Source organism: Micromys minutus (genome assembly GCF_963924665.1).
Source record: "Micromys minutus genome assembly, chromosome: 23".
Classification (NCBI taxonomy): Eukaryota; Metazoa; Chordata; class Mammalia; order Rodentia; family Muridae; genus Micromys; species Micromys minutus.
In genome coordinates this window covers 33,567,631-33,855,988 of record NC_137958.1, presented here as the reverse complement: position 1 = coordinate 33,855,988, position 288,358 = coordinate 33,567,631, and the positions used below count along the sequence as shown (strand labels likewise).

Here is a 288,358-nt window from a genome sequence, read left to right as displayed (position 1 = left end):
AGAGCCATGCTTCAGACAAAGTAGAAGGTGATAACTGTCTCCAAAATTTGTCCTGTGACCTGCACTCATGCACTGTCATAATGCACTCCAGCATGAACACACACACACACACACACACACACACACACACACACACACACACACACACCAAATATCAACAAAACCATGGAAGACAAGGAGGTCTTAAACTTCTGACAACACTACCACTCCTCAGTACTAGGCAACACATTTAATTAATTCCACATCCGTCTTTATGAATTCCCTACTTCCCCAGGCCTGTACCTCTGTTTTCAAGACGCCTACAAGCTCCTCAACAGCTAAGGACAGGGTTTGATGTACTCTGCTTTTGTATTTGCTCTGTTGGTTAGGTGCTTGGGACAGACAGACACAGCACTGCTGCAGTGCACTAGACTCATATTTGGTGGGGGAGTGGGAACTGTCACCTCAGCCTACCAGTCCCCTGAGACAATCACTAACAAGACTTTAGAGCAGCTTCCACAAGGCCTGTAAGCTAAGGCCTGTTGCGGAGAGCTGCATCTAAGGACAGGAATGATGATGACCATAGCTCCTGAGTCTGCACCAGGTTCTTCCCCTTCTCCATTACCATCACTATTTCAAACTACAATAAGCAAATGTTACCACTGCAAATAGGAGAAAAACCAGATTTTTTTCTTAACAATCCATTATTCGCTAACTGCAATATGGTTCCTGGCTAAGTTAGAACTATATCCTCCTAGTAGGCAGACATAGGATCTCAGAGCTACACGGAAACTGACTTCATATTCTCAAGCCAAAAAGCGGGGAGAAAAAGCGTGCAAAACACATGAATATTCATTATTAGCATATTTAGGTATTAAGTAAACATTTTAGTTCATAGTTATTCAGAAAATCATCTCAAAGTTTGAAACAAATTCATGTTTGGTACTCTGTAAAAAAAAGTGAAAACATTCTTTATGCATATACATAAAGGGCAGTATATTCACTTAATAATTCACTCAGACCACATCTAGCAGGTGTGACAGATGCCAAGCAAGACAGATCTCACAGCTCTGAAGCTGAGGAAATGACAGGGTGTATAATATAATTATTTTTTCATATTATTCTGAGAATTTCTTTTTAAACAACATCACCCATGACAAAAAAGATTAAGACATAAAAATACTTTTCTCAAGTTTATTGTCTGCTTGATTAAACTAGTTGATATAAATAATTCAGAAGTGATATTTCAGCATAACTGAAATATAGCAGATACTTTACTATAGAAGATATATATGTATATTCATAAACATTTCTTCTTCATGCTTGTGCCAAAAATTCAATAAACAGTGAGTTTTATACTACTGACAAATTAAATAGTAAACAATATGTAATCCTCCTCTTCCATATGATAAATTATAAAATGCATGACTATGAAAATAAAACATAAATGTAGATGAACGTTTACTAATCCCTGCTGAGAGTTACAAAATAAGAGTAGGGCTGTGTTTTTGCTTTTTGTAGTTTTAATTTAAGACAAGAATTCATTAAATGGCATAAATCCTTTCTGAAAGATCATTGAAGTTCCAAAAGCCCTGGCAGGCTGCTTTTTATGCCATCTGATGGGTAGGGCATCAGTACAAACAGAGGAGAAGGAAGGTGCTTTCTGTAAGAAGGCCCAATAGCAATACGGGTGTGTACAGAACAGCAGAAGAATTAACCTCACTAGAACCAACGTGCTATGTGGATAAGACACAGAAATCAAGACTGCAGAAAAATAAAGATTATTTAAAGGGCTGAAAAGTCAAAAATACCAGAATATGTAGAGCAGCAGAATACCAAGATTTGTTGAATATTAAATTCATATATTCTAAAAGTCTTCTAGAAAGATTAAAATTTTTAAACAATGTTGAGAGGTAAAATGAGGTAACTGGATTAGACAGGAAATATCCAGGGACATAGGGGTGGTGTACTGAAATAGTTCAGTTTTTCTACTATAAAAATACAGATAAAAGAGCCAAAAAACAAAACAAACAAAACCTAGAATTCCCCACCTTAGAGTACAAATAAGCTGAGTAAGAAAAATTGGAAAAAAATCTTTAAAAGAAGAAAAACAGTATGAAGAAGATCTCATAATGAGACCCATTCATTACTTTGTATCCTAACCTAAAAACAATTAATAACAATATATATATATATATTACATTTCAATATTTTGAGGCATACTAGAAATTTGAGTATTGTACAAAAACCAACTTTTAATATGGTAGCAACTACTTCAACTTTGCAAAGTATTATGTAAACTAGTTGAATATTATGCAAATGGAATTTACCTCAGATGACAGTTCTAGAACTAAAATGGGAATTTTTAAGAGCCTAAATCTAATCAACAGAGGAAATTTTCTGAAAGACTTCAGCTATTCTGAATCAAGAGTCTGTCCATTCACGATTGTTCTGGCGATTCCGTAAGTCTACAGCAAAATGCACCCAGTGTCCCAGTAGTAGCAAGACTAGCATGTGGGTAATCAACCACATGGTAATCTGACTTAACATGTACTTCATCATCTTGTGATGATATTTATGCCTGGTATTGGAACCCTGGTCAACAGCTTGTGAATGGGGAAGTAACAGGTCCTGAGGGGAACCTACCACCATTCTGTTACACCAACTTGGTGTCTAATGAATTCTAAATATACATGGTTATACCCAAAGGTATGCGCTGCTCTCAGTTTTGGTAAGAAGTTGGTAAGAATTCCGGAACACTGCAAATATTGATGTGCTGAAATAAAACTCTTACATTATCCTTTAAGACATATTCAATAACATCTAAACAGTGGCTTTTAATACCCACTCTCGGCCATTTAAAAATACTTGATAGTACACCTGCTTGCAGAACCTCTAAGGCCTGTCCTAACTCAGAAAAACCCAACGTCCTCTTCTCTTTATCTCTTTACAGATACTGGGTAAGCACAATGCTTTCCCTGGCACCTAGGAGCTGCCCTTCCTCCACTGTAGGTGCCTCTGGCTTTGTGCTAACCTCCACTGCTCACAGCTTACTCCTCCCCCTCCCCCGGCAGCTGCACAGTCTTATAGCTGGCCTGCTTTGTTGTTTTTCTCTCAAAAGCTAATAAAAAAATATCCTCCATTTTCAAAATAAGCAAACAAATCTATAAAAACACGTTAGCTTTTCAAAGTGTGGGAAACTTTTCATTGTTCACTCTCTCTCTCTCTCTCTTTATTTTTTATTTTATTTCCTCTTCTGTCCAGGAGTAGCTTGGAAATTGCCCCAGAATGTGTTAGACAGCACATAAACACACAATTTGGGCAGCAAGTACACCAACACCCAGAAGTCGTCATACTTTTATTACTAAATCAACCAACCAACCAACCAACCAACCAACCAACCAACCAACCAACCAACCAAGGTTTATCACAAAAAAGAAAACTGAGATTGCCAATTAAACATGCACACTTGTCTAGAGAATGATGACATTTTCAACTTGATATGGCATGGCTGTGACTCTGACACTGCATAAAGACCTGTGCCATCTCAGATGCAACTCATTATGGACCTAGCTTGGTTCTTTTTCCTTGTCACCTGCTCAGAGCTGTATTGGATTTTCTTGCCATTTTTCATCTGAATCTGTAAGACCATCTCTGTTGCCATCCTAATCACTCAAGTGTCCATTACTGAAAAGACAGATGGTAAGGCAGAGTCAAGCATGCCACAGCCTCACATTTAAGAGATGTCATACTCCAAGGTAACACTTCTAACCTCTGTACTTGAAACCTGAATTGAAAGTGACGTCATGCAAATCTATGTCAACAGAAAATGAAAACATATAAATGAATTGTACTCTCTTAACATGACCTTATGGATGTTTTAGCAAACTGGTGCCTTAAAAATAACATTTAAAAATGTTTGTCAGTTGGATAATCATGAATTACAATCTACATACACAGCATCAAGCTATAGGGAATTCTGGAAGAGACCAGCACAGTGTAGGCACTGGATTTGTCCAAGGGGAAGTGCACCCCCATTTGGCCAAAGTGGAATGGCTACGGAGTTCTTTAACATCACCATCCAGGTTTGTGATTGGCATAATGTCTGGAACAAACATTATGTTTTCAACAGTCCTGGCTGGGGCTGCACCTTTAGAAGTCAGGGTAATCAGTTGCAATCTTTCAGAGATGTCTCAAGGCATTCGGGAAGTGCTCCAGATGGCTAACGCTAATCTGACTCTGTTTTACCGATAGTCATTTTGCTCATATTGGACTCGATCCGTTAGAAGCACCCTTTTATACGGTATCTGTTTGGAAGAGTATAGTCAAATGACTAATTTTAGATAGGTGGCCTGGGTTTTAATGAACCATGTCCCACAGTAAACAGGCACAAAGCCTGGGGCCAAACATTGTGCAAAGAAGAAAACAAATCGTTTCTTGAGAAACACAGCCTGAAACTAAACCGAAGAAATCAACAACAAGAAGTTCCATAAAACATGAATTTATAATTTTAAATTACTAAACAAAAAGAAAAAACATACCAGAGCAAGAAAATATCACCTTACTTAAAAATATAGCACCAGACTAAGAAGAACTGTGGGTATCACAAACAGCATATAAATATCTACCTAAATCGAAATGTATGAAGGGTTAAACCTAAGATCAAAGAATGAGAGGCGACCAGAATCTCAGAATAGAATGATTACATCTCATAATAACGGTAACAAATCTATAGTCAACATTGTAATAAGTGAGAAAAATTCAAAAAGAATTTCCACAAAAAAAATTCAGGAATAAGACAAAGGTATCTACTTTAGTAATCTAGTAAGGATTCCCTGGAGCAACAAGGCAAAAGAAACAAATAAGAAAGTTACAAATAGGAAAGGAAGGAGTAAAACTGTCCATACTTGCTCCTATTAGGACTCTCTAAGAGATCCTGAAGATTCAACCAGGAAACCCTTACAACTATAAATATGCTCAGTAAAGGTCAGGATACAAAATCAACATACAAAAATGATAGCCTTCGTCTATGGCAATGACAAGCATACTGAGAACAAAACCAGAAAAACATCATTCATAGCGGCAAAGCGAAGCGAAGAGACCGTGATCTTAGGATAAGCTGCAGCGATGATGTGGAGGATCTCTACAATGGGAACCTGGAAACACTGAGGACTGAGAGGGTAGAAGTGTGACTAATAATTCCTGAAAAGCAGATGTATGTGGCTTTAACAAAATCTCCCGGAAGGAGTGTGCGTCTGCAGAGATGGATGGACCTGTGACTTAAGAACTGTGAGAGATTAGAATTTTGTAGATTTAGAGACCATGGACCAGCCATGTCTTGCCCCACTCTGTATCTGAACTAACACTTTACGGTAATAAATACAAATCTCTTAGACTCTATTAACTTAGCAGAACACAAGCTCCCACCAATCCGAGAGCTAAGGATGTCACCAGACAATTTCTCAGGCTATAAAAAAGCTCCCCCATCTTTTTGTGGCCACCAATGTATTCTAAAGTTGCCCTTAAAGTTGATTTATGTCTTTCGTTATTATGTGAAATTATAAGAACTCTGTGAAACTGCTTTATGTAATCAGGAGTAGCTTCATGTGTTCCTGGGCCATGACTACTCACATTGACTCCAGAATAAACTCTGTCTTGTTCTCCTTAAAATGACAACTATGGTTTGTACGTCCACAGGTTCATGGACTAGAGGAATTAATACTGTGAAAATGGTTATCCACCCCAAAAGCAAACTACATATTCTATGTAATATGTGGGGAAATTCCAGTGACATTCTTCCCAGAAATGGAGGAACAGCCTTAAAATCCATTCATAAGCACAAATGACCCTATATGGCCAAAGCCATATGAACTGCTGGAAGTCTCCCCACAACTGATTTCATGGCACCTCACAGATCCATGGTAATGAAAAAGTCATGGTATTTATACAGAAAGACACACATATGTCACTGGAATAGCAGACCAGTGCAACTATGGCCGTCTGAGTTTTAGAAAATATGTCAAAAGCACACACTGGAGAAAAGCTGGCATCTTTACCAATGGTGTCAGGGAATCAGGCTATCTACATGTAGAAGAACGAAACTCTATCCTCACTTCCTACATGGCACAAAAGAGATCGGGGGCCTCATCACAAGACCTGATACTATGAAACCACTAAAGAAAAAGGTAGGGAGTTCATTTCAAGATAGTAGAGACTTTTTGAATAGAATTTCTACCACTAAGGAGATAAGACCAATAAACAACAAATGAGATTTTCCAGAAAAGAAATGTTTTATATGGTAAAGGAAACTGTCACATGAATGAAGAGGCAGATACAAAAGGGGAGAAAATCTTTTAGTTACATATCCAACAGAGAATTAGTATTTAGAATATATGAATAATTCAAGAAAATAACCCATATGGAAGGGGAGGGGGGGCTATGGAATTGAACAGAGCATTTCCAAAAGAGTAAATACTAATGTCTAATAAATATTGTTCAACATTATTAGAGAAAATGGAAATTAAAGCTATCATGAGATACCATCTCACTCCAGTCAAAAATGGCTGCTATCCAGAAAACACGGGAGAGGATTCCAGGAAAGGTAATCCCATATCTACTGATGGTAGGAAGGTAAATTAGTAAAGTCACTATTATGAGCTTTGGATAGATTTATGTCAACCTGACACAAAGCTAGAGTCATCTAAGAGGACAGACTCTTAACTGAAAAGAAAAATGCCCCTGTAAGATTGGGAAATAAACAAGCCCACAGAGCATTTCCTTAATACTTGATGCAGGAGGGCCCAGCCCATTGTGTGTGGGACACCCCTGGTCTGGTGGTCCTGTGTTGTGTAAGAAAGTAGGCTGAGCAAACCATGGGAAGCAAGCCAGTAATCAAGACTCCTGCATGGCTTCTGCATCAGTTCCTACTTCCAGAAGCATGGTCTGAGTTTTTGACTTGTCATCCCTCAATGGACTATGACTCAGGATATATAAGCCATACAACCCTTTTCTGTACAAGTTGGTTTTGGTCAGGATGTTTCATCACAGCAGCAGAAAAGTAAGTAAGACAGGAAGTCACTGTATAGCGCTCTTAGACAGCTGAAAAGAAAACTACCATATGACCTAGCTATACCACTCCTGGGCTTACTTAAAGTACTCAATATTCTATTATAGAGATGCTCTGTTATCAATGTTCATTGCTGGTCTTCCAATAGGTAGGAAGTGGAATCATCCTGAATGCCCGGCAACTGATGAACAAATATTGAAAATGTATACATATACACAGTGGACTTTTATTCAGCTGTACAGAAAAAAATGAAATTATGAAATTTATAAGAAAATTAAAGGAACTGTAAAATATTATTATACTTAGTGAAGTAACGAGGCCAAGAAAGATAAACACCATGTGTTCTGTCTCACATATGGATCCTAGCTTTAAGGTTTTAGATTTCCGTGCTTAGTTTGTGCTGTCTTTAGAGGTCAGGAAGCTACAAGAGCCCAGAGGTGGATGTAGAGAAACTTTAAGGAGTGGAAGGGATAGTAGAACAGGTGTGCTATAAAAGTAGGTCGTTGTGGGAGAACACTGGGGACCAAAGGCTTAAGTGGAGACGGGGACAGGAGGTTGGGGTGAAGCTGGTGGGCTAACCAAGACTAAGAAAACCCACTACTCTGCAAGCTAACTGCAAAGTATAACTGGTTTTAAAAGGAATTTAAATGGAGGCACCCTGCATGGGTGAAAAATGCTTCCCCTAAAGGCACGAGTTACTAACCAAAAATCTCAGTGATATACTTCCCTAGGAGTTATTGAGAAGGTTGTCCCAGAGGCACCAAACACAATTTACTACCGTGCTCCTGGTTGTCCACCATAGCTGGTTAGTCTTTGCTGAGCTACACAGTGCTATGTATGCACCAGGGTAGAAAAAGCAGTGGTGTACCCCGAATGCCTCAATATGAACTTGCTAGCACCCAAAGGAAATGCAGCCCACAACTAATGAACCTCTTTAAACTTGTTTCAAGAACAACAGAATTAAAGCAAACACATTAAATGCTACATAAACACTAGGAAGAGCTAACAATCATTTAAATAAGGTAGCTTGGATTTCACATATAAAAAAATCTCAAACCAGATCTTTGCAATTTATTACTTAAGGCAACAACACCAGGACTATCCTGGAACTCCAATTAGGACCCTGTATTTGAAGGCTAATAAATCTGTGGCTTTAGAAAAATCCAGACACTGTTCCACACAATTAGGAGACTCAGCTAAAATTATGTTCTAATATCTGCAACCTCTTTTGAAGGTATTTTTATGCGCATTTATTTTGAAATTCCCCAGCACTAATCCCTTGCGGGTGAAATCACTAAAGTCAACAGCTACCCAGCTTCCAGTCATTCTATGAACCAGGAACACATCCAACAATCTTCTTCAAATCTTGGAATAAATTGTCTTTCAGACAGCCGGCTCAAAGTACTTCGGAAAACTAAATATAATATTACAACCCAAAATTAGAGTTAGCTAGAGCCTCACAAAGCAATCAACCCCTCATTTGCAGAAAGTAAAAATGTGACGCCAGTGGAGGAGCACTAGCTTGGGTGCAACAGCTGGTGAAGCCTGTCTCCTCTAGTGGTCCTCCTCTACCGGAGCCACGGTGCAGGCTCGCACCCAGTAGGTACGGAAATGGACACCTCTGTACCGCCAAGGCTAGCACCTCTTGCTGACATTGGGTAACGTAGGCAGGTACGTTACACAGAGTGCTACAAAAAATGAACCTCGGTTTCTTAGCAACAACCTCCTGAGGGAGGGGATAAAGACTGATGATGATTCCCTTCAGATAGAACTCGATCAAAAATAAAAACCCAAACCCCAGGTTAGGCACGCACCCGCGCTACCCACGCAAAAGCTGGCAACTGTCACCGCTCGCTCTACTGCAATCCCGAACCAGGCGCCCGACTCCGCCCCCAAGCCCGACGGTTCAGCCCCCCGGAGGAGAGAGGCCAGAAGATCCGGACACCTCCCGTAAAAAAGCTACCTGAGTCTCTGCCGCAGCCCGCAGCTTGTCGCCCGCCGCGATCCTTCAGCTTACTTCCGGGGTCAAGTCGACGTTTGGCCGCTTCAGATCCTGGGACCCAGGCCTCCGCCCCTCTAAGTCCCGCCTCCGCTGCCCACCCCGTTTCGGCCACAGCAACTTCCGGAACGCCGCGCGTCACTAGGCAGTAGACCAGTACTTCCGGAAGCATTGAGCCCCTCTGCTGGCCCGGTGCGAGAGCGCTAGATGCTCCTGTGGATTTGATTGGTGGATCTGGAGCGCATGTCTTCTCTGATTGGTGTTCGGGAAATCTTCCCGGGTTGGCGCGGCCGCCTGCCGGGTGTCAATCATATTCGGCTTTCCTGCGGGTTGTGAGTGTTGGCGGCAGAATCATGGTGGACATAATGGAACTCCCCAAAGCGCGGGTCAACGCCAGCATGTTAACACAGTATATTGACCGACCCGTGTGCTTCGTGGGAAAGCTGGAAAAGGTGCGTGCGGGTTCGGGCGAGAGGACGGGACTCGGGGCCATTAGGGAATGGCTGCGGGGTGGGGAGCGGACGTTGGGAGCAGGTAACCTTTAAGCAGCATTGCCCTCCAACTTGTGTTAGTCTTCAAAGAAGAGCTTTTCCACTGCTAAGCCATTGCAGCTACATTTTGGTGCCGCTTCTTTTATGCCGCAAACACTGTGCTCCGCGTCCCCTTTCTGTATTTACCAGAAAACTATTTACAAACCTGCCCCCTCTGTCTGTTGTCTTAGTTTTTGGTTTAGCCGGACTTGGCTGATGAATCTTGTTTCCCTGTCTTTTGCAACCGTCTTTGTTGATGGGCCTGGTTTTTCTACTTTGCAGTCTTTATGAAATATTTTTTGGTAGCCCCTGCTCTCTATATTCTATAGATACCTTGTATCTAGCCCAGTCTTAAGACTGCAGCCTGGTCCTTCCTATAGGTAAGAAATAAGACCAGAGTCCCAGAAAATTTGTGAGGACTTATTTGCTAGGTCATGTCACTCACATAGTTCCTAAGAGAAAGGAATTTCTAACTTTACAGTAGGCTGACTGAGCTGACTGAAATGCTCAGGAGTCACATCGACTGGTATAGTTCAAGTGCAAGGGAAGTAAGTCGTCCTCAGGTCTGGCAACCAGTTCTTTTAGATCATTGTTCCTAATTTTAAAAGAAGGTATTCTGTGAGATGTACTAAATCATGAATGTTGGTAGAATTTCATTGAGTAGCGATTGCTCCCTTTAGTTTTAGTGTAGAGTTGCCAATTTTTTTCAAATAAAAGAAGCCACACAAAACACTAAGCAAATATTCATTGTTTACTAGAAATTCAAAATTAACTGGGCTTCCAGTCATCAGACCAAATAACTTGAACCAAATAAACTATCCAAAAACCTATTACTTTATGTTCAACCAAATAAAACTTCAATGAATTCTCTAAATATTTCATTTCTGTAGATTCTGTTTTCTAAATCTAAGTCTTTTTGTCTTGTTTTCCTTCTTTAGATTCATCCCACTGGGAAAATGTTTATTCTTTCAGATGGAGAAGGAAAGAGTGGAACCGTTGAATTGATGGAGCCAGTATGTTTAAAGTGACATGCTCTCGTTTTTATTTCGGGTTTCTTATTAGTTCTGATTGGGGGATGGAAATGTGAAGGCTGCTCTTGTCTAATTTTAAAAATCAAAGTCATGCTCTCATAGTTTGTCTTATTTCCATCTCTAACCTTTAGTGATTCTTGGGACTCCAATATTTCTGAAAGTGTCCCTTAACTATTGATTGGATAACATTTTTTTAAAGATTTATTTATTTTATGTATGTGAATACATTGTTGCTATCTTCAGACACACCAGAAGAGGGCATCAAATCCTATTACAGATGGTTGTGAGCCACCATGTGGTTGCTGGACCTCTGGCAGAGCAGTCAGTGCTCTTAACCACTGAGCCATCTTCCAGCCCTGGATAACAATTCAAGAGCTGGCCCCAGGTGTTCGTTCCCCCTGCTTCATATTAAGTGGCATTACAAGTCAGTTTTACTTTGTTTTTAATTTTCAAATATATGTATATTTGAAAAACTTATTACTTTATGCATATTTTTAAATTTTAGGAAATTTTATGTTTAATATGTTTAAAACGTCTCTGTGATCTTTTATGAAGACAAATCCATATACTGTTGGTTACTCTATATAGAACATGTGTTGTAAGATTTATACACAGTTCTCGGTGACTTTAAAAAAATATGTGTTTATAGGAAATCTTAACATCCTCACTGTCTTTAAATGACTTTGCCTTCAACTTCAATGTATGTTCAGAACCTGAGCCACTACTAAAGGTAACAGGACTCATACCCTCCTCTGTTACACATGCCAACATTTTTGACATACTTTTCGTTTTGATGCTGGTTAAATGTAAAGTGTCATTTTGCGATGAAAAATTAGTAAACTGAATGAATCTGAAAAACAAGGAAAACATGTAACAGATTTCAAAGCTCATTCTCAACTGAAAAGGTAAATATACCTAACTAACATTTCCTTCAACGCTTAGCTTGACGAAGAAATCTCTGGAATCATAGAAGTAGTTGGAAAAGTCACAGCCAAGGGGACCATACTGTGTGCATCTTATATCCTGTTTAAGGAAGATTGTAATCGCTTTGGTAAGTAAGTCGTCATACTTTTTAGCAGTCTCTTACATATAAATAGGAGAAAACTTTTATTTAATGTTTTTGGTCTTAAATCTTAGTTCTGGTATATTTTTTATTGCTAGAAAATGAGACTTGTAAATTAGTCATTTCTTGCATGAAAAGAAAGCAATAAATACTACTAGCTATAGAATAAAAAGGGCTTCAAAGATGATAAAAAATATTTCAATATATGAATTGAAAGCTAGAACAGTATAGTGACACTGAAATTATGACCCCCCCAGCAGTAAATGACCATATAATGGTTTATCATCTATCCATTCTTTGGTAGTACCACAGTTAAATAGACATGGATTGTGAAAATAAGCCAACTTCTGAAAAGGAGAGAAATGCATAGAAATACTTCAGGTAACAGTTGATACTGCAGATTGCACTGTAGATTAAGTGTTTGCTTAAATGTTTCTTTCAGATCTTGAACTTTACAATGAAGCTGTGAAAATTATCAATGAGTTTCCTCAGTTTTTTCCTTTAGGGCTTACACAACATGAATGAGTTTCTTGAATTTCTTAAGATTACCAGTGAGCCACATTGAAGGCTATTAAAGAAGACTCCTCCAGTTTAAGGGAGAGACTCCTATAATTTCTGTTATTTAATTTGCTCTTTTTTATATATATATTTCTTTGTAAAGCTAATGTGACAGTTTACAACCAAATCTTTTTTATAAATTTTTTAAAATTGATACTTCAATATATGGTCTGAATAATAAAAATAAAAACATGATGTTGGTCACTTGTTTTTATTTTTCAGTTTCAGACGTGGAGTTTTGTCACTATAAGGTTTGGTCTGATACCCACCAAAGGGAAGGGTTTCTTACCATCTCCCATGCAGAGTATTCCTTATTAGGTCATTTAGACAGTGCTTTTGGTGACTGAAGAAAAAAAAAAAAAAAAAAAAAACAAGCATATATCTAATTGTCAGGTTTCTTCATTTTGGATTTTAAAATGTGCGTATACCAGTGACACCCATTTGATAAATGATCATTGGGTTGGCAGAATCTTTGACTTTTGGTTCATGCCTCTAAACTTGTCATTATTGTTAGTATGGAGTTCTCATCTACCATTTTTAGGTCCTGAATATGGGATGTCTTCTCACAGCTCAAACTATCTTGAGACATTCTGGAGATTTTAGATGTGGTCTAGTTAAGGGAAGTATACCACTGGAGGGTTGCCTTTCAAGGTTATAGCTGATCTCTGATCTCTTCCTCAGTCTTCTGTGTCCTGGCCACCAGTCTATGAATTTCTCTTTTCTCCCATCCCCTGTCATCTGTAAGGTACTAAGCCTTTTGAAAGCGTGAATAGCCCTCCTTCTCAACTGAATATCAGTTGTTGTGCCACAGGGATATGACGGTTATTGATACACTCACATGACACCAGAGAAGTAGGACGATCACTGTGATAAGTCTGACTGTGTGGTTCTTAAGGGAAGAATTTGCAAAGCTATGGAGAACTGGTTAAAGAAGTACTTTAACCAGTTTATTGTGAATGGAGCTTAATGATGTAATGCATAATGGAGGGAACATCAAAGTCCAAAATGCTCATAGAAATAAAGACTACTCATAAGATTTCAGGTAGATTTGAGACTGTTGGGAATTAGACTGAAAAAACAATCTGTCTAGATTTTTGTCTGTGTCCTGAGACTAAGTTAGGTTAGCTTAAGTTAAAAATGAAGACATTGATTTGGAGGGGAAATTTTCTAGATTCCGACTGTGACGTGTCCATTGCACATCTTTGAACTGGGTTCACAGTAAGAACTGAAGAGAAAAGCGAGGTTGAACACTATGTGGTTTGGCTCAAACGGAATGTTTCAAGTGGACACAAAGAGTATACGCAGTTGTTCCCAGCTTAGCGCCATGAAACAAGCAAATGCTTTTCATTGAGACAGTGGGAGAGAGAATGGCAAAGAAGAGGTGTGGAAAGACCATGAGGATACACTTCAGAGTAGAGCAAGACTCAGCAAGTCCTCAGGTAAAGGACCCCATAATTGGGAAGTAGACAAACTAACATAGTAGGATTAAATAGGTGAGTATCTACCCAGCTATAAGGCTTGAAGCATTTTTAATAACTTAATTAGTCATTAGTTGTCATTTATGCAGGCACTGAAATGGGCTAGAGATGGCACAGAAATGCCCCACAGTAGGTGTGCCAACTTGTCCCGCGCCACTGTCTCGCCAGCAAGAACAGACACGGTACACAAGGATCCTTCTGTAGCAAAGCTTTATTGCGAGTGATGGAGGAAGACCCCGAAGGGAGGGAAAGCACCCAGTTTTATACCCTTGGGGAAGCGTGTCTCTACCTGATTGGCTGCCTGCCGGTGGCCTGACAACTATACCCCGGGATGGGTGATGACTTTTTCTCGCCTTGCTTTTCACGAATGTGCTCTTAGGTTGTTTGTCAGTCTTTTGTTGATTCATGGCCCGGAAGCCGGCGCCACCTTTGAAGGGCATTGGCTGTGGCCCCTTACACCAACTGTAAAAGTAATTTGGTGTGTTTTGCCTATTTGCCCTCAAATAACCTTTTCTGGTCTCTTTAGGACCCCCTGACTGGGATTAGAAGTACAGCCTTCCTTCTTTCCCCAGTTATTGGTTGAGCCATCTCTTTATTAAGCAATCAGAAGTGATGGAAAACTTTTACATAACACAAGACCAGAGAGTCTTGACCATGCCAACATCTAGACCTGATGTCTGGGCACAGAATCAGTGTCTGAATACACAGTTGTTCTGAATGCAGATACCCAAGGAAGCAGCTACTGAGGTAGTCAGTGAAGGTGAATCTAGCAGGATGCTGGAATAAATATGTTTCAGTATCTTTCTCAGCATCCTCAAGGGTGAATCTTGTCAGGGCCACGTTAACTTAAATGGTGTCTGGTTCTTTTTCTCTGTGAACATAAAAGCTTGCAAAGTAATATGTATTCCTGCATTAATGCATACATAGAATGTGCAGTGTGCACAAGTCACCTAAAGGTGATCCTCTGCTCTTTGTGCACACAAAGCATCTGTCTTTCTTTGTTAGCTTGGGTTGTATAACCACACTGTAATATAATTTTTTTATCTATGCCTTCTGAAAGGATGGCATGATAGGTCCTGAGGATTTTGTGACCAACATTTATGAGCTACGCTTAGGTAAGGCTGGAGACATTTTCATGTCTCAGCCAGTCTAGTCTGTCCCCACGTAGAGGGATCAGAAATATGTTACCTATTTTGTTGATCTTGATTTCTTCCCCTATGTAGCCAAGATCTTCAGGGCAGGTCTTATCCGGTCAAATCTGATTTTTATTAATCTGGATAGAATTCATAACTTTTCTCTTGAAACAAAGACAAAACTTCTTCCCCATCACAACATATTTCCTTCCTTCCATTCTGAAGTTATAACATGTATATGCTGATCTATTCATAAGTTCTTATGGTAAAATCACTAACATTTTAAAAAGTCAGAAGAGCCTTATTTAGGCTATCCCCGGGAGATACTATATCCCCTTGTTTTATATCTTTTATTTCTGTATTGGTGAAAGCCAGACTCAATAAACCTTTGGGTTTTTTGTTTTTTTTTTTTTTTTTTTTTTTTTTTCACTAGTAAGGGATTATTTCTATAAGGTATCTCCTTAATAGCTATTTTATTTAATAAACTAATAACTATTAACAGTGGTCCTCCATATAAGTTTTGAGAGCCAACTTTTGTTGTGTCTTACTATGGACTGTTTAGACAGTTGGAACTATTTTGATAACATTTTAATACCTTTACCGGGCATATTTCTAGCTTACTTCCCTTAGGCGTTAGTTCCTTGGAGCTTCAGAGTTTTTTCACCTGACAAAATTATACACAAAACTGAAAGCATTTCATCTAGTGTTAAATGTTCTGAGTAACAAACTAGTGCCATTAGTAAACACAAGAGAATTTAGAGGTTGTGTTTTTAATATATTAATATGCATTTTCTTACCACAAGTACTTGATGTTAAGCCTGAGATCAGCCCTCTGAAGTTTGTCCACAGTAGCTTACCATATTCTCAAGGCGTCTTATCTTACTAGCTAGTTAGTATTTAATTGGTCTGGGGTTTCAAAGAAACTCTCTTGATTATTAGCAGTCAAGATATGGTTTTACTTTCTGAAATTTAAATTTGTTGTCTTCCTTTATCTAATTTACCTGGAATTTTGTTCTCATCTGTTATGAAGATAAAGTCAATCCTAACGCCATCAAGATGCCTGCCTTTCCTGTGAAGATGCTGTAAAACCTAGAGCATCAGCAAAACACATTTTGAATTACTTTCTAAGAGTGATGTTGGCTTGATGTAAGCCATATATGTTTCTTATGACCCCATTTATCTACAGCATTTATCATGAAATGCCTAATTAATACCAGAATCATGATTCTAAACAAGTTATAATGTAATATGTTCCTCTCGATTGTAATGATTAAAATTGCAAATAATGTTGCTTCTGCCTTCATATTACAGAATATTAGCACGACATTAAGATGTATAGAAATACCCCATTTTAAAATATGTAGGCTGAAACACAGTAGTTTCTGCATATTAAAGAATTATGTTCCAACATGATTGTTTCTTCAGAATCATTAGAGTAAGAGTTTGGGGCAGAAGCATTGCTAACACTTATTTAAACTAGTCTCATCTTCCAAGCAACTTTATTTTTCACAGTTTGAATTATTACCCAAGAAAAATCTCACATCATAAAATGTTAAGGTTAAAAAAGAAAATCTTGCTTAACAATAGTTTTAAGTGAATACAGTTTGCATATCTTCTTACCTGGGTTTTTGAAGGTACTGAGTCGTGAGAACTTTGCTGATGGGTAATTACTAATTAAAAGTTAATACATTAGACACTGTTCAGGTAATAGACACCAATGCTTAGTTTTATTAGTTCAACTCCATACATGTACTAGTCAATTTATATCAAATTGCCAAGTGACAAACTGAAACAGCACTGAATTTCACTGCAACACTTTAGTAATTTTTCTTTCCCTTGTGAGAGGCTTTAAATGATAAGAAAACACTGAATCTGTTAAGTGAATGCAGTATTTAAGAGCTGCATCTGCCCTTTGAAATTATCAGAGTTCCTTTTAGCAAATTATTACTTCCATATGTCTCAGAAATGTTATGGTTTAGTTGTTCATGCCGTTGACCTTTTATGAAGGCAGACAGTGGACCATGAATTGCTCATTTCTGGAATCTCCTTAGGAATGACTAAATGTTTTCCAGATGAACATACTGGAAACTTAGAGAAGAAATAAGAGTAATTAGAAATCGTTGCTTCCAAACCAGATTTTTGTGGACTGCTCTTTCTATTGGAAACCAGTGACCTAAAAGAATTGACCCTCTAGGCAGTTTGCTTCACTTTTAACAGTACAAATAAATCATGACAACTAGATGGGATTAAATATGACATTTATTCTGTCCTTATTTCCAAAAACAATGAATTTTAAAAAGCTGAGGAAGTCTCTGACTTTCCTTGTTTTCTCATTATACACTAATACAGTGACTTTCCTAAATGTAAACTTCAGTTAGTAGTAGAGGTAAAATGGGGTGATTTATTATTAAAGGTTTCACAGGACCACTCTTCACTAAAACTGACACTAACAGACTACCTTATCCCTTCTTTTGGGTTGTTGTTATTTTTGTTTGCTTGATGCTTTTTGCCCATCCTTCTTAAAGAAAGTAAAATCTCTTTTCAAGAAAATAAAATGGGGCTGAAGGGATGGCTCAGTGGTTAAGAGCACTGACTGCTTTTCCAGAGGTCCTGAGCTGAATTCCCAGCAACCGTATGGTGCCTCACAACCATCTGTAATAGAAGCTAATTCCCTCTTCGAGTGTGCATGAAGACTCATGTATGCTTTAACTAAATAAACAAACTTTTTAAAAAAGAAAACAGGTTAAGTGTTGTCATTGTTCCTTTATCTTTCATCATGACCTAACTTTTGACATAAACTATTAAGAATGTATTTTAAGCAGTCCAGTGAAAATGCATCACAAGAACTGAGATGTGTTTGAACAAACAAGCTGAATATTCCTGTTTAGTCCATCACCCGACTGAAGGCTCAAAGAAAAAGCTACTCAGGAAAAAGGAGTTTGTAAGTTTTAGACATTTGTATACACACCTGTGATTGCCTAATTAAAGGGGGGCATAGGGTTATACACATCTAGATATGACTGATACACAAACACACATGACATTTGGCCTGCAAAATATCTAAAAATGGGTTTTAGAAACAAGTTCTCTAATGAGTCTCACTGGAAAGGAGGATAGGAAAATTCAAGGATTTAAAGAAATAATATATCCCTTGTAACAACATTCAGATTATCGAAAAAAATGCATTGTAGGCCTGTGTGACCAGGATGGAGGTATTTCAGCTTTTAACATTTTTTGTGAGCTAAAATTGAAGTCAATGACATTTAGATCAGCATTGCTGCCTTCTGTGTTCCCTACAAATTGTAGATTCAGTTACATGGATCTTGTGATAACAATATATGGTTACAAATAAAAATAACCATTGCAAAACATCTTCCATTGGTGGCAGAAAAATATTTCACCTCCATCAGACAAGGAATGGATTACCTGACTCATGACTGATGGTGATAAAAACAGAAGACTTTACAATGAGAACAGAGTGTATGCTAAAATAGTTAGACCAATCAAATTTAAAAGACTGACTCCTTGTTTTAGGCAAAACTTCTGAATATATCATGAGAAACTTTAGACACAAATATTTAAACTTCTATGGGATCTAGAAACTTTTCTAAAAGACTTTTAGAAAATTCCTCAACCCTTTTGTCTTTTTCTTAAAATGTACATTTATAATTATAGGAATTATATAGCAGTCCTTTCAAACTGAGACATGAGTCTTTTGTCTGTGACATCGGTTCCTGATTCTTGTGCAGGACTTGGGCTACCCCCTCCATTCTTTGCTTCTCAGGCCCTCCACCTTAAACTGAGAGCTCAGTGGTTTTCAGGTTTGACCTGAATTACTTTGATTTTTTTTAAAGAATATTTTTTATTCTTTGAGAGATTCATATCAATCCTCCCAAATCCACTATCCATCTCCTGATTCCTCCATACACACACACACACACACACACACACACACACACACACACACTCACTCACACACACACACACACACACACGAGAGCGAGAGCTTTAATATACTTCTGTGTGTGAGACCATCTGCTATGGCATGGCATATCTACCAGGTCGACACCCTTACAGAAAACAGATCAAATACTCTGACAAATAGACATCTAGATTTCAATCTAGACCCTAGACCTAATTCTAGTTATACCACCAAGTTAGAACATCTATTACAATGTTCATTTAGTTTTCTTCCAGTTGATAATTTATTATTTTGCATGTACTGTTCTTCAGACTAAATGTGGTTGAGTTTTAAATGGCCAACAGATCCAAGTATGTGCTGATGGTTGCTGTTCAGAATGCTCTGCTGAAGAGGGTTCTGAGAGAGTGAATGGTACGTTATCTGAATCAAGCAAAGAGAAGGCTGTGCTCATTGCTTACTCAAGACCTGATCAGGCAGAGCTTGGCCTAACCAGCCCATCAGTGCCTGAAAAGGTACTGTTACAGAAGAATCTATGACTGAAAGAACTGTAGAAACTCCCACCCCTTATTACCCCCAGTGCTTCTTCTTACTATAGCCCCTTTCTTATTCATGCATTAATCAATATTGGGTTAAGACGCCCCATAGTGAGTAGTCCTCAATGCAGCCTTTCCTAGCTGCTGCTTAAAGTACAGACAAAGCTCACAGCACCACCAGCCACCACTAACTGACTCTGGAAGGAATCATCTTAAGTAGAGGGGTGGTTCCACTCTTTGCATAATCAGCCTTGGCTCTGGGGGCACAATTGCTTCAGCTGGGTGAATCCTAGTCTGAGGAGGTTAAATGGTTAGTCTGAGAAAATTCAGAGTGACAAAACAAGAAAATTCCGGTGCGGTGCATTGGGCAAACTGAGAGCTAGAAATAAATGAGTAATTTAAATTCAGGATGGCCGAGAATTCCAGGAGTAGAGATGCTAAAATAAAGGTTCTAGGTCCCATTCCCTTTCCTTGTATGTATCATTTTCCAAACCCTTCTGCTGTTTGCTTTGGAGTGCAGCCCACATCACCCTGACAGCTAAGTGTTCTTAACCTCTCCTTCCAACATCTACGTGCTCGAATACAGGAATGTACGCGAAATGCTTACCAATGAAAATAATTTGGCAGTTTTATTCCTCTCACCGTACAGTTGCAGGGTTTCAGACCTTGTCGTGCAATATGACAGTGACGAAGAGGAAAAAGAAAAGGCACCCCCCCCCCAAAAAAAAACCCAGGCGTAATGGTTTACATTTGCAATCCCAGTACTCAGAATACTGAGAGGTAGGGAAATTCTGGGTTAAGCAGCAAGACCAGTCTCAGAAAGCCCAGAAGAATCGGAAATCTGGAAATCCTCCGTTCTTGGACAAGAATAGCCCTGCTCTTCCTCTCTAAGGTTTTGTAATGCTCCCTGAAAACAAAACCTTGCCAGGTAAGACAGTGACCAGAAAAGAACCTTGTTCTCTTTAGTGCTATAATTTGTTTTGAGATACTGATTATCCTAACACAACTCTGTAGTGGCCTTGTCTCTGAGGATCAAGTTTCAGTTAGGGTGCTTATACAATCAGCTCAAGCCCCCACTACTCAGTCCAAAAAGAGTGGGGATGACAGGCTGTTCATTAACCATCTATTCCAGAGATGAATGATCTGGTGGAGACACAGGCCTGTAGATGAATGCAGCCAAAGCGAGAAATGTCATTTGTCAGGCATAACCAGCATGGAGCTAGTTTTAAGTATCCTTGCAGGTAAAAGCTATACTCCTATTCCCTACAGCTCCATCACAATGCTTGGCAACTTTGTTCTACGAGTTCCTTTTCACTCTGTTCAAATGTCTCTGTGGGAAATAAAATATTTGAAGTCTGTCATATACACTCAAACGGATATCTGGATTTAAATACTGGGGGTACACTCCAAATGAAAGACAGTAGAATAGACCAACTAAAAGTAATAAATTATTTGTGCGGGAATCATTCTTTCCTGAGAGGATGTTTTTATCTGGATGATAAGAGTTTTAATCTCAAAATCCTAAAGGGAAAAGTGATCATATACTTCATAGAATACTTTCTGAAGGCATGAGTAATAGAATTCCACGTGGCAAACTTAAAATTATCATTCACCCATTAGGTTAAGAATCTAGGAGTGGCTGTCTCAAATAACCCCAAGAACCTATGCCAGTTTATTCATTCCCAGTTGTATCTTTTCTTTTAAAAAATGTATTATGTATGCAGCATTCTTCCTGCATATATGCTGGCCAGAAGAGGGCATCAGACCTCATTACAGATGGTTGTGAGCCAACACGTGGTTGCTGGGAATTGAACTCAGGACCTCTGGAAGAGCAGCCAGTGCTCTTAACCTCTGAGCCATCTCTCCAGCTCCCAGGTTATGTCTTTCTAGTGGAGAATAATCTTCTCTGTTTAAAGCAGTATTTCAACATTCATTAGAAGAATTGTACTATATTTTTTAAAATGCTAATTTAGTTAAGCATTCACTATTGCATGCAGAAGACACAGAAGATTGTGTGCTCAAGGCCAGCCTGGCTCCCTGGCTTCCAAAGTGTGCAGGTCACAGAAGCCAGTTTGTGTAGTCACAATGGATCTTGCATGCTGTTATTTTTATCTACACTCCCTTTTTGATTAATGGAAAATCAAGATTTAAGACAATATTTTTTTTGCAACAGACATGTCTCTCAAATGTACCGTTGCTTAATATTTATATTCATAATGTGTACATTTTATGTATAACCAAATTTGTACAAATATAAAGTATTCTTGTCTAATGTGAATTTCCAAATGAATGACAAATAATTTTTCATTAAAGCTAAAACACAAGAACTTTGAAATATTCATTTTTCCATAAAATACTATTATGTTTAAAATATTACATAATTTAAGAACATGATATTTGACAGTGGCAGTTTACTGAACACAAAACATGGCTGCAACAAAAATGTAGATAAATATGAATTTGGCCGTGTTTTTTCAAACTTCAGAGTTTCTTGCATACTAAAGTGTTTATGTGTGTGTGTGTATGTTTAAAACATGCATAAGTGAAACTAATATTCTTTGAATCAAAAGATGCAAGACCAACGTTTTTGTGAATTCATATAAAATGTTTCACATTTGAGTTATTAATCCCTTCAAACATACTTCCAAACAATTCTGTCTTTGTGAATTTGTTTTAAGATTCCCACATAATTAGATTACTCTATCTGAATTTCCAGTTAGGAAATTACATTAAGGCAACATGCTTTTTGTAAATTGGATGGAAGACTATGCACTGATTATTGCCATTTCTGGCATTACACAAATTATCCATAATTCTAAAGCAAAGCACTTAAAAGCATTGTCCTATCGATGGTATTAGTAAGGAAATTGCATTTTGGAAGACATTATGGGCAACTATTTTCTTCAAGTATTTGAAAGTAATTTTTAAATAATTTTAAAAGTTCAAAATACAAGTGAAAGAAACTTTTGGCTGTGAAGATGCTACAAGATCGCCAATTTGTGCAAAAGATACCGTGAATCCAAACACTGATCTGAATGTATGAGTCTGAATGTATGAGTCTGCAGGAACTGTACTCTGTCTGTGGCTTTTATTAAACACATTGCTTCAGCAATGATGGAGCCACTGATCATTTAATATAATGGCCTGTGTCCACCAAGGCACACCACTTACTGCAAACAACTTACTGGGACTGAATTGTGTACTTGCACTCCAGGTTGGATAACAACAGAGCAGATTTTCTGCCATGGCCATAAAACCAGAAGACCTATGAGAGATATAGGAGGGAGAATGCCGAAACAGTTACTAACTATAAACCAGTGACATCGGGACGAGAGGCATTATAGCCATTGCAATGTGCTGAATGGAGAGTAGAGTCACGTGTCTGACTCTCCTGAGTGCTCGGCTTAGCTGTTACTGTAGTTAGTGCCAAGGGACACACACTGAGGAAAATGCTTTCTGAATAAATAGAACTGTGTACTGACTTTCTTATTATGAACCACATTTCTTCAGCTCGTGGGCTAATTTATATTTGGCTGTTTTATGATAGCAATATGACGATCACAGTTAACTTGTAAAAGCTAGTAATACGTGTGAATAGTTCCCTAGGTACATGTTAAGATTTACGGTCACAGTGGACATTTTTTACTGTAAATAAAGTGAAGAACTACATCATACAAACATCTGTGCATTTATTCAGTTAGTAACTCAAAAAAAATTCTGCCCTTATGACAAAGGGTATAAATATTTCTAAGGAGCCTAATATGTATTGGCCCATTCATTTTAGGAACACTATAGACTTAATCACTCTTCTTAGTGTTCTCTGTTTCCTTCCCATAGTTATTAATATATTTTCCCGTTTAATAGATGCAGACAGGTGAACAACACATTTTCTCCCTGCATGCATGTGGTACTGAGAAACCTTGTGCACTTATCCTCATGTGAGCTAAAAACATATTTGCAATGGCATACATCCTCTGCTCTTTACCATCTTTTTAATCAGTGTGCTATGTCAGATGTCATAATTAATTTTGCCAAAGAAAAGTAAAAAATGTCCCTATGCCTGTTACCTCATGTACAGATGGCAATAATAATATATGTCTCACAGAATTATGTGGAAGTTGAGTAGAAATTCAATAGGCCAAGTACCTGAAATATACAGCAGGACTAACAATAAATATCATTCTCAATAACATGTTCTTAGAATTAATTAGCTTTACTTGTGTTTTTATCATGGTAATTATTACACATGGTAATTATTGCAATCTCTATATATGTATTCATATATAGGGGTGTGTGTGTGTGTGTGTGTGTGTATGTATTTGTATATAATTTTACTATTGGCTTTGATACAGGGTCTTTCCATGCAGCCTTGGTTAGCTTAGAACTTGGTGTGTTTACCAGGCTGGCCTTGAAGTCAGATATCCTCCTGCCTCTGCCCCTTCCTGTTCAATGCCCTGAGGACGAGGAGTCAAGGCACATACCATGATGCCTAGCTTCTATATGTATATATTACTTTCTGTGGTTTATTTGTAGTAGAGTTATAATTTCTATAGTTTGTTAACTGCAAGCCCAACTTTACTCAATATTGTAAAGAATAAAAACATGTTTCTTAAATTCTTCTATTGAACAATTTTAGGTAAAATATCTTGAGTTTATAGTCTCAAATACCAGTGACATAAGGAATAAAAAAGAGAAATAATTAATTTGAATCTATTTTCATTCCATACACAATGTAAGGCAAAATAAACAGACATCATATAAGCTGTTTGGTTGGGATCAAAAGAAATATTAGGAAGCTAATAAATAGAACAATCTTTAAATGTCACCATATACTGGAGAGATGGCTCAGTGGTTAAGAGCACTGACTGTTCTTCCAAAAGTCCCGAGTTCAATTCCCAGCAACCATATGGTGGCTCACAACCATCTGTAATGGAAACAGATGCCCTCTTCTGGTGTGTCTCAAATCAGTTACAGTGTACTCACATAAAATAAATGTCACCATACATAATGGTTACAAATAAGTCTATATTTACATATTAGACTTCATATTTATGTCTTATACTATGTCAAAAAGTTTTAGGTAATTTCATTAACTTTATATTGCACTTTTAGGAAAAAAATATATATCCTAAGAGTTGAACATTACTTTGAAGCTCATGTTAAGAGCACAGTTAGATTAAAAAAAATATCTTAACTCATACAATATTAAAGAAAATATCCTAATAAAATGAAAGCAGTAAAATTTACAATCTCGTAATAGCAATGTGTGTAAGAAAAAAAGTCATCATTCCCAGTTTGTTTTTTCATCTGAATACTGTCACCCAGCAGACATTGAGAACACACATACACATTACCCAATGTTATTCTCTATGCCTGTTGCATCAGATCTTAAGCAAAGTTATAACTCAGTCTAGTCTAATGGATCTTAAGTCTTTTGTCAGCCTACTGTTTAAGTGATGTTCTTAATGCTGTGCACCTTCAGATACCTTTCCAAAACGTACAGAATAGGATCCTCTACAATCATAATTTAAAGCACAAAATTCAGTTCAGTTCCTACACACAGTATATTACAAAGAACTATGGTACAATTTCCTTCTCTTGAATATGTCCAGTTATGCAGACAAACAAAAATGGAAACTAAGTTCTTGAATTGGCCCCAATACACACACTTTTAGCAACTTATATCTAAAGTAGACTCCAGGAATGCCCTTGTTTTGCCCAACATCATGAAGTCTACTTTAGAAAAACAAGAGATGCCAAAGCAGGAAGGGGTCGGACAGCACCATCAAACCCTGTCCTGCATATGGGCTTGCATAGACTTTATGCCCAGAAGTACCTGGTGGTGGTGAGAATAATAAATTAAGATGATATCTGGAAAGAAATCAGAACATTGTAAAGAAAAAAACCTAAACTAAAAAAGTTACTATCATGTCTTCCTAAAATTTTGCCCACTTTTCTCTTTAGGAAAAAAAGTTCCAAAGTACATTTTTTAAAATTTTTTATTCCTTATTTTCTGAGTGTGTGTGTGTGTGTGTGTGTGTGTGTGTGTGTGTGTTGTGTGTGTGGGTGGGTGCATGCACCTGCTTACCCCATGCTGCAACACTACTGAAGGCCAGCTAAATCACTGCTTCCAACACATGGGTCCCAAGGACTGTACTTGGGTCTTCAGTGTTGGCAGCAAGCCCCCTTCTTACATGCTGAACCATCTCATTGGCCTGCTCCTAACTTGGATATTTGAGGAAGACAAGAATAATCTTTTATACTAAAATACAAATGTATGAGGGTGAGCATTTGTTAAATATGTGTGTGCACATATGCACACACGCGTGTATCCTCCAGTGTGGGTCAGGAGCTAATTCTCAATGGAAAAGCCACATTTTTTTTTCTGAAAGCATATTTAAGCATGAATAACCTTAAACTGGTAGATGAACCACTGAATTGGCATTTGCCTTTAAATATGTACAGGTTTATCAAAAGATATCAATTTCAGATTTAAGATATAGGCACAAGATCTGTTTTTATTCTAAAACCATATATACACATAATTTTGACAGAAGCCTAGAAAGTTCTTTCAAATAAACTTTAACCTACTGAACAGCACCAATATGTATGCTCTGATATCATATCAGCAGCATTTACCATTGAGAAATACATCAAAATCACTCAAATATCAAATGGCTGAGCTGATAGAATGATTTATTCTCCCATTATAGGAAAGTCGTGAGTGACTTGTTCTGAGGTATTTTTCTGAACTATGAAGGACATCTATTAAAGATTCCACACTTGAAGGTTTCTCTTTAGGTGTAACATTTCATGGCTGGACAGTCTCTGCTGGCACCAGATTCCCTGTTGTATCCAACTGCATACATTTACATGTGCAAGCAGATACAGGACACTCTGCATGGTCCCTGGGAAAGGTGAAATAACAGTTAGAAATCCAAGCTTTACACACACAGATATATTTATGCATCAATCGTCAAATGCCACTGGGTTAAGTATAAGAATTAAAACCCACAGTAAAAAAATGCATTAAGAGCATCAAATTAAAAGCAATCCCCAAGGTAAACTTTTAAGAGGATGTTCCTAGGAAATGAACAGTTTCCGTTTGGCTTGTTCACAGCTCCCCAGGTGATGGGGAGGTAGTACCAGGTTAGATCAGCACAGCTGAGACAAGGCACACGTGAGTGTGCGGCTGACGAATGACACTGCTCAAACCCACTACACATCTGGCATAGGTATTACTTTAAAAGTTAAACATTATATAAAATAATGATGGAACCATTGGTACTACCTTTAAAAAGTCAAATAAGTAAAAATTCATCTTTAACTAACACTTGACACAGTGGCACCAGAAGCCTGCACTGTGTCCGGTTATCTGCTCTATGCTTGTGCGCAGTTAAGGACAGAGAGCCGCTCACCTGAACCAGCTCAGCATATGTCCGGCGTGCCCACCGTGCCGGCAATTGTGACACCAGGTAAACCAATTATTAAACTGAGCTAACTTTTTGTCCTTGCTCAAGTCCACTTTTTCATCTGATTTGGATCCGCCTATGGGAAACAAAATGGTCACCGTTAGCCATTCCACAGCAGTTTAAGTTTCTTAAAGAACAGCTCTGAAACCACGTGAAAATATAAATCACATACTACACAGAAATAACTATTTTAATGCTAAGATCTAGTACTGAATACCAGTATATATATATATATATATATATAACACTAGTTTCCTTTTGTTTATTCAGAACATGGTCTCACTATGAATCTTTGGCTGCCCTGCAAAGATCCCCCTGTCTCTGTTTCTAGTGCTGGGATAAGGGGCGTGTGCCATTACGCCAGCGAGTTTACCTACATTCCTCATGATCAGCAAAAAATGGGAAAGTGTACCCTTTCCAGACTCACTAAGGAACTACTTGAATTGAAAATCTACATTAATGACCTTTCCTAAAAGAAATGTAGACTTGGGTTCAGGTGAATTTCACTGAACATCAACAGGATAGGTAATTCTCATTCACACAAACTTGCCTATTCCACATAATGAGAACAAACAACTACAAACACATCTATTTACATAACTGTCAAAATAACTGAAGCTAAGGAGTCAAGTGATCTGGTTTCTGGGCCAATTGATATTAGAAGTGAGGATGAAATAAGAAAGGGAGAGAACTTCTCAGACACTATCAAAAAGCCTTCATGGATACAAGGTTTTGTTAGTAGCTGGGCACATACTGAATTTGAAATATCAAATCCGAAACCAGTAGGAGCCACAAGAATGGTATAGTTATAAAAATCACTCATATTTAAACTTTAATCATCAACTTTAACTTGGCCAGCATCTATGAGATTATTTAAGTTATTATAAATATAAATGTGTATTTTAATGAGTAGACTATAAATTTTATAAAACTTTCAAGAAGTAAGACTAATACAGACATTAAGTAATATATGTTGTACTTGTAACGTGGGAAATGAGTTCAGAGAAGTACTTTGTGCAAGTGTCATACCAGGACAGCTGGAAACAGGTGTTCCCATGTTAATGAGGCAAAGTGCACATCGAGGAAGAGGTTTTCGACAGCCAGGGCAGCTTGTGACTTTGGATTTTGTTGGTGAGCCACTCACACCATACTGACTAAACCCTCTGCCTTGATGAGGTACAGAGGAACAGCTGTAGGAGATTGATTTGCCACAAAAATTACAACTCACAAACACCTACAAAGCAAATGAAAATAGCAATTTAGTGTGAACAATAATAGAATTATAAAGTCTGATACTGATAAAATGTTTTAAAATTTTACTTTATTCTGCAAAATGACCCATCTGACTAGCTTTCAGTTCAGGTCTCCATGTAGCAAGTACATTATTATTTCCTGTTACCTTTACTGAATTACATTCTAATGCCATTGATAATTGTGAATTACTAGAAACATTAGACGCTAACATTTCATAATTATCAAGGACATGGGAATGCACCCAAGGCCATTACAAAACCCCAAGGTGGTTTAATGTGAAATGGCCGTACGGAACATTTGGTCCACAGCTGGAAATACGTCCTCATGTCGGGAGAAAGTGGGTCATTTGGTGTGGTCCTTCAGGTTTCTTAGCCTGGCCTCACTTGATGACTGACTGGACCCAAAGTGGTCCTGTTCCCATGCTTTCCCCAGCATGAACTTCCCCAGAACTGCTATCCCTTAAGCTGCTTCTTGTTAGGTATTTGCTCACAGCAACAGAAAGGGAAACTAATGTACCACTAGCGATCAGTTCAGTGACCATCTTCTGAACAAAATCTTATAAAGGCAACACTGAGCTGAGCTTCCTTCTCAAGGTAGCTGAAGCAGAGGGATCAGAAGTTCAAGGCCAGCCAAATAATTTAGTAAAATAGTAGCCCCCAAAAAAGAAAAGAAAGGACTGGGGATGTAGCTCAGTATGAGATTAGCTGCTTAGCATGTACAAGATCCCAGGATCCGTTCTGAGGACAAAACAACAACAAAAATCCCTCCCCCAACCATCATGGCCTTTTCTACAATGAAAAGGGGTTCCTGCAATAGTGCCTTAAAAGTTTGGAATAAAGTTGATGAGAGAGAAAACAGCCACAGAAGGTGCTCACTGGGTTTTAGGAGACCTGCGGCACAATCCTACATTATCTTGCTAAAACACCTACTCCATAAATAACAAAATGTTCTGCTTCCAACAAAATTAAAATAGCACCATCCAGTGTTCATAGTGAAGATCAAATATTCAAATCTGAAGTAATTATGTAATATTATATCATGTACCTTATGTGATAATTCATCTCATATTAAAATTTTATGCACAGGCTTATGTTTATACTTAGTCTAATTTTTAAATCTCCAAATTCTGCTCTAATGAATATAAATAATACATAAAAGCAATATGCAGCTGGGACTATGGACAGATCAGATTCTGAAAGTCTGGCAGACACTGATGAATTTAGACAGCCCTAGGAGTTAGGCTTTCCTAACACCATCTAGGCCTACTATCCTTTGTTTTATCTCAAAGTAAAGTTCAGCCGTACAAGATGACTGTTAGAAAATAGGGAAAAACCAGGAAAAGAATAAGAACAAAGTGAAGTCTGGGATAGACAAAGACAACAAGAGACAAAAACAGGCTGATAATAGTTTATCTGGTGCTCACATGTTAAAATTTGATTCTCTTACAACAATCTACTTACCTGTGCTAAAGGTTTGGAACTGGGATCCAATTTACTCCTATGAATATCAAATTCAGCCCGTTTGTGCCAAAACCTCCAGGCATCTAATAAATTTCTATAATTCTCAATCCAATATTGAACCCTTTCATCTTTCAGAACATCTAAAGGTGAACCCTAAAAAGAAAATACAAAGTATTTCAAACATTTGAAATGTCCTGGCTTAAATCAAAGAATTCTGGGTAAAATGTGTGTATCGGTAACTCAGAAGTAATAGACTTTTCAGGAATCTATCTTAATAAGATTTTGAATAAAACAATAAAAATAAGCATGCATACTATATAAATACTTGACCAGGATGTAAAATTCTCTTTTGAGTTTAAGGAGCAAGTGGCAGTCAATCCACCTTTCTAGAAAATGTAGTCAATTATGATGAGAAAACCTTTCGTTCTAAGTACTAAAGTTGATGGATTCAAAATCTTTGCTTACAATGTATCCAAATTGCACATCAAAACTACTTAATAACATTTACACTAGTACTGAGCCTGGCCCTTCAAATCTGGTAGTGAAGTGAAGTGCTGCTTGTGAGTACTGTAATGTGAAGTGCACACAGGCACTAGTGAGAACTGGCTTTCCTCTAAAACAGGTTTTAGTGTCAGAGTCGGCAGACACAATCTTTAATGCAGGATGTAGCACATTCGAAGGAATAAGCTCAAAGAGAAACATTATAGATTGGTGGAAATTAACCCTTCAACTAGTGAGTAAATAAGGAATCTAACCTGAGAAATGTAATCTACAGCAAAGCTGACATTCTACAGTTGAAATACAGAATAATAATAAACAATGAATTGCCTCAATACTAGAAAGAACAGACCAGGAAAAAAAAGACAAAAGAGGACAGATTAGAACCAGGTATAAATTAAAACAAACTGTGCCGTTACCACAGAGAAGCCCATTACCTTGTATGTTAACTTAATTAATTTTAAAGGTACTTTTGGATGTGGGAGAATAAAAAAATCCCTGACTAGATTAATGTCCAATGGAAGTGAAGAGAGGACAAATGAACAAATCAGCATTAATTGCCCACTGAAGGTGGGCATGGAAGCAGACAATGGGACCAGCACCCAGAGGCAGGCATGGGTGGATCCCAGCCTGGCGTACAAAGTAAACCCCAGGCCAGCCAGAGCTAACCATGAAACCCTGTCTCAAAACAAAACAAGAAAAGAAACTGTCCAAGTGAAGAGGGGGAGGTAAATAATAAAAAGAAAGGAAGAAAGAAAATGAACAGAATCCTAAGCTCTGAGTAAAACTTATTTACTATATGCAGAATAAAATGAAGAAAAAAGAGCAAGTGTGGAAAAAGAGAAAGATACACAGATATAATATACTAAACTATGCCAAACCTGGTGAAAAAATGCTAATTGACAGATCCAAGAAGCTCAGTAATCAATACACAGGATACAAAAGACCTATAACTAGGCACAGGTGTCATTTTTTTTTTCTGAGAAAAAGGGCTTCTTGAAAGAAATCCATGGTGGTGAGAAACACCACACACAGGGAAACAGGAAGAGAGCTGACTTCTCATCAGAATCAAAAGAGGCAGAAGAATAGGAAGCACTTCTTTAACGTGCTATAGGAAAACTAAGATACACTAGATGCTTCTGTTAAAGTGTAAAAGCCCCGGACCATCACCTCCATTACAAGAAATGGTAGAGAATAAACACGGTGATGAAATAAGATTAAGCTCAGATCCATGGGAAGAACAAACACCTGGGACCATAAATAAAGTCTGTAATTCCTTTCTCCTTATAATTTATAGAACAGGCAAATCACTGCCTGAAGCAAAGGTAACAACATAAGTTGGAACATATCCTCTCTATAGAATGAAAGCTGTGATCTCTGGACAAGGGAAGAGGTGACCTGTGAAATTACACTGGTATAATGCCTGTGAAATGCAAAGTGTAAGACAGCCCAGTGCTGGGTGTGTGGTAGGAAAAAGACAGGCATTACAGCATGTCGGTGTGAAATGCAGTCTGAGGGGAATGGATTCTGGGGAGTTCAGGGTGCATGCTGTAAGGCAAAGCACCAGCTTTAGCAAGAAACTAGTAAGAAGGCTATAGATAAATGCCAATAAAGAATTAAGGTGAATCACAGAAACTGATACAAAATAGAGTGGGGAAAAAGCAAAGGAACAAAAGGAAAGAGGACAAAATGAAGAAGGCATGAGGGTAGAGTGAACTTGGCCACACACATGGAAAGAGAAAGCACCCCAACTGAAAAAAATGAAGACTAGACTTTTTAAAAGGTCACTTTACACACTCTGCATTTTAACATTTTACGAATTCTGTTCTTCCCAACCCATCTGCACTCTACAGCCATATATCAGCAGTTAATTTAAAAAGCAAACTCATTCCAATGAGAAAACTGTATGGAGGCAAACCTTTTCTCACAAGTGGTGGCTTGATACCTTATACAAGCAGACTGCATTTTAAGCCAGCATTACGTAAGCTCACAGGAAAGCACAGAGAATGAGACTGGGTAAGCACATTTCGATTTCTTCACCAAGGTAAAGCGGGCTTTCATACAAAAGGAAGAAGGCACCAGGGAGAGAGGCGCTCATACAAGAAAGGCTAAGTTAAGACCAGCTGGAGGCCAACTAGACACAACAGTGACACACTGGACAGATTTGTTTCTCAACAAGACTAATGTATTAGGTAACCGTTTCCTGGAATCTGGTATAACCACTGGACAGTTAAAGCAGCAACAACAACAAAAAATGTTGATTTACTAGTTATTCAAATTACTCTGCTGGTAATAAGATGGACACTGGGGAGTAAAAAAACTCAAGTGTAACTTAACCTCTCTTCTTCCATTCAAATGAAAGCAAAGCCACTGTTCAGACCAGGCAAGGGAGTCCTTTATGGAGGGTGGGTTAGACTCTGATCTAAGGCCTTAAAGAGAAGTTTCTCTGCTTCTGTCTGAGCTTTCCATGAACTCAGACACAGTCGAGACAGGCATTCTGACTAAAAGAAAAACCTGGATAAGCTAATGAGGTGATGAGGGCCAGTAGGATGAAACACATCCTCAACAGAACAATGAGGTCCAACTGCAAACTAAAAATCAGTATGTAGGGAAAATAGCATAGGCACTTTAGTGAGGGAATGAACAAATGCAGAATGTGGCCAGGCTGTTCTAGAGCTAGTGTCGCACTGCACTAACCTGTAACATGCAGTAGCTCGCGGTCTGGACATCTCCAGTTCTGTCCACGTAGCTCTCCATCAGGTCCACTCCGTCCTTAGTGAGGCCAGTAAGTAAGATCCCTTCCAAATTCCCAGCCTCTTTCATTTCATTCGTCAGCTTGTCAATGTATTTATTTAACTGAAAAATTCATAGTAATCTTTTTGATGCAATCTGTTTCACTACAGATTTTATAACTGAGAATTACTATATTTAGAGCAATTTTATTCTTGATGGAAATCATTTTAAGTCAGAATCCCTTGCCAAAATATAAATACACACTGAGACGTCTACATCAATTTCAAGTTTCAATATGGTATCTATCCACAATCAATTTATTTTTGTGTGGCATATGTGCCCCAGGAACAAGTATACACTGCTGTGCTCAGGTTTTCCATGGACTCTAGGTTATTCAATTCAGGTCCCTGAACTTGTGTGGTGACCGCTCTAACAACTGTGCGATCTCCCTAGTTCCCACAATCATTTAAAAAATTATAAGACATTTCCTATGGTTATAGACAGCTAGCTCTTTTCAGCAAGTTCTTGCCTGTCATGGTAGTATAGAGCAGCATCACAGAACTAGAGCTAGATGTTCACAATCACCAATAAAAACCACTTCCTGTCCATGGTCTCCTTTCATCCCATGCAGACTCCAGCCAACATTCCTCCCCACTTGACTACCATGCTAGCCATCTGTGAGCGCTTCACCCTCACCACCCTCAGAGGCAGCACGTAAGTCTTCACATGCTGAAGCTAAGACCTGTGTATAGCATTACTAAAGCCTGAGTTTAAAATGAAGACCTATTAACTCTTCTTCAAAATGCAAAAATAAACTAAAATGTCAATTCAACATTCTAAAGCAAATTCAGTTATTATATACATATTTATAATTTCAATGGAATAACTGCCTTGTTAGATTTTATATAAAAATCTTATAGGCATACAATTATATGTAAAGACTAGTTTCTTAAGAATAATTCATAGTGAACATTAATCATCTCAAATATGGATTGGAATCAGTTCTCACCTGAGCATCGCCAAGGAATTTACAAGCAAATGCCACTCTATCCCGTACAGCAACTTTGTTTTCATACTGGGGAAAAACAATTATACGTGCCACTTATTTGTAAATACATGTAAGTTTATTTTCAAATGTATTACAGAGGTACTGTTCAGATGCTGAAAGAATCATCAATTGCCAAAGAAGCCTTTTCTGATGTTACTATTAGGAAACACAGTACAAAGGACATTGTCCTTTACAGTAAAAAATTTATCTTTCAAACGCAGACAGACCTACCCAATTCAGTTATGTAGATGTAAAAGAAAGCAGGTCATTCTTCTATAAGACCAACAAACTATAACTAGATACCATGTAATCTTTCTCTCAAAGCAATTAATTTTAGAAACAGCTACATAAAATTAATGACCAAATCTAGAAAGTCTATGAACTGGATATACCAGTACAGATTTAAAATATTAATAACTTGGGGATATAAAGATGACTCAGTGGCTAAGAACACTGGCTACTCTTCCAGAGGCTCCAGGTTTGGTTCCCCAGCACCCACATGGTAGCTCGCAAACAGCTGTAACTCCAGTTCCCAGGGATCCAATGCTTACATCTGGCTGGTCTCCTTAGATAAGTGCATATAGTGCATAGGCAAAACATGCAAACACATAAAAACAAAATAAACCTAACTTTAACTCTTAAATACAAAACCTAAAACTTGTAAATGGACACTACTAAGAGGGGTGGTTTGCAGTAGAATATTTAGAGGCAGCATTTTATTCATCAATATTATTTTTGAAATTACTTTGAAAATGTTACTATAAATTTAGAAAGTTTCAACTATTTTGCAATAAGAAAAAAATTAATTTATAGGCAGCAGAAAGATACAATTTCTATCAAAGTCATTTTTGAAGGAGTTTTCCTTCTTAAAATATAATATTCTTTTCATTGATACTCATTACCTTCCCTCAATTATAAAATGTAAATCTACCTTTAAAAGTGAATAAGCTCTTAGACTCAGTTATATGTACTACAAAAACAAATGGGTTTATAACAAAATTGGGTCCATTTTGTATCTGAGAAAACTAGAGCCCTAAAAGTTAACTGAATAGCTAAAGTTAAACTGTGGCAGAACACAGACTGGAGCTTTTTCTGGCCTCTAAACTCAGTATGTATGTACTTATGGTAACAATATAAAAAATAAATAAAATTACATAGACATTAAATTAAATATTCTTGAAAAAGCTTGGATCCATGAATTTCCTTCTCAGCTCTCCATATGGGAATAAGGGAGGAAGGAATCTTATTCTAGGTCACTAATTAAAATACAAAATGTAATATTTAAACATTAAGCAATCAGTTCATTTCTTTTTCTACTCTATCATTCTCTAGCTCATGCTGAAAATTTATTGTTAGCTCAAACACAACACTTAAAATTTGTTTAACAAATGCAGTAATAACAGTTTACAATAACTCAATAAAAAATATCCTTTTATAGAATGACAACTACTGAAGCAATACACATTTCACAAGAAATGTTCTAATACCAAACAGAAAAATAAATCTGAATAAGGAAAGTTTTTTCCATTGCTGGAGAGAAGACGCACAGTACAAAGCGAAGTGGCTTTAATGTTTGTAAGTCAACAACTGACATGGTCAGGGAAACCACGCTTCATTCTTTGCTCGTGACAAGGAAGAAGCAACGGGCCTGTACAGTGACTAAATTAGGGCAGAAAGAAAAAGACCTGAGAAACTGAGTAAAATGCAGATAATTATACTTAGTGTGATTACGTGGTTTTCCAAATAGGACTTATCTGAAAATGACTGTCTATTTAAGATGAAAAGACACCTTAGCCAAAACTAACTGAGTGAACATCAGTTATCCACACACACATGCATGCACACAATATTTAGACAGTAAATACATGTATGTTTATAGTTGTATATTCCTACTTCTCAGTTTTTTAGAAAAGCATAAAACAGTCTTAGTTCTATAGCTATATATTATATTAACAAATACATATTGTATTTATATATAACAAAACTATAAAAACACAACACAGTTAAGTTGAAGGAGGGTCTGGGGAAACAAAGTAACTCACCAGAACCCCATCATAGGCCCCCGCCTCACTTGTCAGAAATGCAAACATGACGCATAGGTAGGGGTTGTTGAGCTGCAAGCGCAGTGTGCTGCACATCTCCCTCCACAGGGAGTTCTTCTCATCTGTATACCCTGATAAAGCCATTGCCACCACATTGAGATTCAGATCTCCTAGAGGATAAAGTCAAGAGTTATCAGAAGCTTAATGGCCCCTTTCTCCTTAGTTCTTAAATCCTAAACACAGTGACCAAAGGGTGAATTTGCATAAGAAAATAATTAAAACTGTTAAATTTGGTTGAGTAAAAAAAAATACATTGTTAAAGACAACTCATATATGCACGTATAAAAATGTCATGCAGGTAAGTACTTTTCCCACAGTCCTGGACACTGAACCCAGAATCCCACTGGAATGCTCTAGCACTGAACTACTTCTGAAGCAGCAAGGAATGGTTAACTTGCAACTTCTCCAGCACTTTCACCTGGTCTAAATGGAGACAAGTGATACCATCCATCAAAATCACTGCCACCCTTGGCAGTGAGGTGACCCACACTATGCTGAGTACTAAAAGTAATGCTATACGATCATAACTGTCAAAGGTCTCTTAGATTCCTACTTCTAATGATGTACATATCCTGATATACAAAGTGTCAACTAGAGGAAAAATAAACAGTATTTTGGTATTTTTCTTTTAATATACTTAGAAAAACTTCTAGGCCAAAAAGAGCTATCAGGATTATGTCAAAGCTGTATGTAGACATGTTCACACAAAGCATTCCTTACTGATGACTCCCACAGACACTGCTCTGGGTGTACAGTGCTCTAGGAAGCTGTCAACCAGCAGTTCAGTTCCGCATGGCCTGCTAAGCTTCACTCCTCATGAGAAAGCTAAGCTCTCTGAAACACCATCTATCTTTCTTACACCTTTCTTATGGTTCTTGGTTCTTCCCATTCTTCCATTTCTAATTAAACAATACCTCCCACTTTCTGTTCTTATCAGCCTTATTACCCACCTTTACAAACAAGTTTTCTAAGATATTTGATGCCTACTCTATTATACAGCTTGAAAATCTTTTAAAATAAAAGCATGCAAATGCCAAATCTTCCAGGTATGTATGATAGGAAAGTATGCTTTCAGGTTGCAGCAAAATTAAATTAGAAATAGAGTTCAGGGGGCTGCACATTGATCCCAGTCTCATATATGTTCTTTTCTCAATGGCACTACATATCTCTCCTACAGTCAAGTATAGAAGGCTTTCCCTGAAGGCCAAAGCATTAACTTTTGTAACTTTTAGGATGAAACTAAATATATTACAGTCAATTCCATGTTTATTTTTTTATAGTAAAACTGAATTATAATCGGTTGAAAGTAGGCCAGAACAAGTAGGAATTCAGTACTCTAAATACTCAGAAATAATTTTTTACATGTATTAAATATAAATAACAATATACCCTTTAGGAATTTAAGTGAACCACACCTGAAAATCTAGAACCAACCAACCAAACTAACAAAACAAAATTCTTTGGTTTTGAGTGATTTGTTTCCCTAAGGATCCTGTGGCAAATTCTCAAAGAAACTTTTCCTCTCCCCCAACTCTCTCTGTTACAACGAATATGCCTTAATTGGACTCAATTAGAAACATTTCTAGATCAAAATATGCTTTTCATAAGAATCTATAATGGTCTACGCAAAAATATCAACCAAAGGAGAAAGTGCACACTAGAATATATCCAGCTGCTTGTACTAAGAGTGTTTACATATGAAAGTAGTTCCAATATTCATTCCTTAATGTATGTGATCTGTCTTTAAAAGGAAAACAAGGAAACATATGCTAGAAAACTTCTTAAATTATTATTGTCATTTAAGATACATTTGTTTTTACTGACCTATCCCAAAGCATATATAAATAGAACTGGCTAGTATTTACTGCTCAGCACTATATACTTTCCCTTTGAATAAAAAAGATGTTGATTACATAACTGAAAATTGCCCACATCCTTTCTTTCGAGAACTTTATGAGCTGTCAGTTCTCAGAGCATAGCATTATACCTTTTTCTGAAGATGCCCCTTCATTCAGGATTTGGATTGCTCGCCGAATATCCAAGTTGAACAAAGCCACAGCAGCAGCTCTTTCCCATTCTCCTTCCTGCACAAGGGAGTTCAAAAATGGCCCGACATCTACATCCGTTCCTTTCTTTATCCAACCACAAAGCTGTAAGGCTAAAATCCTCTCTTCATTTAAGTTCTGAATATCAGTTTGTTTATCCAAGCCACTCCAATTGTGTCTGCTGCTTTCCACCATTCCTAAAAGCAGAAAAGTTTTATATTGTTTTTATTGTTGTTTTGAAATATATTAGGAAACCCTTCAGCTTTACAAGGAAACATTTCAACATTTAGAATATTCAGTTTCTCAGTTGTAATTTTGCAATAGCATAAATAAGCAGTATGCCACAAATAAAACGCTTTGCACCATAGCTGAGTTACTAAGAAGCTCTTGTTATAAGACTAAATGTTTGGGCCCAATAATCTGAGTCTCTGCATCAACCCTCTGTTATCTGACTCACGTGTTTCCTTTATCCCTGCAGACACATTTAACATAAGCGCTCACATCTGCTCTCCCACTAGAACACAAGCTCCAACAAATAGATAGTTTTGTTTATTTTCAAAAGGTGCCCTCTGCTTTGGAGAGCCAAGGCACTTGAGCTTTCCTCCTTTTCTCTTCTGTATATATGTACAAGAAGGGCTGGACCACCTCTGTCTGACTGTTATATAGTACATACCTATCCATATAGGTAAAAAAAAGTGAGATTTTAGTCAAAGGACTTCTAGGGAAATAATAGAAAAAATACAATGGGAATGACCTGGCTATGTCTCACTCTATTAAGTTAGAAAATCATATATTATCTTTTCTAATGAAAAATAACTTACATTTCCATAACATTAATACTGAAATTGTGGGAGCTGATTATAATGGCAAAGTAATTTCATTTAGGATACTACTTAATGGCAAACATAGACAAAACATACAAACATGAAGTTCATGGATTCTCTCAACTACAACAAATTCAGAAATGTTCTAGAAAGTTTTACAGTCAAATTGTCAAAAATACATTATTTTCAGAAAAATTAAATTATGACATAGGAAACATGAGTATCCATATTCAAACTTCCTTTATTAATTTACATTTGTAACTTACGCTAACATATTTATGTACTTATAAGTATCAATGCTATTTATAAATAACTAGATCAATAGCAAACAGATGAGCTTTTAGAATTCAGTGTGCTCATTGTGGACAGAGTAGGACCTCGAGGTCTCCACAGCTTGGGAACCATATCCTTGAATAATCCCCTCCTCTGGATCTTAAGCTAAATCTTATTTGCTTCTGAACAACAGCAGAGAAGAAATGAAAGAACTTTACAGATGTAGCTAAGGTCCTCGGCTGTGAGTGACTCAATGGAGAGATATGTGATCTAGGCCTACTTTAATCAGGCCAACCCTTAAAGAGAGTCAACCTAAGAGAAGCAATAGAAAAGAGATCTGTTGGTCTTAAAGCAGGCAGAGCCGCCATACTGGTAAGGTAATCTGTGAGAAGGCAGCACAGCAAAGAACTATAAATAACCTTTAGAGCCATGGGTAGGGCCTGACCATCATCCAACCAGAAAGAAGGGCGTAACTTAGTTCTGCTACTACAAGGAACCCTCAATCTCTCAGCCTCTGGTCATTAAGCCCTAAAAATGCCACCTCCACTCCCACCTCCATGCCCACTTAATAAAGGACATGTGCATCCTTCTATCTACAGCCAAATCTCATCTAAATCCAGTTCCTTCCCATTCCTAGGAACTTTATCTCCTACATGTATCTTCAACCGGTTTTCTGCTGCTAAACTTGACCAACAACCACAAGAACTTGGAAAAGTAAAGGCTCTACCTCTAGACGGAAATGGCGCAAGTTTAACCATAATGTTCACTTTAGCTTTATGACACTCTGAGCAGTGCCCAGTCTTCTGACTCATGGAGACAGCAAGATTCTATAATAATCTATATTATAGAAAGGTAGCAAAGGGTCCAAAGCTGACTGAATACAAGTAATCTGTCAAGGGATCAAAAAATAAACAGTAAAATGAGAAAAACAGCAAGGCATGGTAGTGCATGCCTTTAGTCCCAGCAGTCTCTTTAGAGAGACAGGGGTTCCAGACCAGCCCAGTCTACATAGTGAGCTCTAGGACAGCCATGACTACATAGAAAAAATCCTGTCTCAAAACAAACAAAGAAGAATAATTAGAACTCAGTTGTCACTTTTAAGTTAAACTTTACATATGTACACCTATGTATATAAATAAAAATAACTTAATCTAAACACTTAAATGGAATAAAAGTAGGTCTAAGTTCCATACCTAAAACTTATACTTCTAAATAATGTGTGTGGTTATCACCTTGATGGAGGTTTGTGATAAGTCTAAAATACTACTGATGTTAGTATTTATTTTAAACTATACCTTTTTGCTTTGTGGAGAAATTGTAAGTTGGATTGTTAAAGTTAGTGCTGTAGGTAAGCCCTGGCCTTGGATATGCTACGCTGATATCCTCTCACTGAGCTATATCCCTAGCCAAGAGTTTTTCTCTGTGGGGCGGGAGGATACATATGAGCATGAACTCAAGACTTCATGAATGCGAAGTATCACTGAGCAACTATTGTGAGCAACAAACACTCTCCTACCAAAAATACTTTTCTTTCCCCGAGACAGGTTCTCATGTAGTCCAAGATGGTCCTGAACTCATTATGCAACCAAGGATGACCTTAAACCTCTGAGCATTCTGCCTCCATCTCCCAAGACCTGGGATTACAAGGTTCACCAACACACTCAGTTTTATGCAGTGTTGGGAATTAAACCTTGGGCTTCCTGCGTGCTAGGCAAATATTATCCCATTTTTTAAATTTCTAAATAGATTATTTTTAATTCAATGAATTGAACTCTGGCACTTAAGAGATTCTTTCTTAGCTTGGCAACTATGCTCTGGGTAATTAGGGTTATCAAAAAAAATGTGATACCATGAATTTCAAATGTATCATTATACTACAATTTTAACAACTGAAAAGGTATTGGTGTGGGTGATATGCCTTAAGTCCTAGCTACAAGTCTGATGATCCTGAGTTCCATCCCCCAGAATTCACATAAAAGCCAAATGGGATGCATCTACGATCCAAGCACCCCTATGAGAGTTGGGTGGTAGACAGGAAACTCATCATGGTCTGATAGTATAAAGCCTATAAACAGAGAAACCCTCCGTTTGCAAGGTAGATGGCTCAAACTGACTCCCAACAGTTGTCCTTCAACCTCTACATGTGCAAGCCCACTCAGACATAACACACAAACAGGTATATATGTAATACTGTAAGCCTGGCTTTCCCAGTCAGCATTTAAACATGCTTAGTTTTATGCTGAAACTAAAACCAAAGCAACAACAGCCCTAGGCTAATTTATACATGGTGATCATATGTATGTCTGCCTTTTTACTTTTGTTAATGAATAAAGCAGTTTCTCATTAAACTTGCTCTGTTATTTCTTTTGATAAAGGCTACTCTTAGGGAAATTAGAGCTACTCATAGCTCTAATAGGAAAACACCAAAATGAAATAGATCTGAGCTGTTAATTCATCGTTCAGTACTGAAGTGTCTAAATAATTTCAAAGTTCCCCAAAAGAAAACCCCCTATAACAGATGCAGCAGTTTAGCTGAAGTGTTAAAAAAACAACTCTAAAATAGCAACAAAAATCATGTTATTGTGCATTCTGTGTTACCTGTAACATAGTGAAGGAAGTCCTGTAAAGAAAATCTACTTATTTCTGCTATGTCTTTAACCAAATAATGTGAATTATATTTCTAGCACCTATAAGGTAGAGGTTGAATCCTAAGAAACAATATAACATTATCACAATTAATTCTAGTAAAAAAAGAAGAACATCGCTTAATGCTTAAAGGTTCTTTGGTAGGTGGGGGGGCTTTTATTTTTAAATAGTTTATCAAATTAAGTCTTAATTTTTCCATTGGCTGACTCCTTCCCTTACTCAGCAAGGACTTCAGGTATTCTTCAGGCTAGGCCATACTTCACCTCGTAATACAGTCCTTATGAAAGTATAGGAGCAAATGAAAGGGACCAGTCAAGATTCTTTTAATTTAGTCTTAAAAAAACAAGATGCTGGGATAAAATTCAAACTAACAAGCAGCATCTTACAAGTGAACGTGTATAGCACCTCTCTAAAGTGGGTCTTCAAATAAATACCACAGAATCATAAATGAATAGATTTAAGAAAGGTCTATGGACATCAAAGAATCAAAGTTCCTTCCATAAAACATTCCAGACACAAATACAGTTAATACACTTAACAATTCACTAAAATATCCAATCAGAAAGCAAAAAGGGATAAATGATTTCTGTACACAGTCCTGAAATAATCTTAGTTTTAATCAAATAAGAATCAAGTAAGAGTACAAAAGTTATAAATGTATATTAAAATATAAAGCGAAATTTTCTTACCCAAAGATGATTTTACTATTGATTTAATTCCTGCATAAACCAATGATCCTTTGTTGCCTGGAGATTTTTGATCCATATCTTCTGTATATTGCTTCATAAGTATTTAAATGCATAGGAAATACTGGCAATTATGCATAACATTTCAAAATTAAAATTATTTTAATTGGAAGTCAATTCATAAGAACCTATACAAATAAGATGGTTTCACTTTACTGATCATTGTCTTGCCCCTATTCTACAAACTAAGACTTTAAAAAGTTTCAAATAATTTTACCAAAGCACTTTAGATTATAGAATTTGTATTTGTATATAAGACATTTAGCACGCTACCCAGTTTGCTTTAAATAGTTAACAATGACAAAGGATATAGTGCAGAGTGTACCAGAGTGACTTGAGCTGAGGGTCTTCATTGCCAGCTAAGATGTGGTTTCTCCATACCTGTTCTGTATCAAGTCCGTACCTTGATAAAGCCCGGAGGCGCATTTTTGTTGCTATATCTTTTTCTAAGGAATTATCACTTTCTTCTTCTGCACACTCATACAAATGGCGACCACAAGCCCACATTAAAGATGTAATCGGGCTCCAGGCAAGAGATATCCTTTCAAATACAGTGAAGTCAGACATTGTTCGGTTGTGAGTCACAACTATCATTCGATTTTGACTCGTTGGATGCCATGCAAAGGAAGCAATGTAATTGTCACAAGGTTGCACACTTCTTTCAATTATTGTGGGTTCAGTTTCATCCCCAATAGGAGTGGGTGTATGCTGCATATCATACAGCCTAATAATATTACTGTCCCTTGTTAACGTGGCAAGCAGGCCTGTCCTAGTTGGACACCATGCTACTTTTGTCAAGGGCTTTGGTTGTTCAGTCAAAGTCAAAACTGGCTTCTCAAATTTTCTAAGATCCCAGATTGCAACCTGACCTTCATAGAAGGAAGCAACACGATCATGGAAGTAAGGGTCTACTGTCACTCCTTGAACAGCCTTTGTATTTACAAACATCTTCTGGCTTGTGTTCCGAAGATCAAATATGGCTAGGTTACGATGCATGCCAGCAAGAAGTAGTTTCTGGTCTCGTGGAAGCCAACAAAGAGATAGACAAGCATCATTTTGCCCTAACTCATACAGTGGTTTTGTTACTAACAATGTTGTTTCAGCTTCACCTGCTGAAAGTCTCACTTTTTCCATGGGAACAATATCAGGAGTATATTTGCTGCAGATATCCCATATTAGAACTGAAAAGTCAGCTCTGTGTTTGTCTAGACCAGCAGCAAGCCAGTTACTATCCAGTGGGTTCCATGCAAGGGTATTGCATTGTCGAGCATGTTTTGGAACAAATTCTTTTCCTATCAAGTCTTTAAATTTAGAGTTATGATCTTGACCAAGACTTGTAAGTACAACTCGACCATTTGCTTGTCCAACTGCTAGGAGACATTCAGGATCATAATTGAGATACCACGCGACACATTTCATATAGGGTGTATCCGAGTTTATTGACAGTAATGTAGCTGCAGAGTCTTCAGATAAACGTAATGATCCAGCTTTGAGTTCTGAATTCACAGCTGATTCCACATGATAAAGGCTCAGTTCTGAGTCACATACAACAAATCTATCAACCTGGTGTGGTGCCCACAAAATATCAGGCTTGGTACCGCTCATGTTTATTGATGGGCTTAAAAAGTTCTGTTAGGTCCATTCACTGAAAGTGTTAAAAAAAAATACAAAGTTTAAAATATCAACAAAACACAATTCTTATGTTCAAATCTCTACACAAGTATGTGCTTTTTCCCTGTGTTTGTAATTTTCTCTCCACCTAAGATTCAAGATGATATTCTTTTGATTAAAATGGAGACAGAAGAATAACCACTTCCTCCAATAAAGTGACCTAGTAGGAATCTGAAAACCCTATCCTGGCTTCATTTCCCATGATGAATTATCTTAATTGTATAGTTACTAGGGCCTTCAAATTAACCTTGGGTTATAAGAACTTCACTATGATCAGTAAATTAATAAGCACCATACCCGCGATGGAGGAAAACTTAAAAGGAGAATGAATCACAATCTTAAGTACAGGTTAGAGCAGCATTTAGTGAAATACTTCTCAATGGTAAATGTTTTGTCTGTGCTAATATGGGAATGTCTAACCACAGAGAGCTACTGAGCACTAGTTAACTCACTCACTTTTCAATAATTTAACTGTCTGGATAAAATACAAAGAGCAACACAAACTTGAAGTATCATGCTATGACATTGGCTTCTTCGACTTTCAACATTAAGAACCAGGCAAAATAAAAACTGGAATGGACAAAGGAGATATGAGATTTATTCTAACTTTTCTATAATTAGTTATATGATTTTTTTAGATTAGTACTTCTCAAATTTTACTCATTCATGGACCACTTATAATGCTACTAGTCTCTATAAACAGATTCTTTTTAATATCTAATCAACTTTAACTTCATATGTAGTTTCAACAACCATGAGTAGAGTGTATTAATTATATTTTAATGTATGCTAAAATAAATACATTATAAAATGTGCTTGATTGTATTTTATCTAAAGATCATCTCTTTATAATCAGCAGTACACATGCAATTCTTAAAGAAAATGAGTAAAGAGACCATTAGAGCATCTTTTCAATTTTATAAGCCTATATAAGTTTTAATTAAAACTGCAAGTTTTAAATTTTTTTGTTTGAAAAATAAAGGTTGGATGTAAATATTAAGTGCTACCAAGAAGTTGGCAAGAATAGCTTAGATACAAATTAACAAAACATTTACAGATCTCACTGTGTTTATTTTCAGTTTTCAGAGGTGAACATATGGTCCGCCTATATCTACTCCAAGTATCAAGTATAGAGATGAACATACTTTCCTAATAAAGATATTCTTTAATAAATATTAAACTCTCACATAACTGCTTTACCTCCTAATCTTGTAATCATTTTAGACATAAATTCTTATATAGAATTTCATACTTGACAACATATCTATCTAACTTTTAAGAAGTCTTTTATTTTTAATTATGTATATATGTCCGTGTCTGTGTATTTGTGCACATGAATGCTGGATCACCTGGAGATGCAGGTGCAGGCTGTTGTGAGTCACCTGATGTGAGCACTGGAAACTGAACTAAAGTCCTATGCAGAGCAGAGTGTTATGAACCTCTGAGCCATCTCTCTAGCTCTCATATAATTTAAATTAAAAAAAAAAACAACAACAAAAAAAAACACTCTAATTCTCCTACTGGCTGTATTTTCTTCTTTAACACTTCTGAAGCCTAGGATCAGTCATTTCAATCAGATCCTTAATATCACTTCTGACTTTTTCAATTTTCTTTTCTATGTTGTTGGGTCTTTCTTTTATCCAATTTACCTCTTCTCCTCCTTGACTCAAGGGGTACTACACTAACATATTCTCAAGGTTCTAGACTAACTATAAGGGATCATGGTATGCATAATTTCTAGTCTGTGGTACTAGCTCATCAATTCATCTTTCTACTAAGAGTCTTTAAAAGTCAGAATAACCTTTGTGTTGTACAAGTGTGAACATGTATGGCTTATGTGTTTATGTGTACAGGTGTATATATGTAGGCCACAAGTCATGTATCTTTATGTGCTCATGTGTTCAGGTGTATATATGTAGGCCACAAGTCACCCTAAATGTATTCTTCTAGCACCTTATTTTTTATCAATTCTTTAAGTGCATACACACAATGTATTTTGAATATTCACTCTTCCTCCTCACTCCCCCCATTTTTTTTTTTAAAGATAACCCACCCAGTTCAGTTTGTATACTTTATTTTTTGAGGCTAAATCCCTTACTGAATTTGGAGTTCACTGATTTGCTGGCAACACTAGTTGGCCAGCAAACCCAAGGAATCCTCATGTCTTTGCCTCTCCAGTGCTGAAATTATGGGTGTACAGATAATGTTTTCACACAGATTCTGAGGATCCAAACTCATGTGTTCATGGGTGTGTACCAAGCACTATATTAAGCCATCTCTTCATACCAAAATAATCATTGTATAACACAAGCAACCAGTTTACACAATAATTTACAAATCTATAAATACCTTCAGCCTCTACCCGTTGCTCTGACCTCCTGGGATACGCTTGCAGTGTTTTAGCCACACTGCTTTCTCTTCAGTTCCTGGAATTCACTCCTTTTCCTAGGCAGCTTACCTTTGCAAATGGCGTTCTCCCTGGCTGATACTCCTTCCAGTTTTGGCTAAGAGATTCAACTTTTATGTTCTCTTGTCTAGAAATATCCTCTCGAATAGTATTCTCTCTTTAAACCTCATAGCTGAGTCTCTTGTACTAGATTAGGCCTTCCAACACAAAAGATGAGTATCTTCTGTTCCCTCTGTACTTCTCATACACAGCACAGAACTAGCCAGTTAGGCGATGGTTAATATCTGCCTAGTGAAGGCATCTTCAGGGGTCCATCAACTTCTCACAGCTATATTTCAAAGTTCCATGCTTTCTTCATGCTTCCACTTTTCCTACCCCTTTTCACTTTTCAACATTTCTTTTTCGGAACAGAACCTGACTCCAAGCCAAGAACAAAGTTCTCACTGTCACAGATGTTTCTACAGATGAGGAACCCAAAAGTAAGGCATCCTAAAAGTGGACTGCTCTAATACATTGTATTGCTTATCCTGTAGTAGCTGCTTATTTAGCACACTGTGTGCACTGGGCATTGTTCTCAACTGTGGGAATACAGTGATAGACAGGGGCAGATAAAATCCTGTTCTAACAAAGCTGCATTCTAATGAACAGACACATACAGTAGAAAAAGTCTGAAAACTGAATGAGGAAGAGAAGAAAATCATATGATAAGAACCATGTAAGACAGCAAAGAAAACTAGATACCACCTAGAGAAAGGGATAGGGCCCATACCTAGATTCTCACAAATAGAGGAAGCTTCTTAAACATGTCTTGAGATTCTTGCTATGTCCCTGAAAAAAACAGAAAAGAAAACCTCAATACTGATATAAACACACTCTAACCTAGGATTCCATCCTACAGCCTTACTCCTGATACAAACTACATATGGTAAAACAAAAGAACCATGTAGAAAAATCCAATTCAAAAGTGTTACTGTAACCTAGGTGTGGTAGTGTACACCTTGATCCTGGCATTCGGGAAGTGGAGAAAAGTGGATCAAGAGTCAGAGTAGACCTAAAACACATGAAATACAGTCTCAAAAACAAAGAACAATAACGTTACTCTATGTGATGGTTACTTTTAATCACCAACTTATCACAATCCAGAAGCACCTGACAAGAGAACCTCAAGAAGGAATTTTGTAAATCGGGTCAGCATGGGGCCCATCATGATTATATTAAGTGGAGGAAGAGCAACCTATGGTGGGTGGTGCCATTTCAGTAGGCAAGTGGATCCTGAGTTGTCTGAGAGTGGGAAAAGCTGGCTGAGCAGGAGGCATGCAAATGTTACTACTGATTCCAGCTCCTGACTGCAGATGTGATTAGCTGCTTCAGGTTCCTTTCATGTTGATTTCTACAGAATGGGGGACTGTAACCTGAAAATGTAAGCTAAAATAAACTCTCCTCCTTGAAGGTGCTTCCAGCCAAATATTTTATCCCAGCAACAGAAATGAAACGAAGACACTGTAATTTGAACATTTTGATTTACGAGCTACTCAAAGAAGAACCAGTCAGCATTCCCGATGCTATGCCTGTAAAAGGCTGTTACCACTCACAAAATTAGGCAGCAAACAAACAAAATCATAGAGCTTTTGAGTTAGAAAGGGAACTAATAAATCTTCCTCGTTTTGTGAGGGACTGAACACAGGAACAGACGTTTTGGGTTTTGTGCCAAAACTCAGACCATTTTCCATCTTACACCAGTGCTGAAGAAAGGACCCGTTGCCTAATTTGCAGGGCCCAGTGCAAAATGAAAATGTCAAGAAGTGACAGTGCAGCTTTAAACTGCTGAGTGCTAAATGCTAGGCTGGTGCTCCTTTGTAATGTCACACATTACAAAGATGGCCCTAGAAGAGCAGTATGTCTAGAACCATCCTGTTAAGAAGTCTATCACTCTATACAAAAGGTTCTTGCTTATTAACATATATAATATGAATCTGGAAGAGAGCAAAAAATCAAAACAAGCAAAGAAACAAACAATAAAACCAGTAGGGCTCAGAAATTCTTTCAGCCACTTATTAGCTTAGACCATTACAAGTCCCTTACTACTTGGGTAACATCTACGTAATTTCCACCTCACGAAGTTCTAACATCAAAGATGGTGAGTTCTCTGCTTCATAAAGATGTTGGTGTCCCTACTGTTCTTTCAACCAGTCATGGAAGTGAATGCTTTCAGATGCTGGAGATAACTAAATCCATGGAGATAAGGGTTGGCAATAATCCAGGTCCTTGCCTTCAAGTCTAGTAAGTGTTCATTTCCCTTCAATGCTTCTGGGCAAAGAAAACCATCAGAATCCCTGTTCACCACCAGAACATCCATAACACGATCCAAAACAAATGCAGTGAGCCACCACCTATAATTCTCTAGCCAGCACATTTCAAAAGTAACAAATGAAATTTAGAATATCTTTTAATTTAACCTATCAAATGAAAATTAATTAAATACAATCAATGTAAAAAATTAGTAAATTTTTGTATTTCTATTAAATCTTGGGAATCCAGTCTGTACACTTATAAGGCATCTCATTCCCACGTGGCAACTGGACACATTCAAAACACTATAATAACGCAAAACATACAATTATATGCTTTGGGGGTTTCTCTTTCTTACAATGCTAAATAAACGATAGCAGTTTCAGGAAATCTGTAGTACTACCATCTCCAAAAGACACTGCACATCTATATTTTCGTTAAAATTTAGTTTTTCAAAAGAGCCGACAAGAGTAGTCATTTGCTGAGCAGAGGCTCCATTCCTCTAAAGGAATGTGCATTATTCGCATAGGTAGGGAACAGAGCTCACAGGGTGACATGGCCCCTTAACAAGGATTTTATTGGCTACAACTGGAACTCATCGTGTTGTTATTCCGGGTAAACCAGGAATCTGATGGTGACTCCCACAGTCCAGACACCTGGCAGAGCCGCTCCGGAGCAGGGGACGCCGCGGCCGCGCCGAGGACGGTCGCCACGCGGCTGCGAGACGCCCGAAGGCTCCACACGAGGCCCGCCAGCCGCCCCGTGCCGTGACCATCCCGCTGACCGAAACGCCACCCTCCGGCCAGGCTCTGAGGAAGCGGCCGCGGCTGCCACCCCGGGCCTCACGCAGACACCCGCTCCGGGCCGTACTCACTGACCTGAGGAGGTGGCGCGTCGCCACACAGACGTTTCCGGCCTGTACGCCGCCCCTCCCGCCGCGGGAGACGGGCGCGGGCAAGATGGCCGCCGGAGCGCGGGCGGTGACCCGGGCCACCCGCTGGGCCCACTACCAAACCACCTCGGCCGCCTCGGAAGCGGACCTCCGCGCCGCGAGCCCCGCCTTCCCCTCTCCCGGCACCGCCCCTGGGCGGGGCCTCAGAGCAGAAACCCCGCCTTCCTCCCAAGCTCTCTGCCCTTGAGTGGCGCCCCTTCCGTCGCCCTCTTGTGGGCGGGGCCACAACCTAGAGTCTCCGCCTCCCTCACTAGCGCTCCGCCCAGTGTGGGACCTACCCCGGGACCCCTCCCACCCAAGCAAGCCTGGGCTCATAGAATCTGGTTATTTTTCAGAAGTCATGGTGGTACACCCACTTTAGCATATGTGATCCATTTTAATTTCCACTGAAAAGTGATGATGGGCGGTTTAGTAAAAATTTCAGGATTTGGGGCTCATGATTAGACACGTTTCAGTTATTCCAAAGAGAGGTCATGCACTCCATGTTGAGTTGAGTTGTGTTGGGATACAGGAATGAGTAAAAAGACCCTTGTATATATACAAGTTGACAACGAGGAGTAGCCACTACATATATATATATATATCAAACGTGTACATTTTCCTTGTCATGGTTTACTAAAGAATGTAGTATAGCAACTCTTCACATAGCATTTACATTATGTAACTATTATTAGTAATTCAGAGATAAGGTACAGAGAATGTATGTAGGGTATTTGTAAATAACACTAAGATAAGTTGTTTGGGCATATGTAGATTTTATTGTCATTGCATAGTACAAAGGGGCCACCATTTTTGTAATAACTCTTATATTATTGTTGCTGTTACTGTACCTAATTTATAAATAAAACTTTATCATAGGTATTATGCATAGGAAAAATATAGTATATGTGGGTTTGACACTAATCACAGTCTGAGGTGTCTACTGATGGACTTAATATACATCCATCATGGTTAAGGGGAAACTAATACATGAATCCACCAAGGAGGTGTGGGGAGATTGCGAAGTCCGATCAGAAATTTATTGAAAACTAGCTTACTGCCTTCCCCTAGGCTTTTTATAAGGAAAATTGTGGAGTCGGTGATAGTTTTAACTAGGATAGTGGTATAACCAGTTTTTCCATGGAGAGTTGGAATGGTAGAATAGCCAGGTAAAGATGGTAAAGACTGAAATTACTAGTGTAATGGAGACAAGGGGGCCGCCTGGGGCTAATTCAGAAATCGAGATGAACAAAGCTTAGTGATTTGCCCCAGTGAGTGTGGAACACTCTAGGTTGTGGTGGTGCTACAGTAGGAATTTCAGCTCTGACAGCCAGACTCCCTTCAGGTGGCTGACAGCCTGTGCTTGGGTATTCTTGCCCTGGTGCTAGTGATGGATTATTTGGTAGGAGGATGAGTTTGAGAAACGTATTTCATTTTTGATCCCTGTGATGTAAAGTACATGAAGTACAATCAAGAAAATGTATCATAGGATTCATCTCTGCCACATGAACCTGCCCATCTTCCTCTTCTTGGTGGGCTTAGCCTAGGACATATGTCCCTACATAAGACCCATCTCATTTTTTAAAAATAGTTTTATTAACACCTGCCATATGTAGTTGAAAACTCCACCAATGGGTGACTTTACTTCTTACTTCAAACAAAACAAAACTACTATCCAACTAACCCATCAATGGGCAGCTGTGAAGGGGAAGTCTAAGAATCGAGTTGTTGCTCAGTCTCAAGAGGCTCAATGTTTCCGTTGGTCTTCTGTATAAGCTGGAATCCTGAGTAAGTAGGTTCCAACAGATGTGCTGGCAAGTAAGTGCAAGCAGGGGGGAAAGAGGGAAGCCTTCCTTCTTTTAATATCCTTATGTATGCCTCTAGCAGAACATATAGTCCATATTAAAGGTATATACCATCACCCCTGGATTTGGAATTTGCTCTGTCCATTCTGGCCTTAAACTCAAGAGATCTGCTGGCCTCTGTCTCTGTACCACTTTGCCTGGACCTAAGCTTTTCAAGGCCACTATGAGTAAATATCCTGATCAAAAGCCTGTGTCTTCCAGCCTCGAAACCTGGATCACAGGTGTGCCCACCGTTTCTGGATTGTAGTTCATTCCAGATATAGTCAAGTTGACAACTGGAAACAGCCACCACAGATCCCTAAAGCTCCCTCCACTGCTTCTGGCCCCACCACCCCTTCCTCAGTTATTATCACGTTTGGACATGTGGAGGGAGTACATAGTTCTGCGTTTTTGAGACCTGAAAATAACAGGTTTTTCTCTGCATGGGCATCTTCAGGTCTTCATTTCTCCTGGATCCAACCTTTACCTACTCCAACCACTGTTTTCCCCAAAAGAGATGATCATGCTTGCTCTGTCTAAACTCACGTTCTTGTGTCTTCCTGAAATTCACCCCACGCCATCTTTCATGCCTACCATGCTATTTGCCAAGGTCAACACTGATATTCACTCTGCCAGTTCCAAAGACCAAGGCTTCCCCCTTGAATGTCGTACACACTGGACTGCTTGTCCCTCTAGAAATGCTTACTTCGCTTGGCTCAACATCATTATTCTCTTTTTGTTTGTTTTTGGTCCCTCTGAGTTGGCCAATTTGTTGACAGCACAAATTGACTGTTGCTCCTGTGCTCTGCAACAGTGTTATCTTGAACGTTGGAAAGCTTTTTTTTAACTACAACAATGCAGGAATTATATTCTCCTTAATTCAAGGCTGATTAATTATCAAAGACTTTCTAAGACTGCATGTATGCAGGCAAGCCTTATTTACCTACAGTTATCCTCCATTAAGTTTTCTGGTTCAATGTGTTCAGTTTTCGTTGTCTTTTCCTTTCTTCCCTTTTCTGTCAGTCTTAGGGTTACCTTTGCTGTGAGAGACACCATAATCAAGGCAACTCTTATAAAGGACAACATATAATTGGGGCTGGCTTAGAAGTTCAGAGGTTCAGTCCATTATTATCAAAGCAGGAAGGATGGCAGCGTGTAGGCAGACACGGTGCTGGAGGAGCTGAAAGTTCTACATCTTGTTCTGAAGGCAAACAGGAGAATGACTTCTAGACAGCTAGAAGAAGGATCTCAAAACCCACCTTGACAGTGACACACTTCCTCAAACAAGGCCAGCCACACCTCCTGATAAACAGGTGCCACTCCCTGAGTCAAGCATATTCAAACCACCATGCTTTCTTATATTTCTTTCCTCCTTTTCTTATTTTTTGAGTTCGTTGTTTTGTTTGTTTGAGACAGGATCTTCTTGTATTGGCCAGGCTGATTACAAACTTCTGAACCTTCTTCTACCTCCACCTCCTGAGTGCTGGGAATACAATTCTATGCTACTTCATTTGTACCATCTATTATGTTAAAAAGAAAGCATATCTGCCTCCAAGTTTTAGGAAAGCATATGATGACTGGGTCTGGAGAGGAGGGGGAGGGAGAGGGAGAAGAAGAGGGAGAGGGAGAAAGATCCTTTGACCTCCCTTGCAGCTAGATGTAGGCAAAAAGTTATGAGCATTGAGATGTGAGTAAAACTGGATAAAATTCCTCATATGAGAAGCTTCTTGTATCCACTGCTTGGAAAATGACAGTGACAAGTTATATATTAAATGGCAAAGGCAGCTCTTTAACCTAAGTCAGCATTAGTCTGGAACGCTGAAGGCTACTTCCTTGAATCACTCAAATTTCTGAAGAATTATATACAACAAAATTAATATCATTTTTAAAGTTATATTCTCTCTTCTACATCTTTTATTGGACAGCAATTCAGTAAATTACATTTGAGACTTAGAAACAGATAATGTCATTAAATTGAGACAGAAAGCTCACAACAAACTGGAAATTCTAGTTCTGAAAAAACAATGTTTAAAATCAAATCTCATTTGATCCAGTGACTGAGTTCAGACACATCTGACTGCATCGCCAGCTGTGCCTGCTGAGTGTTTATAGCTCAACATGGAGAGTTGTCTGTCACAAGACCCTCACCGGAGTATCAGACGCTCTACTACCTAAAGCATACAGAAGTCTGCCTTAATTACATATCTCTACCCCCATAGAGCTTTTGTTTAGATATTTCATCTTGAGGAGGCATTGGCTTTGCCAAGTGGGTTCTTATCCCTTCTTCCTGCTCCCTTCATCTACGTAGCCAACCTGGCATTCCTAAAAGCCCCTTAAGTGACCCTTTATTTAGATTATTCACTTATTACATAACTTCTCAACCCAATCTCACAATGTTAGGATGGCAGGTGATTATGATGAATGTGAAGGTCAGTTTTTGTTACCTAGACATAAATTAGACTCATCTGAGACAAGGGACCCCCAATTGAGGAATTACCCTAATCAGGCTGGCCTGTAAACATGTCTGGGGAGTATTTTCTTTATTGCTAATTGATGCTGGAAGTTTCACCCAACTCACTGTGGAGGATGCTATCCCCAGGCAGGCGGACCTGGACTGAATAAGAAAGGGAGCTCAACCAGGGAGGCATGCAAACCAGTCTTCATAGTTCCTCCAGGTCTCTGCTTTATTTCCTGCCTTGAACTTCTGCCCTGACTTCTCTCAGTGATGAACTGTCAAAAAAAAATTCCTCTTTTTATTCAAGTTGCTTTTGCTCATGGTGTTTATCACAACAGAAAGAGAGCAATGGAGAATGTGGGAATTATGATGAAACTGATGCAGCTCAATCTCAGGGCTAGAAAGGAAATGGAGTGTTCTAACTTAATGAGCTTCTATTGGGAGTGTGGAGGATGAGAACGAATGTTGGTAGAAGAGCTGATAAGTGAGTCGTGGCTTGCGATGCTTCAGAGGGAAGTTTCAGCATCCCTCAAAGACTCTCTCAGGGCCCTTTGTGTGATATATTTGAATCAAGATGTGTACACTTCTGTGCTTTATTGGGGTAATCTATGCAGGTTAGCTGGAACTGAAACATCATCTGTGATTAATAGGAGACCAGGGTCATTAAAATTGTGAAATCGTCTAGGACATATTTCCTAATGTTCAGCATGTAGGGATTGTGGTTCCGAGAGACCCCAGATTGCATCACTAGCTGGCAGCCAGACTTAGGGATGCGTACGAGTTTTCCCATAAGGTTTTGGTTTGGAGAGTGGGAAGGGATCATGGAAATCAGCTGAGTCTTGGCAGCATGATAGGCTTCATATCTCCATATAACGAGGCCAGGAGGCCATTTGTGAAATGCATCCTTAGTGAGTTAGGATTCGCAGCAGTGGAAACTCCAGTCCCATGGGACCACCAAAGACACTACTAAGTATGGAGGGACATAAGACTGAGCTTAGTAGATAAGGTGCATGTGCTGTGGATGGCAGAGTCGCAGAAGTGGGGTTACCCAAGTGCTTTGGAGCACAGAAGATCCTAAGTCTTGGATGTCAGATACTTACATATTATTCTGTAGACGTTTTGTTTTGTTTTGACCTGATTGTAACTGACTGCTTCTTTCCTTTCCTCCTAGAATAAGAAAGTACACATGATTTTTTACTTTATACAGCCTATAGTTAAGAGACATTAGACTTTTAAGAGATGAAGTAATTAAAGTGTTGTTTAAATTCTGTGGGACTTTTAAAATTACATTGTGTTTTATGACATGATGTTAACATGAGATCTTGGGGGACAAACAGAAAAGTTGGGGTTTAACAGTGATGTACTTGTGCGTCAGGCAGACAAGGAGCCAGTTGTGTTGGCTACTTTTTGTCATTTTTATTCAAGCTAGAGTCATTAGAAAAGGGGAGCTTCAATTGAGGAATTCCCTTTTTAGAAATAGTCTGTGGAAATAAATGTCTGTGGAACATGATGCAGGAGGCACAACCTACTGTGGGTGGTGTCTCCCTAGACAGGTGGACCTGGGATGTATAAAAAAGGAACATAAGGCATGCCAAATAAGCAACATCCCCCCATGGTTTCTGCCTCAGTTTCTCTACCTAGGTTCCTGTAGAGAGCTGCTGCCCTGTCTTCCCTCACGATGAACTATTATTACCAGGGGTGTAAAATAATACAAGCCCTTTCCTTCCCGAGTAACTTTTGTACATGGTGTTTGTCACAGCAATGGAAAGGAAACTAGGACAGTTGAGGAGAAAGAAGGTTTATTTTCAATGAACAGAATGAGCTAAGAATTACCTGGACCAGGGAGACCCCAAAGCAGTCATATTTGCAGTCTTCTGTTGGTAGGAAAATAAAGAGTGAAAAATGATTCTTATAGAAGACTAGAGTATAGAGGTAATCCAACTGAAGATAATGAAGTCAAAGTCAGCATCAGGAAAAAGAGTGGGTCCCCGGAAACTCAAAGCCTGTGGAACACTAATGGAAGAACTGATGAGCTAACCCCCATTCTGGGCCAGACTTTCTCACATTTGATTTCTTGACTCATACTAATTCCCGCTTACAGAATTGTTTGCATTTACTTTCCCCTAGCACTTTCTCTATAAAGTCTTTGTTCCTCCTCTTCCTCCTTCTTCTCCCCAACCCTACTTTTCCTCTCTGTACTTCTTCATCCTCTTCTTCTTCCTCCCTTTTCTTTTGTATCTTTGACTTTATCTGCCTTTTTTGAATGCCCTTGGTAAAGACTGAGAAAAATCCAAGTCTATGCCTCAAGACACACACTTTCAGCTCCTCTTTAAAGTCATTTGCTCCAAGAAGTAACGCCTTCCCTTGCCTTTGTTGGTTTTTGTGTGTCCCTCAGACCCTGAGCCTCTTTGTATACAGAAATTGGTTAATAATGTTGCAGTATTATGGCTGTACTGAAAATTCTTTGAGGGTGGAATACAGATATTATATTATCACTATTATATTATACAGATATAATCATCAGTGCTCTTCTCATTACTCATCAATTAAAACAATGAGTGGATGTAAAAATCATGCAAACAAATGAATACCTTTAATCCACGAGATGACTATCCCTGGTTGTTAACTTGACAATATTTGGAATGAACTTCAGTCCAGAAATGGAGGGCACACCTGTGATCCAGATTTTGAGGCTGGAAGACACAGGCTTCTGATCTGGATCTTGGGATGGCACATGATTCTGATTCAGTTCTTGAAGCAAAGTGGTCATGAAAAGCTCAGGCCCAGACAAAGTCATACACACTTTAAATCCCAGAAATCTGAGGTAAGCAGAATTCTCTGAGTTCAAGGCCAGCATGGGACAGAGCAAGGTCCAAATCCAGGCATGGTGGTACACACTTTAATTTGGGCCATACCTTTTGCTGGAGGCCAACATGCACTTGGAAGAAGGAGGAATCACTCTTCTCTGCCTGTTTGCACTTACTTGACAGCACATCTTTTGGGACCTACTTTTTCAGAATCCCAGCTTATATAGCAGAGCAGATGAAATAAGTAGCCTTGTTGGACTGAGCAACTATTAAGAGACCAGACATTTTGGGTTCAGACCATATCTTAAAGAGCTTGACCTAAGGTTGAACTCAAGTTAATTAACAGGCTGGTACCTAGAACCACTTTTCAAGTTACCCCATCCCCTGAACAAATTTGCACCCCCAGATTACAAGCCTGACACTTCACTTTCTACCAACCATCAATCAGGAAGAAAACATAAGTTAAGTTTATGGTTTGACTCCGAGCACTAGCCAATTATGTTAAAGGCCACAATGCCCCTCCCCTATCAGATGTGTACCAGGCTAGATACCTCCTTCTTTGCCTCTGGCCCAAAGACTCACCATCTCTGCCTGCATCTCCTACCTGAGGGTTCAGGGGCCCCTCCTGTTCTTCTATATCAGAGATGGTAGTGTGACGCAAGCTCAAGCTTGAACAAAAAGACCCCTAGTGTGATTGCATCAGAATCAGATCCTTGGTGGTCTTTTTGGGGTCCACAAAAATTTCCTGGCAAAACACTACTAGATTCATGGACATCCCATTTACAGCTGCCCATTGTTGGATTAGTTGGAATGCAGACTGTAAGTCATTACATTAAATTCTCTTAATATATAGAGACATTTCATAAGTTCTGTGACTCCAGGGAACCCTGACTAATACTGTCCAAATGTACTTTTTTAAATACAGTTAAAATACTATTGAAAGTCATACCTTAAAATCCAGATGTTTCTACCATGCACAGTTATTTTTTGTTTCTCTGTGTCTCTTTCAGGGTGTAACAAATGACATTTTTATCTTTAGTTCTAACTTTACCCTTAGGAAACTAGAACAGAGAAATAAAGACTAGATTTCCCATAGTTCAAAGCGAGATGCCACTGCCTATGCAGGGCTGAACAAGATTCTTCTAAGATCCAAACTTTCTTGAAGGATATGAAGTACTTTGGACTGAGGAGTCTGTGAGAGACTATTAATTATTTTTTGTAGGTAAGGTCTAGGGAGAGTATACAAAGGAATGAAACAATACATTGTTGATTTGAAACTATGTCTGCATATACATAGTTTCTATATACACATATACACAAGGTACTATACTTGATTGTCTAAAAAATTCTTCCTCTGGGTTTACAGTTAAATAAGGAGTTCACTTACATTCAGAGAGAAGGAAATCAACTGTCACTATGTATCACTGAATGTAGCTTGGGCTTTGTCTTAGTCAGGGTTTCTACTCCTGCACAAACATCATGACCAAGAAGCAAGTTGGGGAGGAAGAGGTTTATTCAGCTTATATTTCCATATCACTGTTCATCACCAGAGGAAGTCAGGACTGGAACCCAAGCAGGTCAGGAAGCAGGAGCTGGTGTAGAGGCCATGAGGGATGTTACTTACTAGCTTGCTCTCCTGGCTTGCTCAGCTTTCTTTCTTATAGAACCCAGGTCTACCAGCCCAGGGATGGCTCCACCCACAATGGGCTGGGCCCTCCCCTCTTGATCACTAGTTGAGAAAATGCCTTCCAGCTGGATCTCATGGAAGCATTTCCCCAACTGAGGCTCCTTTCTCTGTGATTAACTCCAGCCTGTGTCAAGTTGACACAAAACCAACCAGTACAGGCTTCCGTGTGATTGAAACCAAGCATCCTAGCTCTTGGACTTGGACTTTGGGTTCTTGGCAGTCTATTTTCTATAAACTGCTGTTTTAGAGGGTCTCACTCACTGTTTCTCATTCTTGGGTTGGAAAACAAGTATGGAGAAGCTGAAGTCACACATATGCATGATTTTTGGCACAGTTTTATTCTTCCAGTTCAAGCAGAATGGAAGGGTGGACATAGGCTTTTAACCTTCATTGTTCAGAATAAATCCCACCACTTCTCCAATAGGCAGAGCGGAAATAGGGGCAGAAAGAGGAGGAATGGGATTCCTATATATCCTAAGAAACTGTTCAAGGTTAAGTAGCCAAAGTCTTTGGAAAGAGAAGACGACGGCACCAGAATGCACAAGATTTCAAGTAGTTCGTCATTCCACAATTATTAGTAATGAATAATTGTGGTGGTGGTGGTGGTGGTGGTGGTGGTGGTGGTGTGTGTGTGTGTGTGTGTGTGTGTGTGTGTGTGTGTGTGTGTGTGTGTGGCTATAGGCATTACGACAGAAATAAAATAACGTTGAATTCTGTCCCTTGTGAGATAGAACATTAGGTAATAGAAAATGTTTATTTCTCAGTACAAAATGCTTTAAGTCTTGGTAGATGTTTTTATAGATACTGCTGGAAGGAATCAAAGTAGAAAGAGGCTCTGTGCAGAGCCACATCAATTCAGGCCTCAAAGGGGAAATTTGCATTGTATGTTAGAAGCCCAGAGGTACAATGTGCCTCCACTTTGCTTCCATGATTAAATGATGCCAATATGAACCATGTTTCTTTTTATTCTCTGGCTCTCTATTAGCTTCATCAACAGTCTGATTCTTTAAGTGCAGGTATTTCTTTGTACAAGACATCATTTCTAAAATGTCAGAAGAACAAGAAGTTTCTTCCCTAGAAATTACCAGCAAATATCTTTGTAGTCTTACTGGTCGGAATTAGGTATTGTATTGTATCCTCTTCTAAATAAGTCACTATAGTCCTGTGGGTCTCAACCTGTGGGTTACTACTCCTTTTGTGGTTGCATATCATATATTTACACTATGATTCATAACAGTGGTGAAATTTCAGTTATGAAGTAGCAACCAAGATGATTTTATGGTTGAAGATCACCACAACATGAAGAACTGTATTAAAAGGTATCAGCATTAGGAAGGTTGAGGACCACTGCTATCACTAAGGATTGACACTGTGCATATTACTAACCATATGCATATGACTCAGTAATACATGTGCCATCTATCTTGACTGCGCTACTTACCACCTATTGTAAGAGGAAGCCTCTCTGATAATGTTGCATTTGGCTCCGAAGAATCCCTTTTTCCTTCTGTGAACTATTTTATATAGTTTGCTGAGACCATCAGCTGCATTACTTCTCACAAGGACGGAAAGTTATCCACATGCAAGTTGAGTAATTACAACAGAGAGCAATTAGTCCCCAGAGTTTAAGATGCTTACCTTCTGTCCCTTTGCAGGAAAGCTTGCCAGCAGCCTTTCTACATGATAACATTTGGTGCTACTCGGCCCTCATCAGAGAAGCTTTTTGTTGAAGTAGATGGGAATTAACACAGAGACCTGCAACTGGACGGTGTGCAGAGAGTGAGAGACGTTGGAGAGCTCAGTCCCAAATAGGATGTTGCTATCGAACCCCTCCCCTAGAGGCTCAAGTTCTATGCAGAAGAGATACCATACGTAAATAAATCCAAGAGATGGTAGATTGTGTGGGATCTTGCATATGATCCCATTAGCAAGTGTGCTAGTCTGCAGCAATAAACTTGGGGTGCAAATATCTCTATGAATTTTTGGAATTCTTTGGAAATATGTCCAGGAGTGAAATATTGCAGTTCTATTTTTTAGTTGTTTTGTAAAATCTCCAAATTAAACTTCACAATGGCTGTAATACTTTCATCCCCACCAACACTGAATAATGGTTCATTTCTCTCCACACCCTCTCCAACATTTGTTGTCAGATTTGTTGGTGGCCACTCTGACATAGATGAGGTGGTAGTATTTTAATTCACATTTATCTGATGGCTAGGGATATTGAACACTGTTTAAAATACTTATTGACCATGTGTATTTCTTTTTAAAAGCTATCTGTTAGGTTGATTTGTCCATTTACTGATTAGTGATTTTATTCCCTTGGCATTTAATTTCTGCAATTCTTTGTAAATTATTGTAATTAGCACCATTTCTGAAGTGTAGCTGGTAAAAATTTTCTCCCATGCTGTGAGCTGTCTGTTAAGTCTGCTACTGTTTCCTTTGCTACACAGTAACTTTTGTTTTGTAGTCCCATCTGTTAATTCTTCTTGGGGTGTTGGTGTTCTATCTAAAAATTTCTTGACCGCACCGTTATCTTGAAGGGTATGCTGTGTGTTTTCTTCTAGAAGTTTCAGATTTAAATTAAGTCTTATCTCCACTTTGAACTGATTTTTGTAGATTAAGGGAGAGATATAAATTAATTTTATTTTTTACAGGTGGAAAGCTGGGTAGTCTTTCCCTTTAGATATTTCAGTATTTCATAATTCAAATTTTGTTACTTTTCAAAAGAATGTTTGAATTAAGTGGTAAAGCTTAAGGACATGAGATGCTAGTTACAAATCACAGTATATTCCATACATGTATTAAATTATCACACTCTACACCACAAAATATGTGCATGACATAACTCTCTATATAAAGATTTTTTAATAAAGTTTCCTGTTGCCTTTTAAATTAATAATATTATTTTAAGTTTGGGTATTTTGCTTACAATATATGTTTGTGCACCATGTAGTGCCTTGTGCCATGGAAACTAGAATACAATGTTGTCTCCCCTGGAACTAGAGTTGCAAAAGCAGTTGTGAGCTGCCGTGTGGGTACTGGGAATGAAAAATGTTCTTAACTTCTGACCCATCTCTATAGCCCCTTTCCATTGCCCTTTGACTTGCTTCTTTCTTGCATTTTAATCTAACAACTTTGTTAATTTTTTTCTGTCTATGCCCCACATAGGAAGAAGCAAGTTAGTTTACATAATTTTTAGATTTCATCTGATGTTACATCATCAGCAAACTTCTCTGTTCATACGAAAAAGAGGTCTGGCCATCGTTTTGATTTATCACTTTGTTTTTCTATTACAATGTGTGGGCGCTGGAGAGATGGGTTCCGGAGGACCGAGATTCAATTCCCACCCCAACATGGCAGCTCTCCAATGTCTGAAACCCTAGTTCCAGGGAATCTAACACCCTTCACACAGACATACATGCAGGCAAAACGCTAGTGCACATAAAATAAACAAAAATTTGTAAAAACCTATTTATATTCTATTCACTCAGCACCACAGGCAGTGAACAACTTTTAATCTGTTGACAACAGACTCTTTCTTACACTTTCTACAGAATTCCACAAGGTGGTGCCCAAATATCTTTTTCAAACAAAAGAAGCTTAAGCTACAGGGTTGATCCTGGTTAATTTGTGCTAGTATTTGGTAATTCTGAATTTGAGCAATTAACAAAACACGTAACACATAATTTTAAATAAAGAAAAAGCACTCATAGTAAACAGTTGCATATTATAGTTTCAGAATGCACAGTTCTGAATCCAATCAGTGAGTAATTATTATAGCAAGTGACTTTAGTATTTAATATTTACTCTAAGCTTTGCCTACAACTGATTTCTCCTTCAAGTAGTATTTAAAAAGACTGGAAGAAGAAAGCTATTCTATTGGAAGAATTACATTTTGATAATGACTTAAAAATGACTCCATGACCTCAATTTTGGAAAAGATGGCATAAAACAGTATGTTACGGGCTGACGCAGTGTGGGACACGGTGGGGGAGGGACGATAAGCTACACAGTGTTCTTAAACCATTTCTGACCAGGGGTTTAAAAAATTATTCAAGTTTTTAAAATCTTGAATTTATTATTCCTATCAGCACTGAGCCTTCACTTTATTGCTGGCTGTCCTTTGGTCAGGCACCGGTTAACACACACTGCAGATAATGCACTCACCATCAGAGCTCCAGCTAGTAGGATAAAACTGCCCAGTCCTGGGGGAGAAAATTTTTCTGCCAGTAGAAAGTTCTAAGATGGAGTGTTGATGGTCAAGGACTAAGATTTACACAGTGAGAAGTGAGACTCATAACCGGCTGGAGTTTGGCCCATGATGACTTTTCCTGAGTCGCTTGCCCCTAATGTTAAACCCTTATTTTCCAGGTATAAACTTCTTGCTCCATGGGCTACCCTTCCTCCTGCTCTGCCATAATCCTGGATAGTGTAAACGCCTGTAGGCCTTCAAGGTATGCAGGAATAACGAGAGGTAGGAAGTGCCTGTATAAAGAGCTGGCTGTATCTTCTCTCAGACTTTGGTTTGTTCTTTTTTGTGGCCGTTAACCTCATTCCCTATGTTATCCATCTTGGAATGGAAAAAAAAAATTAAATGTGGTCTGTCTTTACATTTTACTTTGAGGTTTGCTCCTTGCCCTCCATGTAAAAAAAGTTTAAATACCTTGTACTGAGAGATTCAAGAATTCACCAATGTACAACACAAGCAACTCTGATACCAGAAAGTAACGTCTGATTGAAGACTAGCAAATATTTCCTCCGTCAAAAGCAGGATTTAGGGCTGAGGATAGAGTTTGCAACTGAAGTGTGAGGTCCTGGGTTCTGATCCCCAGAAACCGCAGGAAGTCCAGTGTCATCAAAGGAGAAAACAACCTGCCAAGGTACTCCTTATACATGTGCAATGTGGTGTGCATGTACTTGTATCCCCACACATGGACACAACACAGCACACGCACACATGCATGTCATACATGTTCATATGCACAAAGTTAGTTACCTTTTAAAGCAGTAGCCAATGTTTGTTATTAACAGATCTGTTCTTCTCTCAATGAGTATTGGAAGAAAGAGTTCTGTCCATTGAGTGAAGGGAATAATCAAATTAAAACTGATTTTTCAAACCTAAGATTTACCCAAATTCCCCTTTTTGGTATTTATTAGAAAGAGTATTTGTCAATTTGTCTATTTCATTTTCGAGATAGCATCCCAATATTTTGACCTGAAGTAGTTGGCTTTGATAGGGAAGAAACAATATAGAGGAGGGAAACAGAAAAGAGACAATTTATTAGTCACAATATTGTTGTGGGAATGCATGCAGTCACTTTGCTCTTGGAGACAATGCGTGTTTCATATGTGTCGTGAAAATTACCCAAGCTGGGAACCAAACGCTGGAAGATGAAGGGAGATGTATTAGGATACAGTGATGTAAGAAAACAATTGTGTCAAGATGCCGCACATCTAAGATATTCCAGGAAGAAAGTTTCTTAAATAATAAAAGCAACAACAAAAAAGAAAGTAGAGGGCAAGGAAAAAGGTTAACTCATTCAGAATTTAGTGAGGAAGCTGGGGCTGGAGCCCCATTTCCCAAGCTTCTTTGCCATTGCCAATTTTCATTTACCAATATGTTCTTGATGTTCCTCCAGTTTACTGAAGAAGGGCACAAGAAAATGTCCAAGCCCTTTTCTTGGGACCAAGAAGAATTATGAGTCCTGGATGCTTCAGACAGTTGGAGCAGTTGTTCGAAGTATGGCTGTACCAAGCTTCCTACTAGGAAAAAAAAATTAGCAAGGAGCTCCTAATAGTTTTTCTAAAATGCTTAGGAAGATCACTGCCTTTTCTGTCCTCAGTCACAGCCGCTGGTTTCTTTGGCTCAAACTGAGAGGAGCTGGTACAGCATCGTGTCCTAGACATATCCTTTGGATACAACTTTCAGCTGATTTGAGACCAACCAGCTTTTAAAAATGGCTCTAATAGTTTTCTAGTGTATGTAAGGCAACAACATTCTGATTCCCTGTGAAGTGCCATGTCCTATGCCTTATGTATGTCGTATGAGTGGGAAAAGTGGCTGACCTGCCAAGAAAAGAAAGCAAATATATAGTTTTGACTATAGATTTCAGGTTACTTGAAAGCCCTAGGGAATTTTTTGAAAAGCTACTTTGTGTGTGTGTGTGTGTGTGTGTGTGTGTGTGTGTGTGTGTGGTGGGGGGTGTAATGAAATAATTAACAGTCATGTGGAATCTTCATTTGATAAGATATTTATTAGAAGTGAAGCTCAAAGGATCTTTTATTTTGTGATGTATATACATAGATATGTGGTATATGTATGTGTATATGGTGTATGCACATGTGTGTGTGATATGTGTGGTATGTGCTTGTGTATGTATGTATGTATGTATGTATGTATGTATGTATGTATGTATGTATGTATGTATTGTGTGTGTGGAATATGTGTATGAAAGATGAGGACAGTGTATGTGTGGTGGAAGTTCCAGCTCGTAAGTGTGAAGTCCAGAAGAGGATATTGCTCTGTCATTCTTCTGAGTCAGAGTTTCTCACTGAACCTGGAGCTAACCTGAAGGCCAAGGAGACCCAGTGACCCTCAGTCTCCACTCCCCAAAGTGTTGGGATTACATGCTTGGCTTTTACACATGGATCCTGGGGGCTTGCACTCAGGAGTTTATGCTTGTGCAACAAGTACTTTCATCTACAGAGTCATCTCCACAGTCACTTTTCTGACAATCTCTACATTTAGGATGGCAGAAGAAAAGTTACTGAATGATACGTTTGTTTGTTTGTTTTGGGTTTCTTTTGGCTTCATGACTGCGGAACCTGAATTTTTCTTTTATGTTTTTCTTGCATGTACATATTTGCATACATTCACACATGTGGGCATGCAGCCATGCATGTGGAGGCCTAGGCTCCTGCTGCATATCATTCTCAACTGCATTCTATTTTAGTTTTTGAAGTAAGGACTCTCTCTAACCCTGAAGCCCACTGATTGGCTAGAGTCCCTGGCTAACGTGTCCCACCAGGAATCCTCCTGTATCCGGCAGTCCTTCACTGATAGTATAGGCATGTCCTTTACAGAGACTCTGGGGATGCCATGCACACTCACATACTCTTACTCACCGAGCCACCTCCTCAAGCCTCTTTTTATTTTTATTTTTTAAAATCTTATTTCCAGTTCATCATAAATTATTTTAACCAAGAAATGATTATAGAATCATATGCAATGCTAACTTCTTCATCTTCTTCTTATTAATTATTATTATTATTTATTATTATTATTACTATTGATGTAGTGCCATGCAGTCTGTTCTTAAATCAGCTCTCCCTGTTTGGCAGCATGCTGAAGCACTTACGATGTCAGATGTCATAGGCAAGGTGTTCACATTGATATTCATAATGCATCCCTTCTGTCATCACCAAAATTGCTCTTCTTGTCATTTATAAACATGTGGACTTTCTCACCTGCACTCATACTGGCTCTTGAGAATCTCTGCTAAACGCTACTTTGCTGTTGCAGGACATTTGATCACATTGTGATCCCTGAGATTGTTAAAACCGGTTTCTACTTGTGTAGCGCAGCCTTAGCACGCACCTTCAATTCCTGTGGCTGGAACGCAGAAACACCCTTAGTGCACATCTTTAATCCCAAACGATGAAGGTAAAGTTAGTTAGTAGGTGCTTCCTTCTACTAACTAACTAACATCAGGAGGATAAAAGATAGCATTATGGTCAGTCACTCTCCACTCTCATGACTTTTAAATCCATGTCTGTGGACTGTAGATGGTGAAATGTGTGTGAAACACTTGGTACTTTGACTGACTCATGTTGGTGATCTTGAGAAGTTGTTATTGTTATAATAAGGGAATCAATAATGTTAAAATGCCATCCCTAGAGCCCTTGAAAAGACATAAGGAGAAAACCAATCCTATGAAGTTATTTTCTGACTTCCACATATATACTGTGGCACACACACATGCCCATCACACATAGACACATAAATAATTATGAAATTAATAAGGAAACTATTTTAAATAATTATAACAACTTATATATGTATATATTACCTTCCCCAATAACCATGCTGTTATGGATCTCAGAGGAAGCTTAGACAGAGGAGTCTGTCATTTGTAGAGCAATAAGACTGATTCATCATGAACAATGCTGCGAAGACGCCCCCTTCTTGGATAGACGTCTCAGAATATCAACCACTATAAATAAAACTGCAATGACAAACCCAAGAGTTTTGGCAATCATGTGAAAAAAAAACCACTGACTTGGAAGCACACATTTAGGTAAGGAAAAGGATCTACTAGGAAAGCCAGCATTCCAAAGACAGGGGCTATCACTAGCAACAATCCATTTTGCTTAGGGCCCGAAGGTGAAAGGCTCAAATAGGAATTTTATGGAGGTATGTCACGTATCTGGGTACCAAGACAGTTACAAATTTAAGTGGTCTGCTTTTCTTAATGCAGAAACTGCTGTGTCTTGGCAGGGTCACTAGATGCCACAGCGTCTTTAAATGTAAGCAAAAGGTTAGAATGCCTTGTGCCAGCTGAGCACGGTGGCACACACCTGTAATCCCAGCATGAAGGAGACAGAAGCAGGTGGAGGTTCGTAAGTTCAAGGCTGGCCTCAAACCCAGAGATCCATCTACCTCTGCCTGTCACTAGGAAAGACTGTGAAATGCAACTTTTCATACAACAGTTGTAACCTGCTAGGTGACTCCAGTCAGCGGTGACACCTCCACCACCAGTCAGTGGGAGACCTTGTCATCTCCCAAGTGAATGATTGTTTTAAATAGGCTAAAAGCAAGCAGAGCCGGAGAACTTTAGGTTTCCCCCCCAGTTACAGTTACAGTTGGGAAGCCTCTTAACAGATGAAGCTATGCCTCATTCCTACCCAGGTGAGCAAGGTGAAAGGTTGGGGCAGAGCCAGACTCGACTAAGATTAAATATTACCCGAACTTCCTCTTATAAAAATAATTTCAAGAACCAGAAGTAGAAAGATAATGGCTAAGATCAAAAACTCAGATGACAGCACATGCTGGCGAGGATGCGGAGAAAGAGGAACACTCCTCTACTCTTGGTGGGGTTGTAACCTGGTACAACCACTCTGGAAATCAGTCTGGCGGTTCCTCAGAAAATTGGACATAGTACTACCTGAGGAACCAGCTATTCCACTTCTGGGCATATACCCCAAAGATGTTCCAACATATAATAAGGACACATGCTCCACCATGTTCATAGCAGCCTTATTTATAATAGCCCGAAACTGGAAAGAACCCAGATATGGATACAGAAAGTGTGGTACATTTATGCAATGGAGTACTTACTACTCAGCTATCAGATACAATGACTTTACGAAATTCCTAGGCAAATGGATGGAACTAGAAGCTACCATCCTGAGTGAGTTAACCCAATCACAAAAGAACACACAGGATATGCAGTCACTGATAATTGGACACTAGCCCCAGAAAGCTCTGAATACCCAAGAAGCAACTCACAGACCTTATGAAGTTCAAGACCTTGCTCGCTTTCTTTCAAAGACTTTGAGACTGTGTGCTGTCATTTACGTCTTCCTGGTGCTATTCTAACCAGTGTCTCAGCAAGCAAACCCCAGGCAAAGAGAAAGACAGAAATCAAAACAAGGATATAGTGTGAGAAACGCAGGCAGATTGCTGATCAGCGCTTCCAATGTGGAAATTTTGCTGTTTCTTCTTTCTTTTTTTCTTTTTCAGAACAGTAGTCTGGGAAACACAGACTTAGTCTAAAGGGACACTGCTCCTTTAAGTTGCTTACTGGTCCCACCCAGATCTTGCACCTTGGCCGAATGCCTGACCACTCTAGTAAACAAGGATAAGGGATTGCAAAAAATTCAAAAGCAAAGACAATTATTTCCCAGAGTACAGAATATTATCAAATAGCTAACTCTATTCAATAATAGTCCTTGCTGTGGGCATCAGCTGCAGTTCTTCTCCCGGCTCACAGACTTCCTAAGGTAAGACAGAGCTGTTTGGTTTTAATTCCTAAACTCAGGACCATCTAGGAACTGTGTAAGGATAAATGGCTGATGTTCTTGTTGTGTGAAGAAAGTTTATTGAAAACTGTCTTCTGCTGTGACCCAAACCCAATTGTTAGGTAGACATGAAAAATTGCAAAGCATGTAGATTTAATACTAAATATTAGAAGTATTTAATTTTTCATTTTGCAAATTTTATCCTAAATTTACAAGCTGTTAAATTGTATCATAATAATGTTAATAACTTTTGAGGAACTTTTTAAAAATTGGAAATGGATTTCTACAATTCATGATTAATTTTAGGACATTTTAGCCTTTGGCTAATTTAGAAATTTGAATAAAGACTATCCAGTCATTTTGTCTTCATGTAGAAACTAGGAAAATACAAATACTGAGGTAAAATTATTAAAATCTACAAAAAAGTGTTTTATTTCTGTAAAATTATAAACTATAAAGTCTCTTGAATGTACTGACCCTGATATTGACTTGAAATAAGTTTTAGGCAACATGTGAGAATACAGCATTCAGAAAGGGAGCAGCATTTTAAACAAAACTTAGCCAGTATTAACATAGAAGTTTATGTTTCTTTCATTTAACTCACTGCATTTATCTCTTTAAATCCTTTTCACGTCTTTCTAAAAGGTCAGAACTATTAAGAACTCAGGCACTAGGACCTTCTAAAAGCGGTTGGAAATGAGTGGTCCCTCAAAGAGTCAAACTAACAGAGTCAGGGAGCTTACAGAGATAGGAGAATGTAAGGCTAGAGGAAGAACAAAGCCAGGAGGGTGCCTTGCAGACCCCACGGAAGAGCAAAAGGCTTTGCGCCAGTCAAGAGCCTCAGAGGAAGCCAACACGAAGATATTATGATTGTCGTCGTACTTGGTGTCAGTGACTATTACGCACACGGGGATTAAATTTGGTCCTCGAAGGCAAGAAAACTACAGGTTCTGTTGTAAGGAAGGATAAGGCATTCTTTGAAGCCAATGGTTCCAAAATCCTCTTGTCCCCTCCCCTCCCTCCCCTGCCCCAGTCTCTTAGGTCCAGGATGTCTGAGAAGTTTCTCCTGGTACGGACACTAGAAAGAAAACACCCGTGTAACACTAATCATTCGTTTTCCCCTCTGAAGACGCAGCAGCAGCTGTGCGTGTCTACAGGACTCTGTTCACAGGAAGCTTCCGAATTCAAGGCGTAGCTCTTTCACGTTCTCCTCGGTTAAGACAGAAGAGCCGTTTCTATGCTCTGTTTCTGCTTTGGCTTCCACTACCCACTGTCTTCGCATCTTAGCATACCTGGCCGGAAGCTTGGTTGACATGATTGCTCCCAGAACACGGGCCAGCGCAGGTGCCTGTTCACGCAGAAGCGAAGTTCCTTTAATGAACTTCCTGCTATTCGAGGAAGCAACAGTGGCCTGAAGCCAGCAGTCACTTTATCTCCAACCTCACAGTCTTGCTCCTTTGGGGGAGGGGGTTCATCCATCTGTCTGAGAGAAGTCGGTCTCCCGGCTCGCCCATCACTACCTTTGCAGCTCTTCTCAGCCTCTATTGAGAGGCCGGAAAAGCCATGGTCACAAATTTCCAGCTCACATTTTCTGAAGGCAAGGTGCCAAAGGAGGAAAATATGATTCCTTTTCCAGACCTCCTGGAGTTAACGCAGCTGAAGGAGGCGAGCACTCAAAACCATGCAGACTGTCAGTTCTAAATAAACCCTTTGTTTCCGTTCCCTTGGGTATCCTGCGCTAACAACATTATTGGGCTTCTTTTGTCAGGGAATTCTGTGGATAATTTAAACATCACCGTGTGTGCAGCAAGGCACATGGAACTGAGACAGATGACTGAGAGTTTTAACACAGAATTAGAGTTTTCATTTGTTATCTGCCTAGGGAAAAATAGTTTCACTGGGTTAAAGGGGGAGGCCTCCGACTTCAAGTCTTTTCCCATTTCATTTGGAAGTTGCTTTTGAGCAAGTCTAGTGGGTTTTGTTGTCTAGCTATTATTTATTCATTAGATAAGCACTTCGACTTTTGAGCCGGACGAAGACAAACTTCCCAAAGCAAAGAGAAGAGAAAGGAGTTATGGGAAGCTGAGGAATAATTTTATCCCAACTTGACTTTTGAGCTCATTGATGCTGTATGCATCCTACTAAGACTGGCAGGTAGTAGGTCTGAGTGACACAGAACTGGATTCACTAATAACAAAAGTGAATGTAACAAACATACAGCCATCTGAATCCACCCTGAAGGATCTGACAAAGCAGGTACTGGGAAGGAACCATAGTCCCGAAACAGTGTGGGACTGAGAAATTGATCAATGGCATTCCTTATTCCTGGCTCCCCATAATATAGGAAGAAATTAGTGCTCTTTAAATATAACTGTTTGTATATAAGTGAATATTTACTAACAAATGATTAGTCTTGGTACTGTGACTTGCTTAGTGTATGGTGTGTGTGTGTGCTTGTGTGTTTGAGTGAGTCATGGTGTGTGTGTGTGTGTGTGTGTGTGTGTGTGTGTGTGTGTGTGTGTGTGTAAAGGTCAGAGGATAACTTTCCAAAGTTAGTTCTCTCTTTACACTATGTGGGTCCTGGAGAACCAAACTCAGGTCACCATGCTTGGTGTCAAGTTCCTTAACTCCCTGAACCATGTTGTTAGCCCATATGACAGCTTTTGACTCTACAAGCTTGAAACTATTTATTTATTTATTATTTATTAATTAGCTTATTCTCTCTCTCTCTCTCTCTCTCTCTCTCTCATACCCGACAGGTAACTTGTATATATATTATGGCTTTCAGTTTAGTGTTTTTGTGGGAGTCTTGAGTGTGTAATTGGATCTCTGTTTCTTGTCCCTTATCTTAGGCTCTTTCTTGTCTGTTTGTTTTTTCCAATTCTAATGTGTTAGTTTTTGTTTCATCACATTATATTACACTTCCTTAGAAACCTGTTTGCTTTCTTTTCTTCTTTAAAATTTATTTATTTATTTACATAGTCACTCTTCAGTGACACCAGGAGAGGGCATGGGACCCCATTACAGATGGTTGTGAACTGCCATGTGGTTGCTGGGAATTGAACACAGGACGTCTGGAAGAGCAGTCAGTGCCCTTGACCACTGAGCCATCTCTTCAGCAAATTTGTTTTTTTTCCAATGAGAGACAGGAAGGGGATAGATCTGGATGGGGTGGGGGAGATGGGGAAGGACCGGGAGGAATAAAGGGAGAGGAAACTGTAATCAAAAAATGAGAAAAAATTATTTTCAATAAAAGAAAAAAGGTAAACATTATCTTTTATGAAAGTATTTATAACCGAATTTTCCATTTCAAGGTGTTACCAGGCAGATGAATTTTTACCATCTCCTATAATGAGGAAAAGAGACGTTGCCTTCTGTCTCCTGCTTTTACCAGCTTTTATGACTCAAGCGGTGCATGGACAAAGAAAGAAAGGACCAAAGCCAAACACACTTGCAAGGAGAAATGACTTCCAGGGTAAAAAAAGAGAAAGTTTTATTTTTTAATTTTTATTTTTAAGTTTTCGTTTCAGCCTGTGAAATCACTAACATAAAATTTTAAAATAGTGTTTGGTTTAAATTGCAAATCATATGTAGCTACACATGTGACATTCTGCTGGATAAAGTCATGGCACTGCAGTAATAAGCCCTACATATTTAGATCAGCTCAGATTTTAGAGCACTTGTGCATTCATTATTTCATTTGAATGCCACTTGCAAATCAGAAAATCAGAGCTTAAATGACATATTTAAGTCCAGAGACAAATCAGCTGTTAGGAGACTGGTCTAGAATTCACGTTCAGGGTACTAGAATTCCATTCGATTTCAGGGCACTAATATGACATAACCCAAGTGTTAGACAGACGTTTTTGATTTACCATCTGACACCTTTGCCTAGTGTTTGTCTAATTTTTAAAATATGCTGTTTGCTCTCCATTTTTTTATGCTTCAAGTGGCCTAACCTTTGTATTCTCTTCCAGATACCATTTGCTTCATAGACGTTGTCTTTATCTTGGACAGCTCCGAAAGCTCTAAGATTGAGCTCTTTGATAATCAGAAAACATTTGTGGACAGCTTGAGTGAAAAGCTTTTCCAGTTGACTCCTGGCCGCTTATTAAAATATGACATCAAGCTAGCCGCCCTCCAATTTAGCAGCTCGGTCCAGATCGATCCATCCTTTTCTTCTTGGAAGGATCTCCGGACATTTAAGCAGCGGGTCAAGTCTTTGAATTTAATCGGGCAAGGTACCTTTTCTTATTATGCCATCTCCAATGCCACAAGGCTACTTAAAAGAGAAGGACGTAAAGATGGCGTCAAAGTGGCTTTGCTGATGACTGATGGCATCGATCATCCCAAGAGTCCAGATGTCCAAAGTATTTCTGAAGATGCTAGAATTTCGGGAATATCATTTATCACTGTTGGACTTTCCACTGTGGTCAATGAAGCCAAACTTCGTTTGATATCTGGGGATTCTTCCAATGAACCTGTTCTACTATTAAGTGATCCAACACTTGTAGACAAAATTCGGGAACGCCTGGTAGGTACATATATGTATATATTTGAATACACACACACATATATATTTTCTTCCTGTATATTTATGTCTTGGTTATTTAAGAGTAGACACAAAACATTGACAAAGTAGGATTCCCATTGGATTGCAGAACATGAATCTTTCTGGATCTTCTTTTCACTATGTTGATAACCTACTAGGAATGTTTAGAATTAGTTCCCTGAAATTGCATCCCTAACTTTGTCACACCATGAGGGTTTGGGAAAGATTACTTTTAAAGCATACACCATACTCTACTGTTTACTTATCCTAAAATCATGTACATTGTTGACATGTACATTCATTTGGTTATCAATTTGTTTTAACTGCCTTTTTTGTTTTAATTTGTTCTTTTATCTCCCATTTGCATGATTACCTTTGACCATCTTACACATTTCCATGTCTTATTACTTAAAAATTCAGATTTTGCAATTTAAAGGTTTTTTTTTTGTTTGTTTGTTTTTTTCTCACATGTTGCAAGCCTGTCTATATAACTTTGCCTATTGCCTGACAAAGCAATCTAAAAAAGAAAGAAATTATTTTGGCTAACTAATTGAGGGTAATCCTTAATGGGATCGAGCCTATTTAGACTTGAGTCAGAGATTCCTGCCCAGCCCACAGTTCGCAGGTGAGCTCACTGGGATCAAGCATTTCACATTAACCTTAAGGCACTAGGGCAATACCTAGCCCTGCTTGTGCCCTTGGTTCAAGGCATCGACACCTCTCAGCTGTCTGTCACATACAAAAGAGGATCCTGGCTGGTCATTCCCTCCCCCTCATCATCTCTAGTGTGAGAAGAGCTGACTCCAGAGGGCCCAGAGAAGGCAGCTCCTTGTTTGGCCAGATGTTCAGGCACAGGATGTTGCTACTCCCTCTAGATATACCCTTGCTGAGATTCCTGCCCAACTGGGGATAGGAGCTCTTGGCAGTAGACTGGGGCTAGCAGTGTTTCTGGGGAAACAGAAAATGATCAATGAGACTCTTCTTCCTCAGCACTCTGTGACTTCAGCATGTTTGTTCAGATGTCACTTCTGTGAATAGTCCTCTCCTGTCAGGGAGACACTGCTTTCCAGATGCAGTCCAGGTCCAGAGTACTATTCAGCTTTTGAAAGAAAGTCACAGCAATGTTCATTGCTCCTCTCCATAATGCAGGGCCTAATTCTTTACCAGATCCTTGGGAAATTTTCTCATTTAATCTATGTTCATCACATTGCTAGTTGACCTTTTAACTTTTTACATTGAAATTTGTATGTGGTTTTAGGCTCTTAAAACATGTAGTCATAATTTAAGAACAGAAACATGTTACTTAAAGTACACAATTCCAGGAGTTTTGACAGGTGCACACAGTCACATAACCATCAACACAATTAGAATGTAGAAATTTCCATTACTTATAAATACCTACTCAGAGTTCCTTGTGATGGCTTTCCCCCATCCCCCAACCCCAGAGTTACTGATCTGACTTTCAGCACTCTGAATTAGTGTACACTTCCTAACATTTTACAGAAGTAAACCATATTCTATGTACCCATTTGTGTTTGGTTCCTTTTACTGAAAGTACTAATTTTGAAATGAACTTGGGTTATTTTGGGGAGATCAGCTGCCTACTCATTTTTACTGCAGTGCTCAATTTATTTGGATTTAATGGACACAACTGTCCAGAATAAGTAGATTTTTTTCCTCAGGAACCATGATTGGAAAAAGACAAATCTCTCAGCACCTATCGTGGAAGTATATTATGTAAGAGCCTTCTAAAAGAGACATTTCTGCTCTAACTTATCAAAGACAATGTAGTGTTTCCTATCGACGGGAGCGTGCAAAATATCTTCTTGTTAAGTTTATTGTAATTTTATGTGAAACAAATTCAATCAAATGTTCTCAATACACCGCTTAGTCCTTTAGAAGAATAAGACAGTATAAAGATTAGTATTTTAAAACCCAGAAGCAAAGGATTGAGGCTAATTAGAATTTTTTTTCTGGACATTCTTTAAAAAACACAAATTTAAGGTCTTTTTTTTTCCCACATGAGAGACTGACTGTTTTTTATGTCATCTTTAGAATCCTGGAATCATCTGCTTTTTTTTTTATTATTCGAGGTCACTTCCTATTTTTTCCCAGGCTTCATTTCTTAAAAGATGCTTATTTCTGTTCTGTTCTAGACTTTGCTCTTAAGCTAAATCACAAAGGCTTTGTTGATATCACGAAGCCTGCTGCTCTTAGCTCCCACCCCATTAGTTATGATATTAATAACTTTGTCAGTTCTTCATTTTTCCTCTATCACCTTTTATAGCATTGGCCTCAGACTCATTCACAAAATTAGCGGCTCCCCCTAGCCTTCTATTTTGACCACTATCCCATTACATAAATCAGAATCCACTGACACCGTGTACTTCTTTTATTTTCGTGAGGATATTTCTCTATTCTTGTCACTGAAATCCAAATTCCAATAGGACTTACAAGCCATGACTCAAACTGAAATGTGTAGACTGACTTTGAAGATACCCTTCCCTTGGGACCCTGTACTTCTCCATTGCCAACCTCCTCCTCGTAGATAGAAATGCTACTTCCCAGACAGCCAGCTCGATCTGCTGGACTCTGCTGTACTCCCCCTTGGAATATCCCTTTTCACTGCTGTCTTTGTCTTGTTGCCCACACTGGTCTTTATGACTCTTTCCCCCAACAAACTTTGACATATAGAGCAGCATACCATCTGGGTCTTAGTTGGTCCCTTTCATTCCTTTCTTCAGAATCACCCAAAAGCCCCACCTATTCCAAGAAACTATTACTGACTCCCACTCTCCTTGCTTTAAGGCTTCCCACACTGCTTTCAGTGTGTTGTCCCTAGTCCCAAAGCTTCTGATTGTGAGTGCCCTTAGGGATGGTGCTTTGTTCTTTGTCTGAAACAATCTTATCTATTATGGAGTGTTGGGTCCGTTTCTGCTTCTATAGAAATATAAGTTCCAGAAAAATGTATAATCAAATGAACTGCAAAATTTGCCTTTTATATTTCTAAGGGGGCCAAAGAGAGATATAACGAAGCAAAACTAAAGTTTCAAAGGGAGACATGAAAAAAGGCACAAATATGGTGAAAAATTTCATTAAAAAACGAATAATGTCAAGAGCCAAGTGTGGTGGCTCATGGCTATAGTCCTAGCACGTGGGATGCCAAGGAAAGATTGTCATGACTTTGAGGTCACTTAGGCCTACACAATGAGTTCTCCCCAGCTTGAGCTACACAGTAAGACCGTTTCAAATAAAAAAAGACCCACATAAAATAACAAAGATATTGCTTATTGTAAAAAGTTTTGTAACAATGTCAAAATTAGACTTTTTTTGGTCTTAGTGCTTTTCAAAATGTATAGTTGGATTTATACTACTACAGCGTATGTTGCACCTCCTGAACTATCTCAAAGTTTTTCTTTCCCTTCTTTTCCCAAGGGAAAGGTTTTGATGTGTGTTTTAAATATTTGTCATGTGTCTGTTGTGCATTCATTCATGTGGGAAGGTGCCCCCCCTTTGTTTTTGGAAATACCCCATGTAAAGCCAATAAGCGCACTTTAACTGTTGAATATGACTTCATTTATTGATCCAGCTTTTCACTGTTATTAATAATGATGAATACTGAAATGTACAGACACCCTTCAGGCAGCCTAAAGAGGAGACAAGCATTTCTTCAGTTCTGAGGTGCAGCCAGGTATAGCCTTCAGAGGGACAGCAACTCTCAGCACTTCCGACTTCCCCACTTCCTCTGTGGGCTTTTGAAGAAGCAAGAATCCCACGTGCAGGCTGAAGTGACATGTCCAGGAATATAAAAATCATTTGTCGGCTGAGGCTCCAGATAAGACACTTATCTATAGATAACATATAGTACCAGAATTTGAAAGCTTCTGAGACTATGTGGTTAAAAGCATCCCTCCTTTCTATCTGGGAAGAATTGCCTGCTGTATCTGGTCAAAAACAGCATGCTAGTCGTGAATAAAGCAGGAAGAAAACTCAGGTGACAACTTAGTTCTCATTCCAGACTCTTCATTCAAGTTCTCGGTCCCAATCATTAGAGCCTCTTAGGGCACTTTGCTGTCTTTTCCCTCTTCGGTATTAAGACGGCCTGAAATAGAGACAGTGAAGCAAATTAAAAGCCAACAGCCTCCACAGAGATACATGTTCTAGGTTATCTTTGACTTTTTCATTAGCTCCTTCATGTTTTATGGCAAATGTTCCCATACCTTTCTCCTTATTTCTCTGTATTCTCTTATGTAAACTACCCTGTCAGACTGTGCCTCACAGCACTAGTTACCTTCTTTCTAAAGAAGGGATAGTCATCTTTTCTAGCATACGTCCCCCCCCCCCGCCATGTTTATCGACCCACAAGACCCCTGGTACTCTAGTCAGGCAGCATCGTATGGAGCTACAGACAACAGTGAGGCCTGTGTGGGATAAAAAAGATGGGTAATTATGAACGTAGCAAAGTGCGGAAAACATTCTGTCTGATTCTCTTTCAAGGTGAGTGAAAGGTACCACTGAAGATGGTCCAGAGACTCAGGTCAGGGTTGTAACTTCAGCTAAGTCACATTTCCTTAACCTAAAGCCAGAGGTTAAGCCTGTTCTCATTCCCTCCCCCTCTCCCCCTCTCCCTTTCTCTCCTCTCCCTCTTCTTCCTCCCCTCCCTCCCCCACCCAACAAACACCATGCATAATTATTTTCATAATAATACTTGTTGTTGTGGCATATATATATATATATATATATATATATATATATATATATATATATATATATATTATATATATGTTACCATTTAATTCCTCCTAGGTAGCAAGTTATAACTGTAATTTTCTTTTATGTAAATAACACATATTGTTAAATTATCAAAATAATTTCACAAATATTACTTTAATATTATTGTGATGGCTGCATCTTTTTTGTCATGTTGAGCTTTTTATAAATAAAATATCATATTTGGGGCTCTTGAAAGTTTCAGTGGAAAATTTTTTCTCCTACTGATCACAATAATGGAATCGTGTCCTCCCATGTTTCAGATCATTTTTAAAAATGCCACTGGGCTTTCTAATGTTCTATTTTTGAGTTTTAACACAATTTTTTAAAATGTACTAATAATTTCACAAGATAATGAGTCCCAAATCAGCATCTTAATGCCAAAATCCAAATGCAAATATGTATAGGACTTGGGACAAAGAAATATGTAATTATTTATTTTCCTAAGTCCTTGTGAGCAAAAGCGAGAAGCTCCTCATTACAATCAATTAAGTCTGGAGCTAAATTATAGAGAAAATAAGGCTGATCAAAGAAACAAAAGCTAATGCCTAGGCTGCAGTAAGATAAAGTTCCCAGGAAGCACAGGGTATTTTTTTAATGTTAGTGCCCCTCATGTGTCCTATTATTATATGGCTGAGAGCACTCCTTGGGTGGGTGGCTGGCCAGCTTCATTGCTTTTACAAAGTTAAAAAGGCTGGATTGCTATTCTTCTTGGAAATTGCATATCCCATAGGGAATAATTAAGACTAATAAGAAGCTGGAAGCAGAACTATTAATTGAGTTAATGTATCTTTATTTTTCTCCTCCTAGGATGTCTTATTTGAAAGGAAGGTAAGCACCATGTACCTTGTTACTATGAATTAGCAAACCAATGCTGTGGTTCACAGGAGGCGTGACTAAATCAAAGTGTGAAATTGTTTTTTAAAATGAGCTACTTTACTTTGAAGAAGCCACATGGTTTTGTTTTTATGCCTCTATATTACTTTGAAGAAACCACATGGTTTTGTTTTTTATGCATCTATATTTCAACTGAGGGTTGGACATTTTTTAGAACAAGTAGAAAATATTGAACGTGATTTGAAACATTATAGAGATCCATGCAACCCAACTGACAAGATTTCTGATTTGAAATGGGTTCCTTTATTCTAGGCATGGATCAGACACTCACTGCTTAGGAAGGTGCTCCTGGCATTGGCCAGAAACAATCTAGCATTCAGTCCCCTGCTGTCTGGTCATTGGACTGGAAGCCCATTTACTTTCCTATTCTGAAGAAAACTGAGCCAGATTCGAGCAACCAATCAAAGCACTTTGCAAAGGAAGCTAGCCAGTAGCAATCTGTTGGAGAGGACATATTACAAAGCGTGGTTATGAGCTCGCCAGGGAATCTGAACTAGACACTGGGTTCCATGCAAAGCACAGGTTCCAGGGCAGCATCTGTTATGTGTGGTCTGTAAAATTGGAAGACACACAGAGAAAACATGTTTGAGCCCATTAGGCAGCTACCATACAACTCATTCTGTTTTCAGAGATGTTAAGATAAAGGAAAATATGTGTCTTGAAATCGATATAAACATGGTTCAAATCATATTTCCTTTGGCCAAATAGGGAGAAATTAATATTTACATATGATGGGGCTATGATATGTTATTAAGGGAATACTTGTACAGAAAACCCAAGATTCCACAGAAAAGGATTGTTTTTCTATTTTAACAAGTCTCTTTCTATAAATACATTGATGAACACATGGTAGAACATTCATTTTATTTAACCACGGCAAAACTTAGTACAGTTGCCTCTTGGTTGGTTCTGAGTTTGCCTTGGATAATTTAATAGGGTTGGCATACTAGCATCTCCTGTCCTTCACTGTGTATTGATATTCCGTTTCTTGCTGACTCAGTGTGAACACAAGATCTGTGAATGTGAGAAGGGAGATCCAGGCGACCCAGGGCCTCCTGTGAGTAGACATCTATGTTAAACTTGGGGTTGATAAAGACTGTGATGAAATTATTTTCAAAGGGGGCTTTTCAGTGTCCTTTCTTTATTTGATAAGTTGAGCCATAATTTCTCAGCGATGAGAGAAAGACATAGAAAGAGCTAACATGCAGTGTGATGGTTTAGGCGATATTTTTATCCCACTAGGAACAAACGGCACCATCCATTCTGGAAGCTGCATCTTTCTCAGCATTGCTGTGTTGCAGCACTGAGTAGCTTCATGGGGAAGAACCTGGTTAGGATGCTTTAGGGATAAAGGTGAATTCTGAAAAATGGAAGCAACCACTTAGCAACTGAAGGATGATGGTGGTACTCACTGTAATGCTACCAACAGCGTCAGAAACCATCGCCACTGCATGTTAACTTGTCTGGGATTCAAAATCTTGTCCTAAGAATTTGGAAGCCTGGATAACAGGTTTCATAAAAATGCATGGATGAACTTTTTTTTTTTTCTTGAGCTAGTTCTTGTGTTTGAAAGTGTTGGCACGAATACATATTCAGAATGTGACAGGTTTTTTCCCTGAGACTTAGGTTCAGACTTTACAGGTTTTTTTTTTTTCTAAATAACTCTACCAATCAAAGCACTAGGGAGTGGAAATATATGCCTCACAAAATAAAAAGTTGTATCTATTACAAGATAATCAATAGAAGCTGACTTAACTGAAGTGAAGACTTAGCCTTCTTTTCCTGTAAAGCTGTTGTTTAACTTACTGCATTAGACACTGCCATGAACATTGGGCAAGAAAACTCACCACTGGGAGCTAAGTTGATAAGTTCCATAACTCCGTACTGTATTGTTACATCTTCATAGGAGTAAATAATTTCATTTAGGAGTAAATCAGTTTATTTAGTGCCCTTAAGAACAGTTCTTGGGGAAGAAAGACTTTTTTGCTGGTGTTTGGGATGGGACAGAAGAGTTCCTTTTTCTATCTGAAGCTGGTCCCCTCGATCTGAACCTCTCTGATCATGGGCAAACAAGCTGGGTTGGTCAGAGGAGAAACTACTACCCCAGCGCCCCATCCATTCAGTCTTTATAACCTGAATGAGTGTAATTTTTTTTTTTGGAAAATGGCTGATAAGTAATTGGGAAAGAAGTCATAGTTGGGAAGACAAATATTATCCTCTTCTGTGCAAACTGAGGAACTGCATCAGGAGGAAGGTATGCTGTTTTCTCACCTTTCGAGGAACAGAGTTGAATGTCGGCTTGCCTGGTTAAAGCCCCAAGCTCTCCTATTTTTGGTGCAGCTGAACAGAAATTATTCAAAAGCATCGAAACCTGATACTTAGTAAAAAATAATCTCTTCTCCATTTACTTTCAGGGTTCCCATGGAAACCCTGGTATCAAAGGTGAGAGAGGACCAAAAGGAAATCCGGTAAATTAATAAACAAGTTTTTTTTTTAAGCTAAAATAGCTTGTATATTTATTTAGAGACATCCTGGTTGGTTGGTTGGTTTTGCTTTTGTCAACTTGACACAGTTAAAGTTTTCTGGGGAGGGAAACCTCAGTTGAAAAACATGTCTCTATCCGATTGCTTACAGGCAATCGGTGAACTCTCTTGATTGATGGTTGAAGTGGGCGGGCTGGTCACATAGCAGGTGCCACCCTTGGACAGGTGGTTCTGAGTTCTGTAAGAGAACAGTCTGAGCAAGCTGTGAGATGCAAGGTGGTGAGCAGTTTTCCTCCATGGCCTCTTCTTCAGATCTAGCTTCCTGCTTTGAATTCTAGCCCAGAATTCCCCCAGTGATGGAATATGACCAGAGAGTTGTAAATTGGAATAAACCCTTCCCTCCCCACGTTCCTTTAGGTCATAGAGCTTTGTCACATACATAGAGGCTCTAAGTAAAACTAAGTCACTCTTGATTGACCAGGAAATCACTCCAAAGCCCAGGCTGACTTGAATTCTTCCCAGTGTTCTTGCCTCAGACTCTTGAGTGCTGGGATTAGCCACATTTAGTTTATTGAGTCAATGTCTGTAGTATATGAAAACTTTACACAGACTGATAAATACCAGGCTTCTAATAATTAAAGATGCAAATAATGCAACCCATTTTAAAGAGAGGAGGCTATCAAGTCAATAAAGGAGAAAATAGAGATTTTCAGTAAGTAAATAAAAGAAATTTGACTAAACAAAGGGTTGTCTTTAATAATAACTATTTGTACTTTTAGAAAGTTTGACCCAAAGGATTTTTTAAAGAAAAAATAATTCTAGTTCATGCAGTCTTATCATCATCATCATCATCATCATCATCATCATCATCATCATCATTATTATTATTATTATTATTATTATTTTGGTGTTTTGGATTTCAAGAAGTATTTCCTTCAAATAGTAATAACTAGTGACAATGGTGTGGTGAGGCCTTTGCTCTTTGCTGCGAAGACAACTTGGCCACCACAGGTTGGGAAGAAATTAGGCAGAACATAAGAGGCACTAAAGCATCCAAACTTTCATTGAATCCCATTTCTAAGAATATTATTAAGAAGATTATTTATATAATTATGTGAATGAGAGTCTTCTTGGAACTAGACTTCTTGCTGAGGAGAGCGAATGTGTAGCTTTCTTGGGTCATGCTGTAAACCCTCTTATTTTCTTGTGTCCTGTGTAGGTCCCATCTGATGCCAGCACACTTTCTTTTGTTGTTATAAACTTGGCTTTAAATCAATGTTCATATTTCATTAATTTGGTTTGCAGTTTTGTGTGCCATACTTTATTTTCCTTAGTCTTGCTGAAATCAGGCAATCTCTCTTGAGGAACATTTTAAAAAATATCCAAAGTCTCTTGGAGAAAAGCCAGTGTGTCCTATTCCAGAAAAACACAATGCTGGGTTTGATAAAAACACCGTGTTGTAAACTGGAATGTGGCTGAAGCTGTGAGAAATCTATGTGCGTTTTGCACCCTGAACATCTGGGTTCACTCTTAAAAGCCAGACTTTATCTGAGCTGCTGTTTTCCTTAAATTGCATGGCAAAAATGTCAATAGTCAAAGCTTAGGATTCATCTCCAATTGGATTAAATGATTATCTAGGAATTGCACATTTTATCAAGTAATCAATCGCGGAAGAATTTTGACTGAGTTTGTTGTTTGCTGCAGGGTGATGCTCAGAAAGGAGAAACTGGAGAAAGAGGTCCCGTGGTACGTATAGAATTGGAATACTTTCCTGACAAACGGTCCTGGGAAACTCTGACTGACTGGCTTGACTCTGCAGTGCAATTACAGAATGGATTCCTACCTCCCTATGCTCTTGAGGATGCAGGCAGGCAATCAGATGGATAGGATCTCAGAGGTGGAACTCCAGAGAGAAAATATTCTAACCAGCAGAGTGACAATGGGAAACATAACATTCCCTAACACTCAACGGAACATTTTTGAAAGGCTCATATGAGAAAGGAACTTTGCTTTACTTCTTGTGGGTATTTTGTTTTGTTTTGTTTTAACAGAAGAAAAAACATTTAGAATTTTAAAAGCCTAAGAATTACATGGTCTAAACTATGCTTTTGTTAATTTGGTTCTGTGGACAAAAATAACTCAGTCTGTTTGGTTTCTTGAGATGGCTTGGGAACCAATGACGGTACATGAATGCATTGTTACTTTTATATTGTCTTGGGCACTGCAGTGAGGTTCTCAACTAGCAACACCTACAGTGAAAAACAATGTTTCTGCTGTGCCACAGCTTTTTCTGCTTAGCCCCTTGGCTTGAGTAAACAGTCAGTCCCAGAATTGAAGTTTCATGGAGCTGGTCTCTTGGGGGTTTTCATTAACCTCATGGAAGCATCTGATGAAAAGCTTGATCCTTTCGACAGGACTCTGCTCAGAAGTTGTGCTATTTGTTCAGGAAATACTTCTTAGCTCTCTTCTAGACTACTGATGCTGGTTTTTTCCCTAGGCGATGCGAAAACAGATCTTAAATGTTGAGTGGAGATGAATAACACCAAAGCTGTGAGAGGAAGATTAAGTTTGAAGGGAGCTTGGGGTGGAGACAAACGGGAGAGAGGAAATTAAGATGATTCTAAAAGTTGGACCCTGTAACTTGATAAGATATGTAATATGATAGTGCTGGAAATCAGGAAAGTTTTATTAGCAGAAATAAGGAAATCAGAAATAAACTTGACAGAATCTGACATTGCAATTTTGGATATTTTAAATTGGAATATTTTAAAGCCAGTGGTTAAGAGGCCCTGAAAGGGAAAAAGAAACAAAGAATTCCCAGGAGAGGTGATCAACAGATAAAATGACCAGGATTTTCAGGAGAGAACAAGAATAGACCACGACGAAGGCAGCATCCCCTTGTTTCTGCAGATGTCTATAGGCTCCTTCTAAAACCTAATTCTCTGTCTTTCAAAATGAAGTAACAACAAAATTTTCCAATGCTCTTGTTGCAGTGGATAGAGGGGTTCCAGGATTGGAAGGCTACTTATTCATGCCGTGATAAATGTAGATAATTTTTGCAGAAAATACCAAGTTAACTGTCTTTAATTTTAAACACATTCTTAGCAATCCACCAATTCATGTGAACAAGTATCTCTATGCTGGGTTAAATTACACTTTATCTTTTTTCAACTGAACTTTAATTTTCTATTTATCAGCACCTATTTAGAAAGAAATAGTCTTTCCTCTGTGAAGTTTCTATTTGGAAAGGTTATACACAAGATGATTTTTTTTTTTGGATTCATGGTCAATTGGCTGTATTAGCTCATTTATACCACTGGTTTCTCCAGCTTGTATTAAATAAATGTTGAAATTTAATTTTTTCCTTGAAAAATTTAGTCGTAGGATAATGATGGAAAAGACTTACTGTTCCTTGTAGCTGGTAATTTAATACCCAGAATTGCGCCTCTTAGAGGGTTTTTGGGAATGACACAGTGGAAGGGGCTCCTCAGGATTTCCCCAAGTGACTCAGAAGACAGCAGAGGTGCTGGCTTCTCACTTAGGATGGGAGAAAAGCCAATAACTCAAAGGTCACTGACTCATCAGGGTTGATAGAGCATCCATTCATTTCCTTGATGTTATATATTCCAGACTGAATTTGGAGGGAGGACCAGGATGGAGACAGACATTTATGAATATTCTAAAGGGCATTAGCTCATTTCAAAGCCAGTCTCTCACCCACCCAGGGAAACATTTGGTGGCAATAGCTTATCATGTAAAAGCCAGTGTAACAGCTTGAGAGCACCGTTACGGTCATTGTGTTCACAACGACTTTCAGTGTATATTCTTTCCTTCACTTTTTATGGGAAGGGTAAGAAATTGGACTTGAGGCACAAAACTCTGGAACTGAGGGTAATCGGTAATAGGGAAACACATCCTCCTTACATTCTTCTCCTTAGTCCCCACTCATTTCCCAAGCTCGGGAGATGTAAAAGACCTTGCACTTCTGTGGTCCTATTTCCATGACTTGAAGATGTGATTTGTTGTACTTTGTATGTAAGAAATACCTAGTACTTCCTCTACTGCTGTTCTGCAATATCTTACTTGATTTAATGCTGTTCTACATATCTTACTTCAGTTTTTAATTTCTCTTTTTAAACTAGGGAATCCCTGGGTACAAGGGTGACAAGGTAAGTGGTTAACAACAAATAAACCAGGATTTTAGACAGAAAAACGTAAGTACTATTGTTGTCCTTCCTCATTTCCAAGTAGACTCATAAGTCAGTAGGCATAGACTAATAATGAAATGTAAGATGTGGTGTAGAAGTGGAGATGCCTCTTAGGTTTTCAGTGCCCCTCAAACTCGGCAAACATGAAACTTTTCAGTAAAGAAAGAAAGAAAGAAAGGAAGGAAGGAAGGAAGGAAGGAAGGGAGGGAGAGAGAGAGAGAGAGAGAGAGAGAGAGAGAGAGAGAGAGAGAGAGAGAGAGAAAGCAGCACATTTTCAGATAAAAATTTTCTCCAATACTAACACCTTGAGTAAGTAGCTGTATTGTTGCTTGTGGTCTCTGAGAACCCAGATCTTGGCTACCTCCCAGAGGAAGGAGAAGGTTGGTTGTGGATAAGCAATAAAGATCTGTTGATCTCAAGGAGCTAAGAGCTTGCCAAGAAAGTGGGTTTGACATGTAAACAAGAGGTATACATTGCCAGATAACTTCATGGCCATTCGCAAATTACCAAGTAGGAAATTAGAGTGCTTCAAAAGGAATTAACATTTACACTGTGTAGGAATCTCTGAGAGATTAGTGGTTCACTGATACATCTATCCCAGAGTTCTCTAGTAGCAGAGTTTCCGGTAGAAGTCAGACAATATTCCTATCGCTCATTCTGTTCTACAGAGCACAGTCCATAGACATGGGCAGTGTAGTTACAACTTTTAGTGGGGTCTATTCAAGGTAGTATTCTTGTCCCCATTTCTCAAGTAGTTTGCGGGGATCTTGTGCCATCTTTCTGTTTGGTAGACAAAAGCCCAGGAAAGACTGAAGCCTGCTAGGCCTTCCACAAACCTCTTTTCCATAGCAACTATTTTCTGGGTCTGAGAGAAAGCTAAGGTGTGACTCCCTCTCACAAATGGAATGTGGCCGCCAGTCACAGGAGCCGGAATCATGCAGGAAGCTCTGTTTTACTAATTGATCTTTACTCATTAAGACTCATAGCTTCTCTTCTTTTTATTTTACTTTATTTTTACTTTATTTTTTACACCCCTGGTCCACTTTCCTGATGTTCCACATCCCATACCTCCCCCCCCCACCCTGTCTCTACGAGGAGGATGTTCCCACCCCACCAACCCCCAAGACCCCTAAACTCCCTGGGGCCTCCAGTCTCTTGAGGTTAAGTGCATCTTCTCTGACTGAACCCAGACTCAGCAGTCCTCTGCTGTATATGTGGTGGGGACTCCTATCAGCTGGTGTGTGCTGCCTGATTGCTCATGCAGTGTCTGAGAGATCTCAGGGGTCTATGATAATTAAGACTGCTGGTCCTTTTACAGGGTCACCCTCCTCCTCAGCTTCCTCAAACTTTTCCCTAATTCAACCACAGGGTCAGCAGCGTCTGTTGATTGATTGGGTGTAAATATCTGCATCTGACTCTTCTCGTGGAAAGAGCAGGAACAGTTAGTTAAGAGCTTTGGGTTTGGGACCCGGGCTGTATGCAATCAACTTAAGCAATCAATTAATTGTTCTTAGCTTGAGTTGTTTTTTTTTTTTTTTTTTTTTTTCTGGAGCCAGACTCCAACTTTTTCTTTGGAGCAAGTCTCCAACTTGCCGTGTAGCAGAGGGTGACTTTGAACTGCTCCTCCTGCCTCTGCTTCCTGTGCTGAGGTTACAAGTGTTCTCTGACACTTTCAGTTCATCTGGCACTGGGAAGGGAACCCAGAACTCCAAGCACACTGACAAGTACCCTGTCACCTGAGCTGCAGCCCCAGACCCTTTTTATTATTTTTATAAGTACATTTTTTTTAAAGTAGGGAGCCAGAAAATACTCTGGAATATTTTCACTGAAAGAGTTTGATAGTTGAAATAATGTTCAACTATCTAGAAACATGATATAGGAACATCTATTTGTATTTTTTTGAATTTGGACCCCACAAATAGTAGGGGAAAACCTACACATAGATCTGTAAGTTCAGCCCCAGCAATGTTAAGCCTAAAAGAGAAAGGAAATATGTCATGTTTCCTAATTCAGCATCTAGAAGAACATGAGCAACTCAAGAGACTACAGTGACTGTTTCTTCTTCTACATGGAACTGAATCAATACAGGCATGAGTAATTTTCATACTTACTAGATAATTAGAATAATGAGGGTAACTGTATTGACAGCTGTTTGCTGATACAAAAATATAAGATGTTATTATGAGGAGTTAAGAGGTAGATATTAATAAAACTAATATTTGTGAACATTTTAAAAATTGATGAGGAAAATTTATGGATAAGCTTTCTCCTCTTGATTTAAATGTGTATATGTTTGTGTGTGTGTGTGTGTGTGTGAGTGTGTGTGTGAGTGTGTGTGTGTGAGTTTTTATGTGTGAGTATGTGTGTGAGTGTGTGTGAGTTTTTAATGTGTGAGTGTGTGTGTGAGTGTATGTGAGTGTGTGCGTATGTGTGTGTAAGTGTGTGTGTGTGTGAGTGTGTGTTTGTGTGTGTGTTTGTGTGTATGTGTGTGTGTGTGTGTGTGTGAAGATGAACTTACACTTCTGTGGAATTATAGACTCTAGACTCACTAGAAGAGTTCACAATTCAAAAATACAAGCTGTCAAAGCAAAGTAGTGCAGATCTGTGGACATTCAGACCAAGATTTGATCAAGAGGAACAGTGTTAGAAACTGAGGGCTGGCACAGGGCAGACCTATTCAAAGCTCCCTGAAGCACTCGCTTATATGATTGTGGACATTCTATGGACATTTATGAGCCCAACAAAAGGGGGTGGGGCTTTGTCAAGGGAAATAAAATGGAGACAATATTTTCATTGATAGGAATCTGCCCACAAAACAAATGCTGTTTCTCAGAACCCTATTGCTAACAAATCTGTCTGGGGACAAATGGAATGTGAATTCTGGCCAAAAGACTTTTGAGTGTATTTATGGTAGTTTTCTGTTTGATATTTTGATAGTTGACTCATTTCGTTTTCATCCAACATTAGGAAATTAATTGTGCTCTAATTGGGATTTCAAGAGTGATTTTTCCACTTACATTCTGAAGTAAACTTTCAACTTTGTTCTCAGTGAAAACTCAGTTTTTCCTAGGTCAGTTTGACTTCCAGTGGCTGGCAAGAATAAATCACTTTTGAGCAGAACATAGTTGGTAGTGAGCAATGCACCTTCCTCATTTCATCTCCCAGTGGTAGCAGGATCCCAGGCAGTGTCCTGTGTAGAGAGTCAGGTGAATAGAAAGTAGCTTATGAAAAGCCCAGAACAGTGTGTGTCATTGACCTATGTGGTCGTTAATGACACGGACTTGGAAGTCTAACAGACTCAGGTTTGTAGTTGTGGCAATGTAACATCTCTGAGCTATTTATTCCTTTTAGATGATTGCGATATGTATGTATACACACACACTGTTTTACATAAATGTTGAAGATATGTAATTCCAGAAAGGCTCAGGCACAAACTTTGTATTCATAACTCATGATTCCAAGACTATTTCCTTAAGCATTGGTACTTAAAGTGAGGCACCCAGCCTGGCCAGTTTGTTTGCTATTAAACAATGAGATAAAGCTTATGCAAGAATAAGGACTCATTGTATCAGTAAATTCAGGACTTCTGCTGTATTCTACAGTGCTGCAAACTACATCACTAAAACACTGTGATTTCAGCTATTTCTGTAGTTCAACTTCCTCTCACAAGGGGCAACATCCTTCATTTCATTTTAGTGCAAATTTCTTACATTGCCGTCCTGTGGCACACTGAATAATATGTGCTAGTGAAGCACACAGATAATAAAGTATCTCAGAAGCAGAGGTTAAAGGGAAGGCTCTGGACTAGTGAGAATGCAGCCAGCATTCAAGTAAACCATTAACCTTGTCAATCCAGTTTTCTTACTTTAGCAACAAGAATTGCTTTGAGGCTCAGGAAAAAAAAAAAGACACACGGGGAATCATTTTCAGGTGCTAAAGAGTTTTAATAACAACAGATGTTGGTGCTTTGAGTACAATTGAGCCTTTTCTGTCTAACTGGCTGGTACTTTTCCTCTCCTAACTGTTGGAAGTTTGAAACATCTGAGAGAAGGGTTAATAGAGGTTCTCATTCCACTTGTGCAACCATCACACTTGTCAACAAATATTGATCATAACATTTTAATTGTGAAAAATATGGGGTTTTTGTATGATTCTTTAAATTTGTATGCATTGTGAAATGGTCACGTTGACCTCAAAAACTTATCTACCACAACACTCAGTCTGCAAAATTAAACTAACATTTATCTAAGGCAGCAAATGTCGGGTAGTATCAGACACATACCATTATACACTCTAAAGGATAATTTTAATGTTAGTTTTTTGATAACATACTAGGCAGGATGATCCAATGTGTGTAATAATGAAATCTGTGCAGCACGCTCAATAGTGAACTCCATTTCCGCTAGAGGACCTTGCTAACTCATCATGGAGGCCTTCTCCAGATATAATACAGTCTATTCTCAGGTTCTTTCTACCAGTTCTCTGTTCTAATGCTACTAACTGAGCATGATCGGTGTTCAGACTGGAGCATGGCATTATGAAAAGTACAGGAAGTGAGTTAAGGGAGAGCTGGCTTCAGATCCAAACTCTATTGTGAACTTGCTAGATGATTATATACAAAACTACATACTAGCTAGACAATCGAGGAACAATATCTCTAAGAGTTTATATTACCTGGTTGTGTCAAGCTGTTTCAATTGATGCATCACGTGGAATCAGATCATTGATACATATGGCAGATGATCAGTGATTTTTCCTCATATTTTATTTCTCCTGAAGCCTCATGAAACCTCAAACAAACCCTCTTCAGGTGGTACCATTGATTTGAATAACTTTAGATTATAGTTAGGACAACTCATGGGCAAAGATTTCAAAATTCAATGCCCTTTCAATATTGAAGATGAAAGGGTATGAAATTGCATAGTTTTGTCTTATGTAATTATGCTAGAAATCTTTTTCTAAAAGTTGGAATATGGAGGACTCAATATTTTATTAATGTATTGATGTATGTATGTATGTATGTATGTATGTATGTGTTTGTTTATTTATTTATTTATTTATTTATTTATTTATTTATTTACAGGGTGAACGAGGAGAATGTGGGAAACCAGGAATGAAAGGTGACAAAGTAAGGGTCATGCTTTTAAACTGTTAACATCTGTGATCCTTTTTGGCCTGAGTTTCCTCAAGAGAAGATTACTGGCATGAATTATGTGGGTCTCACCTAGATCTGAAGTTCAGTTTTCACATCTGTAAAACATGAAGCAGAAAAACCAAAGCATACATAACTTACAAAATGACCCCACTGCCTTCTATCTCTGCACACCCTTTTCATAGATCATTAAGGTCATGCTGTGACATCCTGACCTTTGAGGTCAGTCCTCCTGAACTTTATGGTTGAAAGAATAAGCAGCGGTCAATGAGAGGTGCACTTGGATGCACTGCAATGACCGTCTGATGGAGCGTCAACCACGGCAGTGAAAAACCTCTGAAGTTAGTGAAATCATAGGAATCACAAAGGGTTTGCAATATAGGGACGCAGCAAGATATGAGCAGCAGTATAACTACTTACCTTAGTTCCAAATTAATATGGGTAAGGAACTTAAACTAGAGACATAGTCAACTTGGCATGTTAAAGACTTCCTAAAAGACCCAAACTACATAGACAGTGTATCTAAAACTATAATTTTTGATAGATAATCTGAAAGGCATAGAATAAGAATAGAGGTCATCCAAGTTAGGGACTATTGACTATGAAGGCAACCAAGATAATGAAATAGAAAACATCTGTGTTATGTGTATGTATGTATGTGACAAGAGAAAATGGCAGAAGGTTGAGGAAGAGGATAAAACAATGATACTGGTCTGTTGAACCCAGTGCTTTAAATGGCTTCATCTTTCCCGGAAGTTGATAAACTACTATAAAGCTGCAGACAGATGGATCTGCAGAGTGCAGGCCTGGTGATTGTTTTCAGAGTGAATCCAAGTGAGACAATGACAACAGTCTAATTAGAGTAGGACACGGGAGCACAGAAGAATGAAGCCACGAAACTGTTACAAGATTAAAAGCTGCATCACTTTCTGTGTCATAAAGAAAATATTGCCAATTACAAGATATGACTTATTTCAAGTATATCTCAATGTTAAGATATAAAATACAAATAGATATGTTTGCACAGGGTACATAAAATATGGTACACTTGATATGAAGAGTTCACACAAATTTATAAGGAATATGGTGAGAACATTAAGAGATGAAAATGAATACTAATGGATAGAAGTGATCAAAATATCTAAATATGCTTGCAGTCAAAAAAATGAAAGTAAGACACTGCCATTATTTTGTAATTTTACACATTAAATTAGCCAACAGTGTGGTGATAATTGATACTTGATTAACATCCTGTAAGACATAAACAAGATCCTGACCTAGATGTAGTTCTAGATGCTGATATATATGTCTGTATTTAGGTAATACTCATGGCCAACCAACTTTATGAAGTCTCTTACTTCCCATAGATACATGTCGTAGATATAGAAGAGACAGACCCTCCTCTATAGTCTCCACCTCAGTAGCCATGGTCAAGATCCTTGGTGAAATCAGATAGGACAAAGATGCAAACACATACATCTGTATCATTTCTAAGGTTATTCAAAGCGGCACACATCAGAAGCATTTTAAGGTCAAACTAAGAAATGAGTAGCCAATCATGGTAGGTCCTGGTTCCTGACAAATAACTTGAAAAAGTTGAAAAGCTGGGAAAAGGTAATCTAGCTATATTATATCCACAGAAAATACGTTGTAAGTGTATTCTGAGATGCGGAACATGTTGAAATTTGGAAGATTATCGACTATGAACAGTGTACTGTCAAATTCCAAACTGTGGAGAAGAACAATTTAGCTGTCAGGCAGACTCATTGCTGATTTATTGATTCACAGGAAGGAAATGATATTCTACTAATTACGGGAATGTATGTACTTACTAGAGCATTCTAAGGAGCTTTATAAAACAATCACTTACCTTCTTCAGGTGGTGGTAGTGTATGCCTTTAATTCCGTCACTTAGGGGGCAGAGGCAGGTGGATTTCTGAGTTTGAGGACAGCCTGGTCTACAGAGAGAATTCCAGGATGTTCAAGATTACATAGAGAAAATGTCTCAAAATATGAAAATGAACTGCATACTAACATATGGGGTAAAATTAGTTTTCTTCTGTTTTATTTATTAAAGCAAAGTTTGACTCTGAGGCGCTTTGTTAATTATGATCATTAGAATCATTTTAATTTGTTCTCTTTGATGTTTGAATAACCATAGAACAGTGACTCTCATCTAGAACTTATTTTTGAATCTAAAATTTATGCGTTACAAAGTTGGATATTTAGAGATTTATTTTCGTTTTATTCCACAGGGACCTGCAGGACCACATGGACCTAAGGGACCAAGAGGAATTCAGGTAAGGAGGTAAAAACCAAGCCTGTGTTTGAACTAGAATTACCTTGGGAAGGTTCAGCAAGAGCCGCCACCCCTTGATCCATTCATATCATCTTCAATTAAATCAGAGTTTGTAAGAAAAAGAACTAGGAATCAATATTTCTTATAGGGGTCCAGACTATTCAAGTATATACCCAAGTTTGGAAACCACTTTACTAATGTTTTGATTGTCCTGAGTTCTCTAAAGACAGGTCCCAGTAAGTACCTTATTGATATACCCAATGACTCTATTTAGTCAATAGTGAAGGGAATGGAAAATATTTTATATGAAGAGAGTTAGGTTGGTATGACAAGGAAGTAGACAGTTCCTATAATGTAACTCTAAGAGTTGTATATTTTTGTCTATATTTATCTAAATATTTGTATTAGTCCTTCAATTCAAGTAGTTAATTATTGAAAACATGGAATGAATCTATATACTGTGGACTCCAGAGAATAATTTGGATCATTTTTTTCCATTGAAGGGACTTGTCTCTTTTAAAGTAACAACAGATGCAGATGAGTAGGAAGAAATAATTTCAGGACCTAAAATATCTGAAGGTACAGCTCAGTGGTTATTAAGCCAGCAGAAAGCCTTGCCTGAATCCTTGACACCACAAAGAACAAAAACAAAACATAAGAACAAAAAAACAAGCCAACCAAACACCCCTCCTCGTGCTAAAAGTTTTAACCCAAGAATTCTTAGGCTATGTCTGGGTAACTAAGGCCTTCACTTTGGTGTGGAACTGCAAGGACAAGGTGGTGAGTGGCCATTGCAAACTCAGTGCAAATGACAGTTATGTGAATAGTCGACTGATAAGCAAAATCTCTTCTAAAAGTGAATCCAACACAGCAAGAAGCTTAAAAACACCTGGATAGGAAACAAACATCACATTGAAAGCATGCTTGTTTTTAGTATGTGTTGTTTTAGAAGGACTATTGCAGGTTCTTATTTAAATGTGACCTGAAGTAGACCTGAGTATCACAATCTGGCTACTGACATCAGGACCCCCAGGAAACTTGAGGAACTGCTTGTCCTGTCTTGATTGGCCTTCTAGTTTGGCATACATACTAATTCTTGGTTTTTATCTTGGACCAGGGTATTGGTGGACCTCCAGGGGATCCAGGCCCAAAGGGGTTTCAAGGAAATAAGGTAAATGCTTTAGATTTTGGAGATGGGTATTGTGCCTTTCCCTAGTGCACACTGTTGCCATGTCTTTTGTTGGCTGCAGGTGTGTGTACACACTCAAGTTCAAGTATGCACAGAAAGACAGTGTTATCCTTTTATTAGTTACTAAGTTATTATTTAGGGGTTTTATTAACTATGAAACATTGTCCAGCAACTTTGTTTCTGTCTTTTTCTTAGTGTATGGCTCACTAAGAACTGAAAAATGGTCCCAAACAACATGAATCCAGCAATTCCAATTTTCTCCTTTTAAACATCTCCACATACAGTTTATTAGAGGATAAGATTTGTGGCTGGCATAAAAACAGAAACCAGTAGTCTTAACCTTCAGCCCCATGTTTGTGACATTATTCCATATACAATCCTGCATGACAGAGAGGAGGGGTGTAATAACAGCTAAATATTGTCCAAAGATTCTCTAAAGCGGACGGTGGGAAAGCACCTGGTCATAGGACTTTTCTTTTCAAAAGTATCTGACCACTTAATTGCAGAAAACAATATTTCTATTTCCTTTTTAATCCTTCCCAACTTTCAATAAATTTCATAGATGTGATAAATACCCAGTAACTTGTCCACAGGCTTAATGGTGGGAGTTGTGTAGAAGTTTTGACCATATTAACTGCAGAAGAGGCCATCACCCGCAGACCCCAGATAAAGGTCATCTTTTGAGGATGGTGCTAACTTTAAGTTGTAGAGAGCAGTTGGGCTGCTTTAGTGTTAATTCTCCAGAGGGAGGAAAGGGAGTGTTGAGGATGCATTTTTAATGAGATAATGACAGTCTGAGATTTCCCAGGCCACTTTTAATTGGCAAATTAAAATAGAATGGGTTTCTCAGCAGGAGCAGGCTTGAGCTTCAAGTAGGGAAATGTCTTTTCCAGTCCTTGCCTATGATTAATTCTCTCTGGGGAAAGGAATGGCTCTGTTGAATACTGAGTAGTTGTCATAAAATCGCTTCAGCTCTAGGTAAAAACCCGACAAAAAGAGAGAAAAAAATTACTCAGTTTGACATTGCATACATATTTCTAGGAATCACTGGTCAACCAAGATGCTAATTTTTACATTTGTAAAATGCAAAATTTGTAAATTTTACTTAAAATTTTATAAGTAATAATAGTTTCAAGCCCTTTGATCCAGAAAACATCAGCATCTGGAGGGTAAAGTCTGCCTTTACCCATGATAAGCTATTTCTCCTCCCTCAGGAAAAAAATATGAATTTCCTAAATATTTGACCTGAGACCAATGTGTTTCTGATCGAAAATATGGAAGTTACACCTAAGTTCTCTTACAATCTATTTTGGCTTTGAGAAACAGTTTGTTGAAAGGGTATTTCTGCTTGTTTGTAATGCCCATGTGAAGTCATAGAAAAGGAAAAATAAAATCGCTTAGAAAAAAGGAAACCATTCTACTGTATTTTCAAGCACTGCATCTCTAATAGACCAGGACAGAAATTCTATACTTAAAACATTCACAAAGATTCCGTGAGAGTTTCTAGATGGGGCCTGTCTATGGCTTTTCATTTATGAATGGTCTCTCTCATGAACTACAATCACTGTTTGTTATTCTGGGGTTGGATTTTCTTCTAAAAGGTCTCCCCAGCCCAGAAAAGGTGGCCAAAGAACAAAAAGGAAAAAAATAGCATGTGCTAAATCAGGAAAAATGTGCCTCTGGGTCAGTTTCACCAGTCGTTGCTGCCATTAATACGTTCCACACGGAAAGTAACTCCCGTCCTGCCCTGAAAGCCCATGTTGCCTTAGCAACAGAATACAGATATTTTTTTTAGAAGGAAGCCTTGGTCCAGAGGCCTCTCAGCTCTCCCACTCACAGGGATCATAGTTCTGAGAAGAACATCCTGACAGTCTTTTACATCATTAGAGTATAATTATAGAAGTGCCCGAGAAGCCTTCTTCTGTGACCAAGCTGAACTTGTAAAAGAGAGAGACTGGAGCCCTACGGGTCCAGACCTTCCGGCTCCCACAAGGCTGCGATGGTTGGTCCAGGCTGTAATGGGCCCCTCTGCTAGGTAGCTAGCATGGGTCAAGATAGGAAAGCCTTACAAATGTGTTCAATAATAATTCCGAACAAACTAGCACAGTGGGTGATACAAAACTAAAACGGCCCGCTCGTACTAGATCGCGAAGCTTTTCTGAGTTGATATCCAAGGGACATTCCTTCCTCAAGTCTCATGCAAATCTGTGCTTTTAAAAAAACTATGCCTGCCGTGAAGGACTGCAGTGTGGAATGCTAGGAAGCTGCCTGTGACACCCACAGCAGAACTCTGCAGGTCAGGGCCAGAAGAGCAGGTGACAACTTTGGCGCTTCCCACAAGGACAAGCACCACGTGGGCATTCCTCGAACTATTCACTGTGTGCTATTAATACTATATAATATTCACGTGGTCTCCAGAAACAGCTGTCCTCTTTATCCCACCTCGCACAGAATACTCACAATATTTGGAGACCCACAAATACCTAGGATACCCACAATATTCCCCAGAGGATTCTTTCTTAGGGTTTTCTTCTTGCTCTTTACTTTGAAGTATAAGAAACACTGAGTACACTTACAGAAGAGACTTAGTCTTTACGACCAGGCTAGCTTCTGAGATGCTAAGGAAACTCTGAGAAATCAGGAGTGGGCAGCGGGGCAGTGCAGGAAGTTAACTGGCAGTTTGGAAAAGCCAAAGATATTACTCTTCTAACACTATAAATGGGGCAGTACAGGGTAGTGCAGAGTATATTAAAGTGTTCTTCGTGCTTGCACAGTCTCCTCACACTGCTAAGAGGACAGGACACGAGTTGTAGTAAATATTAAATAAAAAGCTGGCTTATCTCTTTATCGGCCTCCCACCCCCATCTCACTCCAAGATTGCCAGCCTGGCATTTAGCATGGAGCCTTGCACACGGACTCTGTCACGTGGTCCAAGCCACCATCTCCAGGGAATTCTTTTCCCAAGCGGTTCACTCCACCCGCCCTGGTGCTTCTGCCCCAACGTGTTTCTTTACCCCACTGTCCGGCACAAACATGGCTCTAAGGCCTGATACCTTTTCATACAGGTTTATATATCAAACTCTCAATCTACAAACCTTCTACACAATAAGATTACATCCAACAGACAAAGATAAAACTGCCCTTCTATATGGGATAAAAGACCTATAGAATCCCTTAGAATATTTATATCTACCTAGCACCAATTAAGTTCACCTGGGTCCAGATCACCTTTCTAGAGCTCCATCTTGATCTCTCTCTCTCTCTCTTCCTCTTCCAATTTCCTCCCCTTTCTCCGTCTACCTCTCCCTGTCCAATCATGTGACACCTTAACATAAATCTACAACATGGATAATTTTGTGTTTTATGTTTTCTATAATATTTTCATATTTTTACTGCAGACACGGTAGTTTTAAAAATGAGTTAACTTTGGTTGTTATTAAACAGTTCATTTGGCTCAAAATTAGCTTAGTATCTCTAGGATGTTAACCTCCTAAACATGACTGATATTTACAGGTGTGGTCTGAAAATAGATAAATACCATAATAAGAAAAATGTAAAAAATTTTATATTTCTCCTCAGTCAAAAATGGTGTGAAGATTTATTTTAAAGCCTCAACTCATTGATTCCCACTATTTACCAGCTATGGTTTGTAACATGATACATGATTTCATAACTTGATGTATAGTAGAGCTTATGTAGAGACTTCAACTCCTAGTGAAAATGATTCAAAAGGATTTTAGAATTCTCAATTCTCCAAGCACATTGGTGGTACTGTGGGCTTCATGGAAGGTAGTTCTAAAATAGCACTTGAACACACCAGTTTCAGCGTTGTGCTTCCTGGCTTTCAGAGGGCTGATCAATCTGAACAAGGTTGTGATGTACATAGAAAACACCCCTTCATCATCTTCATTATACATCTTTGTTGAATAAAGAGTATTGGCCAAACTCTGTGCCTCTTTTGCCTTCAGAGATGCAGAAGTCTAAATGTTGCTTCTGTTTCAAACCTAATTAAAAGGGGAAGAATAGGAGCTCAGCAATTCCTGATGTGGAGAGAGCTTTGACTTGCATGAACATCTGCTCACTAGGATTTTAAGCAAGCTTATTAATTCGTCGGATACGAGCCAACTGACAGTGGCAACTTGAAAGGGTTGTCAGATCATGTAGGACTTCAGCCAATGACTTCAAGTCAGATGATTTTCATGCATACATTACTTGCTTGATCATATGGTTCCAGCTGCTGAGATGGACTGTGTATGTACACGTGCATATGTGTCTACGCAGTTAGAGCCTGCCACCAGAGAAGCTCTCGTGATCCGAAGAACCCAAACTGCCAACATTTCCCAGGCTATTTCTAAGTATGGCTCACACACCTAGTTAGACTTGGCACTAGATGGAACAGACCTAGCCATGAGTTCATCAGAACGCCATAGATTTTTATAATTACGACAGTATCATTAATTCAACCACATTGAACAGCAACTTTGCAGGGAGAAGTTAAGTTCAGTCTAAGGTATTTTATTAAAATTGTAAAGTATACATAGCCTATTATAATTTGAACCATTGAGGAAAATTCATTATAGTTCAACATGCTGACAATGGTGTTTAACAGCTACTATTATTAATACTTCAATTAAAAAATCATTTTAGTGAATCCTGTACAAACCAAACAATATCTCCTTCTAGCATTCAAGAATGTGTCTTAAAGAAACATATTACACTATCAGATTAATCACCCCTTTCCACAAATCAGTGGTTTTGTTGCCGCGGGAACAGAAGATATCCAACTTGAATATCACAGCAACTTACTTTGTGCAGGAGAAACCAAAACTGCACATTAGAGACACATTTCTAAGACTCTCTCTTCAATAGACACACAACTCTATAGATTTTGTTGTGTGTGTGAGGAAGCATGGCTTTGTGACCAAATGGCCTTTGTATGAACTCTCACTTCTTGATCACCATGATCAAGCACTGTCTGCTACAGTTACTGACATATACAATACTGTGAATTACTTGCACTTTTCACCAGTTCTTGGCCATTATAAAATGTTTGCTTTGGAAAACACAAATTGGTAGGTGTGTGAACTGTGGTTGAGCGGATGGTATTTTAAATACAAATTTGAAATAATTATGTCTCCATAGTCAATAGAGGTTGAGTTTATATGTAGTTACAGTATATATTCACAGTATTACCGGCTGTAATTTACACTAATTTCTTTCGCTGATGCAGTGATAAGTTTATGTTGTAGATTTTATGTAGATTTTACTGGAAATTGAAGGTGAATTTATTTGCATAAGTTCTGTTTCCTCTTGGCTTACATCTTATCATATTTGTCTTGTCTTCCTCTTATAGATCAGTTGTGGATATATTATAACTCTGACATTTGTACTTTTCACCCTGTTCCAAAAAAATCAAATGAGTTTTAAAATTCTTTAAAAGCTAGGAGTATGTGATTTTGTGAGGCAGTTGGATACCGTAGTTAAGGGCACTGTTTCTGAGACTGGACTATGAAGTTGAAAGCAGTGTTAGGTGTGACTAGCTGAGCTATGTGGCTGGCTAATTGGCTTCCCTGTCACTCAGACTTGTCACCCACGTTCTGGGTTAATAAAAAATGTGAGGACTCTGTGAATTAACATAAACAAAATGTTTCACACAGCATCTGTCCTGGAGTGAATCCTATGTGTGCTGGCAAGTTTAATCAAGTGACTGACCCTTTTGACAGTCTTCCTCACACCATCATAGATCAAGTATAGAGCACTATTTTTCCTCAAAGTATTTATCACTCACAACTTCCTCTGGAACAAGAGAAATGAGGACATTCAATGGAGAACAACTCACATATACATGATGAATATTGACTTCCCCGTGGCCTCCTTCCTACTTGGCCAGAAGGCTAAAAATAATGCCTTTGTTGACTTATCCCTAAGTCTCTGCACTGACCCCTTATTTGGTTTTACATGAAGATGTAACCTGACCACACTTGAACCATTTTACTTACGGTTATCCCCTTGCATTTTGAAATCATGAGAACATTTGTCACACTCATTTGAGTTAGTGTCACTTCCGTCTCAGAAACGACTCAGACAAGTTGTCAAACCATCTTTCCAGTGGTGAAAAGGGCCCAAGGGATTGTTACATTGTTCATAACTGTATTGTGCTTTGATGGATTGGGCAGAACTTTCTTTATTTGTTATCTTAGAGAAAGAAATGCTTTGCTTTGCTTCCAGTCACTTAGGTACATAAGTGTTGGGTTTTCATTGACTGAACTTCACTCAAAATATAAGCTTAGGCTCCTTATACTTTTAGCTGAAAAAAAAAGAGTTAATTTTGCCTGGATGAAATTGAAAGAGAAACTATAGACTAGTCATTTGGCATTATTATGAAATAATAATTTATGTATATAAATCAGTTAAGTGGCTCCAAAAGAAAATTCCCAGGCACACAGCTTCTCCAAGATCTGACCAGGAATCCATGCAGTCCCTGCTCCCTTCCTGATCTCCAGTAAATGTCTGATGCTTGGGAGGTTACATGAATAATGATAATTAGCTAAGCACTGAGAAATCAAAGGGGAACACACGGATCTTCTTCTCAGACTTGTAACAGGGGATGTGGATCACACTAACACTAGAAATGCAGTTGCAGAAAAAAAATAGTGCTTTGATCAGAGAATTCTCCCTTAAGCATGGGGCTTAAATTATGGTCTGAGAACGATAAGAACACCCAGTGTAGAGAGCCTAAAGGAACAGGTTATGCACAAGGAACTGAGTAAAGACCATTGCTACTAAAAAGGGTGCAGTGCTACTCTGTGGAGCACCTTGTGTAGAGCCCTGTTTTACCATGATGGCAAAACAAAAGGCCTCACCCCCCCTTTTTTTTCAGAATAAAATTAAAATGGAAACTTTTTTTTTTTCTGGTAGCAATGGAGGAATCAAATTGGAGGGTCCTAGAATCATTGTAGGTTGACCAGTAAGGATGCTGTTGTGATTTGAATAGACAATATTAACCTTGTGTGTATTATAAAGATGGATGAATCCAGGACAGATTTTAGAGTCATGCTGACAGTTGTCTATGTTTTATTTGGTGGAAGAATGCCTCCTGACACAAGAGGGATGAACTGTGGAGACAGTACACAGATGGAGAAAACTAGAGGATGGCCAGGTCTAGAGAAGAAGTGACCTTAGTAGGTCTTTAGAAATGGCTAGATCCTTTTGCAATTTTTGGTTTCCCTAACTTCTGTAAAGATGTTATGGTAGGTTTCTACTGGTAGTTTATGATTGCCACTGTCCATGGTTCTGAATCAAGTCTCTGGCCTTTTAAACCTCTCCAAAACTCATAGCCATGGGAGGTTCTTGAGCACTTGAGATGTGTTTTATACATTTGAAGTTTCTTTAAGCTTAAGATGCACATAGCTTCAAATGCAGCACTGAAATAATAACAATATAATTACTAATATTTTAAAGTATTGATAACATTGAAAAAATATTTGAGTTAACAAGTAAAACTGTTATTGATTATAATTAATTACTTGCTTCCTTAATGAAGCTACTAGAAAACTTAAAATTTTATCTGGGGCTTGCTGTAAAATTTCCTCTGGGCACTCATGCTCTGATGGGACCCTATTGTCACTTCATTCCTGGCTCCTGGAACCCACGCTTCATGCTGATGAAAGAACATCTTCACATCATTCCATGCTATTCTCTTTCGAATGTTCTTGGCTCACTCTTTTCAGTGTAACCACCAAACCAATTCACTGACAGCAGTTAGAAGAAAAAAATCTCTTGACCACACAGGCAGTGGCTTACTGTCAATCAAACTTTCAGTTAAACACTAAACAATGTAGAGTTTCCACCACTCACATCAACTCAAATTTCCTCGAAATGGCTAGTTTAAATGTCATCTTCTGACTTGTTATGGAACAAAGCTATATTTATTTACTTATTTTTCACAAAAAAATTATTGGGTATTCTCTGCATTTAAATTTCAGATGTTATCTCTTTCCCACCATCCCATCCCGTCTACCCCTCCCATTGCTGCCATGAGGTGCTCCCTCTCCTAACCACCCTCTCCCACCTCAGCACTTTGGCATTCCCCTACACTTGGAAAACCAGCCTTCACTGGACCAAAGGCCTCTCCCCGCTTTGATGTTAGACAATGCCATCCTCTGCTGCATATGCACATGGAGGCATTGGTCTCTCCATGAGAACTCATTGGTGGGTGTTTTAGTCCCTGGGAGCTGTGGTGGGTTTGGTTAGTTGATAATGTTGTTCTTCCCATGGGGTTGCAGACCCTTTCAGCTCCTTCAGTCCTTTCTTTTAGCTCCTTCATTGGAGTCCTTGTGTTCAGTCTATTGGTTAGCTGCAAGCATCCTCCTCTGTACCAGTATGGCTCTGGCAGAGCCTTTGAGGAGGCATCCATACCAGATTCCTGCCAATAAGCACTACTTGGCATCAGCAATAGTGCTTGGGTTTAATGGATGGATATGGGATAGATCCCAGGTGAGGAAGTCTCTGGATGATCTTTTCTCCAATCCCTGCTCCTCTATTTCTCTCTTTATTTTCTCACATGAACATTTTGTTCTTTCTTCTAAGAAAGACTGAGGCATCCACTTTCTGGCCTTCCTTCTCTTTGAGCTCCATAATTTCTGTGAATTGTTTCTTGGGTATTCAGAGCTTTTTGGGCTAGTATCCACTTTAAGTGAGTACATACCATGAGTGTTCTTTTGTGATTAGGTTACCTGACTCAGGATGATAGCTTCGAGTTCCATCCATTTGCCTAGGAGTTTCATGAAGTCATTGCTTTTAACAGCAGAGTAGTACTTCATTGTGTAAATGTACCACAATTTCTGTATCCATTCCTCTGTTGAAGGATATCTGGGTTCTTTCCAGCTTCTGACAAAGCTATATTCTAAAAGAATAGAATATAATATATGAGCTTAAGATTCTGTGTTAGTATTCCATCTTAATGCATTTTTCCCTAAAATTAGTTTTTTAAATTTAAAGAAGCAAATATTAAAGAAAAACAGGTTTAAAAAAGATTATCTAAGCAACAAGTTAATATCTAAAAATTATAAAAATTGACTTAAGAACATTAACATGATAACTTCTGAATTATCTCCCAAAATAAGGAATTTAACTGAAGCAAACAAATAAAAAGAGACTCAAAAATCAAAACCAAACAAAACAAACCCATCCCAATAAATATCTGTATGGAATGTTAAGACTGTTTAAACATTTTTAACACATTCTTCTTTTCGTAGAATGATTAACATTTTTCTTGATAGTCGATATTTCTAACGAAGTAGGTCATCTTACACCAGTAATAGTAGAAATATTTTATCCTGTAAAGTCTAGCTATGTTTATTTTAAATAAATATATTTGCTATTTAATAAGACTGTTCGGACTTAAACCATGTACCACTTGAAGATTTTTTAATTATTGAGATAAGGCAGAAAAAACTTCTTGAAATTCTGCTTGTGTTTAACATTCTCCTTAGGTGCTGCTTTGGGGTGTGTGTTGGGGAGGAGGGCAATAAGCCTTTACCTTCTCCAGAGAAAAGTACACTTTGTTTTTACTACATGGTCTCTACAGAGCGAGGATCCTGTGTCCCTATATGGGCTATCCACAGGGGGCTCTTATAACATACATGGGCATTCCAAGGTGCCTGCGAAGTATAAGAAGCTGTAAGGAAACACCGCTTAGAAGAGGAAATATTGGTATCTCCAGGACTCTGAGTCTTTTCTCACCCCCACTTATATTTTGAAACGAAAACAAAATTTAGTATGAAATTTTATGTCTGGTATGCAAAGAGAGAATTTTCAATGATAAGAACAGGTATAGTAAAAATGGCCTTTAGTTTCCTGATGCAAAGACATTTAGAGAGAACAGAAACAACTGTAGAATTTCAAAAGGAGGAAATTCCATTTGACTGAGCTGCGTGATTGACTCTTCTCGCTGGCACAAGCAGAAGATGCTGTGAATGCCATCATTTAAGTACCAAAGGACTATGACCTCTGACCCTCATGTTCACACAGATGTTCTTTGTGTCTGGATCTATGTTTGGGGGAGTTTCCTTTTCCCTTAACTTGAGCAAAGTCTGGTCTTGGCACATGTCTCACTTTACCTCTTGCGAGTATGAAAAGAAATCTCCTAATATAGATAAAGCCCGACCTTGAACATGAGCATGGGTAGAAATACTCATTAGTATAAATTAATGAGTCATAAATGGATATAAAAACTTGGAGAAGACATACTAGAATTAAAGTAATAGAAAGTTAATTTAAAACTTTTATATGTATGTTTTAAGATACATGACAGATTTTCCATAATGAAGATGTATTTCTTTGAGAACAGGAAAAATTTAGCACTATACAAAAGGCAATTTGGGTTCTTTAACCCATCATTATTTCTCAGGACTAGAGACTTGAGTCACCAGAGGAAGTACTTATGAGGATCAGGGAGCTGTGAACTGGACACCCAGGCCAGGTACCCTGTCTGGACTCAGTTTGTCTCCTGACACGAGAAGTCGTGAGTGATTTGGTATCATTCAGTTCTAGGATGGCTCATACGTTTGCTTATGGTCCTGCCACAGAGTGGGCTGTATTGCTTGAATATGCTCTCAGTTTGTGCAACAGAAACCTTGATGAAACATGACAAAGCCAAACCAAACAAGAGTAATAGGATTAATTGGGCATCATACTACATCTTTAAGAGCAAATTATAGCTTCTTGTTGGCTTAAATAGTAAAGGAGAGAGATGGAAGTCATTGGGTAGGGACCAAAATGTATCTGTCAGAGCATTCAAAATAGATTGGTAGGACATGTGGAAAGGCTGTATTATGATTGTCACAGGTAAAGATAGTTCCTTTCTCTCTTTCTTCCTTTTTTTTGTACCTTTCTACATAAAGACATTTAAAATTGATATATAAATGGATATGAAAAAAGAATCTAGGTGGGATCAATTATTGCATATTTATCATACATTTATTTTTACTATGTTGTAGAATATATTTAAATTGTATTTAAAGACTAGAGATGACGGAGGGCAGGGACTGTGTGCTAGACTGCTGTTGTTCACTGTATACCCAAAATACTGTGGAGACGACTTAATGATTCCCTTTCTTCTCTTCCAGGGTGAGCCAGGTCCCCCTGGTCCTTATGGCCCCCCAGGAGCCCCTGGTATTGGACAGCAAGGTGTTAAGGTAAAGATATTTCCTCCTTTGTCCACGGATAACTATTGAATTTATATGGGGCTTGTAGAGTAGGGCATACAGGCTCCTCAGCTCTTTTCTGCAGCAGTTGCATACAGTTTGGGTTTTTGGTCTGGGACATCCTGGTCTGGAACAGTTAACGTAAGAATACTCAAGATACATTTGATTGGATTGGAATGAAAACTTTGTCTCCAAATATATACAGCCTCTCATCATGTACAAGCAATTCTTTTGGGTTTCTTGGGCTTTAAACACTAATGTGCAAATACACTATTGGGAAGTGTGTAGCATCTTAACACGCAAACTGACCACCTGCTCACCTTCCATAAGCAGAAAGTAGAGGCCCCAAATGCTGAGTAAATTCGGGCAGGAAGATTTGTAGGGCATTGGTAGGGGGCATCCTGGGGTGCTCTGGGTCACACAGAACACACAAGAGAGCAGAGATACATACTGATTTCAAATGGACTTTCAGGACAATGAGACTTAATGCACACAGTAAGACAATGATACAATAACCCTAATTCAATATGCTCAGGGGTCGTCAAGTGCCACCATACACAGCAGATCAGTGGTCAGGACATACAGACTTCAGGGAGGGTGGAACCCAGTGGGCACAGTTAGTGGAGAAGCTTTTTCTGAAGGAGATCGAGTGTGAAACAGAGCTTAAGGGAAGGCAAACTGCCCAGCCCGGGGATAGGGAAGGGGCGACATTTTAGGATATCGGCAAGGGATAGTACATACCTTGGCCATCTCAGAAACTGCCGTTCATTTCCCCCTTATACCCGATCATTTTAAGCACCAGAGAGAATTGAGTTGCATTTAGACAAGAGCTGGTGAGCCTTTTAGTACAATTTGTTTGCTTTAATTCCTATCAGCCCCACCCGCCCGAATGGTTCTTAATGTTTCCGAATATGAAAAGTTTGGCTATTTTGCTATTTATCCCTGTTGAGATCTCCGGCTCATTTCATATCATCTTAGTATTTATTTAAAAACTCCCCCTGTAACGACTTTTCCTGTCTCAGGGTGAAAGGGGTCAGGAGGGAAGAACAGGAGCTCCAGGACCGATTGGAATTGGTGAACCCGGACAGCCAGTAAGTGGTAAAAGCTGCAGGTGGACTAAAGAGGGAGAGTATAATCCTTATGTGTTTATTCTGGAAAAAAGAAACGCCCAAGTGAGTCTACATGGATGTTTTTATGTTAAAAAGTCCATTAACAGTAGAAGCATGTAAGAACAAGGTCCGCATTACATTTCATGTTTGAAATAGAGCTATATGAATATATATATTCATATGTATGTACATATACCCGTGTGTATGTTTTCAACTGGCCTTTCCTCACTGTAATCTCTTGTAAGATTAATTAGCTTGGCAAAAAGAAAGGGTTCTCGGGTGTCAAAGTTTCAAGAAGGTGACAGATCCAGATTAAGGTCTCAGGTCTACACATGGTAGTTGATACCACTGTAGCCCTGAGAGCAATGGCGGCTAGAGTCAGAGGCTTCTTTCTCATTATGTAACCCTTGAGAATGCTCTAAAGTTAGGCTTGGTGCTGGGACAAAGATAAAGCCTGTTTTATTCCCAGCTTCCACCTTATGGAGCTTTGAAGTTTGCTATTGTTGGAAAAGGAAAAAAGGATTCTGTCAAGAGAGATCTGAAGAGGAAATGAATAAAACATGACTCTTCTGTTATGAGGAACTTCATAACTTCTCAAGTGATCTTTATTCTGAGCTAAGGACTGTAGCTAGCTCATCAAGGGAGAAGCAACAGCAGCTATAGCTGCAGCAGTGGCCTTCTTACGTGGTGTGGCACTGCCTCATGAAATCATTAACAGGATCATGTTTCTTTGCAGGAGCTGTGAAGTGAATAGAAGTGTATTTTCTGAGGTTTTGTATAAAATGAATGTGTGTGTGTGTGTGTGTGTGTGTATGCTGAGCTATCTCTCTAGCCCCTAATTATTTGACTTCTTTATAGAGTCTGGACATGAATTCCTCATTAACATTTTATTATTTCTTTCTAACTAAATTATTTATTAGTGTTATTTTCAGTTAATATTTCTTTTTACCCATATATATATATATATATATATATATATATATATATATATATATATATATATATATATATATCTAGTTTCTTAGTCTTTCTACTTCATTTTCTTACTCTTAATTTTATAGAGAGGATCTCATATAGCCCAGGCTTGCCTCAAGCTTCTTATATCGCCATGAATGACCTTGAATTTCTGATCACCCTGCCTCTTCCTAAAGAGAGCTGGGATTACAGGTGTGTGCCAACTTACCCAGTGTATGTTGTACTGAACCCTGGGATGCATGGATCCAAGGCAAGTACTCCACTAACTGAACTACATCCCCAAACTTTCATCTTATCCACTTGGCTGGTTTCTTTCTGTCTTTTTGAGGGAGTGCATTTTTAGTGAAAGTATAGTAGCAGAAAGTTCAGTCACTGGCTTACATATTATTTTGTTTCTTTTTAAACATGAAATAATATTGTATGTTCATATATTATATAACCAGATGAATCAAGATTATAAATATTAAATGTATTTATATTTAAATTTTAAATAATTTAAAAATAGTGACGTTTGTAAAGCTTAAATTTTCTTTATTATCTGTGTGTGTGCAGGCAAGCACACTGACAGGGTAGTTCTCTACTTTCATCATGGGTTCTAGGGATCAAATTCAATTCATCAGAGTGGGCAGCCATCCCCTTTACCTTCTAAGCCTTCTCCCTGGACCTTATCTTCTGAGCAATGACTAAAACCTGAATTGCATGTTCATTCCACTGTATACCACCAACCATTATAGTCCTTGAGGTGTTTACAGTATGTTTCTAATTTTTTAGTAATTTACCCTTTGCCCAGTCCACCATACTTTGTATGCTAATGAGGGCTTATGGTTGCACCAATCACAGGCCCATCTGTCCTCCCCCCCCCCCCCCGTGGCCTAGGCGGAATTAGCTGCAGGGTCATCTAAGTCCAGCTAGGCTGGCACAAACTATTTCATGTAACCCTGGGCAAGGCTGTGCCTTCTGGAGCTGGGGAAACCAGTGTGTAATTCTCTCAAGGTGTCTTTAAGGGATCGCTATGGTGACATAAGGCTAGTGAGGCTGGATGTTTGATTGGCAATCCTTTTGTTCTAAGAAGGCGGGGCAGCAAGAGTCCAATATCTGCTAATTAGGGAGTCAAAAATGCCCCAACCCTCAAGTGATTTGCTCATTTAAAGAAAATGAACATCAAGAGTGCTTAAGAACATAAAGAAGCTCTCATTAACTCTAATAGTGATTTAACGGCTTAACAGCACATAACACCTGCCCAGTGCCTCAGGGAGCAGGAAACTCTCTTCTCCAGTTTTCATGGTCACAGCCACAGCTTAGAGGCCAATGTATAGTGTACCTTTGCTTATAACTTGTCCTTCTGTTGGTAGCTGGGACATTTTTCACAGCATGGTCAGAGCACCCAATGCTTGTGTATTTCCCTGTTTGCCAAGCCACAGTTATGCGAATCCCACTGTCAGTGATTCAAGTGGAAAGAGAGATCATAACAGAGGTGAGGCAGAGACCAGTACAAAGATTTTATTTTATGAGTTTTACATATACTTAGTTCTGTAGTTATTTAAAATCATTTAGAAGTAGCAGGAGGTTTGGAAAAGGTTCTGCGGAAATCGCTTTGCTTTTGCCTCTTTGCCTGATCATCTCCAATGACCTTGGGCTGGGACTACTCTTGGTCGCACAGTAACAGAAGTGTGTGAGTAGCTGCAGTAACACTTGAGCTCTGATCCCTAACTCTGAACTGTTAGTCCCCTGTATAATTACCACTAGTGTGGCACTTATCCGGTAAGCCCAAGTGACTTAGGAGTCTCAGGGTAATCTCTTTGTGTGTGCAAGGTTATTCAGAGTACGTTCAATAAAAAGTATGCTCTGAAGTAGAACTCTAATTACTTCCAGGTTAAAAATAAAGTAGATGACACTGTTTGAAGATAATGGCCATTTTTTTTTTCACTATGTGTTAGCACACTTACCTTTAATGCTTGATTTTATGAGGGGAAGTAATACTATAAATGTAATGAGCAATCATATTTTATTTCATTGTTAATGTCTCCATAAAGCTTTTCACAGCCGAGACTGCACTAATTAGATTTCTGAATTATACATACATTTGGTAAAAGCCAAATAAGTTTGCCATGGTTATAATGGCTTCTCATGGTTTTTACAAAGGACAGTGAGATTGTGGAAGCCTTTCTGTCTTTAAAAGGTGATGCACAGGTCTACGGGTGCAGTAGCTCAGTTGATAAAATGCTTGCCTAAGCATGCAGGAGGCTCTGGGTTCAAATCCCAGGGCTGTATAAACCCTCTGTGCTGGCTCATACTTTATCTTAGGACTAAAAAAGTAAAGACAGGAAGATCAGGACACAGGAATTCGGGGTCTGGTCAGTCTGGGCTACATAAGACCTTATATAAATGAACACATACAAGTTAAAATTAAAAAAATTAGATGACAACCATTTCCAAATAAAAGTGTTCTTGTAAAAAGAGCCTAACAAATGGAGAGCATCACTTATCCGGTTCAAGTGCCCACGGTTCCTCTTCTGTGGTTAACGGCCATCTCCTTTCCTGAGTACTTAGCTGCAGGACCGCAGAGCACATTAACGGTATGGAGTATAGCTCCAGCTTGTGGTGATGAAGCCTCGGACCACTGGTTTTCAGATCAACTGTGTACCCACGAGCATTAGCTCTGTCGTCCGGACTGGAGTGCACAGTTTCCTAGATGTTTTTGCTTTCACCTTAGCTGACACGTTCGAAAAATGCAGAGAGGAGAAGGAAGTTGTATTTGTTCGGTTCAGTGTGGCTCTCTCCACACAGTTCAGTTTAAGCCAATCCCCTGCAGACCGGATTAGGTGCAGACTTCCACAAAATGACAAGTGTAGCAGCGGTGGGACTCAGATCTATTTTTTTTTTTTTAAATCTATGCTAGTAAGTATGTATTGGATGATTAATATTTAAGACAGTGTTTAACATTAGAAAGTCTAAACTATTTATACTCACAACTGTTAATTTGTGGAGCCACTTACTGTTGCCTCTAAATCCAAAGGTTACTGAAATTAGCCTTTAGTTATCACAAAAGGCTGTTTACTCTCTGGGACCAGGAGTGGGTCAATCTGCTGTTCTAGGGTCATCACAGTTCCTTTTACCTATTGGATATATGATGAATTAGTCAGTGCTCTGCTGCTGTGATAAGACACTATTATTAAATACTATAATAATACTGTCTTATCACACTTATATTTTAAAAAACGTGGTGGCGGTAGTGGGGTGTTTCCATGGACATGTCATAATCCATCATGAAAAGAAACAAGGATGTAGGCTCAACCAGAAATCTGGAGGCAGGAACTGAAGCAGAGGCCATGGAGTGAAAGATGCTTACTGACTTACTCTCCATGTCTGCTCAGAAATGCTTTCTTATACACCTTGGGACCACCTGCCCTATGGTGGCAACAACCATAGTAGACAGAGATCACTCACATCAAAAACTAACCAAGAAAAAACACCCCTGCAGACATACCAGAAGTCTAACATGAAGGAAGCAATCCCCCAGTCGAAGTTTCTCTTCATAAGTGACTCCAGTTTGTATCAAGCAGACAAAACATGAACTCGTTCAAGTGACCCCTTGTCAACATTATTATAAATCTCTGTAGCAGAGACCTAAGAATTGTAGGAGTTATGGAAAAACCCTGATGCCTGGTACCATGTGGTAGGGTTGGAGTTCCTGAAGAGGTTAGGAGTCTGTGGTAAAAGTACAGCCTCAGTTGCCGTGGAAACCTTAGGATTGACAGGTCATGGAAAGAAGCTGAGGCCTGATGCTTAGTAGTAGAGTTGGGGTCCCCAAAGAGGCCTGGAGAGGCCATTGGTAAAATGAAGCCTCTTGCTGTGGAGATCTACATTGGAGATGGCAGGACAGTGGCATGAATACTGAAGATAGCAACAGGTGTGGAGTGGAGCTGGCCTGAGCCTCAGAGACATCTGTGTGTGCTATGATGACAGTGACAGAGCTGGCGGGGGGGGGGGGAGTGGGTGGGCAGAAGATCACAAGTGACAAATGTCAGATACAGATCTACAGGATTTAGATTATGCTGCTGAACTTGGGCTTTGCTGTGATCTGAGTGTGACTGTGTTCTACTTCTTCCTTCTTAGAATAAAAATAGTTATGTAACTTATTTTTGATTTTAGAGAAGCCTACCATTAAGTGATTTTAGAAATCCAAGGAGGACTAGGATTTTTAAAGTGTTGAAAATTATAAAGACTGGGGATTTTAAATGTTGAGAGCGTTTTATATTTGTGATCTTATCATGAGCTCTTGAGAACAAAGGATGAAGGGAAGGTTATGGTCCAATGGTGATGTGTTTGTGTTCTAAGTTTACCCTGAGTCAGTACTGCTGCATTTTTGTTTACTTGACACAGACTGGAGTCATTTAGGAAAAGGGAACCTCAGTGAATGGACTTTTTCCATTAGATTGGCCTGTGAGCATGGCTATGAGGACATTTTCTTTTTTTTTTTTTTTCTATATTTTTTTAAACGACTTTATTTTGCAAAACAAAGATAAATGTAAAGATTTTAAACATTTTTTTGCTTAAAATTATACATTTTTGTCAGTACTGTTTTTTCAGACATTAAAATAAATTTTACATAAAACCATGTGAATATGTTTTTTAGTCAGTACTTGATTTTTTTCAAGGGCTTGACAGTATGCATTGAAAACGTACTAGTTGCAATAAGCGTAAAGTACATGCAAAACAAAACGCAACATGGAAATAGTCAAAGTCTTCTTGTTTTGTGAATATATGTATAGTTTTTGTTTTCTTTATTTCTTGGACTTCATACAGTCTGTGAGTTGTTTCTGGGGGAGTGCAAGCCTCTGGGGTTAGCATCCCACTATCAGTGACTGCATATTATGTCTGTTCTTTTGTGACTGGGTTATCTCACTCAGGATGATCTTCTCTAGATGCAGCCATTTTCTTAAGAATTTGGTTAAGTCATTGTTTCTGATGGCTGAGTAGTATTCCATTGTGTATATGTACCACAATTTTTGTATCCATTCGTCTTCTGAAGGACATCTGGGTTCCTTCCAGCTTCTGGCTATTATAAATAGAGCCGCTATGAACATTGTGGTGCATATATCTTTGTTGTGTATTAAAGTGTCTCTGGGGTATATGCCCAGAAGTGGAATAGCTGGGTCTTCAGGTAGTACTATATCCAATTTTCTGAGGTATCGCCAGACAGATTTCCAGAGTGGTTGTATTAGCTTGCAACCCCACCAACAGTGGAGAAGTGTTCCTCTTTCTCCGCAGCCTCGCCAGCATCTGCTGTCATCTGAGTTTTGGATCTTGGCCAATCTGACTGGTGTGAGGTGGAATCTCAGGGTTGTTTTGATTTGCATTTCCCTGATGGCTAAGGATGTCGAGCACTTCCTCAGATGTTTTTCGGCCATTCGGTGTTCCTCAACTGAAAATGATTTGTTTAGCTCTGTACCCCATTTTTTAATAGGGTTATTTGATTCTCTGGTGTCTAGCTTTTTGAGTTCCTTGTACACCTTGGATATTAGACCTCTATCTGATGTGGTGTTGGTAAAGATCTTTTCCCATTCTGTTGGTTGCCGTTTTGTTTTCTTGACGATGTCCTTAGCCTTACAGAAACTTTGCAATCTCATTAAGTCCCATTTGTTAATCTTTGACCTTAGAGCTTGAGCCATTGGTGTTTTGTTCAGGAAATTTTCTCCTGTGCCTATGTGTTCTAAGGTTTTCCCTACTTTCTCATCTAATAGTTCCAGTGTATCTGGTTTAATGTGGAGATCTTTAATCCACTTACACTTGAGCTTTGTGCAAGGAGATAAGAACGGGTCTATTTTCATTCTTTTGCATGTTGAGTGCCAGTTGGACCAGCACCATTTGTTGAATAGGCTGTCCTTTTTCCATTGAATGTTTACTGCTCCTTTGTCAAAAATCAGGTGACCATATACATGAGGGCTCATTTCTGGATCTTCTATTCTATTCCATTGATCCACTTGCCTATTTCTGTACCAGTACCATGCAGTTTTCAGCACAATTGCCTTGTAATATAGCTTGAGGTCAGGGATAGTGATTCCCGCAGATGTTTTTTTGTTGTTGAGGATGGATTTCGCTATTCTAGGTCTTTTGTTATTCCATATGAAATTGCACATTGATCTTTCCAATTCCATGAAGAACTGGGTTGGAATTTTGATGGGGATTGCATTGAATCTGTAGATTGCTTTTGGTAGGATGGCCATTTTTAAGATGTTGATCTTTCCAATCCATGAGCATGGGAGATCTTTCCATTTTCTGAGATCCTCCTCAATTTCTTTCTTTAGAGGTTTGAAGTTCTTGTCATACAGGTCCTTCACTTCCTTAGTTAGAGTCACACCAAGGTATTTCATAGTTTTTGTAACGATTGTGAAGGGTACCTTTTCCCTAATTTCTTTCTCCACATGTTTGTCCTTTGAGTATAGCAAGGCTACTGATTTGTTTGAGTTAATTTTGTATCCGGCCACTTTGCTGAACTTGTTTATCAGCTGTAGGAGTTCTCTGGTGGAATTTTTGGGGTCACTCAAGTACACTATCATGTCATCGGCAAAGAGTGATGTTTTTATCTCTTCCTTTCCGATTTGTATCCCCTTGATCTCCTTTTGCTGTCTAATTGCTCCAGCCAGGACTTCTAGTACTATGTTGAATAGGTAGGGAGAGAGTGGGCAGCCTTGTCGAGTCCCTGATTTTAGTGGGATTGCTTCAAGTTTCTCGCCATTAAGTTTGATGTTGGCTGTTGGTTTGCTGTATATTGCTTTTATTATGTTTAAATATGGGCCTTGGATTCCTGTTCTTTCCAGGACTTTTAACATGAAGGGGTGTTGGATTTTGTCGAATGCTTTCTCAGCGTCTAGTGAGATGACCATGTGATTTTGGTCTTTAAGTTTGTTTATATGGTGGATTACATTGATGGATTTCCTTATGTTAAACCATCCCTGCATCCCAGGGATGAAGCCTACTTGGTCATGATGAATGATGGTTTTGATGTGTTCTTCGATTCGGTTTGCAAGGATTTTGTTGAGTATTTTTGCATCAATGTTTATAAGTGAGATTGGTCTGAAGTTCGCTTTCCTTGTAGGGTCTTTGTGTGGCTTAGATACGAGGGTTATTGTAGCCTCAAAAAATGAGTTGGGTAATATTCCATCTGATTCTATCTTTTGGAATAGTTTGGCGAATATTGGTGTTATATCCCCAATAAATGTCTGATAAAATTCTGCACTGAACCCGTCTGGACCTGGGCTTTTTTTGGTTGGGAGGCTTTTGATGACTTCTTCTATTTCTTTAGGTGTTATAGGGTTATTTAGATGGTTTACTTGGTCCTGGTTAAACTTTGGGACCTTGTATCTGTCTAGGAATTCGTCCATTTCCTCCAGATTTTCCAATTTTGTGGAGTATAAGTTTTTGTAGTAGGATCTGATGATTTCTTGAATTTCCTTAGTTTCAGTTGTTATGTCACCACTTTCCTTTCTGATTTTGTAAATTTGGATACTCTCTCTTTGCCCTTTAGTTAGTCTGGCTAGGGGTTTATCAATCTTGTTGATTTTCTCAAAGAACCAACTCTTTGTTTTGTTGAGTTTTTCAATGGTTTTTTTTGTTTCTATTTGGTCTATTTCTGCCCTAATTTTGATTATTTCTTGCCGTCTACTCTTTTTGGGTATATCTGCTTCCTTTTGTTCTAGGGCTTTTAGCTGTGCTGTCAGGTTGCTGATGTGAGCTCTCTCCAGTTTCTTCTTGGAAGCACTTAGGGCTATGAGTTTTCCTCTCAATACTGCTTTCATTGCATCCCATAGGTTTGGGTATGTTGTATTATCATTTTCGTTGAATTCTAAAAAGTCCTTAATTTCTTTCTTTATTTCTTCTTTGACCCTGCTATCCTTTAACAGAGCGTTGTTTAGTTTCCATGTGTATGTGGGCATTTTGTTGTCTTTGTTGTTGTTAAAGACCAGCCGTAGACCATGGTGATCTGAGAGGATGCATGGGAGTATTTCAATCTTCTTATATCGATGAAGGCTCATTCTGTGTCCAATTATGTGGTCAATTTTCGAGAAGGTGCCATGGGGTGGTGAGAAGAAGGTGTATTCTTTTACTTTAGGATAGTATGTTCTGTATATATCTATTAATTCTAGTTGGTTCAAAGTCTCTGCTAGTTTTGCAGTGTCCTTGTTCAGTTTCTGTTTCCCTGATCTGTCCATTGGTGAGAGTGGGGTGTTAAAGTCTCCCACTATTATTGTGTGGGGTGAAATGTATTTTTTGAGCTTTAGTAGAGTTTCTTTTATGAATGTGGGTGATTTTTTATTTGGAGCATATATGTTAAGGATTGAGAGTTCCTCCTGACAGATTTCCTCGGTAATGAGTAAAAAGTGTCCTTCTTTATCTTTTTTGATAACTTTTGGTTGGAAATTTACTTTATTCGATATTAGAATAGCCACTCCAGTTTGCTTCTTGGAGCTGTTTGCTTGGAAGTTTTTTTCCCACCCTTTTACTCTGAGATAGTGTCTGTCTCTGTCTCTGAGATGAGTTTCCTGTATGCAGCAAAAGGCTGGATTTTGTTTATGTATCCAGTCTGATAGTCTATGTCTCTTTATTGGGGAGTTGAGACCATTTATGTTAATAGATATCAAGAAATAATTGTTTCTGTTTCCTGCCATTTTTGCTTTTTTGAGTTGAGTTGTGTCTGTGTTTTTTTCTTCTTTTAGTTTTCTTGTTTAGGAGTTTTCTTGTTTTTACTAGGCTGTATTTTCCCTCCTTGTATTGGGTTTTCCACCTATAATTCGTTGTAGTGCTGGGTTTGTGGTCAGATATTGTGTGAATTTTGATTTGTCTTGAAATATCTTTGTCTCTCCATCGATGGTGATTGATAGTTTTGCTGGGTATAGCAGCTTGGGCTGGCACTTGTGCTCTTTTAAGGAGTGCATGATGTCTGTCCAGGCGCTTCTAGCTTTCATAGTCTCTGTTGAGAAATCGGGTGTGAGTCTGATTGGTCTGCCTTTATATGTTACCTGACCTTTTTCCCTTACTGCTTTTAGTATTCTTTCTTTGCTTTGGGCACTTGATGTTTTTACTATTATGTGTCGGGAGGTATTTCTTTTCTGGTCCAACCTATTTGGAGTTCTGAAGGCTTCTTTTATGCTCGTGGTCATCTCATTCTTGAGGGTAGGGAAGTTTTCTTCTATGATTTTGTTGAAGATATTTACTGTGCCTCTTAGTTGATACTCTTCTCCCTCTTCTATTCCTATTATCCTTAGGTTTGGTCTTCTCATTGTGTCTTGTATTTTCTGGACATTTTGGGTTAGAAGCTTTTTGTTTTTTGCATCTTCTCTGGCTGTTTTGTCTATGTTTGCAATGTTGATGAGGACATTTTCTTAGTTGCTAATTGAAGTAGGAGTTTTCAGACCACTGTGGGCGGAGCTGTCCCTACACAGGTGGGCATAAGCTATATAAGAAAGGCAGAGTAAACAAGCCATTTACTGGCCTGTAACCCTTCAAGACTGTTCCTGCTTTCTGGTTCTTGTCTTGAGCTGACACCATAGCCTTCCTTGATAATGGACTGTAATTTGCAAACCAAATAAACTTTTCCTCTTCAAGTTGTTTGTGGCAAAGTTGTTTAATCATACCGACAGGAAATAAACTGATAGATTTGGTAAATGTTTATTGAATGAATAAGTGGACTCAAATATAGATATTCCTCTTATTTAATGTAATTGTGGTTTACATTTGTTCTATCATTAGGGAAGAACAGTTGTTAACATTTTGGTTGTTAAATTTACTGATATGAACTTGGCACTTCTTAGTTTAAATTCAAGTTTTTATGCTCATTTAAAATTTCCCCCTCTAATTAATTGCTTGGCCATTAGAGCAAACTGTCATAGATATTAGACTTTTGATTAAAGTTTGGGAGTTAAAAGCTAGGTTTCCCATAAGCATTGCAATTTAAATTGAATTCCATGTTAGCTTTTTCTTTTAATTAAGCCTTTACTAAGTAGGCTATGTATAAATAATGAAGACCAACTTTTAAAATATGCAGTATTGGGGGGAAAGTATTCAAGTCTGGGATAAAGTTAGGTGTCTTTGTTTGTTTTATGATATAGGGTCTCTCTCTATATATAGCTCTGTTTTCATAGACCAGGCTGGCCTTGAACTCACAGAGATCCACCTGTGTCAGCCTCCCAAGTGCTAAGGTTCAGGGTAACCTTCATCACACACAGTTAATTATTTTCTTACAGGTGAATGCATGAGTGTATCATGCTTAGGCCTGTCCTCCCGCTACTTTTGTGCAGAAGCCATTTCTAAGGCTTTGGCATGTGTGCTGAACATCTGAGTTCAAGCCCTCACGACTGCCCAACAATTGCCTTATCCGATGGCTGTCTCCTCAGTGCCTAAAACTAGGAATATTTTAACTTTTACTTATTTTTTGATACATAGGATTGTTTTTGCCTGCATGCCAATCTGTACACCTTGTGTATGCCTGATTTCCAAGGAGGCCAGAAGAGGGCATTGGATCTCCTGAAACTGGGATCACAGACAGTTGTGAGACACCATGTAGGTTCTGGGAATCAAACTTGATCCTCTAGAAGAGAAGCCAGTTCTCTTAACCTCTGACCATCTCTCAAGCCCACAAATAGGAGTTTTTGATGGTCAGAAAATTTTCCTCCTCTTGTAAAAGAAAAAAGTAATGAGAGAGTTTTGAAATATACTTCAGGAATTTCTTCTAATAGATGCACTGATAATCAGGTTCACTGGCCAAGGGAGTTGGCTTATGATAGTAGTCTACTGAGTTGCCCACAAGCACCAAAGTCAGCACACAGCAACACAGTAACTCATACCTGTAACCCCAATACTCTTGAGGTGGAGACAGGTGGATCTTGAGGCTCACTGGGTAGCCAGCCTAGATCAAGAAAGTTCCAGGTTCAGTGAGGGATCGTGTCTCAAAGAGTACTATGGAGGGCTGAAGAGACGGCTCAGCAGTTAAGAGCATGCATTACTCTTGTGGAGACTAGTTCAGTTCCCACCACCCAACACCCATGTCAGATGTCTCACAACTGCCTGTAACTCCAGCTCTAGGAGACCCCACCACCACCACACACAAACACTTTACCCAGTGCTCACACCATTCTGTCTTACTGTGTGAGAAGCCCTCACCTACCCCAGCACCCTGAGAGGAATCTCAAGGACTTCTTAAAACCACGGAGACTAAATGTCATGCCCACCATTAGTGATCTTATGAAGATATATGATTTATGTATCAAATTGTCTCTGGATTCACTCAGTTCCAAAAGTAGCTGAGGGGCGTCAGGTCAGAAAGTGAGACAGAAGGAAACTGTTAATGGTTTCCACAGGCCTATGGAGAGCTTGGCTCTCCCACTATGTACTCAAATGTATAAGCCTCTCCTTCACACCACACAGTCCTGGATCTCTTGTCTCATGGTATGTATTTTTTTTAACCCTTCTTCTGAAGCATTACCTATTTCCATTTGTCTCTAATTTAAAGGCAACTAGAAGCTTGTCATTCTGACAGGAGGAATATTGAATCCAGTGAGAATCCCCACCTCACAGCTGATCAGTATGGATTGAACTCCAAGGGAGTCTTACTACAAACAGACTGAGACCACAATATCGCCACGTCTGTGGGAACTGAAATTAACCATTCTCTTCTGCTTTTTCCCTCCCACCTTGCTACCTTCCATTCTCCTTCCTCATCTAATTCTCATTCTCTCCTTCCCTAACCAGGGTCCCCGTGGTCCTGAGGGAGCACCAGGAGAGAGAGGCCTGCCAGGAGAAGGATTTCCAGGACCAAAGGTAACAAAAGCTTTTGAACCATTGGTAAAAGTACTTTGTCTAAAGCGGCCATGAATTATAAATTATTAGAAGCTAAGTGTTCTCCTGGCCACTCTCACCCGACTGAGCAAGAGAATATGCAAATTTCCCCATAATCTGAAAGCATATATGCATGAAATTTACAATTATAAAATTAGTAATCAGCAGACTTGCATTTTGTGTAATTACTATGTATTAATTAGAAAATTATCTTACTTTATAGGCACTAAAGCCACATCCATTTGTTTTTGGTCCAAAAGTTAAATTGCTGAGTGTAGCTATGGCAACCCTTGGGCCACAGCTTTAATTTGCTAAACACAGATAAGAAAGAGAGTCTAACACCCCAGGTTTAATAGGATTGCCATAAACACTGTTAAGAAATAGAACTTTAACACAAAGAACAAGACATTCTGAAAGAAAGAAAGCAGGCTTCCTACTGCTTTCTCTACTTAATGTGTTGGCAGTTCTTTCTGTAAAGTTCCAAAATAGCAAGTCCTTAGGGATTTGTGAACCACTGATAATGGTTTCAATGACTCAGCTCTGTTGGAGTCTAAAAATAGCCACAAACAATGTATAAATGATGGCTGTGGCTGACCGGTAAGACCATAGTAACAGAAATAGGCAGTGGAGTCTGGTTAGTGTCTATGGTTGGCCAACACTTGGTCTGCAGTCTGTATCATATCTGCCAGAGGCCACATAGGAAATCATTCCTAAGGTACTTAGGGCCCTATCCACAGACTCTCAGAATGAAACACATATTTGAAATCTTTTTTATTTTCTAAAATCTTTCTCTGAAAGATACATGTTGAGAGTCACACACAATACCGAGAGCCATATGCTGCTCTCCAAGTGTCTAAGAACCTCTATATGTGTCAAAAAGCTATAGTATATACTTTCTTAAATATTTTACCATCCAGCAGATTTATATGTGTGTCTAACATAAACAATCTAGAAAATTCAATTAGCCAGATTAGCAGTGAGAGAGAGAGAGAGAGAGAGAGAGAGAGAGAGAGAGAGACAATATTATATTCAATACTAAAATATTACATATATTATTTCATGGCATGCGTCAATGACATGCCCAAAATACTTTTATACAATATGAAAATGATACAATGTGGGGCCAGGAGAAATGGCTTAGCAATTGAGAGTACTAGCTGGTCTTCCAGAGAACCTAAATATGGTTCCCAGAACTTGCACGATTGCTCATGACCACATGTAACTTCAGTTCTAGGGGGTCTAATGCCCTCTTTTCACAGCTAATGGCATCATTAGAATGCCAGTCTAATGAATGTGGTGCACAGACATACATGCAAGCAAATCACCACACACATAAAAATCATACCATAAACTCTGGGTTATAATAACCTAAGGGCTCCCAACTTATCAAGAAAATGACATATCCTCAGCGATACTTTAGGATCAAGTATAAATGACTGCAATTAGTCAGAACACTTCATTCTCCTACCGGGCCATTAGTAAGAGTTTTCTATAGGTAGCTAATTTACAATGATGTGGGAAATATGTAGTTAAATTATTATGTCTTGGTTTTATTTCTGTCTCAGTAATAAAATATCCTGGCAAAAAGCCTGCAGGACAAAGCTTACTTCAGCTCAACATTTCAGGTTGTAACACATCACAGCAGAGAAGTGACAGCAGCAGGAGCTTTGAGGGAGCCAGTCACATCACATCCACAGTCAGGAACGAAGAGAATGGTTGTATACACGCTCACTTGCTTACCTGTGTATGTTCTGTTCCATTTCTTCACTCATGTATGATTTAGAGCCCCTTCCTTAAAAAATGGTGCCACACAAGGTGGGCTGTGTTTTCCCACATTGACTGACTTAAGACAACCCTCCACAGACATGTCTACAGACCAATCCAATGTAGACAGTCTTTTGAGACTCTTTCCCTGGTGATTCTACATTGTGTCCAGTTGAGAATTAAAGCAAACCATCACATATTGCTGTAGAGAGGAATATAGTTATGTTTCCCTGTTTCTTAGAAAGCATTCTTTTTTTTCTTTTATCTGTGGTTTGAATAAATTAATTAACCTTAATATCAATGTTGATTGAGTCTTGTTGCTTCTTTTCCCTATAAAAGTATAAAGTATTAATGCTTTATAGATATAAGATTAGGGTCAGCCAGATAGACCATGTGATTAGCATAGCTTACTCAAGATTTTCCATGAATTCTTATGAATTCAGATGTTCGGTGAAATTTTATAACAGACACAAAATATTGAATCTGTAATCCAATAATGGCTAAGATAAAAGACTCAGGTGACAGCACATGCTGGCGAGGATGCGGAGAAAGAGGAACACTCCTCCATTGTTGGTAGGATTGCAAGCTGGTACAACTACTCTGGAAATCAGTCTGGAGGTTCCTTAGAAAAATTGGAAATAGTACTACCTGAGGACCCAGCTATACCACTTCCAGGCATATACCCGAAAGATGTTCCAACATATAACAAAGATACATGCTCCACTATGTTCATAGCAGCCTTATTTATAATAGCCAGAAGCTGGAAAGAACCTCAATATCCTTCAACAGAGGAATGAATACAGAAACTGGCACATTTACACAATGGAGTACTACTCAGATATTAAAAACAAAGACTTCATAAAATTCGTAAGCAAATGAATATAGACTATCATCCTGAGCAAGGTCACCCAATCACAAAAAAACACACATGGTATGCACTCACTGATAAGTGAATATTAACCCCAAAGCTCGGAGTACCCAAGATATAATTCACAGACCACATGAAGCTCAAGAAGAAGAAAGACCAAAGTGTGGGTGCTTCAGCCCTTCTTAGAAGGGGGAACAAAAAGGAGGAAATATGGAGACAAAGGTTGGATCAGAGACTGAAGGAAAGGCCATCCAGAGACTGTCCTACCTGGAGATCCATCTCATATGCAGGCACCAAACCCAGACAATATTGCTGATGCCAAGAAGTACATGCTGACTGAAGCCTGATATAGCTGTCTCCTGAGAGGCTCTGCCAGATCATGACAAATACAGAGGCAGATGCTCACAACCAACCATTGAACTGAGAATGGGTCCCCAATGGAGGAGTTAGTGAAAGAATTGAAGGAGATGAAGGGGTTTACAACCTCATAAGAACAGTAATATCAACCAACCAGAGCTCCCAGGAACTAAACCACTATCCAAAGAGTACACATGGAGGGACTCATGACTCCTGCTGCACATGTAGCAGAGGATGGCTTTATTGGGCATTCATGGGAGGAGAAGCCCTTGGTCCTGCCAAGGCTTGATACCCCTGTGTAGGGGAATGTCAGGGCGAGGAGGCAAGAGAGGGTAGGTGGGTGGGTGAATGCTCTCATAGAAGCAGGGGGAGGGGGATGGTATAGGAGGGTTATGGAGGGAAAACTAGGAAAGGGGGATAATATTTGAAATGTAAATAAAATATATCCAATAAAAAAGTAATCCAATTCCAGAAAGCATTAGAGACAAAAATTTCTTAACACTATGGATTAATTTTCATCACTAGTAAGAAAAGAGGCTTGCTATTCCTAGTCATACCACATTAGTGATTGTATCTCTGCTAAGATTGGCATTGAGTTCCTTTCCAGCTTTGGTGGTGGTGGTGGTGGTGGTGGTGGTGTGTGTGTGTGTGTATACACATGTGTGTGTATACACATTCGTGCCTTTTGTGGAAAGACTCATTCCTGTTTAAATGTTGAAACCACTCTTTTCTTCTGAGTTACAAATCCCAATGCTAGAATTACTCATTTGGAATAAGCAATGAATCTGTATGCTTGATTTGAAAAAAAAAAAAAAAACATTTGGACTCTAATTATCAGTAACTATACTGTAAACTCTTTTAACACTCTTACTTTTCTTTGTGTACTGATACTTTGCCCATTTGGTTTTAGGGGGAAAAAGGTTCTGAAGGACCAATTGGCCCACAAGGATTACAAGGCCTGTCAATCAAAGGAGACAAGGTATTGAATATCAAGAATATAATGGAAGCCATTATACAGTAAAATTATTTTTGACATTGCTCTTTATTCATGAACAGTTTGATGAATAAAGAGCTTGATGCTTGAATAATATGACGACTATCGTAAACTGGTGTCTGGGTAATTACAAATTAGCAAGGTGGTGTATTTTATTATGCAGGATGAATTATGATGCAAAAACTTATATTATTTGTATTTCAAATAACTTTTTTACTTATTGAGCCCTAATTTCCAATGCATCCTGTCATCAGCGACTCATGTTTGAAACAAGATATTAGCAAAAGATAATCCTTGGGAAAGAACACAGCTGTTTAAAGTATATCGGTGGAGCGATAAGAAGGATGGAGAAAGGATGAGATTATATTATGATTTCAGATAAAAAACCACACTGGCTCTAATCTATTATGTGATTATTTTCCTCTCTACATATCCATCTATCACTGGATTCAAACATAAAATTATTACTTTTAAATGGGCGGCTAGAGTAAGGAAATAATAAAAAAAATAGCTTTTCTGTCTTTTATCAGGGACTCTTAGAGTCTGCCTAAGGTTGGGTAAAGGTTATTGGCTCAGTGTGGTGAGGGAGATGGATGGTGATGGAACCAGTAGCAACTTAGGACAAAGATGCCGAGCTAAGCTTTCCACAGACTTTGAGCTTGTGTTGGGTGGTTTGGAGAACATCCACAAAAGCACAAGCTGGCATTGGATTGGATGCTTTCAGGCGTGGAGATAATTTTATGACTGAGCAATTTAATGAGTCTCCTCTAGAAATTATGGGAAAATGGAGCTTGGATGAGTTGTGACTGGCTGTAAAATGTAGAAACACCCAGATTTAGATAATATACCAATTTTAGTCCATAGCCTCACTTCCTAGTCCTAGTTAGGAGTAGAATTGTAGTTGGTGACTGAAACCACCAGAAGCTGCTCAACCTTAAAGAGAAACAGGAAATGAAAGTTTCCAGAGGGAGGAGATATAGAGCATATGCTATATATCTGTACATATAAATGTGCTCAGACGTGTTTGCACATGTGTGCGTGCATGCGCGCTCGAATACACACACACACACACTCACACACACATACACACACACTCACACACTCACACACACACACACACACACACACACACACTCACACACACGGCATTTGCACACACCCCCATTAAAAGAAGAGGTCATGTATTTAAGAAGTGGAGGACAGAGAAGATGAGATAGAAGTAAGAATTATATTCTTGTGTGAAATTCCCAGAGAATATTAAAATAAATGTAAAAAGAGATGCATGCAAAAACTAGTGACCTCATACCAATTGAGTTATTTATCCATTTACCTCTAAGCATCCCATTATATTGTCTATATTAGAATAATCACTGATAAGTTTATCTCAAGTGTTAGGTTTTAATCATGAGTGATATATTCTCTTTGGACTAATTAGCAAAAATAACAATAAACAGTGATTCAAACAAATTTGATATATAATACTTGATTCACATAACTCAGTTCCAGGTGTAACTGCAGCTGCAAATACTTTAGAAATGTATAAAGTTTTCATTTTTCCTTTGAGGCTGTGAGAACATAAAGGTTGTGAGCTCAGTGAATTAACCTTCCAGCTGTTTCTGGGACATAGTATTGTGCTTTCACATCTGGAGTTCATAAGAAAGACACCAGAAATACCTGCACGCCGTCACATAGCTAATCTTTTATTTGTTGTTCTCATACAAATCCAACTCTGCCCCCTCTCCTTTTACTGGTCTTTTTTGCTTTTCCTATTATTTTAAGTAAAACATGAGTCTCAGAAACATTAGTGTGTGACTCAGGTGACAAAGTGATACTCCTATCTTAAGGGCTCACAAATAAATAATTAGTTAAAAATTAAAGAAATACTTTATTTTTTAAATAAGAATTGTAATTGTTTATATATTGTGTAATATAAAGACATTTTTATATTTTCATAAACACACATATAGATACACACATACACACACACACACACACACACACACACACACACACACACACTGTATGTTGGGCATATTTTCTTTCCCATAATTCTCCTCTCTTCTTTTATTCCCATGACAGTTGTGCTTCCTCTTTCAAAAAGTTGTGTGTGTGTGTGTGAGAGTGTGTATGAGTGTGTGTGTGAGTATGTGTGTGAATGTGTGTGAGTGTGTGAGTGTGTGTGAGAGAGTGTGTGTATGTGTGTGTGAGTGTGTGTGTGAGTGTGTGTATGAGTGTGTGTGTGAGTATGTGTGTGTATGTGTGTAAGTGTGTGTGTGTGAGAGAGAGTGTGTGTATGTGTGTGTGAGTGTGTGTGAGTGTGTGTGTGAGTATGTGTGTGTGAGTATGTGTGTGTGAGTGTGTGTGTGTGTGAGAGAGAGTGTGTGTATGTGTGTGTGAGTGTGTGTGTGAGTGTGTGTGTGTGTGTGTGAGTGTGTGAGTGAGTGTGTATCTGATTTTAGGAAATACATAAGATCTAGGAACTTATAAAATGAATGGAGGAAATCATACAATATTTGTCATCCAAGACTATCTTAATTCTCTTTGCATTATTTTCTCCAATGTATTCACTTAAAAATATTTCTTCGCTTATTAATTACCCCATTTGGTGGTCACAGGACACCTTTGTGGAACTGGTTCTGGTTCTTCCTTCCACCTTTGCATTGGTTCTATGGCTCAAACTCAGGTAGTCAGGCTTGGAGGACAAGTACCTTTAGCCCCTGAGCCATCTTGGTGACCTGGCTGCTTCCATATTTTAAAGAAACTGGGGGGGGGGTGACTATGAGCTATTAGAGGCTAGGTTCACAACCAAAAATATTCTTTTTATTATTAAGCTATTAAGAATGATGTAACTTCATTCTTAATAGCTGAAAAGTTGCATTATACGTGTGTGTGTGTGTGTGTGTGTACCACATTTTTATCCATTCTGTGCTTTTAAACATCTAAATTAGTCTCACAACTTAGCTGTTATGAGTAGTGCTAGAGAAAACATTGATGACAGCTTAGACATTTGATTGGAAACTGTATAAAGGGAGCTGCTGATTTCTTTGCTGACTAGTTGCAGGTTATTGGTTTTGAGTTGGGTTCTGGAGACAGCAGACTTGAAACTACTATCATCTGACTCACGCCAAGTTATGGGGCACGGTGGGGATCCTTGAAGGTCAACTGAGTAGGAGAGTCACAGCAAGGAGTTAGAAAGATGATTAAACTAGACAAGGCATGAAACCCACTGAGTTCAGAGCCCCCTGGAGAAGAAATCAAGTTCTGAATCAGAACAGTCTATCTCTGAATCTAAACTGGACACATTTTTTATTCTAGAGCATGCTTTGACACAAGTTTAACATACTTTAATTTATATAAAGCCTGGTCCAATTATGTGATTTTGTTTATAAGTAACTATTTACCCCAAGTTGCCCACCTATCTCCTTGAACGAAATGGTACCAGCACACAGATAAACGAGTTCATTTACTTTTCACCTATGGCTGTCTATGTGCCGCTAAAGCAGCCACCTTTAGTTATAACACAGACCTTGTTTTGGCAGTCAAGATTCATTATGTAATCTTATAAGAAAAGGTTTGCCAACTGGGCATGGAGATACAAGCCTGTACTTCCAACTTCTCCAGATGCTTAGGCAGGGGGATCTCAAATTCAAAATGTGACTGGACCATGGAGGCAGCTCAAGGTTAACAAGAACAACCTCAGGAAATCAAAATAAAAGGTATCTAAATGATAGAGAGCTTGCCTCACATGATGAGGCCTCAAGTTCAATTACAAATACCCTGCTAAAGGATATTTGCTCACCCTGATATGGTCTAAATATCACTGCAACTGAAACAGACACCAAGCTTACTTGTCCATATTGCTCAACGGAATAGTAGTGCACACCGACCCTACCTTTTTTGAAGCCCTCTTTTTTCTTGGTCTCTGGATGATCTTCTTAGTCCATTTCTCAGTTGCATTTCTCTTACCTCTGAAGGCTGGAGTTCTAGAAGGATTTGCTTCTGGCCTTCCCCATCGCTTGATAAAGTCACCCAGGTGTGGTATTAACTCTTGTCAGTATTCTGAGGGCTCTCCGATTGAAATCCCTAGTCTAGTTCTCTCCCACTTGGTACCCTCACCTAGATGCCAGTTTTAGGCTTTTGGAATTTAGCAAGTCTGGAATTGAGCTCCAGGTATCACTCCCTCCTCCAGCTTCGCTTCTTTCTTGACTTTTCACAGTTGGAGCCAATTCTGTTATCTCTACTTCATAAGCAGCCATGAACTGGCACACGGCGCCTCTCTTGGAGTTCTTCTAAGTCATCCACCCTCCTGCATGAAACTGATCCCCAGTTTCTCTCTCCAAGGAGATTCAGTGCCCTTACCACCATGTCAGTCCCTGTTAATGACATGGTGTCTGCCATGCTCACTGCCATACTTCTCTGGCATCACTGGCTGAAGTTGTCTTCACTGACAGACGTCCCACCCATATGCCCCTCTGGGGTTTCCGATTCAGGGAGCCATTATCCTTCCACAAGTGAGCTGTCTGAGATCCGTCCCTCATAGTTCTACCTTCCTTTTTATCGAGAAGGTCATCCTGTCTGGCATTCCTAGACCTGCCGTGCCTCCCTTTTTTTAGGATTCTTCCTAAGTATTGATCAACGTTCAAAACAGCATGCTTTGACCCATCCTTAATCATTCTCTTCTGCAAGCTTTCCTGAGGATGGAAACTTGGGGCTGTTTGGACCTGTGTTTCCCATGTTTGACCTGTGTTTCCAGCATACAATGAGCACTCAAAACTTATAGGAAGACTTGTGGAATGAATGATTTCACACACATAACCATTTTATTATTATTATTTTTTTTGAGACAGGGTCTCACTATGCAGCTCTGACTGGCCCAGAAATTGTTATGTAGACTAGGCTAGTATCTGACTTACAGATATCCACCTGCCTCAGCTTCCTGGGTGCTAGGATTAGAGGCGTGTGCCACCACACCTGTCCTCCCTGGCAACTTGGACTTAGTTTTCTCAGATCAATTTCTTCAATTCTTTCATTTTGCTGTCTTTCATACTTAATTTTAGACATTACTGGGAGAATTTAAAAATACTTTTCTTCAGCTTGACTCTCAAATCTCATTTCTCTCACATTTTACTAATTTAGTACTTTTAAATATTGTTAAATATTATTCCTAAGGAAATATTTTAGTCTTTATAACTTTGGATAGTTTGGGTTGTGAGAGAAATGTCAATGGGTACTGAATGTAAATTAATACAAATATATATATGCTCAGGAATATTTATGCGCACATGTATCCATATATGTTTATAACAAAAATTAATTAAAAAGTAGTCATGAATTTGAAAGAGAGCAAGGAGGGGTATATGGGAATGTAGGTAGGGCAGGGAGGGAGTAGGTAAATGATGTAATTATATTCTAATGTCAAAACCAAAATAAACAATATAAATTTCATTAAAGATAAACAATTTAGATAAAAAATTGAATATAGTACTAATTATTTTGGTTCATTTGGACTAAAGGTTATAAAAAGAATTAGATTGGATTTTTTTCCATGTTGAGTTTGTTGAAAGTATCAAGATAGACTTTAATCTAGGTCAGTTCTAGATTGTCAGGGCGTGGGTAAATGAAGCTTTTTCTACTTATATTTTGACAGGGGGATTTGGGACCTGTGGGACCCCAGGGACCAGTGGGTATTCCTGGCATTGGAAGTCAAGGCGAGCAGGTAAGCCGCACTTCTCCCTTGGCCCTGAACACTTCCTCCCAGGCCTGTCTGAGGTTAGAGCAGGCGGGTAAGCATCAGCGTTCACTTGGCAATTGAGTTCCAGTGGAGTTCACGTTCAGAATAATGCAGGAAAGGGTAAAATAGTATCGCGAGGCTATTATAACTTTAGAACTTTCAGAGTGTATATATATATATATATATATATATATGTGTGTGTGTGTGTGTGTGTGTGTGTGTGTGTGTGTGTGTGTGTATGTGTGTGTGTGTGTGTGTGTGTGTGTGTTTCTTGCTGCCATGTTTTTGTTTCACCCCCTAACCATTCACCTACCTAACGATAGCATTATGATTTAAGTAAGTACCAGAATCAGAGGTGACAACTTAATTCAAAGACATCCATCCCAAATAGAAGCAGTCCGTTTGTAAAGAATGGGGAGCCTCTCGTGGTCAGAAACGGGAAGGAGGTCTGTGTGCTCAGAGCTAGAACTGCATGTAAAATCTTCTAATGCTTGGGGAAGCTGGAGAACTGTCAGATGTGAACGGCGTGGCTCCCGGACATCAGCACTATGTGCTGTTGCTTACTCTCTGCCTTTAGTCATGCATTTAGTCTCTCTCATTTAATCAAAGCCCACAGCAAATGCAGATTTATCGCCCTAGTTACAAAGTGGCAAGCACATTGGATTACGATTTATGGCCACGCCTTGAATTGTGATGTTGCCCGGAGACTTCACAGCACTCCCTTGACCTCAAGTGATGAGGGAAGCAAGTGAGGTAATTCCAAATCTCATTCCTGACCTGCGATGTTAGGTTTACTTCTAGGAATTCTTTATCATTATTACTACATATTTGTCAGCCCAAGAAACAGTGGGGTTGGCGCCTACTTCTTGCCTTACTTCCTCACCCTTGGCAGCGTTCCCAGTCTAGTTTGCTAGGAGAATTAAGGTGCAGAAGACATCAAGGTCATTCTGCGTCTAAGCGTTGAGGTAATTATTAAGAGCTGGACGTTCTGGCTACTGATGCTGCCAGGTTGGACTCACTAGACTGCAGTCTGTCTGCCGGACCCTGCAGGGATACCTTCTGGTCCCGGGATGCTGGCCGTGCTGACACATCCTGCTCTTTGTGGTTTGTTGGGGATACAAATCTGGGATTCAGATGAGTTCAAAGACAGACCAGTCTGTCCAGATGGTCAGTGAATTCTGGACCTCCCACTTGTGGCTTTCTGGACTTTTGTTTCCTTTAATGCAAGTTCTTGACGGAGATTGTCATTTATTTATTTTGTTGGTTTTTGTCAAAAAGGTTTTATATCTTTCTTCATTACAAAAGAAAATAATAAAACCTTAAAAGCAAAATGTCTTTATGGGGCTGACCCTTAATGGGTGGGAGAATTAATGAAATGTAGTGTTTGTAAACTTCTCTGTACATAGGAGGAATTATTTATTGTTTTAATAGATATGGCACCAATACTACTTAAATATAATCTCTGTTCATTCAGCCTTTCAATTCTGTTCTAAGTCTAATCTAGCATTTTTGTGCTCATCTTTTCTTCTTACATTACTTGCTTATAGAAATATATTTCTCCATTTGTCTATTTATGAGGAAAATCTGTTTCTAGCAACCCACAGACAATGTCCTTTGGATGGTCTGTAAATTGCTTGATATATATATATATAGAGAGAGGCTTGATCATGGTTCACAGAATAAAATAGACTGTAAGCAATCATAAACAGATATGTATATGGTCCTACAGATACATATAAGCATACATGCTCTGTGTACATGCTATGGTATTTTGCTCCTTGTTCATTGAGTGATACTTGTGGGCAGCTATAAAAGTTAGAGAAGTTGCTTTTTAGAACTACTGTCATTCCCCTAAAGTATGTGGACTTCTTAGTCTCATTAATCATATAAAAGGGAATGGCATTAGCTTTTTATTATGAGTGTTCACCTATATGTGCGTATGCACTCTATGTGCATGCTTATTACTTCTAGAGGCCAGAAGAAGGCATCAGATTCCCCAGAACTGGAGTTACAGATGATTGTCAGAGCCATTTGGGTACTGTGAACTTAAATACTCTGTAAGGTTAGCAAGTACGCTTGGTCACTGAGCCAAGTCTCCAACCCCAATGTCTATATTTTAAAAATGAACAAGCAGCTATATTATCTAACTGGAGCAAAAGGGATGATGGTTTTGTATTATGTAAGTATCAGTTAATGTGTTTTGTAAACACTGTCTCTACAGTTACAGTTTATGGGATGCAAGCAAGCATAATTGTATTGTTTTTCCTCTTGATGGCCTTTAATAATTTTCCCCAGTGGGGGTCTTGTCTTCTCTTCCCTGCCACTTAATGAAGTTTCCAGCCCAGCACAGACTCTTTGGCTCACATGGAGACAATGACAGTTGTAAGGTTGCTGCATGTTGCAAATATTAAATTTAATTTTGTATCTGGTTAAAGAGAAACAAAAACATACCTGGGGACTATTAGCTTTCTTTTAATCTTCATTATCTGGACAGGCTGGAGGGGATGACAGGTTCTCTTTTCTTCTGGGTTGAGGTGGAAGGAGTCTTGGCAGTTGAACATGGAAGTTCTTTCTAGGTTGTGTCTGTGGTACGTGGGTTTTGTGGTCAGTGTTTGGGAGACTTGCTCTGATTCTCACCCATGGGACTCTTTCATTAGCTCTTTGGTCATTTCTCCTAGGATGTGGATGAAAACCTTCCACCTGCCCCACTTCCTAGCAGCCTGTTTTTGCTGAAGCTTTGTTCTTTCTGCTGCAGTTGTTTTGCCCTCTCTGTCACCTGGACAAGATTCAAAACAGTTGCAGGCCACCCTTCCTCCTACTTGTAATGCCTTTCATCAACAGGAAACTCTTACATGCCTCAGCTCTGACAAACTCTGGGTACGCAGGATGATCCCAGTCTGGCCTCTTTGAGCTTCCACCGGCCACTTTAGGTTTCTCAGACCAAAAATCAAAGTATAAGTGTCATCACTGAAGTCCTCCTTCTAGGTCAGAGTAAAAGAAGTCACAACCAAACCCTTTCCCATCCTATATAGAGAACACTTGTAATCTAGAGAAATTTCTCCAGAAAAGAAGTTTGTAAGTCCTATGTCCCTCTACCTCAATTTACCTATACAGTACAGTGAGGGGTTGCATATTTAAACATGTCTCACTTTCATGGCTGTCGGCTTGCTTTTTAGAGTCCAGATCATGTCTTTAACATGTCATTGCATGCAATGATGAAATAAGCTTCTCAGCGTGTCATATAACATGCAGGAGAAAAGAAAGCTGTGGATTTAGTTTACCACCATGGAGTTTCCCTTCTAATATTTAAAATTGTAAGATGGGGTAGAGGCTGGGTTCATCAGAGTTGTCAGTGGTACAGCCACTTTTATTCTTGCTTCTCTGCCTCCCTGAGAAGCTTTCATCATCTACATGGTACAAGACTATCACAGGGCTTGACTCCATCCACAGGAAGAAGAGGACAGAGTACCTCTTTCCTTAGAATGAGTGAGACCTTGCATACATCACTCCCCATCCACACCCTAACAGCCAGAATCTAGTCCATATAACCACACCTGACTCTACAAGGGATGATTTTGACTCTGCTTTTTGAGACCAGGTCTTATTATGTAAGCATCGACTGGTCTGGACCAAGATGACTGTATAGACCAAGATGGCCTCAAACTCATCGAGATTGGCCTCTTACTACCTCCCTTTTCCTGTTGTTTACTGGAAGCATGAAATTTATCACAAGTATTTATGTGGGCTAACTGAAATGTCTCTTACTATCACTGAAGGATATGCATTGGGGTTCAAGCAATGGGACTTGATTAGATGCTTCCCGCTGTCCTGTCAACTTGTAGTGTCACTTTAGAAGACACAATACTGTCCTCCATGTCATATTTTCACTAACATCTAAAACTTTTATTCCGAAGGGGGTCCAAGGTCCATCTGGTCCACCTGGTCCACAGGGACCCCCGGGACAAGGCTTACCTGGCCCTAAGGTAATTTTCTAAATGACAGAGATGTTTAGCACATTTATAGTATAATTGTTTATAATTAATGTTCAATGACTGTAAAAAAACAGATGTAACTAACTTGAAAATCAGAACATTCTATGCCGAATGATACTGGTATTAGACTTAGAAATTCTTGCTTTAAGATACTTCGACTTACATAACCTTTATTCACATTTGTTTATATTTTTAATTATTAAGACTGTATTCTAGCAGAGCAAATAGGCAACCTTCTTTGGTCTGGTGGGCTTGCATTCTCACCAGTGTTCCCACAGTGTCTTCAAGTTCCAGAGCCTTAAAAAGATGGAGTCAGGATAATCTAAAGAGTAAGGGTTTACCTTGACCTTTGGAATCAGATTATCTTTTCATTTGGAATTCTTTTTCATCCCTTGAGAAGAGGCAGTTATTATATAATTAGCTGCCACCCATACACTTTCATTGTTAAATAAATAAATAAATAAATACATAAATACATAAATAAATAAGAAAGAAAGATAGTTCTCAAAGATGTTTGCTCACCTTGGAGCACACATATGAAAAAGACATAATTTCTACCCTTTAGATTTATTTATTTGTTTTTTTAGGGGGTGTGGGGGAAGAAGAGATCTTTCTGTATAGATTAGATTAGTCTCTAACAGGTAGGATCACCCTATGTCTGTGTGCCTCCCTAGTGTTGAGCCATTTGAGGTTTTATTTGGGGCTCATCATGAGGGCTCAGGATAGTCTCTGATTGTTGCTCTTGGGCAGAGATCACCTGGGCACTCCGTGTGCATGTTTAACTGTTAGATAATGTAACTATACTCTTAAGGCATCCCTAAGGTGTATACAACATACCTATATTTTAAGTCAAATGCAACAAAAATCTATGTAACTGAAGGGACTTCACATGCAACTAGCACCATGTCTGTACATGTGATTATGTGTGAATTAAGTATATATGATCGTTTCACTTTGTTGATATACAAGTTCTGAGGGAATCTAAGGCAGGAATGTGTTACTGTTATTTTCCTTTAATATTTAAATTTTTTTCTTCCCAGGGAGAAGTAGGCCAGATGGGACCCACAGGGCCTAGAGGCCCAATGGGAATTGGAATACAGGGTCCAAAGGTGAGTTGATTGCTTCTAAGATGCTACGAAGTCATTTACATGATACAATGTAAGGTTTTCTGAATGCAAGGAAGAACATGCATCTCCCATCTAAATGTATATACCTTGTTTTTTTTTAACTTTAAAATGTGCCTAGGAATAAAGGTATAATTATTACTTGCTCATTTTTTTTGGTGTTTCTGTTGGAAGAAGTTGTTACGAAACTCATACTCCCCTCGGGGTTGGGACCTTGTTTATCTTGTTTGTTACTGGATGTCAGTTTTGACAACATGGTGCACCTCAAATACTGCTGAAGGGATGAATTGTTCCTTCCTACAACCTTCACAGGTTCTGTACTTAACATGAGCTACACTGAGCTTTGAACTTCTCTATTGTTTGTCTACCATGGGCAAGAGTCTTATAAATATTTGGGTAGTAGAAGAATAAATCAGATGTAAGCGTAACAAGAACGTACATATAAAGAGATGATCACAAAAGATCCTAACATTGTACTATTATTATTATTAGCTTATTAACAAAGCAATAAAATATCATTTTGCATGGCTTTGATATAATACATAGTATGCTAAGTGCTAAGTATGATTTATATGTGTACACAGACATATATATATCCATATATGTACATGTATGCACATGTCACACACAATTTGCATGTCAATTTAGAGAGACAGTTCACAGTATTGTATGTTAAGGATCATGAGTTTGACTACCTAGGTTTAAAATCCATGTTTTTCAGTAGTGAGTTTCTCTCACTTAAAAAACAACAGTGTTAAGAGAGTTTCATGTTTACCCACTTTCCTGAGCATTGTCGTTTAGGTGCTGCTCCAGTTTCCCTTGCATTCTACCATAAACATGCCACGTTTAATTCTATATAAGCCAGACTTGTAAAAAACACACAGAGGTGCAGCTGTAAGGTTGCAGAACACGCAGTCCCCTGTTGGGATGCTGCAGAAATCCTGTCTCGTGTAGACACCAGGTCACCTCTCATCCACGGTATAACCTCGTCTTAACTGGAAAATATGAAATGTACAAAACCGCATTCCACCATTTTAATTTTATTCCCTGGAAACTAAATGAACAGTTTTTTCATGTGCTCAGTGGACCTTCAGCTTTTTTCTGTGTAGATGCCTCTAGATCTTCAGTACTTTATGTTAAGTTCTCATTGTTAGAGTTGTTTATATGTCTGGATACTAAACTTTGGTTGGCAGGATTACAAACCTCTTCCCCTAAATTGTAACTAACATATATCCTTTTAGTGTATAGTTTGACATTTTGATGTGTTTCTCTTAGCTTATGTTTTTTTTCTTTTAAAACATTATTTTAAAGCCCCTTAAATTCATGAAAGTATTCTCACATAGTTTTCTGAAAACTTCATGCTTTACATTTTTAAGTTGTCCTTTATGTCCGTGGACTTTATCTGTGTGTGTTTGGGTGGGTGTCAGTGTGAGGAATCTGGATTTCCCCATATTGACAGTGTGTCTCTGTTTCACTGTTGCAAACAGCATTTTGGCTCCTATGTCTTGGGTCAGTTTACCTGAATATGTCAATAATAATCGGTGCAGGTTTCTCTATTCTGTTCCCATGTTTGTATTTCTATGCACTATTGCCTTCCTGCTTAATTTAAAATATGTTTTGTCACTGGCGATATTGCTCAGTTAGTACAGTGCTTGCTTGGCATGTGAAAAACCCTGGATTCAGTCCCCAGCACCATATAACCCTGTGTGGCAGTGCATGTCTGTAATTCCAGTGCTCAGGAGGCAGAGGCAAGAGAATCAGACAGTCAGGGTCATCCTTGGTGTCACATAGCAAGTTAGAGGCCAACCTGGGCTACATAAAAACTTTTTCAAGGGGGAAACATAACATTGCATAACAAGAAGAAAACCCTTGTTTTTCTTGTGTATTGTTGATTCTAACACGTTTTCAGATTTGGTTAGCTTGTCAAATCTAATAAAATACCTTATTAAATCTACAAATCAGCTATTGAGTTTTTCTGACTATAGAGTAAAAATTTCTAACTTTTCAGGAAAATATTTTCACTTCTTCTGTAAAGATCTTCTACCCCATAAAGCCATTCCTAGGCTCCCCAAAGAAAATTTTGGCAGTATGAATTATTCTCTTTCTAACAACTTCCAATTAACTACTACAGGCCTATTAGAGAAGCACTTGCTTTGTTTTAATTTTTGGCATGTTGAATTTTATATGAAGTTACTCTGTGAAATCACTTACTATTTCTGATTGAAGTACTCCTTTTTCTTTTACCTACGATCATATTATCTAAATAAAAACAAAATTACATGGAACTGTAAATTTTTGAAGTACTTCCATAGGTCAAAGAAATCTCTTCTATTTCAGCTTTAACCAAAATTGTGCTTTATTATAAATAAGTAATAAATTTCAGTCAAGGTCAATAGCTACTAAAATAGTTGTAGTAATTTCTCCTTTTTACACTGTTATCCTGATACATTAATAGAGTTTTTAGATGAACTATTCTTTTTTAGGTAAACACAGCTTTTTTAGGTAAACTCTTTTAAGTAAAGCAAACATGGTATTTCCTTTTTAAGGATACTTCAGTCAATTAATCTTTCATTGAGGATTTTTAATCTTTTTAAAATAGCCATTCATAGTGTTGTTAGCATATAATAAATAAACATGCCATACACACACACACACACACACACACACACACACACACACACACACACATACTTTGACAGATTTGGGCATATGAATGATGATCTTGGAACTTTCTCATTAAAACAAAGATAATAAAGGCTTTCATTATTCATCAGTGTTACCACAAACCCTTTCCAAAACTGCTCTTCTGTTCTTCCCTAACTTCTATATACTGATGTACTTCACACAGCCGGCTCCACCACTGACTACTTCTGAGGCACACATTTCTTTTCACAGAGCAGAATTGTCCTAGTGTGCACTGAACAGGGCGTTCGAATACTTGTTCCTTTTTGTTGCCAGAAGAACCCCCCCCCCCTTTGCACAAAGATATCACACTTTATTTATTCAGTTTCCTAGAGGTAGAAATGTTGGCTGTTTCCAAGCTTTCCCTGTTACAAAGTACAAACACTTATTGCAGTGTCTCTGGACAACTGTTTTCCCTTTTCTGGAATATACTCCTAGGAATGAAAGGGATAACTTAAGTCAATGGGTAGATTTTTGTCTCTTTCTCTGTTTTGTTGTATTGTGTTTTGAAAGTTTTGTGTAAAATAGAGACTCTGTTCCTCAAAGATTTGAAAGTTTAGTGGGGCTTGATTCGAGAGCCAATGAGAACCTTGCTACCTGGGGAGGAATCTAGAGCAGTGACCCTCAACCTTCCTGATATGCCGACCCTCTAAGACACTCCCTCAACCCTAAAATCATTCTGTTGATACTGCTTAACAGTCATTTTTCTACTGTTATGTATTGTGATCAAGTATCTGATATGCAGAATGTATGACATGCAGGATGCCCCACAGGTTGAGAACCCTCTGATCTAGAGGCTTTCCATCCCTAGATCTGTTCACTAATGGCATTGCTACATTAGGCTTAACATTTTAGGTGTAGAGGTTAAGTCCTGGTTCTTCCTCCCAAGGCCATGCTCCCAGAAATAAGACTCAGACTCAAAATATATTTACAAACACCTTGTCCATATATCGAGGCTCTTCTCTGACTAGATCATGACTAAAGATGACCCATTTACTTTAACCTACATTCTGCCACGTGGCTGGCTAGCTATGCTCAGGTACCATGCGTCTGCCTCATTACATCTTCCTGCCAAATCTCCCACCTGTGTCTATCCCAGAATTCTTCCTCCTCTCAGATGTACCACCTTCCATTTTATGCCTAAGCCAAAGGCCATACACATTTTAATTGACAGGCGATGCGTCCATACAATACACAAGATATTCTCATTACAACTCTCCTTTTTAGTCCAATAAAAGGCTATTTTCTTAGACTATGCCATAGACTGAGTGTCCCGGACAACCAGAAATCTGTCATCTCACAATTCTGGAGGCTACGAGTCTGAAATCAAGATATCTACAGCCATGACTTCAATAAACCCTACAGGGATTCCTTGGACTCTTTTTGGCTTTTCATTATGGTTGTGGGTTCTTGGCACTCCTAAGCGTGTGGCTGCTTGCACCTCTTCGTGTTTGCCTCTGGTGTCTCAGAGTTTTCTGCTTGTTTTTATAGGGCCATGTCGTCTTTCTGTCATGATTCCAGTTATACCGAGCTAGGACTTGTCTTAATAACGTCGTCTTAACTTGATACTATTTTTAAAGATTCTATTTCCAAATACATCCAACTCTTCAGGGATGCCACAATTCAACACATGGCAATACACTGAAAAAGAAAAAAAAAAAAGAGGGATTCGGTAACTTGCCCAAAGTTGAGAAATTTCATTGCTAATCACCTTTCTTTGTTCAGAGACCTTTCTCAGTATTATAAGATATAACCAATACCTCAAACTGAGGTTCACCTTAAGGACTTGTCATTGAAATAAAGTACCTTTTGATCCACCAGGGGGAGCCAGGCACAGTAGGGCTCCCTGGACAGCCCGGGGTCCCAGGGGAAGATGGAGCCTCTGGAAAGAAGGTAATCTTGTTTGGTATACACTATCAGTGTCAAAACTGTGGGACCACACCAGCACCTCAGTCCTCCAGAACCTGGCGTTAAAATACCAGGCCAATGTCTGTAAGAACGACCATTCTTTAACTTTACCCCAGAAAGTGTCTGTTTCCTTCAATGCCCTGGTGCCCCACGTGCTCTTAGTTTTGGCTGGTGTTTTGGCCTGGGCATTTCTACTTTCTTCTGTGGTTCTGAAAATCATATCAGTTTAATCTCAAACAAAACTACCTCTCTTTCTCCAAAAGAGAGACTCTATAGATGCATCTGGGAAGTTAGGGCTATTGTAAAGATGTCCTAAACTATTTTGTGTTGACATTTGAAATACTCAGTTTTTAATAAAACTACTGAAAAAGTAGCAGATGGTGAGGTGGAATGACTTTCTTGATAAAAATAAATGAAAAGTCTACTAAATGTGAGCAAAGAGCCAAAGGAAGCTTTGCACATTGGAAATTGGCTGAGATGGGAGTTTTCTGAGGTATTTCAGCTGCTCGGTTAAAGGGGAGTTTAATGTTAATTTATTCATTGATAAGTTTCCAATTTAATTTAGAGATGAAAGCAAAGAATGATATGGTGTGCTTGGGGGAATAGTCCAAGTCAAATTCTCTGGCAACCAGAAGAGACACAAGTTGGGTTCTGCATTTTGTCCTCCATGGACCAACTGAGGCATTTGGTATCCTTCCCTCCAGGGAGAAGCTGGACTTCCAGGAACAAGAGGCCCAGAAGGAATGCCTGGGAAAGGACAGCCTGGCCCCAAGGTAGGCAAATGACAGCTCGGCAGGAAGCAGCTGTCTGTGTGCAGGTCCCCAGTCAAAAGAGCCAATTTTAAAGGGATCTGATTTTCATTTTTGCTATGTCAAGCATGTTTATATCTTGCTTAAAATCACGAATACTGTCTTGTGAGCTTTTGGAAGAAGGCAAGTATATATTATTCATCTTTATTTTCTTACACCCATCGTAAGCTCCAGCTTAGAGAAGAACTCAACACATGTTTTCTCAATGAATGGTCAACTGATATTTACAGGAAATATGGAAAGGAAAAGAATTCACAAGACACATTGTTAGACTTTAAAAGTATATAAAGATTATTAAAATATTTATAGGCTTTCCCATAATTGTAAGGCGTAGCACCTCATTAAATGTCAACTGGGTGACAGGGTTTGTAGCTTAGTGGGAGAATGCACTTAGCATAGGCAAGACCATGAAATAGATTCCTAGTATAAAGCAAATAGGTAAATAAAGTGACAAATTCACATTCCTCCCTCTAGAAATGCCATTTTACTAATATCTTTGTATGTCAAGAGGAGAAGATATAAATTTCCCCATAGGATAAGACCTTTAGTTATATAACATACTACCTCTAAGGTACCCGAATTCCTGTGGTTCTTAGAGTTATCAATCACACTGCACAAACAGTTCTATAAATAGAATTCTATTTATAATTCTGTTAAAATACTCTTAATTGGCCTTATATTAACTAAGCCCCGAGAAACTGAAACTTAAAATATATCTGTATAATTCCAGCCACTTGCACTGTCAGGTTTTTCTTCCAATAAGAGGACGAAGAATATTTTTCAAAACGTGATGCATTTCGAAGTAGTGGCCTATTAATAATCAGAAGTGAGACAATGGGGAAGAATAGTATCCCTGAGAAAGTCCCCAGAAGAGCAAGAGCACATGAGCCCTGAGTGGGGAAATCCTAAGAGAATGGGCAACAGAGCAGAGACAAAATGCCCAGGTCACCGAGGAGAATGCAGCACAAATAGAAAGTAGCAGCATATAATGTAGCCCAGATGGTCCTCGGGCAGTGCTGGTTCTTAGTGACAAGCAGCTGTTCACCCGTTGTGTTCTGAGACGGTTGAACCTGGTGGGCAATGAAAGAAACTCTGTAGTTTTGGCTGTGCCATCCTTTCCTGTAGATAATCGTGATGGAGCGAGTGCTGTTTGGCTGTGCTAACCTGGGCCGGTGCTCTTTACTGGTGTGTACTCTCCGGAATGAACCGCATCACTGTGGATGTAGTTGGAGGCATCCCTTGGTTTATGTGCTAGGATGTGATTCGTTGGCTTTCAAGGTGCAGTCTCTAGATGAGCTGGACCAGCATTGCCCATGAATATTTGACATGCAAATGATCAGTCCCTTGTAAAGGCAGCCTAAATCAGAAAATTCTGGACATGAGATTTAGAAATCTGTGCTCTACCAAGCCCTCCAGGTGACTGTAATATTAGTTTGTAAACCATGGCTAGTTGGACTGAACATGGGGACCCCAATGAAAGAGCTAGAGAAAGTACTGAAGGAGCTGAAAAGGTTTGCAAGGCCATGGGAAGAACATTATTAACCAATAAAACCCTCCAGAACTCTCATGGACCAAAACACCAACCATTGAGCACACATGGAGAGACCCATGGCTCCAGTTGTATATGTAGCAGAGAATGGCAGTGTCTGGCATCAATGGGAGAAGAGGCCTTTGGTCTAGTAAAGGTGCATTTTCCCAGTGTAGGGGAATGCCAAGGCACATAGGTGGAGAGGGTGGTTGGGAAAGGAAGAACCTTCATGAAAGCAAGTGTAGGGAGAAGAGGGAAGAGGATAACATTTAAAATGTAAATACTGAGAATATCCAATTTTTTAAAAAAGAAAACCATGGCTATGCCTGGTGTACCAGCAATGTGCCAATTAGCTCAGCCGCAAGCTTAAAGAGAAATTCCTTCACTCACTTGGGCCCACATCTGGATAGATATAGCCTTGCTGAGAGAAAGGTGAGGGGATTCTGATGCTGGTGAGACCTTGGTAGAAGGGAGCAGAGTTCTTTATGGCCATGGGAACACTGCTAAGTACAGCCATGCTGGGAAGCAGTAGGCTACTGCTGGAGTATCTTCTTACCAACAAAATTACTGGCTTTCTTTTGTAGAGCAGACTAGACTCCCCACTGAGGAAGAAATGGGCGTCTTGATGTGAAAAATGTCTCTTTTAATGTTTTTAAACAGAAAAAACATGTAAATTGAGAGGCAGGATTTTAAAAAAATCATCTATTTTTTTTCTGAAACACCAAGTGTATCAGAACCATCTGTGCACAGGACAACAGGGCAGAAGAGACTCATAAACTCAGACAAACGTCCTCTGAGACTTAGAACTTAGATGTAAAGAACATCGAATCAGTTTGAACAAATGATAAAGACTGGGTGGGATTTTGAGGACCGTTCACAAACCTTGGGTGGCAGGGCTGGGCTCAGGCTGACTACTGGAAATCTGGTGTTTGGAAGCCGGGCTCTGATGTGGGAGCCCAGGGGCTGGAGAGTGATGGTGTTAATACGACCTCTATATTTTTGTAATTATTCCGTCAGGGTGATGAAGGAAAGAAAGGGAGCAAAGGAAATCAAGGGCAGAGGGGGTTTCCAGGACCCGAAGGGCCGAAGGTATGTTTCTTATATTCTCATCTGTGCTTCGAGGACGTGGTAATTGTGTCTGGTTTTCGTAGAATATTAAATTTCCACTTCAGATTTGATTACTTGTTTCCTTCCCAACACACACACACACACACACACACACACACACACACACACACACACACAAAACCCAGAGGAAAATGTCTTTAGACAACTTTCCATTCCAAACCATAATAGAATGGAATAAAGAGATCTCACAAAGTATTTAATTATCCGCGCTTCTTGTGGGACAATCAGACTACCAATCGCCGTAGGAATTACCAAATGTAGAGAAACTGGTGTAAAGGAAGGGCCACGTCCCTTCCCTGCCATGTTATTTTGCTAAGCGGTATGTCCAACGTTGATTGACAGGTATACTGAAGAGAAGGCTTTGGAAAGCCCGCCCCATCCTGCTCTGCTTTGAACAATTTGAGCCAATCACTCACATGGCCAGAGCAATGGTGAGAATAGAGAGTCAAAGGCGGCTCTCAACAGTCTCTGGTATTACACAGGAGTTACTCAGACAAACCTTAATGGCAGGCCCACCTCCCCAGCCATCACAGTAAGAGCAACAAAGAAAAATTATTTATAAGTTAGCCACCTAACTGTAAAACTTATGCTGGAGACTATTTCTATGATTAAATACAAGATTTTTTTTCTACGAGCTTCTTGTCATACACTATAAAACATGGGCATCATGGATTGCTTCATATTAGCCAGTGTAAAGCTACACAAGAGATAAAAACTTCCTACTGTTCAGGAATTAATTGAACACATTTATTTAAAGGCACCGAGAACATGCGGGGTAATAACTTCAGCGGTGATTTACAAAGGATGTTTCAATCATTTTCATATTCACACTTACAGAGCCGGGGTTCTGCATATTCTGAAATATGCTGATGTTTGTTTTCTTTTCCTCCTATAATTACTGTATAGTTTCTCTACTTGAAATGTAACAGCTTTTCCGGTTTTCTCAGGGAGAACCTGGCATTATGGGCCCCTTTGGAATGCCTGGAACATCCATTCCTGGACCATCTGGACCAAAGGTATATATATTCTTGGCATTTTTTAAAGTTGTGAGTTGGAAATATATATGTATTTTTATGTCACTGATGGTGGTTTTTTTTTTGTCACTTATGATGGTTTTTGTAAGCTAGAAGTTTAGTTTGGGAAGAGCCTTAAGAAATATACACAGATAGGCAGACTCAAAGCCAGACTTCTCATTCCTGATGCTAAGTTTGCCACGTAACCCTGTGTTCCTTCTCTCAACCCTCAGGCCCCAGCACATGTAAACTGTTGTTACATTTACAGGAGAATCTACAAGGCTCTATAATTGAACAGTCTGGAGGAAAGTATGCACTCAGTTTTAAGAAAATTCCCAGGCATCCTTACATCTAAATATTTAAGTCTAATTGTCACATATTGTTTTGTTGGACTTTCCCAAACCCTGCAGAAACATTTACTAATGGGTTTATTAACTCTTCAGTTTAGTTTCTCAAATTTGTCTGAAGGATGAGATGGACACATTAAGTTCTTCACACACTGCTGGCCTGTTTTGACATGCACATTGACTGTGTACTTCTGTGATTCTTCATGTAACCTATAGCCTTGACAATGCTATTTATAATGTCCAGGGAGACAGAGGAGGACCTGGAATGCCTGGTCTTAAAGGAGAACCTGGACTTTCTGTTCGAGGACCAAAGGTATGATTTATTGATGCTTCTTTTCTGGATGTGAGAAGGTGCTTCTGTTCTGGGAATGCAACGAAGAGATATAATACTTTACTAGTGTGCACAAGACTCTTTGTTTTATCCATGCACTTCAAAACAAAATAAGAAGAGGAGGAGGAAGAAGAAGAGGCTTGAAAAAAAGAGGAGGATGAAGAGGAGGAGGAGGAGGAGGAGAAGAAGAACAAGAACAAGAAGAAGAAGAAAAAGAAGAAGAAAGCAGGGGGAGGAAGAAGAAGAGTACTTAGCCCCGCTTTCTGCCACCATGCTGAAATATGTGCATCATCAATTCATAAGTTTATTTTGGCTCATGGTTTCAGAGATTTTAGACTATGAATGTCTGTCCCCTTTGCTTGAGGTTGTAGCATCTTAGTACATCAAGGTAGGAATACATGATAGAAGATTCCTGTTCACGTGGTGACAGTCAGTAAGCCAAAGGAGATAGGAAAGGCTGCATTTCCAATATCTATTCTGAGGAAATATCCCCCCCCCCAGTTACTTAATTTCCTCCAACTAAACCTGATACTCTAAGGGCTCCACCAACTTCCAGTGCAGCCATAGGCTGGGGACCACTCTTTGAACACATAAATCTCTGAGGCATGCTCAAGATCCAAGCTATCCCATTTAATAGGTTAATCACTTACTTACAATATCTATCTATTGATGAAATACATGTATAGAAGTTATGCCCTTGCAGGGGGGGTGGGAAGGAATAAGCAACAGGTTTATTTTTTATGTATTTAGGGAATATTAGATCTCATGGCTAAGTGTTTGCTGAATCAGTCATTGTTAGAAAAAAAGAACTTTTTTTTTTATCACTAGAGTCACAGCTGCTCTGGTTTGCCCAAGACTAGGATTTCTTGTCACATGAAGCTTTCAGGGATAAGATTTTTAAAAATCTCACACAAGCTCAGCCGGGTTGTTCATCCTGTTTCTGGGACTCTACCTATGTAGTTGACTCAAGAAAACTGTCAAATCTCCCATGTGAAACTACAGATGTTATCTTGTTCAGTTAATTGTGGGGACCATTTCCATGTTGTTTGATAACTGGTTGTTCACACTCCATGATCTTTGCTGTTTATGTGATGTTATATTCAACCTCACCTTTACTTGCTCATGACTGCCGTGAATTGCAGATGATGATGGTATTTAAAGATGCTTGCCTCTTTAGCCAACCATTTTTCCTCTTGCGGGCTTTAGTGGTATTCTTGATGCTATTCATTTCCAGTGTGGTTGTTTTCACATTTTTCAGGGTTATATACTCCTTTGAATGTACGGTGGGAGGTTGGCACACTATTTCAACTTTACATTCCACATCAGGGATCTCTCAGGCCTGCCCTAATACCCATTTCAAAATACCCCACCCGTGTTCATGCTGTTATGTGTGGAATGAGAGACAGATCACAGAAAATTGACACTTTCTTGACTATAGTGAAGAAAGGAAACATGGCAAGATTTGATTTATAAAATTGTCCTGAGGTGTCCCAAATGAAAACCAACTCCTAGAATTGAGCCATGACACTTCCTAGCTTCATAGTCTTGCTCATGGCTGTGACCAAATACCAGACAAGAAGCAATTTAATGTAGGAAAGGTTTGATTTGGTTCATGGTTTGGGAGACAAAGTCCATCTTGGTAGAGAAAGTATGGGGGCAAGAATTTTCTCACATTTTGTCTATTCAGGAATAAGAGAAAGGAGAATGCTCTGGGTCACATAGCCTTTTCCTTTTTCCATTTTTATTAAGTCCAGACCCCAGTCTATGGCACGGTCCCAACTCACTTTCAGAGCAGGTCATTTCTCTTTAGGCAAATTCTTTCGAAACCCCCTCAAACACAAACATATAAGCCTGTCTCCCAGTAATTCCTAATCTAGACAAATTGATAATGAGGAGAACCCATCCTGCTTGCTGTTATCGTTAGAAGTAACCAAGTTACTGCAAACTCTGCAGGAGAGAAGACAAAGACCTGGAGGGAAAAGGTGTTTGTAATGTGTGTTAAGGGTTCGCTCCTGTGCTGTGAGTGCCAGCAGATAATCAGTTACAGCTGCTGGTAATATAGCATTGGCTTAGAGCACAGAAATAAAAACCAGAAGAAAATTGGATTCTTTTTCTTTTGGGCATAACCGGGGAACAGTTTCTACACACACACACACACACACACACACACACACACACACACACACACACACACACACACACACACTTCTTTTGTTGGCCTTTTTTTTTGTATCATAAGCATGCCCATAGATGGAGTCTTATTTGGAAAACAGTCTCATACATGAATGACCAGCATTATGTTAAATGTAGCTGGGATGGCTTAGAAAGCTGATTCTGAGCAGTTTCCTGTAGTTGAGGACACACTAAATTCCCTTCACCTTGTTCTTGCTCCATATTACACAGGCAAATTTAAAAAATCATCTTGAGTTTGTGATGATGGCAAATAGAAAACTGTTTCCATAAGTGGCCCAAATTGTCATTAAGGTGACCCATTTTGAGGCTGACCACATAAAACCAGCTACTGAATTCATGGCTCTCAAATTAAATTTAACTTTCTTGGTGCTTAAAGGGTCTTCAGCTTTTATCTGTCCCCATTCATTCATTCATTCATTCATTCACTTATTGGCATAGAATTAAGATCAATAGAGAGCTGGACTGAGGGCAATACTTTGGATAATCACAACTTGATCTCAGAATTGTCTAGTATGTGAAGAAAATATTTGAAGGTATCATTTGCTTTTCCTTTCATGGAAAACAAAAGTAGGGCTGTTACTAGTTTCCATCTAATGTAAAATAAAAATAAACAAATAAACTAAGCACAAACCAACTTTTTTTAAAAATCAAAATAAGTAATGTGCACAAAGGCTAGCAGCCATCACAGTAACAAAATGGTATGTTGCAAAAAATAGTTTTACAACATATTTAGTAAGCCATTGAAATTGTTACATATTCTAAAAGATTCCTCAAGTCCTTTCCCCCTCTGTATTCATTTTATTCTACCCAGTGTTTTCTTGGGTTTTATTTGTAAGGGAATTGTACAATAACATGCTGTCTAAGGGACAATAGTCATCTCTCTCTGGTCTCTTTAGAGGAGGCGAATGCCTGATGGTACGAGTCATGGTGCCCAAGGTTAACAGAAAATAGTCAGGGTCTCATCACTTATCAACTTAGTCTGTTTGAACTCCATTTGGGTGACTCAGTGCTCTGTAATTTAGGCACGCGGAGGAACACAATAGATGTAACCCACTGTGCTGGGCTTGTTATATTTGACAGTCTACACTCGAAATCTGTTATGTAATCATTTTTCCTCCCCCACTCAGTGCTTCCTAAATTTTCTCATGTTTATACTTCTCCTGAATTTATGGTATGATAACTGTTTGTATATTTTTTAATTAGAATTAAAAATTAATTAACTAGCTGTTCCTCGACTCTTGTGACCCATGTTTCCTATAGAAGTCTTTGCCGTGGTTCATACATTCTTTATTTTCCTCCCAAACATCCTGGGGACCTCAACTGTTGGGACTTCTGAGGAATTAAGCAATTGCTAAATGTAGCAGGATATTTTCCTGAAATTTCCTTTGTCTTGTCAAACCAATGGTTGTTACTGAATTAGTCTTTAGCTTAAGCTCTGCTAGATGTCCAATGATTTAGTACCACGACTTGGTATTTTTATAGGGTGCCCAGGGTCCCCGGGGACCAGTGGGTGCTCCAGGACTCAAAGGTGATGGCTATCCTGGTGTGTCCGTAAGTATAGAGGCGTCTTCTTTTTCATATAAATAATTTAACTGTATGCATATTAAAAACATATTTGAACTATAATATGGTGAGTTGATACATGTATATAATGTAATGATCAAATTGGGCTTAATTAGCATTTCTGTTTCCTTAAACATTGTATAATATCTTTGTGTCGGGTACCTTTGAATTCTTATAGCTCCTTATAAAATATACTGTTAGCTGTTGCGATGCCAAAACCTTTCCTACCCCCTCACGTTCTTCTTTCCTCCCAGTTTCCTCCTTCCTTCCTTTTTTTCTCTTTACCTCCCTTCTGATTTTCCCTCCCTCCACCTATCTGAGGATTGCATACTCTAAGGATGCTTATTTCATCCTGTATTACATCACCTTAGGGACCTCGAGGATTGCCAGGACCCCCTGGACCAATGGGCTTGCGTGGTATAGGAGATACTGGAGCAAAGGTAAGATTTTTAAAGTAAGCAAAAAGAAAGCACTTATAGGTGACTTTGGCAAATGTCTTTTATTTTTATCTGACACGATAAAAGAATAGAGATGTAGGAAATTACTGCTGAATTATTCACTTTTACTCATAGGCTTCCTGGGAAATGCCTATGACTATGTGCCTATGACTATGTTGACTGACTTCTTGGCCCTTGAACTAACTGTTTGGTAGCAAGCCTAACCTTTCAGTGTTTCTTCCTCTTCCTTTACCAAGGTCAGTTCAGAGCTCTCTTCTCTCACTTCATTCTGTTTTTTCGCTAGCCCGACTCACCCAAACCACAGCTCTATCACTAGCATCATGATGATGTCATCCGAGCCTTTTTTTCCTTAAGCTCTTTTCCTTGTTGGTCTAATTTCTTATTACATATTTTATTTATTTCTTATAGCTATCTGTAATCTAACCTTCAAACCAGTACCCCTGATTCGTACCCTGTGGTGCTGTAAAAGGCAGAGCTTTCCAGCCAAGAACAACACCACCCTTAGTTCCTTCTTCTTCATGTCTTCCTCCAATCCTGCCCTTTGCTTGCCCTGGTAGTTTCATGGTCAGAGTGAGCCTACAGCCTGGACTATTTCTGTCTGTGACTTCCTTCAGACACACCCCACCATGCATGGGTACTCAGATGACCTCTTCTCTGAGTTTCCCACTTCCAAATTTGCCCCTCTATAACCTAACAGGTTAGATGGCCTTTTAAAACCACAAATCAGAGGAAATTCCATTTCTCTTTAGAAATACTCTGGTGGCTTCTCTGGACTTAGAATGAAACCCAAGGGTATCCTCAGCTTTTGAGGCTTTTAAGACTCGACATGGCTTCTATCCATTTTCCCCTTGCCCCCAACAACCAGTCTCCCTGGACTAACATCCCCCCAGCAGATTCACGCTTTCAGAATCACCTCTGTAAAGATAACCAGATCTTAGGCCTTGGCTAAAGTTTTCTCCCAGATTTCCCTTATAAAGCAACATCACTACTGCCTTTTGACATAGGTTCCATGTGTAGACTGGATAGATCACTCTAAGGATAATGTGTTTCTTTATGCCAATGGTGCTCTGCGGGTTCCATGAGACGTAAGCTTTCTTGGAGGCAGGTTCTTTGTAGTCTCTGCTAACCTTTTGAGTCCAGAATGATGTTAGTACCCTACTCTAAATTCTAGTAACGGGAAAGCAGACAAACGTCAAGTGTTTTTACAGAAAATTAATTATTTTAAACTATTCAATGAGTCACTCAGATCTGTCATGTTTCTAGCTCATTACAGAAAGACCTGTCCATGCTGATTGTTACACTTTTGTTTTTGTTGTTTCTGCCACCCTAGTTAGAAGTGAGGATGCTCATTTACCGCCTTTCTATGAAACAGTAGGTGCTCTTTTCTTCTGCCTACCTCCAGGAGAACAAAAGACCAAAGGCCAATGACAAAACCCGCCATCTGTAAGACAGACTTCTATATCTGCCTCAGTAGTAATTCTTGGGGTGATTGTAAAAAGTTTTTCAGTTAAAAAGTGTGGCTGAAAGTGCCCCAAAAAATCATGCATGTAGACCTTGAGATGTTCTGATCAAAGTTCAGGTGGTGTTGACTCAGGACTAACTCCAATCCTTCAATGAGCCTTGATGTTGTCAACAATCCATACTGTATTCAGATATTAAGTCATTTTTTTTCTTTAACACATAAAATCTATCAAAACATTAAAATTTAATAAAGTAGAAAGTTTTGGTATATAAATACAATAACTTCCTGTTCCAAATAAAACATTGGTAAACCCTTTTGTTATTAAACTAAATATTTTCCTACAGGAAACAGAAGCTTATTTCTATTTAAAATAAGATATGAAATAAAATATGTTAAATATATACTTGGCTGTGTTTGTATTGCAGAGTAAGCATATGGCCGTTTATATTTTCAGAGTAGCTGTTTATGAATATTTATACAAGTATTATTATATTAAGTTATCATGTTACAGCTTCATGTGGAGCATTAATAACAGCAAAGATAATGAACACTTAAAATTTAATCCTTATGAACATTCTTCTTTGTCAGATTATTTAATATGCAGACTAAGGTATTTTCTGAGTGATTTTTATCTATCATATTCCTGAAAGAAATTGCCATGTACTTACTTTCATATTTTTTATTATTTCTGGAAAAAATTGCCAAGACAAGTGTTCTTACTTGCAATTTCTTATCCTCCCTTTTTGACTTTTAAAAGCAGCAAACGTATTTCCAAAAGTCACGCTGTGCCTTTTCCAAAACTCATCTTGGACTCCAATTTGCTTCTAGAAGTAGGGAGTAGGGGAGGAACAGAACCAGACTCTACCTGTTTCTGCTCATCTGTTTCCCTCTGTACGGTCTTTCCTCTCTTCCCTGCCTCCGGTCTCTTCCTGTGCAAAATGTGTTAGTCACAGAACTCTAGCTCAGAAAAAGATACAAGGAGCATGAGCTAGTCTTAAAAATCAAAGAAACTTTTCAATTATAGATTTGAGAATAAAGGAAATTTTGGAAGCAAACACTAGCTTATAAAGAACTTGAGAATCATCTCTCCTTTTGCAAAGAGGCCCTAAGTCTCCACCTGGCCTTCCCTTCGGAAGAGCACAAGGGCACATACACAAACACATACACAGACATAAATAGGGAAAGTAAAGGAGATGCTTTTAAAAGGAGAAATTTACGTTACCATTGTCCTTCTGATTAAAGTAGATATCGAATCAGCACAAATAGGTCAGCGACAGACAACAAAAACCTGGTACCCAAATATGTAACAAATCTTCCTGTTACTTTGAGTTAAAGTCACAGAAGCTGCAGGTATTTAGAGGTGTGTGTGTCCACTATCTGAATAGGTTTTTTATTTAGACTCTGTGTAGTCACCTTAAGACCTTAGCCTTCAGGCATAACCTTGTGTTTTGAAATGAGGAAACTATTAAGGTTACTGATTAATTTATGATGGCTTGTGTGATATTTAGTTAAGGTCACATATGTTTAGCATATGACACACACATTGGAATCAAAGCTTTTATGTTTTCAAACATATAAAAAGCAACACCCAGCATCTAGCACCTTGTGGGACTCCGTGTTTTTTTTTTTTTTGTTTGTTTGTTTGTTTGTTTTTTGTTTTTTGTTTTTTTTTTTTTTTGCTAGTAGAAAATGTTTATAGACCATCACATTTTGGCAAGAATTTCTGAGCTCTTTCAAAATTCTCCTTTAAAATTTCAAGGACAACAGCGGATGTAAGTTAGAAAGTCCACCCGGGGGATTATCCTGGGAAAGGACCAAAGCTGTTGGTCTCTTGTTGAGTGGAAAAGCTCACTCTGTGTCCTGAGGTCTAGACCCATATACCACTAGACTCCCGATGGAAACCATCTTCAAAAACTTCACCCATCTCTGCTTGCATTCCTCCATTGGAGCCCTGAGAATAAAGAGAATCCTTGTGATGTTGAGACATTTTTGGCATACTCTCAGCTTCCTTATAGGAGCTGCAGCTAAGTCATTGCTCTTAAGTCTTTACCTGAAAAGCCCAAATGGGGCCTGAAGCTGAGAGGAGAACCTCAGATAAACTGTAGTCTTGAAGTTTGTTTTAGGCCTTATTGAAAGAGAATATTGGGATAGCTCTCTGAGTTCCTCGAGGGCAAATTCATCTTGCCTGGTCCTCCTAGTTCTGTTAGTGCTAGGAAAAGCCAAGGTTGTACCAGAACCTGTGGCATGGATTCATGTACACTTATCCAAGCTAACCTGGATTTGGGGGCATTCAAATGGCCGCTTAGCTATCAAATAGTTGAAATAGCATATGTGACCAGAAGGATTATTGGGATTTTATTGTGCTTTGAATTATGATAGTGTTATAATTATTTCTAAAATTGAACAATTCCCCCATTTTACAGAGGAGGAAATTGATAATCAGAGGTTAAACAACTTGTCTCTTTACAATGTAAATACGTTCACAGCATGTATGCAAGAGAGTGGCTCTATTTATGTAGAGTGCTCAGTCTCCAATCTGCCCATCTTTGCATTGTCTCCTGCTGTTTTGCGTGCACTTGGATTGCTTTCCTTTTTATTCTAGCTTCTCCATCATCAAAACCTGGGTTATGAAAACTGCAAAGAAAAGCACAAACACAAACCAAAAAGAGTTAAACATCCCCCCCTCCAAATCAAATATTGAGTATTGTAAATACATCCTTTATTTGACAAAAGTGGCCCATAGTAGTAAATTAAAATGCAAGTCTCTGTGAAATTCCACCGAGTATCATTATTCTGAAAAAGTTCCCAGCGTCTGAATTGCTTCTCTGTTCTCGGCAATGGCTCACATATGTGCATGCTGCTACCAAGTCTTGGCAGAATAGAGGACCAATTCACACAGAGATGCATTAGGAATCTGGGGCGCCCATCAGCAGATGCAGTCTAGACAAGCAACTCCATTTTGAGCAGGCCAGACAAGAAGGGCCAGTCAAGGATGCAGGCTTAGGGATAAAGATATTAAGGATTAGTGCTTCCATCGTGGACTAGAAGCCCACCTCTTCATACTAGACTCTAAATTTGGAGAATGCAGAAAGGGGGATGTGAATATGTGAGGGGGTTAAGGATGTCTATAATCAAAATACATTGACGTGAAATTCTCAAGGAATTAAATAAAATTATGTTAAAATTGCTAAGTAATGGGGGATGAGCTCAAAGTATGAATAGTTAAAGCCAGAGACATGTGGGGTTTGACAGTTAGGGAGCTTGGCCTGTAGGTTTCTGAAAAGGTCAAGTTCAGGACCTAGGAAATTTGATGAGGTAGCTTTTCAAGGCAGGTCCTTGAAGCAGGGCTTTGTGAAAGCTGAGCTCACTCCAGGCTGCCAACTTCCTTAAAAACTACTTTCTTCTCTGCTTACTGTTTTCTGGGGCTACAGCCTGCTTCCCTGGAGGGCACACAGAGGTCTCTGCAGCCCTGAAGATAAACACTACACCCTGAATGTTCCTGACTGGCATCAGCATGAATACATTTTGTGCTTTCAGTGATGCAGACTGGAGGAACTTCCTCCCCACCAAAAGCTCCAATGATCTGGTTTTGAGATTAGAAAGAAATTACCAACAAGCCTCAAAGTTCTTCAACAAGCTTTCATGTAACCAGGAACTAGGAGAGACATGTGTTTGAGGGTGAGGTCAATGGTAGAGGAGTTAAAATGTAAAGCTAGGATGGAAATGCAAGAGCAACTTGAGTGTTGGTCTTTCTAGAGCCTTTTCAATGGTTTTAGTAGTCTCATAATTTTTATGCTTGTAATTGTCACTGCTCCTCTGGTCCTACAACCGCCATCGGTGAGACGTGACAGAGGGATATGATGAGCGTTAGTTGGTCAACCGTTCATAAGACCATTATCTAGGGATCTGTATTAAACCTCTAAATTTCCAGTGATGTCATTGTGAGTATGGTATCCAAAAGTTACTAAACCATGGCATTTGCTGACCTAAGTAACGGTGCCTATGTTTTTAAGGACATCATAGTTACAGCTTAATTTAATTTTGAACCCAGAAAAGGACAGACGTTAACCAAATGCTAATCATTGCCTTGACTTCTCCTTACTCATTGAAATTCAACCTTCCCTTGGCTTCATCATTTAGTGAACCCTTCAGAGTGTCACTTCCTGAATAACTCTGAAGACTGATGTTCTGCAGTGGATTCAGTTTAGTTTTTGATACCCCAAAAGCACAGAAAGATTGAGACCACTGCATGAACTATAAATGGCTTTTATAGCCCTCTCAAATAATGGCAAGGGTTTCACTGGCATAAGGAAAGAAAGAGAAGTTCAGTAAAGCCCTGTTGATATATATGTTCGTGGAAGTCAGTCTAACGGGTCAATTCTTTTCTAAAATATTTTTACTAAGTCTTACAGAATATAGAAGGCACAGCAACAGGCCGTTTCTTCACTATTACTGCCTCAGTGCCATTTGTCAGCTCCACAACCTTATAAGGTCACTTAGTCCCCCTTGACTTAGCCTCCTCATCTGTGATTGTACTTCACGGGGGTTATTCTGAGAGATGCAGGGAGTGATGTTCCCCAAGGCATTGTCACGCATTTTAACAGGAAAACACTCTAATTAGCAGCCATCATATCTTGGATCCCTACAAGTCCATTGTAAGCTGGACAAAAAGACAAAGGTCTTTTCTGGACAGGTGATCAAGGATTATTAGATCGATGCGAAGTTTGGGGTAAACCACAGAATTAGGAATGGCAGCGAAGGGAAGGAGAGTAGCAAGGGAAACCCCAGACAGCCATGTGCTTATGCAGGTGCTATGGCCTGTTATATAACCCAGAGAGAATTTTATAACTCAGGATATTTTGTTCTTGTTTTCTCCTTGGAAATATGGCTGACCTAAAGTAGGAAAGAAAACCTTTACAGCCGCACAGATGTGGTCTCTGCATGGAATAGCAGCTGGGGAAAAGTCTCTGGAGACAATGACTCCTTTAGATCTGGTCTTAGCAGTCATAAAATGAGAAATGGGCTCTGAGAGACACAATGGCTTTGAATTTCACTGAGCCACAGAGGTTTGGGCGTGTCCTATGTCCTCTGAAGCCTCGGTTTCCTTTTCTATCAAATGTGGTAAGCTGATATTCTTGAGGTTATAAAGATAACAAGTAAAATGACTTGCCGCATAATAAACTTCATAAATGTCCATTATTATTCATAGTAATAATTTTATTATAAATCCCAGCAAAGATTTGCTAATGTGAGGAGTAGCAGTAGCTGGTGATTTTTTTTTCTTTCTTATGTGAAGAAAAATGAAAGTTTTAGTGTATGTTTACCATCATCACCATCATAAGGACTTGCTTGCTTTTTGGAGAGTCAAAAGGAAACGACTCTGCAAGGTTAGGGTAGCTAAAACCTTCGCTGGATCGTTCATTCATAGGAACGAGGTCTGCAGTCAGATTTAAACTTGGCCATCCCAGGGAGATAGAGATGTCTTCCATCCAGAGTCCCCTTTGTGGGCACTGGGAAGGGAAAGCCATTTAAACAGTGCTTTTCTTGAGGGAGAGACGACAGGTAATTGTAGAACTTAGGCTGGGGTTTACCTACTGAGTTGGTTACAGAAAGAAACTCCAGACTTTACTATGTCGTTCATTGTCTCCTAGTTTAAGGGCTCCCTCTGCAGGCTCTAACGCCCTCCAGTGTAGCAAGCTAAATCCACCATGAGAGAATGCTACACTATCTACCGATGATAAGCGTACACACTAAAAACAAGTGCCAGAGACAAAGACACTTGTTCTCAGGTGGCAATTCTGTGTTATGGCAGAAGCCATGCTGTTGAGTGGCGTCATCAGAGTCACACCCTATCCTCTTTTTTTCACACCTCAGCTATCATCGGTTAAGAGGGACTCACGGCCCCAGGGATAAGACACATTTCATAATATATATTCTTCATCCACGTAGGGAGATGCCATCTCTGTATTTGTAATCTATCACGTTCTTGATATTGATAGTGTTGTTGGTAGAAAATATGTATACGTGTTTTTAATATGATCAGTTGTAGTCGAGAAGACACTCCTAACCAAATACCATGTGTGAAAAAGTGGCAGGTTGGTTTTTCTTTCTTCAAAGAAGGAGATTTTTAAAAAAATGTGCCTTTGTTTATATCACTTTTTAAAATTTAATGATGTAATATTTGGTGCATACCAAGAATGTACGAAACATGAAAAGTCTACCCACAACGCTTGTTATCCACCCATCACCTCACTCCTTTGGGCATTTATTTTTTTTATTTTTATTTTCTTTTTACCTTTTTTTTTCTTTTATTGGATATGTTTTTATTTACATTTCAAATGTGATCCCCTTTCCCAGTTCCTCTCTGAAAACCCCTATGAGGGCGCTCTTCGAACCACCCACCCATGCCCACCTCCACACCCTGGCATTCCCGTGCACTGGGACATCCAGCCTTCACTGGACCAAGGGCCTCTCCTCCCGTTGATGTCCTTTAGGCACTTAAAATTATCACTTAAATTGTTTTTTTCCTACCATACTACAACAATACTGACCCATGGTCACTGCTGAGGTTCTTGTTGAATGTTGTTCGTGAACTTAAGAGCATAGTACTGCGTCCATGTTGTTGTGAACATTATTTTTTTTTTAAAGCAAGAAAGAAATTTATTATGCTGCAAAACTCTAATGCCTGCAAGGTAAAAACAAAGGGATAATCATGCCGAATATTTATACCATAAAATTCACAATATAAGTTTCTCTTACAATGTATTTTCAGGCATGCCAGTTTCACTGGAATCCTTTTATAATATGGTCTTTCTTATTATGTATCCTATTTAATTCACTTTGAAGAATTGTTAAAAGAATTTTCCTTTGAGATTTTTATCAGAACATCGAAAAGTTAGTACACACTTGGTACACACTTGGTAGTGAACATTATTAAGCACATAAGGAATCCACCTGCCCCTGCTTCTTTTTCATTACAGAGCATTAGTTATCCCTACGCAGTCTGTCTGGCTTCATCCGTAGTCCCTGCTTCTCTCTCCACTGGCTTTTACTGAACCAGTCCCCAGACATCATCCACATAAAGATTTGATATTTATCTCTCAGATAGAAGAATTTCTTTTCAGAACATAACTGCAGAGCCACTGTAAAACCTAAACACGTCAACAATTTCTTACACTAGCAAATATCTGGCGTTGAAATCTTCCAGGTCACCTCATGATTTTTTTTTTTTTTTTTGATAGTTGTCTTGTTCAAATAAGTCGGGTCTGAGTGATGCCCACACGTTGCGTTAGATTGAGGTGCCTCTCGTGTCTCTGGAAGTCAGTTTAGTTTCCCTTCATTGCGTTCCTGTACTTTGTGAGTATACTGTTTGTACTTGAGGCTTTTGCTGGTGCTATCCTGTGTTCTCACGGAGGGGCTTCACGGTGTTTCTCTTCCTGTTTTGAAAACTAGCAGATCCTAGTTACCCGTTCAGAGCTGGGTCCAGTTTTCTCTAAGCTACCTTAGTCACAGGTCAGTGGGGTATTCCACAGAGGAGGCATATGATGTCCAGCTACATCATGTCTAATCTGTCTGCTATAACCTGGGAAGAGAGCTGTGATCAGCAACCCAGGAAAGGTAGCTGTCATATCTGTTTGACAAAATAAGAAGTGATGGTAAGTAACACCTATTTAGCTATTGTTTACTGCTACTCTCTTTTGCCGAAGGACAGTCAAAACCTGACAGGTATTACCCATGTCTCTAAAAAAGTGGCAGAGAGGTAGATCAGTCAGGTATAGCAGGAGGCCCTGACATAATACAGACATTTTCTTTATGGACACAGAGGTTCCCAAGAAAAGAGAGATCATAGAAGTGGGTCTGACACAGGGTATGCATGTTCTCAGCTTGAAGTTCTTTATGTGTGATTGATCCTTAACGCTGGGAGGAACTTGAAGTCACTGTAAGAGCTGACAGGAGGTAGGTGGAAGGTGATCCAGAGGCAATTAGTTCCTGGAACTTCAAAGCCATACAAGTACTGGATGGAGCTATGTTGTGGGGATGTTTTTCTAAGGAGACTTGAACAGATGGCTACTCATCCCAGGCGGAGCGCAATGACAGAAATAAATAAATGATTCCTCTCCACTGTAGTTCGGAACACCAATGGGTTTAATAGGATCAGACTTACAGGAGCCTGAGTGAAGAGTTATTCAAAGGAGCTTGGGCAATTTGTAGATGGCTATCCCACTGAAGAAAACAGAACCACCTTTCTTTTAGCAACCATGTCTATAAATCCTTGGGCAAGGTAGAGAGAATTGAGCTAGTAAAAGAGTGTACTGGCTGGTTTTGTGTCAACTTGAAGCAGGCTGGAGTTATCACAGAGAAAGGAGCCTCCATTGAGGAAATGTGTCCATGAGATCCAGCTGTAAGGCATTTTCTCAATTAGTGATCAAGGGGGAGGGCCCAGCCCATTGTGGGTGGAGCCATCCCTGGGCTGGTAGACCTGGGTTCTATGAGAAAGCAAGGTTAACAAGCCAGGGGAAGCAAGCCAGTAAGATCCCTCCATGGCATCTTTATAACTCCTGTTTCCTGACCTGCTTGAGTTCTAGTCCTGACTTCCTTTGGCGATGAACAGCAGTGTGGAAGTGTGAGCTGAATAAATCCTTTCCTCACTTTGCTTCTTGGTCATGATGCTTTGTGCAGGAATAGAAACCCTGACTAAAACAAAGAGTGAGCTGTAGAGTTACCCAGATTATTATTTTAATTGAATTAGCATTTATAAAGACAAAGATCTTGGAACATACAGGTCCAAAGCCTGATTCTGAATCTTCTTTAGAAAAACAAACAACTTTAAGTAATTATGTGTGTGTGTGTGTGTGTGCGCGCGGCGCGCGTGCGCGCATGATGTTTTGTCTACATGCATGCTTGTGTACCTTATGTTTGCCTGGTGCTTTTGGAGGCCAGGAGAGGGTGTCAGATGCCCTGGAACAGAAGTTACAGACGAGTGTGAGCTGCTATGAGGATGCTGGCAACTTAACCTGGGTCCTCTGAAAGACCAACTAGTGCCTTATCCGTTGAACCATCTCTCTGGCCCTTCTATTCAGGTATCTAGTTACAGCTTACCAGTTTACCAAGCAATACACCTATCTTCACAGTTTTAGACGATTTCCTTACCTCTATAACCCCCCCACATTTATGTATAATCAAATCATGTCCTTAGTCCTGGCCTCAGGCAACTACTAGTTTATTTATGTTTCTGTTTCTATAGATTTGTTTTCTTCTGGGCATTCCATCAATGGAATTAGACAGTATATAGTGTCTGTCAAGAAGAGCAATGTTTTTGAAGGGCATCGTATTATAGCATGAATCCAGAGTTTGTTTCCTGCAGGATTTTGTCTATTCCTCCTCCAGACAATGGACATTGAGTTCTTTCTGGTCTTGAGTTATTATGAATAATTCTGCCAAGGAGTCTCATAAGCAGGACTTTGGGTGTTACATGCTCTTACTTTCATCAGATGTATGTTCAGCAATGAAATCACTGGGTCAGGAGGGAAATACATATTTGGTTTTAAAAGAAACTGCTGAGTTGTTTGCCCAAGAGGCTGTAATAGCTCTTCAGGGTTACTGCTTTTCTAGTGTGCTAAGCCCAACCTCTTCTTAGTGGCTGTGCAGACTTGGAAAACTTTAGTTGTTTCCTCTTTAATTAAAGCAGGTGTGTAGTGAACTGACATTTACTGTGTGTGCCCCGTGGGAGGCCCTTATGAATCATTCACTTCATTCCCTATCTCTAAGAAGTGTAGATATTAATTTCCACCTGTCTGTCGAGTGTGCTGAAGTTCAGAAAAATTAGGTAAACAAGTCAGCATGGTAATTAGAGGATTGCTGTGGGTATTAAATGATGTTAACCCTCGACAGTCCTAGCATTAACTTGGCACAATCCTAACATATCCTAACATTAAATTGAAGGACGGAGAGAGTTTTGTTTGTGTCTTTAACCCTGCCATCTGAGAAAGGTATAATTCCAGGGCTCAGACCTGCCCTAAAGCGTCACACCTTGGAGAAACAGAAGGATACCTGTGCACATAATCACCCTGTGGCCCAAGTATCGGACTCAACCCACAAGTCAAATAGTTCAGTTTTACTTGCTGCAATACTAGGAGTAGCTCAATCAGGATGTGGATATAGCTCTTTATGGTCACTTTTTATCTCTATATTTCCTTTCCTCCTCTGTTTAAAAACACAGTAATTACTTTTTCAAACTTTAGAGAAGCAAGCTCTGATAGAAGCACGCATGAATGCTGCCAGGAAGTTAATTAACTGGATTGATTAGAAATAGAACCTTTATCAGGAAAGACTGTGTTAGTGCCGAGAAGAAAGTAAAGAGAGCTCATAATGTTAGAATGGCAATATGATTGAGGTTAAAGGGGCTCAATGAATATCTTAGTCAAATTCAAGGGCTTTAAAATTTTGTATCTATTCTTTGAAAATGTATATTCAACAGGAAAGGTTATATACTGTAAGACTTTCTAAAAAATTGCTAACTTGTTATTTATTGTGTCTTTTCAGGGAGAACCAGGGGTCAGAGGACCCCCAGGTCCCTCTGGGCCTCGGGGTATAGGAATCCAAGGACCAAAGGTGAGTCATCAGGTCTCTGATGTGAGTGACCACTAGGTACCAGTTGCGACATTCCTAACTGGAAAACCCTGAACAAGAAATGCCTCACACTTAGAAAGTTTTAACCACAGCATGACTACATGTGGAATGTCCACAGCTGGTTCCTTGTAAGGAGTGTCAGTCAAATCCTGATGCATTCGGGCTTCCATAGATGGTATGTGTGAAATATAAATGCACTCTAAGTTTGAAAATGTGTCCTGTCTCCAGAGGAAGACATTATATACAAACAAGTATTCCAAATGTATAAAATTTCAATTCTGAAACACTTTGTCATCCCAAGCATGTCTGAGGTGGGACAGCAAATTAGCACCATACCTGTAAGCAGCTACTTCATATGAAACCTGCATTTGTTGTTGACTTAGTTTCTCCTGGATTATTGATAGCATCTCATGTGAGATGCAGTATCTTTAAAACACTTGCCTCCCTTGTGAAACCAGAAAGTTAACTTCTCTCAACTTCACTGCAAAGTGTTCTAACTGTTTCCAGGTTTCTTGGGAGCTGGGCTCTTTTGTCATGAAGTAGATCACAGCTGGACATGGTAGTATGTAACTGTCGTCCCAGAACCTGGAAGGCAGAGGCAGAAATACTACAAATTCAAGGTCTACCTGTGCTACACAATGGGTTTGAGTCCAGACTGATCTACATTTAGATCCCCTGCCTTGAAAGAAAAAACTCATCTCTGCTTGGCCAGAGGTGATTTCAGTGGCCCTTTAACAAGTCACTGGCTAGCATGTGTTCTGAATGTCCTGTGCCACTCTTTCTGACTGTGGTGTAAAGGTCAAGCTTCATTGTGCCCATACAAGGTGACAGGAGTTTCTTTCGGTGCCCTCTGCCTCTATTTCTATGTGGATCTCTCTTACTTATCTCCTCTAGCCTAGTATTTACAAATTCTTAAATTCTTCTGACCCAGTGTTTCTCCCTGAGTTGATTTTGATCTCCCTCCAAAGCCTCTAGTGGAGTTACTTGAACAATCTCACAACTAGAGACATTTTTGGGCTGTGTCAACAGAAGATGATAGTGACATTTACTGAGCTCAGACGTGCTGTTAATCAACTTCCAGCTGAACAGGACAGCTTTATTTCGATCAGCAAGTCAGTGGTGTAGAGCTTGAGACGCTGTTCTAGTTATTCATTTGATTATTCAAGAAGTATATCTTTTGTTTGTTAAAAAAAATAACAAATGAAGAAGATTTAAGTCGTAATTGGGGCGAAAAAGGTGCCAATGAACCCACACACTACAAATTCAGATTTTTAAGTAGGTCTAGACACATCCAAAATTCATGTGAATTTATTAGAGACAGGGGAGGAAAATCTTGAGCCAAGAGACCCCATTCTTACCTGGACTCGAGGTTTAATCCTTTTCCTTCCTTGAGTTCATCCAACAGCAGACCAGTTTTGAAAATCATGAGTCAAATATGTAGATGAAGATCATTCCAAGATGACAGTAGTCACTGTCAGTGGGAAGTTGTATCCATTTTTCTTCTCCACCCTCACCTTTATGTTTAGTTTTAAAATACTTTTGTGATGAAAAATCATCCTTACAATTTGAGAAAAATAAAGCTTTCTCATAATGGCAAGAAAAACCAACCATGACTTATTTATTTATTTAATATATACAAGTACACTGTTGCTATAATCAGACACTTCAGAAGAGAGCATCAAATTCCATCACAGATGGTTGTGAGCCACCGTGTGGTTGCTGGGAATTGAACTCAGGACTTCCTGAAGAGCAAGCAGTCAGTGCTCTTAACCTCTGAACCATCTCTCCAGCCCCCTTAAGTTCCTATCTTCAAAGCATGTTCTGTTCAGGGTTGATTTAGGATCTCTTGGGATCCTCGAAGGTTCACTACTTTATCATGAAACTTCTGAGAGCTTTAGTATGGTCATGACAAAACTTCAGTCGGCTGTACATTTGAAGGTTATAACACTTAGTGATGTCACAAAGCCTTAGCTTTGTGTGGACACTGGTATATGTACAGTGTAACAGTTGCCTAAACTCATATTCTTCCCATCACTTAATGCCACATGGTGGTATAAATGTGTATGGAGGTACCCACTGGGCAGAACATACTGTTTTCCAATCTGGTCCCACCTGAGAAGTCTTTCCTCAGTAAGACACACTGGGGAATGCTGAACTTGTTTCGTGTTTTCTATCAGTAGGCATGGAGGATCTGGGAGAAGTGGAAGGCAGGATTATAATCAGAATGTATTGTATGAATTTGGACATTCATACAAAATGGAAAAATTCTAGTACTGACTTGTTCATAATCTTGTATATTCAATACCATATACCATTGTTTTATATCAACCTTTATATAAAAAAACAGAAATATACTGACTTTTGTCAAAGGCAAGCATTTTATAAACTGACCATTCACCAGTTCCCCCACCGACTCTAACAGCATTCCCTGTGAACTGAGAATCACATTTAAAGGGGAGCAGTGTGCTCTTTTTCTTTAATTGAATATTTTATGCATTTACATTTTAAATGATATCCCTTTTCCAGGTTCCCCCTCTCTAATTTCCCTCTCCCTGATTCTATAAGGGTGCTCCCCCTCCCAACCATCCCTCCCCCCTCAATACCCTGGTATTTCCCAACACTGGGGAAAGGAGCTTTCACAGGATCAAGGCTTCTCCTCCTTGATGTCAGACAGTGCCATCCTCTGCAACATATGCAGCTGGAGCCATGGGTCCCTCCATGTGTGCTCTGGTTGATGGTTTAGTTCCTGAGAACTCTGGGAGGTCTGGAATGTTCTAATTTGAACAGAATCTGGCATTAGTGATCTTTGGACTTACCATGGGCAAGCTGGGATGGGAATGTCTAGGTTTGCCAAGCAGAAGTTCCTGGCCTCTCTTTCCATTTATTTCAAGCTGCTCTTCTTTGCCTCTTTACCTGTACTTCGGTTGTATGTAAAGTTTATTTGTAAGTAATTCAAATGGCCTAAGAAGGCTTAGAACACAGCCTTAAATGAAATGGAGCTGAGCTGTGGCAAGAGGATCCTAACGAGTTTAAGAATGAAGCTAAGAGCAGTGATGTCTCTGTTCCTTCCCTGCACCGTCTATACTTTGTTGTCAATTTCTCTTCCTCTTTTCATAGGGTGATACTGGGCAAAAGGGCCTGCCTGGTCCTCCTGGGCCCCCTGGCTATGCATCACAAGGAATTAAAGTAAGTGAATGATTGTACTGGAACCATCTCCAAGTCAGTAGGATAATGAAAAGGAGGATAGGCGGCTTCATTACAAAATACAGATTTAGTGAGAATGTCACTGTTAAAATTGCATCTGGGATTTAGAGGCAACCGCCAGAAGTGTGAGAATGGTACAAGTGTGGTCTTTTCCTAAACACTGACCATTGCTTAGTGAAGCACTGTGTGGTCCAGTGGTTGGATGATCTCTGGGATGTGGGCTGAATGGGGATTTTATGCCTATCCACCAGTACGCTCTCTATCTGCCTTGCAGCTTTTCCAGTCTATTACAGCCCTAGAGATAGGACATGATGGAGGTCGGGCTTTAAGGTGGGGCTCTTGTGGGATATGAAGACACAGAGAGTGGGACATGGGGGTCCGAGGGGCAGGAGTTGATAGTCCTAGCTTGCAGGAGTCTCTGGGATAATATTGGTACCCTCCTGGCATGGATAATTACAATGTAAACTCTGAAGTAGGGCTTGAAAACTCGCTAAGCCCTCCAGGTAGTTCTCCCAAGCAGCCAGAGTGAACCTTCCTTCTCTTGGCCCCCAGCCTCTGCTACTGGAATTCATAGCCCACTGCATTATACATTCTTTTTGCTCAGGCGTAATAGGGTTATTTAACAAGGAGGAAGTCGAAGTTTCCTTTTATCGAAGTAGAAAAGCTTCAGTAAGTACATACCAATTACTATGGAATTTTAAACAATTTTCTATTTCTAACACGTCGAGTTATTTTGTAAACTGCGCCGCCTCACGTACCTATTGTTCTTCTGGCAACAAATCAGTGTGTCTTTATTACCCTGTGAGAGAGATTAACTGATAATCTATAACGCTGAATAACTGAACTTCATCCTTAATTTAAATTTAAAACCAACTCTCAAAATAGTACAACGTGGTAAATAAGAGATGGAAGGCACCTAAGATAATTATTTTAGACTTAATCAACATAGTTTTATGTAGACAGAACTAAATCTAGAGCAAAAGTCATTGAACTGCTGTTACATCTTCCAATCCAAACACATTATCTAAAGTTTATGTAACAGTGGTTCATCTGCCAAGCTGGGTCTCTAAGCAAAGACAAGCTAGCATGTCACTGATAACTCATGAGCACAGGGAAAGAGACTGGAACTCTGCTTGCTAAGAAATGACATTGCTGCCCCAACCTTAAATCCTATATTTGAAATGTGGTAATGTTCTACGGAAGTTTTTGTAAGATTTTTTTATTTTTATTTTTATTTTTAAGTAACATGGGTCTGGGGAGATGGCTCAGCAGTTAAGAGCAGTGGTAGGTTTCTCAGAGGACCTGGATTTGATTTTCAGCACCCATAGTGGTAACTCCAATTCCAAGGAATCCCACTGGCCTCTGTGGGCACTACATGCACATGGTTCACAGACATGTAGGTAGAGAGCACCCACATACATAAAATAAAAATGTTTAAAGATGAGAAAAATATAAGACATAAGTATCTGTGAGACCTCTGGTCTTGTCACCCACATGAGCTCAGTTTACATGTGCTATGAGCTCATTTTCTTCATTTTCAAGTCCAGTGTTCCTTTTCTTCCTTCTATTGTGTAAGATTTACTTCCCGTATTCATCCGGGAACACCCCGTGTTGCATTTAATTAGTCTTCTCACAAACCATGACTCATCTGGCGTTCACCCCTGCAGATCAGGTCGTGTTTACAACTACCTTGAGTGACAGTAGGTCACAGTACCTGGCATGACATGGATCAAACCCCAATCCCAAAGTGCCACATTCCATATAAAATCCTATGGGCAAGAAGAGGAGGTGATCATCTTCCATCTGGCGTCGTGACTTGATGCTGCTTGCAAGGCTGACTCACAAAGCTCCTTGGACGTGTTGGTTTGCCTGGCTTCTAGCAAGCAGCAGGCACTCCTTCCTCTTTTCCCTGGCCCACAGTTAGACTGTCTGTACCAAAGGGAGAGGCCCCAAAGACAGAGTTGGCATTTTAAGACTACATAAGCGAAATCTTTGTTTTATGACCCGTCAGTATTTCAATGTTTTAACCTCCCTTTTAGGCCACCACACACCAGTAGTAGAAATGAAACTTTAAGAGAGTAGAGGAGGATATGCACTGGCTTAGAAATAGCTTTTTTTTTTTTTTTTTTTTTTTTTTTTTTGAGCAAATCCAATCTGTGTTGTCTGGATATCAGCAATTTAGTTTACGAGAATTAGCAGCAGCAGCTCAATCTATTCATAAATACCACCAATAAATCAGAAATAGCAGTTTCATCCAGAGGAAACCTCAAGGCTCTGCCTAATGGCCCAAGTCTGCAAAAGTGGCAAGAAGCCACTGGAACACAACCAGAAGATTTTTGGTGGCGTTTTTCTCTATGAAGTCATGACAAAGGAAACCCGGCAAGAAGTGGCAAGGTAAACCAATACCACAAAGTGTCATCAGCAAACACCAGCATCAATAAAGATTAATGATGACCAGCAAAGAATAGCAAGGCAAACCAGTGTCTTACAGAGCTGTTCACTCTCTGTTGGGGTAAATTATACCCTTTGCAAACATCACATGTTTTCTCAAGCATCGACTCCAGGAAAACTTCATGTGCCCCCTTTTCAGGTGACTTCCAGAAAAACACCACATGTCTGCTTCAGTGAAAATATCCTCTCGTAAGACATTTTTCAGAAAACATCACGTGACCCAACTAATTTCACATGGAAACCAGAAATTTTCATTTCACGATTGTTCCTCATTTTCCTAAAGAGTGTATGGGCCAGTGACACTGCACCCTTTGTTATACCCGCTTAAGGGTCTTGATGGGGACCTTGGCCAACACTGGCGCTTGAGCTGCTGCCTTCTGTAACTTCTCAACCTTGGGGAAGATAGGACCAAAGATGTGATCACTGAAGGTCTGCTTCAGCCTCACTGTGGCACTCAAATATTGGCCCATGTTATGTGGTGACAAGATGTTCCAATTTGGAGGTCCAAGCAAGGAGCAGACAGAGGTAGCTCCCTAAGCTCTTTTTTCTGCTCAGGGGCTGGCTTCTTTGTGGAATCTGCCTCAGGGTCCTGGGAAGTCTTTATGTAAATGTAATACCTGAAAGTGCTTCCTGATTTTTAAGCATTTCTGAGGTAGGTTTGCACAAGAGTTCTGCCATGACTTTTTCTACACACTTATTTGTATGTGGAGAGAATGCATCTCTGTTCTACCAGCTTCCGCTCTTCATTTTGACCTGGGGAGAACAGATCCAGCCCGGCTGACAGACTGTGACTGTACTGTGATTGGGCTGGGTTTCAGGCCTGGCAAGTTGATTATTAGTGTTGATGTGTTACTTCAAGGCTTGGCAGAGGCCCCAGCGTCTATAGAGATGCCAAGTAGTAGTTATTACAGTACTCACACTGTCCCCAGAATAACTGATACCCTCTCAGACATCTGGGGCCTGTAAATTAAGGGTAGATACTCAAACAACTTGAGCAATGGAATAAAAAGTTTTGAATTTGCCTTTCTACTTCATAAATATTGCATATATGCTTTAATTCCCTTATTTGAATAATGTGGATGATAATAGTATTCTCTCCTAAACTCGCTGTGAGGTATATTTGAAATGAAGTACCATAAGAGGGATAAAGTACTTGTTTATACTCTATCTATCTATCTATCTATCTATCTATCTATCTATCTATCTAATATATATGTACTTGTTTGTATGTGATATGTATATATCATATATATTACATCTATTACATACAAATAAGTACATGTGTATATATGTATATACATATATATAATGTATATATATGTGTAATTGTGATTAGCTATAATTTTATACATATGTTTAACTTATAAAATTGCAGCTAATCACAACTATCTTTTTCTGCTTCCCTTCCCTTTCTGCCAAATGCATACCATTTCCTATGAGAAAGGTTTGGAACTCTAGCAGTTAAATGATTTATTTCCCTTAAATATAATACATTGGTTGCAATAGTTTACACTGGGCTCCAGTGTTTTGTTGACCAAAAATGTATATAACACCTCACATAACAGTCTAGTATGGATTTACAGTTAGGGTGCAATTTTCTTCCAAGAAGTGTGTCAGAGGACATTGTCTCCCATTTCTGGCTTCCCCAGTGGTATTGACTGGTCCTCTTGATCACTAACTCCCTGCAGATACAATGATAAGGCGTACTTTCTGAACATTCCGGCCAGGATGTGACACAAACTATCTCTGCTCACAATGTGGTTGTTGACGTTGCAGTTACATGGCTGAGTTACTTGCAAGCAAGGCAGGAAAACTGTGCACCAAAAAGAAAAATAACTGAAGGTTTGGTGAGGGATCATAAAATAAAACATAGGCATTTTCTAGGAAAGATGAAAATGCTAAAGTTATTTGTTACCCTGAAGTATGTTGATGCTTTCAGAAGAAAACTGAAAGCATGAGACATCTCCATGGTAACTGGGTACCCAGATATCCCTAATACTTTGAAGTATGGTATTCAGACTTTTAAGCACTGAGTTCGACCACCATTTGTCTAACAGAAGACATATTAAGGTCTTGGTAACCTTGCTTATTTTGAGCAGTATGAAGAGACTGGGGTAGAGATTTTCTTTGGAGTCAGTTAAGTTCCTGTCAAAAGCTGGAGGAAGCCTGGGACATGGAGCATAGGGCCGGGAGAAGAAATGGCACACTTACATCTTCACAGCAGCTGGAAGAGAAGCAGGAGGGTTATGTTTTGGAAAGTTTCAAGCGCTAACATTATAGGAGGAAAGGGTAGAGCTGGTACACAGAGCCTCCAGGGAGATAAGGAGGAGTCAGTGGTTAGGACCACGTGGGAATTCAGAAAAGTGTGGGGTCTTTATTTGTGAGCCAGCATGGCCGTGGTAATGGACAGCTATTTCTGCTTGACATATTGAATTCAGGAACTTAGGTCTAAACGTCTGGATTCTGTGTTTAAAGTTAATGCGATTCCCTAGGTGCGTTTCTGTTGGTTTGTATTAACTACATGGAAATGACTATTCACATAACCCTTGCATTATTTTCCATCATTATTTTACATATGCATGTATCCATGTGTCAGTATGAACAAATACAGAAGTACCATGTGCTGAGTCTGTTTTTGTTGTTTGTATGTATATTGATACAGCTTTAGGGCTGACCACTTTGTAGTAGTTAACAAATTAGGGAGCTCATGCCTAGGGGGGACTAACTCCCTGTTCAGCTGTTATTGGTTGCCTGTAGTTTCCTGTCGAGGTGCGAGCCCCCACAAGGTTTCCCCCTTCTGTGTGAGTATGTCTGCTGATATTGGCATTATTCCAGTGTCGTTTATGCAGTCATTTCTATAATAAACTGTGTCATAGCAGACTTCCAGGTGTTCAGCTTTTAAAGCCATTCTGCCCCATCTTTGGAAGTGTTCCCTGAGCCACAGACGAAGGAGGCTGTGCTGTAGTGAGACCCCATGATTCATTGGTCTCCACACTGCATTCAGTGGTTTTTCTGTGATAGTCTCCATTTGCCATAAAGAAAGCCTTCTTCCATGAAGTGTGGTAGCCACACTCCCCCTTAGGTATGGGCTTTAGAATGTAGTTAGGATTTATGCTGATGTAGCAAAATGACAGCAAAGTGACAGCAAAGTGACAGCAATAGATTTTCTAAGAAAATCCATGGCCTCACTAGCCCTAGGAAACTGACTAGGTTTCTAGTACTAGGCATGATCTCCCTCCTGTTGAGGAGGCCTGAAGTCTAATTAGACAGTGGCTGGTCATCATTGACATGTGACTGTCACTTACTGTACCCTTACAGGCACCTCGCCATGCTGGTCATTGTTGTGGGTCATGAGCATCATATGTAGATAGGACTATTAATTGCTTATCTCTCTTGGCAGCTTACATAATACTTTCTGTCTGGTACATACCTGTAATCATGGCACTCAGGAGACCGAGGCAGGTTGTTTGAGGACAGCTTCGGTGAACTAGCTAAGCCATGTCAGGTGAAAACCAGATGATGTTTTAGTGTTGCCATAGCGCAGTATTCGGGGATTATATTTACCAAAACACAACTGGCTAGGGAGGAGGCCGCAGAGTTGATGGTGATATTCAGCGTTCACGTGCCCCATTTTCCTGGTGAAGGCGCTCCCATATTGTTATACTAGCAATTATTTTCTAAACTGGATAGAAGATAGTCACTTGGACTCTAAGCTGTATAGCATTTTGTCAGGTTGCTAACATCATGGGGTGAGGGTGACGTTCAGTGGGATTGGTTACGGACCGTTTGTGAGTTTCACTTACTAGTTCACACCTGCATGTCCTGTTGGGTCAAATTCGTTTTTAGCCTGTTCAACCATAAGGAAAAAGGATGACTCTCCTCTGCCTCTTTCTCCTTCCCTCCTTTTTTTCCTCCTTCCCTCCTTTCTTTCCTCCTTCCCTCCTTTCTTTCCTCCTTCCCTCCTTTCTTTCCTCCTTCCCTCCTTTCTTTCCTCCTTCCCTCCTTTCTTTCCTCCTTCCCTCCTTCCCTCCTTTTTTTCTTTCTTCTTTCTTTATCTCTTTCTAAATCTGAGATATTATTAGGTGATTTTTTTTCAACTTTATTTTCTTTTCCTTTCCTTCATTTTCCTTTTTTTTTCTTTTTAAAAATGTCACATAGTCTCATATAGTCCAGGCTGACCTTGAGTTACCAATGTAGCCAAGGATGGCCTTCACCTTTGAATCCTTCTGTCTCCACCTCCCAAGTGCTAGAAGTGCAGACCTGAAGCACCAGGCCCCACACAGTTTACTTTTGCAGTGGCCGGTTCTCCAGATCGGAGCTGGGATGAACGCCTTGAGCTCTCACCTTTGTGGGATGTGAATCATCACTGCCAGTTCACTGTTATTGTCTCTACACTGTTAACAAGTAATGGGCAATGGCCAGTGGTCAACACCAATCTGATTATCTACTATTGTTAATCCCACCAGCCAAGAATAAGAACACTACCGTAATTTAAAGCCAAACTGAAGCAAACTTTAATGAAACACTAGGATGAATCTCTGGCAGGTCCATCTTTGGGTTTCCAAAAAAATGGCCACGAGTCACATTTTGCAGGGGCTTCAAAAAAGCCAAATCCAAAATTCACTGAATTACCCAGCAGGTCTAATTAGGGGCAAGCATACACCCTGACACATTTTCTGCTTACATACTTCTCACCTGCATCCAATCGGGGCTAAAAGTGAATCTTAACCTATTTCCTATCCGTGCAGCTCCCACCCACATGTGATCAAGCACATCCGGTGCAGATGGGTCGAGCAAACTTATTTAGGGGAGTGAAACCCGAACCGATAGCTTCCAGCACTTAATTTGGCTTCTCAAACTACTCTTTACACTACAATAAGCTTAAAGAAAAATCAAATCTCAAAGTACTTTTTTTTTTGTCAAGGTCAATATGTACCCTGCTCCAAGGTTTCACAGAATTTCCCAATTTAAAAAAGAAAAAAATGCGGAATTACTGTTGGCTTGGTCATAGAGACAAGCAGTGACACAATGTGTGTGGTAGCGCCAAAGGTTTAAAAAAAAAGTTTGAAATAATGTCACAAACTAGAAAAAAATGTATAAAATATCTAATTTGAGCAGGTATGCGTTTAAAAACTCTGCCATGCTATGATAGTGTATAATTTAAATGGGAGGAGGGACCCCTTTCTCTCCTCTCCTCCCACCTTGTTTTTTCCATCCATCCACTCATGTCCGCTAAGGTGTCAAGGAATCCTAATCCTGCTCTAAGTTTATCTCTTTCACTTTTGCAACAGATAACCTCCATACAAGCCAAAGTGTGGTAGCGTCATGGACACATTTCTTTTAGTGGCTGTAACTGTCTTTATAGCCCATGAATTTTACTATTAAAAAAAAAATCTATAACAGGCGTTTAACTTTCTCCTCTCATGAATACCCAGTAGTTAGTTATTAGTGTATATCCCTGCCTCTCCTTTTAGCGTGCTAAGAGGTACTTTACCACTCAGAGACTGGAGCTCCTAGTGAGAACTGGGGCCGTATTATGCTCTCCAAGTCCCACGTACCTTTTTGCTTAAGTGTTACTGCCCTAAGTGTCAGGAAACTAATGCCTTCTCCAGCTCTCAGAGCTGCTCTTCTGAACACTTCTCTGGACAACTCAAAATTGGATTCCCATCTTGATGTTAGCACTTGACACGTGACGTATGTATGTGAGATGCATGCAGCTGGCTTCTTTCCCGGGTAATCCAACGCTAGAGGAGACAGGAGTATAAAAAGCAGTTGTCCTTCTCAAGTGCAGTGAGTGACCTTTGAGAGAAGCCAGATTTACATTACAGCAGGATCCAGCTGGTGCCTAGGGCAGCCTTGGGCAAAGCTGACCTTGAGCCAGGCTGTACTTACATGTTAAAAGGCTTGTAAGCATCCTCTGCGTTGGCTTGCTGAAGATTGTATTCTGCCATACTACAAACTTATCTGACTAATTGGTGAGTAGCCCACAATCTAGGCTAACTTTCGGGGTCCTTGTAGACATCTTTAGATTACTGTAGTTGGCCTTTCCACATATGGTTTCTCATTTGAAATATAAATAAACATAGGAGGCAGGAATAAGTGTCAGGTCAAGGTCATTAGAAACTTCAAAGGAATGCTTATCATTGAGAACTCGTGGCTCAAGCTGGCCGACCAGAAATATAATCCCGGAATAGTCTCTCCTTCATCTTGTGAAGGATTCTCTGGAGTAAGTCAGGTGAGGACCATGAATCACTGTGGAGGAACCAATGTCTCGCTGCTCTAGGTAAGCTGAGATGACCCAGGCATAGTAACAGGAAGAAACAGAGACACTAAAGCCTGCCTTTGAGACTCACAGCAGGGACAAGGAGGAAAAAGGAAACAGAAAAATAAGGGAGGTTAGTTTTTGACCATCACAATTTTTACTGTACTAGTCTGGAAATTGCACAGTATTTTCCCCTTCTCTTTCATTTTTTTTTTTTTTTTTTTTTTTTTTTTTTTTTTTTTTTTTTTTTTACTTTTGGTGAAAATATGGACATCTGTTTTAGGAAACTTTAAAGGCACTTTTACTAACTTTGTATTTTTAATCTCTCTACTCTACTCTGATACTATTGTTTTATATTTTAATCAATTTTAACTCCTCAAGACAAGATTTTATTTCTTGAAAAATATTGTATTTATTCAGATTGATCGATGCATTTATCATTTCCCTTAGTCCATTTTATATCCCAGAATTGGATCCACTCTTCCACTTCAAGTACAACCCAGACTTTCGTCTTAAAAACAGGTCCATCAGAACAACTCTCTGCTTGTCTTACTTGAAAATGCCTTTCTTCTGTAACTTTCTTCAAACACATCTTCCATGTATAGATTCGAGGTAGCTATATAGCTTTTTCTCCCTTTGCCAAGAACTTTCTTTGACATTTGGTATTTATTATCGTCCTGAAGAAGTTACCCATCTGTCTGTTTCTTTCATGGTAATTTGTCGTTTTCTCTATGGCTTTTTTGGGGGTGGGTTCCTCCTTCTTTCCCCGGTTGAACCTTCACATACCTATTTGCCTTTTCATGTTTTGTCTCATCTTTGAGTCACAGTGTACTATGACTAATATTTTTCTAGTCTGTTTTCCAGTTCCCTGGAAAATCTTTCTTAGCTGTGTAAAATCTGTTCAGGGAAAGAATTTACTCTATACTTCTTCCTCAATTAAAACCCTGCCATTGTCGGCCTAGAACATTTCTCAAAAGAGAAAGTAAGCAATGGTAACAACTAGAAGCTGTTCTGAGCGGATCCTGTTTCCTATGTGACCTTGTGTCTCTTGGTTTCCACACCCAGCAGAATTAGCACATGGTTTTTCATCCTCGTTCTGAAAACAAACTCACTTCTTCTCTTGAATCTTTGCTCTGTTGTTCCTTCTGCCTTGGCATTTGACATGACAAGCTCCTTCTCTTCATACAAGCCTTAGCTGAAGAATGGTGTCCATAGCAACGCCATCCTGACCACATACTCTTCTCTTTACAGAATTCATGGTCATTCTATTGTCTCACTTTACTGTTTTTATGATGGTATCGCCCTCTGAAAATATTTATTTGTTTCATTTGATTTATAACCTGTCTTCTTCGAGTAAAAGGAAATCATGAGAAGAAAGATTGTATTTCTTTGATCTGTGCTTCAGTCCCTAGACCTAAATAGTATCCAGTGTGTGGTTGGTCAGTAATAGATATTTGCTTGATGAGTAAATGAAGCAAAAAATTATTGAATAAACATATAGAGGTTGCATGCAAAGTGTTAATATTTCTCTTGTAATTATGCTATTTGACCCTCAAAATGAGTTACTCATATATACTCTAACTCAACAATTACTGAATTCTGTCTTTTAGGGATATCTGAACTTGTGAAATATTTTTTTCTGTATCCTGGTCTTTAGTTATGTAATTACTTTGGTCTTTTGGGTAGATACACTTGGCCTACTGACTAATAATTTTTTTTTGGAAGAAGGAGTTACCTTTCTTGAAGGTTTAGTCATGGCCACAGAATCTATCACAGTGAATGTAGCAAAAGAGAAATGTCCTTGTCTGCTGGGAATAAACCTGAGGGTTATTGGATCTGTTTGTTTGGTGTAGTTCTGTTCAATGGTCACAGGGTATACATTCAGTAAATTCTGGATTGACCCAACTCATAAAGATTCCTGTGACCACAATTTTACCTATCACTGATAGATTACAGAACAGTAGCTGCCTGTTGGTAGATCTTTCAATATTGTTTATTTTAACACTTCTCAGGGCCATCTGAGGTTAGTTCATTAGAAGGAAATGAGACAGCGAGGAATGGCTTCTTTGATGTTTCATGACTTTGTGGTTGTTTAGGAAGGTTTAGGCCCTGGGAAGGGACAAATTCCTATTTGTAGAGCTGACATTTAAAGAGCAGTGCTTACACATTCATTACAGTCCTCTGCAAAGGCACAGACAGCAGCTTTTAAAAGTTCTGCTTTGGCTTATGAAGCTATTCCTTCAATGGAGAAAATAGGGTTTTCAGCTATTGGAATACTTGTCTCTATTCAAAGCTCCCCAACTGGCTTCTGTTGATTTTGAAAAATGGATTTAGTTGAGATAATAGTTCCCGTGCAGATTTTATGCTAGTCTTACAAAGAAATTAATCTTACTCAGTCCTTCCATCTGTTTTCCCTTTCTAAATTACCTTAGTGGGGTGGTTTTACAAAGTCAGCATTACATTTGCTGTGCTTTTCTGGTGCGTATATATTTCATTCAATGAATGTTCTTCAATGTGCATAACATTCCGGGTTCCATTTTAGGTTCTTGATGCATCAAGAGTGGTAAAGATTCAGGACCTTATGGAAACTGCACCTTGTTAGCAATAAATATAATAAGTAAGGACGTTAGAACAGATGTCTGAAGATGAAAGCTCTTAAGACAAGAAAAGAGAGATAAGGGTAAGGACTTGGAAGAGCGGGAGGACATGTTAAGCGAATGGAACTGGTAATGGCCATCCCAGGATGTAGGACAAGTTCTGCCATTTCCATAGGTGGGAGGATGCTTGGAGTGTGCAGAGACAAGGGGAAAAACAGCATGGGCTGGAAATGCCATCCAGGAAGTGATGGCAGAGGATAGGAAAGGACATGGAGCCACTTAGGCTTGTGGGATCCTTGGCTTTACTGAACAGTGAGGCTGGGACCCACTGGCTGTTTTTTGAACAAATTTGTGATACCATCTGACTTTCTGTCATAGAGCATTGTAATCCTCTGTTGAAGATCAACCGTCACAGGGTCAGGACTGCAACATAGATGCTAGTTAAGGAGTCTAGGCAATGGCGAACGGTAGTTGAAGATCTAGCAGCTATTACTCCTTAGGAAAGGATCTCAATGTAATGCCCTACACCTAAAAGTTGAAACATGCAGAAGAGAACACTGTATTATGAGAAAATTGATGCTAAAATCACAAATCAGAATGCATATCTACCACTGGCTTTTGTTCTATTGAGCTGCACTGGACTAAATTTCTATCTGGACTGCAAGACAAAACAAAGCTCCTAACCTGAATGTGCATTTTAATATGCAGTTGCCAAGAACAAAACTGGATTCTTACTTTTTATCTCTGCTCAATTTATGATCATCAAATACTGAGATGCTGTCAGCAAAATCACCAGATGTAGGGCACACTTAACAAGAGTTCCACCTGTCATATTTGGATTTCCTGAAATGAAGATGTATTTAACTTTTTTTTGGTCATCAACGAACACTCTATGTGTCGTATTTTCAATGAGAAAGAGCAGCTTCAAAAATAAGTAAAGTACATATCTCACCTGATTGTCCATTCTTGCGTCTTCCCCACTGCTTTGGTTCTTGAAGATCTAGTCTTACTGAGCACCTTCAAGTTCGCTGTGAGATCTCAGGTTTCCTGGTCTCAGTTCTGTGTGTAAGATGATCCTTTTTCTTGGGGAGATCCCCTTAGCTCCCTACATTACCCAGGCAACTCTCATCCAGTTATCAGGGCTCCTGGTAGATGGTACCTCTTTGGAAGCCTCTGTCTCCTTAAGCCTGCACTCTGCTTGAGTTTCCATGGTACTTCAGATAATTCTAGCATAGGACTTCCCATATTCTAGATGTTTATTTTCTCCATAACCACAAGATGCCAAGACAGCAGATACCTTGTTTTATGGTTAGATCTAGAGCACCTAATGTATACCTGGCATAAAGCACTTTTCCATTACAAAAGGACCACGTCCTCCTTACAACTTCCTGCAGCATCTTTAATTCTGAGCATCTTTCAGAGCAAATTTTAATTCGCCTATTATGTGCTAGGCACTGGTTGGTTTAAGTACTGGCAATAGAAATGTCTATGACACATAAAACCCATTTTTCATTAAATGAAAAGATCAAAACATAGAGTGGGGGCAGTGAGATGTCTCAGGGGGTAAAGTGTTTGCCAATAAGGTTGGCAACCTCAGTTTGACCCCTAGGACTTGAGTGCTGGAAGGAGAGAAGTGACTTCCATGATTTGTCTTCTGATCCCCTCCCTCCCCCTCCCCCTCTCCTCCACCCCCTCTCCCCCTCTCTCTCTCACACACACATACACACTAAATAAATAAATAAAAATTACACATACACACAAACATTTATCTATATATTCATCTCATGGTGAAAATTATAAGTACAAATAGTCTAATTCTCTAAACTTCAGTTAAAAGCATTTTTCTTTAAATATGAGATGTCTGCTACACACATGCTCTCCTATGCTAATAGAGTGATAGGCTATGTTTATTTCAGTGGTTAGTATGTAAAGTAGGACTGGGAATTGGTAATACTAAATTCATGTTCTTAAGGGAGTCTCTTCCTTCGGAGTCATAGCACATGTTTATAATTTATCATTTTTTATTGAAAATGGGCCCAGTATCACAGCCAGCTTTAGCTTCATTAGGAGGAAACAATATTAAAGTTTAACCTTGGTAGTTCACAGATGAAATTGGAAACTGGAACTAATCTTAATCAAGTCAGAAAATGTGCAAAATCAATGGTTTCGCAGAGTAAGCAGCTAGAGCTGTGGTTACTCAATCATTTTTTTCTTTTTAAGACAAGGTTTCACTATATAACCTTGTGGCCTTGGCTGGCCTAGGACATGCTGAAGCTAGCCTCGGACTCACAGAGGTCCACCTATCTTTGCTTCCTGAGTGTTGGGATTAAGGGTGAATATTATTATGGCATTGGTAGATTTTTAAAACAAGAACCATAGGAAAGAGACTCTCATTGGAAGAATTTTATATCTTGTCAAAATGTTTCCATATAGCAATGATTATTATATTTTTTTCTCGAGTTCCTGGTCCGTCAAACCTCAGGGCTTGTATATTTATAATTAGAAACCCAGGCAGCAGATAGAAAGAATTGGAAGAGTCCTTAGTTACAAATTCAGGAACAGACTCACATATAGGTGGAATGTTTTCCTGGTTTCCAACTTGATTCTTCTCTCAACGTAACCCGGACACCCTCCAAGTCCATGTATATTTTATAGTGGTCTACTGGGAAGAGATGGATACTCATTTTATCTGTGAAGTAGAAATATTTTTATAGGCTTCAAAAAATTTGGGGAGTGCTATTTCATCACCTATATATTTGTTGCCTTTACTGTTAAGCTTCCTCCAAAGTTCACGGTTTACCCCTGAAGCAAGCACAATGTGGCAAAAATCCCAAGTTTAAGGAATGGATTTTCCTTAAGGGGTTAATAATCTGTGACTCTGTGGGTCTTTTCATGGTTCTGTGTTTCACTTGGCTCAGATGCTGTCCGTTCATCTAAGCTTTCGGCTTAGCAAATCATCTGTCACTGAGGGGTCAACTTGGAAAACCTAGGAGAGTTTTGCAGCAAAACTCAAGAGAACAGCTTCCTCCTGTGTGAGTAAATCTGCCTGTGCTGAACTCAATGAGAGGAAAAGGTGCATCTGGATGAGCAAGCTGGAGGGTCACATACAGGAAGAGGTGGTCAGAAGGCCTTTTCATACTTACTTAGTCTCCCTAGGGCTTTAATCCCCAAAGGGTATGTAAAAAAAAAAAAAAAAAAAACGAATGCTGAAAGACATTTTCAGAGAAGTGACTCAGATTGTGGGGCCCAGGATTTCCTACTATCACAAGATGAATAGGTGTGTCTTATGTAATCAAACTATGTGAATCAAAGCTGAAAAGAAGCCCCTAGAATGTTTTTTTAATTATTTTAAAAATTGCTGAAACTCAGCCACATGCTAAGCAATCCACTCCTTTAATGTATTCTTAGCCTTTATTTTTTACCATGCTCACATAACTTCACAGCTGTCATCACCACCTAACTTCGAATATTTTCGTAATAGCAAAATAAAGCACGTGCTCCTTGGTGGCCGTTAATTCTCACCTTCCTATTTAGTCATCCACTCTGGCAACCACTAGTTTTCTTTTCTTCATAAATCGCCCCTTCTGTATGTCTTATCTTAACTGAATTACAAGGTGCGAACTTCTGTGGCCATAGTTTATGCAGCATGAAGTTATCAAAGATCATCTGTCTTTTTTTACAATCAAATAACATTACGTTGTGTGGATATATTACCTGTTGCTCTTCTACTGGCATACATTATCAGTGTGATCCTACTCTTGGTTATTGTATTGCGTTATGTACGTGCTACTGCGATGCCCATAGTGCTTGAGACAGGGTCTCTCTGTGTAGCTCTGGCTAGCTTTCAAAGTGCTGGAATTAAAGGCACGTACCATGGTGTTGTATATGTTTTTAATTTTGTTTGGCTATTTCTCTGAAAGTAATTTAAAGAACAGAATGACCAGTTTGGTATCTGTCCCCCCCCCCATCTCTCCCTTTCTTCCTCCCTTCCTCCTTCCTTCCTTCCCTCTCTCCCTCCTTCCCTCCCTCCCTGCTTCCCTACCATTTCTGTCTTGGGTGTAAACCATCAGTAGTCACTCTCTCTTTGTTAACTTGACACGGCTTAAAGTCATCTTCAGAGGAGGAAAGCCTCATTGAGAAAATGCCTCCATAAGGTTGGCTGTTGAAAAGTCTGTGAACATTTTCCTTAATGAACATTTATGTGCTAGGGTCCCTCTCACCATGGGGAGCACCACCCCTGAGTTGGCCATCTGAGGTCCTGTAAGAAAGCAAACTGAACAAGCCATGAGGAGCAAGCCAGTAAGCAGTACCCCTCCACGACCTCTGCATCAGCTCCTGCCCCAAGTTCCTGTTTTGAGTTCCTCCCCTGACTTGCCTACAGGATGAACTACATGCTGTAAAATGGAATGAACTGTTGTGTCCTCTACATTTGTTTCAGACTTAAGAACCAGGAGAGACTAGCTCTGAGTTATATTCAACTAGTGAATCTGTGGCAATTTATTACAGCAGCCCCAGAGAGCATTTTGGTCATAGTGTTTTATCGCAGCAACAACAGCCTAACTTAGACATTCTTGTTTCTTGGTAGTGTGTGGGTGTTGGCAGATTGCACAGTATGAATATCTTTCTGTTCTAATTCAAAGGGGCCTCTGAAGCTCCTTGTACTTCACTGTAGAGGGCTCCATTTTTAAATATAGGGGTAAGAGTTATCGTAGCAATATGGATTACAGGAGATGTCAGGAGACACATGATAACCAAGCCATCACAAATATTGACACTCAGCTTTCCTACAGTCTCCAGTCATCTTGCAAAGCTGCGATAGTCATCATCTCTTTCTCTTAGGGTGAGGGTATTTTTCCCAGCATTGCTTTTTTTCCTAAAGAATAAAATGCCATAGGAAAACAGTATTACCCCAAACTGCTCATGCTTGGAGCTCTGGCCTGCAAAATGCAAAACCAACCTGAGTTCTGTTCCTGGCTTCCTTAGCTTCATGACACAGCCTGAGCTTCATGGTAATAATACTTTTCAGCTAACTTGCTTCTTGATGATCTAACACAGAATGCTCTTGTTATGGTCTGCTTTGCCACAAGAGAGAGGAATGGCCTCAGACTGTGCTGTTGTCCTGTGGTGGCTGTAACAGATTGTCACAAATTCAGCTTGACTACCACTCATGTTTCAATCTTATAGTTGTGAAAGCCCATAAGAATGAAATGAATCCTAATGTGGATAACACCAAGAGGGTTTAGAGAAATCTGTTTTCTAGTTTTCCCTAAGAAAAGATACATATTTCTACTGTACACAGCACCTTTCTCCATCTGTAAAGTCAATGGATTCTTCTTTTTCTCAATGACTTTGTTTCTACCATTGGCCTCATGCTCTTCAAATGCTTCTCCTTAGGGGGACTTATGGTTACACTTAGGAGCCACCCAGACAACCCAGAATAATCTCTTTGTCTGAAGAACTTTATGTTAGTCACAGCTGTGAAGACCCCCTTTCCACTCACTTGTTCTAGGTTTTGGGCTTATTATGGTTTGGGTATAAAATGTTCCCCAAAGGCTTGTGTATTGAAGGCATGGTCCCTAGGTCCCCATGTTCCTGAGAAAGGAATGAATGGAAAACTAAAGTGCTAACCACATCAATGGGTTAAATTCACTGATGAGTTAGTTTCCAGAGGAACAGGAGGAGGTAGGCCACAGGTGGGCATGCCTTTGAGAAGTGTGTCTTGTTCCTCTTGCTGCCACCTATCTGTCAAGAGATGAGATGTCTGCTCCCCCATTTGCTATCCATGAAATTATTCATTGCTACCTTAGACCCCAAAAGATGCAAATCATGTTCTGAAACTTTGGCAACCACGAGTCAAAATAAATCTGTCTTTCTGTAAATGTGTATCTCAGGCACTTCATTACAGTGAGAGAAAGTTGTACTCACACAGGACCTAGATGTCTTTTTAGGTCACGATTCAGCCTTCTCCAAGATCATGATGAGGAGGGTTTGCCCTTTCCAGTGCTTCTGTGTTCATTCTTGTGTGCAAACGAACTAATCTGTGGAACAAAGACGAGCGTCTTGAAAAGCACAAAGCATGTCATAGATCTGTTTGCTCAGCAAACTTATGCAACCAGGATTGAGTAAGTGCTATGAGGCTCCACTTTCTGCAGCTCAGGTAGTGGCTGTGGCTCAGCACTTCCTGCTTTCCTTACAGTGCTGCTTAAGTAGCCTGCGCAGTCAGCAGAACGTGCTCCAAGCCACCGTGGATTTGGTAGCTCATAAACACCAATTACTGGTTTTATTCTGCTGTCCCAGAAGGCAACAGAACTATAGGATCTACTCACAGATGATCCTAGATCTTGGTCCTAGAGAACATGGTTGTAAATATCTTCTTCACAAATGGATATTTGCTGAGATTTTTCATACATTCTTATTTCATTGTCTCTTTTTCATATTTAATTACATCATATTCCTTCATTCCTTTCCTTTTTCCAAGGCTACCCATTCTTTCTACCTTGCTTTCTCTCAATTTCCTGGTCTCTCTTGCTTAATATTGTTGCCTAGATATTACCAACCTGCTCAGTCTGTTCAGCATAGCATGCACGTACTTGATTTCACTGATGACCGCTTGGTTTTGGGTAAACAATTTGGGAGCTCCTCCCTAGGAGAAGACTATTTCTCTTAGCTCAACATCCCTGGACTTGTCAACATTTCCTTTTCTAGGGGTGGAGCCATATGACCTTTCCCCTCCGCATTAGCATGTCTATTAGAGTTGTCCTTGTTCTGGTCTGGTTTAGGCAGCCCTGTTTCTGAGGTGTCCTGGGTTTCTCTGTCATTGCTAGTAGACACAGCAGAGTGTTTGGCACTCTGGCTCTTATAGTCTTAGTTGATGTTCCTTGAACATTGAGTTCCAGCTGTTTTGTTATGGATGTATCCACTAGGTCTGGGTACTCTATGATCAGCTAGCATCTCAAAGTTTTATCCAGAAATTTTTCTTAATGGACCTAAGAGGCATACAGATACCTATATGGTTTATGAGGTTAAATAAGATGGAGTTTAGAATATATGGTCTTTAGGCAACTTTTATAAAAAGGTGCCCAGCCACCATATATATGCTTTGTTCTATATGATGTATTGGGATCTGGAATATGTACCTCAGAACGTAAACAAGGCAGGATGAATAGTTTCTACTTTGGCAATTTATAGTAAGTAGGGTGGACAGGCTATGAACATCCAGGGGTGTTATGACGTTCATGGTATGAGAGAGGTTGATATGAGGGATGCTAGTCACACCTGGAGTGACGACAAATGAGAGAAGACAGTGTGGATGTCTCAGGAAGGCCAGTCCTTACACATCTATTAGAAAAGAGTGATCGGAGAGAACAGAGGTCATGGCACAGAGAATCTGCAAGCCTGAGAGACTAAGGGGTGGGCACATGAGGGACAGAAGATACTACACAGTACAATTTCTGGTTTTGATAGGCTTGGATCTGCAGTAGCTAGCATATGGAAAACTCTAGAAAGCAGTCAGGAAGATAAGTCAGGACCGTACTTTTTTTTTTTTTTTTTTTTTTTTTTAGGCCTTTCTGGTTTATTTTATCTTTAATTATTTTATTGGATATTCTCTATATTTACATTTCAAATGTTATCCCCTCCCTCCCCCTCCACTTGTTTCCATGAAGGTGTTCCCTCTCCCAATCACCCTCTCCACCTCAGCGCCTTGCCATTCCCCTACACTGGGAAAACATGCCTTCACTGGACCAAAGGCCTCTTCTCCAATTGATGCCAGACAATGCCATCCTCTGCTGCATATGAACTGGAGCCATGGGCCTCTCCATGTCTGCCCAGTGGTTGGTGTTTTAGTCCATGGGAGTTGTGGAGGGTTTGGTTGGTTGATAACGTTGTTCTTCCCATGAGGTTGCAACCCCTTTCAGCTCCTTCAGTCCTTTCTCTAGCTCCTTCATTGGCATCCCCCTGTTCAGTCCGATGGTTAGCTGCAAGCATGCTCAGCTGTATATGTATGATTCTGGCAGAGCCTCTGAAGAAGCATCCATATCTGATTCCTGCCACTGAGCACTTCATGGCATCAGCTTGGGTTTGGTGCTGATGGCTGTGGATATGGGGTGGATCCCCAGGGAGGCAGCCTCTGAATGGTCTTTTCTTCTTATGTTTGATTTTGTATTTCCTCCAGTGAGTGTTTTATTCTCCCTTCTAAGAAGGACTGAGGCATCCCCATTTTGGCCTTTTTTTCTTTTTGAGCTTTATAAGGTTGTGAATTATTTCCTGGGTATTCGGAGCTTTCTGGGGCTATTAGTGAATGTATACCATGTGTGTTCTTTTGTGACTGAGTTATATCACTCAGGATAATAGTCTCTAGTTCCATCCATTTGCCTAGGAATTTCATAAAGTTATTGTTTCTAATAGCTGAGTAGTACTCCATTGTGTAAATGTACCACACTTTCTGTATTCATTCCTCTGTTGAAGGACATCTGGGTTCTTTCCAGCTTTTGGCTATTATAAATAAAGCTGCTATGAACATGGTGGAGCATGTGTCCTTGTTATATGTTGAAGGGACTTTTGGGTATATGTTGAAGGGGTGGAATAGCTGGGTCTTCAGGTAGTACTATGTCCAGTTTTCTGACGAACCGCCAGATTGATTTCCAAAGTGGTTGTACCAGCTTCCTATCCCACCAACAATGAAGGAGTGTTCCTTTTTTTCCCACATCCTTGTCAGTATCTGCTGTCACCTGAGTTTTTGATCTTAGCCATTCTGACTGGTGTGAGGTAGAATCTCAGGATTGTTTTGATTCCTGATGACTAGGAATGTTAAGCATTTCTTTAGTTGCTACTTGGCCATTCTGTATTCCTCAATTGAGAATTCTTTGTTTACCTCTATACTCCATTTTTAATAGAATTATTTGATTCTCTGTTGTCTAACTTCTTGAGTTCTTTGTATATATTGGATATTAGCCCTCTATCAGATGTAAGATTGGTAAAGATCCTCTCCCAATCTGTTGGCTGCCGATTTGTCTTCTTTACTGTATCCTTAGCCTTACAGAAACTTTGCAATTTCATGAGGTCCCATTTGTCAGTTCTTGATCTTAGAGTATTAAACCACTGGTGTTCTGTTCAGGAAATTTTTCCCCGTGCTGATGTGTTTTAAGCTCTTCCCCACTTTCTCTTCTAATAGTTTCAGTGTACCTAGTTTTATGTGGAGGTCTTTGATCCACTTGCACTTGATCTTTGTACAAAGGGATAAGAATGAATCAATTTGCATTCTTCTGCATGCTGACTGCCAGTTGAACCAACACCATTTGTTGAAAAAAGCCAGGACTTTAGAGATAAGAATGACTATAAGGACTAGAGAATTGTCATTTATAGGGCCACTACTGAAGTCACAGATGTAGACAAGATTGCTGAGGTTAATAATAAGAGAGGAACCTGGCAAATATCTACCCTGAGAGCACAGAGAACACCCGAAGAAGTGTTGGAGTCATCTAAACCACAAGCCTCTGGAGAAGAGATAGCTCAGTAGTTAAGCATATGCAGTCTTACAGAGGGCTTGAGTTCATATCCCAGCACCATGTCAGTAGGTTCATAACTACTGGTAACTCCATGCCCAGGGGATCCAGTGTCCCCTTACGGCCTCCATGGCCACCTGGACCCACATTCATACACTTAGTTAAAGTAAAACAAATCTTTAAAAGGAACCAAAAAAATGAAATATGTGATCTGCTAGAGATTTGGGCCAGGGAACTAGAAAATACCAGATGGCCAGCAAAGCGGTTGTGGCAGATATCTTTGCCCCAAGCATAGCCAACTGCTATTAAGCCTACTCTGTCTCTTTGTATTTATATTTGTGGTCCAAGTACATTTGAATGCCAACTAAGATATTCATGAAATCTGACGGGCTCATCTAGAGAGGTTTAGACAGAAAGGCAAGACAAATCAATTCATGCAGCTGAGACCAGCTGGCAAAAGCCTTCAAAGCCAGGACGGTTTTTTTTGTCTTCTGACCTGCCTGTGTATTTAAAGCTGAGATTTAAACTGAGAACAACTTTATTATTAGAAAGTGAGACTAAATTCTGTCAATCAAGTAGAGAAATTGTGACAGTGAGCACAGGTCCAGGAAGCAACCAAGCAATCAAGCTTGGTGGTTTAACTGTTCTGGGATTATTTGCAAATGCCCTCAGCGGCTTTCTCTATCCCCTTTGCATCTGCTAGTGCTTATACATAGAACCTGAAAGACCAAACCTTAAGCAAAATGACCAGGGGAGTACAATGTCACCAGAGTGAGAATATTTGTTGTTTTTCTGAGGCTAATTTTAGATATTTATACAATATGTATTCTTTTTGTTGACTGTCAATGTTTTCTAAAGTTTAGAAGTTCATTAAGTGATTCTTTCCTGATAAGTCTGCTATGTCAATCAAGTTTTTAATTAAAACAGGTTAATTCTACTGTAAGTCTTGCCCTTTATTAAATAGAACAAAACCACATGTAAAGACAGACTGATCAAAGTTCTAGTTTTGTGTGTTTGGCACCTGACTCTTATGTTCCTTTAATGTGAGAGGGAAGTACCCAAACAGCATTCGATCTGGTACATTCCTCGACTCCTTCTTACTTCACCAACGGGAAATTACGTGTTTGATATTTCTCTGGAGCAAACCAAAACAGTAATAGTGGAAACGCATGTCTTCAGATATGGACCGGGAATTACACAACAGTTATATTTTGCCTAAAAACAGGGATCTGTTCTAAGAGATGTCATGAGGTGAGCTCACACTGTGTAAACAGGAGAAAGTGCCCTTTATATAGGTCCATTACTTAACCTGGCTGCTGGATCCAATAAGAGTTATGAAAAACATGACACTTGTAAGTCCCTTGCAGAAAGAAAGCATAATGTACTATTTTATGGCCATGTTACAGTCAGGTTAGGGTATACTCTAACACAATGATTAAAAGTATGGGACCATTAGTATGTAAGCGAGCAGCATGTTTTTCTCATTATGAATTAAGTATTGTGCTTAGCTACATGTGCTAGTGTGTGTGTATATGTATGTTGCTATTAGTTACATGTGTTTAAGCATGAGGGTAATGTCACATGTCTTTCCTTGATGACTGTCTATCTTTGCTTGTTGCTGATCCTGAAGCTCATCATTGTACCCAAAAATAACTGGTCACTGAGCTTTAGGGTTCACAGATCCCCACACTTTCTAATCCTTAGTGCTAGAGTTATAGACTCATGCCACTCTGCCTGGCCTTTAAAATGTGGGTGCCTCACTGATAAGTGGATATTTGCCCCAAAGCACGGAATATCCAAGATACAATTCACAGACCACATGAAACTCAAGATGAATGAAGACCAGAGTGCAGATGCTTCAGTCCTTCTTAGAAGGGTGAATAAAAATATTCACAGGAGGAAACACTGAGACAAAGTTTGGAGCAGAGACTGAAGCAAAGGCCATCCAGAGACTGCCCCACCTGGGGATACAGCCCATACACAGCCACCAAACCAGACAATATTGCTGATGCCAAGAAGTACATGCTGACAGGAGCCTGATATAGCTGTCACTTGAGAGGCTCTGCCAGAGCATGACAAATACTCTAGGGGGATTTCTCACAGCCAACCATTGAACTGAGAATGAGTCCCCAATGGAGGAGGTAGAGAAAGAATTGAAGGGGCTGAAGGGGTTTACAACCTCATAAGAACAACAATACAACCAACCGCAGCTCCCAGGGACCAAACCACTGTCTAAAGAGTACACATGGAGGGACTCATGGATCCAGCTGAATATGTAGCAGAGGATGACCTTGTTGGGCATCAATGGGAGAGATGCCCTTGGTCCTGCCGAGGTTCTAAGCCCAGTGTAGGGGAATGTCAGGGCAGGAAGACAAGAGAGGGTGTGTGAGTGGCTGAGCACCCTCATAGAAGCAGGGGGAGAGGGGATGAGATAGGGGGCTCATGGAAGGGAAACTGGGAAAGAGGATGACATTTGAAATGTAAATAAAATATATTCAATAAGAAACTTTAAAAAATGTGGGTGCTGAGACTCATGTGCTTACCAGAGCAGACATCTTACCTCTAAGCTATCTCCTCGGTGCTGACTGTGCTACACTTTTTGTCATTCCTAAAACTTTTGTTTTTGTGAGTTTCCTCCCATGTTTTATACCTTCATATTACTGGCTGCATTATATTTGCATCACCACCAAGATATAATTAATTCATCAGACCGTAACATGTTGATGGGATAGCAGTAAATAATGAAAATTTCTGATCTCTCTTCTGGGACCACAGCTGAAAATACACGGTTGTTTGTTGAACAAAATGTTATTATACAGCACATGATCATATATTTTAATTTTCACATATACATATGACATATATATCCTAATATATATTCTATATATATTATATATATAATATATATTTTATATACTAGAGTATAAAGTGAATTAATTTGTACCTTTATATAGTTGTGATATTGTGTAAATGAAAATATATTGAGTTAAATTGCAGGTAACATAGCAACCATATTATATTGCTTTTATGGGAACAAGATAAAAGCCACTATGGTAGGCTGAATAATGAACCATAAAGATGTCCATGTCCTCATCTCTAGAATGCGAATTTATTACCTGGTTGTAGAAAAAAACTAGAAATAGAGAGTATTTCATGTTATCTGGATGGACCCTAGAGGTCATCTCAAGGAAGAGCGAGTCAGAGGGAGATAGACTCTCTTAGGAGTGATGTGTTGATGGAGACAGCCCGGAGTAGAAGACGATAGAGAAAACCCATAGAAGACGGGAAGGAAGAGAAGTTGAATTAATGAAGGTAACACAGTTTGTCCTCAGAGCCTCTAGAGAAAACCGTAGTCTTTCCACACCTTGGAAACTGCTTTTGGATTTCTAACTCCTGGAACTGTGGGGTAATGGATAGGTAGTGTTTTCTGCCTCTATAATTGAGGCAATTCACTATAGAAGCCCCAGGAAAGGAATGTAACCATCCATTCTAATGTCAGCAGCATCGTGGTCCAGCTCCTGGACGTCCCCATGGGAGCTGTTCTGAAAATTCACACTGTATTTGGCTGACATCTCTTGGCTCTACACCGAGGCCATAAAGAATGAAGTACACATAGTAAAGGTGTTAGATTGTTGTCAGGAGCAGACTCAAAATCAACCACTGAATCTATAAAAGAAAATGATTTCCTTGTCTCTTACTAAGCACAATGCAACTAGATCACCATCTGAATGAAAATCGAATATAATGAAGCCATGTTTTGTTCTATTCAGTCCATTGGGATTTTATTCTGGCCCGATACCAGAAGTTTCTGTGGCTCTATTCCAACACATGTTCACTTGATAGCATGTAACTTACTCATTGATTCTACACCTAAGCAAGTGGGCTGCTTCATCAAACACACATTAGGCTGTCTTAGTTCCCATTAGAGAGTGTTAACATATCAAGACAGGACATATAGGGGAAACCAGCACCAGAAGGGGAAGGGATTTTAAGAAAAGGAGAACAGTTGATTGTCAGCTTAGAGAGGAGAAAACCGCCTGGGTTTCTACTCAGTGCCAAGCCAGAACAGAGGAGTAGAAAGCAAAAGAGCCTTTGTTTGTAGGATCTGTCAGCTTGAATTTTGGAAACAGAATTACTGTTAAAAATATTACAAAATCAGACAAAATTCATGGTAGCTTGAGATAATTGTTAAAGCCTAACTTTTATCACCAATGTATTTTCCCCTGGGACTATTGGGAAGTTATGCAGAGACATAAGTTTGTTCTTTGCTCATAGGGAAGCAATAAATGTCAGTTGCTACATGCAGCAGCAGATTGTTGTGATTAGGAAATCAATGCCCAAGTAGTGGACCAACCTGGTTTTCTAGAAGTCCCTAGACAACTGCCTTCTATTGATGAGAACAATGCAATGGACTACTGAAGTCAATAAAAATGGAAAACTTCCTTCTCCTGTGAACTAGCTGTGCCCACAGAGCAGTACAAAGTGGTTTCTGGCTTGCAGGCAAAACACTGGAAGACTATTCAGGCTGGTCCCTGGTCTGATAAACTGTACCTTTCATCCACTGAATCAACATCTTAGTACAATACTGGCTTCTTTATTCCAGCAGGCAGAGAATTTTCACTGTCTACTTTCAAATTTTACAATGCCCTCCCCCACGTTTTTAATTAGTAATAGTGTTACCAAAAAGCAGGAGGCAAAGCAGAAAAGAAATACAGGAAAGAATGATACTTTGAGTAAAAATATATTGGGATACTGTAGGTCCAAATCCAGGAAGCCTTACAAAGATAAATTATTTCCTTTCACAAGTCTTCTACAGTCAGTGTGCTCAGCCTAGGAAGTAACTGTTGGCCTTCAGCTGAATGCTTGTCGGGAGTTTCCCTTGTCTTCACTGTGTAAACCATGTCCCCGGGGTCCTCAGACATTGGTACCCTCTGGTCAGAGGAGAAGGTTTTGTTTGAACTAGAATTTCTGGCTCTGGTTTGCCTTATTGATTTTAGCCCTTGCTCTTTTAGTGAGTGATAGAAAATGCCCAGGGGGAAGAGCAGCTCAATAGCAAAATGACAAAGGTGGAGTAGAGATAAAAATAAAACTGAGATGGTCCGAGTTCTCACTGAACCAAGCCTGGGTTTAGGTTGTTCTTTCTCCTTCATCTTTCATTTTGCAGCAGGGCAGCAGCCCTGAGACAAACTTCCAGAACAGCTTGAAGTATTTTCCTTTTCATAATGGGCTTCTTGGGTAGTTCATATTCATTCCTAGAGATCAAAATTCTGTTTTATAAATAAGGACATTGTTGTTACCTATGAGGTGACAGAGAAAATGTGCATGGCAAGAACCCAAGCAGAAAGGGCAAGTGAGAGTCAACAACTTTCTTCTAGGAAATACAGCTTAGCATCCCATGTCTCCTACCATTTACTTTTTGCCAAGGTGAAGTGGGAGTCTTAATCTGGTGGCAGATAACCATACTGGGTGTATAAATGGATTGTATTCACCTGGGAAAATGTTATTGCTTCTTTTCCAAGTTGAACCGGAGGTTATGTGAATATAAACCCCAGGAACAGTAAAGGGTTTTAATAATGGTCCAAGTCTCCTGAATCCCAAACACACACACACACACACACACACACACACACACACACACACACACACACAGAGAGAGAGAGAGAGAGAGAGAGAGAGAGAGAGAGAGAGAGAGAGAGAGAGAGATGCCCCACATGAAATCTATGTGTTGGACTCTGCTGTCTTTGGGGATTTATTTAAACATGTGAGTTCTCAGATTCTGGGTGGCTAACACACCTGTGTGCTCATCTGCTCCAAAAAGGAGAGTTGTGTATGTGTATACACATAGTCATGTTATTTTTATGAGACATTTGATAACTTATTAAAAATACAGTATCTTTACTTTTTCTCTTAAGTACCTCAGTATTTTTGTTACAAACAAGCACGTCTCTTGTGCAAGGTAATATAATAATGATAAATATCAGATAATTGTCATTGGTATTATACAATTTAACCTACATACACAATTAAAATTTTGTCAAGTGTTCCATTCTTTTTAATAAAAATTTACATTTAGAGGTGTTTTGCTTATGTATACCATATGTGTGCCTGGTGTCTGCAGAGACGAGGACTATGGACACCTGGAATAGTAGTTTCAGATATTTGTGAGCCACCATGTGGGTGCTGGGAACTAAACCCAGGTCCTCTGCAATAGCTGCAAGTGCCTTTAACCACTGAACTAGCTCTCTAACCTCAATTCTTCCTAGTTTCTAAAGGCCTTTTTCATTTGTTTTGTTTGTTGAAGTTTTTGTTTTGTTTTGTTTTGTTTTGTTTTGTCTTTTGTGTTCTTGACACATGGTTTCTCTGTATAACAGCTCTGAGATGTGGAACTCAGTAAAACTGGCTAACCTCAAAACTCACAGTGACTCACCTGCCTCTGCCTCCTGAGTGCTGCAATCAAAAGTGCCTTCACTTCTTGGCTGGGTTTGTTGCTGTCTTTGTTGTATTGTTTTAGTTCCTTAGTGGAAAAGTTTTTACAGGCAATAAATTCATAACAGTTCTATGCAGGCTCCTGCTGGCCTGGGCTGAACATAGGGTGACTTTAATGCCTGATCCTAGGATTTCTTTCTTTCTTTCTTCCTTTCTCTCTCTCTCTCTCTCTCTCTCTCTCTCTCTCTCTCTCTCTCTCTCTCTCTTTCTTTCTTTCTTTCTTTCAGGAAAAAACATTTCATGTGAGAAAAACAATTTTTAGGATGTATTTCTTCTTCTTATTTTTTTATTGAACAACTTTATTTTAAAAAACAAAGATAGAGACCTAGACACACAGGAATGGCGAGAACCGGGTTAGAATGGGTTCCGATTAGCCAGGGGGCAGAGAGATCTCAGCGGAGCACGTGGAAAGTGTGCACCTGCCCAGCTTGATCCAGGGACTCAGGAACCTGGCATCGGATCCTTTGTTCCCTGCCCAAGGCTTCTGGGGTGCACAACAGGAGCTCGGACCATCCGCCACAAGGAACAGCAAAGATCCAGGGACACAGGCCAGGTGCAAGGGGAAAGGCGAGAACCAATCACTGAAAACAAGATGGCAAGAGGAAAGCGAAAGAACATACACCAGGGAAACCAAGACAACCTGGCAACACTAGAACCCAGCTCTCCCATCACAGAAAACAACAGCTAAATGCTAAACACTCCAGAAAAAGAAGACTCAGACACGAAATCCTACCTCAAGATGATGATAAAGCTTCTTAAACAAGAACGGGAGGAAAAGCATAAAGAATTAGAAGCTTTTAAAGAAGAAACAAAAAAAAAAAAAAAAAACACTCAAAGAACTCAAAGAACTAGAAGAAAACAGAACCAAAGAGATGAAGGAATGGAAGAAGGAATTTAAAATGGAAATGAACACAATAAAGAAAACACTAAAATAGACAACCCTAGAGGTAGAAAACCTAAAAAAGAAAGCAGGAGTCACAGATGCATTTCCAATAGACTACAAGAGATGGAAGAGAGAATCTCGGGGGCCGAAAACAACATTGAAAACAGACAAAACAGTCAGAGAAGATGCAAAAACCAAAAATGTCCTAACCCAAAATGTCCGGGAGATCCAGGACACAATGAGAAGACCAAACCTAAGGATAATAGGAATAGAAGAGGGTGAAGAATATCAACTAAGAGGCACAGTAAATATCATATTGTTTGTGACAATTGTGAAGGGTATCTTTTCCCTAATTTCTTCCTCCGAATGTTTGTCCTTTGAGTATAGGAAAACTACTGATTTGTTGGAGTTAATTTTATATCCAGTCACTTTCCTGAATGTGTTTATCAGCTGTAGAAGTTCTCTGATGGAATTTTTGGGGTCACTTATGTACACTATCATGTCATCTGCAGTGATGTTTTTACTTTTTCCTTTCCAATTTGTATCCCTTTGATTTCCTTTTGCTGTCTAATTGCTCCAGCCAGGACTTCCAGTACTATGTTGAATGGGTAGGGGGAGAGTGGGCAGCCTTGTTGAGTCCCTGATTTTAATGGGATTGCATCAAGTTTTTCAGCCTTAAGTTTGGTGTTGGCTATTGGTTTGCTGTATGTTTCTTTATTATGTTTAGGTATGGCCCTTGAATTTCTGTTCTTTCTAAGACTTTTAACATGATGAGGTGTTGAATTATGTCAAATGCTTTCTCATCCAGTGAGATGACCATGTGGTTTTTATTCTTTGAGTTTGTTTATATGGTGGATTATGTTGATGGATTTCCATATATTAAACTATCCCTGCATCCCAGGGATGAAGCCTATTTGATCATGGTGAATGATCATTTTGATGTGTTCTTGGATTCAGTTTGCAAGGATTTGGTTGAGTAGTTTTGCATCAATATTCATAAGTGAGATTGGTCTGAAGTTCTCTTTCCTTATAGGGTCTTTGTGTGGTTTGGGACCAAGGATTATGGTGGCCTTGAAAAAAGAGTTAGGTAGTGTTCCATCTGACTCTATTTTGTGGAATAGTTTGGAGAGTATTGGTATTAGGTCATCAATAAATGTCTGATAGAATTGTGCACTGAACCCATCTGGACCTGGGCTTTTTTTGGTTGGGAGGCTTTTGATGACTGCTTCTATTTCTTTAGGTGTTATAATTATTTAGATGGTTTACCTGGTCCTGCTTTAACTTTAGGATCTTGTATCTGTCTAGGAATTCATCCATTTCCTCCAGATTTTCCACCTTTATTGAGTATAGGCTTTTGTAGGAGGATCTGATAATTTCTCAAATTTCATCAGTTTCAGTTGTTATGTCTCCACTTTCCTTTCTAATTTTCTTAATTTGGATACTCTCTCTTTGCCCTCTAGTTAGTCTGGCTAGGGGTTTATCAATCTTGTTAATTTTCTCAAAGAAGCAGCTTTTGGTTTTGTTGATTCTTTGAATGGTTCTTCTTGTTTCTGTTTGGTCTATTTCTGCTCTGAGTTTGATTATTTCTTGCCATCTACTCCTCTTGGGTGTATCTGCTTCCTTTTGTTCTAGAACTTTTTATTGTGCTGTCAAGTTGCTAGTGTATGCTCTCTTCAGTTTCTTTTTGGAAGCACTCAGAGCTATGAGTTTTCCTCTCAGTACTGACTTCATTGTATCCCATAGGTTTGGGTATGTTGTGTTTCCATTTTCATTAAATTCTAGAAAACCCTTAATATCTTTCTTTATTTCTTCTTTGACCATGCTATCTTTTAATAGAGCATTGTTTAGTTTCCATGTGTATAGGGGCTTTTTGTTGTCCTTGTTGTTCTTAAAGACCAGCCTTAGACCAGAGTGATCTGATAGGATGCATGGGAGTATTTCAATCTTCTTATATCTATTGAGGCTTGTTTTGTGACCGATTATATGGTCAATTTTGGAGAAGGTGCTGTGAGGTACTGAGAAGAAGGCGTATTCTTTTGTTTTAGGATGATATGTTCTGTAGATGTCTATTAATTCCAATTGGTTCATAACCTCTGCTAGTTTCACGGTGTCCTTGTTCAGTTTCTGTTTTCATGATATGTCCATTGATGAGAGTAGGGTGTAGAGGTCTCCCACTATTATTGTGTGGGGTACAATATATTTTTTGAGCTTTAGTAGGGTTTCTTTTATGAATATGGGTGCTCTTGTATTTGGAGCATATATGTTAAGGATTGAGAGTTCCTCCTGACAAATTTTCCCTGTAATGGGTAAAAAGTGCCCTTCCTTATCTTTTTTGATGACTTCTTGTTGGAAATTTACTTTATTCTATATTAGAATGGCTACTCCATCTTGCTTCTTGGGGCCGTTTGCTGGAAGGATTTTTTTCCCAACCTTTTACTCTGAGATAATGTTTGTCTTTGTCTCTGAGATGAGTTTCCTGTATGCAGCAAAATGCTGGATTCTGTTTATGTATCCATTCTGATAGCCTATGTCTTTTTATTGGGGAATTGAGTTCATTTATGTTAACAGATATTAAGGACTAGTGGTTGTTGTTTCCTGCTATTTTTGCTTTTGGAGGTTGAATTGTGCCTGTGTGTCTTTCTTCTTTTTGTTTTCTTGCTTAGGTATTTTCTTGTTTTTACTAGGATGTAGTTTCCCTCCTTATATTGGGTGTTCCACCTATAATTTGTTGTAGTGCTGTTTTTGTGGTCATATATTGTGTAAATTTAGTTTTGTCCTGAAATAATTTGGTTTCTTCATCTATGGAGTTTGAGAGTTTTGCTGGGTTTAGCAGCTTTGGCTGACACTTGTGTTCTCTTAAGGTCTGCATGATGTCTGTCCAGGATCTTCTAGCTTTCATAGACTCTGTTGTGAAGTTGGGAGTGATTCTGATTGATCTGCCTTTATATGTTACATGACCTTTTTCCCTTACTGCTTTTAGTATTCTTTCTTTGCTTTGGGTACTTGGCATTTTGACTGTTATGTGTCAGGAGGAATTTCTTTTCTGGTCTACTCTATTTGGAGTTCTGTAGGCTTCTTTTCTGCTCATGGTCATCTCATTCTTAAGGGTAGGGAAGTTTTCTTCTATGATTTTGTTGAAGATATTTACTGTGCCTCTTATTTGATATTCTTTGCCCTCTTTATTCCTATTATCCTTAGGTTTGGTCTTCTCATTGTGTCCTGGATCTCCTGGATATTTTGGGTTAATAGCTTCTTGGCTTTTGCATCTTCTCTGACTGTTTTGTCTATGTTTTCCATGTTGTCTTTGGCCCCTGAGATTCTCTCTTCTATCTCTTGTATTCTGTTGGAGATGCTTGCATCTGTGACTACTGATTTCTTTTTTAGGTTTTCTACTTCAAGGGTTGTCTCTTTTAGTGTTTTCTTTATTGTTTCCATTTCCATTTTAAATTCCTTCTTCAATTCCTTCATCTCTTTGGTTCTGTTTTCCTTTAGTTTTCTTTTTTTTTTTTAATTTCTTTGAGTGTTTTTCTTGTTTCCTCTTTATAAGCTTCTACTTCTTTATGTTTTTCCTCCCATTCTTTTTTAATGATCTCTATCATCTTGAGGTATGATTTCAGGTCTGAGTCTTCTTTTTCTGGAGTGTTTGGCATTCTGCTGTTTGCTGTCATGGGAGAGTTGGGTTCTGGTATTGCCAGGTTGTCTTGGTTTCCATTGGGTAAGTTCATTCGCTTTCCTCTTGCTATCTTGTTGTCTCTGCATATATGTGGTCTTGTTGTCAGTGATTGGTTCCTGTCTCTCCCGTGTACTTTGCCTGTGTCCCTGGGTCTCTGTTGTTCAAGGTGGCAGATGGCCTGAGTGTTTGGTCCGCATGCACTGGCCCTCCGGGTGGAAGCTGAGTCCCTACAGCAGAGTTCCTGTTCCCCTGAACCAATGGGGGGGTGCTTTCTGCCTGCTCCACCCAGACTTCTCTGTACCCCGGCTACTCGCAGCGCATTCTCACCAGACCTGCGTCCCTGCATCTCCACTGTTCCTGGTGGCAGATGGCCTCGGTCCTAGAATTTCTTGTGCTATGTTTGGTTTGTTTCCTTTTTGATACTACCATGAGCCATCATCACCTCTGCCTGAGAGGTAAAGGTGTTGGTTGTCCTTACCTTAGATAGTCTGACATTTTCCCTATAGGGAGCGCCTTGCCTTGGTCTGGGTGATAATGTCTGTACATCCTGTCCACTCCCAGTCCCTGTGCCAAAAGCCCACTGTCATGGTGACATTATTGGGAGCCATGGCTTTGGAAGCATGGGTAAGCGAGCAGGGATCTCACTAGTGTCCTCAGAATAGACCCAGAGAGCCGCTTTATCCCTCCCATCATGTGAAGAGGAAGCAGAATGACACATTCTGTGAACCAGAAAATGGTCCTCACCACACAGTGACTCCTCCGCTGTTTGGATCTTGGACTTTTCAGCCTCCAGAACATTAAGAAATAGGTTGCTCTGTGTGTATGTGAGTATGCCATCTCACAGTGTTCTGTTCTACAGCCTGAGCAGAAAGAGGCAGTAGGGCTGTGCCTTCACTCTTAGGCCTGAACAACAAGAAGCTTTCAGCCTTGTTGATTGATTGATTGATTGATCAATTAATTTTTGAGATCTGGTGGGTCCCAGAAGAACAACATTGTGGTAGATGTGATCTCTCGTTATGCATGTCACCCAAAGCCCTACTGTCTCATAATAGCCTGTATGGATGACAGAATACTATATGACTCCTACTTCCCAGACTATACATAACATCTGGTATTCCCATCCGGGAAGTGTTGACTGAGATCCTGCCTCTTCTTAGGGATTCAGGGTTTCGTAGGACACTGTGCAGACTGGTTATCTTACAACCACAGGTCCATGCAGACTACAAAGGGAATCATGTCTTCACTTCCACAGAGGGATCTGGGAAGAGTGTCATACCTTTCTAACAGCCATGCAGGGTAATCATTTCTCAGGCAATGTTTCAGATCTCTGCAGCAGGTATTGCGAAAGATGTCCAATAGAGGTTATGACTTAACTGCCTTTAAGAAATGACACACAGTTTCCCAACTAAGGGAGAAGCCGTATCCTATGGGAAAATCTTGAGAAGCCATTTATCACATCGGTTTAGCTGAATGTCCGGGAACCTACACTGACATGCTTTCTTAGTGAAAACATTTTCTATATAGTTGTTGTTTCAAATGATTTATTTTTCATTTTTCTATAATCTGAATAGAAACCAGAGATCCATTTTACAATTTTTTGAGCATCCCTGAAGATAGTTTGTTTCTCTTATGCCCAGGAAAATGTTTAGAAAAATATAACAATTATTTCTTTTCTTATTGGTAATGCAAAAAATTAAAAGATTCAGATATTTATGCATTACTCTTGTAAATTTTTTTTCTATAAGACAATCATCTGAAAGCTTAATGCTATTCCTGCCGCTGATTGAACAGTTGGCTTTGAAATGTGTATTTAACTGTATTTCGCAGGAGACAACCATTCTTGCATTCTTTCTGACCTATGGTGACCTGGCAACATTCTTTCTTACTTCGCTGAGTCATAGAAGAAAGTCTGATAGGCCACACTCACCTCTGCTGAACTAAGGCATGGGCTTACTTATCAAAGCCTTTCAGCCAGTAATCTGCTCTGAAAGTTTTAGGAAACTCTCAAGTGCTTTGGAAGAAAACTACTGGTTAGGGGGAAAAAATCCATTATGATAGAGAGACATAGCTTCCTTCATTAACAACTAGAAACAGAATGCTTACATTAACAAGCATGTCAGTATAGGCTCCTGGACATCCAGCTACCCCTGATTAGGATATGGCTTTTGACTTTGTTGGGAAACTGTGTCATTTCTTAAAGGCAGTTAAACCATAAACCTTTATTGGACATCTTTTGTGATCCCTGCTGCAGAGATCTGAAACATTGCCTAAGAAATGATCACTCTGCATTGCTGTTGAGAAGATCCGAAGCTCCTCCAGGTGCCTCTGAGAATAGATTTCCCAGTGATGGTTCCCCCACTGCATTCTAGTATCACACTGTGTTTTCCTATCCATCCTCCTTTGAGATAGGGACAAAGCCAAGTACCGGTTTCTTTTTAATGTTCTCCCACCAACATTTTGTCTCCATTGTACCAGACCAGGGGTCCTTCTGGACCTCTTGGCACAGATACCGGTGGTCTGAGACATCATCTCAATATTCCAAAGCTACCTTTTTACCTCATTGAATAAAGATGCCCTCATCCACTTCTACAAAACATCAGAGGAAGCAACCTTACACTGTGTCCCAGACTATACATTTAATAAATGGATTTTTCTTCTGAATTAAAATGAAGATTAGTAGAATCTCAGGCAGTTGTCTCCCTAGCGCCCTCCAATGTCTCTCCGTGGACTGGCCAATTAATCTATAGCTAGTGAGAAATTTCTAGCCTCTAAATGAGGCCGAGATACAGACTCACTGGAGGTTATTTTCTCATAAGTATGAGGTCGGTCTGTGGTTTCTACATTGCTGCATGTCTTTTTTTTATCATGGTACATATGTTATTTGGCTGGTAGCAAGAGTTTCCGTGCAGAGTTCTTGGCCTCTCAGTATTTCCAGATTTCCCAGTCTCGAAAGGGAATGTGCTCTTGATTATAAAGTGAATGAAATGATTACCAAAGACTCCTGAGAAGCTGGGGAGGATCATAGCCTCCAAGGGTGAGTCATCTTAGGTGTGTGTCCAGAGTTTGAGGTGCTTCACAGGCATTGCTTCCTGCTGGGCTCAATGTGGTCCAGCATTAGGCTTGGCACTAGGACACCAAGATGACATTCAGGGAACAAGTTCTCAAAGTTTGGCCATTCTAAGAAACTTGCTTATAAGAAGCAAATTGGATTTTTCGAGCAAAGAGTATTTAATTCTATACTTGCAATTTAGTCAAATACAAAGGGACACCTAGCGTTCGGTCATACTGTGAAAGACTGACTCAAGGCAAATGAACATTTGACCTCTCCCTTCACCCAAGATTCTCTTTAAGCTAGTCTGAGGTTGGGACTGCTGTGAGAACTTTTACTGTGCTTATTGATGATTCTCTTGGAGATGGTTAGAATATTTTTGAGAGCATGAGAGAGGGAAATAAAACAGTCCTGAGAGTAAAGTATATTTCTACTTTACCACAGACAAATCACTAACTGATTCAGAATTAATTCGGGATTTGGAACATATCTAGCTCCATAGTTACTATGACTTTGTGATTTATTCTTGATTATTTCTGTTTCATATTCTATACCATGATATTGTTTATACCCTTGTGTGTTTTTGGTAAGAAAATGGGAGGGGGGCAAAATCAAGTCCTCCCTGTGGCTATAAAATATCAGAGATGAAAACTAGCACATTATAGTCAATTATATAAACAGGTCCTTACCCTTGAGGGAGATGCTGTTTTATGTATTTTTATCCCCATTGTTTATATGGGCATATTATAAATATAGGAAAATACAAAGATAAATTGAAACATTAGCTATGTGTAAGTGTGCCCTTACCTTTAGATCTGTCAAATAGGGGTGTCTATTCCACAAAAATGTTAGCAAACAAGGAAGCCTATCTTTCTATAACTGTATCTCTATATATTATCATTCTTTGAAATTAGGTAATTCTGTAATTATACTCCCTAAATATTCCGAGTTATTCTCAGGAATTAATAAGAACACCTCTTTCTTATATCTCATATAGGGAGAACAAGGACCTCAAGGTTTCCCAGGGTCAAAGGGCTCAGTGGGCCTTGGCCTCCCTGGTCAGAAGGTAAGTGTATCAGGATCTTAAGGAAATGCTTAGGCTCAAGGTCCCAACTGCTTAGCCTTGATTTGGACATAGACCTCATGCTTCTTCCCTGTCCTGCCACACTAAGAAACCTACCTGTAATGGGATCAATGTTCAGGTTTCCCTCACTCTTCAAAGGCAGCCAAGAAAAGAATAAATCCTTAGGACACATATGTAAGAGACACCAGAAACCTGGTAAATTATACAACAGTTGAGTTTCCAGAAGGCCCCTAGTCAACCAGAAGGTGTCTTAATACCTTTTACATGTAAGAATTTTCCTCCTCTGTGTATTTATATCAATAGAATTCCAAGTCTTTGAAGGGATTTTAGCTGCAACAAATCAAACCGTACAATTATTTTTTTTTCCTAAAGCTTACTTGGTTTTAATGTTCAGAGTTTAAGTTTCTCCTTTAATTATATTATGCAGGGAGACCATGGAGAACGGGGCGATGTGGGAAGGAAAGGCGAAAAGGGAGAAATCGGAGAGCCTGGATCTCCAGGAAAACAGGCAAGACATGCACCTCAACAGCCTCACTGCACCTTTGGCTTTATCCTCTCAGCCAGGTCCAGCCTAACTTGACTGTTACTCTTTTTCCACTAAGTAGGGGTTACAAGGGCCGAAAGGAGACCTTGGACTCACAGTGAGTATCTATCCTAGATGGTAACTGGGGGGTTTATAATTGCTGAATTATTTTATTCATGTTGTAGCTCTAGAATTATGACGGGTTTTGTTGAAGGTTGGGTTGTCCTGTTCTAATGATGGTTCCTGCTGGCCAGCCAGTGGTGACTTGAATGAACACATGATATAATTGTATCTGGATGCGGGGAGCAGGGATGGGTCAGGGTGTCCGCACCAGGAAGCCATGCACAGCCATATGTGAACAAGTGGGGATGCTCCTTTCTGTCCTTATTGGCAGCAAGGAGTTGATCTGCTTAAGAGAAGTGGCAGAGACCAATGAGTTTTTCTTACGGATATCAGGCGGGGGGGGGGGGGGCTCCGTTTTCCCTTAAGCTGGTTCCTTAAGGAAGTGCTGTGAATGTTATCTCATTCCCAGCTATCTCAAAACTGGGATTATGCTTATGCATGTGTTTGGCCAATCTGTCGAATGTTTTTCTCCTCTTTTCATTCACTATTTAATCACAGAAGATGATTTTAAACATTCGAATGGGTAAGAAGGTTTCATAATTTTCGTAGTAAATTCAAACTCTTCCTTTCTAATTTGCAAACACGTCAGCCCCTGGAGATTAGAAAAGAAGACCTTTAGTTCTTTTACTTTCTTCTTTTTCTTTCAGTTACCATTTAGGATGCCAATCCTATGTACAGTGGCAAGCAAACCTGGAAGGAAAGGGAGTCACAATCATAGCTCCTTTATCTTGTCCCCCACTACCAATCAGATTCCCCAATGATGTCTACAGTGAGAGAAAAGCCATGTGTGCTGGCTACCTGATAACAGTAGCTGAGCTGAGTCTCTGTGTGCACCATGGAAGGAGCAATCCCCCCCCTCTTGCCCCCGGCTTAATTCCTGCCTTGTCGTCCCAACATGGGGGTGGGGTAGGACTATTTTCTTTCATTTAGTCACTTGCACATTCATTTCACCAACATGGCTTGAGCATTTACTGTGGCCAGAACTGTAGACAGGCACTGTGAAGTGGGGGCTGTGGGAAGTATGAGACTCTATGTCCCTGAATTCAGGAGAAAGAGGCATTAAAAGCTCATCTACCAGAGCCCAGAACAAGCCCATGATTGTCTGTTTCTCCTTCTCAACCCAATTTATTCACGATCTAGAGTAGGATTGTGTAGTAATAACAACCAGTACCATGCTTTAAATAAAGTGGTTTTCTTTCTACTCATTATTGGAAGTATCAGTTCTTACAACTTCTCTAAAACATAGCTTTGTATTGTTCCTCGAAGAGCCTGAAAGGTGATGTGTCTTTGATAAAAATTTTTCTGGATAACTAATAAGATGAAAAAAAAATTATGATAGACTATTATGTGAAATGCTAATACGTTTTTCTTTTTCCCCCAGAAAGAAGAAATTATCAAACTCATCATTGAAATATGTGGTAAGATTTAATTATCAAGAAAGCGAAATGCCCTATAGGGTTTCAGCCCCATTGTGTGCTGTGTTGCTGGGCTAATGTGGATCATTCAGGAGATACATGTACATGGCCAGTGGGGAAATGGGAGTCTTATCTGAAAAGCCAGTGGAAAATGAAGAGCTGACATTGAGGGAGGCTGTACCATAATAGACAATTGTTTTGTTTCTTCAAGGCTCTCTGCACAGTGGGGCTCAGGAGTGTAGTTAGTAGGGTATTGTATACCCACTGTGCTTGTCTGTAGTGAGTAGCTTACCTGAGTCTGGGAATAGAACTTGGCACAATACAGATTTGGTTGCAGGAGACACAGGCACCTGGAGACTAGCTAAGTGACTGCCACATCCTTTCCCCTAAGCCCGGATTTTTTTCTTTCCAAAGTGAGTTTGGAATGCGATTTCTGCAACTGTGCTCAGTCTCACAGGCAGGAAGACTGTCAGGGGTTTGCCTTGTTTCACAAGGAAATCTCAATTTTTCCATACCTGACACCTCAGACACTAGGGAATAAGGAAAATGCTTAGCTAAAGTCAGAAGATGGATAGGCTAATGATGACGTCCCTGTTTGAAGTGAATAGAGGCAAGAATAGCACCAAATCTCAGAAACTCTGTCTCCTAAGAACCAGCATGGGACCTCTGGTAATAGGACAGTCTAGACATCACTTCTGGATTAGATTTTGGGGGACCCCATCTATGGATGGTTGCTTATTAACCAGTATTTTCTAAAATCCCTCTTGTCAAAGGATTTGCAGTACAGATGGACCACTGGCCTCTTTCATAGCATGGAAGTCATGGACATTGTAATAATCCTCACGGTGGCTGAAGGAGCAACCACATAGAACAGTGGCTCTCGTGTAGAGTCACAGGCTCTAATCTTCCAGCCAAATAAACTCTTTCACCCTGTCACTTTATCCATCTGTCATATCAGTGAACACATCTCCAGTTTTACTAAAGATATGGCTGAAGGTTAAAATAGCAGCATCAGGCTGTAGAGACTGTAGTGACCTCTGAGAGAGAGAGAGAGAGAGAGAGAGAGAGAGAGAGAGAGAGAGAGAGAGAGAGAGAGAGAGAGAGAGAATGAACCAAGGAGGCTTATACAGAGCAGGCTAAGTTTTAAAAAGTTTTGTTTGCTTTGTATTTAATGCATTCCAAACCAGATCCCCCCCTCTACTCCTCCTAGTTCCTCCCCCACCTCCTTCTCCCCCAGATCTACTCCTCTGCCTCCCTTCAGAAAAGAGCAGGCCTCCCACGGCTATCCACTGGGGATTTTATACCTTAATATAAGAAATAGATACACATGTGTTTATTATCTGCTATACTGTAATTTCATCCTTTCCCTGTGTGACACTATTAGTGGGGAGATATAAACAAATACCTGTTTATGTCATATAGGGAACCCATGACAAATCAAAGTAACAATGTTATCAAACTCCAACTTGGTGAGCAAATGTGTTAATTGGAGTGACTCTTAGGAGTATACAGGAGGGGCTACTTACAGGAACATAAATGACTCTAAGGCATCAGCATTACCAGAAGACAAGCTTAGAATGGGTGCCTGCTGAACACAAAGCAAAGCAAAACAAAACAAAGCAAAAAACTAGAGCTGCTTTTCTTCAGCAACTCTTTCTGCTTCTATATGAATCTAGCAAACTTTAGTGACTTTCTGAGACTTGTGAGTTGTTGATTTTCTCCTTTTTAGACCTTCATTTTAAGGAACTTTCCTCTAGATTTGAATGCTTCAACTTGGAGGAAATTTCTATAAAATAATTCCCCTGAATACATATTATTTTTTAAAAGAGTAAAGCATAGTGTCCAGAGAGGAAAGAGGTATAAGTTGTTCCTATTTAAGAAACACCACAGGAAAGAAAGACCACAGCTGAGGTCTTTGATTCATTCCCAGCCTTCTTGCCACTGTCCTATCGATATGGTATTAATCTGTAATGGTTTATTTTCATTTCTTTGGTGTTTCTACTTCTACATTCATCTTTTAGGTTGTGGGCCCAAATGCAAAGAGACTCCACTGGAGTTAGTGTTTGTGATAGACAGTTCAGAAAGTGTGGGACCAGAGAACTTTCAGATCATCCAAAATTTTGTGAAGACTCTGGCTGACCGGGTGGCCTTGGACCTTGGCACAGCCCGCATAGGAATAATCAACTATAGCCACAAGGTGGAGAAGGTGGCTAGCCTGAAGCAATTTTCCAGCAAGGATGACTTCAAGCTGGTGGTAGACAACATGCAGTATCTGGGGGAAGGCACCTATACAGCCACTGCTCTTCAAGCAGCCAATGACATGTTCAAAGAGGCAAGGCCAGGTGTCAAGAAGGTGGCCTTGGTGGTCACTGACGGACAGACAGACACCCGAGATAAAAAGAAACTGGCAGATGTGGTGAAGGATGCCAGTGACTCTAACGTGGAAATATTTGTGATTGGGGTGGTGAAGAAGGAAGACCCCAACTTCGAAATTTTTCACAAAGAAATGAATCTCATTGCTACTGACTCGGAACATGTGTATCAGTTTGATGACTTCTTTACCCTGCAAGGTAAGGCTGCCTGCCCCAGTGGAAGGAATATATTTTGTCCCTTGCAGTGTCATAGCACCTGTAGTCAGGGAGTTAAAGATGATTCTGTCCATATGACATCATAACCTATACACTACAGAAGGTTAAAAACCGAGTGTGATATCACTGAGTGTAGAGGGTACAACTCTGAACTTATTCATAGTGAGTGAGTGAGTGAGTGAGTGAGTGAGGGAGGGAGGGAGGGAGGGAGGGGGGAGGGAGGGAGGGCTCATCTGGCTGTGGAGTTGAACTGGAGTTTTCAGGAATTGGTAGGAATAAAGGGAAAGAATGGGACTTAGGATATTGTTGCCATTGGTTACTCCTTAAAAGTCCTCTAACTAGATCAAACGATGTAGCAGCAAATAACAAACTGTAAATTGAAAAGAAATACCGGAAACAAAAAACCTGATAAAGATTTGGAAGTTTAAAGCAATGAGAAATGAAAGCAGCCGGGATCGGAGGTCATGTTCTAGTTGCTTACTTTATGCTAGCAATTTATCTTAAAGAATAGCCTTTGGAAGTATGTCACTATGCTAACATAGTGAGCATTTTTATACTAAATACCTTTTCCTATTATTCGGTATTTACTAATGAGCCAGACTACAATACTGATTCATCTGCATTTCATCTAGGGCAGTAGAGTTTCACGGTAAAAATATATTACAATCCTGGTGTAAGTGTGGCTTGTTTTAGCAGGGCCCAGACTTAATTCTTCTTTGTTTACTAATCTGAGAATCGAGCCTTGTGTAGCTCCTACCTCACTATCTCAGGCCCTTTCTACACCAGCGATCAACACCGCCAGCCATAGGGTAACTTACCAAACGCAGAACCTTTGCTAATCTGAAGCTGCTGTATCAGTTTTCTTCTGGCTAATGGGTAGGTTATCTGATATACATGGTTTCATTGAGCTGCTCATGTGTTAGAATGACCAGAAATATCACACATTTGAGAAAATGGCTATATTTTAACAATTAAATTAAGGCTTTATCAATTTATCTAAGAGAGTTTTTAACTCATTACAACAATGATGAATATATTTTGGGGCGAACTGACCTAAAACCAGATCAATGGTCTATTTTATATAGTAGTAGGAGGCTAGCCCTCTTTACAGAATAATGCAGTGTTGTGGTGCTGTGCTATTGTGTATTATTAAATAAAGTGTTTGACATAATCTTCCAACAATGGTTATCTGGGTAGTGTTTTTCTAGTAATGGGAGGTAGCATATTTTAAGGACAGGGTTGGTCTCCTTAGGGAGGTATTGAGGAAAGTCTCACTGCATCCACTAAATCCCCCTTTCTGCTTTGTTGTTGTTGTTGCTGCTGCTGTTGCTTTTTAAAAAGATACTCTGAAGCAAAAATTATCTAAAAAGATTTGTGAAGACTTTGACTCCTATCTCATTCAAGTTTTTGGATCATCATCTTTTCCACCTGAATTTGGGGTGTCAGAACGAGAGGTCAGCAGATCCACTCCAAAGCCTGCAAAAGAAATTTCTGAGTTGGTAAGTAGCTATTGGCTCATTCCTTGCACTTAAAGCGTGTAGTTTTCTATCAGAGACATTATGCCTGCCCTGAATGCTCACAATCTGCTGACCTGTGTATAGTTTTAGGCCCTTGGTTCCAAGCATTGCCACCTTGATGATAGATTTTCAGTTCTGAAATAGCTCTGGAATTTTAACATAAATATGGGATTATTTTTTCCATATTTGATAATGATTCATTAAATGTTGAAAATGTTTTATTTATATTATTATTACTGTGACTGTAACTATGTGCCCTGGAATAGATTAATACTACACTATATAATCTTATCTTCTTGTTATGATTTGAAGATTCTGTTCTAGCTCTCTTTCATCCATTCATTACTGCATCTACCTTGTACCCTCTCAAGTTTTTCCAAAGTTTACATGTATGACCTAGTGCCAACCTCCCATACTCCATACCATATTTTTTTCCCTTTGAGCTTTCTACTTTTGTTCATGGAAAGGAAGGGATTGTGGTTGTGTGTGGTCATGATCATGGTACAAGGTGGGTGCCCAGTGTTGGAGCTCTCCAGTGAGGATAGGTGTTTTCTGGGTATAGAGACAACCATGACTGTCTTCTTAGCAAGCTCATAGGAGCTGATTTAAACCAATCAGATCCAGAGAAAACTTCAGAGTCTCCCATAGTTACTTATAAGTCTTGAATACAGTCTCTTCCTAACCAAGTTTCTGAGTAAAGTCAGTCTGTCTTGACTGACTTCTCCTACTTCTATGGATCTTGTTTAGGAAATGTGGAGAGAGTCATGCTATTAGTCTTTAAGCTCAGTGGAGCCTCTGTGCTTTCCTTTTATTGAAACTTCATAAGTCCAGTCATTATAAGCATGTGTAAAAATATTCTAGCACCAGGATTTGGCTAAATAGACTGAGACTCCAATAGACATCAGGACTAGGACTCGGAGTCAGGTTTGTTGAGGAGTCAGGCCTAGGATACCTCCCAAGGGCACAGGTTTCAGAACCCACTAGATTTTTATTCCTTATTCAGAAAGGACCAGAAATCCTCTGACTTATTTTCATCTGTTGAAATACTGACTCCAAACCAGAATTCTATTAAAGCAAAAGACTTATACTGAATTGTTTTGAAATTGACACATAAGTTTATACTGTCAGATATAGACTAGATGTCTGCACACTAATGGCCATATCTTAAACACTTATGACTGACAGGCCATAGGATGACTGTTTCAATTTTTTAGTTTTATCTTTGAGTTGCAAAGTAGTCATAGAGAATACTCAAGCAAATAAGTATGGTTGTGCTCTAATAAAATTTATTTAGCAAATGTCAACTGGGTTTTGACTCAGTGGTAGAGTGTGCTTTCAATCACCAGCATTCAAAGCAAAGTAAAACTTATTTATAAAAGCTGGTGGAAACTGTGATTTAGCCCACAGGGTTTGCCTGGCCTTTGTCTATCTAAATCTCTTAAAGCAAATTAGTGGCAGTACTGTATGGCCAGGGACATATTTTTTTGACACTGTGACTTGACACTGTTGCTGTCTATGAGATCCATACTTGTGAACTACACAACTATGTCAAAACAGATAGCTAGATGATAGGTATGTAGGTAGGTAGGTAGGTAGGTAGGTAGATAGGTAGGTAGGTAGGTAGGTAGGTAGGTAGGTAGATAGATAGATAGATAGGTAGATAGATAGATAGATAGATAGATAGATAGATAGATAGATAGATAGATAGATAGATAGATCTTATAATGCTTTAAGTAGGTTGTTGTCTTGGTCATTGTTCTATTGCTGTGATGAGACACCATGACCACAGAAAATCTTACAAAGGAAAGCCTTTAACTGGGACTGGTTATAATATCAGAGGTTCAGCATGGTGGGAAGCATGACTGCATATGGGCTCACATGGTGTTAGAGAGGAGCTGAGAGTTCTAAATCTCAACCTGCAGGCAGCAGGAAGAAAAAAGGGGGGCAGACAAAGAGACACACAGAGACAGACAGACAGACTGAGCCTAGCTTAAGCATTTGACATCTCAAAGTCCATCCTCAATGACATACTTCCTTCAAGAAGGCCACACCAACTCTAATTATGGCAGACCTCCTAGTTCCTAACAACCAAACGTTCAAATCTATGAGCCTATGGAGGCCATTCTTCAAACCACGACATAAGCAATCAAACTTTTTTGTGTTGTTCCCAAGCCTATCCTTGGTGGCATTTGTCATGCCCTCTAAGCCAAGATTCCTCTTTGTATGACCTATCCCTTGGTTATCTAGCTGAACTATATGAACAATTTTCTAATAGGCATCTTTATGTTTTCTAAAGTCTTCTTTAAAAGATACAAGCCCAGGTCTCATTCAGCAAGCAGTATATGAACAGAGCCTTTTGTACTCCCTGAGCCATGCTTTGTTTATCTTAACACCAGTGATTCCCAATGAGCACATCTTGAAAATTTCCTGCCATCTTATGTGTTGGCTCTGATGTCATGTTTATTAGAAAGATTGGAAAGTACCAGGATATAATGATGACCTAAGAGAGGAAGCAGAGAGGCAGCTGAAGCACAAGAAGTGGTAGAAATTAGTTTAGGACAGGAAGTAGAAAATGTCTTGGTCTACTGAAGCTAAGGGTAAAAATAAGATGGACTGGCCTAAGTAACAAATATATAGTTTTCACGGTTCTGAAGACTGGGGAGTTTGACTCTGATGCTAGGTGACAGCTCACTTCCTGGATTATAAGCAGATACTTCCTTGTTACATATGTGAATTCTGGAGGAGAACAAAATTTAGTCCATAGAAGGAGGTGTTGTTGATCTAATAGTGGGTTGACACTAATAATTTCTTAAGGGGTGAGTAGAGGGAAAGGTGATTTTAGCACAGGGTGGGGGTGAGTTCCAAAGTCCATGCATGGTAATTCAAGAGAAGAGACAGCTTCAGTCCGGTACCAAGCGAAGCTGTACCTAGGGTAGAATGGGACTTTGAGAATGAATTATAAATGGTTTCATATGTTGTGCCAAGGAGTTTGAACTTTGTTCACAGACCAGGTAGTCAGGTGGTAGCCAGTGTGTAAAGCAAAGGTCATATGATGATGATTGGTTCATAGAAAGAATAACTGGTATGTTGTGGAAGATAGGAGAGGAGAGGGCGAGGAGGCTGGAGGCTGGTATTTGAGACCACTGTGTAGACCAGCTGACCCTGAACTCCACAGAGATCCTCTTGCCTATATCTGCAGAGTTCTGGGACTGAAGTTGTGTGCCAATATACCTGCCTTAACAATTATTAACTGGAAACTTAAAACTAAGAACCCTCTGTATAGAAAGGACATGGCTTGTGCGAAGAGGCAGCTTACAGAATGGTTAAAAATACCTTTCCTAGCCATCCATCTTACAAAGAGTTAGTATCTAAAATACACAAAGTACACCCCCAATCGCGTAAACAAAAACTCCACTTAAAGATGGGTTCTCAAAAGATGAAACAAAAACGACTGAGAAACATTTAAGAAATGTTTAAAAATATTTAGCCATCAGGATAATGCAAATTAACACTATTGTAGGATTATTCCTTACCCTCATCAGAATAGCTAAGTTTAAAAAAGGAAAGAAAGAAAGAAAGAAAGAAAGAAAGAAAGAAAGAAAGAAAGAAAGAAAGAAAAAGAAAAGATGACAAATGCTGGCCTAAGATGTACAGAAAGGGGAACACATACTGCTGGTCTGAGTACAAACTGGTATAATCAGCATGGAACTTAGTGTAGAAATTCATCAAAAATCCCCAAATATATCTACCATATGATTCAACTGTACCATCCCTTGGCGTATACAAAGAACTCCATATCCTACTGTAGAGATACCTGCTCATTGCTACCCTAGTCACAATAGCCAGAAATGGAAACAACCCATGAATAGGATTAAAAAAAGGGGGGGGGGGGTTCATTCACACAGTGGATTAGCATGCAACTATTAAGAAAAACGAAGTTTTCAGGTAAATGGAACGAGCTAGAAACTGTCCTGGTGAATGAGGAAACTGGGCTTTAAAAGGGCAAGCATCACATGCTTACTCTTATTTTTTAGATGTTAGCTTTGAGACTGCAGATATGTGTGCTCCAAAATTTGAGTTCCCACAGAGGTCTGGAAATTAGCATGGGGGAGGGCTTTGGGGGAGAGGACATAGAATATAGAGGTCAGGAGAGAAGAGTGGACCAGGAGGGGGAAAGTGGAGTGTGGGATGGTAGGACAGGGGAGAAAAGAGAAACCGACAGGGATAAATAAAGACTTCCAAAAAAGACCTGTGGAAACCACTGCTGTGGATGCTGCCTCGAATATTTGATGCCATTAATAATGTTAATATTTCATGTTTATTCATTCTTCCTGGTCTGGACAGTTGGGTTAGGATTTTCATGATATAAATGAGTGAGACCAATTAAACATCAGCTTATGGGGTCCACAATTTTGTCCAGCAATGACCCATTAATTCCATAAGCATCTTCAGTTCCTGTTACACTTCAGCAAAGTTACACTTCATGGTTCTAAATGTATTAATAATTAGTGTGTGCATGCATGGGCGATGGGTAGCAATCCATTTCGACTAGTTTCTTACAGACTTTTTCACATACATAGTTTTCTTTTTGAAGAAGTAGAAAGGAATGAAACCTTATCTCTTTCTTTTTTTCTTTTTCTTTTTTTTTTTTTTTTTTAGTATTTTGAAAAATTCTTCCTCAACTGCACATAACTTAGATAACTGACAGCCAGACCTCTTCTTCCCTGGAGGAGGAGGATGTGGGGTTTCTGTACATAATGGTTTCCTAGCAACCAAATGAGAGACCCAGCCAAACCAGTGTGGGATGAGCCCCAGGGGTAGTACTGTTACCTGCTAGAGGAGGTATGGTGGAGGAAGTAGGGGAGAAAGTTTCCCTTTTCTTGACATCACCCTGACATCTTGAGTGCAGCCTCCAGTCTATAGGAAACTTCTGCAGCAGTGTGCATTGAAGATCAGTGTACATCCCCTGTGCCTTTGTCTGCAGGAGCTGAATGCTTCTGTCTCTAGTTTCCTCTGTCTCTCTGTTCTTATCACCTAAGCAGGGTAGCCCAAGTAAGCCATTGCTAAACCAGGCTCCAGTGGGAATTTGTGTTTGTTTGATTTTAAGATTGGGGCTTATTTTGTAATCTGAGCTGACCTGTAACTCACTGCACCCTAGGCTGGCCCCAAATTCACAAGGATTCCCCCTGCTTTGGCCTCCTGTGTGCTGTGATTACAGATTTGAGCCACCGTGCTTAGCTTCCACTGGAAATACTCTCAAAGAACCGCAGCCCTGGCTAGGTTCATGCTGACACTGGAATTGAATGTATGCTTCACCCCAGTCTCTGCTCTGACCTGAGATTGTCTAACCCTCCACCCGTGTTCTTCAGTGTTCCCTTCTACTTGGCCCAAGTTGGGACCTGGCTTTTCCACCCCACCAGACCTCTAGCTCAGTAAGTGTCAGATTTGCCCATCTTAAGAATAAGCCAACTCTTAGTATACTTAAGAGAGATGTGATGTGAGTTAAGTAGTTTAAGTATGTTGAGTGGATCTTTAAGCACACCACAGTGAACACACAGGGAACTTGTACTTTTTTAGAGAACTCAAGGTGCTAGATCCCTGTTGAAAAGAGAAGCGTTTCTCATGTTCATTCTAGTTAATATTTCCATTTAAATCTTTCAATTAAGTTTAAGCTTTTTAAAAGTTATGTTTGCCAATTGAGACACAATACTAATTCTGTAGGAATTGGCGAGGCCTTGACTTAAAGCTTTCTTTGTACTGTGATTTCCTTTTGGGTGTATTTTGCTAAGTGAAACTTACTAATGTTTTTTTTTTTAAAAAAAAATACTTTTTCACAAAAAATAAAAAGAATAAGCCAACTCTTTCTAAATTAGCACAGTTCTTCTGCTAATATTCTATTTGGTTCTATTGTCTCAAAATAAAGTAATCCCCATTAGGCTAATGCCTAATGTTCTGTCTTTCTCTTGCTTTTTGACTTTTTATTCTCTCTATGTGTCTGTCTCTTCTACTCCGTCATCCCCTCCCTTCCTCCATTCCTTTCCTTCCTCCCATTGCTCGAGGCTGATTCTCACATGTAATTCTCTCTCACACCCCAGCCTTCTCCCTTCTCCTCTCACTGTAGTTGCTTTGCTTTGGAGACATTTCTCTGAAGTCAGGTTATGGCCTCCAATATGCCTCAACAGAAAAGCCACCAAGGTCTGGCTAGTCAAATCCTTACTGCTGTGTCACTCATGTGTAACATCACAGCCACTGTCTGGAGGTGAATTTCCACTTCTCTGCCATACTCTTTGTCCAGTACCTGAAGTGGTTCTTCTCTTTCTCTGTCTGCCTCTTACATACTAAACATCCTCCTCACCCGTTTTTCTCCCCTTTTCTTTCTCTGCTGAGATTCGATTGTATTTCCTTTGAATGCTCTTCAGAAGCAAACTTGTAGGCTGCTTAATCATATGATAATGATGATGACCAAGTGCCCTATCTAAAGGCTAAACTCAGAGGCACTGATAACTTCAAGAGACATCAGAGTGAGTTTGTTGTTTAGTTCTCTCTGATGTGGGCAAAGTTAAGTTGACTTCCTGAAATCAAAACTAACTATCTGTAAATGATTATGAATTGTCATGTCTGTGTGTTCATATTGGCCAAATCTCAATTTACTTGTTTGTAAAAGAAAATCAATATTCTCCTTGTGGTGAGAAAGTCAAACCTCAGGCAAACCTATGAAACAGCTAATTATTAGAATTTGAAGTTGCTGGGTAAGCGGTGACTGTTGCTGCTGACGACTTATTACCCCTTGGGTGAGAGGTGTTCTGTCCTACAGGATAGAAAACAAGGCAGTGAACATACTGAAAAATTCACCTACAAGAAATATCACAGACACAGGTCAAAAAAAGTTGACTGTGCTGAAGATAGATACATTATTTCCTCGGCTCCAAAGTCTATGTTTTCCTCCACTTTTATAAGGTCTAATGTGGAGATGCATCGGCTTTATGTATGTTGGATTTTTAAAAGACTCCTAACTTATTCTGTGTTTCTTCATGACGAGTGGCATTCAGATTAATTATTCGTCTTTAAGATGAATACAGCCCTGTATCCTAACCTCTAAAAAAGGCACAGTCAGTCTTCGGAAGGGCAGTCCAAACCCAAGGTGGTCTGGAAACCTCGAAATGCAAATAAATTTCAGGGTGTAGAAGGAATAGCACCTATAGTCCTTCTGAGAGGAATCCACTGAAACCGGACATACAGCTTTGAAGGTTTTGACTGTGAAACAAGCTTCTACCATGTTACCTACCATGCTGAGAAGTGCCAAGTCTAAACTCAGCAGTCAGCATACTTGCTTTTTTTTGGGAGGGGGGAAATAGATTTATTTATTTTATTGTTTTATGTGTAAGACTGTTTTGCCTGTGTGCGTGCATGTGTATCATGGGAATGCCTGCAGTCCATGGATGTCAGAAGAAGGCACTGGATCCTCATGTGCCTGGAGTTGTTGATGGCTAGGCACTTCCATGTGAGTGCTGGGAATTGAATCCAGGTCCCCCATAAGAACAAGTACTTTTAACCACAGAGCTAACCCTTCAGCTCCTCACTTGCTTTTGAACAGTGTGATGGAGCAGAAATGAACAGTGTGATAGGCAGGCTTATGATGTCAGGTTTAAGCTTATAAATGGGACAAGAAGGAAGCAGAAATAAACACCTGTGTGCTCACCCATGGACTAGTCAGCGTTTGTTATCTGTTGTTCTAGGGTTGGTTATAACCTAAGCTCAGTCCTCTGAGCTATTCTTTTGTCCTCTCTCCTGTAGCACTGATTTGTTCTGCTAGTTAGGTTTGGGTTACTTAAATGACATTGTTGTTAGATGGCATTCTGTCTTCTGTACTCTGTCTTCTTTACAATGTTCTTGACATCCCTAGAGAAATTTACTATTTCCCCCTTTGTATTAAACTCAACACAACAATGTGCATGAGGGGAGTTTTCTAACTCATTGTGAATTTATTCACTGTCAATCACTTGCCTGCTCAATGCTATAGATTAAAGGGTGGGAAAGGGGGAAAGCAGGGAAGAGAAACAGGAAAGAAGGGGGAAAGGATGGGAGTCAAAGAAGTGGCATAAACTAATTGCTTTTCTGATAGACATATTCATCCATGTTGTGATGGCTAGATTTGGTTATTAACTTGGCATCATCTAGACTCAACAGGGAAGGATCCTGGGAAGAATGCAAAGGAGTGAGTAACCAGAGCCCTAGCATGTGTGCATTAGTTCACTGTCCTCTGTTCTTGCCCACTATATGATAAGACCAGCTGATTCAAGTTCCCTCCACCTTGACTTTATCTTGACTACCACAGAGTGTGCCTGGCGTTGTGAAACTGCCCTCCTTACATTGCACTTGTCAGAATGTTTCATTACAGCCACAGGCAATGATAATTAAGACACGCATGAAACATAAAGTGATGCAAAATTATGAGCAGAAAACGTTTTTTTTTTTTTTTTTTTTTTTTAACCTGTATCTTTTTAGGGTCATTGGCTGGGCCTCTGAAAACCAGTTGATGGAAGATAGACTAATAAGAGTAGAAACAAACCAAGGGTTATTAGTATGAACAACATACGTGTACAGAGGATCATGTAGTCAATGACTGACTCCAAGGGAGGCTGGCATGTGAGCTTGAACAGCTTCCTTGAAAACAATAACTTAGGAGAGGAGGGCAAGACTACGGAAAAGGCCTGAGTTTTTAAAGAAGAAAATCATGGGAAGGTGACAATATGGGAACTAGACAGGGATACAAGCTAGTTAATGTTTGCTACAGGGTCTTCTGGCACTATCCCTTTGCTAAGAATCATGGGTCTCCACTGATAACTCAGTTCTTCCTGGTAGAGAAGGGAGCAGGAAATACCTTAGAAAACATTATGTCTTGCTTTTAGGCCAATGAAGAACAAAAGGTTGATTTTCTTGTATTTACTTCTAACTACCTTCACCTCAAAATAATTATTATCCCAAAGTGACATATGTGGGGGTAACATATTCTTCTTTGGTGTGGTGTGGTTCACAGTTGAACTCCATATGGAAAATACTGTAGGAGGGTTGTAGGTTCCTGAGCATCATGTAGAAGAAGACAGTTGGTCCTGATGCGGCTATTGAAATCTTTTCAGATGGAGACTAGTGTTTCCTGGGCTGTGGCAGGAAGGCTGAGTTTGAGATACTGTGGCACAGTGAAAAGGATGAAGGAGTTGCAGGTTATGGTAGGGGTGGGAATAGTGGTCACACAGTAGAGAAAACAGGTTGTGGCACTTCTCTGTAGCCAGCTGGAGAATGTCACCCACTTCTTCATTCCTAATAGCTAGCAAGTGATTACTACTTAAGAATGATATTCCCAGTGAGTGTGCAAATTAGTAGAACCTCATTTGGAAAGGATGTTCCCTGAGAAGTATTAAGTATCTGTGTTTAACCCAATTACCCATGAAGTTTAGAATAGAAGATAATAAAAGTCAGAAAAGGCCACTGTGAGCTGGGCCTCCTGTTTCAGGGTTGATGGGCTGGTACTTTGGAAGCGGAAGCAGGACAGCCAAAGGACTGCACTTTACCTCGGTTATGGAAGTGGTTCAAGGCCAGCATGGGCAACTTGGCCAGACCTCTTGAAATTAAAAAGAAAACAGAGGGCTGGAGTATAGATCAGTGGTACGGGTGTTTGAAAGGCCCTGTCTTTAATCCCTAATATGGCACATATATGTACACACACACACACACACACACACACACATACACACACACAAGGGGGGGGACATTATAGTCATGTATATTAAACACCTTAAATTGGGTATTGTCAGCATGAAATATGCGCAGTGTTGATACTATATAATAAGAAAAAGAGCATATAGCACAGAAAACCAAACAGAGCCACTGTCTTTTGCCTCTCCTCTACATTAACCCAATGCTTTAAGGCCACTAAGCCAACACTCTACCAACTGACTTAGTCCCAGCCTCCATTTTTTGTTGTTAAAAATATATTCACATAGGAAAAATAAGAGTGGGGAAAATATATCAACAGTAATTATCTACAAGTAGAATTGCTTCTGATTTCTATTCCACTCTTTTCACTTGTCCATTGTTTTCTAAAACCCCTTTCAGCAAACATGTTTGCTTTTGTAAGAAGGAAGAACAAATTTTAAATTGCCAACCACAACAATTATGCATTTGTTTAATGGTCGCAAGCTTTCCCTGTGCCAGAAAATGGATGAAATTATTCTCATTTATAGAGGAAAGTTAATTGTGTTTATTCTGAAACGTGGTATAATGTTACAGTTGTGGAAATCTCCAAATGATCATGTGATTTAGAAAGCAAACAGGCATTTCTACATGACAAACGAGGAAATTCTCAGGCCCCAGGAGTTGAGCTCTGTAAAGATCCAAAGGCAGAGGTCATTCTTTTAAGGAGACCACACTGCCCAGAGCAAGTGGCACTTGCCTCAGTGAACCATGTTGCCAGTGGCTCTTCTTTTGATATAGTATCATTAAAGAAGCTACTGGAGGAGAACAGCAGTATGTCTTCCCTGGGCCAGGACCTTTCTCCCTTCCCACTGGAGGACTGCCGGTCACAAAATGTTCTAGTCTAAGATAGAATGATGATACACAAACCATCCAACTCACACAGGGCCACTCTGAAAACAGGAGCTTCAAGGGATGCATACCTTTACCAAAGGCTGTGTTTGCAACCAGGAAGAAGTTACTGTTGTACTTGAATGGAGAGCTATTTATCCACATCGTGAAGGACCAATTCTAATGAACATATTGGCTCTGAACTCACCAGGTAGTACTTGAATAACTAGGAAACATGCATCTATAAGTAATCAGATTAAAGCATGCTCACTCAATAGGGTTGTGAGTAGGTGCGCATGCGCTTGCGTGTTCCTGCATCTGAAGCAAGTGCCATAAGACAGTAGATAACGGAGGGCATGCGATGGTGACAGCTAGCTCGGTTCACTGTCTGTTGGCATCCCTGGTTGAGAAAGTATCAGAAAAACTGCTTTATTTAGTTCATAGATTTGTTTACTGAAATAAACACAGAACAGACAAGAGAGCCATTTTAGGAATATAGGGTTAGGACTAAGGTTGAGAGATTGACTCCTCCATACAGCGAGCTCCAAGAAGACCAACTACACCAAAGACAAGACAAAACAAGACAAACAAAATCACTGTCATTTCCAATTATTCATACAGTGACTTGCCTAGCTCATGATAACAGTCAGAGAACTAACGTGAACTCCTCTTAAACAAAGCACCTTCCCCGTTTCATTATATATTAAAACTTGAGATACAACTTGTAAGTTTTGCTAAAATAAATATTCCTGGAGTTATGATCTTATGTACTTTAGTGATCAAGTGTTTTTCAGAACTTCTTAGAAGTTAAGCACCCCACAACAGTGGGGTATTATTTGGGTTCTGGGTGATAGACAGACAGTAGGAGAGGGGGTGAGATTTTTAGCTGGGATTGAACGAACCATCAAACGGAATGCCAAGTTGCTTTCATCCAGATCTTGTTGTCCTCTGTTGTCCCAATCCTCTGCCTCAACATTCACTGAACAGATATTTTGGGATATCTCGTTAAGAGCTCTAGTGTTAGGAAAGAAGATGAAAAAGACTGTAAAGATGCTAAATTGTATTGATTTCTCTTCATGGCTGTAACTAAAAGAAGAAGGAACACCATCCCTTCCCAGCCTTACATAGTCCATGCCCTGCACGCAGTTCTCCCTGGAAGTTCTCAGCAGAGTAACATCTGTGCCCAGATGCAGGCCATGAATGTGCACACTAGAACCCACTCAACACAAAGTGGCAAGAAAGTCCCTCTTTATCTAGGCAGAGACGTGAATTTGTAAGCTTTATTTGAACTAGTCAGCAGTAGACAGCTGGGGAGACACACAAAGAAAAACCTTTTTTGTATTTTCCGAGAAATCAGGCGACATTGTCAAAAACAAACAAAAAAATTGTAATGTTATTTTTTTCTTTTCTTTTTGTGTGTGTTTTCTATGAATGTTGTATGTATATGTGATGTTTGTATGTATGTGTTGTGTGTGTGTGTTTGCATGGTACATGGGATGTTCGTGTTGTATGAATGTGGCATGTATATGTGATGCTTCCTGTATGTGATGTGGTGTATGATGTTTGTGTGTATGTGTGTGTGTGTGTGTGTGTGTGTGTGTGTGTGTGTGTGTGTGTGTGTGTATGTAGTTTAATGTCTCTAGAGGCCAAAATGAAGAGACTGAACCATCTGTGTTGACTGAGGCCAGTACCTTGGCCATCCCAACACCACCTAAGGCCACAAATACACTTGAGCCATTGGTCAGTGGCCCCGAAGGACTGGAAACAAGAACTCCGAATCCCAATTTGTTACAGTCAGAAAAATCTCTGTACAAAGGTAAGAGACATCTTTCACACCGCTGCTGTAGAAGAGTGGTCGGTTTCTAGAGTCTCTACAAGAGGAAATAGATAGCTTACTAGGGAAGACAAGAGCTAGTTCTGACTGGGTCACATGAAGCTTGAGAGGCAGCCATCTTGGGAATAAATGTGGATAAGGAAGTATTACAGCACAGGTTTGAACCTGAATGCTTTGGAGGTGATTGTTTTTCCTGTTTGCCCCAGCCTTGGCTACTCTGGGTTCTTCATAAATGTAGAGATTTGAGACTTTTATCCCTTGATTGTGTAACTCGGTTTCTGATCCAGTCCATGTTTTCTGCAAGTTAATCTATGTACAGAGAGAATTCATCCCCGTGTGTGTTTTGCAGCATACGCGAAAGTGACCATAGCCAGCAGGAGCTTAGATGAACTTGAAAGCATGCTACACTATATAAGTCATTGATTCCAGTGGTAGCGGCTATGGAAATCTGCTCCTTTCTATTAGGTGTAAGGAGTCTTTGTGGTAGAATTAGATTTAGAGATCAGTTTTAGAACATGTATTTAGACACACTCTAAACACTAAGGGAGTTCAAGTGAAGACTGGCTCAGCCACAGAGATGGATGTAATTTATGATGCCAGGATCATCTCTGAGAGAACAAGTCTTGGGCAACTGGATTCTGTTTGTCTGGCCTCCTTGGGATAATTTCTTCAAGTGCAAAGTAAGAATCAATGTTCTCTGAGGTGATTGTCTACAGATCTAATAAAACAGAGGCTCTTAAATTAGCACGATATGGCCTTGTTGCTTTGGCTTCCTATAGGGAAAGTTCTTTGTAACTGACATTAAAAGGTCCTGCAACAAGCTGCCCTTTTGGAAGGAGCTGTGCTATCAGGACTGCTCTTTGGTGCATCTAAATTATTGGAATCTGGAATCCTGTACTAGGCACACAATACTACCAGTCCTTGGAAGTTGGAGGGTGGATTATCACAAATTCAAAGCTAGCCTGGGCTACCTAGTGAGACTATTAAAAACAAATCTTCTCGGCTAATCCCCCAGAGTATTTAGTTAATGGATTCTCACTTATGCCTTCTAGAAAATGTGCAATTTAGTGGAGTTTCATAAAGATGAAAGACTTTTGATTGGTCTGTTTGAATGCACAAAGAATAAAAACTTTATATTACTTCATAAAGCGTTTGCTTTCTCCCCTGATGTCTTCAGTGAGAGGAAAAACTTGTGGTAATCCCAACCCTGTTTTCTCCCCAGATCCAAGATGTGAGGAAGCCCTGAAACCTGGAAACTGTGGTGACTACGTGGTTCGCTGGTATTATGACAAACAGGTCAACTCTTGCGCTCGCTTTTGGTTCAGTGGCTGCAATGGCTCAGGGAACAGATTCCACAGCGAAAAGGAATGTCAAGCAACCTGCATTAAACAATGAACAAACACACTAACAGGCTTCCACCAGAGGCCTAGGAAGAGCCTCACACAAACAGCGCACCCCCATCTGAGCATACACTCGGTAGTGATAGTTCATAAGTCACAAAGCCCTCACAACCACCACCGAGGGGTATAGTCTGGTATACTATAGACTGTCTACACAGATGAAGAGTGGATGGATTAGGGATCTAGACTCGGCTATGCAACTTTACAACACAGGTTTTATCTGCATCACCTCGGATTCCTAGTCATTCTAGTATGCATCTCATGGTAGGCCACACCCCACCCACCCTGTGCCTATACTCTTACAGCACTTCACAGCCCGTGAAGAGAAGGACTTTAGTTTGAACATTGGAGGAATGTCTGCGTGTGAGTGCTGGAATAGTGGTGGATGGTGGTGATCGGAGTTCTAAATTTAGCCCAAAGTGATAGAGAAAAATACGTCTGAAATAAACCCACTAAGTGTGTGATAAATTGCCTCTTCCTGTTCCTCGTTGGTGTCAAAGCCTTCACTGTACACGTAAGCTATTTATTAAAATGAAGCACGTTTTATACTTCCCCTTTAAAAATATGTGAATGAGACTCGACTTTATGGTGAAGGAGTGAGAATTCAGTCCACTGTTTTATAATTTTGTTATGCCAAGTGTGGGAAGGCAGATAGTTCTGAGCTGAGATAGTATTTTAACACACTGTCTACAAAATGCTTTCTCCTCAGCCTGTTACTCTCCTTTAAGTTGGACACCAAAAAGGCTCCAGTCTGAGGAAATGGAAAAATTACCATCCTGGAAAAAAAAAATTGCAGGGGTTCCATAGCATGGTTAAAATTTTACTATGTGGCATTTTTTATTTAAAAACATACATGCAACCTGGTAGTCAGTTTAAAAACAGGATGAGACAAGCAAGAAACATAACCTGGGGAGTGAAGCAAAGTGCTGACTCTGTGGAAGTCCTGGTGTGCCCGCCCCCACCACATTTCTACGACAGAGAGATCCGTGTTGCCGCTGGCTTTCCACGTAATTTACATGTAAAACCACACATATCTCTAGGGATACCTAAATGAGATACAGTGAATCTCACATGGCTTAGAGCTTCGTAAGAATGATGCTGTTGGCATTGTTGTCTTCTCTCCCTTACTGTTTTCATTTGGCTTTATAATCAAGCCGAGTTTTACCATATATAAATACATTTACAAATAGTTTACTTAGAAGATTTTCACTATCTGTAGCCCTCTGTGATTTGCTAGATGTCACTGTTATGCATATGTATGTTATAATCAAGTAATATTTGTGAGAATATATAACAATATATTTAACCATTGCTTTGGTTATCATCAACTGAGCTGTCTGTACTTTTTTTTTTCATTACTCCGCCAGCATCACTGAGTGGTTTTCACATTTGTGTCTCTGGAGACACACATTCCAGGTTCTTGAGCGTATATGCCCTTACTGAAATTTCTAGGATGCATATATATTCAAACTCAGTATACAACATGTCAAATTTCTCTCCAAAGTGAACAAGTTTAGTGTTAGGTTCCCACCACTTGTATACTGGAGCTACTGTTGACTGATGCATGTTAAACACACAGTTCTTTGAGACTTAACCACTATCAGATGTCTTCCTTCCCTGAGAGGACTATTACAGGGACACCTTAGCAAGCTTCATTACCATCTGTACTCCTGCTTTTGTGAACTATAACCACAGATTTTTTTTTTACTATTGTACTGTTTTCTTTATTGAGTTCTTGAGGTCTTTATATATTTTGAGTTCTATTTTGAATGATGGTGTGTGTACTGGCTGGTTTTGTGTCAACTTGACACAAGCTGGAGTTATCACAGAGAAAGGAGCCTCAGTTGAGGAAATGCCTCCATGAGATCCAGCTGTAAGGCATTTTCTCAACTAGTGATCAAGGGGGGAGGGTGGTGCCATCCCTGGGCTGGTAGACCTGGGTTCTATGAGAAAGCAGGCTGAGCAAACTAAGGGAAGCAAGCCAGTAAGTAACATCCCTCCATGGCTTCTGAATCAGCTTCTGCTTCCTGACCTGCTTGAGTTCCAGTTCTGACTTCTTCTGGTGACGTACAGCAATATGGAAGTGTAAGCTGAATAAACCCTTTCCTCCCCAACTTGCTTCTTGGTCATAATATGTTTGTGCATGAATAGAAACCCTGATTAAGACAAATTGGTATCAGTATAGTGGGGTATTCCTGTGACAACCCGACCATGTTTTGGGGAGGACTGTGGAAGGACTTTGGAACTTTGAGCTAGAAGAGCCACTGGGATGTTAAGAGCTGTGTGGGATGTTCTTTAGGAGCTTGGAAGATAATGTTGAGAACAGTGCAGAAGATGGAGGCCTGGCTTGTGAAATTTCAGAGGGAACATTGAAGACTCTTTGATCGGGACTGTTGCTGTTTTGTTTGTGAAGATTCTGTGGTTTTGGTTAGCTGGGGCTGAAGAATCAGCTGTGATTGACAAGATACCAGAACTACTAAAGCAAAACCTTTGCATTGCTGGGACTATTGATGCTGGTCAGCTGGATTTAAGAAATTAGTGGTGATTAAGAAGAGATCACTGAAGTGAAATCTTCTGGAAAGTGTTTTCTGAGAGCACAAAGAGGTTGTGTTCCAGAGATAGCCAAGGCTGTACCTCGTGCTATAGCTGTATGTCAGGCAGGTGGTATTGGTTTTGAAGGCATGAAGGAATCATGAAGAACAGCTGAAACTTGGCACTGTGAGAGTCCATGGACGGCCATTGGTGAAGGTGCAGCCTCAGTTGCAATTGATGGCTCAGGACTGAAGGGGTCATGCAGGAGTGTTGAGGCTTGACACCATGAAGAAAGCCTGAGAGGCTACTGGTGAAGCCTTGTTGCAGAGTTAGACAGCAGTGATTTGGAGAGGCCAGTATCATGAAATGACCACCAAGAACAGCAGCGGCAGTGGAGAACAGGCAGCTAGAGCCTAGAAGACGAGGTGTGTGCTACAAAGGGCAAAGTTGGAGAAGTGACCCAAGCCCTTGGAGGAGCCCTTGGAGGACTCCAGAAGTTCGTGAGTAGATCCCAGATATGGGATGGTTAGAGTTTGATTTTGCTTTTGATTGTGACTGTGCACCAATACATTTTCCCTCTTGATGGAAGAAAGTATTTTAGTGGAGCCCACGGTTAAGAGACTTTGAATGGTAAAAAAGACTTAGAATTTTAAAAGAGATTGGATATTTTAAAGGGATTGAAATTTTAATATGTAAGGTTTTGTAAAGACTGGGGCTCTTAAGGTTATCTAGATCTACTATAAGAAAGTAAGGGATGAGTCTTAATAGTGATGTGTTTGTGTGTCAAGTTGATAAAGCGTAAATTGTACTGGCTGGTTTTGTGTCAACTTGACACAAGCTGGAGTTATCACAGGAAAAGGAGCCACTGTTAAGGAAATGTGTCCATGAGATCCAGCTGTAAGGAATTTTCTCAATTAGTGATGGGGGATGGGACAGCCCATTGTGGGTGGTGCCATCCCTGGGCTGGTAGACCTGGGTTCTATAAGAAAGCAATCTGACCAAGCTAAGGGAAGCAAGCCAGTAAGCCACATTCCTCTATGGCCTCTGCATCAGCTCCTGCTTCCTGACCTGCTTGAGTTCCAGTCCTGACTTCCTCTGGTGATGAACAGCAATGTGGAAAGTATAAGCTGAATAAACCCTTTCCTCCCCAAATTGTTTCTTGGTAATGATGTTCTGTGCAGGAATAAAAATGGTAACTAAGACATTAAGACATAACCCATTTATGACGGCACTTCTGACTCACTGCCTCCTTTCCCCCCTTTCTTCCCCCTCTCTTTTTTTCATCTTTTGTTCTTTTTTTGTGTTTGTTTTATGTTTTAATTTTTAACACAGTGAAGTTTACCCATCTCCATCTGTGCTACTCAGCTGGCTCCCCTGCTGTTTTTCCTGTGAGGAGTGACTTCCCAATAGCAGAAGTTTGCATGTGCTGCAGGAACCTAGTGAGAGATTCCTCACTCTAGCATTGTGTGGTTTCAGAGTAGCTTCCATTGTTGTCATTCATCTTCTTTAGTTGATCTTGAGTAAAGGTATGATCTTGGCCCTGATGCTAATGGTTCTATTACATTTTTCTTCTTTTAATGTGGTGGACTTAAGAGCTTTGAGCATTTTCTTATTTTCTAGCAATGCATTAAGTGTGTATTGGTCACCATATGTTCCAGGAGAAGTCAAAGGATTTCAGAATGTCTCTGCTGCAATGTTGACAGGAACAAATGTATTTATATTCACTTTTCCTAACTTTGCTCTCACAGAGAAGTGAAATGCAAATGTGTTGAAGTGTTGATTTGGGTGCTGCTTCCTTTGTCTGAGCAAACTTTTCCTCCTTCCCCAATAAGTCCTAAGACTTCAAGGACAATCTGAGAACCACCCCTTTGTGCCTCTTAATCCTGTCATTTATATCCAGTTGAAAACCAAGACACCTACCTTCCATCTTCTTCATTTTGCACAGTGATGACAATCTCAGCTGCTTTGTGCATTATGGGACATGGCTGCTTCTTGCAATTGTAAAAAATGACCACAGCTTTAGTGATTTAAATAACAACAGTGTGCTCATGTATGGTTACATGGGTTAGAAATCTCATGAACTTTGCAAAATAAAGTCGTTTAAAAAATTTTAAAAAAAAAGAAGAAGAAGAAAAAAAAAAAAGAAATCTCATGAACAAAAACGAGTGTGTCTGGTGTCCAGTGGTGTCCAGGCTGTTTCTTCTGAGGAACCTAGAGAGAATCCTTCTCCCTTTTCCAACATGGGAAGGTCATTCCTTGGCTAAGGTCTATTTGTATCTCTGCGTCTCTGTCTGTTACATGTGTTCTCTCTCCCTCTATCCCGCTCCCTCTCCCCTTCTCTCTGTTCTCTCTCTCTCTCCTCCTCTATCTTTCCCTTCATCTCTTTCTCTGTTTCTTTTTTAAGACAAGATCATACTATGTAGCCTAAACTTCGTGCTTTGCCTGTTACCCTGCATCCCCTGAATGTTAGGACTGAATGCATGCACATGAGCAGTGAGATTCCATTGCTCTGTTTTTTGTTTTGTTTTGTTTTTTGTTTTTGTTTTTAAAGTTTTGTTTCAACTTAGTAGATTTTTTTCCCCCAGCTAAGATGGGGACTTACTATGCAGCCCAAGCTTGGCTTAAAACTTATGACCATCCTCCTGCCTCTGCATTTCCAGTGTTGAGATTATACTGTGTACCACTACATCCAGCTCCTTCCACTTTTTTTCAAAATCAGCTCTAATGCTGCCATCTTTCTAGCCATCTTTCTGTATTTGACTAGATATCACGTATTGTTTTGTAAGGCTTGTGATCAGATAGCATCCATTTGAATAGCAGAAGGTCATCTTCTCACCACAAGGTCCTCCATCTGGGTGAAGCTTCATCTGTACATCATCTACCAAGTGTCCTTTGCCTTGTGAAATGACATATACATATTCTAAGGATAGAGGAATGGGTGGCTGTCTCTGAGACCACGGTGCTGTGCACCATACTGCCTCTTTCCGGTACTGTGTGAGCTGTTCAGGATTGGTGGTGTCTTGCGTCATTCCTCTTTGAACCCAAAGTTCCTTATAAGCTGAAAGAACTCAGAAAATTTAAAAGCAAATTAAATTCATTTTCATAAAGCTCATTTTATAAATAATTTTTTTGCAAGAGAGGAATGGAAAAAGATCATGAAAAAGTCATGAGTTTTAACAGAGAATATACCAGTGAGTGAAATCCACCAGTCTTGAATCTGCTTTGACAGTAAAAAGCCTCCCACTACATCATTAGCAACTAAAGGAAAAGCCACAGGGTTGGTTATCTGGCTAAGTTTTGGATCAAAGAAAATGAACAATCTGATAATTGACCCTGGAAAAGAAGATTATAGTTCCTTTTCTCATTTCACACACTCGATGAGAGCATTTCTGATCAGCTGAGCCATCCTATGCCATCATTTTTATCCTGATGGTTATTTAGTGGAAAATTCAGCTTCACTGACTACACCAAATACTCCTCAGCTGTTTGAGTAAGACAGTGGTTAGGTTTTCTGACTTCATTCTTTTATCTTGAACATGGCAATAAGTATTATGGAAGAGTGAAAGAAAAACATTTGGAATGGTATTATTTTTTTCATGTATCTGAAAAACCCATAGATCCTAAAAAGAAAAAGAATTTTTAAATGAAATTTAAAAACTAGTAATTCAAATATGATGCCAAGTTAACATTTGGAAAAACACGGAAACAACTCTCAGAAGGACTGCAAAAGAGGAACTTGATGAAGAACCAGAGGGACAACAGAGGGTTCTGCCAAGGACCCTTGCTGAGAATTGCCAAGAGGATACATCCAGAGAGATTCCATTGCCCCAGAATGTTAGATGTTTAACTAACTGTACCCTTTCCCTTACAAATCTATAATCCAGTGTGTTCAGTAATAGCAAAGACTTTTTTTTCCCCTTTCCTTATGCTATCTTTAAATGAAATGTCACTAAGATACCCAGAATAGCCCAGATAGGTATGACTGATAAAAGATGAACAACCCCAACTCTTACTTCACACATAAATTTCTACCATTTCATTTTTTAATTTTTAAAAATATTAGACTGCTTTGCATTTAAAAGCACTCATTATTTCTTATCATTTAACATAAATTTGCCTTCTTAGGGGGGAAAAACCCTTAAATTAATTCATGTAAAATTACCCTGAGCTCAGAAAAAAAGGACTTTCAAGCCCTATTTAAATTGGGTTCAGAAATAAGGGCTTTTAGAGTCATCAAAAATCATTAGATCCTGTCTCTTCTAGTTATATAAGTTTTAGATCAGTAGTTGGTTCTCAATGTGTGGGTTGATACCCCTTTGGGAGTTGAACATCCCTTTTACAGGGGTCACATATCAGACATCCCACATGTCATATTTACATTATGATTCATGGCAAAATTTATAAAGTAACAACAAAAATAATTTTATAGTTAGGCTTCACCACAATTGTATAGAGGAACTGTACAAAGTGTTACAGTATTAGACAGGTTGAGAACCACTGTGTTTGACAAAACACTGTTTGGGTTACTGATAGGGTATCATGTTTGTATGACACACCCCATTCTTCAGATTCCATTGTTGTAACTGGACCTGCTGCCTCCCCAGATTTGGCTACTACAACAGCATCATTATGATTGTGTTATTTTAAGACAGACAAGCTATAGTCTTTCATTCTGGCTACATCAGTTACTTCTCATCTTTCCACAGCTTTTCCCACCCCTCTTCTTAATTCTGACCAAGCCTTCAGCTTGTGAGGACATTCTGGTGGCTAGAATGGAACAAGAACAAGTTATGTTCTTTGTTCTAAATATGTTTTCCTATGGGCCTCAAAATGGCTGTCATATTGAAAGATGGGAAAATTCCCCTTCATCATGGAAGCAAAAGCAGAAATTACACAATAAGAAAGAATTTGGTTGGTTAGCTGACTTTCAGTGCTAGGCATCAAACTTGGGGCTTGCTGATGCTAAGTAATCAGAAGCACAGTCCTACAAAAGGAATTCATGAATACCAGGTAAGAATTGTGGGTTGCAAAGGCTTCTTTCCCTGGTCCCCTTAAAATCAACTGGAGACTTCCATTTTATTTTTGTCATCTTTCAAATTTGTCCTTATGTGCTACAGTCATAGTTTCCTGACATCCTTTTTAAATACTAATGAGACTTTTCAGTTATTCCTCCACAGCATATTATTAGTTGGTGCTATGTTAAATTTATCATTTGGCCATTTCCTTCTCTTGCATATTAATGAGGAGAGCTATGGTTTCCCAGTGTCTGCAACTTGGCATTTTTCTCAGATTGATTCTATTATGAATAAATCACAGCTCAGAATTGCCTCCAGCTATTTAAAAAGTAGTGATAACAAAAACCAGAACACATCTGTACTGGGAAACAAAACCAGCTCTCCTTTACCTAATTGCTTTATCTCATTTTCGAAGGAATAAATATTTGGCATCAGCATAGACTTTCTCCATTGTTTAGTATGGCTTTACTACCATAAAAATTTGAAAAATATAACAAAATCAATTTAAGTTGTATTTCTCCAAATATTGGATATTTTCCTTGCTTTCCCCATTTTAAAACTTAAGACAAAACCTATTACATTTGCTTTGTGCCCACCCCGGAAAACAGCAATCAATCAATCTTTGGGCAGTCTATTCCTTTGTAAATGGCATATAGTATTCTGGCTAATGACCTCATCTTGTCCTTGAGAAACACCCCAGAATCTCTCCTCAAGTCCCATACCTCATTGCTCAAGGGATCTGGTCTAGCTTAGCTCTTCCTCTCCAACCCTGGTTTTTCCTTTTCTTCTTCTTCTTCTTCTTCTTCTTTTTTTCAATTCCAAATTTGGGTTCCTCACTTCCAATCTTATCAACCACTTGGAATCTACAGTTTCTAAGTGTTGGGAAGGTCACTCTTCTCTCTAAAGTGTTTTATTGATTCTTTATTTTCTTCAAAATATAGGATGAACATGTAAGCATAGTATTTAAGGTTCTTCAAGCCCTTGCTACGTCTATATGTTCAGCTTATCTCTCCCTGCATTTTTAATTTTGCTCTACTTATCTATTTGTTCCTTTTTAAGATTATCATTTGGTTTTCCTTCAATGTCGTCTACTCTTCAGTCCTTCCTTCCCTCTTCCTACTTTCCCCTTTCCAGTATATAGCTGAACCCCCTCTTTCATGCCTTATCCATAGAACTACCTTATTGATTTTAAGTACCTCAGAGCTATCTCTTTTACTTTATTACCCCCTTTTTCTGGACATCCAAGTATGTTCCTATGTTCCAATATTTCATAGTGATTACCAAAACTGTGTCAAGGATCCATGACCTTTTGCTAGGCCTACCGGTATATATACCTGTATATAAAGAGAAATTGTAAGGACAAAGGGTTATGTCACTTGTCCTAGTGAACGTGGACCAGTCTACTTTCTTGCACTTCCTGCAGTTTAACTTTTGTTCATCTGGTGGGTGAATGTGGAATTTCCTTTAGTTCTAATCTGTATTAGTCCTGTTTTTCATTTTTAATAGCACAGATTTTTTTTTGCTACATAGAAAAGAATATCTGTTATGTAGAAGTAGGCTTATGTAATAACATAACATTATTTTTTAAAGTGTATATCTGCCACCTAACTTAAGAAATAGGTCACTATTAGTACTTATAAGATTTTGCTAAACCAACTTGGAAACAAATGGCTATCGTATTTGAAATGCACAATTATGTACCTCTCCAGGGTTAGCAAGATGCTATGTGGATCCTGAGGACACATGCTCAAGGATTCTCTTAATGTCTCCGTGGGTCGAGAAAGGAACCTGATATAAAAATGCAGATGAGGAAGCAGGTTCCATAGCTCCTAAAATATGTACAAGCGACTCACCCTGTTTTAAGCTTATAAAGCTTTTACAGTTAATTTTGAAGATAATGTTAATATTCCCTTTATGAGTAGGCTCAAGCAAGCACATTTTGGTAGAAAGAAGCTGGATGTTTTTACCATAACATATTTCTTACCTGCCTTTCTCTTCTAGCTGTAGCTTTCAAATTTAAGGCTATCTTTTTCACGTGTTCCCAGATCAAGTCATTTTTGTTTTATGGAAAGCTTAGACAAGCATCCAGAATAAATGGTATTTTCATTGCTGTACTTTAAGAATCTCTAAATCAATTTATACAAGGAAGTGGTGGACTATATCATTTAATTCCTTGAACTATGGGCTAGAAAACAGAATAGAATGTGTTAACGGCCTGAAGTCTTTTTCCAGATCTTTCTGTACATTTCCTTGAGTTTGCACTTCTGCTATGGGATTCCTTGTTCTCTTTCCAATTTGAACAACATCACAAGGCTTTTTAATAGGCCTGTTCTTGGCTCTAGATTCTCAATATTTTAGAAAGAATACTTGTCCTTTTGGGAGATCTCTTTAATTAATATAGGCTTTTATTTATTAACTGAAGATATTTGAAAGTTATTTGAAACTAGATACTTCTGTACCTTGCAATACGTATGCCTACTTTATTTGGTAAATGTATATGACAAAAACTATTCTCTTGGCAACACGAGACTAGAGACTATATTTCTTGAAACATCTTTTCGATATTAATAAGCTTAGTAAAATCAGCTAAGGATGCTAAGGATTATAGAGCTGAAATCTGAGGGAGAGAGAGGAACCAGAGGGGTCAGCAGATCTCCAGGCTCCTGCTGCATCAAACAGCTGTCTTCAGTGTCCCCTGCTTCGGAAGATGAAGATAAAGCTTAAACTACAAGAGTCGAGGCAGTGTCCCCATGATGGCATTGATGACAGAAAGAAGATGTGGAGTCTCTAGTGCTATGAAAATAGTTTATACTTGGAAAACAGGATAATCTTCAACTAGTGAAGAAACTTCCAGACCTTAGACACTGTGTGCGCCCCACACACAATGACCGCAAAGCAAAGCAGAGCAAATAAACAAGCGCCTGCACACGACAGTCAAACAGCGGAGAGTCAGGAGAGAAGGGGCAGTCTAGGAAAACAACCAAAGCAAACAGAGGCAATGCGTGTAAGGCATGTGATTAACCACTGACTTCTCATCAAAGACACAAAGATCAGAGGACATCTCGCTTTTAGAATGCTACGGGGAAAGGGTGTGGGCTGCAGATATAGGTCAGCTAATGTCTCATCTTCCACACCTGATAAATTGGACATGGTGGCACATACCTGAAGTCCCTTGCCCATGGGTGGCAAAAGCCAAAGGATCAGAAGTTCAAGGTTATGTTTGGCTCTACAGTAAGACACCTGAGCTATGGGCGTGGCTGAGTGGGTATAGGGACCCGACACTATACTTGGCGTCTTGAGTTCGGTTCCAGAGAACCACACCTTGGGAGAAGGGAAGAGCCAATTCCTGAAAGTTGTCCTCTGACCTCTATACCACTCACACACATACCACTATTCGATCACACACAATAAATAAGTGTGTGTTCATTGGTTTGAACGATATTTTGACAGTTATGAAGATCTTGGCAAGAAACACTCTCAAAAGACTCTAAATACTTGTACAAGGACTAAGGTGCCTAAAAGACTGAATAGGAAACAACAGGTATGTGGAGGGTTTTTTTCTCAGAAATTTAACTGAGAATTAAAGTGGAAAAGTAGTTTAAAGGGAATTGGTTAGCTTTTTCCAGATAATAACCTCAAATTTCAGGATTTGAAACAAACACTTAGCATCACTGAGATGCTAAGAGGAAGCAGGATGGCTTGTAAATGTGAACCTTGCTGAATTCACTCATGCATCTTGGGATTGGCTGGGGGTTGATCATCTACAAGGAGCCCACTCACAATTTTGAAAATCGATTTTCCACGGATTGAGTTGAAGGGGCCAAGTTTCCCTCATCACCCCTCACACTAATTCATGATGCAATGGCAGGCATCTAGAGCAGAGCAGAAAGACTGTGAGATCTCCTAAGGCCATGTCATAAATTTATATAGCATTCTGTCATCTAGCCAAGATTCACTGTATTGGGAAAGAGACTGACCTTTTCACAGGAACTATAATTTTTATTGCTGTATACACCAGTGGGTACAAGAAATGAGGGCCATTTTCCTGCAATCATAAAACAATAATAATTGGCTTTTTATTACTTGAGAATTTCATACATGGATATACTGTGTTTTGAGCAAATCCATTCCTCATTTCCTTACTGCTGCTGCTTCCCCTATCTGCCACCACCCCGTTTCCCTCCAAACCTCATGTTAGTTTTCTTTTAAAAGTCATGGAAAACACTCAGTGCTACCTATATGTGCATGTGAGTATAGGACTCTCTATTAGGCATGAGTAGCCCCTTGGAATTCCAATCCCTGAAGCAGGCATCCCTTCCCAATAGCTTCTCACATGGGGTGTCACTTCATAAACCTTTTCACCATCCATGCTGGAATTTTTTTTTTTTTTTTGGCTTATTACTTACTGCCCATGTCTTGTGTGTGCAGAGGTAGCCACTGTGAGCTCATGTGTAATGACATAGTTATGTCTGGCAAATACAGCTTCTCAACAGATGTCCACTGTCTCTGGCTTTCACAGTCTTGCTGCCACCCCTTCATCTGGGACCCTGAGTCCTAGGGGTAAAAAATGTGGTCTAGATCTCCCATTCAGAACTGAACTTTCCACCCCCCCCCCCAAATTTGCTAGCTGTGGCTATCTGTCTTAATTGCTAACCACCGCAAAAAGAAGCTTTTCTGATGAAAGCTAATAAATGCATCTGTCCATGGGTATAAAGACATGAGCTTGGGTGGCAGTTGATCACTGTGACCATTGGTTTTATTCTTAATGGGATGACTTACTCATATTTAGGTGATGTAAGAGAGGGGTTGGTACAGGATAGGCTGAGGATGGAAGAGAGGAGATCGTTGAAAGGAGGACGTTCCTGAGTGAACAGTCAACATAGGCTCCTCAACAGAAGGTGAAGGATAAGCTGGATTCCTATGCAGGTGGAAAGCAGGAAAGGTGAGCAGGAAGCAGAGCTGTGTGCTGACATTTGGAAGAAAGTAGAGCACGCTGGGCTGTTTTTCAATAAGGAGAGGAGAGTCAAGAGTGGAAGGAGAATGGGGCACTTAGAGGAAGCCCAGTGAAGAAAATAGAAGACGTGGTTGTGATTTGAGACAAGAAAATAGAAGACCTGGTTGTGATTTAGGACAAGACTCTAATGTTACATCAGATCATATGCTATAAAATATTCCTCAGGCACATGCCCTTGCTCAAAGGCAGACCCACAGCTATACTAACCCAGGTTCCATTTTTGCTAGGCCAGTGAACTGAGCTGAAGGAGCAAGGAAGCAGTGACTCATGGGAGAAACGTGAGAAAGAGTGAGTGCAGGAGGTAGTGTGGGCCACAGTGGGCGCATATTACATACAACCATGTTGCAGAAACAACAGAAGTATGTTTCCTTGTCATTCTAGAGGCTAGGTGAAAAGCCAGGCTTTCCACTGGCTTTATTTCTTCTGAGGCATCTCTCCTTGGCTTCACATAGTCTTCCCCAGTATTGATACACAGTCATCTTTTCTTCCATTTTTGAATCCGTGAGCAGGTGGGTATGTGCGTACAGAGAGCACAGAAGTCAGATGGTACCTCAGGTGGCGGTCCGTCCATGTTGTCCAGCCATTTTCTTCTATTTTTGAGACAGAGCCTTGTGGAAATTAAGAGATCTCACAGCCTTCCCGCTCTGCTCTAGATGCCTGCCATTGCATCATGAATTAGTGTGAGGGGTGATGAGGGAAACTTGGCCCCTTCAACTCAATCCATGGAAAATCGATTTTCAACATTGTGAGTGGGCTCCTTGTATAGATGCTCAGCCCCCAGTCAATCCAGAGATGTATGAGTGAGTTCAGCAAGGTTCACATTCACGAGCCATCCTGCTTCCTCTTAGCATCTCAGTGATGCTAAGTGCTTGTTTCAAGCTCCGAGTTTAGGAGGCCTTTGTGTGCTAATAGCTAAGTGTAGCACTTCTTTTCTCTTTTAAGCAGCTAGGCATTTCTCTCTTTAATTCTTGGCTAAATATTTTGAAACCTTCTCTTAAATATTGTACTGGAACTTGCCCACTAGGTTAGGCTTGTAGGCAAGCTGGGATCCTTGTTTGCCCATTTCCCTACCAACATGGTTTAAAAAGTGGGTTCTTGAGATCAAACTCAGTCCTCTTGTAACTTCACAGCTTGATAAACCCCATCTCTAACCAGCCACATCCAGAGGTGCTGGCATTCACGACTTTAACAGATGAAATTCGCAGAGACACAGTTTCATTCCCAAACTGGTAAAAAATTGGGCGAAAAAAAAAAGGATTCTGTAACTTGCCAAGAGCCACTGTCATAGAAACAGATAAAGGAAAATCGCAAGCATGACACTTGGAGGTAATGGTCTGATGCCTTACCCTTACTGCCTTACTAATTATGGCAAAGCAGGGCTGTGAGAGAGTGTAGCTACAGCGAAAAGGACTCAGCAGCTCCTGAGGCCAGCGCTCTGGTGGGGATTTCACCTCACTCTGAGAGTTCCTTGGCTGAAGCAGGGCTGACAACAGATGTGGACCATGGCGGCTGCAGCACCGTAAGAGGATCTGAACCTTGGCAGTCCGGGGCGGATGTGGAGCTGCAGAAATGGATCTGGCTCATGTAGGATGGGGAAAAGGCAAGTATAAAGTTGATAGGGTGCCTGTCACTTCTGGAAGGAGTCAGCTTCCGGTTTCTGTGGTGTAGAACTTGGAGAAAAGGCTTAATAAGCTCAGGGGCTCTGCCAGACCCTAGGGATTTGGAAAGAATTTTGGAGGAAAGAAACTTGTCAGATGGGGTCTTCATGAATTCGAGTTCTTACTCTGTGATGGATTCTGACTACTCAGCTTCAGAAACTATGTCGAATATCGAGTGGCTGGGAAAATGAATATTTGCTCTGCTGTGGTTAAGTCATAGCGTCTGAATTCCATAGGTTTACTTTACTAATACTGTGTTACTATGGTTACCATGCTTTCCAAACTAAATACCTGAACACATTTTGGATGAAAAAAAGACAGAACCACGGAAATTGTGAACAGAAAGGCCATTTCCAAAAGGTGAAACTTTGTTTCTGATCATCACTACTCTTAACACACCAAGGGCATCTTATATGCCAAACCTTATCCCTGACTTGTGCTGTCGTTTAATTCTCAGAACAATCTGCCTTTTGAGTTAACCTTTAGATAGATGTTTATGTTGGAAACCCTGTCTGCTCTATGGATTGCCTGTTCATTCTCTTTATAATGTCATTAAAAACTTAATCTTTTTTTTTATTAGTAGCATCATAATTGGTGTATTATTCATTGCACTGGGTTTATTGTGGACATTTTATAATATATAGGAGTTTATGTGTCTACATAAAATCTAGGATAGGGCTGGAGAAATGGCTCCTTGAGAAGAGTACTTGCTGAATAAGCACAGCATGTGAGTCTGATCCCCAACACTAAGACAACCCCCCATCTGCTCAAGAGTAGGTGTAGCCACATTCTCCTGTAACCTCAGTATCTGTGGGTGGAGAGGATCATTGGGACTTACCGCCCAGTTATCCTCGATGAAAGAAAAAATCCTGGCAAACTGCAGGCACTGTGAGAGCCACTGAGTCAAGTAGATGAGATGAGAGGGTTAGATTAAAGCACACCACATTTTCCTCCAGCTTCCATGCAGAGGAGCATTCTCCCACACACTTACCTGTGCATGCACACGCGTGAATGCAGCCACATGGTGACCTAAGGCTTACACATGAGAATTAGCACAGTATTAGTCATTCTGAGACGAACAAATTCCACTGTATGGTTATCCTCACTTGTATCCGTTTTGCAGGTGTGGTTTATGCATTTTAAATTTCATTTTATTTCATAGTTGAAAGAATTCCAGTGTGTGTGTGTATGTATGTGTGTGTGTGTGTAATATTTTCATTATCTATTCCTCTGATTAGTTGGTTCCATTCTTAGCTACTGTCAATAGTGCTGTAATAAAAATGCTGACAAGCATATCTGTGATATGTTGACTTTGAGGCTTTCAGCTAGATGTCCCATAGCAGAACAGCTGGGTCATATGTTAGACCTCTTTCCAGGTTTCTGGAAAAAAAAATGTCATCCCGAATTCCACAGTGGGTAGATCAGTTTACTTTTCTTACAGCAGTGTGTAAGAGTTCTCTTTGCTCTGCCACCTTACCAATATTTGTTGTCTTTTTTTTTCCTTTTACTGAAAATAAGTTCTTTTCTCATGCAACACATCCTAATGACAGTTTCCCCTTTCTCTATACCATCCACCACCACCCACTACCATTTGATTTCTGTCTCTCAATAGAAAAGGCTTCTTTTATAGTCGACTTGAAAAAATAAAATATTACAAAGATAAAACAACAACCATCACATCATGGCTGGATAAGGCAACCCAAGAGAAGAAAGAGTCTCAAGACTAAACAGAAGAATCAGAGGCCTACCTGTTCTCATGGTCAAGACTCCTACTACTGTAAGCTAGAAGCTATAATATATACAGAAAGACCTGGTACAGGTACAGGGCCTGTGTAGGCTTAGTGCTTGGGGCTTCACTCTGTGAATTCATATGTGCCTTGCTTAGTTGATTCAAAAGGCCTTGTTCTCTTGGTGTCCTCCATCTTTTTCTGGTTCTTACATCCACCACCTCCTCCTAGGGATTCCTTGAACTCTGAATGAAGGGATTTAATGGAGATACTTCATTAAATGTGGCTGGGTAATTGTTGGGTGTGGGTCCCTTCGTCTGTTGTCATCTGCTGCAGGAGAAAGCTGTCTGATGACACAGAATAAGGCACTGATCTATGAGTATAACAGACTATCACTACGTCATTTTATTGATACTTATTATTATATTTTAGACCAGTGGTGTTTGCTTTTTACCTAAGTCTCTTGCTATCAGGTCTGTGGTGCTTGGCCATCAAAGAAGTGTTGGCCATGGGTTTCATCTTATGGAGTGGGCCTTAAGTTAGATCAGATATCGGTTGGCCAATCTTGAAAGTTCTAAAAGTTTTATGGCACTATTGCCTTAGCATGTTGTCTAGCAGGCAAGACAGATTGTAGGTCAGAGTTTTTGTGGCTGACTTGGAACTTACATTTCTCTTTTGCTAACCCAAAGAGTACTTTCACATATGAAAGACACAAGAACATAGGGCACCAGTTGGACTTCTCCATATGCAATGAGTTGTGTGGGTGGTATTCTCAACCATGGGGCCCCATTGCTAGTGTGCAGAGAGCAACCCTTTGTTATAGCTACAGCCTGGGTTGTTTGAGGGATTTTCATGTGATCCCCTTGGCAAACAACTCAATGGAATTCAACCCAGCCCTGCAATTAGAAATCTCTCATTTAGGATCAAGAGATGGTTGGCAGAAGAGAGTCTGTATTCTCATCATTAGGGTCATCTTCATTCCACTAAGTTTCCATATCATCCTTCAGCTGCCCCCAATTCCAGCTGTCTCTCCCTATATCTGCTCCCTCTACCCTGTCTCCTCTCTCCCTCCCCACATGATCCTTCTCTTCCAGTCCCCACTCATCCACAGTCCACCTGTAAAATCTATTCTATTTCCCCATCCCAGGAAGATCCATGTGTCCATCTTAGACCCTCCCTCTATAATAGTGGTTCTCAACCTTCATAGTGCTGGGTCCCTTTAATGCCATTCATATTGTGATAACCCTCAACCATAAAATTATTTTCATTGTTATGTCATAACTGTAATCTTGTTACTGTTGTAAATGATGATGTAAATATCTTATATGTGAGATAGACTTAGGTGACTATTTGATGTCCCCAAAGGGACCACAGATTGAGAACTACTACTCTATAACTAACCTTTCAGGATCTATAGGTTGTAGTTTGGTTATCATTTATTTAATAGGTAATATCCACATATAAGTGGATACATACCATATTTATCTTTCTTGGTCTGGGTTCCCTTATTCAGAATAATTTTTTTCTAGTTCAAACCATTTGCCTGCAAATTTTATGATGCCATTTTTTTTTTTAAAAACACCCTACTGTTTACAATTGTGTAAATGGACCACATTTTCTTCCATTCTTCTGTTAAGAGACATCTAGGTTGTTTCCAGTTTCTGGCCATTATGAATAAAGCAGAAATGTACGTGGCTAAACAAATGTGGTAAGATGGAGCATCTTTTGGGTGTATATCCAAGAGTGATATAGCTGGATTTTGAAGTAGATTGATTCTCATTTCTGAGAAAATGCAGCACTGATTTTCTGTACAGGTCTGCACTCCCACCAGCAATGGAAGCATCTTCCCCTTGCTCCCCAGGCTCGCCAGCATGAGCTGCCATTTGTGTGGCTTTTTGGTTTGTTTTGATTTGCTTGTTTGTTTTAATTTTATCTTAGCCATTCTGACAGGTGTGAGATAAAATTTCAAAGTAGTTTTGATTTGCGTTTTCCTGATGACTAAGAATGCTAAACATTTCTTTAAGTGTTTCTCAGCAGTTTGAGACTCCTCTGTTGAGAATTCTCTGCTTTGATTGGTAACCCCATTTTAAAACTGGATTATTTGCTGTTCTTATATCTAGTTTCTTGAGTGCCTTTTATATTTTGGACATTAGACCTATTGATTGTGGAGTTGCTAAAAAGTCTTTTCACACTCTACAGGCTGCCATTGTGTCTGAATAATGCTGTCCTTTGCCTTATAGAAGCTTTTCAGTTTCATGAGGTCCAACTTATTAATTATTGATTTTAGTCCCTGTGCTATTGGTGTCTGCTCAGAAAATCTCCTGTACCACTATGTTCAAAACTTTTCCCTCCTTTCTCTTCTATCAGGTTTAGTGTAACTGGTTTTATGCTGAGGTCCTTGATCCCCCTTGGATTTGAGTTTTGGGCAGAATGATAAATATGGATCTGTTTTCATTTTTCTACATGCCAACATCCACTTTGGCCAGCACCATCTGTTGAATGTGTCTTTTTTCCCCCCAAATATTTGGCTTCTTTATAAAAATAAATCAGTTATCTATTTATGTGTGGATTTGTAGCTAGGTCTTCAATTTGATTCTATTGATCAACATGCCCGTGTTTATTCCATTGTCTTTTGTATAACTTGACCTTTGTAGGACAACTTGAAATCAGGAATTGTGAGAGGCCCAACCGACTGACCTCTTACTGTTCAAGATTGTTTTAAATATCCTGCTTGTTTTCCTGCATTTCTTTAAGATATTTATTCATTTCCTGTTTAAGGACCTCTATCATATTTATATAGTTGATTTTTAGGTCTGTCTCTTGTGTTTCAGCTGTGTGGGAGTATTCAGGCCTGCTGTGGTAGAATATCTGGGCTCTTGTGGAGACATGTCGCCCTGTGTTTTAGTGTGTTCTGGTGTCTAGACATTTGGGTTTGGGGTGGTTATAGGTCTAGGCGCTGGTTTCTAGATTTGTCTTTGTTGGGTGGGTGTTTTGTCCTTTGGTGTTTTGAAAATCCAGTTTCTTCTCTGGATTTTCAGAGAGTGGTGGCTGTGTGTTGCCTGTGTTCTTGGCCTCCTCAGCTTTTGTGTCCAAAGGGCGTGCCTGCTGTTGTTGGAGGCTGGGACACTAAGATGAGTTGGAAAAGGAAGGTTGGAGTAGAGGGTCTTTGTGATCTCTTGGGGATGGGGTCAGAGAGGAAATGGAGACCACAGCAAGTTTTCTGCTACAGAGCTGGGGAAAATATTGGTGGAATGAAACGGAAGAAGCAAAAGGTGTAGCTCTACCTTCAGCCTAACTTATTTGCCTGGGAAAAGTGGTCCCTGAGTTAGCAGGGGGTGCTTGCTGGGGCTGGGGGCTGGGAAAAGTGTTGAATGGGATGGGTGGTATGAAGGAAAAGGTCTTCATGAGCCACAGGAAGGGGGCACAGAACATGACATAAGGCTGGGGATTGGATTTGGGAACATAGAGGGGAAAGAGAAGGTCTGCTGGACGCTACCTGTTTTTCTGGTCTTATTTGTTGTCAAGATGACTATTCTTTCTGGTGCTCCAAGTCACTCCTGGTGTGCATGGATGTTTCAGTGCATATGGCCTGATGCTGAAAGACATTTGCATCAACCCACTAAATCTTCCTGCTCCAATTTGGAGTCTTGAAACATCCTTCTGATTATTATTCCCCACAACAACTCTCTAAGAGTGGGATAGATCTGACTCTGTAGTTTTTTATTTGTCTACTAAACGACAGGCGGGTATGACATTTTTCGCGTCTGTAATTTCTCTTAAAGACCGGAGCTGATGTAATTTCTCCTAAGGACTAGAAGAAGAGAACAGAAGAAAGGACGAGAAGTACAAACTGTGTCCAGAACCACACTCCAAACTGGTTAATATGTGGAAGTCGTCTGCATAGGGGGAAAATCATTTAATTTCAGAATAAAGAAGGTGTGAGAAGCATCTTAAAATGCAGGACAATAGGTCTGACACTAACCATGTTTCTTCCACTCTGAGGCTGTCTCATAGCTTTATTAAGTGGCATTGCCTCGGGCTTTGCTTTTTAATAAGCCCATCTTTTCAGGGACTCTCACTCTGAAACACATTAGGGTCCAAAGGTGCTCTAACACTTTTAAGCATATGAGGAAAATAATTGAGAAACGAAGGTCTATTTACTTCCTCCAGTACTTGAGAAGGCAATTGTAGACGTGTCTGGCACCATCTAAAACTCAGAGGCTGGAATAAGAAATTTCTCAACCTTTGTACCTTGTTAAAGAAATGAACAGGGCTTGTACCCAGGAGCCAAGAAAAATAAAGGAAAGTGGTTAGAGTGTTCCGGGTTGGCACAGGACAGACAGACCCTCCTTGGATTTAGCTTGGGCAGAACCTGTAATTGCTTTCCTTGTTCCCTGGACAGACTCTAGGTCTCAGGGCCAGAGAGAAAAAAATTACCAAGATCTAAAACTAAAGAACTAAACTCTGAGAATCCTCTATCTCCATCCAAGATTCTTTCTCTCTTTCTCTCATCTTTCAGCTCTTTTTTTTTTCTCTTTCTTCTATGAGGTTGAAGAGGGGAAGGAAGGCCTACTTAAGAACCACTGTCAAAACCACAAAATTCTAGGAGGTCTTTTTGTGTGCTTGCTGGCTCCTAGAATTAACTTCCTGTTATTGTTGGTTTCCCAAAAGTTCCTGAAGGGAAATGGTTTACTCAAAACTCTGGTCTTGTTCCATCCCTCCCTGAGACATATATAAGCCAATCTCTTGCTACCATGAGAAAGAAGAGTTTGTCTTAGTTTCGGCGATTTGGGTTAGTACCTTTGTCTGCCCAAGAGACAGCTCCAGCCACAGATGACCTAGCTATAAATTCTCCTTTTAGAATTTGGGGCTTGGTGGACATAAAACTGAGAGATTGATGTGATGTTTCAAGCAGAAGTGTTGAGAAACGGCCTCAGCAATGCTTTTGACCTCCTTTACAGACACTGAATTTATTTAGCTGATTGTGCATGGGGGATGGGATGATGGGCTTAGAAACTTGGCCAGGTACCCTCAGACTTAGCTCCAGGACATCAAGTTTCTAGCTATTGTGCATTCAGACTATGGAGTGGGCAGGGTTTGGGGGTGTGGGAAGTACTTGTGTATTCAAGTGCTAGCTTCCTCATTACTCTCCTTTTTTTTTTTTTTTTTTTTTCCTGAAACTCAGGAGAGCAACCAGTAATATGGCAGGCAATGTTTGCAGGCTCGTCTTTGCTCACACTGGAGTTTTGAGTTGGAAAACTGCCTTTTCTTCTGCCTCTCCTAAGCAGGAACATGCCATAGTTATGGGGAGAATGAACAAACCCTGAAGCAGGGTTCAGGGGGAGGAGGCAGTAAGAGACCAGAAAAAGATGTTCCTCTAAAAATTAGAAAAATCATCAGCACACACACTATTAGGTATCTGAGGACTATTAAAAATGCCAAATAAAGCCAGACAATGTAGGAGAGAGCAAGGAAGGTCAAACGTTCTTTGTTTTATTATGTGACATGGCTAATGCTTTGTGTCATTCTGAGTAGGCTCCAGTGTCCAGATGTTCCTGCCCCAAACCAGCCTTGCTGCTGTTGTGGGAACAGATGCAATTAATATTTAAATTAGTAGACCTTGGGTCAGACAAATTACCTTCCGGTGATGTGAGTGGGCTTCATCCAAAAGACTGCTGGCTGTAATAAGATAATTGAATCCCCTTCTAGACCGCCTTCAAAGCCACAGCTTGCCAGCTCTTCTCCGAGTCTTCTGCTCTGCAGAGGCACAATTTTCCAGTTGTACACTGTGTGAGCTGGTTGGTTAAAATCTCTCTCCTCTTCCTCCCCTTTCTCCTCCTCCTCTTCTGCCCCCCCCCACCTCCTCCTCTTTTTCTAACACAATATCTAATAGAGTTGAGAACTGACCATGTGTTGGGGTTGTTCTGGAAACATTAAGACTCCAGGGCTGCTCTCAGCAGGCGCCTGGTCTTTTAATTTGCCCAGTTGTTGTACACACGAGACTCTTCCAAGTGTGTCCCTCTGGATCTTATTTTCAGCCAGTGACCTTCTTTAAGATGGAAAATCAGGTGTTCTTGAAACTTAGTCTACTGACTGATTGGCTGGTAAGGCAAAAGTGACATTTAATCAGAGGGGCCAGTCCAAGCAAGTAATGATCCTTTTTCTGCCTGATTGCATGAATTCAGTCAATAACAAAATTAGTTGATGCTAGTTATATTTAGACTATAATTACATGTTATAGGGATTTAAAAAAAAGCAAAGACATCACACCCCTGTTCAAGACAATTAAGATTAAATCCACACGCTAGAGATAGAAAAGCAATTACAATACTTCGTAGCATAATCATTCTTAGGGGATGTCAGAGTCTAAGCAAGTGAATCATTTTTATAATCTAAACTGTATCTAATATTTAAATTTTATTTAACTTAAATAACATTAGGAATTTAATGACATGTATAGGGAATCTGGGAAGCCGTGGCAACCAAGCGTGGTTTAACTACACAGCAGTTTTAATGGAAAGATTTGAAAAATATGGTTTGGGAATTCTAGAAAAACCAAGACTTAGACTTTCTGTTTAAAAAGTCTGTATTTCTTGTCATAAATCTTCATAGAAGTGCATGATTTACTAGCTGGGTTGAGCTGAAAACTTTTATTTCATAAATGTCAGGACTCAGTTCCTGAAGGTAGAATAATTATCTCTCACAGTCACGTTAGTTAAACCCAGCTGATCATATTAGTGTGAAGTTACCACTTAAAACCAATTCTAACACATACACACACAGAGAAACACACTGACACACACACACACACACACACACACACACACACAGAGAGAGAGAGAGAGAGAGAGAGAGAATGAGAGAGAGAGAGAGAGAGAGAGAGAGAGACATACACTTACTGTTTCCTTCACTGCCCACGCTGTTTTCCTTGCAGGTCTAGAAATAGGGTAAATGCTGTGCCAAGAATCCTCTTTAGACCAGCTCACAAAGGTTGGCCTTTGCTCTGTGGTTTGTTAAGAGCTCAGAGGCTAACTAAAGAAGTAGTGATTCCCAGCCTCTCTAGATCTGGGTCATGCCTGGGTCACAGGTATCTGAAAGGGTTAATTAGGTGTGAGTCAGCCCTACAGAGTGTTTGGCTCCAAGAAGCCCAATTACTAGAACAGATCCTCAGCTGCTCTGCTTATGGGAAAGACATTATCTTCAGCAGCTATCTTCAGTGTTCTTTTGCTTTGGAAGCAGAGTATCATTTAAAGTCTCTCGACCTTAAGTGTGTTCTAGAGCCAAGTACTTAGAACTTTAAATCTACACATAACCAAACTCCTAACTCCCTTTCCCACCATATCAAGGTTTTATGGATGCTCAGTAACTGGGCCTGGTGTATCCAGTTCTTGGTGTCTTGTCCAAAGTATTTAAGTAAGGACATAGAGATCTGCAAAGTAGCAAGGAAATTTTATTCAAATGATAGTTATATGCAAGAGAACAGCGGGCCACAAAAATCAGAGTATTCAAGGGCTCCTCTGAATACTCTCTGGGGCTTCTTTTTGTGGAGTTCAAGAGGTGGTTGGCTGCTAAAGGGCATAGTGAGAGTTTTTCTCTGTTTGATAGATTACATTATATAATCATTTCACTGACCATTTTTCTTCCCATAATACAAATTTGCTTCAAATCAAAACTAGTTTAGGCCACATCATCCTGTTGTATATAGTTCCCAGATGTAATAGAATAGAATAGAATTTGTTGTGTTTAATCATCCTTAATAGAAGGAGTAGACTCCTTAATAGAGAAGAAGACTCTTCGGGGTAGAGTCGATGAGAGTAGGGGGTCTTAGGTTGCTGTCAAGTACAGGGTGAATTGCTCAGAGATGGGTATGAGTGATTTGCACCTTCAGACAAACATTTTGCATTGCTGATTACATTGTCAAGCAAGGGTCTGCATACAACCAAGATGAGCAAATCCTCAGGGGGCTAAACTTTCTATGTCCTCATTTGCCTCACCGTTAACATGGGCTCTTCCCAGTCCCTTTATCCCCTGGAAGAAAGCAGCAGTTTAGGAGGACAGATGTCATTAAAATTTATATGCATCTCCATGTATGACATTCTACAGAATTGTTTTGCAACTGCCATTGGCTATTATTTGAAAACTACCAGTTCCCCTTTACATGAATTCTGAAAGTCATCTGTAATTTTTTGCCATTTATGTCCTCCTAATCTAGTAGTCATCCCACACTCCTTAAGAATTAGGTTAGTGGGTAGCACTCCAATGTTAGAGAAAGAAAATGAGATCTCACAGAATGGAACCAAGTACCAGGAAAAGAACACTTTCAAGTAACCCCAATCTTCTGGCCCACTTAAGGCATGAGGAGCTGCAACCTCCCATCACAATGGACTTGCCTTCAGCCAGGCTACTGTCTCAGATATGCCAGAGTTATAGCCTCCCGGGTACCTGATGTCAAGCTACCACCTTCTCCTCTAGGTGGCAAGTTTCCCACCTGATGCATGCTGTCCTGGATTACAAAGCATTGTGTCTTTTCCACTGGGATACAATTTCTCTACTAGAGCCTGCCTTTGTGTGAGGTGTTACATGAGAAAGCTTGTCTTAGGAGAAACAATGGTTTGCCATGGGGGGAAATGAGGTTTAGCCTCTGTATCAAAAGGGCATCAGTGCTGTTTGCCTGGAGTAGGGCTCATTTCTAGGTTAGTCCTATTATTAACTATGCTGACTCAACTACACTCAGGACATTGACTTGTTCTTGGGTCTTTGATTTCCTTGGAGGAAAGTGACCACAGTGCCACTGTTCTTTGTCCTCACATGGCTCCTATTCCAGTTCTTGCCCATTGATCTCTCCACTCTGCCTTCATGCACCAGGATGCCACTCATGGGCAACTCTTCAGTGTTACAGAAGCCAAGAGAACAAGGCTCCCAACACACACAGACATTTTTACAACCGCATCATATATGGGCAATATGTGGAAACGCTGTGTCTACTTTGTCTTAGAAAAGCACATGCATGCTTCTGGGTTTGTTTTCATTTTATGTGTTCAGGTTCCTCATTTAATTTTCCATTCCGATTTCCATTACATCCCTTCCAATTATACTGATATAAACTCAGTCCTTTTAACCATACTAAAAAGGTAAACGGAAAGCCATTGGCTTAGAAAACCTGCTTTTTCTTGCCTTCTACAAGAGAAGCTTACTTATTTGTGGGATTATTTCCATCCTCTCCTTACGTACTGGGGAGCCTCTTATAAATCACGATTGTCATTCTTAGTTCTGCTGAATCTAATTTTTAAAAGGATTTTATTAGACTTTAGGTTGGCAGGAAGAAGTTTGCTGGTCTAAGTTTTTAGGTTGTAGTATCTACACGGAGAAGCCATTTCTCAGACTGGTGTCTGCTCTAATCTCAACATTTCCAAGACAAAGATGTTCAAGGAGTCAGAGAGAGTAGAGCATAAACCTTGTCTTTTGAGATGTGTAAGTAGTGTGGCTGCCCCCAATGTGGTAGAATTCATTTCTGTGGTTCATCGAGTAATGATTCGTGTCCAAGATGAAAGTATGAAGCAATTAGTGGTATTTGAAGTGGTAATTATGAAGAAATGAGGAAGCTTTTGCAACCTATAGGTCCTCAAACATTATTTGTATGTGTGTAAAATGAAGGCCACAGCCTAGACCTCATTTTCATGTCTGCTTTGGGAATTCTCCAATATCAGGGCATATGTGAATCTAATCGGAAAGGGGATTCTCTATGACCCTTGGGAAGGGACAAAAGCAACCTCGGATCAAATAGTGACATATTTGGGGTGGGCATAAAATTCACCCAGGGAAGTCCCCAGGCCTTTTTAACTAGAGAATAGGGCGCAGTGAAAAACAATTGGGACTATGCATAGGTGCCTCAGTGACAGGAACATGCCAAGTCCTAAGAAGTTGATGTCAACACATCAGGAGCACCATCCACAAATGGTCATGAGTAAGGGCGGAGTCTGGGATGACAATCCTGCTGGTCAGCCTAAGAGCTTGAGAAAATGTCAGATGGGCACATGGCAGTTGTTGAGGTAAATCCATATTGTTGGTTGTTATAACAAAATAAACAGCAGTTTGACTAAAGCAACTCAAAGAAACATAGGCAGAAAACTCCACAGCAGAATACCAAAATCCTTAGAGACTCTTAGGATGAGCTGAACACCAAAGAACGGCAGCAGGAGGAGGAACTGGATGGCTACAGGTGTTGCTTGATGGCCACACATAACTAGCAGAAAAGATGCAAAGGCCACTGAGGTAAAATCAGTTTTAACAAGTTCTTTGGCAACATGCCAAAGGGTTCCAGACAGGAATTACACCATGCTTCCCAAAGCCATAATTCTGTCTCTGACTGCTAAGGGCTCCACAAGAAGGTTGTGAAAGAATTTTCTCAATCTTCCTTAGTCATCCCAACCCCCTTCCTGCTACCCTCAGCACAGGATGTGTTCTCCTGTGTCAGCCTCTGCAGTCTTTATTTAACGAAGACATATTTAGCTTCTTAATGAACCACATCTGATGACCTCTCATTAAACATACAAGACAGGGCACAGTGTGACAGATGTTGCTATCTTTTCCTTTTTTCGACATGCCTGTTCTCATTATCTCTGCCACTCTACAAACAAGACCCCTTCCTTCTTCAGAGCAACTACCCTTTCCCTCCCCTCAGCTTTGGAGGCTCCTCTTCAGTTCTTTGCATGGCTGGTCTGCTCTTATCTTCAAAACTCGGGTCTCTGATTAAGGATTATTGCCTTCCCGGACTGAGCTATCTAGGGTCATCTTTCCCACAGTGACTCTTTTCCACATTGTTTCATTTTGGTTGCCTCTTCTAAGGTCCAGCACCTTGTAGATCTTGCTCATTATATCCCCCAGAAGACAGCACAGCATCCCGTGTGTACGAAAGTGTCCCAGTGAGTTTGTCTGAGTTAGGTGGATGAGTGAATGAACTGTCTTAGGGGGTGGGTGATAGGTTGGGAAAGGCAGAGGGTCTAGAGTCCTGTGTTTCATGGAAGTTGATCAAAAATTCTCCTCCCTGTGGGTCATCCAGTTCTTTGTTTTTATTGTCTCTAATACCTTTAGTGATGGACAAGCACATGAAACAATGATTTATACGTGGATTTCAAGCATAAGATGAAACAGCTTCCAAGATTCTGTGTCAGACTACATTTTAGGTTCTGTGTCAAGTAGACAGCTTTTCTCCACCCCTCCTGGGTTTACAACCACAGTTCCTGTAAGGACAAAGCAACAAGAAAAAAGTACAAAAGCTTGTTTGACATAAGCTCTACTTGACATGAGAATTCTCATCAGGAAATGAACACACCCTCCTCCTATACCTAGGCAAATTTGGATATATATGGATATATTTTATGCAGGCCAGGAATTCCTTTTCTAAAATGCTTGGGATTAGAAGTGTTTTTGATTTTAGATTGGTTTTTGGGCTATATAATTTATGAATGTAAAAAAATTACCTTGTAGATAATAAGTCTAAACATGACATTAATTAATTTTTAGTATATGCCTTATACATATAGTCTAAAAGTAATTTAAAAGAAATTTGTACATGAAACAAGGTTTTATTGTGTGAAATGTTCTACTATGATAGTATGTTAGTATTCAAAATGTCTTCTATTTAGCTAAATTTCAGAGTTTTGATTTTTGGCTTAGGCCTACCAAACTAATGAATTCAGTGAAGAATAGATAGGAAAGATTTTGGGTGATAAACAGGAATACTTAACAGGATTCCTGTGATGGTTTGTATATGTTCAACCCAGGAAGTGGCATGATTAATAGGTGTGGCCTTGTTTGAGTAGGTGTGTCACTGTGGGTGTGGCTATAATACCCTTATCCTAGCTGCCTGGAAGCCAGTATTCTGCTAGCAGCCTTCAGATGAAAATGTAGAACTCTCAGCTCCTCCTGTAATGGACTGAACCTCTGAACCTGTAAGCCAGCCCCAATTAAATGTCATCCTTATAAAAGTTGCCTTGGTAGTGGTATCTATTCACAGCAGTAAAACCCTAAGACAATTCTTTTTCCCATTTCTGCATCCATGCTCTTAATGCCTTTCCTCCAGGACATGCCTCACATGAGGTTCTCCTTTTTTTAAATTAATTTTTAGATATTTTAAAAATATTTTGAGATTATAATATAATCATACTGTTCCTGGCCTTTTCTCTTTCCAAACCTTCTCATATTCCACTTTCCTTCAAAGTCATGCCTCTTTTCATTAATTGTTATTGCATGCATATATGCATAAGTATACACATTTATATTTCTAACAATAATCTGCTCAGTAATGATATAAAATATATAACAACGTATAATGTTACTCATATGGATGTTTTCAGGGCTGACCATCTGGGACTATACAACCAATTGCTGTTCTCTTCCCTGAGGAAGGCCACTTGGGCCACTGCCAGTTTTTCTTTGTGTAGAGTTGAGGTCTCACGAGCTTTTCCCATCCACTTTGGCCTCACATGAAGTTCTTAAGAGCTGGCCCTGAATCCAGCATATGGTTTATGAAGAGGAAAGAAAACATTGTCTGTGAGGGACTGCAGGAAGGAAACTGCCAATGTGGCTACTCCATTATTAGGGAACATTTTTATTGTGCATTAGAGAGAGAACATCAAGAGACACCTGGAATGTTCTAGAGTAAAGAGAAAGTAACAAAGACTGAACATGTCCAGGTCTGGGGCAGTGAGAGAATGGAAGAGAGTAAAGACCACAAGAGATAGCCTAGACAAGCTAGAGACAAGGAGAACAAGAGAGACCAGGCATTAGGATGGTAGAACATTGGATTATAATGAGGGTGAGTAGCTGTAGGGAAAGAAGGGTCTGGAAACTGATGTGTGTGTGTGGAAGGCCTTAAAATGTGCAGCATGTACTTGTAAGCAGGGACTGAGGGGGCAAGAAGCAATGTGGGAACTGATATTCATCTACAGGTATATGCCCCCTCTGCCAGGCATAGGGAAAATGACTCCTTTGGGCAGATGAGAGACTGTTTCATTCTGAAATCCTGAAGAATGTTAGCTTTTATCTAATCACCAGAATTCCTCTTATAGTTGAGGTTGAGCTGTGGCTAGATGTAATTTTAGATTGAATCAGTAGGCCTTCCCTTTTGAGGGAGAGTAAAGTACCCTTTGGACAAACCTGAGGCATGACCTTCTTGTTTCTGCTGTTTGTTTAATGCCGAGACGCCATGTTTTGGGTATTGTGCTCTGAATGATCTGAGCGAGTTCTTTAACTTGAAAGGCTTGGGAAGTCTTCTGTGACTTGAAAATACCACCATGCCTATCTACTACTTTATCAAAAGACATTGTGTTGTTGATTTTTTTTTCTTTTAGTTAAATATTGCCTCCTGGAGTCTCCTTGTTTAAATATAAGAAGAAGTTAAAAAAAATGCCATCAACTACACTCTAAGATTTTGATCTAACTTGTTCCAGAGCCCTCATGATGAAGCCTAATGAGGTAGTTCTCCTTTAACAGGTACAGGAAGTCTCCAGAGGACTCTGCAAAATGTCTCAGTGGCTATAACACTCATGACCAAGAATGAGGACCTGAGTTTGAAGCCTCAGAAGTCAGTAACATGCAACCAAGTAATTCCAGTGTTCTCACAAGGAGATTGGAAGGAAACCAGAGAATCTTTGTAAGCTTTGGGGCCAGGTAGCTCAAAGAACAGAGCACTGAGCAGAAAAAAGAGACCATATCTCAAGTAAGCTAGAAGGCAAGGAGCAAAGACTGACCCCAAGGACTGACATCAGGAGTTAACTGCCAATTTTCTCTCTCTCTCTCTCTCTCTCTCTCTCTCTCTCTCTCTCTCTCTCACACACACACACACACACACACACACATGTGCACACACAAACAGGCACATACAGATAGACACAGAGACAGAGATGGATAGACACACACTCACATACACACAGAAATACAAAGACAGGCACACACAGAGACAGACAGACACACAGTCAGACATGCACAGAGACAGATGAACACACACTAAGACACACACACATTCAGAGAAAAAAAACACAGAGACAGACACACACATGCACAGAAACAAACATACTCACACACATACATAGACATAGAGACAGACATCCACACACTCACATACTCATCCATACAGACTGACATACACGGAGACAGACACACAAAAATGCATGCACATATGTAGAGACACACACTCACAAATGCACATGCTTCCATGATACAATCATTTTTATCCCAATGAAAAAACAAACACTTTTAAAAGAAACCCAAATATTTAAAGGAGACAAAATATTGGAACAGCGGGGAACAAACTAAACCACACAATAGCACAAAGTCCATTAAGTTCTTAGTTGGAATAGAATTAATTACCACAGATAGTTTAGCATGAGGAAACCAACAGAGGGTTCATTATATCATGTGTTTCATATATGTGAGACAGACATGAACAGTCCTTAGATGATGGCTCTGAATTCTACCATCAGAAAAGAACGGGGCATTTATAAGGAAATAAGAAGGTTATGAGGTCACTGTGGCAGCTTGGGAGAAGGCAAATAAAAGACAAAGGCTGGTTAGCTCCTGGGTGAATTCACCTGGTACCATCAGCAAGCCCAGAGAGTCAAAAGCTGTCTCCTTCTAGTCAAATACGGAGAAGGTGGGTAACTCTTCAATGACCTTTTTTTTGTTGTTGTTTAATTACAGGTGAGGCACATTCAAATTCCCCAAAGAAGCAAGCAAAGAATAGAATCCATTCTACACCATAATGAACCAGAGGTGGCTCACCTAGAGATGGGTGAAGGGGGAGGGGGTTTGACAAAGAAGGAGAGTCAACACTAAAACTGTCACCAGCTTTTGGAGTGCAGTGACATCTCTTCTCTCTTATGTATTAACTCCTTGCAAATATAAGTGCAATGTAGTCACACCTCAGATAACAGCACTGGCCCTTTTTAACCTGTCTCTCAAGGTACTTAATAGGAATGGGCTGAGATAAAGGCTGATCCTTGTCCTGGGTTGGGCAAAACTAAGCACCGATGAAAAAGCTCTTTCCTGGACTGATGTTTCCTTCTTTGCCTCTCAAGATATTATGGAAGACTTTCAACAAGACACTCAAATGGTTCTGGGTCCATGCTGCACCTGAAATTGGCTTTAGATGTAATTTTTAGTGTAGACAACTCTTAAAGATCATTATTCTTGAGAGATTCAGATCTTTTCTTCCCTTCCCTTTCCTCTCCTTCCCCTCCCCCCTTCCGTTTCCTTTCCTATCTTATTTTTAAGCTTCTAGTTTCACTTTTCTCCTTCCAGCTCTGCATACTGGTATGCTCTCTCACATGCATACCTCTCCATAGCTAATCCCGTTGATCTGACACAGTCTTGAGGCCAGTTTCCACTAAAATTGACCTACACGATCCCTTCTGTTCTCTGGAGCTGGTGGGGTCTCAGCGTGTCTAGTAGTTACTACAGTTTTCTGAAAACCACACTTAGACAAAGCACACAGGCCTTTAACCCATTCTGCTAGGCCTTTGAATGTGTCAGGCCTCCATTTACACTTATTCTAGCTTGACCAGGCAGCCATTAAAAGGTACATTTTCTATTTTAGTATACCAAGTTTTAAAGTATAGCTTATATTATCACTCCCCCCCTCCCCAAACACACACACACTACAGTCTTGATCTAATCTGGACCTGGGGATCATTCCATTCACATTAATTTCAGGTAGAATAGACAGAAGAGTCAGTTGAGAACCAAATAATAATAACAATAAAAATAAAAATAACATACAGTTATAAAGAAAGGGTAGAGGTTATATCTTCTATCTCATATTATATAGACAAAGTGAATGTTGAAGAAATCTCCAGCAACTTGGCCAAAGTGTATACAGAACAAGTTAAGATGGTTCTGGAACCAGGGCCTGCCAGTTTGTCCCATTTTTATTCCCATTGTGCAGGATGGTTCAGTCTGCTTTCACAGGGAGCACTGTGGACAAGGATGTACAGTTAGCATAACATCCAGGATCAGATCCAGCTACTGTGCATCTAAAACTAAATGTACAACAGTGTTGGGTGCAAACTAGGCGTGTTACTGGGCAGTCTAGGCGCCCTCTAACATCTGAGTACACCTTCTTTAAGTCATGTCTGTATTCTGACTAATGTCAGGATGGATTTTTAACCAGATCATGCATGTTTGGAGTAGGAAGAGAGGAGCTGAGGGAAGTGAGTATTTTAGTCCAGATGAATTTTCCAGAAATGACCCTTGGTGATTAGAGGTTGGTGTTACAGGATCAATTCTGGCTCACAGGCAGGAGAGCCCTGTCATATTGGATTAAATGGGTTCTTTAAGGAAGCATCAGCAGTATTCGGTAGGCAACATGCAGTCTGCACAAACTGGAAAGTTGGCTCTAGGTGCATGCAGATGCACCTAATCCATCAAAAGGGAAGAAATATAGGGACCATCCTAAGGTAGTAGAGAAACTCAGTTTCACTGTACTAAATCTTTCAGCAGTATTTGGAGAAGCGATATCTCTCCCTTCATATATATTTAATTTTCCCTTTTTCTTTTTTTTTTAACCCAGGAAATCATCTCCTGGTTTTCTCCTTTGAGACTCATTGTTTCTTTCAGTCTCTTTGGCTACGTCCTCTTTCTCCCCTGACCTCTGACACTACATAGCCTATAAGCTCAGTCCCCAGAGTGTTTATCTTCTCTTCCTCTCTGGATGTCTCTTCTAGTCTCGTGCTTCATTTATTCTTTATATGATTTTTACCAGTTTTTTATTTCTGCCCTTTAGTCTTGCGTATCTGTCTGCTTTTTATTTCTTGCAACTTTATTTTTTAAAAAAACAGAAATACATGTACAGATTTTTAAAAGCATTTTGGCATAAAACTATATGAATATATTTCTGTCAGTACTTGATTTTTTTAAAGTTTGATAGTATGCATTGAAATCTTACTAGTTACAATGAGCATAAAGTACATGTAAAACAAAATATAACATGAAAATAGTAAAAGTTTTCTTGGTGTGTATAGATTAAAGATAATGATTTTTAACTACCAAAAATTGCCACAAGGCTATCTTCTTAGCTCTTGAGTTATTAATGATTTAAGGTCTAAGTGTACTCCACTCTGAGTGGGTGCTATACACTTATTAATTTTTGTTTTCTAAGAAGGACTGAGGCTTCCACATTTTGGCCTTTCTTTTTTTGAGCTTCCTATGGTCTGTGAGTTGTTTCTTGGGTATTCAGAGCTTTCTAGGGCTGGTATCCAATTATCAGTGACTGCATATTATGTCTGTTCTTTTGCGACTGGGTTATCTCACTCAGGATGATATTCTCTAGATGCATCCATTTTTTAAAAGAATTTCATTAAGCCATTGTTTCTGATAGCTGTGTAGTACTCCATTGTGTAAATGCACCACAATTTTTGTATCCATTCATCTACTGAAGTACATCTGGGTTCTTTCCAGCTTCTGGCTATTATAAATAGGGCTGCTATGAACATTGTGGTGCATGTGTCTTTGTTGTTTGTTGGAGTTTCTATGGGGTATATGCCCAGAAGTGGTATAACTGGGTCTTCAGGTAGTACTATGTCCAATTTTCTGAGGAAGCACCAGACTGATTTCCAGAGTGGTTGTACCAGCTTGCAACACCACCAAACAGGTCTCAGATTCTTTTGTGTGTGTATAATAGAATACCAAATATGGGTAAGTTTTAAAGATAAAAAATTTATTTCTCAACATTCTGGATCCCGGGAAATCTTGTATCAAGGATAGGAGTGTAATGAAGAGCTTCCTGATGCATTGTAACATGGAGGAGAGTGCCATACTGTGTGTGTGGGGGGGGATAAACATCACTTTTATAGCGAAAGAACTCCATATATAACTCCACTTCTACTAGAAGACCACAAATCAAAACAATCCTCAAAACTGATGCCTATCCACCCCCAAGTTTTGTGTCCCCGTGATAATGGTAAATTATACCTCTTTCCAAAGTCCAGGTTCACACTAACTCCTGGCCTGCTCATACCTAGTGCGAGACCCTCATGACTGACATATATAGAGACCTTGACCAGCTTTGTGCAGTTACCTTTCCTTTTACAGTTTTCCAGAACTGGTTTCTTGGTTAGGAACTAGCATTTTACATAGATGTAAGGCATGACTAATCTCTTTGCATCTATTCCTGCTCTTCCCGTTTGTTTTTGTTTTGTGAGATGGGTTCTTTGAGCTCGCCATTTTCCTGCCTCGACCCCCTGAGAATATACGATCTCACTCTTCTGCAGTCTTTGGTGCTCACTTCTACAGTCTTCTACAGAACACTCTTCTCAGAGCTGCAGCTAGCTAGAGCTAGCCTTTGAAAGTAGAAAATCGGGCCGTCTTTGTGTGTAGCTTCCATAGTTTGCTATGAAGGTTAACATACTTTATGATAAAACCATGGAGTGTAATCCTCCTCCCGTGAGAATGCTAGGCACACGTACATGAGTGACTCTCTGACCTCAGCTAGTGGACTTTACATCACATCTAGACCAAAGATTTTGCCAGACCTTTGGAGATCTTAGGCAACATCAGCTACTCTGCTCACCTGGGCCACTCCCTCGTGTTAGAGACATATTGCTGTTATGTTATGTCCCTGTGTTATCAGCCTTTCTCAGTTGAGTCTGCCTTCTAGAAAACGATGCCCCGAAATGTTGACACCCATAGGGGCCAGCTTGCACCCTACTTGAGCAACTAGATTACACTGAAATTGGAACTCATTTTCTCTGTGTTTAATGTGCCTTGTCTGCTTTCTGTTTGTTCCACTCTTTAGGCATGGAAAAGCTTCTTCTTGAATCCTTCTTTGATCTTGTTTGGCTGATATAAAATAGGCTTTTTGAAAGTTGGCTAATGGCCTGTAAGATCTCCGCTGGCCTCTGTAACTATGTCTCTCCTCTTCACCATGTCTGTACATGTCTGACTGTTTGCTCATTCCCTAAACACACTAACCAGAATCTTCTCCCTTGGTTCTGACTGTTCCCTATTTCAGGAATGCCCCACTCATGGCCTCCACTGAATCTGTTCTCTGTTCCAATAGTGTTCTTTCCCTTTGTAGTCCCTAATAGAGGAGTTAGAGAAAGGACTGAAGGAGACTGTAACCCCATAGGAAGAACAACAATATCAACCAACCAGATCCCCCAGAGCTCCCAGAGACTAAACCACCAACCAAAGTACACATGGATGGACCCATGGCTCCAGCTGCATATGTAGCAGAGGATGGTCTTGTTGGGCATCAATGGGAGGAGAGGCCCTTGGTTCTGTGAAGGCTCGATGCTCCAGTGTAGGGGAATGCAAGGGCAGGGAAGTGGGAGGGGGAGTGCGTGGGTGGGGAAGCACTCTCATAGAAGCAGAGGGAGGGCAATGGGATAGAGGTTTTCCAGAGGGGAAAGCAAGAAACAGTATAATATTTGAAATGTAAATAAATAAAATAACCAATGAAAAGAAAAAGAAAGATCTTCCCAACTAGTGTGATAGCTTCTTTACTTTCTTAGGCCTGTTTCCTGAAGCAAAGCCATCATCTTGTTCCTCCAAAGCCATCTATGCCTCTCCCCCTCATGCCACTACATCCTTCATCTCTGTTCTTTTACTGTCTCTAATAATGACCTCGCTGGCTCCCATCCCACTCACACACAATGGCCCTGCCCTTTTCCCTTCAACCCTAATGTTCCCAGTTGGTGTGCTCTGGAGAACAGTTCCACAAAGTCTCTGAACTGCCACACACGTCTGTTTTCCAACCTTCCACAATTCCACACCCTACAAGGAGGCATAGAGCCTGTTCTGAGTAGACCCGGGGAGTGCTGGGGGAGCCACAGGGCAGATGAAACCCTGAGAGAATAGGCATCGTGTAATTAGCATACCAAACCTTTCCAGCTCTGGCATGTTCTGGTGTCTGTTTTCTTAAGAACATCTGATGTGGAGGCTAATGGGACATGGGTGCAGGCCCCCTGAGAAGTCTGCTTTGTAACTCCATTCAGTTACTTGCTACAGCTGTTACAGTGTGAATGAGGCTCCATCTAGGATGGTGAAAAATAAGAAATACCTATTTCGAATGATCTCTCCGTGGTCAGTGAGTGCATCTACTATTCTGTCTTCTCTGAAGTATTCTCTCTGGGTGGATGCGCAGGCATTTAATGGGGAGTAATTGGACATGCATAGCATGCTGCTAATGAGGTTTAGATGCTCTTTCACAGACTCCTCTTGGCTTGCCTGACTGGCTATCGTCTTGGTGCAGAATGAGATTTATGGTCTGTATAGTGGAGCAAGCATTTAATCACTCAGGAGGCGGGGGTAGATGGATTTCCGTGAATCTGAGGTTAGCCAGAGTGACATGAGAGATCCTGTCTCAAAAAAGGAGGGGCTTAAATATAAAATTATTTATGATAAGCATATTATAGTCTATTCTGTTTGTATGATCCAAATGCTCCAATTGTTTTATACGAAATAAACCCCCAAAATCTCTATCTCTACTATTTTTCATTGTGATCAGGAATTTTATAGTTAACAGCTATTTTTATAGCAAGCAACATCTTTGAGATAGCGGACACACCCACTTAACAAGCCAATATCATCCTCAAGAAGAGGAATCTATGCGTTGTTTGTTTATATTGGTGTGTGTGTGTGTGTGTGTGTGTGTGTGTGTGTGTGTGTTTGATTTTTGTTTGGTTGGTTTTTTGTTCTTATTCTTTTATTTTGTGTCATGACTTTATCTGAATGGTTTCTGTGAAATTTCAAACCCAGGACAAAACAGCTGAAGTGTCAATTTAACATAGCAAAGCAGACCTGGCCTCCAGGTTCTCCCAAGTCCCTCAGTCCCAACCAGTTACAAGATTTGGCTGGTATATTCCACCCTCTGCCTTGAACTCTTCAGCCCTAGGGACCAGGCTGCCCATTTCTCAGAGGCTCTTCCCTATATAATCCTCACATGTTGGTTACCAGCCTCTTTTTTTTTCCCTCTTGGATGCTGTATCTGTTTCCCCTTTATCCCCTTTCCCTTTCAGTCTACCCTCTCCTCACATGGTTCAGGGCCAGGACTTTCCAGGATGCCCCTATCTTTCCCTGTGTTCTTCCTTTTATCTACAATAAACTTGCTCCTCCCTTAGGAGCAGTCATGTTCTTCCCTTTCCGTTTTCCTTCTTTCTTAAAGTCCAGTTTAAGTTTGAAAGAAGCAGCTAGGACCCTGACTCCACAGCTTCCTTGCCAAATGTGGACAGTGATTGCTAGAAGCACAGCATGTGACTGGTGACACAGTATGTGCCATATGAGTAACACTGTCATTTCAATGGCTGCCAACCAAAACTATATTTTAAATTTTTCCTGTGTCCTTCATGAAATATCCCTCAGTCTTTGTTCTTTAGATGAGAGTCCGTTTTCCTCCTAGCTTAATGACTCCCTGGGAAAATCTCTAAAATTATTGAGGAAGATCTATTTTGTTAACAGTCTTCCCACAGCTGTCGCCTCTGTCTTCTGATTTTGGGGAGGGGGGAGAGTGTGCCAGGGCCCATAAGTCAACTCTAGAGAATCAGTAGGGTGACCTCTCTATATTGTTGCCTTAAACACACAATGAGACAATCCTGCTTTCTTCCATGTTGGGCCCTTTATCAACTCTCTCAACACAGGGAAGGCAGGCAGAGGGTTGGAAAGGTTGACTGGAGACTAGGAAATAGTGGTAGAGAATCAAACGGAGACCTCCTAGACCTGCCTTCCTGCTGCTCTTAGCTGTGATAACACACCGAGTTTTAGAAGGCAGGTTGCTAGTGATTCTCTCAGCCTTTCCCAGTCTACAGTAGTAGCTTCTAAGTTCTGCCTGTTGCCAAAACCATCAACACAGAAAAATCAACTCAGGTCTGCCATTTTCAAGAGAATCTCCCAAATTATTATACATAGCAGCTCAGTAGCTTATCTTTGAATCAAGAAATAAAATTATGGTGTACAACTGGGAGCTGATGCAGGGGGATTATAAGTTTGTGGCCAATTCAGGCTACACGGAGAAACTGAGACACAAGGGGAAAAAAAAAAACCCATAGGGAGTATCAAGAGAAAGGGAAGAAAGGGGGATAAAAAGAAAGAGGAGAGGGATTTTTAGATCTCTAAGAGAAAAAAGAATTGTAATTAAACCTAGGCCCAGAGGTTTAAATTTTTGAACCTTAAAGGAAGAAGTAAGATCAATACTAAACAAACTCTCTCAGAAAATTTCCCAGTTCTTTTCAAGAGGCTGGAATCATCTCAATCCCTAACCAGATAGAGGCTTCAGAGGAATTATAAAACTAGGCTCAGGAACATAGGTACAAAGATAATAGCATGCCCTAAAAGCAAATGGCAAAATGTGGGAATTATACATATAAACAGGTACAACATATTTAAGAATATAATTTTGCTAATGCCAATTATCAGGGTACATTATAGTAATGGCGTAAAGGAGATTTTTTTAAAAAAATCATCATCCAGTGGAAACAGGAAACACATCTGGAAACTTCTCACACCCTTTACATCAGGCTCTGAGTCCCTTCGGTGGTGGAGTGTGACCTGGCGGTATAAAAATAAACCCTTTGCTCCCTCCCCAGGGGTACTTTTGGTCAGAGTGTTTCTTCACAGCAGCGGACTGACACTCGAACTCTGCTGATGGTTCGATGGGAGCACGGGAGGCACAGGAGGTGACTCCTTACTCTGGGCCTTGGCTAATGGCCCAGTGGATGGAAAGTGTTCTGAGGACTGACTGGCAAAGCCTCGGATGAAAGACATTTCCTGTAAAGATGGAGACAAGGCTGCAGCTGCTTTTCCCAAGCACTGTGCTGGAGCTATCAGCTGCTGCAAACACAGAGAGAAGAACAGGAATGTGAAGATGGAGGCAGGAAGTGAAGTGGGAAGTTTCCTGGTCATGATCTTTGGCACAGAAAACCTTAAGGAATCTAAAACTCTATTACAATGAAATTTAGCAATATTGTAGAACAGCTGATCAGTTTGTACATATCGGTTGCATTTCTGTACACTAGCAGACAACATTTCAAAAGGGAAATACATCTTATCAAAAAAAAGTGCCTTCCTGTGTAGCAAGTACACAAAAATATCATTATCCAACAGAAGGTGCAATTCAGAGTCACAAGAACCCACTTCCTATTCATGGGATTTGCTGCAGTGAAAATGACTCTCAATGCCAGCTGCCGGTGAGGATGCAGAGCAACTTGACTGGATGCAGCTGCATTGGAAGAGATTTTAAAAAGCAAAGGATTAAAGCCACTTCATAAAAACACACTAATAATTTCTTTAAAGTGAGGTATAGACACAGCACAGGAATCTGAAATTTACTCCTAGCTAGGTAATGAGCCACAGAATGTTAAAGCATGCCTTCATCAGTACAGCAAAATTTATAACATCATTGGTAGGAGCCCTGAACTGGAAGAAATGAAACAGCCCAGCCTTAGGTCAATGGAGGAACAAACGTTAATGTTTCTTTTTGTAGAATACTACTCTTTTACAAAAGGAACAGAATACTTCCGATAATATGGATCCATCCCAAAACAGTATGCTGAGTACAAGATTAGACTTGACAACTATGCATTGTGAGTGGCCCTAATTGCCCAGACTTCCGAGGAAAGGCAAGGTGATGGAGGCAAAGAGCAGATGGGAAGATGGATGGGCTGCAAATGAACATGAGAAAGCTCTCTAGATAACAGGAACATTCAGAAACTCGGCTGTAGGGGTACCACAAGGGGAAAACTGACGTAACTGTTTGGACTGTTGGGACATGGCTGGAGTTCACTAGCTACAAAGGAAGGGCTCCACTCTGCCCATCTGCTGTCACTGAAGATTCTGAGAAGTCCTGAGGTCACTGAACAAAGTCCACTCACTGATTATAGCCCATGTGGTCCTGTAGAGGTTGAGACATTGCAGGTGCAGAGTCACTTGCCTCTGGCTATCCCAGCCCTTTCCTTAGCCACTTGTTCCATACCTCTGTGTGAAACCTAACATCCTGTGACTATTTGGTAAGTCCTTTTGGCAGTTTCTACCACCAAGTTAAGAACAAGGCCAAATAGCGTTCCTGCCTCCCTGTGTTCACACCAATGTATTTGGAAGAGTGTTTTGATTTCTTATTTCTTTTGTCCTGATACTCTACAAACTTTTTGAAACTGTTAGCACATTGGAATGTTTGGGATAAGCTAAACCTGTGTTCCAGGCGCTATTGTCACATTCTAAACAATGTCATCACATTGATACAACTGAGTCACCCTTATCCGACAAGGTCACATTCACAGGCTCAAGGTGACAAACAAGGGCTCAGAGCCCATTTTCCAATGCAAATCTCTTGCAAATGTTGTAGGAGGGGGCCTCCCTCAGATTCCAGCACGTAACTGCAAACTATACTCGCTTGACATTTAAGTTTGTCAAAAATCAATCTGAATTTTGTCTTCCTTTCAGATAGTGAGGCTTCTAGATTAATAGTTATCTTAATGAGGCTAAATTCTGCGCTTAAGTCTATACACTGGCTAGGTGTGGTCTACGTGGAAAGTGTGTGAGGCCCAACTTCAGCTGAGCTTTCTGCTAGCAATATTTCTGCCTCCTGAGCCAGCATGACAGAACTCCTAGGAGCTGCTGGCACCTCCTCATTTACATCTTCCTTAAAAAAGAAGAGAACAAATGCTTCATTTTTTCCAAAGGTGGATAAAGAAAGGATTATGTTACCTAAAACTTGTTTCAAAGTATTCTCTGTATGGACAATATAATTTCAAGTATGTTGCCAAATGCCTGGATCCATGTGAAATGGGTATCTATCTCTCAGAGGAGATTTAGAATAAGGAAGATATGTTATCATAATTGCTAATTGTCTAATCATGTGAAAAAATGTGTACTATCACCCTTTTGTTAAGGTCTGAAATGAGACCCTTATGTTTTTCACTGTCAACTGTTCCACTCTTGACAAATTTCTTACAATACTGTGGCTCAAACTTCAGACTGATTTTGCTCAACTTAAAGACATAGCAAAGCAAGTTTGCAGTTGTGGCTCTGTCGGAGTTAAAGCAGACATAGGTTTTTAGATGCTTTGTTTCCATCATTTTCTGATACTATTGAGCTAAGGTTGGTTATGTTGTCACTCAGGACGAGCCACCATCAGTCATCCTGCCCATGCACATTGATTCCACGGACTCTCAAAGGCCAGTGGCAGGCTTTGTGGTTAATAGGCAAGTTTTCCCAGGATGTGCAGGAAGGTGCCACTAAGTCATCTTAGGGTTCATTATACTAAGTTCATCATCTAAAAGTTTACAATATAAATGTTCGAGAACACATGTGCGCCTCCTTCAACTGTAATTACCGTGGCTGTGGAATGAAAATCCTTTTCAACATCAACTGAACCTTTTCTTTCTGCATGTAGCCACTGGCAGGGAAGAAAGGAGAAGAACCTATTTGCCAAAGTACAATGGGAAGTGTGTGAAGAATGCCCTTCATTCATGTGATCAACCTAAGCAGGGGTGGTATCATGAGACTGTCTCAGACTTGCCAGCTGCCCAACATAATGACACAGATACAATTACCACTTAATATGGTTCAGGCCTTAGCTTAGGCTATTTCCCAATAGCACATATAATATAATTAGCAACCTCAATTCTGCCATGTGACCCATTAGTTGCCTCTCCTTCAGTCCTGGTGCTTGTTTCTTACTCCATATCTGAATGGTGACTCTCCCACCTCTGACTTTCCCAGAGTTCCTGTCTATGCATGGGAGTTCTCCCTATCCTCTCCTGCTTTGGTCAGTTCTTTATTAAAAGACTAAAAAAGGTGATGGAGAAGATGCTTACAAAACACTGAGACAGGTGATGCTTCATAAAAATAAAAATACTATAGTCCTGGTTTGTACTCAAAAGTCTGCTTGCACAGAGATCAGCATTTAAATAATACAAACACAACATTTACACAATGCACAAGAGAGTATCTCAACAGGGGGATGAACAATGAAGACAAGAGAGGACACTGAACAAGAAATGACCATTGGTGATTTGAGGCAAAGGCCTCATAGCTGTGTGAGTTGATTGTGAAAGCTATCCCTTGGGTACCAATCACATGACTGTGAACGCCATAGTGGGCATGAAATGTCTGCTTTGGGTGACATTGGCACATAGGGCCAATTTCTGCCCTCACAAGCTGGAGCCTCCAGGCAGAATCATAGAGCACTGCTGAGTGGGTGAGAGTCCAGCGTAAGTCTTTTTAAGATGGCTTCTTGTCACTGGTTAAGCACCCAAAGGAGTAGTTTTCCAGGTGAATCTAAACTTCTTTCTGTGCTCTTTGTCTCTGTGACATTCTCTCTCTCTCTCTCTCTCTCTCTCTCTCTCTCTCTCTCTCCCTCCCTCTCTCTCTCTCTCTCTCTCTCTCTCTCTCTCTCTCTCTCTCTCTCTCTCTCCCTCTCTCCCTCTCTCCCTCTCTCCCTCTCTCCCCCTCTCCCCCTCTCCCCCTCTCCCTCTCCCTCTCCCTCTCTCTCTCTCTCCCTCCCTCCCTCCCTCCCTCCCTCCCTCTCTCTCTCTCTCTCTCTCTCTCTCTCTCTCTCTCTCTGTGTGTGTGTGTGTGTGTGTTCCTCTCTTGCTCTCTCATGCTCTCACCTTTTTAAAGTGTTACTGAAAGTACAATGTAGATTTCCTGTGCTTCTTTTTTTCTTATGCCTCGCCCTCTGCTTACATTCTCTCTCACCTCTCCCCACCCTCCATTCAGGGTTAACCCTTTTGGAATGGATTCTGACCCATCTCCTACTCTACTCTGAAAAGCTTCTAAGTTTACTTTCTGATTGAAACTAGTGTTTTTCTGCTCTCTCCTGCCTCTTAGCATGGCTGTACACCATCTCTTCTTTTAGTGTTAGAGACTCTAGCAGTCTGTGCAAGGGCACCATCTGCCATCCTCCCAAAGGCTGTCTAAGGGGAAGAAATGAGATAAGCAGTCGCCCTCTGCAAAGATGGCCCCAGTGGGTTAGAGCTGGGAGTGGAGGTGAATAAAAGGTCCTGGGACCTTAAAGAAGAGCTCTGACTGAAGAGCCAGTCCTCTGACATTGTTGGAATGAATCCTAGAAGAACTTCAAAAATTCTTTGTTTCACTGTCATAGCAAGAGTGTGTCGTATCACATGAAGGGAAACAAGTGCTTTAAAGGCACAGGGGACGCTACATCCAGATAAGTGGCAGGTTACACTCCAACAACTTATGATGCCTGGTTCTGTTTCTATTTTAATAGTTATGGTTTTGAATAAAGATTAATTACTGTTATCATAAATATAGATTCTAGTATATCAAGAGATGGTTTCCTCACTAAGAAAAGTTAATTTGGACTGGCAAAATAACTCAGGAGGTTAGCGCAGTTGGCACTAAATGGGACAGCCTAACTTCAAACCCCAAGACCCACATTGTGGAAAGAAGTAAAGAATCAACTCCTTCAAGTCATCCTCTGATTTTTATGTGGGTATTGTTTGTAGAATCTGCATGCCACATATGCATACACACACACACACACACACACACACACACAAATATACAAATAATAATTGTATGACTCTATGTACAAAACAATCCCATCTAAGGACTAGAGTCACAACTGTATCACATGCTGAACAACTGTTATCAACTTTGAATCACCGGCAGGCCTTTGGGACATGAAAGAGAGAAAGACAAGCAGACACACACACACACACACACACACACACACACAGAGAGAGAGAGAGAGAGAGAGAGAGAGAGAGAGAGAGGCTTGCATACATTATGGTCTTGATTTACACTGCATTCTTCTTTGTTCTGTCATCCCTGTGAAAAGAGCCTCGGACTATGTATCTTTCTTACCTCACTTGGCATGAATGTTAGCTCAGTTTAACCTTCTGCGTGAGATCACTAGTTCTCCTTACCATCTTTCCCTCCAGCTGTGTAGGGTGTTTACACAGCTTCAAGATCAGTCCAGAGGCCTTTGGCTTCTCGAGACTGCTCAGCCTTGTGCACGAGGGTATGCCTGGGAAGTAACCAACATACCTTTTATGTTTCTGTCAAACCGTGGATGAAAAACAAATCATTCACAATAAAAACAGTATTTAGGCAAGCAAAACAATAACCAAAGTACTGCTTGGAGTGGAATATGGTCAGATTTGGCAGGTAACCCTAGGCCATGTGTCTTCTCAGAAGGAGTAAATTTAAAACAACGTTGTGGATGCCAAGGAGACTGTAATGGTAGACATTAACCAGGACCTTGCTTTTCTATAAGGACATTGCTCTGTACGTAGCCTCACTAAGTGGCTGCAAACAGATCACATTGTCCTCTCTCTCCTGGCTATGTGTGACTGACTTGAGTGAAGGGTGAGGAGGGAGTTTGAGCTGCCTAAATTCCCACATGGGCTGGCTTGGCACCACAACATAAGCTGCATAGATGAGTTTTCTGGGGGCAGTTGTAACGAAGTACCATAAGCTAAGTGATTTAGAACAAGCGAAATTGATTCTCATCAAGGTGCTGGCAAGGCCTGAGATCTCCAAAGACACTAAGAATGATCCCTGTTTCTTTTAGCCCCTGGCAGTGGCCCCAAATCCCTCATGCCCTTGAGCTTGTGGATGCTGTATTCCAGTCACTCATGTCATAGAGCGTTCCCTCTTTTGTTTATGTGTTTCTTTTCTGTGACAGAATGTGATCTCTTCTTGAGAGGACACTGGCCATATTAGATTTAGGGCCCATGCTAATGTAATATGACCTCATCTTAGGACGATTACATCTACAAAGATCCTATTTTCAGTATGTAAGGCTCCTTATCCCCAGGGGTTTAAAATTGAATGTGTGTTTTTGAGGGACACAGTTCAACCTCCAACAATGTTTTTCTCTGTGAAATCCAAACAAGAAGCAGAGGCAGATTGCAGTTGTCGGAAGGAATTTGATGTGCCGAGACCTTGTACAAGCAGAGGCACAGAAAAGATGTGAGATCGAAGCCAAGGACAGCCAGGAAAGGAAATGAAAGCCCCAGTAAGTGAGGAAGGTTCTGGAAATGGCCCTGCCATTTCTTGACCCATCCTACTAACTCAACCCTGCTCCTTAAGAGTAAGGGCTTTACTATTTCTGAGGCCAAGAAGTATTTACTAGCAGGAACCAGATATGGGTGCCTCCTCAGGGACTCTGTCAGAGTTATATAGATACAGCTGCGCATGCTTGTAGCTAACCATCAGACTGAACACGGGGACCCAAATGAAGGTGCTACAAAAAGGACTGAAGGAGCTGAAAGGGGTTGCAACCTCATGGGAAGAACAACATTATCAACCAACCAAACCCTCCAGAACTCCCATGGATTAAAACACTAACCATTGAGCACACACTGAGGGACCTATTGATCCGGTTGCATATGTAGCTGAAGATAGCAGTGTCTGGCATCAATGTGACAAGAGGCCTTTGGTCTGGGGAGGACAGGTTTTCCCAATGTAGGGGAATGCCAAGGCACTGGGGTGGAGAGGGTGATTAGGAGGAAGTGCCATGAAGGCAAATGGAGGGGGAGGGGGTATAGGAGAGAGGCAGGGCTGTGGAGGGAAAACATCTCAAATGTAAATACAGAGTATCTAATAAAAATATATTTTAAAAATTTTAAATTAAAAAAAAAAACAAAAAAAAAAAAAAAAAAACAAAGTAAAGGCTTAAAGAGTCCAGGAAGAAGCTTGCTTTAGAGTTGAGGAAATGGAGGCCCTGAGAGATGTAGTGGTTCTGGCTCAAGGTTCTGCCTCTTTGACCATTGTGTATGTGTGTGATAATAGCTTGACCTCTGGAATGGGGAAAGAAGCTCAAGTACCACTTGCTGTCGGTGCCTCCCCAGAAGAGCAGTCCTGACTCAAGCCCGCAGGAGCATGCTCAGCCTGTCTAGGAGGCACAGAGGGTGAAAGAGCTGTGTTAGTTCCATTTAGGGAGTATGAGCCAAGTCTTAGGGAGACATGGAGGGCAGGTTAGGCTGACTGTCCTTTGTTCTATCAGCCTTGCATCCTCCTGAAAAAAAATAAGTGACTTAGGCAAAGACCACACTTGGATTTTCAAACCGGCTCTCTTCCTGGCAGGGATGGAATATACTACAATAATTTCTCCATACTAGCAGCAGCTCAGCTATACGGCTCCTAAACAGAGGTGGGGTGGAGAGACTGAATAAGCACAGATATTCTTAGAGCTCTTCCTGCCTTGCTCCCACCTGACCCCTGCTTTCTGTCTCCATAAGAGAAGCTTTGTGGAAGGAGAAAACAATTTGCCTTTCCAGGACCAACACAATAGATGCTCATTTAAAATTCCCTCATAACACCCTCAACTGTAAAAGCTTGAATGATTGAAAAATCCATTTTGGTTTAAATTTAAATAGCAGATTAGAGAAGAAATTCAATTTGGAAACCAGAGAAAGGACCACTACCTCTATTGCTCTGCAAAGTCAGGCAGCTGAGCCTGGGTTGATTCACAGATCGATTCCTCTGGGTGGCTGGGCAGTTGCTTGGCTGTATTGGAGTCCCATCGAAGGGAAGGATGCTTACATCACTAGAGAGCTGACCATTTGTGAGAATATGAAGAAATATGCTGCCAAGTGTCTTATCTAATACCAAGAACTCTATTGAGAAGTACTTTTTAACAAATGTAGGATTGGAGAGTCTAAAAATCCAAGGAAAAATCTGTATGAAGAATCTGTGGTATTTGAATTCCTGCTGAACAGGAAATGATAGGAGGACCACCATGGCTGAATCCGGGTTACCCTTCAGTTTTTTGTTTTTATCCTTCTTTATGTGAAACCAGGAAGTTCAGAAAACAAACATAGGCAGTACAAAAGGCAAAAAGCCCAGTATCTGTCGTTAAAAGCTTACAACGATTTTATATCTGTGTAGGAGAACGCTTATGTTAAAATATTCCAGCAGAAAAGCCAGAGGCACAAATACATTATCAGCTCCGTATCTTTATGTTCCCTAAAAACAACAAACATAAGCAAACAATAATTGATTTTCCAAATCTGGAGATATGTGTACAAAGTTGCTTTCTGGCATAACTACAGCCTATCTATGGTGACTGAACTAAAATCTGTCGGCAAAAGTCTCCTGAAAACTGTAAAGAGCTCATCTGGGTCCAACAAGGTGAAATCTCAGGCACTCTGGCGACTGTGGAAGGAGGATTGAGTAAGTCCTGCTTGGATTATAGAGTGAGTTCAAGGTCAGTCTGTGTAAATTACAGACTTGTCCTAAACAGTTCAAAAACCAAAGGCTGAGGGTTTACAGCTCAGTGATAAACCCAACACACAGGGTTCTGGGTTCATTCCAAGTACTGGAAAGAAAAGAAAAGAGAAAGACAAACAGACAGAAAGAGAAAGAAAGAAAAAAGACAGGAAGGAAGGAAGGAAGGAAGGAAGAGAAGTGGGGGAGAGGGAGATGCTAATAAGCAGTTTGACCTTTGAACTGCATAACTTTCCAAGTTGCATTTGCATATAGTCTGTTACAATTGATATTCACTTAGAGTGGGGAATTTTATTCTAGCACCCAATAATGATAACGGAAGTACTCTTAAAAATACAAGGCTTTAATAACATTTTTAAATTGTAAACAGCATAAACCATGTTTGACTGTCCTGAGGAATGAGGTGATTTGCTGGCTTCAGAATCTTCCAAAGCAGGCACTAAACTTGAGTTTTCAGGTTAGAGAAGACTGAAAAACAAAAGGATGCCACTTATTTTTCTCCCTGGGATATTTTTAGGAGCTAGGCTGAAATTATAAATTATTCAGGGTTCCTATTAGGCAGTGCTTCTTTCTAAGCCCAGGAACAAACCCAAACAAGAATATGCCAAGTCTGCAAAAGGGGTGACTTTTGATGACTTCCTATAAGAAATCAGTTCTACAAGTTGACTTTTCCTGTGCTTCCTGTAATAGGCCGAGATCTTGCAGTCCTTGAGACCTTAGCTCCACCGACTCCATGATGGAAGTACCATTCAGGCGGTAAAACTCAGTAAACAGATATCACCGGCCAAAAGTACAACACAGGCCTAACCCAGCAAAGCCCACAGCTCTGGGAAAGTCTCTAACTGGACTAACTTTGCGTTTTTGCCTTCTGTAATTCTGCTTCTGGGTAACTGTTCTTGTTAACTGAGGTAGGTCAACCTAGGGCATAATTTTTGTCCTTAAAACTCACCCAAGAAAGGCTCAGTGCTACAATGGGGTTCTAAACACTCAGTCACCGGCTGCTAGTGAAGCCTTTCTGTTGACTTACACCCATATCTGAGCAGTTTTCTCTAGTGAATCACCCACAACTTCCTATAAGGAGACACAGAGTCAGACTTTTAATTCCTAATCTCTCTCTCTCTCTCTCTCTCTCTCTCTCTCTCTCTCTCTCTCTCTCTCTCTCTCCCTCTCCCTCTCTCTCTCTCTCTCTCTCTCTCTCTCTCACACACACACACACACACACACACACACACACACGTTGCTTTGTATCAACAATATGGAAGATACAACTTTTGTTTTTTTCTTGTGTGGCAGAAGGGTCATGATTAACAGATCGTTCTTTTTTTTCCATTTTTAAAAATTATTTATTTACATTCCAGCTTGTGGTCCCCCCCCACACACACACAGTTCCTCATCCCATTCTTCCTCCCTGTTGCCTCTAAGAAGGTGCCCTCCAAGAGGCCTCCCCCTTCCCTGAAGCCTTTCAAATCTTTCAAGGATTAGGCATGTCTTCTCCTACTGAGGTCAGACCAGGCAGTCTTCCATTATATATGTGCCTGGGGCCTTGGACCACCCACTGTATGCTGCCTAGTTGGTGGCTCAGTCTCCAGACTTCCCTGGGGTCTGGGTTAGTCAAGACTGCTGGCCTTCCTATGCAGTTGCCTCCTCCTCAGCTTCTTCTAGCCTTTCCTTAATTCAACCACAGGAATCCCCAACTTCAGACCAATGGCTGGGTGTAGGCATCTTCATCTGTCTCAGTCAGCTTCTTGTTGGGCCTCTCAGAGGACAGCCTTGCTAGGCTCCTGTCTGTAAGCACACCATAGCATCAGTAATAGTGTCAGGCCTTGTTGCCCATGAGATGAATCCCAAGGTGGACAGGTCACTGGACCACCTTTCCTTCAGTCTCTTCTTTATTTTTGTCCCTGCTGTTCTTTTAGAAGGGAAGAATTCTGGGTCAGAAATTTTTATTATGGTTTGGTAACTGCATCCCTCCACCTGGATCCCTGTCTATCTACTGCAGGTGGACTCTTCAAGTTCCCTCTCCCAACTCTTGGCTGCTTTGGCTAAGGTCATCCACATTGAGTTCTCACCTCCCAGGTCTCTGGGGCTTTCTGATTGGACCCAAAAGGAAAATTCTCCCGTCACATAATAATCAGAACAAATTGTTCTTAAAGTTGCTCTGTAAGGGATATCTCTAGTTCACTAAAAGTCATCAACAAAGTATTGGCAGGTCCTATGGGCCCAAAATAAAGGTGTAATATCTCTCCAAATGACTTATGTTCCAAGTTTATTGCAAATTCGTATTGAGAAAATATTTTATTGGCAACTTAAAATGCATTTTTTTTCAGACTTCCAAGGCCCAACTTAATATCATTTTCTACCACTGATTGTGTTCACCTGGTCAGCTTCTCTGCTTAAAACGCAGTGACCTCTAAGTGAGAACAGTTACTGTTCTATGACCTAGGCCTGGTATACCAGTTGGAAACATCCTTTTTTTATTTCTCCCTTGATAAATGTTTAAAGAATATGGAACAGATGCATTGTGGCAGCACCTTTCTGTTTGCAAATGTCCTATGGCACATGTAGAAATCCAGCTTCATCCTTCTCGATTTTATACACCCCAGAAACTGGTATGAAAATGCCTGTTATAGTGAAGAAGTCTCGCCTGGCACAGCTGAATACACCTTCTGATTGCTTGGATTAGTTCCTCGAATTGCCCAGATCTGCACAGAGGCTTGGCAGTACAGAAAAGGGCTTCTTGCCTCAGATCCTGTTTCCACTGGGACTGTGTGTAGGGTAATGGGGTCATCTATCTTTTCCTTGTCTGAAAATGTAGTTCTGCCTGTTGGTCTCAATATGGCAAGACAGGTGGGATTAGGGCCGTGTCTCTTTGTCTTTCTTGCTCTGTAGCTTCATCTAGACCAGAGATTGTATTATGTGATGATCTGAAAGGCTACAGACCTTGCCTTGGAGCTGGTCTAGGATGAATCTCTAGTGCTGGTGGGAGAAATCAGACAGGTCATGCTGCTTTCCCACAAAGACCATCCTTCAGTAAACCGTTCTTATATGGTGGGGTGGATTAGGAGATTTGACATTTGTCATGAAAGATGGGTGGGTGACTTTATGGTTACTACTTACCTCATATTACAGTCAGGGCAAATTTCTTATTGCTCTACAGTGGGGGGTTGAAAAAGTTTATTGAGGGAAAGGGAAAAAAAATATTGGCCAGAATCATCAAGGGAGAGATACCAGGAGATCTCCATACTCTATCTCCTCACAGAGAGATAAGGGAAGGGTGCCCTGTTGGATGTATAGAGTTGGGTTTGTGTTCAAGTGGAGGAAACTGTGCCCTTGGCAACCTTTCTTTTTCTTTGTGGGACAGATGGGAGGAAGCAGCCTATTGCAGGCAGAGACATGCAGGAAGAATGCTGCTTACAGAACTTGTCTAGGTGTGCCAGCTGTCAAGCAAACAGAGACCCTCCCATGGGAAGCTGAGTAGGGTTGGGCACGGGGAGGAGGAAGTGGTGGTCCCTTGAGCAGCTGCTCTGCATATAGCATAGTATCTCTCAGGTTTGAGAAACAGTGTCTGCTCTTGTTGTCCTGGCAAGGGAGATGAGCATCTGAGATCACGCGGGCTCTTCTGACCATTATTTACTGTGCAGGGGTCAGGGATCAGGGGGAATCCCATCTTTCAAGACCAGATAGATAGTTATGTAACAGCAGAGTGGGAGAAAAGGATACAGGGACCAGAGAGGTTAGAACAAGCTTGAGAAAGAAGTTTATATATCAAAAAGTGCCTGTCCCTTTCTTGATTGCATAAATGAGAATTTGATAAATACCAAAAAAAGTAAGTCTTCTAGCTACAAATCAGCCCATTGGCTATTTTATGCTAAAGTTGAGTGAGATAAAAATCTACTTTTTTTTCTCTCTCTTTTTTTGAAACAGGGTCTCTGTGAACCTGGAACTTGTTCTGTAGACCAGGCTAGCCTTAAACTCAGAGATCTGCATCCTGAGCCCTGAGATTAAAAGCATGCACCACCACTACCTGACTGAAAATTCTCTTAATTTATTTAAGAAAAAAATAAAGATTGTTTGTGCTCCTTTATCCTCACCCCACACCAGAATCATAGAAAAAAGGACCAGTTTCAATACCAGTGTGAGTTTGCCTGATAACCTTGCTGCCTTGGCATCCATTTGGGGACCTGACACCATTATTTGGAATCCAGGATCTCCAGCTTCTTCTCTGTGTGGTTTACAATATACATCATCTGTTACTCATTTTCTAAGCTCAAATCTAGTGCTTGCCACAGCTGTCGGCCATGATAAAACCCAATGAGCAAACCCCACCACCAAGAGCTGAAAGTTCCTCCTTTTCACATGACTAAAAAACCAGCCCATGCACAAGCCCCTCCAGAGCCCGGGGTTAACTGGATCTGGTAAAAGCTGCATCCAACAGCTTGGACCTCTCCTCTTCCCTTCCGCTTCCTGTTGTACTCTGTGTTGCCTCCCAACCTCCCTCTGACCTCCTATTCCCACTTGAAATGTCTCTTAATTATGTCAGTGATATATTGGTTCTGTTTCATGCACTTTGGATTTTATTGTGTCCTCCTTGAACGCACTGTGACCTCATGTCTTTCTAGTTGGGCGTGTTCTAGAGAGTAACTATCTTGACTATGTTCACACTCAACAGGAATCTCATAACCAACTTAAAACAACAAACAAAATCAGTTAAAATCATAGCTGGGATCGGCCCTGAGATTCTCCTTTATAACACACTCTACTGAAAAGACCAATTATTGAAAATTCTTGAGGATGAGGTCATCATATTTCCAAATTAAAAAAATGTCTTGAGGGTTTGGTACAAACGCTATTCAACAGATGCGTAGATAAGGTTTTTCACTGCAAGATTTTCTAAAAGTAAAAAAGGATTACAAAATAAGTGACCCAGTTATTAACAGCGTTCTTGTTATATAAGTCAGCATGTGTCCCCTAGCAGGTGGTACAGATGTAAACAAAGTATCATCATACTGATGACATTTTTAAATTCATGATGAATCTTAATATTCATCCTTAGGCAAGGGGGTGGCTTCGAGCAGTACTCTGTTGCCAGTCATGTAAGAAAACAATGGCGATAGAGAACATGCTTAGATTTAGCCTTGTACATGCGTAAAATATTTCCAGAAAGATATAGAAATATTAGGAAGAAGCACAGCTCTTGGAGGTTGGGAAGAACAGAGATATCACAGAAATTCATTTTGCGTCTCTTGAGCCAGAAGAATGTATCAACAACTCTGAAAAAAAAATTACTTAAGAACATACTTTAAGCATATATACTTTAAGCATACAAAGCCATACCCTTACTTTCTCTTCCAGATTAAGTCTCTCTGTGTTTGCTTAAGGCCTTTTGTTAAGATCTCAGTTGTATGGTTTCCTGGATTCCTTTGTGCACAGTGGCAAAGGGTGCTTATAAATTTTGTGGAGAACAGGTTATGGAAGCAGGCTAGGTGAGAGCTACCTGCCAGTGGTCTGGCTACAAGGACGGGCTGGCCAGCTCCTTGTCTTTACACAGTAGGCTAGTGAGATCATGCCCCCTTTTCTGTTTGGTTGATTTCAGTCCAATAGAATCCTCTAGTTAAATCTGTCTATTGTGAATGGGGTCCGGCCTGCCTTCTAGGGTGGAGTAATATTCCTTCCCGTGAATGTCTATTTCAGTTTTTTTTAATCATCCAGCCATCAATGGGTGTATAGATCACATCTTATTTACTGCCTGTGAATGCGGCTTCAAGAGAACCAAGAGGCACTGACATCTCTAATTAACCGATTTCAACCATTTGCATACTGATGTGGAAAGTTACGAGTTGTGTAGTTTGACTTTTAGTTATTTTAGGGGAAGAAGAGACTTCATACTATTTTTTTTTTTTTTTTTTTTTTTTGTGATATCTACACTAATTTTCAATCCCACCAACGGTACACATGTTTCTGTTTTCTCTACATCTCTGCCAGAATTTGTTTCTTGATCTGAGTGGTTCACTATATGCCACATTATTTCATTTCTCTCTCTGTGGAATTAATGAAATTGACACTTTTCACTATTCATATGATATCTTTGGGGAAAAAAGTCAATTTAAATCCTTTCTCAATTACTTAACTTGGTTTTTTATGGGCTTTGCTGTTGAATTACGTGTCCTTGTGATTTTGGATTTTACCAAATCAGACACTGGCTTGCCAAGGTTCGGTCCCATTTCCTGTGCCCTGTTTGTAGTGCAGGGTTTTGCTTTGCGTATGCACCTCCCTCCCCACCCCACCCATCTTCGTTTCTAAGGCTGCACTTCTAGGGTGCTGGCCAAAATCTCACCACTAAATCATGCCAGGAGTTTCCCTCGGCTTTATCATTTAAATTTTATCTTAAAGATTGGCTCATTTCAAGTTCATTTGTGTATGTGATTTAAGTCAAGCATCCAGATCCTTTCTCTCAAATGTGGATATTCATTTTCCAGTCTGGTTTACACAAGAGACTGTTCTGACTCCACTGTGAATTCTTGTTGCCTTTGTCTAACAATAGTAACTGACCATGTTTGTAGGTTTTCTTCTGCCTCTCTGTTCACGGATCTGTGTGTCAGTTTTTGCTAATATTAGTACAGCTTTAACTACTGTAGTTTTGCTGTATAGTTTGAAAACAAGTGGTTTGTCCTGGCTTTATTCTTTTTTTAATGGTTGCTTTGATAGTTGGGAAAACTTACAATTTCATTTTTAAGTATTTGTTTTCTATTTGTCCATACATACCAAATATTTATTAATGATAACTCTTAAAGAAATACATTTTAAAACAATTCTTTAATATCTATATAATTTTAGCACTTAACAAAGATGTAATCAAATTTGCACACTAACAACTTGGATTGCTTGCTTGTTCCTCCATTAAAGAATTAAAATGTTGCTTTGGGGTATAAACATCTTCTGCATTTTGAGAACTGATTGATATTTTGGTTTCATTATAATTAATGTTGATGAAGCTGCTTTGCATTAATACACAGAAAAAAATGACAGAACTGTGTTTGGAGCTATTTCAGAAACCATTGGAAATTATGTCTTAATCCCAAGCCAAAATTCTTTTAATGACTTTTAAAAATAAGAATATAGCACGTTGGCAACCCAAACATCACTTTTAATGATGAAACAATTCTACAACAACACAATCTGTGCTGTAAAATGCTGTTTTTCAGACATGCTAAAGTATGTAGACGATGGACATTAAATGAGGGGACTACATTTATACATCAATGACAAAGTCATCATACATGCTGGGGCTATACTTCCCAGAGGTGTGGCTGCTCCGATATCACCTTTGACCTTGGAAGTAACTTCTTAGGCATGTTCTATAGGTAAGACCAACAAAATCACTGGTCCTGTCAGTTAGATTTAGTGGTATTACACTTCTCCATAAGGGTCACATAAGGAAGGGGAACACATTTGTTTGCATCTAAGTCTCACGATATTCTTTGAGATTCCTTTGGAGGGAAATGATCATAATGCTATCTTAACTTTTAGAAATTTTGACAGCTTCATACATACGCACAATGTTGTTGTGGTTCTCTTTAACACCTTTCCTTGCTGGTTTCCGGCTGCTCTCCCCTCCAGGACCTTTTCTTTTCCTACCCAGACGTCAGTGGCTCGGTTATTAGAGAAAATGATTTCCCCACACCCAGCACCCATTAGAAGTCACTGTATCCTCCCATTTTCATGGATGCAATAGTCATGCCAAATTTGGACATGACCATTTTGTGACATTCCTTCCCACAACTCTGGCTCTTAACTTCTTCCCACCCGCTCTTCTGTGATGTTCCTGATAACAGATGTCCATCCAGCTAGGCACTGGCCAGCGGCCTTGGTTTGTCGCCAGATTGGTGGACAGGATAAGACCGCATTTTTTCCTTTTAGCCAGGTCCTGTCTCGCTCACGCTGGCTCTGCCTCTAGGGAGCTCCGAAGTCGCTCTCTAAGTTCCCATGGCTGGCTGTTACCACATATGCTCTGCTCTTCCAAATTTCCATGGCTGGCTCTTGCACACCAAGCTGTACTACCATAGCTTTCCCTGGGATCGCAGTTGAGTCGCCGCGTAAAGGAAAACACCATACAACCTTAGTTTAGAATCAACGAGTAACGTAATCGCTGGGCTCAGAACCTAGCATTCTAATTTTACAAATGATTCTATGTTAGAAATCCTCCGGAGGCTGATCCACTAGAACCAACAACCTCCAGCTATTTACATTCTGTCTGCCTCCCTTACTCCCACCATCAAAAAGAACTGTTCCTTTCTCCTGTCTTCCCTTTTCCTCTTCCCCGCCAAGAAGTCCCACCTACTAGCCCAGTGATTGGTTTCCTTTAATGTTTATTTATTGTGGGAAAATTCCTACCACGTGTTCCCACAGATCAGAGCCTAGAAGAAGACATAGAGTAAGACAAATCATTTCTCACCATCAGGAAATTGGATGTCATGGCAACCACCAACCCTACATTATACCCAGAAGGGGGGAAGTATACATGAGGAAAAGTAAAAACCTTACAAATTTAAAGTATTGCTCTTAAAACAAACACCATTCTGAAATACAGAGCTATAAAGAAGCGACAGCAGATTTTAACCCATTTTCCTTTTTAGTGGTAAGCATTTTTTTTTTTTTTTTTTTTTTTTTTTTTTGTATTCTCCAATTATGGCATACTCCTATCTTTGCAGAACTCAGAGTGGCAGATGTGTAATTGCAATGATATTGTGAGTGGGTGTTCGGGCATAAACAGCCAGGATCATATAATTAGGGACAAGCCTTCAGCCACAATTAAAAAAAAAATAGTGAGATGTTACCAAGTGGAAGTACCAAATAAAAAACTGAGAAGACAGCATCTATACAAACCTTTCCCCACAGGGTAGAGCCATTTCTGAATTTTCTATTCATTCGCTGTTCTGACTTCTTTTTTGCTACACAACACTGATAGTGGGAGACATCTTTGTGGGAGACAGTGTTACAAATCAAAGAAAGTCATTGGAAGGAAGTCCTTCTTGGTCCCCCTTACCCCCATCTCTCAACATTGTACCCTAATTTCTCTACTTTTTTTTGCATCTCTTTATATTAATAGGATCCATGGATGCAATGAAAAAAAAATACAAAACATCAAAGTGGTTGGACATGTGATGTATAAAAGTGTTTAACTGCATACAATTTGACCTTAAGTCCTAACATTCCCTATGTATGCAAGGAACAAGGTTACAGATTTCCAAAGCAGTCAAGGGACACACTTAATTTCATGAATAATTTGCATATTGGCCTGTTTCTCTTTTGTTGAAAAAAAGATCAGAATTATTGTATCCAAATTTCTCATGCAGCACTGGCTGACGAATGTTTTTATTTATCTAAGGAACATCCACTGGGGGCTGTAAGCAAGCATTAGACTCAGGATGGGGTCTGGAACTTGAAAAGAGAAGCCCCGCTCAGACACTTTATAATCTTGTGGATGCTAGTGAATAAGATCTTGATTATGAAATTATAAAAAAGTCTACATTTTTAAAGCATTTCATGTGACCTAGGAGAATTCAAGAAACCCAAACTACATGAGCTTCAGATTCTCCAATTTCCTCAATTTTATTATTCTGGGTAAAGCCCTCTAAAGGGAAATTTTACTTATGATTACTTAATGTGCAAAAAGTTTTTGGGGGGGAATAGCTAAGGCTCCCTGATCAAAACTGAAAAAAAGATACCTGACCAAGTACAGTAAAGAATCCCAAATATCTAGGTAATATTGCAAGGCAACGTTTGCTCTGGGAGAAGGTGGTATTCATATAGAAAGCAGTGCTTGGGCCATCCTGGAGCTTTGTGGAATAGAATCATGCAGCTCCCCAAGGCATTAGAGCAGCAGGGCTGCTTCATGCTGCAAGAACAAATGAGACTTGTGAAGTCTTCATCCACCTCTTTTTTCCCTTACTGAATTTTATCTGTACTGAGAAAAAGCTTCTCCCAGGTTATAACATCTTGGAGTGGCTAAGAAATGTCCCTGTGTGGACAGCAAAGCAGTGACCAACAATATTATTCAGTAGAAGTGGATAGGGGTAACTTTGAAAGCTGCTGTTGAGATTCAGTATAAACAAGGCAGATCCTTTGCCCATCAAGAAAGAGAATAATGGTATTGGGTGTGGCGAAGGGAAGGACACAAGGATTCTCTTTTGCCTGGATATATGGCTTCTAATTACTTCTACATCCAGAATAGATTTTTAAAGGCTGGCTGACTCTTCATCTGTCCAGTGATTAAAGTGAGATGGAATTCTAGCCAGTTTAATTAATCACACTTTCAACAAAGAATTATCATATGCCTGCTGCTATGCAGGTTTTCAGGGAGCTGGAGGGGTGGCGCAGAAAAGCATTTCATTATCTGGGTTGGGATGAGACGATGGAAGATAGTTCAGTGTCAGAGTCCTATCTGTCCCTGCGTTTCCAGATTCACATATCCAACACTGGACCTGACCCTCGGTCTATATGTTCCACCTTCACTACTTGCAACAAGGTACACATATTCTCAGCTTCCTAGCCACTCAGCCATGGTATTCTTACTTGGTATTCCCTTTGGCTCACTTCTTGCCTATAATAGAAGCCCAACAATGAGAAGGTTTTAGGACTCAGATACTTACTATCTGAGGCTTGAGGGGCCATTCTGAAACTTTTTATTTGCAGATCACTACTGCTTTACTCACATCGGCTAACAGTCTCCTGCTTTGGTATGTCGCTTCCCAGTGTTGACTTACAGACCCTCTTCTCTACATCAAACCAAGAGAGGAGTCTTCGTACATCTCTACTCTAACATCTATCACTTGTGCCTATGCTGTGAAGCAGTGACAATGCCTGTCAACTCTGTCAAGGAAGATGTACATACAGCATACTCCACAAACACAACACTTAGTCCTAGTGAGGTTATTCTTGTGTGAGTAGCTTGTCTTTCAGAACTCAAAATAACCACAGCTTCTGGCTTAGGTGTAGGTCTAGTCACATATGGAGGATAGAGAAGGAGAAGCTAATGCATTGACTTCTATGCTTGTGCACAGGCTGGTTGGAACCAACTTGAGACTGAACTCTAACTTGGACCATATGTAAAACTCTCTTTGATCATTTCCAATTGGCCACTTCTAGTTGTGGCCATTATTCTGGTATAATGCAGTACTCATAATCTTGAGAGGAATCTATTTCCAATAAGCTTTCATCTCTACATTAAATCTCCATTTCATGTCTAAGATGTTATAGTTGTTAGTGAGCATCTATGTGAGGTATCATGTAAGAGACAAGGCCAGTGAGGCAAAGCTTTCCCAGTTTGTGCCCTTTCCTCTTGGTAACAGGTAGTGAGTTTGACTTGTTCTGAGCTGCGTGTGTCACTTCTTTCCTTCTCTTCCTTATTTAATAACTTAGGACACCAGGGGCGCAGCGTGGAGGAGGTCTGCAGGGAGTGTGGGTGGAGATAGTATCCTGAAGGGCTGTGAACTAAATCAAAGGCACAGGCAGTCTCTGGGGAATGTCTCTATGTTGGAAAGATTCAAATTCTTCAGGCACTTTGATGTCCTGGGGAGTTCAGACACAGATCCACAGATGGAAAGGGGCATTGCGTACAGCTAACAAATGCATGCAGATTAGAACTGTATTCGTGAATTAGCAAATTCTGGAGAGACCTGGGATGGAGATGTAATAGAGGCATGAAAGCTTGCTGGAAGCAGACTCCTCTCAAGATCATGAGAACTGTGCCTCTTGGCAGTCTGCACTGTCATAGCTGCCAAATAAAGACGGAAAACTCTAGGGGGAAATTCAACGTCTGTGACAAGCTGTCAGGCGGTCATTAGCATTCCCTTGACCACCATGTAGCTGAGATTTGAAGGTCCTGCCTGATCAAACACGCATTTCCAGTAATGAAGTATTGAGCCAGTCCTTGGAAGAAAAACCTTGTGAGTCACCTTGGAACCACACTGCCATGTGGAATGTGGTAATCTCTGCTTGTGGGCATAGCCCCATTGGTGTTCTTTTTTTTTTTTCTCTGAGACTTCAGCCATTAGAATGGATGGGAATGATTTTCTTAAGAACTTTTAGACAGCTAGCTCACCTATGTTCCTAAGCTGGCTAAAAAGTCTGGTCTTCTAATATTATAAATAATAGTTGATTTGGTGCCGTTACAGGTCCTAGAAATGGGACAGCTTATTTTTGTTCCTGATAAGTCTTGGTTAGTTATTTTCATGTGGATTGTACATATACTTTATCTGAATTGGCTTTTTGTTTAAGAAATAGAAACCCTACCCTTTTCTACTTTAGTTTAAACTTTAGAAAGAATATTCTCTTCATTACATGTTGATGCCAACAAGTAGGTACCAAATTTCCTGAAAGATTTGTCTGCAAATCTGTCTTATGTCCATACTTAATGCATCAATGGTGATAAATGCAGAAGCTAAGTAAAGAAGTTTAAATCTATAAAACATCCTGGACCTGGGAATTAGAGCCGCTCAGCTGTCATCCCCTCATCCGGAGTCTGTAATTAAGTCTCTATAATTTACCCCGAGTGTACAGCATTAGAATTAAAGTGTTGGTTAAGAAGCCGGCATGGGGACCAGCACTGGGATAATATTTGCCCCCTCATCTGGCTGTTGGTTTTCAGAAGGTCATACTCAAGTTCTAAGAGTTCAAGGGGAATGACATCGGTGCCCTATATGACTGTGTTTGCTGGAATGAGTGTAACACCAGGCACACAGTCCTAGAGAATGATAGCATGCCAATGAAAGCACACTTAGCTTACCATGGACAAAATGCTGAGAGGTAATGGGGAAGACATGTTAGGATGTATTTTTCAGTATGTTTCTTCCTCAAGGTGGACTATATTCTATCTGTTGGAAGTGTGTTCTGCTTCCAATAACAAGAGATGCTTCCATGGGGATTCTTATTCCTGCATCCTTCACTTCCTTCTATCCTGGTCTTTTAGATGTTCAGTTGTCTTCTTCATGGCTTTAAGAAAGTCATGTCGCAAGCATCAGGACCACTCAAAAGGCAAGAGGATAGTACTCGGGGACCTATCCTTTTCTTTTCAGGCTCTGTTGCTCAGGATGGACCACCTCTGGGATGCTTGCCCATGTCCTGGTGACATCACATCACACACTTAGCTGAAAGGAGTCTGGGAAGGTCAACATTTGAATTATTGATATTTGTATCCTAGAGGGGAAAAATGTGAATTTTGTTAAGAACAATAGCAAAACCCAATAGTTAGTGTATTTGTGTGTGTGTGTGCGTGCACATGTGTGTATGTGAGTGAGTGAGTATGCGTGTGTATGTATGTGCATGCACACACAATACAGGTCTTGATACCTGTGTGTGAATATGAAATCTTTTTTCTTCATCTGTCTCTCTGAACCCTTTTTTTTTTCCCTGCAAAGTCTGTCAGTGTAGAGCCCATTAATTGGCTAGGCTGGCTGGTGAAGGTGTTCTTTGAGTGCACACTTCATGTTTTGAAGCTGTTTTTTTCTAAGAGGAGGGAAAATATTTTTATATACTCTATACTAAGTAAAATGTCCTTGTGATAGTAAATAACTTTGTTCTGGCCACCCACACTCCCTTGGATTAATTCTTCAATGAACAATGTTGATTTTCATAGCATAAACAGACAAAAGATAAACTTTAAATTTTAAAACTCAATTCTGGCATCTCTCTGGTTATAAACAAGCAGACTTGTATTTTCATGACTTGTAAAATACCAGAGTTGTTAATCGAACTCATACCATAACCAACACATGCTTCTTTAGTTTTCAATTTATAAACATTTTGACTTTCCTCCTCATGTGCAGTAGAAGGAAAGAAAAAAAAAGTCACTGTTAGCACAGTATGGATAAAATCTTAATTTAAACTAATAATCCCTCTAGATAATGCTTAGTACAAAAAATGTTCTTCTGTTTCATTTTTCTTCTTTTTGTTTTTGTTTTTGAGACAGTCAGTCTCTCTCTCTCTCTCTCTCTCTCTCTCTCTCTCTCTCTCTCTCTCTCTCTCTCTTTCTCTCTCTCTCTCTTTCTCTCTCTCTCTCTCATTCTCTCCTCTCTAGTCCTGGATGTTCTGAAACTTACTATGTTGACAAATCTAGCCTTAAAGTCACAGAGATCCTCCTGCCTCTGCCTTCTGAGTGCTGGGATTAAAGGAATATGCCACTATGAGGCTTTTACTTGCTGGGCCACTTCATCAGCCTCCAATTTTGTGATTTCTTGAATTCTTCCAGACTCTTCTTCAAATGTTTTAAGTTTCTTATTTTTATTTACGTATATGAGTATTCTGCCTGCATGTATATGTATATACCATTCGAGCACCCAGTGTACACAGAGGTAAGAATTTCTGATGCCCTGGGGCTGGCCTTAGAAGTGGTTGTGACCTTCTGTGTGGGTGCTGACAATGGAATTTGAGAGAAACAAATGTCCTTAGCCACTGAGTCATGCACCCAGCTCCTTGACTATAAGGATGACTTCATTGGCAATGAGAAACTGTTGTGGTTTTTATGACCCCTGGATTAGAGGTACTGTATTGACTGGGTTAGGGAGATGGTCTTGGGCAAGTGGCCTTTAGAAGTAAAGGACCTGGTACTTGTGATTCCATTGCCTGGCCACTGTGGATTGTATATGCCATGTGTACAGGGTTTCCTTCGTTCTGTATCTGTGTTTAACTTCTTTCATGTTTTTCTAGACTCCCTTTTCTGTTTCACTAGGAATAATTAAAACACTGAGCACTGTTCTTATAGTGTTCATGTGGTAACAGTAAGGATCCATCTAAAGTACGCTGTGGAGATTCTGTTATCTTTTCTCTTCTTGGCTGGTTTGGCCCACCAGATTCCCTGAGGATTCTTGATGCTTGATTCAGAGGTTGGATGACCTGCCCTATAACCATATGTACTTGGTAACTGACAACTATTACAGCAGCCCCAATGAGAAACATGTCCCCCCACAGCCTAGTGGCTGTAGAATCACAGTATAATCCATGTGGAAACTGAAGCTACGGAAGAAACCGCAATCTCCGGATAATCTTCTGCACTGTCCTATGACATGGATTCATCAAGATGGTACAATAGTCTTCCATATGATCCCTCTCAGAGCTCCAAGTGGAGATTAGGGAGGCAAAGCCTTTATGACTCTCTGCTTCTGCATTTCATCATATGGGTGAGTCAAAGACAAGAGTGCGTAATGCCTGAGGACAGTAGTTTAGCCTTTTTTTTGGCCCTCCTTCCCCATCCTGTCTTCTCTTAGTAGGAGCAGAGATAATGTTCTCTTTGTTTGGGGACACTGTGTCTTTTAGCACACTCCTGAAGTTCTCAGAACTTGGTCACCGTCAGTAGCAAAGGTTTCTTCTTCTTTGGACTGTGAGAAAATTCCATGAGTTGGATCCTAGGACTTGGGCAGGGATACACTAAACAGAGCAGAGAATATTTTGGACCCCAACTAACTCCCAGTGCTATTGCTTGAGTTCAGGTCCTTTTCTTCCTTATGTACAACACTGTTTGATCTGCTACATCAAACATATTACATAATATGGTTTGGGTTTATTTTCTTACTGTAAATACTAATATACACCTATGCCTTCCGTTCAGCATCAGGGGCAGTTAGAGGAAGGATGCTCTCTTAGACAGGTTAAAAAGAGGAGCACTCTTAGTGTTCATGGCTGTTACAAAATGTGTTGCTCCAGGAAGTCCCTGCATCTCTGTATAAAGATGGACTGTGGGCAAGTAGCCAATTCCTTTATAAAAAAGAAAATCACCAAGCGGAGGCAAAGATTTCACTCCTTTGGAATTTTTGTTTTCTGTAAAAACAAGTGTTTTGTATAGAGAAACTTCCGGTACCTCTGCATTAGACTGCAGTACACAAATAGCTTTTCCTTTTGAAGATAGAATATAGGTGGTGGAGCTTAACTTTTTTTTTAAACCAAGCACAGCAGGGGACCATCAGTACAAACTGATCCACACATAGCCCACATTGCCTTGTGTTTCAAAAGCAATCTAGGACGAGATTGCTTATATTCTACGGCCTGTGAGTTCCCTCCACAGTAACTGAAACAGTTCACAAGTGAATTGATTTACACTGTCTCTCTCAGACACTGAAAAATGCCCACAGTTGACTCGAGACATTTGTTGGGTCTGGCTCATCAGGCTGAATGCTCCTGTAAGGAGAGAATGGGTTATGTTCTCTAATGTGCTTCCTAGAGATCCTGGCTTTTCATATAACTTTTAAACAGACCTCATCATCTTTGGTACATTTATTTCCAACACAAACTTTCAAAAAGCATTTTCAATACTTTTCCATTGTCCTTCCAATAAAGTTTCTTTTCTTTGGCATATGACTTTGTCATATTTTTTTTTTTAAAAAAATGTGACAAACTCTCAAGGCACACAAACTCACATATCCTTAGGGTCTTGTTGTGATAAGCTCCCTTCATATTATATGCATAAATAGTATGTCTACTTGGATATAAAAATAACATCAGAGTTTCAATATCTGAGAAAACAGGGTGTACAAGTTACTTTGCTATTGGGAAGTTCCATCTCTGTCTAATGTACAAAAGAAACTAGCTGAACTCCCTGGGTTTATGTTGTCTTCATAGCACAACAAAAATAGCAAAGGGATAAGATTTTTACTATGGAATTAAAGACATATTATTAGGAAGTGGTTAATTAGGCAAATCTATTTAGACTCCTTATATATTATCATCTATGCTTGTATGACAAAATTATCTTTCCATGTGGAAAACCAGCATAGCCACCACAAGGTGGGCACCACGACATATGCACTGTGATTGATATTTGTGACTATATACACATCTATAAATTAATAGTATTTGACTCAGTTGTGTGCTCTCTTGACCTGTATGCTAAGATAGGAGGCCTGAGAGTCCTGTTAAAAAGACTAAATCTGTGTTTATTACCTTTTCCATCTTTTATGGTGCTGGGGATTGAAGCCAAGGTTTTCCATGTACCAGAACAGTTCTCTACTATGTAGTTTCTTCCTCAGCCTTAGGTCTGCCTTTCTAATACCCAAATCAGGCATGTCTCCCTCTCAGAGAAGGACTCAGCTCAAGTAAATAATACAGATTATAGATAACACCCAAGATCCAGATTCAGTTGGATCCTAGGTACACCATTTGAGAGACCATTTGGAAGTATTTTATAATCATACATCTCTGAGTCCCTATATATTCATTAAATTTTACCCCCCAAATTTTGTATTACTTTTATAAGAATAGCAGAACCACTCTCAGGTCTCCATCATCTCCAAAGGGAGGCGGCAAATGCTCAGTGAACTAAACCAACACTTGACAGCTCGGTGGAGTTCAGACCATTACTCTGTGATGCTTCTGGAGGGTTTAGTGCTCACCTCCCGGACTCTGTCCTAATGTCTGCCGCCCCCCACACACATACAATAGATCTCTCTGGGAGATTTGGTGTACATTTGTCCTAATCGTACGCTTTCAGAAATGCTTTGGTATCCCTTGTGGCCTGGTGCCTTTGCTACATGCCTCACTGACCATGCTTTTGGCTTAGAAAATATCTACAAGTAGCTCTTTCCCCCCCTCTATCTACGATGTCACAATAATGACACTTATTGGATAGGAAATGTTGAGTACCACTCCACAGCAGGGCACAGACTCTGATCAGTAATATTTTGTGGTGCAGTGCAGTGACTGAGCCACACAGAGCCATGACATCTCGTTGGAAATGGAAAAACGGACTTTTTGCTCTCTTTTAGAAATGAATATAAATAGAAGTATTTGTAACTGGAACACAGTTCATTGAGATCAAGCAAAATGTTAATGGCTTATATTGGGAAATAAGATTCTTGGGGCTCATTTGAGAAATTCGGTCTCTGCCGTGGAATGAGAGCTGAGAAAGCTTCACTAGAGTCAGACCTTTGTATAGTCTCATAACGAGACTAAGAAGCTGGAGTGTGATGCCTCCCTAATGTGTTATTCCCAGTGGTGGCCTAACTGGTTAAAACAAACAAACAAACAAGACGTTTAGAATTAAGTCTCTACATGTTCCACAGCATTGCCTATGTCTCTTTTGTGGAACTGCAAAGTAAAGATCATTAGTTTAACAAATTCACTGATCACCCAGCTAGGAAGAGGCAGAAAGGACACACTGAAGAAAAATATCTTGTGTTGCTTTCACGAGTAAAGTGGAATGACTAAGCCTTCCCTACAGAGTTACCGTGAGCCATCACCATACATTTAGACCAGATCTATGGCATTTAGTACTGAGCACTTGAATCTACATAGACTCTATTAGAAACTTTTGTTTTCTCTGAAGATTAAGTTGTGGTTTCTGTCTGTTTTCTTTATTTCCCAGCTATGTATTTGGATGCAAGTAATACTTCCTTATTCCTGCCCCATTTTATCTTTCTGCTCAGCTCCAGCAGTGTGCACTGTGCTCTGACCTGTACTGGACAGGACTGTGTCATGTTTTAAAACCTGTAAGTGGAGCATGTAGTTTCTTTACTGTATTCTTTCCTCCTTCACGTTTCATACCCTACATTCATGTTCACTCACCACAAAGATGACACATTTAGTAAACTCATTTAAGAAGAACAGGTTGAGATATAATACCTACTGTATCTTATCAATAAAACATTTCTGTCACATTGTATTACCCAAATTCCATCTTTGAATTGAAATATCAGGGTACATCTGAGACACTGAGTGTCCCATTCCTGACCACCAAGGTTATGTCAACTTCTTTTCTCATTAGTGAATAAAGAGCCCTGAGTAGAACCAAGTTCAGAGAGGAAGGATTCGTTTCGGCTTTCAGAGGATGTCAGTTCATCGTGGTGGGAAGACACAGTCCACAGCTCAGTCAGGAGCAGTGGGGGCAACATCAAAATAAGTACCACCTTTAAGAACTGCTCAAGCCACCCACTTTTACAAACTAGACCATGATCCCAAAGGATTCATAGCCTTTTACAACACCATCATCAGCTAAGGAACTATTTCTCTTTCAAATCTGCAATGAAGCAACTGTCCGAATGAGGTGACTTACATATCTCTTTTGGGTGTCTCCGTGCATATAAAATGTACATTTACTGTTGTTTGCTAAGTGTGCAGTATATAGAATATGCATGTCTAAAACCCAATATAAACATATCTTAATTTAAAAGATAATGTTGCTAAAGACTGTTCACAATTGTCTGCAACTTCAGATGAGTGATTCTCATAACTGATAGGTTATGCATACATGTAAATATCTATTCAGTGATGGGTGTGTTTTGATTATTGCAGGTTGTGGTGTGTTGCTCAAAAACAAGGCAATGACAAAGACTGTCCTGTCAAATTACTTTGTTACTTACAGGCTATGGAGCCAAATCTTTCAACCTGTGTCGCTGCCAACTAGGAATGTGAACCATCCTAAGTCTTTTGTTGTAATTCAACAGTGTTTTATAAATCCCGGCCTGGGGTTCCTTCCTGCCTTAAACCATTTTGTGTTCCTAGATGAAACACACACCCACAAACAGCCTTATAGTTTAATATGCCTTAAGGACCACAATATCTGGGCAACTGCCTACCCTCCATACTTTTAGGATCTACTTCCCATCAACAACAGGAGTTATTACTTACCATGCTTCATCTGGGATGCTCTTACCTCCAACCATACAATCCTCTGGGCCATGTTCTCTTGGTCCACTGGCCATGGGGACTTTTCTAACTTCTCTACCTATGGCCACATCTATATCTTCCTCCTTCCTGGCGGTCTCTAGCTAGGGAAACCTACATCCTACCTATGTCTCCTCTCCCCAGCTATTAGCTGCTGGCATCTTTACTTACCAATCAGAATTAACTAGGGACAGGTTTTCAGAGGCTATGAGCAGACTTGAGATCTTGGGGGGGGAGTCAGCACTTAGCATTACAATAAACAGCAAAAGACAAAATCTCAATAGAACCAACTCTCTTTACTCATCCATAAGAAGCAATAACTTCTTTAATAAAGTTCATTACAGGATTGTAGAATTCAGACATGTCCAGGTTCCATTTCTCATTCTAGTTTTCACACTATTCCCAGCACCTCCTCCAGTGAAATCTAACCTCTTAGTGTCATCCATGAAAACTGGAATCTACTTCTTCCACGTTCCTATTGTTTGACCTATTTGTGAGTCACCAAGTTCTTTGTGGCATCTTGAATGGAAACCCCTTTCTGGAAGGTTTTGACTTAGCTTGTCTCACCGGTGATAATGCCCTATGATCAGTGTCCTTAAGTATGAAATTCTTCCTCAATCTACAGAATGGATTTTGTGTTAACATGTATAAAAATCACATGTGAACTCCTGTATCCTTCCTTCCAACCTCTTGGCTAACCAGTGAACATATTTTTTAAAGCAGCTCTCCGCAGGGTGCTGGAAATATTCAGTAAACCACGTTATGAACACATGAGCTTTATAGCTCATAGGAGGAACAGATTTAATATAATTTTTACTGTCCATAAGTATAGGAGGGATGGCAGTGGTCACCTCCGCATAAACATCAGTAAACAATTAGTGGAGATGCGCCGTGGAGGCAACTTCCACATGAGGGCCAAACCGAATGCTGCCCAACCGCCTAGAGATTGGTAATGCAGACATTGACAGCCAATCAGGAACTGCCACTTGGAGCACACACTTGCTTGGAACCAATAGGACAAGGGTGGAGGGTATAAAAAGGGGCATTCCCCCCCCCCCAAGAATAAAGGAGCTTGCTTCCTCATCCTCACCAGCTCCCAGAGTCTGAGCTGCTGATTCCGCACCACTTCATCCCCATACAAACCGAAAGGGTGAGTGTGGTAGGGTCTCAGGCTGTCCAGGGTGTAAAACAACACATAAGACCCTTGAAATAACAAATGAGGGTTGGCTTCAGTCCAAGTAACCAGCTCCATTGTCCTCTAAGAAGAGGCAGGTTCTTTGGAACCTTTGATGCCAGGCATTGGTTGGGTTCTATCTTGCTGTGAAAATTCAGCATGTTTTCTTCTTCTAATGGAAGGCTACTCCCGTATTCTGGAGGTCTGCTGTTTATGTAGTCGGTTTTGTCTGCAACCTTGGCTGCAATCTCCTGGATTCTCACAAGCAAAATGTTTTCCACTTCAAATGGGATTATTATATAACAAGAACGGCCTTTCTCCCTCCTGCCTCATGAACAAATATCTGTTAGGCTAAGGCTATATTTCTGTAGCTTCCTCACCGGCCAGTCTTCCTAGAATTAAGAATGAAGGCTTTGCTCTGGGGTAAGCTATAGCTGGTTTGATTTTGTATTCAGATTGTCATTTTTTCTCTCTCATATTGTCAGTGAAGCTCTTTTGCTCTCTTACCATTTGGTGTTCCCTGGGGTAGCACTTTTAATTTCCTTCAACACGCTTCCCTCATATTTACAACTCAGCTGTTTGGCTCAAGAGGTATCTATTTCGTCTTTTGAAGTGCCTTCTTCCCTAAGCATAGATTTTTATTTAAAGGAAGAGAAACACAGCTTTTTTCTCACTTGAGCACTTAGGGGCTATTAGTGGGTCGGATTTTAATATTTTCCGATGTCTATGGATAAAGAGGCCCAAGGAAAGGGAGAGAGCTAGGGGCTGAGTTAGTCTGAAGTATTTAAAAAACACAATATTTATGTATAAAGTTTGTCATAAAATATAAGCATCTATTAATTATGCATAATGTGTTTCATTATACATGTAAATTATATTGATCACATCCTTGTAATACACCCCTCTCTCCTATGGTTCATTTTTTGTCCTTAGTCTCTCTCTTCCTTAGTCTCCTCTTGCCCCTTTTCTCTTTAACCAGCAAGCTTAATTAGGCTAACTTACAGGAACCTGGGCGAGGGGCTATTTATAAAATAAAGGGCAAGCTACCTATTGGCAATACCACTGAGGAAGCCATCTCTCTCTGGCATCCATTAACTGTTTATAAGATGTATGACAGGAGTGGCTTCATAAGCACCTCCACACTTGAAGCTGGAATGTTAAATTCC

At 39.8% G+C, this 288,358-nt stretch overlaps 4 protein-coding genes across 7 annotated transcripts in view; 2 read left to right on the top strand and 2 right to left on the bottom strand.

Moving 5' to 3' along the window:
* The window catches only part of UMAD1 (UBAP1-MVB12-associated (UMA) domain containing 1), a 141,712-nt gene extending 132,622 nt beyond the window's left edge, over positions 1 to 9,090 (bottom strand). The window contains exon 1 of the mRNA XM_080936420.1: positions 9,009 to 9,090. The gene's annotated coding sequence lies outside the window, so the exon portion shown is untranslated. The remainder of the gene's footprint in view (positions 1 to 9,008) is intronic.
* A 279-nt stretch (positions 9,091 to 9,369) lies between these two features.
* Positions 9,370 to 13,908, top strand: RPA3 (replication protein A3). 2 transcript variants are annotated; one of them, XM_080936240.1, is made up of 4 exons: positions 9,370 to 9,496; positions 10,513 to 10,587; positions 11,548 to 11,656; positions 13,794 to 13,908. In XM_080936240.1, exons 1-4 carry the CDS (start codon positions 9,398 to 9,400, stop codon positions 13,808 to 13,810), a joined length of 300 nt encoding a protein of 99 aa, XP_080792366.1. In that variant the 5' UTR covers positions 9,370 to 9,397; the 3' UTR covers positions 13,811 to 13,908. The 2 variants fall into 2 exon arrangements, with proteins under 2 accessions (XP_080792366.1, XP_080792365.1); XM_080936239.1 differs by lacking the exon at positions 13,794 to 13,908 and adding an exon at positions 12,111 to 12,424.
* An 11,912-nt stretch (positions 13,909 to 25,820) lies between these two features.
* On the bottom strand, positions 25,821 to 49,772 carry MIOS (meiosis regulator for oocyte development). Of its 3 annotated transcripts, none has more exons than XM_080936463.1 (12): positions 49,639 to 49,772; positions 47,241 to 47,299; positions 42,705 to 44,038; positions 42,337 to 42,435; positions 37,847 to 38,101; positions 35,800 to 35,969; positions 33,719 to 33,784; positions 32,674 to 32,832; positions 29,479 to 29,631; positions 27,794 to 27,998; positions 26,711 to 26,840; positions 25,821 to 26,200 (listed from the first exon to the last, which is right to left on the bottom strand). In XM_080936463.1, the coding sequence occupies exons 3-12, from the start codon at positions 43,996 to 43,998 to the stop codon at positions 26,104 to 26,106; spliced, it is 2,628 nt and encodes an 875-aa protein (XP_080792589.1). In that variant the 5' UTR covers positions 43,999 to 44,038; positions 47,241 to 47,299; positions 49,639 to 49,772; the 3' UTR covers positions 25,821 to 26,103. The 3 variants fall into 3 exon arrangements, with proteins under 3 accessions (XP_080792589.1, XP_080792590.1, XP_080792591.1); XM_080936464.1 differs by lacking the exon at positions 49,639 to 49,772 and adding an exon at positions 49,417 to 49,582; XM_080936465.1 differs by lacking the exons at positions 47,241 to 47,299; positions 49,639 to 49,772 and adding an exon at positions 46,523 to 46,618.
* A 22,086-nt stretch (positions 49,773 to 71,858) lies between these two features.
* Positions 71,859 to 219,232, top strand: COL28A1 (collagen type XXVIII alpha 1 chain; the record flags this gene model as incomplete). The annotated part of the gene is made up of 34 exons (XM_080936233.1): positions 71,859 to 71,982; positions 72,485 to 73,041; positions 78,640 to 78,660; positions 79,727 to 79,783; positions 81,141 to 81,194; positions 82,914 to 82,955; positions 85,352 to 85,378; positions 90,501 to 90,545; positions 92,825 to 92,869; positions 93,986 to 94,039; positions 105,187 to 105,255; positions 106,287 to 106,355; positions 119,097 to 119,165; positions 123,083 to 123,151; positions 128,814 to 128,882; positions 132,812 to 132,880; positions 133,930 to 133,998; positions 138,517 to 138,588; positions 139,308 to 139,376; positions 141,958 to 142,029; positions 143,016 to 143,084; positions 143,673 to 143,741; positions 147,435 to 147,503; positions 147,887 to 147,955; positions 159,978 to 160,046; positions 163,182 to 163,250; positions 199,170 to 199,238; positions 199,684 to 199,764; positions 199,862 to 199,897; positions 201,284 to 201,320; positions 203,339 to 203,887; positions 205,247 to 205,404; positions 217,633 to 217,819; positions 219,060 to 219,232. The coding sequence occupies 34 exons, from the start codon at positions 71,859 to 71,861 to the stop codon at positions 219,230 to 219,232; spliced, it is 3,426 nt and encodes a 1,141-aa protein (XP_080792359.1).
* Between the last annotated feature and the right edge of the window lie 69,126 nt (positions 219,233 to 288,358).

What these genes read in the sequence shown, in the direction of transcription:
- RPA3 (XM_080936239.1), top strand. Translation starts at nt 9,398, where the DNA reads ATGGTGGACATAATGGAACTCCCCAAAGCGCGGGTCAACGCCAGCATG. An exon ending in TCGTGGGAAAGCTGGAAAAG is followed by an intron (nt 9,497 to 10,512) that starts GTGCGTGCGGGT and finishes TTCCTTCTTTAG; the next exon opens with ATTCATCCCACTGGGAAAAT. An exon ending in CCGTTGAATTGATGGAGCCA is followed by an intron (nt 10,588 to 11,547) that starts GTATGTTTAAAG and finishes TTCAACGCTTAG; the next exon opens with CTTGACGAAGAAATCTCTGG.
- MIOS (XM_080936463.1), bottom strand. Translation starts at nt 43,998, where the DNA reads ATGAGCGGTACCAAGCCTGATATTTTGTGGGCACCACACCAGGTTGAT. An exon ending in GGGCCTATGATGGGGTTCTG is followed by an intron (nt 33,785 to 35,799) that starts GTGAGTTACTTT and finishes GTTTTTCCCCAG; the next exon opens with TATGAAAACAAAGTTGCTGT. An exon ending in AATTCCTTGGCGATGCTCAG is followed by an intron (nt 32,833 to 33,718) that starts GTGAGAACTGAT and finishes TGAATTTTTCAG; the next exon opens with TTAAATAAATACATTGACAA.